At 38.1% G+C, this 219,344-nt stretch overlaps 9 protein-coding genes across 18 annotated transcripts; 4 read left to right on the top strand and 5 right to left on the bottom strand.

The window, feature by feature from the left end:
* The first annotated feature begins 36,316 nt into the window (after positions 1-36,316).
* On the top strand, positions 36,317-38,370 carry tomm5 (translocase of outer mitochondrial membrane 5 homolog). Its single transcript, XM_002935877.3, has 2 exons — positions 36,317-36,956; positions 38,056-38,370. Exons 1-2 carry the CDS (start codon positions 36,836-36,838, stop codon positions 38,088-38,090), a joined length of 156 nt encoding a protein of 51 aa, XP_002935923.1. The 5' UTR covers positions 36,317-36,835; the 3' UTR covers positions 38,091-38,370.
* An 18,731-nt stretch (positions 38,371-57,101) lies between these two features.
* On the top strand, positions 57,102-104,039 carry fbxo10 (F-box protein 10). Of its 3 annotated transcripts, none has more exons than XM_031906639.1 (12): positions 57,103-57,841; positions 70,922-71,086; positions 72,790-73,376; positions 75,376-76,236; positions 77,510-77,659; positions 78,436-78,572; positions 92,448-92,518; positions 95,500-95,652; positions 100,241-100,516; positions 101,380-101,690; positions 102,557-102,738; positions 103,523-104,039. In XM_031906639.1, the coding sequence occupies exons 3-12, from the start codon at positions 72,792-72,794 to the stop codon at positions 103,698-103,700; spliced, it is 2,904 nt and encodes a 967-aa protein (XP_031762499.1). In that variant the 5' UTR covers positions 57,103-57,841; positions 70,922-71,086; positions 72,790-72,791; the 3' UTR covers positions 103,701-104,039. The 3 variants fall into 3 exon arrangements, with proteins under 3 accessions (XP_031762504.1, XP_031762499.1, XP_002935922.1); XM_002935876.5 differs by lacking the exon at positions 57,103-57,841 and adding an exon at positions 65,769-65,801; XM_031906644.1 differs by lacking the exon at positions 70,922-71,086 and having other exon boundaries at positions 57,102-57,841.
* An 11,552-nt stretch (positions 104,040-115,591) lies between these two features.
* polr1e (polymerase (RNA) I polypeptide E) lies at positions 115,592-133,090 on the bottom strand. The gene is given in 12 exon segments (NM_001126834.1): positions 115,592-115,889; positions 117,691-117,822; positions 121,453-121,534; positions 123,044-123,183; positions 125,858-125,954; positions 126,521-126,628; positions 128,066-128,210; positions 128,515-128,570; positions 129,959-130,056; positions 130,937-131,013; positions 131,827-131,930; positions 133,008-133,090. Coding segments are annotated over 12 exon segments (1,260 nt in total). The 5' UTR covers positions 133,072-133,090; the 3' UTR covers positions 115,592-115,732.
* A 312-nt stretch (positions 133,091-133,402) lies between these two features.
* Positions 133,403-143,994, top strand: zbtb5 (zinc finger and BTB domain containing 5). 3 transcript variants are annotated; one of them, NM_001017334.3, is given in 3 exon segments: positions 133,403-133,900; positions 137,764-141,391; positions 141,424-143,994. In NM_001017334.3, a coding segment is annotated over 1 exon segment (2,010 nt). In that variant the 5' UTR covers positions 133,403-133,900; positions 137,764-137,767; the 3' UTR covers positions 139,778-141,391; positions 141,424-143,994.
* Positions 143,995-146,337: 2,343 nt separating this feature from the next.
* On the bottom strand, positions 146,338-155,475 carry grhpr.2 (glyoxylate reductase/hydroxypyruvate reductase, gene 2). The gene is made up of 9 exons (NM_001007895.1): positions 155,349-155,475; positions 154,576-154,703; positions 153,095-153,167; positions 151,107-151,223; positions 150,840-150,928; positions 150,073-150,177; positions 148,461-148,596; positions 147,713-147,843; positions 146,338-146,712 (listed from the first exon to the last, which is right to left on the bottom strand). The coding sequence occupies exons 1-9, from the start codon at positions 155,432-155,434 to the stop codon at positions 146,591-146,593; spliced, it is 987 nt and encodes a 328-aa protein (NP_001007896.1). The 5' UTR covers positions 155,435-155,475; the 3' UTR covers positions 146,338-146,590.
* A 3,936-nt stretch (positions 155,476-159,411) lies between these two features.
* Positions 159,412-168,793, bottom strand: grhpr.1 (glyoxylate reductase/hydroxypyruvate reductase, gene 1). Its single transcript, NM_001079315.2, has 9 exons — positions 168,643-168,793; positions 166,699-166,829; positions 166,491-166,563; positions 165,836-165,952; positions 165,073-165,161; positions 163,837-163,941; positions 161,455-161,590; positions 160,778-160,908; positions 159,412-159,658 (listed from the first exon to the last, which is right to left on the bottom strand). The coding sequence occupies exons 1-9, from the start codon at positions 168,726-168,728 to the stop codon at positions 159,537-159,539; spliced, it is 990 nt and encodes a 329-aa protein (NP_001072783.2). The 5' UTR covers positions 168,729-168,793; the 3' UTR covers positions 159,412-159,536.
* A 1,032-nt stretch (positions 168,794-169,825) lies between these two features.
* On the bottom strand, positions 169,826-180,103 carry LOC594879 (glyoxylate reductase/hydroxypyruvate reductase-like protein; the record flags this gene model as incomplete). The annotated part of the gene is given in 9 exon segments (NM_001171866.1): positions 169,826-171,427; positions 172,276-172,406; positions 173,604-173,739; positions 173,872-173,976; positions 174,818-174,906; positions 175,939-176,055; positions 177,202-177,274; positions 178,492-178,622; positions 179,891-180,103. Coding segments are annotated over 9 exon segments (1,071 nt in total). The 3' UTR covers positions 169,826-171,305.
* Positions 180,104-186,090: 5,987 nt separating this feature from the next.
* LOC100493491 (THAP domain-containing protein 1-like) lies at positions 186,091-193,081 on the bottom strand. Of its 3 annotated transcripts, none has more exons than XM_002935875.5 (5): positions 192,984-193,081; positions 190,649-190,810; positions 189,895-189,990; positions 189,177-189,372; positions 186,091-188,606 (listed from the first exon to the last, which is right to left on the bottom strand). In XM_002935875.5, the coding sequence occupies exons 3-5, from the start codon at positions 189,960-189,962 to the stop codon at positions 188,322-188,324; spliced, it is 549 nt and encodes a 182-aa protein (XP_002935921.1). In that variant the 5' UTR covers positions 189,963-189,990; positions 190,649-190,810; positions 192,984-193,081; the 3' UTR covers positions 186,091-188,321. The 3 variants fall into 3 exon arrangements, with proteins under 3 accessions (XP_002935921.1, XP_004910932.1, XP_004910931.1); XM_004910875.4 differs by lacking the exon at positions 192,984-193,081 and adding an exon at positions 192,891-192,972; XM_004910874.4 differs by lacking the exon at positions 192,984-193,081 and adding an exon at positions 192,860-192,959.
* Positions 193,082-193,145: 64 nt separating this feature from the next.
* On the top strand, positions 193,146-207,999 carry LOC100494812 (zinc finger and BTB domain-containing protein 49). 4 transcript variants are annotated; one of them, XM_002935881.5, is made up of 8 exons: positions 193,146-193,227; positions 194,508-194,592; positions 195,456-195,552; positions 196,198-197,260; positions 200,809-200,978; positions 205,311-205,437; positions 206,242-206,350; positions 206,816-207,999. In XM_002935881.5, the coding sequence occupies exons 4-8, from the start codon at positions 196,206-196,208 to the stop codon at positions 207,170-207,172; spliced, it is 1,818 nt and encodes a 605-aa protein (XP_002935927.2). In that variant the 5' UTR covers positions 193,146-193,227; positions 194,508-194,592; positions 195,456-195,552; positions 196,198-196,205; the 3' UTR covers positions 207,173-207,999. The 4 variants fall into 4 exon arrangements, with proteins under 4 accessions (XP_002935927.2, XP_012808598.1, XP_031762519.1 ...); XM_004910877.4 differs by lacking the exon at positions 193,146-193,227 and adding an exon at positions 193,235-193,338; XM_012953144.3 differs by lacking the exon at positions 195,456-195,552.
* Positions 208,000-219,344: the final 11,345 nt, after the last annotated feature.

Consider the following 219,344-nt stretch of genomic DNA (forward strand, 5'->3'; position numbering starts at 1 on the left):
AATGACAATTGCTCATTGCTTTTTTAAATAGTTGTTATGTTGTGTGGAATTTGGCCCTAGGGCCCATGCATATGCTTGAATAATGTAGATAGGACCCTCCTGGCCAATGCAATTTTTAGTTTCAATGGTCATTAACTCTAGCAACAAGCTGGCATTTCATTTGTAGCAGCAGCTAAAAATTTGGAAATGTGGGGAAAATGAAAGCCAAGCGTAAAGCTGCCTAGATTGCTCCCACGTTTAAGTCCTTTTGAAGTTGAACTTCCATGTCACTAGCCTGTTAGTTATATGATAAGTGCACCTAGTAGGCTTGGTCACAAATAGTTACAATCTCCAATAGTAAGTAGTGTCAGTCACTACACTGAGGATGGCTTAGGGATGCTTTCCATAGATGGGAATAGAAAGAAAGCCCATGAATGTTACAGAATGCATGCCAGCATAATATATATAAACATTATATCCCAGAAATCATTCTGCAGATGTTATATAGTGTCTTGAGACTGCACCATTCTTTCCTTATTCCAGGGCCCTACCAAAACAGATTGTTACATAATACAAACATATTTCATTTTAAAACTCACCCTCATTATACAAGCAATGATAAATAATATATGTTGCCTCATTTCAATCCGAGCTAAAAAGGACATTTACAAAAAAGATCCCATATCAAAAGCTGATCACTTACCTCTAGACCAACTCCCCCTCCCCATCTTTGGTGCTTACCATTGATCCTTTGTAGTTTGTTGTCCGTTAAAAAGAAGCGGTTGGTCTGTCCCAACTGTCATTACCCAATAGGATGTGGGCAGCCAATCACAGCCCTGCTTTCACACAGGGGCAAGCAGACCCTGTTATGTCTATCTAATTGTGGATTGGTAGATATACTACAGTGCAAAGTGCTAGGAGCTGTCTGCTGGGCAGCCTGGGACATCAGGGAGTGTAACAGCTCTGGGTGATTGAGGGGCTTTGGGGAAATTTTCAGTAAATTATAAAGGTGAATATGCAATGGCAAAGCCTTGTTCTTGAAACAGTATGTGCAGAGATTTGTATCTTGTCTGTGCCCTGTACCATCTAAATCACACCCCACCATGCTCCCAGTCACTTCCTAAGCTCCCCTCATCCTTTTAGGAAAAATCTAACTTCTAATTCTTTAACTCCTTGGGCAAACTTTCAGTCATTGGCCCAACAGTAAAACCATTTACATGATCCACTCACTTTCACATAAGGGAAAGTGGTGCAGTTTGGGATACATTTCAGATAATGAAAAATGATTATTTTTGTCACGCCTTGGAACATATTTATCTATCCAATCATTGTGGTGCTGGAACAAGACTGTTCACTGGTCTTACATGCTGCAACCTTACTTGTGGTTAATAAAAAAGTTAATGAAGACCAACTGCAATTTCCATCATGATTTTTTTTATATAATAAAAATTAATAGAATATTATTATTTTTATAGACTGCAAACACAAAGCTCTTATGTAGCGTGCAGTTCATGTCTGGCAGCTTCAGTCTTTAGTATTAACTTTTTATTTCATTGCATAGATGCAGAATGCACTGGATTCTGAGCTGCCCTTTGATTCAATTACTGGCTTGTTGTGTAACTTTTATATTATATACCTTTTTATATATATATATATATATATATATATATATATATATATTGTGGGTCTCTAAACTCATATGACTGACAGCAGCCCAGAGCATGTGCTGTTAATCAGAAGAAAATAAGATGGGGCTCTACTGGGGAAATACACTTAGGAAGAGATCTTTGAACAAATGGTATTTGCTAAAAGCTGCAGGTCTATATACGTCTGACCAAAACCAGAATTTGCCTCTGGAAACCCCAACTAGCCAAAATGGCTCTTTATTCTCACACTATTAATTAAAAATTTTAGTTAAAAAAATAATTTATGAAGGGTGTCTGCTAGTTACTAGTTATCCAGAGATTTGACCTTACCGAGAATGACACTAAAAAGGGAGAAAGAATTCAAACTGTCTGTACTTAAATTATTAGAAAGATGTCAGCAGTTTTACTAAAACTAATACAGAATTCACTCGGGGGGGTTACCTGCTTATGTCTGTGTTGGTATGTTTGTGTGTATATTATTTTGCCCTTTCTGGAAAATGACACCTTTGGTTGTATTAACGTTTTCCATTCCCTAGCCATTAAGCAAGCAATTGGCACTGCATTTAACTGGCTTATGTTCTGAGGGTAATGGATATTAAACTGCCACTTTTCCAGGTATGCGTTCTTGTGGCAATATACTGTAAAATTATAAGACAACGCCACAAGCCGCAGATGTGACACAGAACCTGCAAATCTGCACACTCAATTATGCATGTATACATACAGTATGCAGCTTGTGGCATTTTCTTATAGATATATTAATTTCCTGCTTTGCACCTCTTGCTTACTTAAATGGTGATTGGGTGCTGGTTAAATACTATAAGTTGGCGCTTACATGTTCTGGAGGCATTATACAATTGTCATTGCATTAATCCCTGCATAGTCCGGGTGGCATTGACACTTTATCCTGTCATAAGTGCTGAAGCATCATAGATTAAATTGCCAGTTCTGAAGGCATTCTGTATGAAACTGTCACTGTTTTTAATCCATTTGTATATATTAAATACAATGTATATCTACTGTAAGATTGGTACTTTATGTTGTAAATGCATTATACATGAAATTGCTACCTTATATACACTGCTGTGTAGTATTATACATGGCTAAAGAATTAATTTTATAATATCTTGTTATTTGGAGAAAATTTCATTATCCGGAAACCCGTTATCCAGAATGTTCCAAATTATGGAAAGGCCATCGCCCATAGACTCCATTATAATCAAATAATTCAGATTTTATTTTAAAATTTCCTTTTTTCATTGTAATAATAAAACAGTACCTGGTACTTGATCCCAAGTAAGATATAATTAATCCTTTTTGGAGGAAAAACAATCCTACTGGGTTTAATGAATATTTAAATGATTAGTTGAAAGTTTCCATATTATGGAAAGATCCCTTATCCGGAAAACCTCACATCCTGAGCATTCTGGATAACAGGCCCCATACCTGTATATATTATTATGTGTTCTGAGGTATTAAAAGGTAAGTTGCCACTAAACTTATTTAGGCATGAATTGGTTTGTGTAAGTGAGCAGCCTAATTAGACTCCCCAAACACAAAAATCACCCTTCACCTATGCAGCCCAACGCTGCCCCACAGTCATTGTTTGTCCCACTGACTCGGTTTGTCAGGGATCTATTACCTTAATCTCTTTCTGGCTCAATTCAAATCGAGTACAGGTATGGGATCTGTTACCCAGAAACAGGTTATCCAGAAAGTTCTGAATTACAGGAAAGCCATCTCCCATAGACTCCATTATAATCAAATAATTTTTAGAAATTATTTCCTTTTTCTCTGTAATAATAAAACAGTACCTTGTACTTGATTCCAACTAAGATATAATTCATTCTTATTGGAAGCAAAACACTCCTATTGGGTATATTTAACATTTAAATAATCTTTTAGTGGACTTAAGGTATGGAGATCCAAATTACGTAAAGATCCCTTATCTGGTAAACCCCAGGTCCAGAGCATTCTGGATAATGGGTCCTACACCTGTAGGTGCACATATATTTATTATATATGGCTCAAGTTGTCTTCCTTGTTGCAAAATTAGATTTTTGAATTATTGTTGGGTGACTTGAGACTGGAACCAACCTAGGAATAAAATATATATTTTTCCAGCATTGGGAAATGAAAAATAAACAGTTTCAATACAAGGGTATTTGCATTTGGTAGCACTAATTTCTAGAATTATATTTATTACAGGTATGGGACCTGTTATCCAGAATACTTGGGGCCTGGGGTTTTCAGGATAAATGATCCTTCTATAATTTGGATCTCAATAACTTAAGTCTGCTAAAAAATCATGTAAACATTAATAAACCAAACAGGATTGTTTTGCCTCCAGTAATGATTAATTACTAGGTAGTGTTTTATTATTACAGAGATAAAATGAAACATTTTTTTAAAATTAGAATTATTTACTTAAAATTAAGTCTATGGAAGATGACCTTTCTGTAATTTGGAGCTTTCTGTATAATGGGTTTTCAGTAATGCATCCCATACCTGTATTGCTGTATATTTTGGGGGAGAGGGTGTACTTGAAAAGGTGTCTGTGCTGAGTGAGGGGGGCCCCTAAAACCTGACCTTTACTCAGGGCCCACCAAGGCCTTAAAGCAGCCCTGGCTCAATCTACCCAACAATTCTGTGCATTTCCACTTCCCTTTGCACTCTCCGGCATTTCCCCCATGTATACAGTGCTGTCTGCATTTGGCAGTGCTGTACTTGTGAGCGTCAGGTGGGGGGGAAATCCAAGTGATTTTACTCATAGGTTACCGCATTTAGCACTTTATTAATTATTACTTACAGGGCTTGGTTACCTTTGAGTTAACTTTAATTTGATGTAGAGAGTAATATCCTGAGACAATTCCCAATTGGTCTTCATTTTTTATTATTTGTAGTTCTTTAATTATTTCAGTTCTTGCTCTGCAGCTCTCCAGTTTGGAGTTTCAGCAGTCAACTGGTTGCTAGGGTTCAAGTTACCTTAGCAACCAAGGAGTGGTTTGAATGAGAGACAGCAATATGTATAGGAGAGGACTTGTAGCTTCACAAAGCAATAGTTTTCTGGTTGCCGGGGTCAGTGACCCCCATTTGAAAGCTACAAGGAGTTAAAACAAGACTGCAAATAATTAAAAATATATATAAAAAATAATGAAATTAATTAAAAAATGAAGACCAATTGAAAAGTTGCTTAGAATAGGCCATTCTATAACATGCTAAAAAGGTGAACCACCCCTTTAAAAAAAACAGTTTGTACAATTGATTTTTAAAATGTAATTATGACATTTTAAATTTTACTCCAACTTAGTTGGGTAGTAACAAACCCAGTCCATTGAATCAATTTATATCTACATAACAGCAGCAGTGATTGACCCCTTGTTTATTTTTAGATGCATTTTTGAGTATAATGAGTGTTAAGGGGTTGTCTGTGGTCTCTGTAAAACATACACAATGTTGATTCTGGTTACTTCAGCCAATGTTTAAATGATTTATTAGTAGACTTAAGGTATGAAGATCCAAATTACAGAAGGCCCCCTTAGACAGAAAACCCCACATCCTGAGCATTCTGGATTACAGGTCCCATACCTGTGTATATTACTATGTGTTCTAAAGTAGTATACATTAACTTGCCACTAATGTATTTATGCATGGAGTGGTTTGTTGTTTCTGAAGGATTCTGTGTAGGAGAGCAGCCTAATTAGACCCCCCAAAACAAAAATCAGCCTCCACCTATGAAGCTCAACGCTGCCCCACAGTCCCTATTTGTCCCACTGACTGTATTTATGAGAGATCTTTTACTTAATTTCTTTTTGTCTCTATTCAAACCGAGTAGGTGCACTTGAGATTTATTATATATTGCTCGTGGTGGATTCAAAAAGGTTTCTGTGCTGAGTGAGGGGGGGCCCAAAATGTGATCTTTACCCAGGGCCCACCAAGGCCTTTACAGTTACCGTGGTTCAATCCACCCAGTTTTTTATGTGCAATGCCCCTACAATTCTGTGAACCCCCATTTCACTGCCCTACAGCTTTCTAACCCACCTCCCCCTGCAAACTCCCAATGGTCCAGATCTTAGGCAAAATATAAGTGATTTTTTAATTCAAAGTTTTGGATTATTCCTGAGAGTTTATAGACCAGTAAAAAGGTGTGCAATAAATGAACTTTGATACACTGGATTTTTTTTTACAGCTTGATTTCATTGACTTTATAAATACAAATTTTGTAATATATAAACAGAAATTCGAGTTTTTTAAGTTTATTCAAATGATTAAATCTAAAAACATTTACACATTCATACTTTGATAAATAAACCTTTGCGTCTATACTAAGGTGTAGGCAATGACAATTGCTCATTGCTTTTTAAAATAGTTGTTATGTTGTGTGGAATTTGGCCCTAGGGCCCATGCATATGCTTGAATAATGTGGATAGGACCCTCCTGGCCAATGCAATTTTTAGTTTCAATGGTCATTAACTCTAGCAACAAGCTGGCATTTCATTTGTAGCAGCAGCTAAAAATTTGGAAATGTGGGGAAAATGAAAGCCAAGCGTAAAGCTGCTTAGATTGCTCCCACATTTAACTCAAAGTCCTTTTGAAGTTGAACTTCCATGTCACTAGCCTGTTAGTTATATGATAAGTGCACCTACTAAGGCTTGGCCACAAATAGTTACAATCTCCAATAGTAAGTAGTGTCAGTCAGTACACTGAGGATGGCTTAGGGATGCTTTCCATAGATGGGAACAGAAAGAAAGCCCATGAATGTTACAGAATGCATGCCAGCATAATACATATAAACATTATATTCCAGAAATCATTCTGCAGATGTTATATAGTGTCTTGAGACTGCACCATTCATCCATTATTCCAGGGCACTACCAATACAGATTGTTACATAATACAAACATATTTCATTTTAAAACTCACCCTCATTATACAAGCAATGATAAATAATATATGTTGCCTCATTTCAATCCGAGCTAAAAAGGACATTTACAAAAAAGATCCCATATCAAAAGCTGATCACTTACCTCTAGACCAACTCCCCCTCCCCATCTTTGGTGCTTACCATCGATCCTTTGTAGTTTGTTGTCCGTTATAAAGAAGCGGTTGGTCTGTCCCAACTGTCATTACCCAATAGGATGTGGGCAGCCAATCACAGCCCTGCTTTCACACAGGGGCAAGCAGACCCTGTTATGTCTATCTAGTTGTGGATTGGTAGATATACTACAGTGCAAAGTGCTAGGAGCTGTCTGCTGGGCAGCCTGGGACATCAGGGTGTGTAACAGCTCTGGTCAATTGAGGGGCTTTGGGGAAATTTTCAGTAAATTATAAAGGTGAATATGCAATGGCAAAGCCTTGTTCTTGAAACAGTATGTGCAGAGATTTGTATCTTGTCTGTGCCCTGTACCATCTAGATCACACCCCACCATGCTCCCAGTCACTTCCTAAGTTCCCCTCATCCTTTTAGGAAAAATCTAACTTCTAATTCTTTAACTCCTTTGGCAAACTTTAAGCCATAGGCCCAACAGTAAAACCATTTACATGATCCACTCACTTTCACATAAGGGAAAGTGGTGCAGTTTGGGATACATTTCAGATAATGAAAAATGATTATTTTTGCAACCTTACTTGTGGTTAATAAAAAAGTTAATGAAGACCAACTGCAATTGCCATCATGATTTTTTTTATATAATAAAAATTAATAGAATATTATTATATTATTATTTTTATAGACTGCAAACACAAAGCTCTTATGTAGCGTGCAGTTCATGTCTGGCAGCTTCAGTCTTTAGTATTAACTTTTTATTTCATTGCATAGATGCAGAATGCACTGGATTCTGAGCTGCCCTTTGATTGAATTACTGGCTTGTTGTGTAACTTTTATATTATATACCTTTATATATATATATATATATATATATATATATATACTATATATTGTGGGTCTCTAAACTCATATGACTGACAGCAGCCCAGAGCATGTGCTGTTAATCAGAAGAAAATAAGATGGGGCTCTACTGGGGAAATACACTTAGGAAGAGATCTTTGAACAAATGGTATTTGCTAAAAGCTGCAGGTCTATATACGTCTGACCAAAACCAGAATTTGCCTCTGGAAACCCCAACTAGCCAAAATGGCTCTTTATTCTCACACTATTAATTAAAAATTTTAGTTAAAAAAATAATTTATGAAGGGTGTCTGCTAGTTACTAGTTATCCAGAGATTTGACCTTACCGAGAATGACACTAAAAAGGGAGAAAGAATTCAAACTGTCTGTTCTTAAATTATTAGAAAGATGTCAGCAGTTTTACTAAAACTAATACAGAATTCACTCGGGGGGGTTACCTGCTTATGTCTGTGTTGGTATGTTTGTGTGACTGTGTGTGAGGCCAAGTACAGTGCAAGAATAGATGAAAGGATTTTTAATGTATATTATTTTGCCCTTTCTGGAAAATGACACCTTTGGTTGTATTAACGTTTTCCATTCCCTAGCCATTAAGCAAGCAATTGGCACTGCATTTAACTGGCTTATGTTCTGAGGGTAATGGACATTAAACTGCCACTTTTCCAGGTATGCGTTCTTGTGGCAATATACTGTAAAATTATAAGACAACGCCACAAGCCGCAGATGTGACACAGAACCTGCAAATCTGCACACTCAATTATGCATGTATACATACAGTATGCAGCTTGTGGCATTTTCTTATAGATATATTAATTTCCTGGTTTGCACCTCTTAAATGGTGATTGGGTGCTGGTGAAATACTATAAGTTGGCGCTTACATATTCTGGAGGCATTATACAATTGTCATTGCATTAATCCCTGCATAGTCCGGGTGGCATTGACACTTAATCCTGGCATAAGTGCTGAAGCATCATAGATTAAATTGCCAGTTCTGAAGGCATTCTGTATGAAACTGTCACTGTTTTTAATCCATTTGTATATATTAAATACAATGTATATCTACTGTAAGATTGGTACTTTATGTTGTAAATGCATTATACATGAAATTGCCACCTTATATACACTGCTGTGTAGTATTATACATGGCTAAAGAATTAATTTTATAATATCTTGTTATTTGGAGAAAATTTCATTATCCGGAAACCCGTTATCCAGAATGTTCCAAATTATGGAAAGGCCATCGCCCATAGACTCCATTATAATCAAATAATTCAGATTTTATTTTAAAATTTCCTTTTTTCATTGTAATAATAAAACAGTACCTGGTACTTGATCCCAAGTAAGATATAATTACTCCTTTTTGGAGGAAAAACAATCCTATTGGGTTTAATATTTAAATGATTAATTGAAAGTTTCCATATTATGGAAAGATCCCTTATCCGGAAAACCTCACATCCTGAGCATTCTGGATAACAGGTTCCATACCTGTATATATTATTATGTGTTCTGAGGTATTAAAAGGTAAGTTGCCACTAAACTTATTTAGGCATGAATTGGTTTGTGTAAGTGAGCAGCCTAATTAGACTCCCCAAACACAAACCACTGACTCGGTTTGTCAGGGATCTATTACCTTAATCTCTTTCTGGCTCAATTCATATCGAGTACAGGTATGGGATCTGTTACCCAGAAACAGGTTATCCAGAAAGTTCTGAATTACAGGAAAGCCATCTCCCATAGACTCCATTATAATCAAATAATTTTTAGAAATTATTTCCTTTTTCTCTGTAATAATAAAACAGTACCTTGTACTTGATTCCAACTAAGATATAATTCATTCTTATTGGAAGCAAAACACTCCTATTGGGTATATTTAATATTTAAATAATCTTTTAGTAGACTTAAGGTATGGAGATCCAAATTACGTAAAGATCCCTTATCTGGTAAACCCCAGGTCCAGAGCATTCTGGGTAATGGGTCCTACACCTGTAGGTGCACATATATTTATTATATATGGCTCAAGTTGTCTTCCTTGTTGCAAAATTAGATTTTTTAATTATTGTTGGGTGACTTGAGACTGGAACCAACCTAGGAATAAAATATATTTTTTTCCAGCATTGGGAAATGAAAAATAAACAGTTTCAATACAAGGGTATTTGCATTTGCATTTGGTAGCACTAATTTCTAGAATTATATTTATTACAGGTATGGGACCTGTTATCCAGAATACTTGGGACCTGGGGTTTTCAGGATAAATGATCCTTCTATAATTTGGATCTCAATAACTTAAGTCTGCTAAAAAACATTAACATGTAAACATTAATAAACCAAACAGGATTGTTTTGCCTCCAGTAATGATTAATTACTAGGGAGTGTTTTATTATTACAGAGATAAAATGAAACATTTTTTTAAAATTTATTAATTATTTACTTAAAATTAAGTCTATGGAAGATGACCTTTCTGTAATTTGGAGCTTTCTGTATAATGGGTTTTCAGTAATGCATCCCATACCTGTATTGCTGTATATTTTGGGGAAGAGGGTGTACTTGAAAAGGTGTCTGTGCTGAGTGAGCGGGGCCCCTAAAACCTGACCTTTACTCAAGGCCCACCAAGGCCTTAAAGCAGCCCTGGCTCAATCTACCCAACAATTCTGTGCATTTCCACTTCCCTTTGCACTCTCCGGCATTTCCCCCATGTATACGCTGCTGTCTGCATTTGGCAGTGCTGTACTTGTGAGCGTCAGGTGGGGGGGAAATCCAAGTGATTTTACTCATAGGTTACCGCATTTATCACTTTATTAATTATTACTTACAGGGCTTGGTTACCTTTGATTTAACTTTAGTTTGATGTAGAGAGTAATATTCTGAGACAATTACCAATTGGCCTTCATTTTTTATTATTTGTAGTTCTTTAATTATTTCAATTTTTGCTCTGCAGCTCTCCAGTTTGGAGTTTCAGCAGTCAACTGGTTGCTAGGGTTCAAGTTACCTTAGCAACCAAGGAGTGGTTTGAATGAGAGACAGCAATATGTATAGGAGAGGACTTGTAGCTTCCCAAAGCAATAGTTTTCTGGTTGCCGGGGTCAGTGACCCCCATTTGAAAGCTACAAGGAGTTAAACAAGACTGCAAATAATTAAAAAATATATAAACAATAATGAAATTAATGAAAAAATGAAGACCAATTGAAAAGTTGCTTAGAATAGGCCATTCTATAACATGCTAAAAAGGTGAACCACCCCTTTAAAAAAAACAGTTTGTACAATTGATTTTTAAAATGTAATTATGACATTTTAAATTTTACTCCAACTTAGTTGGGTAGTAACAAACCCAGTCCATTGAATCAATTTATATCTACATAACAGCAGCAGTGATTGACCCCTTGTTTATTTTTAGATGCATTTTTGATTATAATGAGTGTTAAGGGGTTGTCTGTGGTCTCTGTAAAACATACACAATGTTGATTCTGGTTACTTCAGCCAATGAATGGGCAGATTATTCCTGTTACAGCTGGAACCCACATTTTTTTTGTTTATTGCTGTCAGTGATCAGTGAGGGGCTCACAGAAGGTCAGAATATGTTGGCCCAAGGCAAAAGATGTGTAAAAGGAATATTTATTCATGGGTATAATGCATACTGTTACAATACGTTGCTAGGTCCCATATTGGGTAAATAATTATCTGTTGCTTACATTCCTATTGGTTGCTAAGGTTACTGCACCTGGGCAAACTTAGTGCCTTTAATTACATATGGGGGAAAACTTTTATACCAACTCTAGAAACCCCTGTCAATATATGAACTTAATTGGGTGCTGTATAAATGTTTATAGAAAGCATTCTCACTTCTGGCAATAGTACATTACATTTCAGTTTATCTGCTCCTTTAATTTATACAATTTATGACAACAGCACATACAGCAGACAGAAAATACTGTATTCAAACACATAAGGCAGCACTTGCTCAGACTTCTGCACTTGTGTTTTTGTGCATAAATAAAAATATGGAATTGTTTGCACACTAAGGGGCTAATTTATCAATATTCAAATTAAAATTTTTGCTATGATTTGAATTTTTTTGGCCTAAGACTCATGAATTTGAATTAGGGCTTTCAAAAAGTAAAGGTTTGATATTTAATAAATGCAAAAAATTTCAAAGGTAAATTTTATCATCTAAAATGAAATTTTTTTCATTGACAAATCACACATTCATACTTTGATAAATAAACCTCTGCGTCTGTTGGAAACAGAAGGGAATATCATAAATTATTAGTGATTATTAGGTGTCCATTAAATGCAAAGAGGATTTATGGGGAAAATGTAAAGGTAAAAACTGAAACAGTCAAAATAACAAAATAAAATAAAATCACATTTTTATTAAACACAATAGAAAGAAGAATTTCCCTTTCAACTGTGACTAAGGTGTAGGCAATGACAATTGCTTATTGCTTTTTAAAATAGTTATTTTGTGTAGAATTTGGCCCTAGGGCCCATGCATATGTTTGAATGGCGCAATGAACTGTGGATAGGACCCTCCCGGCCAATGTGCTTTTTAGTTTCAATGGTCATTAACTCTAGCAACAAGCTGGCATTTCATTTGTAGGAGCAGCTAAAAATATGGAAATGTGGTAAAATGAAAGCCAAGTGTAAAGCTGCTTAGATTGCTCCCACCTTTAACTCAAAGTCCTTTTGAAGTTCAACTTCCATGTCACTAGCCTGTTAGTTATATGATAAGTGCACCTACTAAGGCTTGGCCACAAATAGTTACAATCTCCAATAGTAAGTAGTGTCAGTCAGTACACTGAGGATGGCTTAGGGATGCTTTCCATAGATGGGAATAGAAAGAAAGCCCATGAATGTTACAGAATGCATGCCAGCATAATATATATAAACATTATATTCCAGAAATCATTCTGTTACATAGAGTCTTCAGACTGCACCATTCATCCATTATTCCAGGGCACTACCAATACAGATTGTTACATAATACAAACATATTTCATTTTAAAACTCACCCTCATTATACAAGCAATGATAAATAATATATGTTGCCTCATTTCAATCCAAGCTAAAAAGGACATTTACAAAAAAGATCCCACATCAAAAGCTGATCACTTACCTCTAGGCCGACTCCCCCTCCCCATCTTTGGTGCTTACCATCGATCCTTTGTAGTTTGTTGTCCGTTATAAAGAAGCGGTTGGTCTGTCCCAACTGTCATTACCCAATAGGATGTGGGCAGCCAATCACAGCCCTGCTTTCACACAGGGGCAGGCAAACTACAGTTTCTTGTTATGTTTATCTAGTTGTGGATTGGCTGATATACTACAGTGCAAAGTGCTAGGAGCTGTCTGTTGGGCAGCCTGGGAAATCAGGGTGTGTAACAGCGCTGGGCGCTTGAGGGGCTTTGGGGAAATTTTCAGTAAAGTATATAAAGGAATATGCAATGGCAAAGCCTTATTCTTGAAACAGTATATGCAAAGTATTGTATCCAGTGCCATCTCAATCACACCCCACCATGTCCCCAATCACGTCCCAAGCCCCCCTCATCCTATTAGGAAAACTTTAACTCCTAACCCTTTAACTCCTTGGGCAAACCTTAAGCCCAACAAACCATTTACATGATCCACTCACTTTCACATAAGGGAAAGTGGTGCAGTTTGTGATACATTTCAGATAATTTAAAATGATTAGTTTTGGCACACCTTGGAACATTTGCTATGCCTCTAACAATATTTATCTATCCAATCATTGTGGTCCTGGAAAAAGACTGCCAGTGCTCCATGGTGACTGTAATGTGTTATTATGCGATCTATGGTTACGTAATGCCACTGGTATATCACTGGTATTACATGCTGCAACCTTACATGTGGTTAATAAAAAAGGAAAATGAAGACCAACTGCAATTGCCATCATGATGTTTTTTATATAATAAAAATTAATAGAATATTATTATATTATTATTTTTATAGACTGCAAACACAAAGCTCTTATGTTGCTTGCAGCTCATATTTGATGGCTCCAGTCTTTGGTATTAACTTTTAATATTTCAGGTGCAGAATGCACTGGATTCTGAGTTGCCCTGTGATTGCCATTATCCAGAATGCTTGGGACTAAGGGTATTCTGGATAAGGAGTCTTTCCGTATTTGGATCTCCATACCTTAAGTCTACTAAAAAATCAATAAAACATTAATTAAACCCAATAGGATTGTTTTGCATCCAAGAAGGATTATTTATATTTTAGTTTGGATCAATTACAAGGTACTGTTTTATTACTACAGAGAAAAAGGAAATCAGTTTTAAAATTCTAAATTATTTGAATAAAATGGAGTCTATGAGAGACGGGCTTTCTGTAATTCAAGGCTTTCTGGATAACGGGTTTCCGGATAAGGGATCCCATACCTGTACTGTATATTGTGGGTCCTTAAACTCAGATGAATGACAGCAGGCAAGAGCATGTGCCGTTAATCAGAAGAAAATAAGATGGGGTGCTACTGGGGAAAAATACTTAGGGGCTGATTTACTAATCCACGAATCCGAATCCCGAATGGAAAAAAATCGAATTGGAAACGAACATTTTGCGACTTTTTCGTATTTTTTGCGATTTTTTCGTCACCGTCGCAACTTTTTCGTAGCCGTTACGACTTGCGCGAATTGTCGCAACTTTTTCATAGCCATTATGACTTTCGTGAATTGTTGCGACTTTTGCATAGCCATTATGACTTTCGTGAATTGTCGCGACTTTTGCATAGCCATTATGACTTTCGTGAATTGTCGCGACTTTTGCATATCCATTATGACTTTCGTGAATTGTCGTGACTTTTGCATAGCCATTACGACTTTCGCGAATTGTTGCGACTTTTTCGTATTGAGCGATCGAAAAATTTGTGACAATTCGCGAAAAAGTCGCAAAATACCGATCATTACGAAAAAACGCTTTTCGGACGTTCGTGGATTAGTAAATGTGCCCCTTAGGAACAGATCTTTGAACAAATAGTATTTGCTAAAAGCTGCAGGTTTATATATGTCTGACCAAAATCAGAATTTGCTTCTGGAAACCCCAACTAGCCAAAATGGCTCTCTAGTTTCACACTATTAATTAAAAATGCCATCATTATGTTTAAAAAAATCAATTTATAAAGGGTGTCTGCTAGTTACTAGTTATCCAGAGATTTGACCTTAGTGAGAATGTCACTAAAAACAGAGAATCAATTTAAACTATCTGTTCTTAAATTGTACTTTTACTAAAATTAATGCAAAACTCACTCGGGGGGGGTTACCTGCTTATGTCTGTGTTGATATGTTTTGGAATGGTATGGTATGACTGTGTGTGAGGCCAAGTACAGTGCAAGAATCAAATAGATTAATGGATTTTTGATGCATATTATTTTACCCTTTCTGGAAAATGATACCTTTGGGTTTGTTAACGTTTTCCATTCCTATGCTGTAGAGCAGGGCTGTCCAACTGGTGGCCCACGGGCCGCATCTGGCCAGCGGCCCCCCTCTGTGTGGGCCCCCACCTGTCTGGCTGCTGTGATGGCTTACCTTGTGTAAGCTTTAAATGGTATCAGTATTAACTGGCCCCCTGTATTGTTAACACCTCAAATTCAGGCTGCAAACCCCTGTATTGTTTAAACATCTAATCCCCTGCACCTTTTAATCCCTGCATTATTCACACCTCAGGCTCAGACTGTAAGCACCCACATTGATTACCTGTTCACACCTCACACAGACTGTAAGAGCAGTGCCAGCATTGTGTTACTGTATGGTGCCTGTGTGTGCAATACTCTGCCTGCCCCATGCTGTCTGTGTGTGCCATACACACAGGCAGCATAGATCAGACAGAGTATGGCATACACAGGCAGCATAGGGCAGGCAGAGTATGGCATACAAAGGCAGGGTAGGCAGGCAGAGTATGGCACACACAGGCAGCATAGGGCATACAGACTCTGCCTTCCCTATGCTGCCTCTGTGTGTGATACTTTGCCTGCCCTATGTTTCCTATGTGCCTTACTCTGCCTGCCCTATGCTGCTAGTGGAAGGTGAAACTGGCAGGGGTTTGTTCTGGAAGTTTGTTAGCATATGGAAATAGTCGTTATATTGTCCGTAAGGTGTGTAATTATATGCTGGGGGTAGCTGAGTGAGTGTCTTAATATGACATAATATAATTCTTTCACATATGAATGATGAGGGGTATCCCTACAGTGAGCACCAACCATTTGTTTTTGTTGCACTCCCACCATTAATGTGGGTATGGTCTTAAAAGCGCTTGTGATAACATGGGTGTGGTTTAAAGTGGGTGCAGTTTAAAAAATGGGAGTGGTCAAAACTGACTTCCATTATTGGCCCCCCACCATGTAGGCCAGAAAAATTCCGGCCTTCGGTACCGCAGAAGTTGGACAGAACTGATCTACACCATATTTTGGCTTACCAAAGCATTTTGAGACCACATTTATCCTGTAGATAGAGGTACTCTAATCCTAGCACATTCTTATCTAATCAGGATATGTTTCACATTGTCCAGATCACTAACAGTAGCTTGGTGTACACTGACAGTAACTCTTTCAATGCCAAGTAAATGCAAAGCATGCTGTAACAGGGTAACAGGAAACCATAATTGTAGGAAACAAGCTTTTAATCCTGTAGAGTTTTGTAGCTCATAAAACACTGTGTCAGAAGTAATCAGATAATAAATGTATTTAACACGGCAAATACAGCTGGCTTGGGCTACTTTAAGGCACTTTTCAACAAGGCTTTGAGGACTGGAAGACTGACATCACATACCTCCAGAAGAGTTCCAGGTCTACTGAAAATATTCAGCACTGTATTCAGAGAAAGCTGTATCTCTTGCCACTCCATTGTAGGACAGCAATGACCTTTATACTCAGTTAAGATTATGTACTGTTTATTATATAATGCAGTTACTGTGGATTTTACAAACTATATGAACCACTGAGGACCATGTTGCTTTGTTTGTATGTTGCTGCTGGTTAAGAAAAAAAGTTGGAAACAATAATAAAGTATAATTTTTCTGTAGGAAATACAATTATATCAGCATATTGCTACAGGTCATGTTGTTTTGTGCAGGATTCATGCAAGAAAATTGACGGATAAAAAAGGTAAGGCAAACAGAGAGACTTTCTTTTATTCTTCTGAGGAGTTCAGCAGCAGTAATATATTTTGTACTGTCTATTAATTAAGAAATGAATAAAAATGTTAAAGGTATTTATATTCCTGGACTGACTGAATTGAAATGGAGTAATTCCTAAGCCAAAAGAGAAAAAACAATGAATCCCCAAAAAATGAGTAAATAGGCCTCTTCCTTATGAAACTCTAAGGCCAGTGGTACACCGAGTGGATCAGGTTTAACACAAAGACATTTTTTTGCTTCTTCCTGAAGCTCTACTGCGTTGGATGGTGTTGGACTGTGTGTGTAGCAGAAAGTTCTGCAAAAATGTGAAAGTATGTGTTTTTGCACTGGTACCAGCTCCATAGAAGTCCACACAGGCCAACACCATGGAGCTACAGGAAGAAAGCAGATCTGCTTTCCTCCACCTGGGAAAAAAGATGGAGGAAAGTAGATGATCCACTTCATGTGCCTCTCCCCTAATGGTACCACAGCTTGCTAATATGACTAATACATTTTTCAAAATTATATATATATATATTATATTTATCCTTCTGTATATAAAGATCTAACAGTTTTAATACAAGCTGGAAGACTAGAAGCAAAAAAACATCTCCAGTAAGGCCAGTAAGTTTTGAAGCACATATATCAAACTTTAGATTATTACCCTAACATACACACTGTAGATACAGTTTATAGTCTTTTTTCTTAACACTTCAGTGCCGGTTACACTTACTTATCAACATTCCACAACTCTGCACCTGAGCAGTAACACATAATAAATATTTAACGCTTTGATTATTTTACCTGCAACTAGTTTAAAAGTGTTAATTGATTACTGGATGCTATTGGTTACTGCTCAACTGCAATTTGCCCAGTGTTGCTAAAAATGCCCAAATTGGATAAAAATGCCACAACATTGATGGAATACGTGACTTTTTGCCTCCATCTTCCAGTTAAATTTTATAACTTGGAGAGTAAATAACATCATGATAAATGAGAATTTAACCCATGTGTCCTTAGACAAAACCAGTTTACACTTCAGATCTACTCTGGTAAAGTTGGCAGAAATCAGGATGTAATAACAGCTTAAAAGGAGGATATGTTGGTGTGGCATGATACATTCTTTTCCAGTTATCAGTCTTCTCTGAATTTCACTATGAAAACATTAAGAAATTACTTATGGATTAATTAATATTTCAATTATTGATTCCCCATGCCAAGGGAATAATTGTTATTTGTTTGATACTTGCCTATATTACTTTCCTTATGTATGGCACACATATAAACCTATAGATATATTTATATAAGCCTATGGTTATATGTGGTGTATGCCCCTTGAACAATAGTAGTCAGTTTATCAAATAAATTAGGCCAGCACGAAACTCAAGTCATGGGCATTTATTATCTGGTTATACTGTAGATGCATTTATGTTTTTGGCATAAGTCCCCATTCTTAGCATCCACAAGCACAAATTTTTATGCTCAAAAATATAGCACAGTAACCTGCACCTCTCCAATTATTACAGCAATGCCTGTGTTCAGCAGTGCTGTATTCCTGAGGGGTGAACTGAGGACAGAACACAGACATCCCCTAACATTCAGATATGCAAATCATTCAGAGTGCACCTATGGGTGTTACATCTGCCTTGCACTGAATTTACCCCTTGGTGCTCTAACTCTTGCAGTAGAAGATTTAATAAATGACTCCAAATATTTTCAATCAATAAAAGGTTCCACGGTGTGTGTGACACTATTAATTAAAAATGCAGCTTCTGCAAAATGGTCTCCACATATTCACATCATCATGTGATATGTATTTTTAATTTTATTTTTTATTGTTGTAAAGTGCAAAAAACAGGGTGCTTTGATCTAATACATGAGCCAAAAAGCTGCCAATATTATCTGAAGGGCCACGTCTGCAGGTTTTATCGCCCCAGGTACAGGGCTGCTTTAATTAGATGGCAGATAGGGCATGTGCCCAGCACCCACTGACAGTTTAATGTTGTTGTTTTCCATTTTGTTTTGTGCCACCCTGTCCTGAGGTTGGTGACCACTATCCCGATAACCTCCCCTTACCAGATCAGGCAATTAATGGCTGCTGCACAGGAACAGGTGACTGACAATGGGGTGGGACTGGCAGACATATACTGTATATATAAAAGGCGCACATGTATATTTGGTGGAGAGACACAAAGAGATAGACTCGACGTGTTGCATTGCTACCCTTACTCTCATGCCTACCCCTGTCACGCTGCTCTGCTGTCTTATTGCTTAATATGTAAGTTACCTAAATTTAAGTAACCTATTTTAATTATTTTAGTTACTTAAATTTGAAAGCTTATATATATGTTTCTCAACTTCTGTATGTTTGTGTTACCTAGCCATGCCCCCACTTGGGTCAAAATTCAACCAAGGCCCAGACAACAGTCCCATCTGAAAAGCTTACCATCTGTCCATGAGATGTCTAAAAATCTTTATTCAAATTTAGTTGTGAAGCCATAGGATCACTAACACAGAATTGCATCTCATTCTCAAAATTGTCTTTAAAGGAGAACTAAACCCTACCCCATTCCCAGTAACCCCTTAACCTCCTTCAAGCGACCTCCTTGCAACAGCTACTTTATTCAGAGATCCCCTTTTGTGCCAACTTGCTATAAATCTTCAGAGTTGCATACTTAAATGAAAAGTAACACTAGAAAATTTTATGTAAAAAATATATTCTACCCTGCCCCAATAATTGCCCTATCCTGCACACCGTTTATTATTTTGAATGCTTTATTAGAAAATACCTGCTAAAACTTGGCTTCCGGTCATTTCAAATTGGGGCGATACGGCGATGCAGGGAAGAATCCACTATGCGACGACTGATTGATCGAGCTTAGCCTGACTCCTTCCCATACAGAAGGAAGGCTAGGATCGAGTATAGTTCTGCTTCTCTCTGATCCATCTCCCTAATGTTTCTATTGTGTTGTCTATATTTTGATCACTTTCACATTGATTCCAACCTTCAATCTGATGCTGTTTAAATATTTCTATATCTGTTACCATATTGTATCTACCTCTAGAAATAATTTCCTTTTCTATGTTACAGAAATCTTAAGCCTGACAACATTCTGCTGGACCAAGATGGTCATGTCAGAATATCTGACTTAGGTCGCGCAGTTCTCAACATGTTCAGCCACAAGACCATCACCGAGCGGGCAGGGACACTGGGGTACATGCAATTTCAGTACATTTAGGGCTGTGGCACATGCTGAGATTCGTCACCCGCAACAAATCTCCATTGTCGCAGGCAACTAATCTCCCCGATATGACATCCCACCGACGAGAATGTAAGTTGCCGGTGGGATGACATACACGGTGCCACGATCGGCGAAGTTTCCTCTAGAGGCAAATTCTGCGATTTTGGCAAATCGCCGTGCCGCGTATGCCATCCCACCGGCAATTTACATTCTCACCGGTGGGATATCATATCGGGGAGATAAATTGCCCGCGACAACGGAGATCTGTCGCGGGTGACTAATCTCAGCGTCTGCCACAGCCCTTGTAGCATAAATTCAGTAACAGAAACGACTGTTTAAAAATGTGCCCAAAGTACATTCTAAAACTCAGCTTATCAATAATGTTCAGTGTAATGTATCAGTTTGATGGAAATATGTAATTAATATTTTAGTAGTTGTCTAAAATAGTATATTGGGATTTATGCAGGGGCATACATTCATTTATATCTGGGGATTATAAAACAGTGGGTATTGTGCATTATCAAAACTGCAGTATCTTTGGTCAGAGCACAGTTTATTCTGGTACCAATGGGGCACTGTTGTGACTTTGCAAATTTTCTTGTTTGGAGTTTGAGTATCCATTTAAGTGAAAATACTTTCCAAACAAACAGGGTGTGTGGAACAAATGAACGATATGACATGGAAGAAATTTAGGCCATCCCAGGTTACAAAGGCTGAAAAGCGATACTGACATGTTCCTATAAAAAATCCACAGGAACATGTCAGTGTGACTTATTTTGTTGTTTCGCTGATTTGCACAATTTTTGTTGTTTTATTGCATTTTTATATCTGTATAAGTGTTCCTGATCTGTTTTTAGCATAGCTTTGCCAGGTGTAACTTTGGTGTACAAAAATAACTTTACCTATTTTGAATTCATCAGAATGTGTACTTTCCAAAAATATATGGTTTTCTGGGGGTCTCTCTATAGTTTGGGAGTGTTACTGCACATAATACGCTGACGGGACTCTGTGTGCAAAAGCTGAGTTGGCAGGTGAGAAATCCATATGCGCTATTTTCATTTTGGGGTCAGTACATACCACAGACTTTGGTATATGCATATTGGGCATCAAATTGTTCAGTAGACCTTAGGTGTTCCTATTTGGGGTGATTTGCCTTTGTATGCACGAAATTGTGTGCGATAAATGCGGCAAATTGCAACATTTTTAGGCGATTTTCTGAAATATCATAAAAATCGGCAAACTTAGGAACGCTTTGCAGCTTGGTACTTTGGAGTAAAAGGAAATGTATACCCATTATAGATGTGTACGAATGTGTACTTTCCAAAAATATACGGCTTTCTGGGGTAAGCGTACTTTTTTGTAGCATTAGCCCACATAAATGTAAATGTGTTGATTTTCTGAAATGACACATCATATGGGGGTATGTTCCCATTGGGGCCCCTACATGCCACATATTTAGGTAAACCTATACATATTGGGCATCAAACTGTTCAGTGGGCCCCAGGCATTCAAATTTAGGGTGTTTTATCTTGGTACCTAACACTATGTGGGAGATAAGATGCTGCAAAGTGGAAGCTTTGAGCGGATTTTTGGAAATGTCATCAAAATTGCTAACTTTAGAAATGCCGTGCGGCTTGGTACTTTGGAGTAGAAAGACATAGGTACCCATTTTAGATTCGAGGGAATGTGTACTTTCCAAAAATATATGACTTTCTGGGGTGAGCGTACTTTTTACTAGCTTTATCCCATATATAATGATGTAAATGTGTTGATTTTGCAGGAGCTGAAATGACAGAAATGATAGATCATATGGGGGTATGTTCACATTGGGGCCCCTACATGCCACATACTTAGGTAAACCTATACATATTGGGCATCAAACTGTTCAGTGGACCCCTGGCGTTCAAATTTAGGGTGTTTTATCTTGGTACCTAATGCTATGTGGGAGATAAGATGCTGCAAATTGGAAGCTTTGAGGGGATTTTTGGAAATGTCATCAAAATTGCCAGCTTTAGGAAAGCTTTGCGGCTTGGTACTTTGGAGTAGATAGACATGGGTACCCATTTTGAATTCAGGGGAATGTGTACTTTCCAAAAATATATGACTTTCTGGGGTGAACGTACTTTTTACTAGCTTTATCCCACATATAATGATGTAAATGTTTTGATTTTGCAGGAGCTGAAATGACAGAAATGATAGATCATATGGGGGTATGTTCACATTGGGGCCCCTACATGCTACATACTTAGGTAAACCTATACATATTTGGCATCAAACTGTTCAGTGGACCCCTGGAATTCATATTTAGGGTGTTTTATTTGGTTACTTCATGACCTGTAGGAGATAAGATACTATAGAATGGAAGCTTTGAAGGGATTTTTTAAAAACTTCACAAATTTTGATAAAAACCTATAACTTTAGGAAAGCATTGTGATTTGATAGTTTGGAGTAGACAGACAGTTGTGCCTACTCTGGATTCCCCAGAATCTGTTCTTTCCAGAAATTTGTAATTTTCTCGGATAACCCTTCTGTTAGTGGAATTTTTGGCCTTGAAACCTAAAGTATGCAGCTTTCTAAAGCAGTGCTTTGGAAATTTGGTAGTGTACTGCTGGGAGTTTTTGACCTATACAAGTGAGAAATCTCCATAAAACTATATATATTTGGTATTGGCGCGTTCAGGAGACATGGGACTTTCCAAATCAGTTGTATATTCATGCATAAAATAATTTTTGTTTCTAGTATGTGTGTTTATATTATGGAAAATTTGATTTTTTTTTTTTCATTTTTAGACATTTAGAAGCCTATATCTTGTTACAGAATTGGAATTACACCAAAATTCTTCCATATTTTGAAAGCTTAGGTTGTTCTGAAAAAAACGATATATTGTTTTCCTGGGTAAACTAAAAGTCCCCCCGAGGAAAGGCCCCTAAATTGAAAAATGTTCAAAAACTGTCTGGCAATACAAGTTCTGCTTTGACCAAAACTGCTGGCAGTAAAAGGGTTAAAGGGGTGGTTCACCTTCGTTGGTTATACATGTAATACACTTGAGATTATTTTTGAACTATAAGACCCTTGGTGCTGGCTGTGTTTTATTTTATATATATATATATATACATATATATATAAACCACAAGGGTTCAGCACTCCTTAGCAAATAGATAATTGACCCAGGTGATAAAAAGTCCAAAGGTATAACGGTGCACACTGGGAATCCTTTAAAAATTAGCTTTTATTAAAGTGTATAAAACTTAGTACATGGAAAAATACATATATATATACACAAAGGATGGCACACCGCTAAATAACATACCTCGGGTGCTCGGTAAAGGGTTCCAATAGTATAAAAATAGACCTGCAACTCCGGGATTTCTTGTGAAAAATCAAAACATATATTCAAAGTAGCATGATATATAAATATGAGATCACCTGCAAGGATAGCAGATGGCACTTGCTCTAGGATATCAGAAAGTGGCCTTTTAAGGTCCCTTTGTTTGCATTCCACTTCTGAGTTGATCTGCAGCAAATGACTTTATTCTCATCTGCAATTCTTGAAGTCTGCAATAATTTAAAAAGCTAAGTTAGCAATATATACCAATCTTCAGAAAAGTCTGCAAATTAATACATACATTTTATGCTGTACAACCTATATGTAAAACATTGATGCTGCAAAATCAAACAGTTAAATTTCAAATGTCATATTTGTTTGATAATCAATCAGAAAGCACAGATTAAATAACAAATTATTTAAGCATTACCTTGAATAAGATGGATGTGTCCAATTTTATTCTTTTGTTTGCAGGCTGGCTGTTCTTTGGCATTTGGGAACTTTTGCTATCTAAAATATCAGACAGTGGCATTTTAAGGGACTTTCCTTTACTCCCCTCTAAAGGTTTCTGCACCAGTTTATTCTCTCCTTTCTCATCTATTTGGCTTGAAGCCTGCTATGTAGAGTAAGAACAGTAGAAGAAATCTTTTAGTTACATATATACAGTATAGTTTTCATAAAAGCCTGAATGTTAATAGAACATATTGTACTGTGGGTTGACAGCAACATTCACAGAAAATGTAATCATTACTTTCAATACAGAGGGTTTGTCAAAACCTTCTGATTGGCTACTTGCTGTTTTTTGGGATTCAGAGGCAGCTGAGGCAAAATAATGTGGTGCTGTGCTTCTCTGGTCATTCTCAGATCTTTTAAATAAAATAATTTTTTAGTCGATAATCAGACAAACTGAGGTCCCACAGGTGGCTTAGTTATTGTGTTGTGTTTTACATATTACTTGCTTATTCCTAGGATTTTTTTATTTCTCATAGTTTTATAACAAAAAAACTCTAAAGAAAAGCACTGCACAACAGCAGAAAGGCCTTCTGCTTCAGAACAGTTCTATTGTGTGCAAGGGAGTCATCATTTATTTGGTACTTGCTATTAGGACCTGAAACAAATGAAATAAATATTATTCACATCCTACACAGAATATGTATATGGCACATTTGGCCAGTTCTTGTGAGTTATCTGGCATTTCAGATTCTGGCTAGTAACAGTAGCATTTATGTCAGAACTAAGTGCCCTTTTCACTAAAAGGGCACTAAACAAAAAAAAAAACTTTAGTACTTCCTGTCACTTCCTGATGGAGCTGACTAATTAACTAATTACCAATTCACTGAAATGCCCCTGATAATGAGCCACTTAAAGGCTGATGCTTAGAGAAGGAAGAGGTGTGTTTATTCAAAGGTAGATAGAGAGCTTTGAATAAATTGCCCTGTTTATAAAGAAGGGGAAGGGGGTAAGTTCAGTGAACATAGCTCACCTGTGCATATTTATATTATAATGCTCATCTGTGCATTATAATGGCAAAAGATAGAAATATGGATTTTTAAAAATGGCAGAATGTAATTTCTAATCCTATTTATAGGGGTTGATTTACTAATCCACGAATCCGAATGGGAAAATTTCGGATTGCAAACGAACATTTTGTGACTTTTTCGCATTTTTTGCTATTTTTTTCGTCGCCGTTACGACTTTTTCGTAAATTGTCCCGACTTTTTCATAGCCGTTACGATTTGCTCGTATATTGTCGCGACTTTTTCATATTGAGTGCTTGTAAACGGCAGGCAAAACTTTCAGACTTTGCATGATTTTGGAAGCCTCCTATAGGACTCAATGGCACTCTACAGCTCCAACCTGGCCCAAGGAAGGTCACGATACTGAAGCTTGAATGAATCCGAAACTTTCGTACTTGGCGCGATGGCTACGAAAAAGTCGCGACAATTCCCGCAAGTCGTAACGCTACGAAAAAGTCGCGACAATTTACGAAAAAGTCATAACGGCTACAAAAAAGTCGCAACAATTTATGAAAAAAACCGCAAAATACCGATCATTACGAAAAAAACGCATTCGGCGCTTTTCGGACGTTCGTGGATTAGTAAATGTGCCCCATAGTGTTAGTGTTTTAGCAAAGGTGTTTTTTAGATGTACTTTGTTTCTTCAAAGTGAAGGTTACACTTGGGAAAGAGATTGTCATGGCTATAATATGCACCTGAATATATTTGTCATTTTGCTCACTGCAGTCTAATAACTAACCTGTTGACACAGAGTAGGCATGTCTAAAAGGTTGCATTATTCTAATGGCATTGTATTGTGAGAATTAGAGAATTACCATAATGCCTACTGAATCAGTACACATCAAAAATGTCATTGAAAAATCTACAAAATGGACATCCTCTTTATTGTTGTGAAAATTAAATTACTAGTAACCATCTGGTTCCATACCTTTACATAACAATAGTAATGTCCACTATTGTGTGTACTCGTGTACTTGTGTGGACAAGGGCGGCATACAACCTATAAGTAATAAGATCTTTATGGCCTGATATCAATACACTCTGTATAGGCTAGCAGCTGCATAATTTAATAAGAGAATAAGAGAAAATTGTTCCTAAGCTGCTACATGACTATTAAATCTGGTGGTGTTTTACAAACATATTATTCTATCGACTTTATGGGAGCAAAGCCTAAAGTATATCTACATACCAACCATTCAAATAGCACCTCCCCTTTCTCTCATACTAATTTTCACAGTTATACATCCCTCCATAGGTAACAAAGATCTTCTTGGAATCCATTCTCTGTTCACTTTACTTTTTAGCCCTCTAGCCACTGTACTTGCCATGTATGTTTACAAACTGCCGTTATTAAGCTGTAAATACTTGCATGTACAGTATATCTGTGATCTGCAGATAGAACAGAACAGAGTGGTGCTTACCGTACAAATCCTATTAGCGCTGAGTACATCAAACCTGTTTTGGTACTAAGTTAGCACATTGGATCGCCAATGAATAGAAAATGTTTTAGTCATTGTTACCATTTCATTGCATCTATAAATCATCCTATCCCGACTTGACTTAACCTGCTTCTAACCGGCCTCCCTAACTCTCATCTTTCCCCCCTACAGTCTATATTAAATACTGCTGCCAGAATTCTCCTCCTCTCATCCAGGAGAGTTCAGGCCCTTCCCCTGCTAAAGTCCTTATCATGGCTTCCTATTAATCAAAGAATATCTTACAAACTCTTTCTCTTAACCTTCAAAGCCCTCCATTCCTCTGCTCCTCACTGCATCTCTTCTCTTGTGTCTCCGTACGTTCCTGGCCGACTCCTTCATTCCCCACGTGGTTGCGCCCCCCACTATTACTGCTGTTTTCCGCCTTAAACCTTTCTGCCTTACTGCCCCTTACATTTGGGATGCCCTCCCTGATTTGCTCCGGAGAGAATCCACCCTCAGTCTTTTTAAAACTAAATTTAAAGAATACCTTTTGGAGCACTCACACAGCACCTAATCTGGGAACTAGCACTTATATTGGTGTCACCCACTTGGTGTCCACTTACTGTGACCTACAACACTTATATTATGGGATTCTAGATCTATATATTTATCTAGGGCAGTGCTGTCCAACTTCTTGAGGGACAGAAATTTTCTGGGCTACGTGGTGGAGGGCCGATAATGGAAGCCAGTTTCGACCACTCATTTTTTTTAATTACACCCACAGCTTTTAAAACCATACCGACATTAAAGGTGGCAGCACACCAAAAAAAAAAAAAAAAAAATTGGTGCTCACTCTTAACTTAAGTGTGAAAGAAGTTCATCATGTCATATTAAAACCTTATAGCTCCTCCTACCCTGTGGAACATCTATTTCCAAATGCTAACAAAATCCCAGAACAAACCCATGCCAGGTTCAATTCCCACAGATAACGCTGGGCAGGCAGAGTATGGCACATACAAGCAGAGTAGGGCACACACAGGCAGCATAGGGCAGGCAGAGTATGGCACACACAGGCAGCATAGGGCAAACAGAGTATGGCACACACAAGCAGAGTAGGGCAGGCAGAGTATGGCACACACAAGAAGCAAAGGGCAGGCAGAGTATGGCACACACAAGCAGAGTAGGGCAGGCAGAGTATGACATACACAGGCAGAGTATGGCACACACAGTGAGGATAAGGCAGGCAGAGTATGGCACATACAGGCAGGGCAGGCAGATTTTCTTTGCTAGGACTCTAGACTACTGATCTGACACATGTTTTTCTCTAACCTGCATTATAAGATGGTTTTCAAAGCTTACCTTGGAAATGCAGGTGTCCTCCAAATACCAATGATAAATTAAAGGAGAACTAAAGCCTAACTAAAGAAGTAGGGCAGAAATGTTGTACATTATGTTTTGGGCTTTTCTACCAGCCCAAGGCAACCACAGCCCTTTAGCAGGGAAGATCCCAGTGACTCCCCATCTGATTCAATGCACATGCTCTGTGCTGCTTTCAGTTACTGAGCTTAGGGACCCACTCAAAATATACTGCATAAATAGATGTAGCTAAATGTAGATAAATGTAACCGTAAAAGGCTGATAAGTAATTTATTCAGAGTCACATTAAATGACATATCTGAAATTGAATCAGAACTGAATAGTTAACCCTGTAGAATCAGCTTATATGACAGACATATCTCATTTTCTGCTTGATAATTTGCAACAACTCTTAAACTCAGCTTCTCAACAGCTGCTCAGAGCCCACTGAGCATGTGCACTGTCCCAGACAGTTCTAACAGAATCCAAGATAGGAAGCTACTGTTACAACTATAAAGACCTATATGATGACTACTATAAAGGTGCTGAAACTGTAAGCCAGTCCAGCTAGTTTATTATATAAAAAATGGCATTTCTAGCCATATTCATTTTTAGGGTTTAGTTCTCCTTTAAACTCATGGCTTTTTTGTTACTGTCTAGGCTAAAAGAAATAGATGATATTAGACAATAATATGCATGGGGGACAATTTCTATTTCCCTTTCATGTAATATGATGTTACCTGTCCTGGTCTCTCAGACACACCTGTTGCAGTGCATCATCGGCATAGTGAAGGAATTCATGGGCATCTTCTTTAAGCCCATGTATGAAGTGCCAAGCAATATCTTCTTATTCCATGTATACACTTTTAGCCCTTTACATGTAATTTATTTAACAGTGAAAGTGTTTGCTGTTAAATGTGCATGGCTTCGGCATGACAATTTACAGCTTGCAGTAAACATTAACTGGAATGATAGCGACTCCTTCAGAAGATAAGATAGTTTAAGACAGATAAATCCACACTTACATGTCTTAAGGTGGCCACACATGTTGATCTTCGATCTTTCATGCGATCGTAAGATCGTTTCAATCGGCCACTAACGTTCAGGGCTGAAACGGCAGATATGGAGGTAGAAACAATAGAATTTCTACCTCCTTCTGCCGATTCAGCTCTGAAGGCAGATTTTGCTCAGGCGCCTTCTATGGCTCACGATCAAAATCTTTTAACCTGGCCGATTGGCGAGTCGACCGATATCAGCAGCCTCCTGCGATATCGGTTGCCTCACCGACTTGCCATAAATGCACCGAATATTGTACGAATATTGAAACAAGGTTTCGTATGATAGTATTGTGCGTGTATGGCCAGCTTTAGAATTTTCATAGGTTAACAAGTAGCTGTGTAAGCTGTATAAGGAGCTGTATAAATTAATCCATGTGGCACTGAGTTAATGTAACATGTATTGCCCAAATTAAAAAGGCCTAATAGGCAATGTGTGCTGCCACTTAAAGAAGATCTTCTTAATAGTAAAAGAATTTGCTTTTCCTCAAATTTCCTTTGGTGGGCCAAAGAGAATGATAAGATCAGCGCAATACCTATAACAAAAATTGCAGGATAAAAAATTAATTTTTACAGTAAGTTTTTCTATTTAGCTTTTAACATTGGACATTTACATGAACAGACTAATCAATAAAATAACTAATATAATAATATAACTTATCAATAAACCATTAGCAGCTTTACTCTCAGATGGGAATGTTAATGGATACAGACAATCAAAGATTGGATTACTTTGAAAAACTAGCATCAGTATCGAGCACTGGGTTTGAGTTTATTTTGAGAATGTTGGGAACAGCAGTCTTTAATGGGACAGTATTTTATGCAGTAAACATGACATATTTATGAACATTGGAGACAAACATCACCATTGAAAAAGGAAATCATTTTTCAAAATTAGAACTATTTGCTTATAATGGAGTCTATAGGAGCTGGCCTTTCTGTAATTCAGAACTTTCTGGATAATGGGTTTCCGGATAAGGGATCCCATAGCTGTAATACTTTTTAACTTGAGCTCTAGAACTTTGAAGTGACGTTTAATAATTTCATATTTTACAATGGATGTACATAATTTATTTATAATACACAAGTTTCAGTGAATTATATCACAAAGCACTGATTATAACTGATGACATCACTATACACAGTTTACAAGGATATAATTTACAGGATTTTCATGGCTCTTGTGTATTATATAGTGGACAATGTACCTCTTACTTTAATTATAAAGATATGATAAATCTTTTATAATATCTTTATAAATTACAGTAGAGGGTACATTGTTCATTCTAATCTATATTTCTCTGTATTTAAATGTATGTGGTCTCTTCCTTGTTCCAAGAACTCAGCAGCCCTGCCCTCCCCATTACTCACTTTCTCTCTCTCTTGCCAGTACTCCTCTGCAATCTACTGTCCCACTTCCTTCAAGCGAAGAGGAGGAGGCCCAGCTCCTGTTGCAAATAGAAAAGGCTGCTAGTTTGGGGCAAGTGATAATAATGGGGGATTTTAATTACCCTGATATTGACTGGGGCAATAGTACTGCCAGGACAGTAAATGGGAACAAGTTTATAAACTTGCTGCACGACAACTTTATGTCACAGGTTGTTGAGGAGCCAACCAGGAACAATGCTATACTAGATCTAGTGATCTCTAATGACCCAGAACGTATAGCAAATGTGCAAGTGGTTGAACCCCTGGGTAATAGTGACCATAATGTTATTTCATTTGATGTTTGGTGCAGGAAACAAATTTACACGGGGGCAACAAAGACACTGAATTTTAGGAAGGCAAATTTTAGCTCCTTAAGGGCTGCGCTTCAGGGCATAGATTGGGGCATTATGTTTTCTGATAAAAATACAGAGCAGAAATGGTTGTCATTTAAAATTATATTAAATCATTACTGTTCTCAATTCATTCCATTAATAAGAAAAAGTAGAAGTGTTAAGAATCACCCTATGTGGCTTAACTCTGAGGTAAAGAAGTTAATAGGGAAAAAAAGGAAAGCTTTTAAGAAATATAAGTCAGAGGGGACAGTAGCTGCGTTTAATGAATATAAACACTATAACAAGTGTTGTAAAACAGCAATCCGGAAGGCAAAGATAGAAAATGAGGAGCGCATCGCGGCCGAGGCCAAGACTAACCCCAAAAAGTTTTTTAAGTATATTAATAGTAAAAAGATGTAGGTTGAGGGTGTGGCCCCATTGAGTTATAATAACAATATGGTTACAGCGGATACAGAAAAGGCAGATGTGCTTAACCAGTTCTTTTCTTCTGTGTATACAGTAGAGGAGCCAGAGGGACAAGTCCCACCCAATAGCTTCACTGTTGCCTCAGCTCCAACTACACAGTGGTTGGCACAGGATATGGTGCTTAAAGGGTTACACACGATAAATGTAAACAAGGCACCGGGGCCAGATGGAATACACCCTCGGGTACTGAGAGAGCTAGGGGCAGAATTGCAGTGGCCCTTGTTTCTGATATTCTCAGACTCGCTCTCATCAGGTATGGTACCTAGGGATTGGAAGAAGGCGAATGTCACTCCCATATTTAAAAAGGGAGTAAGATCTCAGCCTGGCAATTATAGGCCTGTAAGTTTGACATCCGTGGTGGGCAAGTTATTTGAAGGCTTGTTAAGGGATCACATTCAAAATTATGTAGTGGAGAATGGCATTATGAGCAGTAATCAGCATGGCTTTATGAAGGACAGGTCATGTCAGACCAATTTAATTGCTTTTTATGATGAGGTAAGTAAGAAGCTGGACAGTGGGGATTCAGTAGATATAATCTATTTGGATTTTGCCAAAGCATTTGATACCGTTCCCCACAAACGACTGCTTTCTAAGCTAAGGTCTATTAGTCTTAGTGAAGTCGTTTGCACATGGATAGAAAACTGGCTACAGGATCGGGTACAGAGGGTGGTTGTTAATGGTACATTCTCTACTTGGAATAAGGTTCTCAGTGGGGTCCCTCAGGGTTCTGTACTGGGTCCACTTTTGTTTAATTTGTTCAGAAATGACTTAGGGGAGGGTATTATGAGTAATGTATCAGTGTTTGCAGATGACACAAAACTCTGCAGACCAGTCAATTCTATCCAGGATGTGACATCCCTGCAGCAGGATCTTGACCAACTGGCAATCTGGGCAGCTAAGTGGCAGATGAGATTTAATGTGGATAAATGTAAGGTCATGCACCTGGGATGTAAAAATATGCAAGCCCCGTATACCCTTAATGGGACTGCACTAGGCAAATCCATAATGGAGAAGGACCTTGGAGTCCTTGTAGATAATAAACTTGGCTGTAGCAAGCAATGCCAGGCAGCAGCTGCAAGGGCAAACAAGGTTTTGAGCTGTATTAAAAGGGGTATAGATTCACGGGAGGAGGGGGTTATTCTTCCCCTTTACAGAGCACTGGTAAGGCCCCATCTAGAATATGCTGTTCAGTTTTGGTCTCCAGTGCTCAAACGGGACATTATTGAGTTAGAGAGGGTCCAGAGAAGGGCAACTAAGCTGGTAAAGGGTATGGAAAGTCTCAGTTATGAAGAAAGACTGGCCAAGTTGGGTCTGTTTACACTGGAGAAGAGGCGCTTAAGAGGTGACATGATAACTATGTATAAATATATAAGGGGATCATATAATAACCTTTCTAATGTTTTATTTACCAGTAGGTCCTTCCAACGGACACGAGGGCACCCACTCCGTTTAGAAGAAGGGAGGTTCCATTTAAATATTCGGAAAGGATTTTTTACAGTGAGAGCTGTGAGGGTGTGGAATTCCCTCCCCGAATCAGTCGTGCTGGCTGATACATTATATAGCTTTAAGAAGGGGCTGGATGGATTCTTAGCAAGTGAGGGAATACACGGTTATGGGAGATAGCTCTCAGTACAAGTGAGGGAATACAGGGGTAGGGGAGATAGCTCTCAGTACAAGTGAGGGAATACAGGGGTAGGGGAGATAGCTCTTAGTACAAGTTGATCCAGGGACTGGTCCGATTGCCATCTTGGAGTCAGGAAGGAATTTTTTCCCCTCTGAGGCAAATTAGAGAGGTTTCAGATGGGGTTTTTTGCCTTCCTCTGGATCAACTTGTAGTTAGGCAGGTTAGGTATAGGCATTATGGTTGAACTTGATGGACGTATGTCTTTTTTCAACCCAACTTACTATGTTACTATGTTACTATGTTACTATGTGTTTTGCCTCCCAAACATCTGTTCCCTTCCAGGTAATTTCTGCCTGTCAGATCCAGCTGCATTCCCTTTCAACCAGTCTGTACTCCTCTGCTGCTCTTCAACTATTCAATCTCTGCTCCCCCAGAGCTGTCAACTTGCAGGAGAACTGCTGTGCAATAAAAAAAAAAATTTCCCAAAAAGTGCCATAATTTTTGGATAATGCCAGAAAAAGTGAAGGAATGGGGGGTTGGCAATTCCTGGCAGACGAACATGTCGCTGACATGGGTGCAGGGAGGTGATTGGCTACCGGGAGGCCTGTTTAGTGAGGAGGCAATGTGAGGTGGAAAGAAGCAAGGAGACATACGGAAACTAGCCTGCATGTCTGGAAGTTATAAACAGCGCATTCTGACATAGGAATGAGCAGTTTATAAGGATATAATTTACAGTCTGTATCATAAGAAAAAATGGCAAAACTGTAGATGATATAAAATATAAACACTGAATTATATCCTTTTAAACTTATCCATGTATAATTTATTACCCTAGAGCCTTATTAAAGGAGAAGGAAAGTCAAAATCTATTAAGCACACTATTGAAAAGTACTACTATTGCTGTGTAAAATCGCTATATTCCTGGCTTGCCTAATGAAAAATTTACAGAGATACACTTACTAGAACTTACATGCTTGTTTCAGTGAACGGCACCGCCATCTTGTCCAGCATGTCTCTATGGGCTGAAAAGCGCAAGCTGGCTCCCTGCTCCTGTTACAAAGTTTCTGCAGCTCCACAACACCCCCCCCCGCTCCTGCCATAAACCCCCCTCAAGCTCCACAAACCCCCGCTCCTGCCATAAACAATCGGCACTCATCTATATATCTATGTATACTATATACATCCTTAAAATCATTTTTTTCACAATTTCCAAAAAGATTAACTCAACAGTCAACTTTACATCATCTTTAACTCTAGTAGCACTTGGGTACAAACACAAATGACTTGTATGTCACAAGGTTTGGACACATATACTTCAAAGTTTGAAGCAAACATCTATTACAGCAAAAACCTATACATAGAGAAGCTATGTTAGCTACAAAGTGTTGCTGGGGCCCACCTATAACTGTTTGCACACCTTTTAACTTCTTTGTTAAATTATTTAACTTGAATACCATATTTAAAAAAATTGTATAATCCCACTAACCATTAAATATTAATTTAGAAGTACTCTGCTTGCCCTACCCTGCCTGTGTGTGTGCCATACTCTGCCTGCCCTACCCTGCCTGTGTGTGCCATACTCTGCCTGCCCTACCCTGCCTGTGTGTGCCATACTCTGCCTGCCCTACCATGCCTGTGTGTGCTATACTCTGCCTGCCCTACCCTGCCTGTGTGTGCCATACACTGTCTGCCCTACCCTGCCTGTGGGTATGCCATGCTCTGTCTGCCCTATGCTGCCTGTGTGTGCCATACACACAGGCAGTACATACAATGACACAATGCTGGTACTGTTTCTACAGTCTGTCTGAAGTGCGAACAGGTGAACAATGTGGGTGCTTACAGCCCAACAGTTGGACAGCACTGTGTTAGGGGATATGGGTAGAAGTGGGCAACACTTAGAACCCAACAAATAATTTGTAAGAACAGCGCCCTCTAAACCACACACAATTGTAAGTCTCAGATTTTCAATAATTTCGTTGGCAGAGAACATAATCAATAATAAAAAACTTAATTTAGTTCCGGACTCAGAGGTGTGATGTTCAATGGGGCTGTGACTGACTGTGACTCGCTGGAGGCCAATGGTTATGGGTCGAGACTTTACACTATATGGTGTTTTAATAAGATACACAGAAAGGGGAACTGATCAATGCACATTCCCTGGTCCCCTGTTTCATAAGTAAATTATCTATTCTAGTGCATGTATTTACAAAAAACAGGGGTTTTTAGTTATAAAATTATGATCATAAGATTGGTAAGCCACCATACCACGTCAAGGTAAACCCCGTATGGTGGTCGTATCTATCTACCTCTGGTCATATTTTTCAAAGGCTGGCACTCCCGTGCACATTAGCCATTCTTGACCTGGGGGCTGTTTTGAGTCAGAGGGCTTATTCCACCCCATGACTTCAGCTTTTATAGAGAGAGATTGCCAAGACCACAGCATTGGTTCTACAGGCTTAATCCTCCAACACCCATTTTTTTAAAGGTATAAGACCACCATTAAAGGGACGGGTGTGGGGGTACTGCACCACATGCAAGATTGGCCATTCTTTCTGCAGAGTAACTCTGCTAAAATACAGATACCAGAAGGGGTTTGTGGGAGCACTCCAAGGCTAAATAGAGTATACAATTACAATGGAAGTGTGACTGATCTGGCCAAATTACTACAAGCATACAAAAAAGAGAGGGGGGATTGATCAATGCACATTTCCTGGTCCCCTGTTTCATAAGTAAATTATCTATGCTAGTGCATATATTTACAAAAACAGGGGTTTTTAGTTACAAAATTATGATCATAAGATTGGTAAGCCACCATACCACATCAAGGTAAACCCCGTATGGTGGTCCTATCTATTTACCTCTGGTCATATTTTTCAAAGGCTGGCACTCCCGTGCACTGTTGCCATTCTTGACCTGGGGGCTGGTTTGAGCCAGAAGGTTTAGTCAACCCTCTTGTCTTCAGCTTTTATAGAGAGAGATTGCCAAGATCGCAGCAGTGGTTCTACAGGCGAAGGAGAAGATGTTGCATGTTTCCAGGTTGGGTGCATAATACAAGCAACAGTGTATGGATTATAAGTGAAGTTCCGATTGAACTTGACTTGGTGATCGCACGTTGAACTGAAACGAAAAGCCACCTACTCATTTGATAATGCGCATGAGCCCCTTATTGTTATTTATGGTGTAATTACTTTTACAACCAATTTTGCTGAGAACTCAAACATGAATAAGATACCGGATAATAATGGGTGAGATCTATGTGTACATCTAATTGACAGAGTAAACATTGTTTGATGGACATCCGGAACTAATGGTATAAGAAATTGAATGAATTAATATATGCACCATAGGATATTTCACCACCTGGGCAAATGGTTTTATTTTGAATGAATTGTTTCATTACTGGATATGAAATCCTTGATAATATTTTTTTTATATTTTTAATATGTTTAATAAATGAATTGTTTTTTATTACTGATTATGTTCTCCACCAATGAATTTATTGAAAATCTGACAATTGAATGCGGCTTAGTGGCGCTGTTCTTACAAATTTATTGAAGTGCAATTAAGTAGCCTGACGCTACCACTTTAAGTGGTTTAATTGAGTCTGTGAAGGCAGGAATGCTCAGAGAAAGTGTGTTGGCCCAACAAATAAAGAACAAAGTGTCAGAATTGTTTTAAGCTTCCAGACCACAAAATAATCCAGCTATCCTACTGTCAATTTATAAAGTTGTATGAAAATATTACTTTGACACAACTTCAACCACATTTCTCACTTTGCCATGGTTATAAAGATCAGCACTGACTTTAACCAAAATATCATTGGCATTTGTCTGTCAGACGTGGACAAATCACATTTCACGTTAGTTCTTTTAGGAGAACAGAGAACTTTTTGGGTGGCACATAAGATCAATTGTCCATATTTTCCTACTTCTACTAATATAATACGATTTGTGTTACTTTTTACACAAAATGCATAGGCAATTCCAACACTAAGGAAATGGCAAAGTGTAATTAAGTAGTAAACCTTAAGTCTCAAAGCTTTAGATAAATATGAGTGTGTAAGGTCAGACAGATATAAGCATAATAATGAATATTCGTGCATTTTTGAGTGTCCGCCCTACAGCACTATTGTTTTTAGACCAGTCCACAGTCCCCACACGAAACAATTCGTTTTGCTATGCTTGTAACTACATCACGAAAATAAACTTCGCAAGAATATTGACCCTCGGCGGTGCCCGTATGACGCGTATTTCGTGCGCCTATACGATTTGTCATTTTCCGGGATTTCAACGAGTGACCTCCAGCTAGTGCGACCCCTATTTCCGGGGATGCGCATGTTGTATCCAGTCCTGCAATATTCCTATACCTGCATCTGATCGCTCTTGTGCTTTTCCATCACACGATGTTCCGTCTGGAAACCCTTGGGTCGAAGTGTGATCCAGAGGAGCTGAGGAAAAAGATGCGGCAAGACGTGCTGACCTCAGTTCGAAATTTTCTTATATACATAGCAGTTCTGAGAATCAGTGAGTAAGGGTGGCGGGATGTTAGCATGCTGCTTGCGTCTGACGTTTACTTTAGCGCTTGGCAGAAAATATATAAATCAGTTTACATTTTACCAAGGAAAGAGCTCTTTTGTGTATCATAACCAAATGGTTTATATTGGCACTGAGAGTGGTTTTATAGGGCCCTTATACTATACACTGTATGTCCTAGATACATGTCCTATGCCTTACACAGGGTGTGGCATAAGGTAAAGCCCCAGGTACTGGGTCAGAGGTTAAAAGCAGGTACTGGTCAATGTGGTGGAACTGTGTATCAGGATGCATGTGCAGTCCCCTAGTCCCACATAGGTCCATAACTTGAGCATTAAGTGTAAGGACCTGTATCACTTATTTTTATTATCACTGGAATTTTTTTATTCGCCATCCCTTGCAGCTTAGATTTATTTATATATATATATATATATATATATATATATATATATATATATATATATATATATATATAGGTATCGGACCCCTTATCCGGAAACCCGTTATCCAGAAAGCTCCGAATTACGGAAAGACCGTCTCTCATAGACTCCATTTTAATCAAATAATTCAGAATTTTAAAACTGATTTCCTTTTTTTCTGTAGTAATAAAACTTTACCTTGTAATTGATCCCAACTAAGATATAAATAATCCTTATTGGATGCAAAACAATTCTATTGGGGTTAAATAATGTTTTATTGATTTTTTAGTAGACTTAAGGTATGGAGATCCAAATTACGGAAAGACCCCTTTTCCGGAATACCCTTGGTCCCGAGCATTCTGGATTATGGGTCCTATACCTGTGTGTATATATTATTTTAATAAAAACATTTAATATCAATTATGAAAACAAGGGTTTGTTCTACTTACAATTATCAGCTCTATAATGTTATAGTATTATAATATGCATAGTGCAGTTATATGCTTTGCTGCATATGTCAGCCATATAAAACTAATACTGCTAATTTAGTGAAGGCTATACTGCTTTGTCAACCCTTCTGTATCTTCTTTGTACTAAGGGTGTTAAGGTAACATGAGATTCCCTGCAGAGAAATTGATTTCGATTTTATTTTCTTTAATCCATATCTACAGCTCCATTTGTCTTGAAGAAACTGGACAGTATATGAAACAATGAACTGAAGAGCTCCACAAATGAAGCTTATTGAAGAGTGGGACCTGCCTGGACAACAACAAATTATGGATAGTGTTTTACAAAAAGTGAACTTAATATATTTTTCACATCCATTAGACTGAGGTTTTTCCAGCTTTTGTTTTGCCTGTGACTGTTTGAGAACTGACCATTCTTTTTATGTAGAATGTTACTGGCTTTTGTCAAAAAAGAAACTTAAAAGTGTACATGGGCTGTTATGTAAGATGAACTAAGTAGTAAAGTTTTTTTTTCACAGACTTGTCATGAATGTGTGAGCTAATTGTGAAAGTCAAAAGGGTACTAAAGGCTGCTATTTTTGCAACTTACACTTTTTTTTAACCTTTTCTGAAAAGAGAGGATTCAAAACAATCCTGTCTTCTGCAACAGTTTAATATTGACAATTCAGAAGTTGATTCTCTTTGCAGGTAGTCTCTATAATTGGAAGCCTCCGGCATAGGGAGCCCTCCTAGCATTATCTTTGCACATTGCTTTCTTTAGCAGGAACAGAACTGTGGAATGACCACATTCTATCCCAGGGCCGCCATCAGTGGGGTACAGGGGGGACAATCGTCCCGGGCCCCGTGAGTTTTGGCTCTTAAGGGGGGCCCGGCTCTACTGCACTCACCTTTATGGGAATGGGTAAGAGAAAGTCTTTGGCAGAAAAATATGGTGATTGGGAAAAACAGAAAGGGAGAGTATGTAGAGAAAAACAAAGAAGTGAGGAAAGGTGGGTGATCCACTAGCAGAGATGACAGTGTGAAATAAGGACAAAAAGTTTAAGAGACGAAAAGTAGTATAAGAGCTGAAATGCTTGAAGAAGAAAAAACATAGAAAAATGTAAGAAAGCAGGACAGAAAAACAAAGCAGAAATCAGAGAACAGCAAAATCAAAAAGAGAAAGTAAGCAGAATTTTGCACTTGCACATTTTTTATATATACAAGCCTTATATTGCTTGTGTACATAGCAAGGCAGCAGTGGCACATCAGTGTAAGTGTACATTTTTTATCATCTGCAGTTTGAGTTTTTTGTGTTAGGGATATTGGCTGACGAGATTTGTTACTATGTGCAAGCGACAGATCTTCTGGAAATACCACTCCCTCCACTAACATTCACATCACAGCATATAAAACACCTTACTTATGGCAATTCAGCATAAATGCTGAAATATGTGTAAGAAGGGTGAGGTATTTTCATAAGATTTGTCGCCCACATAGCGAACAGTTCCCCCCGTCTCCCCTTGTGCCATAACCATTAGCACTGCTGTTGTCACGTCTCCCTCTTTTTGGTTACACGGTACCCATTGCCACCAATATGTGTTCTGGTTTTAAACCATTAGGCCTCTGGGGGGCCCTGATAATTTTGTTGTACGGGGCCCCGTGATTTCTGATGGCAGCCCTGTTCTATTCCCTCGCCCTAGTATAATTTTTCAGTGTACATGACAGTGCTGTGCTCCTTTGGAGGTTCAGAGCAGCTGACAAAGCACAGCTCTACACTGGGACACGTCATCCCATTAAAGTAAGAGCCCAGCCCCATTACAGAGAGCTTGCAATGCAAGAGGTGTCTGATTGGGTCAGCACTGAGATCTCAACATAACTGAACGGGTTAATTTAGGTATCAGCATATGGCAAATGAAAAAAGAAGAATTGAAATATATACATATACCTTAGGGTGCTAGCGTTTCTAGGCAGCTACAGTGTTTGTCAGGAAGGCCGTGAGCAAACACAGGCACCACTTGCTGTCATCATTAAATTCTTGATTTCCCCCTTAAATCATATAAAAATGGATTAATTCAGATACCACCATATGGCAAATAAAAAAAGAAGAATTGAAATATAAACATATACCTTAGGGTCTTCGTGAAATTCTTGTTTTCCCTTTTAAATCATATAAAAATGCAAAATCCAATTGTTATTCATTAAATTGCTATACCACCATATGGCAAATGAAAATAGAAGAATTGAAATATATACTTTTACTTTAGGGTGCTAGCATTTCCAGGCAGCTACAGTGTTTCTCAGGAAGGCCGTGAGCAAACACAGGTGCCACTTACCGTCTTCATGAAATTCTTGATTTCCCCTTTAAATCATATTAAAATGCAAAATCCAATTATTATTCTGTTAATAGCTGTGTAGTAATAACCCGTTATAGCATTGAGATGTCAACACAATTGATCTTTTAACCCTATTAACGGGTTAATTCAGGTACCACCATATGGAAAATAAAAAAAGAATTGAAATATATACCTATACCTTGGGGTCTTCATGAAATTGTTGATTTCCCCTTTAAATTATAGAAAAATGGAAAATCCAATTATGATTCAGTAAATCGCTATATAGTAATAACCCGTTATAGCATTGAGATGTTAACATAATTCATCTTTTAACTCTATTTACGGGTTATTTCAGGTACCACCATATGGCAAATGAAAAAGGAAGAATTGAAATATTTACATATACCTTAGGGTGCTAGCGTTTCCAGGCAGCTACAGTGTTTGTCAGGAAGGCCGTGAGCAAACACAGGCGCCACTTGGCGTCTTCATGAAATTCTTGATTTCCCCTTTAAATCATAGAAAAATGGAAAATCCAATTATTATTCAGTAAATCGCTATGTAGTAATAACCCGTTATAGCATTGAGATGTCAACATAATTGATCTTTTAACTCTATTAACGAGTTAATTCAGGTACCACCATATGGCAAATGAAAAAAGAAGAATTGAAATATATACATATACCTTAGGGTCTTCATGAAATTGTTGATTTCCCCTTTAAGTCATTGAAAAATGCAAAATACGGTTATTTTTTAGTTAATAGCTATGTAGTAATAACCCATTATAGCATTGAGATGTCAACATAATTGATCTTTTAACTCTATTAACGGGTTAATTCTGGTACCATATCATATCAAACCAAACAATAAGAATCTAAATATATACTTTAACCTTAGGGGTGCTAGCATTTCCAAGCAGCTACAGTGTTTCTCAGGAAGGCCTTGCACCATTTGCCGTTTTCATGAAATTCTTGATTTCCCCTTTAAATCATACAAAACATGCCATATTCAATTATTTTTCAGTTAATTGCTATGTGGCCAGAATGTAAATTGCCGATGAGATGGCATACAGGTCGCTACAATTTCTAAGTCGCCCAAAGGTTTTTGAGAGGCAATTTACATTCTTGGCAGTGGGATGGCATTGCAGGGAGATTTGTCGCGGTGCGACTAATCTCCCCGTCTGCCACTGACCTTAGGCCAACTCTTTTTGATAAGCAGTTGAGAAAGGGTCTGAAATTGTTTTCTATTGTCAAATCTACTTAGGTAATTAATTAACTATGTTTGTTATTAATGCTAAAAGTGCAGATACTTGAAGATCATATGTATGTGTAAGTATGTGATTCTAGCATAGATAAATTGATTAGGAAACTTACAGGAGACCCGCATTCATTGTTTGATAAATCTGCCATGTAGCAAGTCATCTTATATATCTACAAAGCTGAACATTAAGGGGCTGATTTACTATACTTTGGTTTCAGGTTGGCCCGCACATCCAGACCCAGATTTGTGGTGAGGCCACAAAGGCTAGGGCTTAGGGCGGAACAAATTTGGGGGCGCCATGCCGCCCAAGTTACAAAGAAGTTTTGCTCACATACGGAGCAATGGGGACATCTCTCCACTACTCCGTATGTGAGTTTAAATGGGCGTGCATATGCGCCACTCTAGTTACACTACTTTGCAGTATTATTCATAGCTAAAGAATTACTTTTATCATATGTTTTTTTCTGGAGTATATTGCAAATACAGTTTTGAGATCCATTGTCTGGAAACCCCTTATACTGAAAGTTCTGAATTATGGAAGTCATATGATAGCTGCAACGGCGTTTGATTAGAAGACACAGGTGGTGCTACATACTTTTAAACTGACTGATCATTGTTGCTCCCCCAGGCTTTAGCTATCATATGACTCTGGCAATATACTTTATATGACCCTTTCTTTTTGTGATAATTCCCTCCATTGTAAATAGATGTAAACTATAAGTTGTACTTTACCTTCGTGTGTTTTAAACACCCCTTTAATCATGTTCTGAAATGAATTGATAATGACACCAATCATGAATTCCGTAATGAGACCAATCATGTACACTATCTAAATCAGAACACGCTATAATCTTTGATTTATATGTTACTTACCTTATTCATGTCATTTGGTTGACATGAATGAATAAATTGGGATCCTTATTTATTTATTTATCTATTAATTACCATTTTAATTAAATATGAATTAAAAGTTAAGTTTTAACGTCAAAATCAGACCAAGCACTAAATTATGTTCCTGTATCAATATCTCCCATAGACCCCGTTATAATGAAATAATTCTAATTCTAATGTCTAATTTTAAAAATAATTTATTTTTCTTTCTAATAAATAGAATGTACTTGATCCTAACTAAGATATAATTAATCTTTAATGTGTTTAATGTTTAAATGATTTATTAGTAGACTTAAGGTATGAAGATCCAAATTACAGAAGGACACCTTAGCCAGAAAACCCCACATCCTGAGCATTCTGGATTACAGGTCCCATACCTGTGTATATTACTATGTGTTCTAAAGTATTATACATTAATTTGCCACTAATGTATTTATGCATGGAGTGGTTTGTTGTTTCTGAAGGATTCTTTGTAGGAGAGCAGCCTAATTACACTCCCCAAAACAAAAATCAGCCTCCACCTATGAAGCTCAACGCTGCCCCACAGTCTCTATTTGTCCCACTGACTCTATTTATGAGAGATCTTTTACTTAATTTCTTTTTGTCTCAATTCAAATCAAGTAGGTGCACTTGAGATTTATTATATATGGCTTGTGGTGGATTCAAAAAGGTTTCTGTGCTGAGTGAGGGGGGGCCTTTACAGTTGCCCTGGTTCAATCCACCCAGTTTTTTTATGTGCAATGCCCCTACAATTCCGTGAACCCCCATTTCACTGCCCTACAGCTTTCTAACCCACCTCCCACTGCAAACTCCCAATGGTCCAGATCTTAGGCAAAATATAAGTGATTTTTTAATTTAAGATTTTGGATTATTCCTGAGAGTTTATAGACCAGTTAAAAAGGTGTGCAATAAATGAACTTTGATACACTGGATTTTTTTTACAGCTTCATTTCATTGACTTTATAAATACAAATTTTGTAATATATAAACAGACATTCGAGTTTGCTGAGATTTTAAGTTTATTAAAATGTTTAAATCTAAAAACATTTACACATTCATACTTTGATAAATAAACCTTTGCGTCTATTAGGAACAGAAGGGAATATCATAAATTATTAGTGATCATTAGCTCTCCTGTAAAATGCAAAGATGATTTATGGGGAAAATGTAAACGTAATAACTGAAACAGTCAAAATAACAAAATAAAATAAAATCACATTTTTATTAAACACAATAGAAAGAAGGTGACTAAGGTGTAGGCAATGACAATTGCGCATTGCTTTTTAAAATAGTTGTTATGTTGTGTGGAATTTGACCCTAGGGCCCATGCATATGCTTGAATAATGTGGATAGGACCCTCCTGGCCAATGCAATTTTTAGTTTCAATGGTCATTAACTCTAGCAACAAGCTGGCATTTCATTTGTAGCAGCAGCGAAAAATATGGAAATATGGGGAAAATGAAAGCCAAGCGTAAAGCTGCTTAGATTGCTCCCACATTTAACTCAAAATCCTTTTTAAGTTGAACTTCCATGTCACTAATCTGTTAGTTATATGATAAGTGCACCTACTAAGGCTTGGCCACAAATAGTTACAATCTCCAATAGTAAGTAGTGTCAGTCACTACACTGAGGATGGCTTAGGGATGCTTTCCATAGATGGGAATAGAAAGAAAGCCCATGAATGTTCCAGAATGCATGCCAGCATAATACATATAAACATTATATTCCAGAAATCATTCTGTTACATAGGGTCTTCAGACTGCACCATTCATCCCTTATCCCAGGGCACTACCAATACAGATTGTTAAATAATACAAACATATTTCATTTTAAAAATCACCCACATTATAAAAGCAATGATAAATAATATATGTTGCCTCATTTCAATCCAAGCTAAAAAGGGCATTTACAAAAAAGATCCCACATCAAAAGCTGATCACTTACCTCTAGGCCAACTCCCACTCCCCGTCGTTGGTGCTTACCATCGAATCTTTCTAGGATGTGGACAGCCAACCACAGTCCTGCTTTCAAACAGGGGCGGGCAAACTACAGTTTCTTGTTATGTTTATCTAGTTGTGGATTGGCTGATATACTACAGTGCAAAGTGCTAGGAGCTGTCTGCTGGGAGCCTGGGACATCAGGGTGTGTAACAGCGCTGGGCGCTTGAGGGGCTTTGGGGAAATTTTCAGTATATATATAAAGGAATATGCAATGGCAAAGCCTTATTCTTGAAACAGTATGTGCAAAGTTTTGTATCCTGTGCCATCTCAATCACGCCCCAAGCACCCCTCATCCTATTAGGAAAACTTTAACTCCTTGGGCAAACCTTAAGCCATAGGCCCAACAAACCATTTACATGATCCACTCACTTTCACATAAGGGAAAGTGGTGCAGTTTGGGATACATTTCAGATAATTAAAAATTATTAGTTTTGGCACACCTTGGAACATTTGCTATGCCTCTAACAATATTTATCTGTCCAATCATTGTGGTCCTGGAAAAAGACTGCCAATGCTCCATGGTGACTGTAATGTGTTATTATGCTATCTATGGTTACGTAATGCCACTGGTATATCACTGGATTACATGCTGCAACCTTTCATGTGGTTAATAAAAAAGGAAAATGAAGACCAACTGCAATTACCATCATGATGTTTTTTATATAATAAAAATTAATAGAATATTATTATATTATTATTTTTATAGACTGCAAACACAAAGCTCTTATGTAGCGTGCAGCTCATATTTGATGGCTCCACTCTTTGGTATTAACTTTTAATATTTCAGGTGCAGAATGCCCTGGATTCTGAGCTACCCTGTGATTGTCATTATCCAGAATGCTTGGGACCAAGGGTATTATAATACTATAACATTATAGAGCTGATAATTGTAAGTAGAACAAACCCTTGTTTTCATAATTGATATTAAATGTTTTTATTAAAATAATATATACACACAGGTATAGGACCCATAATCCAGAATGCTCGGGACCAAGGGTATTCCGGAAAAGGGGTCTTTCCATAATTTGGATCTCCATACCTTAAGTGTACTAAAAAATCAATAAAACATTAATTAAACCCAATAGGATTGTTTTGCATCCAATAAGGATTATTTATATCTTAGTTTGGATCAATTACAAGGTACTGTTTTATTACTACAGAGAAAAAGGAAATCAGTTTTAAACTTCTAAATTATTTTAATAAAATGGAGTCTATGGGAGACGGGCTTTCTGGAACACAAGGCAGGGTAGGCAGGCAGAGTATGGCACACACAGGCAGCATGGGGCAGACAGACTATGGCACATACAGTACTCTGCCTTCCCTATGCTGCCTGTGTGTGCAATACTCTGCCTGCCCTATGTTGCCTATGTGCCTTACTCCTACTGCCCTATGCTGCCTGTGGGAGGTGAAACTGGCAGGGCTTTGTTCTGGAAGTTTGTTAGCATATGGAAATAGTCATTATATTCTCCATAAAGTGTGTAATTATATGCTGGGGGTAGCTGAGGGAGTGTCTTAATATGACATAATATAATTCTTTCACATATGAATGATGAGGGGTATCCCTACAGTGAGCACCAACCATTTGTTTTTTATTGCACTCCCACCATTAATGTGGGTATGGTCTTAAAAGTACCGGTACCGCAGAAGTTGGACAGCATTGGGGTATGGCATCTGCATGTGGACTGAATTCTTAACTGCTGGCTTTGCAGTGATCCTTGAAAGCTTATTTCTTCAAAAATGATTGATAATTATTTTTCAGAAGAGACCAGGAGAGTGCTTTCTTAGTTTGATTGTATGTCAGCCTTTACTTCCCATTTTTACATAACCCTGTAAATGTTCAGTATAATTTAAAAGACCATTTTACATTAAAACATTTTAATATGATGTTCTACTTTTTTATATTCCTATACTTTTCAACCTTAGCATCAGAATAGTGGTCAATTTCATGTTAAGGTCAAGGATCTCAAAACATACCCTCTATTGTTACATCTGTTTTCAATTAAGTAGGAAGGAGATAAAAGGGGTCCCTAAATATGACCTCAAAGGTTAAGAGGCAGAAAAAACATCTCTTGGTGCTTGTTCTAAAAGAACTTGTGTCTGGGGTGTGGCCATGCTCTGCATTGGGAATCTGGTGCTAAGTGCAGAGCCCAGAGTTGGCAGGTGAAAAGCAGATGGTACAGGCTCCATTCCGGCCTGTGCTTACCAATTTTTCTGCATGAGGCATGGGAGATGGGGCACTTTTGTAATATCTGCCCATCATGAATACAGTGATGCTGAATGTTGTCAGCATTGTATTCATATGATAAATACAGGTATTCGGCTCCAGAAAATCAAAGAGCAGGACAAGCCACCTTTGGCAGATGGCACCCACCTTTTGCACCTATCACTATTCCTTGCACTTAGTAAATGGCTAATGGCCTAATATGGTTAGTTTGCATGGATAAAACACGTTTTTTCCCCCAGCTGTAATTTCTGTAAGCACCACTTGAACCCGATAAACTGCACACCAAAACAATAAATTACAGTTATAAAAAAAACTTTATTGATGAATTATGGAGGATTAAAAACATTTAATATAGCAAAAATTATAAAATGGTGTAAATGGACCTTTCAGTAGTACCATGTAGGACAATGCTACCCAGCATACTTTTGTATAACAAATGCAACATGAGTACTGTAGATGTCCAACCCACAGGCGACTGAGCCAAGTGTTCTACTAGCGGCACAGCAACAGGGTGCTGTCTTGAATGCACATCATGATACATTTTCGAGTCTCAAAGTAAATTGCTTGTTGCAATTAAAAATCAGAGGAGATTCTTATTTTCTCAGTCTACACAACTGAGGAACCAGCTATTGAAGGCTTTTTTTTAATAGACCCAATTCTAATAATATATGCATATTACAAATATTTCCTCAGGAAGAAATTCAAAAGAGACTAGAATGTGTAAAGGTTAACAAGGGTTAGCTGGTCCAACACCAGAGGGAATTCATGCCTGGGTATTAAAAGAGCTTAGCTCAGAGACTGTCAAACCTCTTTACTTAAGGAGATACTGACACCAGAAATTATACCTTTTTTTTTCAATCTATCACAACATTGTCACTGCATGGAAAAATTCCGATTGGAAAACGAACATTTTGCGATTTTTTCGTATTTTTGCGATTTTTTCGGCGCCTTTACGACTTTTCGGAAATTGTCATGACTTTTTCGTTACCAATACGATTTGCGCGAAAAAACGTGAGTTTTTCGTAGCCATTACGACTTGCGCGAAAAAACGCGAGTTTTTCGTAGCCATTACGATTCGCTCGTATCTTGTCGCGACTTTTTCGTATTGAGCGCTCGTAAGTGGCGGGCAAAACTTTCAGACTTAGCATGGTTTTGGAAGCCTCCCATAGGACTCAATGGCACCCTGCAGCTCCAACCTGGCCCAAGAAAAGTCACCATACTGAAGCTTGAATGAATCCGAATGTTTCGTACTTGGCGCGAAAGCTGCGAAAAAGTCGCGACTTTTTAACGCTACGAAAAAAACGCAACATTTTGTGCAACTTTCGGAATGGCTACGAAAAAGGTGCGACTTTTCTCGCAAGTTTTAACGCTACAAAAAAATCGCAACATTTTGCGCAACTTTCGGAATGGCTACGAAAAAGTCGCAACAATTTTCCGAAAAATCGCAAAATACCGATTATTACGAAAAAAACGCAATCGGACGCATTCGGCCCATTCGTGGGTTAGTAAATGTGCCCCTAGTAGTCCTGCCAATCTGTTCCACTTCCTGCTGGCTGAATTCTCTTGATGTGCGGGGGGGGGGGGGGGCGGCACTCAGTACACAGCACTGTAGGATAGGAACCAACCAGCAGCGAGGCTGACCTGATAGGGAACTGAAGCTTGTCTTTGTATGACTGCAGGGTTGTCCCCTCCTCCTGTGCTTTTGGCAGAGACCGTTAGGACACACCCACCCTTCATTTGAAACACTGACAGAGACCTGAGAAGATCTATAGGGAGTTCCAATAAAGGGGCCATTTTTGCAGACAATATTCAATTTTAGCCCAAAGTGAAACCAGCACAATATATTATTCATAATTGCCTACAAAATTAGGGTCTCCTTTAATGTATATATTACCCATAATATTTTGAAGAGGCATTTTTTAAGGGTCGATATCACTGCAATATTTGGAGTCTTTGAGGTCTGACATGGTGCAGAGAGATTGATGAATTGCTAAAATGATGGCTATTGACATCAGTGGTAGGAAAGCTTTTGAAGAGATAAGAAGGGATATTATTCCCTTATTACTGTCTTCAATAAATGGCCATTAACTCAAAGGATAAATAGGTCCCTGATAAGGCCTCACCTTGAGTATGAAATGCAGTTTTGAGCTCCAGTGCTTAAAGGAGATGGAAAGGCTAAGTCACTTGGGGTCTGGTGCGGTTTTCTCCTAACAGGGGCACCAGCCCAGGGTAAAAGGTAAGCGATTAAAGTCACTTGGGGGTGCCAAGTGACTTAGCCTTTCCTTCTCCTTTAATGAGCTGAAGAGAGTGCAGAGATATATGGCTAGACTGGTAGAAGAGATAAAAAAATTAAACATTTATTTTTTTGATGTAAATGAATGAGCTCATTTCAAAAAGGGGGGGTATATTTTCCCTTTAAAGTTTAACACAAGTAGTTTTATTATGAATTCTATGAATATGTGAGATGTATTGGTTTATAAAGTCCCTCAGAGTTTAAAGGGAAAGCATGGTGGAATTTTAATCCTATAAATTAATTGCCAAGTATATCACACAGCCCCTTATTGCACTTACAGTGCACTTAAGTGGAAAGAAATTAGGCAATAGCTTGCTAGTAGAAAACAGCCCAGACACCTGATCCATTCTGACCAACTACTGCAAGCAAGAAAATGATAAGTCTACAGGATTAAAAGCTTGTTTCCTACAATTATGGTTTCCTGTTACCCTGTTACAGCATGCTTTGCATTTACTTGGCATTAAAAGAGGAGTTACTGTCAGTGTACACCAAGCTACGGTTAGTGATCTGGACAATGTGAAACATATCCTGATTAGATAAGAATGTGCCAGGATTAGAGTACCTCTATCTACAGGATAAACGTGGTCTCAAAATGCTTTGTTCAGCCCGAATATGATGTAGATCATAAAACACTGTGTCAGAAGTAATCGGATAATAAATGTATTTAACGCGGCAAATACAGCTGGCTTGGGCTATTTAAGGCACTTTTCAACAAGGCTTTGAGGACTGGAAGACTGACATCACATACCTCCAGAAGAGTTCCAGGTCTACTGAAAACATTCAGCACTGTATTCAGAGAAAGCTGTATCTCTTGCCACTCCATTGTAGGACAGCAAAGACCTTTATACTCAGTTAAGATTATGTACTGTTTATTATATAATGCAGTTACTGTGGATTTTACAAACTATATGAACTATTGAGGACCATGTTGCTTTGTTTGTATCTTGCTGCTGGTTAAGAAAAAAAAGTTGGAAACAATAATAAAGTATAATTTTTCTGTAGGAAATACTATCATATCAGCATATTGCTACAGGTCATGTTGTTTTATGCAGGATTCATGCAAGGAAATTGGCGGATAAAAAAGGTAAGGCAAACAGAGAAAGTTTCTTTTATTCTTCTGAGGAGTTCAGCAGCAGTAATATTTTTTGTACTGTCTATTAATTAAGAAATTAATAAAAATGTTAAAGGTATTTATATTCCTGGACTGACTGAATTGAAATGGAGTATAAATGTCTTGGTATGATCTTGTTATTAAAAATTCCTAAGCCAAAAGAGAAAACACAACGAATCCTCAAAAAATGAGTAAATAGGCCTCTTCCTTATGAAACTCTAAGGCCAGTGGTACAGTACACCAAGTGGATCAACAGGTTTAACACAAGGAAAATGTGTTTGCTTCTTCCTGAAGCGCTACTGCGTTGGATGGATTGGACTGTGTGGGGCAACATGTAGCAGAAAGTTCAGCAAAAATGTGAAAGTATGTGTTTTTGCACTGGTACCAACTCCATAGAAGTCCACGCAGGCCAACACCATGGAGCTACAGGGAAAAAAAGATGGGAAAAAAAGATGGAGGAAAGCAGATGATCCACTTCATATGCCTCTTCCCTAATGGTACCACAGCAGCTTGCTAATATGATTAATACATTTTTCAAAATTATATATATAATATATATATTATATTTATCCTTCTGTATATAGAGATCTAACAGTTTAACAGTTTTAAAGACTAGAAGCAAAAAACCATCTCCAGTAAGGCCAGTAAGTTTTGAAGCACGCATAAACTTTAGACTATTACCCTAACATACACACTGTAGATACAGTTTATAGTCTTTTTTTTTTTTTTTTAACACTTCAGTGCCGGTTACACTTATTTATCAACATTCCACAACTCTGCACCTGAGCAGTAACACGTAATAAATATTTAACACTTTGATTATTTTACCTGCAACTAGTTTAAAAGTGTTAATTGAGTACTGGATGCTATTGGTTACTGCTCAACTGCAATTTGCCCAGTGTTGCTAAAAAAGCCTAGGGCGGCACAAACATAGGGGCGGCATGCCGCCCCGCTGCAGGCAAATTTTCAAATTTCCCGGCTGAATGCATGACTTTTTGCCTCCATCTTCCAGTTAAATTTTGGAGAGTAAATAACATCACGATAAATGAGAATTTAACCCATGCGTCCTTAGACAAAACCAGTTTACACTGCAGATCTACTCTGGTAAAGTTGCCAGATATCAGGATGTAATAATACCTTAAAAGGAGGATATGTTGGTGTGGCATGTGTGACATGCTGAATGCCTGTACACGCAATATTGGGGGAATTAGCAATGGTAGGCAGGCAGGCATGCAGAGGATCTGGAGCATTGAGACAGGGACACCAAGACAGTTCATCAACATACAGTTCAGGGTTGTGATTTGTCCCTTATTCAGGGTTCTCACCTTCCAGGGTTAGTTCCATGCTCTGGAACACTCAGGCTTCACATTAAGCCTTGCTGACTCCTTTCAGCACTCATCCATCGGGTCATAACTCCCTCTGCTCCCTGCAGTGGCAGGTGGCACCCCCAGCTCCTCTGGGAATTCCTAACACAGGCAGCCCTCCTGCCCTGTGCCCCACTCTAAGAGTGACCCTCACAAAGTCATGGTTCAATTCCAACTCGCTCTGTGTAAATCATACAGCCCTTTTATTGGCTGCTCACCTGCAGCCTAATCAGGCAGCTCCCTACAGCTGGCCAAACCAAAATACCAAGTGGAGTTTGGAATGGAGGACCTAACCCTCCATTTACTCCAGGGACCTATTAATTTGGCTTCTCCTAAGCCAGTAACATAAACACAGTCTTACCAGCTGCAAAACCAGGCACCATTAACACTGGTGGCAAATACACTAAATAATTAGCTTTTCCATTGCATCTCTCACACATGATACATTCTTTTTCAGTTATCGGTCTTCTCTGAAGTTCACTAATTAATATTGTAATTATTGATTCCCCATGCCAGGGGAATAATTGTTATTTTCTTTGATACTTGCCTATATTACTTTCTTATGTATGGCACACATACCTATAGATATATTTATATAAGCCTATGGTTATATGTGGTGTACGCCCCTTGAACAATAGTAGTAAATTTATCAAAAATATTAGGCCAGCACGAATAAGTCCCCATACTTACCATCCACAATAATAAGTCCCCATACTTACCATCCACAGGCACACATTTTTATGCTCAAAAATATAGCACAGTAACCTGCACCTCTCCAATTATTACAGCAATGCCTGTGTTCAGCAGTGCTGTATTCCTGAGGGGTAAGCTGAGGAGAGAACACAGACATCCCCTAACATTCAGATATGCAAACCATTCAGAGTGCACCTATGGGTGTTATATCTGCCTTGCACTGAATTTACCCTTTGGTGCTCTAACTCTTGCAGTAGAAGATTTAATAAATGACTGCAAATATTTTCAATCGATAAAAAGTTCCACGATGTGACACTATGGGGGATATTATTTACCAAGACCTGAACGCTCCGAGCGTTTTCTCGCAGATTTTTTCGCACTCGCACGACTTTTTTGCGCGTCCGCACAAAAAATTCGGAAAGGCTCTGCCGCTGTTTACAATGGTTCGGTACAAAAATTCCGTGACTTTCGGATCGCCAATACGATATTATCATGACTAATACGATTTTTTCGCAAGCATTTTAGTGATATTTGCGATCTTCAGAAATTTTTGTTTCCAATCCGAATTTTTCCCATTCGGGATTCGAACTCGTGTTTTGATAAATCTGCCCCTATTACTTAAAAATGCAGCTTCTTCAAAATGGTCTCGTTACAAATTCACATCATCATGTGATGTGTACTTTTAATTTTGTTTTTTATTGTTGTAAAGTGCAAAAACAGGGTGCTTTGGCCAAAAAGCTAGCAATTTTATCTGAAGGGCCACGTCTGCAGGTTTTATCTCCCCAGGTACAGGGCTGCTTTAATTAGAGGGCAGACAGGGCATGTGCCCAGCACCCACTGACAGTGTAATGTTGTTGTTTTCCATTTTGTTTTGTGCCACTCTGTCCTGAGATTGGTGACCACTACCCTGATAACCTCCGCTTACCAGATCAGGCAATTAATGGCTGCTGCACAGGAACAGGTGACTGACAATGGGGTGGGACTGGAAGACATATACTGTATATATAAAAGGCGCACATGTATATTTGGTGGAGAGACACACAGAGATAGACTTGACGTGTTATATTGCTACCCTTACCCTCCTGCCTACCCCTGTCACGCTGCTTTGCTGTCTTATTGCTTAATATGTAAGTTACTTAAATTTAAGTAACCTATTTTAATTACTTAAATTTGAAAGCTTATACATGTTTCTCAACTTATGTATGTTTGTGTTACCCAGCCATGCCCCCACTTGGGTCAAAATTCGAACAAGACCCTGACAACAGTCCCATCTGAAAAGCTTACCATCTGTCCATGAGATGTCTAAAAATCTTTATTCAAATTTAGTTGTGAAGCCATAGGATCACTAACACAGCATTGCATCTCATTCTCAAAATTGTCTTTAAAGCAGAACTAAACCCTATATTCGCAGGCTCCCCTTAACCTCCTTCAAGCTCCCTCCTTACAAGAGCTACTTTATTCAGAGATCCCCTTTTGTGCTAACCTGCTATAAATCTTCAGAGCTGCACACTTAAGAGAATGCAAGTCAAAATTTAAAAAGCATACTGCCCAATAGTCCTTCTATTATTTAGTAAAAACGCCACACTTTTGGCTCACCTAATCAAATATTTACTCACACTTACTGCACATTTTCTAGAACAGGCAGCCATCTCTAAAAAGGTATTCTCCCTTCCTTTCCCTCCTTGCTTCATACTGCACATGTGTTTCATTCCCCCCCCCCTGCCAGATCCGCTTCTGATTGGCTGGTGTACATGTGTAGCTCAGAACAGGAGACAGGATCAAGTTACACACATGCTCAGAGAATAGGAAGGCTGCCGCTGGCAGCCTACAGGAAGGACAGAGATATTTCAGTGATGTCACTGTAGTCTTCACACTGCTGTAGGCTGCCAGCACCATATCTCAGAGAAGCAAGCAGGGATCTGGGAATTTAGATATGCAGTAAGTACTTAAAAAGAATGCCTTTAGACTTACTTTTAATTTATATTAACCTTTCATTGTCCTTTAACAGTGACATTTTCTGTCTGTCTTCTAAACCTCTTCTCTCAGCAATTTCATCTATTTGTAACTTTATAATTTGACAACATAAGATATAAATGCAAGTGAGTATGTTGGGAATTTACGTTATGCTTCTTTAAAAGTTTTTTTGTTTAAAGTTTCCATTCAGCAGAGATCGTGTGCGACCTGGAGTACCTCCACAACTGCAGCATTGTTCATCGGTCAGTATAGCTCTTCTTCTCCCTGATCCGTCTCCCTAATGTTTCTATTGGATTATCTATATTTTGATCACTTTCACATTGATTCCAACCTTCAATTTAATGCTGTTAAAATGTTTCTATATCTATTAACATATTGTATCTACCTTTAGAAATAATTTCCTTTTCTATGTTACAGAGATCTAAAGCCTGACAACATTCCGCTGGACCAAGATGGCCATGTCAGAATATCTGACTTTGGTCTGGCAGTTCCCAACATGTTCAGCGACAAGACCATAACCGGCTGGGCAGGGACACTGGGGAACATAGCCCCAGATGTGAGCGGTGACATTTCAGTACATTTATAGCATAAATTCAGTAACAGAAACAACTGTTTAAAAATGTGCCCAAAGTACATTCAAAAACTCAGCTTATCAATAATGTTCAGTATAATGTATCAGTTTGATGGAAATATGTAATTAATCTTTTAGTAGTTATCTAAAATAGTATATTGGGATTTATGCAGGGACATAAATCCATTTATATCTGGGGATTATAAAACAGTGGGTATTGTACTGTTGCATTATCAGAACTGCAGTATCTTTGGTCAGAGCACAATTTATTTTGGTACCAATGGGGCATTGTTGTGACTTTGTGAATTTTCTTGTTTGGAGTTCAAGTATCCATTTAAGCAGAAATACTTTCCAAATAAACAGGGTGTGTGTGGAACAAATGAACAACATGACATGGAAGAAATTTAGGCCATCCCAGGTTACAAAGGCTGAAAATGTTTTAGTTAGTTATAAGTTTTGACCTGCTCCCAGCCTAGCGATACTTACAGGATGGGGGAAGCGTGATCCTTCCATAGGCTTACTACAAGTAAAAACAGTACTCCAGTCTATGGAAGGATTGTGCTTCCACCAGCCCAGCGTGACTGAGACTCAGACTATTTTTTATAGCCTATCTTATAATATTCATTTAAATTCTCTTGCTTTATGATAGTTCTGTTACTTGGATGTCGGACTCACTAATGCCTGCCCTGGGCCCACTGGTACCTTATATCTTTGATGCCAATGCCCACTTTGTTTTAATTGTATATTGTTCTTGGTGAGCCAGTTTTCGCTGCCTCTTACTGCTTGTGGTGCCGTTATCCATTGGTTCTTGTGTATGCACTTGGTGTGCCAGTGCCCTTTGCTTATTACTATATAATGTTTTGTATGGTGCTTGGGGTGCCATAATTTCTCTATATTATGTCCTTGGGGGATCAGTACCCACTGCTTCTCTCTGTATATAATGTCCTTGGGGTATCTCACAGCCTCTGCATATAATATATTTTGGGTGCTAGCATTAATTTCTTCTCATGGTGTAATGTGCTTGTAGTGCCTGCTTTCCCAACTCTCAGGATAAATTGTACTTGTGGTGTCAATACTCACACTTACGCTGCCAGATTCTGCTGACTGCACTAACCTAGATATGTTGGTATGCTGCTTTAACCATTTCTGTGTTGATATAATGTTCTGGGGATGACAACTGCAATGTCTCCATGGCAGTGAGTGCTGCTAAAACTTGTCTGCCATATACTCCAAAATGCAACCCTTAGGCTAATGCCACATGTAGCGTATGGGCATATTTTCGACAAGCCAAAAACTGCTTGCTGACAATACGCCACATACGGTTAAAATCCTCCTACTTGTGCCTGCACCAGCAATGAATACACTCGGGTGCAGGTACATGTAGCCTATATCCAGAATACTTTGCATTTTCGGCAGATATCGGCTACATGTGCCCGCACCTGATTATATTCAATGCATTCAGGTGCAGACACAGGTAGGAGGATTTTTAATCCTATGTAGCGTAATCTCGTCAAGCGGATTTTGGCTTGCCAAAAACATGCTCCACACGGTATGTGTAACATTAGCCTATTCTCACCCTCTTTAAATAAAAACTTTATCTATAACTTTATCAAAAGTAAATAAACTAAAACTTATTTACCTGGTATATAGCTCCCTTGTTCCATCAATTTCTACTTTTAAGCAGAAATGTAGTAAATGGTGCCAGGTTTGCTGAGGTCATATAACCCATACATAGCAACCAGCCATCTGTTGGCTAACTGCAATTATAATCTTACAATTGCTTTGTCTTGGGTTACCAGACTAGGCAAATGTTTGGTTTTCTACAAATTTGGTGAAAACACACTTTAAAGTGGGTGGAGTCTTAAGGGCGTTACTCGGGCCGCAAATCCTTCCCACCTGGCCCCCCATCCAAAAACATTTTCTGCTGCCCCTGGCCAAAAGTACAGCAAAGCTGCTCCCATCCTAGCGATACTTACAGGATAAAGGCTCTTCTGTAGTTGTTTCAGTCACACTGGGATGGGGGAAGCGTGATCCTTCCATAGGCTTACTACAAGTAAAAACAGTACTCCAGTCTATGGAAGGATTGTGCTTCCTCCAGCCCAGCGTGACTGATTCTCAGACTATTTTTTATAGCCTATCTTATAATATTCATTTAAATTCTCTTGCTTTATGATAGTTCTGTTACTTGGATGTCGGACTCACTAATTCCTGCCCTGGGCCCATTGGTACCTTAAAGCAGCCCTGCCCCGGTATGGTCAACTAAACATGCACTGATGCTGAAGCAGGGAGGACGAAGGGAGAGGCATGTTGTAGCTGCTTGAAATGTGGCCATGGAGAAATAATAGAGCGGCGCACAATATTTATGGATATACTCAAGGCTGTGCTAAAGGGGATTGGGACACTTTTATCTTACCTTTCCTAGATGATGTTTCTGTTGTTCCTGCTACTTGGTCCCTGACATACACTTGGTTTCTCTTGCTTTCCTCCTTCTACTGCAGACCCTCCTCCACTCCCCCTTTTTATCAGTGCTAAGCCTTCATTCCTCCTCCCAGTTTCCCACCCCTTCAGGATGCAATTGTTCCCTTCCCCTCATCCCTCACACAGCCCTCCCCTCCCTGCTCTCCCTCCCTCCCTCATCTCCCTTACCATGCTGTCTCTTGCAGGCTGCCAAACAAAAGGCCCTCATGGGGCCTCGCTAGCAACTTCAAGCTTGTCTAATATGTAGAGACTCCTCCTTACAGGATTCTCTCTTTCCCCCGGCGTCTGGCTGGTGAATAGCTGCTATATTCTTTGGATACCACAGGAGGGGCCTCTTCAGCGATTCCTATTTCTCCAGTACTCTATGGTCAGCCCATGCACTAGCCGGGAGCACACAGGATACTTGCATTGGCAGCAGCAGCAGCAGCAACTGTGAGGCTGCAGTACCAACACCGGCTGTGTGTGTCCTGTAGCTGCTAGGGGGGAACTTAGTGCATCACAACAGATTCCCCTCTCTTCTTATCATTGGCAAGTATAATGATTTCCTCTCCTGTGGGCAGTGTAGCAAACGTGTAGGCTATTGGGATGGGATGGGATCTGCAAACAGGAACGTACAGATGCCACACAAGTGACGGACTGCTGGCTCCCCACCTGCACATGTAATGCTCCCTGAGGTATCCGGCCGGAGCATCCCTGTGCGCTCTGACTGTGCGACAGGATTGTTGTGGGATGTACTGATACAGAACTGAGGTGCTTCTGGCAAGTCAGACTTTTATGCTAGCTGCAAATGAAGAAAGTGGTGGGACCGTGCGGTATAATCACGTATGTACATTATGTTGATGTTAAAGTGCTATTATACATATATTTATAATTGTAATATACATATATTTATAATACATATAGATAAAGGTTTGTGTGTTAGGTATATGTGTGTATTTGCTATTACAAGCTTACTTTATTCAATTATTGTAATTATAGATTATTATGCCAAGAACCTGGCATACACAACACCACATTATTGCTTTACTGCCCTGACTTTCAACCAACCTTGTGGTATTAAACCCACAGCTAACACTCAGTATGTGACTTTGTGGCGCTAGGAAGTATAGCCAGAAATGGTTTGTTTGTACAGGTACATTCTATCTGTATATCTCATCTAACATCTCTGTCACTGTTTGCTTGATTTCTCATTTCCAGAGCTACACATTTGAGTAGAATTATATTTTTGTAAAAAACATAACAACCCATTTCTCTGGATTTGCTGTTCTCAGTACTAAAATAATTGGCATTTGTGTATTTTGGTAAAACAAGGAATTGCATAGGTATGAGATCTGTTATCCACAAAGCTGATCTAGTATCAACAAAACTGTTACCAACTTTAACCAAAAGCAAATTATTTTTTGTTTATGAATGATTTGCTTATCCTTTCTAATAAGACAACAGTATGTTGTGCTTAATGTCAATTATGCTAGCATAAATCCATGTTAATGGAAAACCATTTCTATTGGTTATTTTAAAATATAAATTTTCTTTGTAGCCTTAAGGAATGGTGCTCTATATTATGGAAATATCCCTTATCCAGAAACCCAGGTTGTAAGTATTCTGAATTATAGGTAAAACAGAAAATGCACAGTTGTACTTCCTAAATTTTGAATTCATGTCTGAATTGTATATTTTAGTATAGGTATGAGATCCCTTATCCGGAAACCCGTTATACAGAAAGCTCCGAATTACGGAAAGCCTGTCTCCCATAGACTCCATTTTAATCAAATAATTCAGAATTTTAAAAAGGATTTCCTTTTTCTCTGTAGAAATAAAACAGTACCTTGTAATTGATTCCAACTAAGATATAAATAATCCTTAATTAATTGATTTTTTAGTAGAGGTATGGAGATCCAAATTATGGAAGACCCCTTATCCTTAATACCCTTGGTCCCGAGCATTCTGGATAATGGGTCCTATACATGTACACCATTGGGATGCATGTTATTGTGCATGTATGGGATCTCTTATCAATGAACTTACAGGAAGAAATTACAGGAAGGCCATATCCAATAAGATCAATTTTAAGCAAATAATTCTAATTCTGTTTATGCTTTCTCTGTAATGTAGCTTGTACTAGCTGATGACTAAGCTGTACGAATCTATATTAGTGGCATAACAATCCTGTTGGGCTTATTTAATGTTTGAATTTTTTAGTAGACTTGAAATTATGGAAAAACCTGAAAAAAAGGTCTCAGTATTCTGGATAATAAATAAAATAGTAGTAATTATAAAATACTACAGTTCCTATATGAATGGTTCATACTGGACCAGTTCTGAACTATTTTTCAGAGTTCCTAATCTCTGAAGAGTAGGCTATAAGAATATCATTTGTAGCAGACAAGGGAAGCTGAACTATTTTTACAAGGAACTACTTTCTGAATAATATCTCTCATTGCTACAATTCCCTCCTGCCTCCTCCTCACATCATTGTTGTGTGCCCAGTTTAAAAGATTTTTTTCTTACATTCTAGATTATTGTGTTTTGGAGAGCAACATATTTATTTACTTTTTTGTAGGTGAAGTTAGGCTTTACATAACTAAATTCCTTTCTGGACTTATAATCTCCTATTTGGCATAACTAGGAAGCTGCTTACATTGCTGTGATTGTCGACCCCTGTTGTAGTCTTAGAATGATCTGTCTCTAGTGCGCATGCCTGGGGAGCTGATCCCTGTGACTAAAAAGAGGTCATAAGATGGTATATGTGGACACAACTGCAGAGCTCTGCATTCTTGCCACTAATACAAAATGCTTTATTTAAGGGTAGTGACCTTGTAGGAATAGGGAATAAAAAAAAAAGATCTATTATTTGATTTGTAAATACTGACTAGCTGGATTAGGATCATACATGCTAGATGAGAGTTAACAGAGGGGTAAAGAAAAAAGACATTGACAAATACATTTATGGGATACTTTATACAGAAAGCTCTAAATTATGGAAAGGCCATCTCTCGCAGAGTACATTTTAAGCAAATAATTCTAATATTCAAAAATGTTTTTTCCCTGTAATAATAAAACAGTACCTTGTACTTGATGGTAACTAAGCTGCATGGATCTGTTTCGGTTTACTTCATGTTAAATGATTTTTAGTAGACTTATTTTCTGTTGATCCGAATTACAGAAAGAACCCTTATCCGGAAAACCTCCAGGTCTCAGGCATTTTGGATAATAGATCCCATACCTGTAGTTTAAGGATAATTCAGATGCATGCAGTTATATAGTATTTTTATGTCTGTGGTGCTAAATGCACAATATGACAATGATCTGTCCTTTAAAGCTGAACTGGTTACCTTGCTGAAGTAGGCTGCAAGAAACATGTGAGACAGTTATGAAAAAATAGTCTGGGGTTCGCTAATATAATATAGTATAATATAGTAAGCCTTGTTTACAAATTTGTCAATAGATAGCAAGAGCCTTTGGGACATAGATTTGTTCCCTTGGGTTTAGCCTTTAGGTTGTTAGTTAATGGAATAGTTAATACTATATGAATTACACTGGTGCCAAGTTGTTCCAATTTAATACTCACTTTATCAGAAATAATCAAAATATTTCTATTTCTGACTCTGAGACGTTTGACATGTTCTTCCTTGTTCTCTCCTTTTTTTTAGTGTGATAATGATTTTAGTTCTTGAAATTACATTTGATTGTATTTAAAGTAGTTGTGCCTCACAGCAGTGAAGTCTACTCTTTGCAGCATATGGTGCCTCCTAAAGCCCTCTGCCAGAGTACTACACTCTATGGCCTTTATCATCACTTCAAACATATAAATATTCAAGTGCTATATATCCACAGAAAGGGCGTGAACCAATCCGTATGTCTACAAAGTTACCCTCAGTTCTCAATAAACTAGCATATAAAAAAGAATTTACATACATAAGAATAAATATTCTAGTGTAAATTATTATATTTTTTTTTTTAGCTATTAAATTATTTGCCTTCCTATGACCCCAGCAGCCAATAATCTGGACTCATATCCTCACCCTGAGAATTTATCTTAATTTCAGAAACCCTGGCCATGCATACTCTATTGTCACTCACGATGTGTTTCGCCCTCACCATTTGACTAAATGCATGTAAATATCTGTTTGTATCTGTAGATTTAGAATAGAGATCGGTATAGACGTGAGTGCCATCCATTTGTGTTTGCCAAAAAACTGCTCGGTGAGGTTACAATTTTATTGTTATTGTTACTTTTTATTACCTATCTTTCTAATCAGCCCCTCTACTATTCAAATGTCACTCATTTTTTCAAACCACTAAATTGGACCGTAGCAACCAGATAACTGCTGAAATTCCAGCAGTCGCGGAACAAAAAGTTAAATAATTCGAAAACTACCAATAATAAAAAAATGAAGACCAACTGCAAATTGTCTCAGAATAGCACTTTCTAGGGCTGATTCACTTAAGTTTTATCGCATGCTTTTTTGCGTTAAAATTGACGCGGAAAAAAACACGCTATTCGTATTAACGCATGCTTTAAGTCGCATGCGTTAACACATGCGTTAATTTGCTCGCCGAAATAACACTAACGCATGATTCACAAACACTTAGGGGCAGATTCACTAAGACACGTACGCTCGGAGCATTCATACAAAGTAGTAGGAGAGGTCTCCTAGAACAGGAGTCCCAAACCAGCGGGCCGTGGACCAGTTTCATTTCTCAACAGGCCGCCTCTAATGCCAGCTGCTACTCACAGAACTGCATGTATTACACCACATATGGCGTATCATACACATCATATTCAGCGTCATATGTGTCATACTGTTACTGTCTGTGTGCTCTGCTAGGCAATGCCGCAAAGAGGTATTTGAAATGAACCTTGGTTTCCTTCCCCCCCCAGTCATAGGAAAAGTTGTCTTCCTTGGTGCAAAAAATCTTGAGGATGATCAAGATGATCAACTTTAGCTCCAGACTCAGTAAGTAGTAGAGTCAAGAGCCAACTAAGGACTGTAAGGGTGATGGCACATAGAGAGATTTGCAAGGAAAATTCTGGTGACTTTTATAAATGAAGCACTGTGTATGTTTTGCCACTCATGATACACTTTATCCACACCAGTGGGAAAACATTGAGGGGAGATTTGTTGCCCGCAGTAGCCCAGATTTAACCGCAAGCTACAAATCTCCCCATTTGCCATCACCCTTATATCAACAGAGACAAGTAGAGGTCAGTAGTATATGCTCTGTGGGACTTGCAGAACCAGTAATTGTCTGCCAGCATGCACAGAGGAATCATAGCTTGCAACCAGACTCTCATCAGTCCTGCAAGTGCTCTCAAGCTAATGTCAAACCTCTATAAAATTTTTGGAGAGCGTACAAGAGCCCTTACCCCATATCAGCATCATTTTAACTACAGGAAGGGTCAGGTGACACACTAAATTTGAAGTCTGACCACGACTCTTCAGATGCTACTTACTACCCGTTCTAAGCATGCATCATAATAATGGCTCGGCGCAGTATCTCGTTGGGACGTTAAATGCATTTTAACTAAGTTTAACTGCTACCCTGTTTCAGACACCTGTATTTTCTCTTCAGCACAAATTGATGACACTATTTCAGCAAGCTTCTGGTGTCAGAGGAAAACTAGATTTTGGAAACCTATAATAAGGTTAGGTACCCCCAGTGTCTCAAACTGCTTACTTTCTACTTCAATCCACACACTTGTCTTGGGTACTTTCCAGCAGTACTTTCCACGCCACTATCATTATTGTTCCTATTTATCCCTTGCTGGGCTCATGCTTAGTACAGTTATGGAACCTGTTATCCAGAATGCCTGGGACTTGGGGTTTCCCTGATAAGGGAGTCTTTCTGTAATTTGGATCTCCATATGTTAAGTGAACTAAAAATCATTTAAACATTTATTAAAACCGATATGATTGTTTTGCCTCCATTAAGGAGTAATTCTATCTTAGTTGGGATTAAGTACAAGGTACTGTTTTATTATTACAGAGAGACAGGAAATAATTTTTAAAAATAAAAATTATTTGAATAAAATGGAGTATTTGGGAGATGGGCTTTCAATTATTCTGAGCTTTATGGATAGCAGGTTTCCAGATGATTGATCCCATACGTGTACACTAAACTTTGAAAATTACTGTACTGTACATGTCGGTGGGAGACCAATTGAAGATGGCGGTATGGTGCTCTACTGGAAAGTTCCTCAGGCCATTGTACTTTTAAAAAAGAGGAGTGCTGGCAGGTGCTAACAAATTTTTTCAGAGGGCAAAATATAATAGTTTGCATTCCCTGTTGGTCTAGCCTATCCTGGGGGAAAAATACTTTATTTGTAAAATGTACAATAACGCTCCAAAACAAGCAGGAACTCAAGGACAGACGGTGGTACAATCTGTCTAAGGATTTTGCCAGAAGATTTGTTTTTCTTTTATATTTTCCTTGCAGTGGCACGTGAACAACTATTTTGTATTAGTGCTTTCTATTTTGCATATTTTAGCATTGTGCATTCTTGCCAGGATTAGAAGGCGGAAAGCTGTTAAGTTATCCTTTCACAGCTGAAGGTGCAATGAGTGTATCCAAGCAATATCTAATACAAACAAGAAATGAAAATTATGTTTCTGGTCATTTTTCATGACCAGAACTGATTTTGAGAACAAACAGATGGTACAAAAGGGTGTGTATCCCATACCCTTACATACACATTTTTCTTACTTCTGTGTGCACCCTAGCCTCCCTGTCCTTCACTAATAAATATATACTTAGATCTCACAGACTAACAGAATCATCGTATTTAAAGTAGAATCTTACCCCCTATTTAGGTGGGTCCAGGTGCTCATGCCCCAGACCATCAGCTTGGGGAGTCATGCAGAACCATACGGGAACAAAATAGGCAGGCACATCTGGAATCCCTTTTACGTCAAAGAAGTTTTCAAAACTTCTTTGACGTAAAAGGGATTCCAGATGTGCCTGCCTATTTTGTTCCCGTATGTCCCTGTCCTTCACACTTCACTTCTTAAAGGGGTTATTCACCTTTAAATTAACTTTTGGCATGATGTAGAGAGTGCTATTCTGAGACAATTTGCAATGGGTTTTCATTGTTTATGTATAAAAACCATCATTGTATATGAGTTATTTAGATTTGTATTCAGCAGCTCTTTAATTGGAAATTTCAGCAGCTATCTGGTTGCTAGGATCCAAATTACCCTAGCAACCAAGTTGTGGTGTGAATGAGAGACTGGAATATGCATAGGAGAGGATCTGAATAGAAAGATGAGTAATAGAAAGTATCAATAATGATAAAACTACAGCCTCACAAAGCAATAGTTTTTTGGCTGCTGAGGTCAGTGACCCCTATTTGAAAGCTGAAAAAAGTCAGAAGTTGAAGGCAAATAATTAAAAAAAACTATAATGAAGAGAAAATAAAGCCCAATTAAAAAGTTGGTTAGAATTAGCCATTCTATAACATACTAAAAGTTAAATTTTTCTGCTCCTCATGAACAAGTCCCTGGATCTTTTATCCTCACCTTTTACTCTTATCAAAGTGTGCTCATCACAGTAATATTCCCCCATCTCTATTAATTTTTATGGGATTTTTAGAAGCACATTTATCAGTGAGTGAAACAGTTCATCGTTTGATAAATAGGCTGTGAAAAATTTCCATAGGTATGAATAGACTATGGGTGAATTTTTCTGTGGTAAACACTAATTTCGCACTTAGACCCCCCTTAGACTCTTTTATGATTCTGGACTTTATGTCCAAATGACTGTGTCTAAGAATTTGAACATTTGTGGCCATAGGTTATTTATGAGAGTACCCAGGCTTGGCTTCCATTCTTTTTGCCTAGCATAAGGAAATGACAAAATGTGATTTAAAATGCGCATACATATAGGCATTGTCATCAAACATTACTTTTGATGAATCACCTTGTGTGTGTATACAACCAGATAGGTTCCGAAATTTCAAAGTGGAGAGCTGCTGAACAAAAAGCAAAATGATTTAGAAACTGCAAATAATAAAGACATTAAGCCCTAATTGCAAATGGTCCCAGAACAGCATTCTCTACATCATTCTAAAAGTCTGTTTAAGGGCTCTGGTACACGGGGAGATTAGTCGCCCGCGGCAAAACTCCCTGCTCGCGGGCGACTAATCTCCCCGTGTACCAGAGCCCTAAAGGTAAAAAACCCATTTATAAGATAAAGACCTAAAACTTTCCTCATTCATTATTCTATCCCTTTGATCTTTATATTATAATTTAGCAGATCATGTTCCTAAGATCCAGACTAGCAATGCCAAGAGACTTGTGGATAATAACTTAGATCTACTGGACAGAAGGTGCCATTGCAAAACAACCCAGTATTGTAGAGATTGTCTGATTTTAATCCTCCCTTTCCTGCACAGGATGGGTAATTTAGCCATAGAGCTCTATAGCTGGCTAAATCAGCGTTTTTCAACCGCTGTTCCGCGGCACACTAGTGAGATGTTGCCTGGTGTGCCGTAGGTGAAGACAAGACTCCCCCGGTCCCCTCTGGGACACCTTCCACTTCCTGGCTCCCTGATGCCCGGAAATCGTCACTGCCTGTGATGTCATCCGGCATCGGATCCAGGAGGGCGGAGCAACCAGAGAGGAGAGGCAGCACTATCCTGCCCTGGCACAACCCGACCGGGGGGAGCAACTGCCCAGGCCCTGCCCGACAGACCAGATCCACCAGGGGCCAGGCCCATGCACAGCCGCCCTACTCCCCACCGGAGGACAATCCCAGGACACCCCTGAATGCCGCAGCCTGACATGTAAGAAAACAATTAATAATAATATATATATAATATAAAATTTTTGTGTGTATAAAAAAAAAATTAAAAATCAGTGGGGGGGTGGGTTTGTGGAGAAAATACTTTCTTTGTGTTTATTTGATTCCTATTCAAGAGAATTACTTTATATATAGTCAATATAGGCACAGAGTTAAATTTTTTAACATTTTCTAATGGTGGTGTGCCTCGTGATTTTTTTCATGAAACAAGTGTGCCTTTGCCCAAAAAAGGTTGAAAAACACTGGGCTAAATAATGTCTAAACAAGAAGGAATGCACTGTATAACATATTTAAATATTAATGCATATTTGTACTTCTATTTTAGAAATACAAACTTATTACAGACAAGCTCATATAGAATAAAAAATAGTGTGATGCCCCTACAGAACTACTGAATAGTGTTATGCAAATATTGGCACCATACACTGGAATTGACACAAAAAAATATCCTGTAATAAAAATGTGTAGTTTATATTGACTAATGGTGAGCAATTTGTGGGGAATGAACCCAAAAGTGACACTGAGATTCTGTACAGAAAATAAACATGGGGATTTTCATTGGAATATTGCATTCTGCGCACTGAACTACATTTATGTACGTTTTTTTAGGCAGTGTTAATATATTTTAGTAGCTGCTCTTTGTTGATTCTGCCCTGATGGATAAAGTTGCAGTATCTGTGTCCCTAAAGAAGGATGAGTAATGCCTGATCCATTTCAAGGGAGTAACTTATCTCTGTAGTTCGTTGTCAAACTATACTGGCTGTAGATGTAGAAAAGTCTCTCCTTGTGCCAATCTTGAAAAAAACAACAACATTCTATTAGGAATAGAGTCTCGTGAGTTGTTGTTTCCATTTTCGTAGAAAGGAAAAGGAAGAATTCAGTGTAAACTGCCTGTTCCTAGCTGTCAGATATTGTTATATCTTAACCGCTAGGTCTAAACATGAGTGAACCATTTGCATAACATTTCCATACCATTGAGAATAAAGAAAGACCGTATTGTCTGGATTTTGTGACTAAGATTTTTTTATAATTAATTTTGAAATTTCACATGGGGCTAGCCATATTCTTCCTTTCCCTGGGCAACATCACCAGTAATGCTTCACTCCACTTTTTACACAGCATGATATATATACCCCTTGGTCTGGGTCTCGGTGCAGGAGTGAGGCATTATGGGAACTTTCTTTACACAGCTCAGCGTCTTTTTCTTCCTGTTTGGCTCCTGCTCATCTGATCGGGAGAAATATGGGGAGACTTAAGGGTACTATTGAGACAACTGAAGGTATGCCTGCAGCTTGAGATTAACTGTTTATTAGCCTTTCCTTCTCCTTTAACCTTCTTTCTTACAGCCCCACCACTGCTCCTCTAAGTGCGGGCAGAATTTTTACTACAGAAAATAGGCAATTCTTATGGCCACCTGCACCAGGAGCTCACTCCCAGTGTGGGAACAAAAGTACCCGAAAGAAGGCTTTTCTGTTGTGTCTCACATTGAAGGTCCAGGGTAACTTTGTAACTGTTATTGGCCATGCAGTTACTAAGAGGAATTACAGTATATTGTGTTGGAGTCATTCATTTTACATTTTATAAAGCATTTAGATCTGTATATCATTTTCATACCAAGCAGAAGAAAAGTTTGTAATCTATAGTGAGTTTCAACAGAAGGTAATGTTAGGTGTTTATCTATCTTTTATATCCCTTGACAACAAGGTGCAGAATGTGAGTATAACATGTATACCATAATTTTTATGATATTAGGACCTGATAATTCTGCAGCAGCTTTACTTATATATTTTACTTACAGATTTTTGATCCAAGCAGAATAGAAAATGAATATCTCCTACAAGGCTTTTTATGCTGTTCACAGACAATTTATGCATTTTTAATGGTGGCCCTCAGTGCAGTTCTGATCAAAACACTGTCTGCAAGGAGCTTTTATGTTCTCTGTGTTTATTTGGGTATCTCCAGCTAGTCTTAAGGGCCATGACACACGGGGAGATTAGTTGTGCCGCGTCAAATCTCCGTTGTCACGGGTGACTAATCTCCCCGCAGTGCCATCCCATCGGTTAGAATGTACATCGCCGGTGGGATGGCAAACGGGGCTCCATGATTTGCCAAAGTCGCTGGAGTTGGCTTGAGAGGAAACATCGGCGACTTCAGCAAATTGCGGCGTATGCCATCCCACCGGCGATTTACATTATAGATCTCCCCGTGTGTCACAACCCTAAAGGAGAGCAATAGCAGTATTGGGGAGCTCAACCCTCTGTTAACTTACCCAAACGGGTATCAGGTGCAAATACTGGAAGAACATCACCTTGCATGGGGGTCAATATCCAACAGCAAAAAAATCCAGTAGCACACTGAAGATGCAAGCCGTGAAAAAAATTAATTTTATTTGCCCAAGTACATATAAAAACCAAGAGCATAGTTTCGGGGGCCCCTCCGGACCCTTTCTCAAGCCTAAAGGAGAAGGAAAGGTTTAATCACTGGGGGGTGGGGGTGCCCCCAGATGTTAGGTAATCACTTGATATCCTGGGCCGGTGCTCCTGTAAGCAGGAAATTGCACCAGCCCAGGGTATAGCTGTGTGAGTCATCCTCTTCCTGCTTCTTTTTTGCACCGGGTGCACATGTGCAGTAAAGTGAAAAGCCATGGGGTCAGCAAACAAGTGGACATTGCCCCCACCTCAGTGTCCACCTTGATATGGGTGCCGTTGGTCCAGTTGTTTGGCCCGATGACCAAACAATCGGATCATAATTGCTGGACAACAGACTGAGGACAGCAGCAATGCACAGATCTGGTCCTCAATCAAAAAATCCAACCTGTCCAGTGATGCCAGTCCAGTGACTGTCAACACACATATTCAGTACACACATTTTGTATATATGCCAGTGGAGAAAACAATTCATCTGCCATAAGCCTTATTTCTTTCCACACTCCAAAAATATACAAACATGTTAATAAATAAATGTTTGCCCCACCAATAGTTTCAATAATTTTACAGCCCTTTTTTGCATTTTTAATTAACTCCTTGTATATGTAGCTGATTTCTGGATACTGCCTGAGCTGTGAGACCTCAGCTAGTTCTGTTCCCTGTATTGAGCTTTAAATGTATTCATAGTTTTATTTTTTCATCTTTTTTCTTAACTACATGAATTGTGTGATTTCGATTGACAGAGCATCTATGGGAATAATGCCAGCTTCCTTCTTCAAGTTATCATTAATATTTATGTGTGTGTTCAGAATCAGATTTGTTCTAAGCCAGCTGTACTTGGACACTACAGTATGTTTAAAGGAGAACTATACCCCCGAACAATGTAGCTTTATAAAAATATATTGCATAAAACCCATATGTAAAACTCTGCTTCATCTAAATAAACCATTTTCATTAAAATATACTATTTTAGTAGCATATGCCATTGGGTAATCCTAAATAGAAAACTGACATTTTAAGTACAGGAATGGTGTCCTTTATCCGGAAACCCATTATCCATATAGCTCCGAATTACGGAAAGCCTGTCTTCCATAGACTCTATTGTAATCAAATAATGCAGAATTTTAAAACTGATTTCCCTTTTCTCTGTAATAATAAAACAGTACCTTGTTATTGATCTCAATTAAGATATAAATAATCCTTATTGGAGGCAAAACAATCCTATTGGGTTTAATTAATGGTTTATTGATTTTTTAGTAGACATGAGGTATAGAGATCTAAATTACAGAAAGACCCCTTATCTGGAATACCCTTGGTCCCAAGCATTCTGGATAACGGGTCCTATAGCAGTACTAAGGGCCACCCCCTGGGGTCATAGGATTCACAGTGCACACAAACAAACCAAAGGCACACATACATGCTAGGTCACATCAGCCAATGCATGGACTGCCTTTTACTCCCACACTTCTTCCAGTTACAGTTAGAGTTGCATATTTCTGGTTAGGTGATCTCTGAGAGAGAACACAGACCATTACAAAATGGTGGCTCAAGGGAAATGATGTACAGGTAAAAAGGTCAATATTGGTGTTGGTTAAGAATTCATTTTGGGGGTATATTTCTCCTTTAACTGGATAAGGTTCTGGGTATCCTGTGACAGCTTTTCTGGATTTTGTGGCTCCTGTTTAACTGTTAGTCTGAGAGGATCTTTGTCCTGGCTTGAAAGGTTGCCTTAGGCCTTGAAATAATGGTAAAAGAACAAGGTTTAAAATAAAAAATATAAAAATAAAAAATATATAATAGTAAATAGGGGGAAACTAAAAAAAATTCATCTTTGGTGAAAGGAGACATATTGGATAAATAGAAAAAAAACTAATTTTGTAGGAAATTATGAATAATATATGGTGCTGGTTTCACTTTGGGCTAAAAAATAATACTATCTGTAAAAATGGCCACTTTATTGGAGCTCCCTATAGAGTCAGTTCTCTGTCCGTGTTTCAAATGAGGGGTGGGCGTGTCCTAACTGTCCCTGCCAGAAGCACAGTAGAAGGGGGAAAGCCAATCACAGCCTTGCACTCACACAAGCAAAGACAGGTTTCAGTTCCCGATCATGTCAGCCTAGCTGCTGATTGGTTCCTGTCCTACAGTGTCTGTACTGAGAGCTGGCGGCCCCCATGCACATCCAGAGAATCCAGCCAGCAGGAAGTGGAACAGATGGGTGGGATTAGTGGGGTTTTGATGGAATTTCTCAATAAATCAGTCAGAAACGCAACTTTTTTAAGCACAATCCTTCTATATTTAGAGGGGTATAATTCACTAGTACATTCTTAATTTTTATATGATATGTCTCCTTTAAAAGACCCATAAAACACAACTTTAAATTGTTTAGACTTTTCTAAAAAAAAAATAACAGCATTTGTAATCAAAATCAAGCATGGGAAAACCTCAGCCCTTGATAAATCTGCTCTTCTGTATCTGGAAGCCAAACATTTGGATACTTGAAATGCAACACACTGCTGTTCCCAGTGTGTGCAGAGACTTGAAACTGCACGCCACCTTCTTTCCACCGTACCCCCTGTTGATTTCAATAGTCAGTGAATAATGAATGGGTCCATCTGGTAAATGGAAGATAAGATTGCAGAACAAACATGATCTTATTTTCAGACACTTGTTTTTACAGGTTCCATGTTCGAGAAAATATTGCCCACACCATGGTGCTTTTTACATTGCCATAAAGCAGAGGACTGGATCCTTCATAGGAGGAAGGAAATCATCTAGAATAAAACAGTGGAAATGATGCTGAAACAAAGACATAAAACACCAAGCTTATAAGACAGTTATTAAGGTAACTGCAAACCATAAGAAAAACTAGTTAAATTGAATTTATGGACCAGATTCAAATGATAAAACATTATTTTATGGTTTTATCATGTGAAAACTTATGGATGAGATTTAGTTTAAGGAGAGAACATTTTTGTCGTAATTCATTTCCAGTTTTTTTTCTATAGAGTTTTCATTTGATAAACAGTAAGATTAGTTTCTCTCATATATTTAGGAACAGCACTAGATATTTCATTTAATTTTTAACCCATAAAAAACTCTCCCAATATATCCAGATGACATTATATTGGCTAGGTGCTCTGAGAAGTTACTAAGTTGGATATTTTTATTAGTGCTGAGTGGTGCTTTATTATAAGTTCCAAGAGCACTTGGCATCGGCCTTCAGATTTGACCTACCCGAAAAAATGTTAAAGGGCTCACACAGATATTTACAGTGATAAAAATCCATGTAATTGTTGTCATCATGTAGGTGTGAAATGCACAAGAAAGCACAATGCTTTGCTTCAATAGCATTTCTAGGGGGAGATTTACTAATCTACGAACAGACCAAAAGCACCCGAATGTGTGTTTTTCATTTTTTGTGACTTTTTCGTCGCCGTCGCAAATTTGTCGTATATTTTCCGTGACTTTTTCGTCACCGTCGCGAAAAAATCGTATTGTCGCAACAAGTACGAAAGTTTCGGATTCATTCAAGCTTCGGTATTGTGACTTTCCTTGGGCCAGGTTGGAGCTGCACAGTGCCATTTATTCCTATGGAAGGCATCCAAAATCATGCAAAGGTCGGAAAGGTTTTTCCGCCATTCACGATCGTTCAATACGAAAAAGTCGCAAAATTTTCATTTCCAATCCAAATTTTTCCCATTTGGGATTCGGAATCGTGGATTAGTAAATCTCCCCCTTAGAGTATAGTTCTACCTTGCCCCCTTAGTGCTTCAGACCTCAGCTGCTTTGATGCTAGAAACAAGAAAATATAGCTCGAGTGCTTTATGTAATGCATATTGGCACTTCTAAAATAACATTGGTTTATGCACCCTAGTAAATAAGCCCCACTGTGTTATCTCAACACCAGCATGTGAATTTCTACTGTCAGGTTATTGATCATGAGATATTGTATAAAATCTCCCTTAAATGAGACATAGTGTAAAAAAAACAATACTGTGCCAATGCATAATACACATCTTAATACAGAAGGAATGTGCTGAAAATACTTGTGTTTTGGGACTTGAGGATAGGAGCCAATCAGGAGGTAGGCAGACATTCCTTCTGTACTTTTGGCAGGGATTGTTAGGATACACACACACACATTTTTTGACAATTTGGTATCTCCCCTTCACTTGACTGTAGTGGATACACTTAGGCAAGCACAGGCCACATCAGACGCTTTGTTGGCTAATACACACCTTTCAGCTTTAGTATGTCTAGAAGTTTACTAATATATTAAAATTAAGCCTGTGAACTAGGATTGAGACTAAAAAACTGGTTTGAAAATACAACATAATAACATACCTCATTGTATTACTATTGTAGAAAGAAGGTTGTTGTATTAAAGGACATCATCCTAAATAGCATGGAGACCCTTATTTTAGGCTCTCTGATATAGTGTTTTATAGCACTTAAGCCGATACAAAAATAGAATAGAAAGTTTCTTTATATGCTATAAACAGTATTGCCTTGTAACAATTATTTTTTTTTTTTTCAATTACCAAGATATGGAGATTGGGGGCCTACCACTTGAACTGTGGCGCTTGATACTGGCATATTTGCCTCTACGTGACTTGGGACGATGTGGCTTGGTCTGCCGATCTTGGTATGATTTAATTCTCAGTCTAGATAACACACGATGGCGACAGTTGTGCCTAGGGTGCGTTGAGTGCCGGCATCCTAATTGGCCAATTCAGCCTGATGTGGAGCCCCGATCTTGGAGGGAGGCGTTTAAACAGCACTATGTAGCATCAAGGACATGGACAAAGAATGCACAAGATCTTGAGTCCTCTAACTGTCTTTACTTATTCCGGAGGAAGAAGGATCGTAGAGTGCTTTATGTTGGGTATGGCTGTGAGTATGAAAATCTCAGGACAGCCCTGGCTTCAGCTAATATCTATGATCGTATCATACTCTTGCCAGGTGTATATGAAGAGCAAAATGAGATCACCCTGAAGATTCCAGTAGAGATTATGGGCCAGGGAAAACTTGGTGATGTAGCATTACTTGTCTGCATTGACCAGCAGTGCCCTACCTCTCGGCTATGCAACTTGGTCTTCATGCCTGCATGGTTTACTCCAGTCATGTATAAGGTGAGTTGATCTTTCTCTTTTTCTTGAATGTTGTTTTCATTTCAGATCTATAAACCACACCCACCAATGTAGTGAATTTAATAGATTTACATAATAAAATATTTATTGTTGTGTATAATACTGGCTTTTTTAATATAATGGAAGCAGAGGCTTTATTAGGAAAATAAACTTCTTTTTGATGTAACCAAATGTAATATTTCTATATATTTACTAGGTCTACAACTAGTTATTGGGGTTCGTTTACTAAAGCTGGCCTTACAAGTAATGATTTTTCCTCCCTTAATTATCAATTTCAGTGCGATCTGACAAAACCGTCAAATTAATGTAAGGTTAGTGTGTACCGAACAATTGTAAATCTAGGGATCTTTCATCTGACATTGGTCAGAAAATCGATCCGGCAATGAAATGTCCATTATCCAATTTTTTGCAGGACCAAGCAGGCAGCTACCACAGTTTTTTCCATAAAGTTACAAATGATGGGATGGCCAATACGCATAGATTTTTCTAAAAATAAAACAGTACCTTGTACTTGATGGTAACTAAGCTTTCATGCAGCTTAGTTACCATCAAGTACAAGGTACTGTTTTATTTTATTGGAGGCAAAACAGTCTATTTAGTTAATGTTTAAATTATTCTTAGACTTAAGGTATGGTAAGTCAAATTACTGAATAACCCCTTATCTGGAAAACCACATGCTCTAAAGACATCCGAGTACCCTCAGCACTGTCTAAAGAAGAAGTATAGACCCGCACAGCCAACTCCCAACTGCACCATCAAACCACCCAGAACATCAGTTGACCCAGTAGCTTATTGTAAAAGTCAGAGCTGACCAAAACATGAGATATGGAACTATTCCTCGAATCCATATTTTGCCCCATAACTGACCCCAGCCCAACCATCTTTGGCTTCACCATCCCTTTACTGTTAACAGCTTCCTAGACCAAATTTTGTAGCTCCAAGTAGTCTTTTAGCAGAAAGAATGCCCCATATTCTTACACAGCCACCCTACTGGAACCTCTAATTATGTGTCTCTCTGTGTCTTCATCCTAAATTGGCCCAGTTTAACTCTCACCATGCTAGAGCACTACTGCTCTGTCTTGACATAGTAGTTTGGATTTGGTTTTTTCATAGTTAGGCTTTCTTCTTGGTAATTGATCTGGTCAAGGCCCCTTTTACATTATTATAAGGCTGTGGATATATGAAAATATTTGCATATCTGTTATCCAGAACACAAATCAGTATTCATTCCAAATATTTCCCTAATGGGTCTTCAGGCAGGGTTTCCAGAAATACATAGGACAAAAGCTTGATTGGATTGTGGTTGCCCGAGAGATGAAAATACTGTCAGCCATGGACCTCCCTGATAGATATACTTGACAGGTGATTGGCTGAGCTACTAATGAAGGGCATCACTGACCTCAGAGCAGAATCATATATGTAGTAATATATAGATAAATCTAATTCTGTGTGTTTGCAGCTTTTCAGACTATATTTGCATTCCTTTTATTTGTTGCATAAGACAGACTACATCATAGTTCAATTTTTGCTTTGCTAGATTCATCATGTTAAAACATATCAATACCAGTAAAATAATAGCTGAAGATGTGCTCTGTTGGTTAATTAACACATTGTGAAAACAGCAGGAAAAATATCTCTGCTGTTAATTGAGGCACAGGTTCAAGTACAAAGGCAGCCAAGGTACTTTACTATGTGTTTGCATTATGTCTCTTCCAGTTAACATGGGGACAAAATACCAAGATTTGCCACCAGGTGGCACAGTCTATGGCATTTTCTGTTGTGTTGTGCTGGCAAGTCTTTGCACTCTAGCACCATCTAGACACATTATTTAGCATTTAAAAAATGGTGTCTGGACATGGTGAGGCAAAAAATGAAAACTTGCTGGCTGCATCTGTATAATGTAGAACATAGATAACAGGTTGGATAATAATAGTAATTGAACCATTTGACAGTCTTCATTTTCTTCTCTTTATTTTCCCAGACATCCATTGGCCATGTACAGTTTGATAATTGCAACTTTGAAAATGGGCAGCTCCAGATACATGCACCAGGCACTTGCCAGGTTAAATTTTGCACTTTTAACCAGTCCAGCATCCATTTCCACAATGTTGCCCTCAGTGTGCTTGAGAACTGCGAATTTGTCAGCAGCGAAAATGCATCTGTGACTGTTGAGGGCTCTCCCACATCTGATAAAAACTGGGCATGCAAACATCTTTCAGCCTGTGCCAAATCAAGGAACATTTTGTTTAATGCATCTGAGGCCTCACATTGTGGGCCTGGCAGCACAGATTACTTTGGGAATGGATTATCTGGTGTACATTTAAGGACCTGTGAGATAATGGTTAATAGTGACCAAAGCTACTTGCTTTCTCATGCAAAGTCCCAGCTATTGGGTGACAAAGCAAGTGATAAAGAAAATGAAATTAATGGAAACATTTACAGGTGCAAAGAAGAGGAAGCCATGACACTTGACACGGACTACAGTGACAGCGATGTGAGTACAATCAGTGAGAATGAAGATGATGAACAGTCGGTGTACAAGCTGTCATATCATTCCCATGGCTTAAGCCACATGCTAGCCAAATCCATTCACTGCAGGCCACAGACTAATCGGCTGCTCACCCTTCAAGGTGATATGTCATTAAAAAGTTTGCAACATGAGTTGCAGAGGGACAAGGAATTACAGACTCTCGTTAACACAATTCAAGGATGTCTCATACGAAAGTGCCTTTTTAGAGATGGTAAGGGAGGAGTCTTTATATGCTCTCAAGGGCAAGCTAGACTGGAAGGAAGCATCTTCAGGGACCTGACCTATGCAGTGCGATGTATACAGAACAGCAAGGTAGGTCATCTCAAATGTTTCTTTATAGAGGGAATAAAATGGGGCTGATGAACATTTTGAAACTGTCTCTTGTTTATATCGATGCAATAGCTTGAGTGTGAGAGTAAGCAAAGTCCAAGCAGTTGTGAAGTAATGGTTAAATTAAAAATATAATTTTAAAATTATAGTTTTATTTAAACAGTTACTTCACTGCTGCTTGAACTTTGATTGCTGTCACACTCAAGCTATTGTGTTGGTAATTATCCATAACCTACAGACTGGGGGTTTTAGTTGTGAGACAATCTCTATATACTGCAAGTAGGGCTTTTGATTATTTATTTTTCTACTTTATTTTCATTTCCACTGTAGTTGTCCTTTTTTGTTTATGTAACTGACAATATGAAAAAGGACTGTGATTATTCAGTTATCCAGTTTACAGTAAAGTGAACATTTACAGTCAACCTAACATACAGTTTTTAATTTTTTGGGGTGGTTTGGGGTATTGACTTTTTATGACAGCCCTTCTTGCTTTTCTTTATTGTAACACATTTTATGTTTGTAATATTGATTTATTGCCTTTAAAGGAAAATGTAGTGTGTTGCTAGGCAGGGTTTGCCTTCATTTGAGCATTAAATCTTTACTATATTGAGATCAATTTGATTAAAATGCCTTATTTTTGTTACTACATGTATTTTAAAGTGGTTTGGATTAATCTGAGTGTCACAGTGTATATGTGTGTGTCTGTGTGTGAATATATATTTTGGATTGTAATTTGACAGTCACAGATATGATTGGACAGTACCTCAGATAGAATTCATGTATCTCTGAGCCATTTGCTCTTTGTACATCTGTAACACTTCTTTTAGTAATTTCTCTTGATGTTTAACAGTTTCAAACATAAGGAATTACTAAAATAAACGTTATATAAGTATATATAGAAATGCCAGTTTTTATATTTTTAATAATGTTTAGGCTGGAATGTGATATGAAAAATGGGATGTACTATATCGATATTGTTTGGTGGGAATCTGCACTTTTAACATAGCAGGGAACTAAAGTGTGTTTTCATCACTATGGCACATAATTAATAAAGAGCATATCTCTTTGGTGTTGAATTTGCTTTGTTGTACATTTAGCAAACCGGGAATTTTATGGTAGCTCCTGTGCCTTACCAGCAGTAGAAAACAGTGTCATTCTAATTTTTTTTTGTTACAGCTACTTTGCAACTGCACAGTTCACCATAAATTTAGACAAAGCTCCCTTTATAATTAATGTCTGAATGATCCCTTTATAGGTAATTATGTTAAAGAACGATATTTACCACTGCAAAGCATCAGGAGTATTTTTGCGCCTGGCTGCTGGAGGCCTTATTGCCGATAACAACATCCATTCAAACACAGAAGCAGGAGTAGATATACGCAAAGGAGCCAACCCTGTTGTACTGGTATGTTACTTTTAAAAATCCTATAATTTTAAATGCTTATCCAGTTAGCAACCAATTAGCAGTTAGCTTTGACTTTTTTTAAGAACAGTCCTTGCCCAGTTTACTGATTTATGCCATATATTTCTAAATATTTGTAAATGAATGTAAGTACTTGTACACAGAGCACTGATATAATCAAGACAAGCTCTAAATGCAATATTTAATGTTGTTGTGCATCATGGTTTACATTCTAGATGCCTTTATAATAGAGCATTAAGTTACAAAGATAAGAGATTCTTTTTAAACTGTAACTCTTGAACTCCTTAAAGGGATACTGCCAACTTTTCTAAAAAATATCATTGCATTGTCATCCCAAGCACCCAACTGCTGAGGGATGGTTCTGCAGCCGCTTGAAATTCCTGAGCTGACCCACTAGGGTACATCTAAGAAGTCAGGGTCCTTTGCAGTTTTTTTTAAATGTTATTTTATGCAATAAAAACTACACTAAACTAGTTCACTGAATAGAAAAAGTGTAGGGGGAATAATATGGCATAATATGTCTGTGGAAGTGACATGAGTGGATTGCTGGATTTCATTTTATAATGTGAAAATAAAATAACCCCTATAAGAGAATGTGCATTTTCAATAAACCTTGTTCTTGTTCCCAGAATTGGTTTATTTGCATATGTATGAGGCGGTCTCCTCAACCCTTTTGACTTGTTCGTCAATTAACCTCATTAATGTATTTTACTTTTTTCTCCCCTTCCCGGCCTTTGTGGAAATAATGCAACTGGCAGTGTAACAAGATACATAGTGGCCTCCGTTCCGGCATTGTTGTTCTGGGCAGTGGGAAAGGCAACATCCGCAGCAATCAGATCTTTGGAAATAAAGAAGCTGGCATTTATATTTTATATAATGGGAATCCCATTGTGAGGTGAGTTACCAAGTATTTTTTTTTTTCAGCAATGACATTTCTGTTTCTGCTTTGAAAGATGTGCAGCATGTCATAGATGGAATATGCTTAAATATTGGATATTGGTCCCTGAAACAATTGTTTGAACTCTGCATTAATCTAGCAGAACATTGTTGCTTGTAGGGTTAATTTCTTTTTACCACTGAGTAAAAATCCACCACTCACTTATATACCCATAATTAAGTGTAGTGTAGAACAGCTCATAAAAAAATAGTTTAGGTGATTCTGTTAAATAAAAGCACCTTTTTCCTTTTTCTGCTTTGATCTGGAGCACTAGCCTCTCCGCAAAGTGTTATCTGCCTCCCAAAGCTACAAATTTGTGACCGTGCACTTGGGGGCTGATTTACTTACCCACGAACGGGTCGAATGGAGTCCGATTGCGTTTTTTTCGTAATGATCGGTATTTTGCGATTTTTTCGTATGTTTTGCGATTTTTTCGGATTCTTTACGAATTTTTCGTTACCAATACGATTTTTGCTTAAAAACGCGAGTTTTCCTATCCATTACGAAAGTTGCGTAAAAAGTTGCGCATTTTTCGTAGCGTTAAAACTTACGTGAAAAGTTGCGCATTTTTCGCGTAAGTTTTAACGCTACGAAAAATGCGCAACTTTTTACGCAACTTTCGTAATGGATACGAAAAACTCGCGTTTTTACGCAAAAATCGTATTGGTAACGAAAAATTCGTACAGAATCCGAAAAAATCGCAAAACATACGAAAAAGTCGCAAAATGTTCGTTTTCAAGTCAGAACTTTTCAAATTCGGGTCGGATTCGTGGGTTAGTAAATCAGCCCCCTAGTCTACACAATAAATGCAGTCTTTAATTTGAAATTTGAAATGTACTTAAGTTTCCTGGAAATGTGCAGTAAAAAATATTGGCATATCCGATTCTGCACAGCATGCCTTAATTATATTACCTATTTGTGTTTATTCATATGTGTGGGTGTAGTCATTATTGCTCTAAATATACCACATCCAAACAAAGTCGTTCTGGTGCCCAATTTATCAGGAAGACTTGCAGAATAACATTGATTAAGGTATCTCTTAAACACTGAAGTGCACTTGATTTACCTTGCAAGATATGCCAAGCAAACCATATACTGATCAAAATCATTAATAATCTATATAATTTGAGTTCAACAATTTAGATGCTTGAGTCTTATCCAATATCACACATACAGTAATTTGTTGTTCCCATGAGCAATAAGGATAGGGATCCGGCTTAATTGCAGGAAAATATGTAAGAAGGCATTTTTCTTTTCAGTATAATGTTAATATTCTTTTCATTATAAATATATTTAAAACACATAAAATAAAGTAAGAAAAGAGATTCTGGCTGTTGAGGTTGGGATGAACTAAGTAAACACTATATAGCTTGGGTAATTAATTTTCAAAGGATTGCGAGTGCTGTGGCTCACTTATCAGCACAGGGCAAAAATGCACCTGGACTAAAGTAACACATTGCAACCAACCACATTTGTTCTTTTATTCTTTTAATTGCAGGTGACTGCAAAAGGCTAATCACTAATTGGTTGATCTGTGTTACTGCCCAGGTGCAAATTTGCCCAGTGTTGATAAATATACCCAACTGAAAATACTTTACTTATCCTTTACGTTTCACTCTGGAGACAGAATACAAAGGCAAATAATACAAGTAAGCACACACATTGAAAAATACCAGTTTCAAAGATGCTTAAAAATACATGCATCTTCAACATAATGCAAGTTATGCGAGCAAGGAGCAGCGACTTGGGACAAATGCAAACTTATACATACTCGAGTATAAGCCGAGGGTTACTTTTTGAGCACATTTTTAGTGATGAAAAACTCGGCTTATACTTGTACAAGTCAATGGGAGTTGTCATAGGCAAAATATAAACATATTCAAATTTATTGTAAACTTACAAATTGGAGTTTATTTGAAGTAGAAAAAAAATCTCACAAAATTGAATTTTGATAAATAGGATTCCCCGTTTTATATTTTTCAGTTAATTCCTGTGTAAAGTCATCAATTTTTGTGGTGAAACTCTAGTGATGACAAAATTGAGTATGTAGGATATTAGCATAGAGTAGATAACAGAAAATGAGACGCTAAAGAAGCTGCTCTATCTTTAATGGCACTTCTGCAACCTGAACCTGGAAAAATTTATTTTGGGCGAATATTCGTGCTCATGGTAAATTGGTTAAAATTCTCTGGTGAAAAGATATTAATGTTCGACAGTGCAAACAGAATATGCCCCCAAGAGTGGTTAGGTTTGTTGTTTTATGTCCAGTTTGATGACCCTTTGTAAATAAGCTTTGCATAAGAAAAGTCATAATGAATCCCTTCATTATTAAAGGAACAGTAACACCAAAAAATGAAAGCCTATAAAAGTAATTACAATATAATGTACTGTTGCCCTGCATTGCTACAACTGGTATGTTTGCCTCAGAAAGACTACTATAGTTTATATAAGTAAGCTGCTGTGTAGCCATGGGGGCAGCCATTCAAGCTGGAAAAAAGGAGAAAAGGCACAGGTTACTTAGCAGATAACAGATAAACCCCCATTATATGGGGCTTATCTACTAGTTATCTGCTAAGTAACCTGTGCCTTTTCTCCTTTTTTCCAGCTTGAATGACTGCCCCCATGGCTACACAGCAGCTTATTTATATAGTAGCTTTTCTGTAGCAAAAACACCGTTTTTTTGCAGAGCAACAGCGCATTATATTTTAATTACTTTAAAACACTTTAATTTTTTGATGTTACTGTTCCTTTAACACTATACAATAAGATTACCACATAAACTGCAGGACTGTTCTGCATATAATATATATAATTTAAAAAAGAAATGAATCCCAGCAAACTAGTTAACATGTGAGATATCTATTATTACAGGGCATCAAGGAAGGCATTAAAGCACCAACTGTTAGATATAGAAATTATTGCTATTCCCTTAGTAAATGAATATTCTGGTCTTTCAAAGAGGTTCTATTCATTCTAGATTGTTGCAGTTGAAATATTAAGTGCCAGTGAAATATAAAAGACTATGCCTTCTGAGACCAGCCTCTTTAAGGATTTCAAAGAGCCTTAGTCACACAAAGTCAAAATGAAACACACAGCTCATCAAATAATATCTTACAGTCTAAGCAAGACAAGCCTAGAAGTCATTTATTTTCTTTATCTCTTTGACAGCCAGAACTGAATTTTTGCATTAAAGAGAATAAAATATTTGCTTGCAAAAGCCAGAATTGTTAGGAAGTTGTAGATGGCTAATTTTACAAGAGCTGGTAGAATATCATGAAGACACATGACCTCAAGGGAAGATGTGGATCTTTTTATTACTCTGCCAACTAAACTGGACTGCCTTTGGCCAATGACACCAAGTTGCTGCCATGGTATTTATATTTCCAGTGATTAAGTCTTCTGAAATAATTATGTAGATATCGGATATATTAGAAATTTATTTCCAATGCCATCTCAGGAATGAACTGGGCTGATACAACAGTTGTGTTAACCCTATTTATGCATCACATACATACAAGTGTTGGGACCCTGGAAAACTGCAGTGAAGATAGAAATTAGCTTCAAGATGAGATGTTTTTGTAATATTTATATTCTTTTTAATCTTGACATTGACTTCAGGCAGCATTTGCTTTTGAATATTATAGAAATACCAAGGAGTAGTTGATGGTACCCACAACCCACATTTTTACGCACTTGGATCCACTATATGTATCATATTCATAAAAACCTTAGGCTGATGCCACACAGGGCAAAAGCACAGGCCGAGAATCAGCCTCCTACCTTGTCTGCATCTGGAACCATTTCAGTGCTGTGTTTCAGTGCTGATATCCGCCATGTGTGCCTGCATCTGGGCCAACACAATGGTTCCAGGTTTAGGCTAGGAATAGGGCTAATGCCAGCGAAGGTGCTGCTTCTTGGCCTTCACTTTTCAGTGTTGGTTCTGCTGCTCCATATGCCCTCACTCTTAATCTGACACCAAACCTGACTCCTGTTCTGATACAAGGAAGTGACATAATTAAAGGGGTTGGAGGAAAGTTAAGAGTGGAAGTACTTGATCCTCGTGTAATCCAACCTGCACCCAAGTTCAGCAACACAATGCCAGACCAACACCCAAGCTGCACAAAAAGAACACTGGGTACCCATACTGCTGCAGGACTCTGCCACCAGATGTTGCTATTAAGGATTTTTGATTAGCCCATAATATGAGTTGACCATCAGAAATGAATTCAGATGACAACACTCCAATAAAATGTCTTTAATGTAGAATGTGGGAACCAAGAAGCAACAACTGGCTTAAAACATTGCTTCTGTGCGGCAAAATTCTTATATAAAGACATTTAAACCAATGGGACAGATACCTCCTTCCTCTTGTGTTTTTTATCCCATACAGCTAGTGTAGCTATTATACTGAGAATGTACAGTGCTGTGTATACAAGTATCACTAAAAATATAGTTTGTTAAAAAGCATAAAAGGTATATTGAAAATGTTCATTATTCTACTGGCTGGTCTCTTTTTACCTAGTATCCTAACACCAATGAGGATCAGCTACTGCTGTAAAATGTTGCTGACAGATGAACCGTGAAAGGCAATTTGACAAACAGTGCACTGTACAAGCTAAGTTGGCCTCTGGGGACACAGTAAAGAAACTGCTACACTGTTAATAGGCTGATGTGGAAAAATCCTTCCTTTTCTTTAAAGAATTAAATTTCCTCTGGCATTTACTGTGGCGGTTTTGCAAATTATAATGGAGTTGGCTTTATGCTTGCACCCTTTTGGGACGGAGTTCATTTGATATTTGGTGGAATATTTCCAGAAGCAAATACAACTGCCAAAGTTGGTTTGTCACTTCATTTTATCCTAAAATAAACTGGTAGCATCACATGCCTCAGGGGGGCATTAATAATCTGCAATGAAGCAGCTTTAAAGTTGTCTCAGAAAATACAAATACGAAATTTAGACGTTTAGCGTTCTTGTTTTAAAATGCTTACAATATAGAGAACGGTCTGAAACTTGTTTTGTATATTTTCTTGTATGTTTAATGCATACACACATTTATTGTACAATACTGCAAATTATAGTCACATTTTATAAATATGTGGTAATAATACGAATAATAAGTATTCAAAAAGTGAAAAATACCATGTGTGGGTAAAAATATTTACCTAGATCATGGAAGTCAATATGATTTAAACTACCCTTAACTTAAAAAATAAGTGTTCCCATAAGGGAGAGTGCCTGACTTATTTTTATTCAGGGGCTTTGTACATGCACCTTCTGCCTAATCATACTTCACTTCCTTTGCCCCAGCCATTAGGTGGGCGGGAAGTTTTTTTCTTTTTTTCTTTCCGGCCGCCAGCTGGAGCCTTACCAAGGCAATCAAACTTCAGCACTTTTTTTGTGTTTGATTTGTGCACCCTGGATGGGTGTCATAGTCCTTTGGGCTTGACCCCAGGCCCTGGGGAAAGCTTCAGCAGAACCCAGGGTAGACGAGGACTCCCCCTAGCTGCAAGGCGAAGGGGAGTCCAATGACCTGGTGGGGCTCACCCTAGCTATCCCTTTACCAGTAAACTAAGCTACAGGGAGAAGCAGAGCCCTGTTCTACTGTGGTTTTACGCATCAAATATATTAACTTGCTTAGGTCATTAGCTTGCTCAGGTCATACTGTAGGTAATACTTTTAAGGGTATTTGGTTTTGTTTTTTTTCTTGCTTTGTGTAAACTACTCTCTTGTTTTCTGGACAGAATATGCCATTTGTTTATTGTATGTTCATGTGCCCATGGAAATGTATTTTTCCACATATCTTTTTATTTCTGTGGAATTTCTAGAGTTTCTAGAAGCAAACTGCACACAATATGCCTTCAAAAGACTAACTGAAGTAGTATTGATTGAGTCACTGTAATCATCAATGTGCAGAAATGTTTATTTCCATCAGTAAGTGATAGACTTTCTTAGCTGTGACATTTCATTTCCCTCCAAGGCTAAATAGAGAGCTGTACTTCAGGCATAGTGTGTTACCTCTGTCAACCCAAGCCTGAGCAGAATACACAACAATACAACCTTGTCATGCTTACTGATGTATCTTAATAGCTTTCTGTCAGGGCAGGTTTCCAAGGCAATGTACAGCTAAGAATATGGATTCTAAACAAAAATTGTGTTAATTCTTGTGTATCAAAAAAACAATACAAGAAAAGACTCATAATATCAAGCAAAATAAATACCTTTGACCTAACAGATGAGTTTTGTCTTCCTCAAAATATTGACAGAGATTAAACCATTACAACACATACATGGAATAACAATAAGCAATACCTTGTTTAACCCTTTTTGTGTAAGCAGTCTGCTTTTCTGTGAATCATGTTGCTGTTTTAACATACAACATAGATTAAAAAAAAAACGTATGCAAGGACAGAATCTATAGTGCTGTCACTGTAGTTTTTTTAAAGAAATCTTTATAGATTCTGAATTTTAATAATGTCATACATACAGGTCCAGACTAAGGGTGAGGACACACAGAGTTACTAGTAACAGCTACAAAAAAAGACAATGCTGATCATTTACTGATAATTGTCTCTATGTGTGTTTTAACAGAGGAAATTCTTAGTATTGTCTATGGCAGGGTATTTTCTGGCATTTAGGAGCAATCAAAAGGTAGCTGCTACTAGTAGTTAAGTTTGTCTTCACCCTAAGATTCTATATAGGAATTTATATACTGGCACTTCCAGTACACAGAGGCCCAAACAGCTTCCCACGTGCCCACTAAATAGTGACTGTCAATGGCCAGGGGTGCCATCGGGGGGGGGGGGGTGGTATAGCTGTGCTGGGCAGTGTTGGACTGGGATGCTAGGGGCCCACTTGAAAACCTTAGACCATGGGTCCACTCTCCAAGCAATTTTTTATCCATTTCATATTCAGTCTATATTTTCATAGTTTTTTACACACTATAATATATTTTTCTATATATTTAGTTGCTTTGTTCCCGTAGAAAAATAAGTAATGACTATGAATTAGGCCAAATGGCTAGAAGCAGGAGGGCCCACTGACACCTGAGCCCACCGGGAATTTTCCTGGTATCCCTGTGGGCCAGTTTGACCCTGGTGCTGGGCCCTTTGAAATCATATTTTGTAAGGGGCCCAGTTACGTATGCAAATTGAGTAAGTTACTTATAAAGTTAAGCTAAAACATACACAATTTACGTAACTTCCACAAAAACTGCCTAGAGAACTATATAACTTGCCTAGAAACCTAAGCAACTTGTGAATCAAGCAGAAGACAATGCAGAAAAGCTTTGCAGGGACAAACTCCACTGACTACCAATAAATTAAAAAACTTAAGGTAAATTCCACTGCCCCCAATAAACTGATTGATTTATTAGCTCATTTATTATTAATTTTAACTATTTGTATGAACTGCTTATTATAGAGTAACAACAGCTGTTTATATTTGATCTATTTACTGAATTATATCAGCGTCTTCTACATGAACATTCCAGCAAGGGAATCACTGGTTATTGGGCTCCACAGCAACTTTATTGGACCCCTAAGCTTACGCAATTTACATACTTATGTAAAAATATACATTACTTTCAAGTAAACTAATGTAACTTACGTATAAACTCCACTGATCCCCTAATCAAAATACTGACTTATTAATACATTAATTATTTTTACTATTTTTCTTAACTACTACTGACTTTTTATTGGGCCCCACAGCAAGATCATTGGGCCTCTAAACTTACACAGGTTATGCAACTTACGCAAAAACGTACGTAACTTCCATATTATGCATGGTCGGATCAGGGGCAGGTAGGCGGGGAGGGGTTAAACTTAGGGCATACCAACTGACCTACAATAAACTGAATGACTTATTGGAACATTTACCAATGGAACTCTTTATATGAATGGCTTATTATAGAGTAACATCCACTGTTTATATTGCACAAACAAGGGATGTGGCCAAAATTTTGGTACTGTGCACTTGTGTTTATAGGGGCCCCATATAGATAACTTGTGCGGGGCCCAAAAGTTTCTGATGGTTGCTATGTCTATGGCATCTTACAGCAACCCATCTGGTATTTGCCAGAATTCACAGATTGCCAGTCAAGGCCTGAATGCATTTATAAAACTTGTGCATACCAAAAAATATTTTACTGGGGCCTTGGACAGAAGTGACAGAGGAGGAAATATTTTTAATGTTATTTTTGATTATTTTATATTTTTTCTTAAGCACCCATTACTTTTATTTCTACAGGATGAGAAGGGTTTTTCTAGACTAAGTAACTAAGTAAGAGTCATGTTGATTAGTGACTGGCTTGAAGGCAGGTCTCAATGCAGTGGAACTCATTCTGTTCCATTTCATTTTCTATTTCTAATTAAGGTTTGTTCTTTAACAACTGTGTGTGGTATATAGTAGCTTCAGTGCAGCAAGCTATATGTAAAATGAGAATGAACTGAAGACAGTTTAGGTGCGCCTTTCCAATAGGTTTATTTTTGAAGATACCAATTATGCTTCTCTGGTTGTTCTTCACAGTTACATAGCCATCAGACAAGACCTTTCTGTGTCTGTGATTTCTTTTGAACAATTTAATTTGATCTTTCAACTAGTGTTGTTTTGCCCTAATGAGAGCTACTACATTTATCTCTTCCACACTGGCAAGGCCCTAGTTAATAACACAACATGTTTTGTAATAACTTGGTGGCAAATTACAGTAGCCAAGGAATTTAAAACATCCACTGTGTTCTTGTTTACTTAAAAAAGACAAATAGAGCTTTTTTATGGTATTTCTAAGGTATATTAAAGCCAGAAAGATGTTTTTTTCCAATTATGCTTAATACATCCAAGCATACATTCCACTATGTTAACAAAATGTTTGCCCCTGGTGACAGTGGTTAATTAAAATCTTCTGGTGTTCCTTCACTGCCATAGCAGATCAAGCTAGACAGCTCCCCATACATAAATATCATTACAAATGACCAAATATTGTGGAAGAAAATATATATCACTAATAATCCCTGGTTGAAAACATAGTCATATTAAATGGGATGTTCACCTTCAGACAATAGTATGAATTTGAAGAACCCCTATTAGAAAAACCATTTTTGTAATTAATCTTGATTATTGAAAATGTTTAGTTTTAAAGCTACAGGCTTTAGCTCTGCTAAAACTCTTTTTCCTCTGCTGTCTCCTTGGAAGGGATTGCCGACACCAACTTGCAATCTAACAGGAAGTTGACACTGAACTGGTTACTGAGCATACCTTCCCTCTCATGCATCATTTGCATTTCATTGATCTGATTGGGTGAATCTTGCCAGGTAATGTTACCAAAGATGCAAATGATGCAGCAGAGGGAACCAGTCTAATGTTAACTTTTTTATTTAGCACCCTGCCTAATCCTGGTCTTGAAAATCCCCTACAGAGAGAGCAGATTGGTGAGAATTTTAGCAGCGCTGATCCTGGTCTGTAGCTTCAAAAGTAAACTTTTAAATATTAAAGATGATTTACAAGAATATATTTTATGACAGAGGGTCTTCAAATTAGGACTGTTGTCTGATGGTGAACATCTCCTTTAAACCATTTATATTTGTATATTGCAAGAATATGTCGGGCAATATGCGCCAAAATAGATATACTCTTCACTATGTAGAGATTATTTTTATTTTAACCAAGGCATTTCTTGAGAACATAATCATATTTATTCTACCCTTTATGTCTAACTCATAGGGGCACATTTACTAATGCACGAACTGGCCGAATGCGTCCGAATGCGTTTTTTTCGTAATGATCGGTATTTTGCGATTTTTCGGAAAATTGTCGCGACTTTTTCGTAGCCGTTACGACTGTTTCGCAAAATGTCGCGACTTTTTCGTAGCATTACGACTTGCGCGAAAAGTCGCGACTTTTTCGCAGCTTTCGCGCCGAGTACGAAAGATTTGGATTTATTCAAGCTTCAGTATGGTGACTTTTCTTGGGCCAGGTTGGAGCTGCAGAGTGCCATTGAGTCCTATGGGAGGCTTCCAAAATCATGCTAAGTCTGAAAGTTTTGCCTGCAGTTTACGAGCGCTCAGTACGAAAAAGTCGCGACAAGATACGAGCATATCGTAACGGCGACGAAAAAATCGCAAAAAATACGAAAAAGTCGCAAAATGTTCGTTTTCCGATCGGAATTTTTCCAATTCAGATTCGAATTCGTGTCTTAGTAAATCAGCCCCATAATGTTATATAATAACACAAACTGAAAATGCATATACCTGTACAAAATGAGTTCAAGAGTAGGAAATAGCAGTGCAGGTAGTAGAAGAGAAAAATTCCTACATCACAAAAAGTATGTATAGAAATTCTTTAGACTTAATTCTGCCCCTGTATTAAGTACATATGTATAAATGGGATTTTGACACAGCTACATTGCTGTGTTGGTGCATTGCTGTGTGTTCAGCCACAAGAGAATAAAATACATGTTTGCAATATTCAGTTACTATAAATCATGATGTGCTATGCAAATGTGATTTTTTGCTGATACTGTGAGACCCAGGAAGGGTTATCAACCAATGTAAAATTATTACAGTTGGTAACGCTCTCTGCATAATCTAACACAATTGCTCTGAGCCTTGACCAACATTTCCTTAACCTTCAGCTCATTATTATGCTAAAAATCCGTTGTTTTGCATATCAGCCAAATATACTATAAGTATATGATATTTCAAGGGACTTGTCCAGAATTTAAACTCAGGGAGGTCAGAAATAACGCTCATTAGGCGAGAGAACATGGATTATGCTTTGATATAAGGCAAGCATACTATATGCATTTAATGAGAGCTAGCAAAACAGCAGGTTCTCTGCGCAAGCAACACAATCCATAATTTGTTATTTGCCCTTCGGCCTTGTTTCGCAGCAACTGTAAGCTCATCAGAAAGAATAGCAAAGCATGCTTCTATTTTTCAGCATGAAGTTGTAGCATATGGAGTTTGTTTTTGTATATGTGATAAAATTCTTGATAAGGATGCCTTGAGCTGCCAAGAATAATTCTGCATGTCCTACAAGTCTTTGTCCTTAAAGCATCTTAGGGTTATGTCACATGGGGCACTTTGATTACAACGCTAACTGCACAGTTTGTTTACCATTGATGTCAGTGGGAATTGAACTGTGATGATGGCTGGGCATTTAAAGCTCCCCCCCATGTACTGTGTTGTTCTCATTGTCACACATCAAACCTCAAGACCAAAAAAATCAATCATCAGTCAGAGGGGAAGGCAACAAGATACTAGAAACATTTCTCTTAATCCTGCATTGCAGTTTCACTTAATAGATGTATGGACATAAGAATAGAATATGGACATCAAGAGACCCATCTATATATAACTACTAGAAGGTTCTGTTCTAGGAAAGTGGGCAATCAGTTTGCTTTGTGTCACAGCGCAATGCTTCTCACAGTCAGTCTGGTCAGTGGAAAGCTCAGCACTGCAGCTACTGAACACTAGCTATATGCTTACACATCATTATACCAGCGATGGCCAGGCTGTTACTTGCAACAGTCATCAAAATTATGTATCATTTCATGGATATACAGTGGCATGTAGTTTTTTTAAACGGTACCTTCGCCTAGGAGCTGTTAGATGAATGGTGTGGTAAAGAAATTAATGCTCATAAATCAATGTTTTTTTTGTACATTTTGTGGTAGAGGTATGCACGGGACCTATAGTTTTCCAAATAAGGGGCCTTTCTGTAATTTGGATCTTTATTCTTTAAGTCTACTAAAAAATCTGTTAGAGGAATTAAAATATATGTGCTGGTAAAACTAATGTATTTGCTTCTGAAGCCCTAATATAGCTGCTTTGTAGCCATGGGAGCAACTATTCAAGTTGGAAAAAAAAGGAGAAAATGCGTAGGTTACATAGCAGATAACCGATAAGCTCTGTGGAATACAATCATATTTTATCTTTTATTTGCTATGTAACCTGTGCCTTTTCTCCTATTAAATGGACACACAGTAAGGTATTTAAATAAACTATAGTAGTCTTTCTGAAGCAAACACGCCAGTGCAGGGCAGCAGTACATCATTGTTTAATTATTTGATACATTTTAATTTTTTGGTCTTGCTGTTCCTTTAAACATTATCCTGTAGAGTTAGTGATTTCCCACAACACATCACACCGTGTTATTAAAATTCAGTGATACTTTTTATTTCTTTAAATTGACAAAACACACTTATCACATATTTATATATATATATACACACATACAGGTATAGGACCGGTTATCCAGAATGCTCAGGACCATATATTTAGCATTAGACGACTATTCTGTACACTTTACATTACTTTAATATTTAATATAGGACTACCTTATTTCCACCGTGTCCAGTGCTTCCCCTGGTGTTTCCCTGTCACATGTGCCATCTTTAAAAGTTGTTCTGAGCTTTGGGGGAAAAAAAAAAAAGCCTGCTAATGCACAGACTGGCTCCTGCTGCCTCCAGGCATGCACAGAAGGCTCTCCACTTCAACTACCAGTAGTCGAAGTAATGAGAGATCTGAACAGGAAGTGGGGGTGGGGCTTCACGCTGAGCAAGGAAGGAGAGGAATCGAGCAGCTTGTAACTCAGGAACTGGGTCAGAAAGAACAGAGGGGGACAAAGGTAGGCAATTCTGGGAAGCTGTTTAGAGTAATTTTAATAATAGAAAAAAAGGTTTACTTATTTTTTAAGTCTACTAAAAAAATCAATAAAACATTAATAATCCAATAAGGATTATGTATATCTTAATTGGGATCAATTACAAGGTACTGTTTTATTACTACAAAGAAAAATTAAAATTCTGAATTATTTGATTAAAATGGAGTCTATGGGAGACTGGCTTTCTGTAATTCGAAGCTTTCTGGATAACGGGTTTCCGGATAAGGGATCCCATACCTGTGTAACCATAAATAGTATGTATACCAAACTTTTGTATATAAGGCTTACAGCAAATAAGGAATGTATATAGATTGTATTAAGATTAGTTCAAGTCACAATTTGTACCTTGCCTTAGTACACTCCTACCACGCAAAGATTTCTAACTTTGTAAAGCGATGTCCATAAACCGGATCTAATAGGGGTTCAGTCTTTCAGGTTATCCTACATTCAGCTGGCCCCAAATATTACTATTAAGTTAGGATACACTTACATAAAACCTTTTTCCGGCCAGGAATTCTTTTTAAAAACCGCTATGTTGGTGTTATGCGCCGTGCCTGGTCCCCGCTAGTTTGGATTAACCCCTGTGTTCCCAGAATGTTTGTAGAGGGCTTATTAAAATCAACCTCTGTGTTTTCCTTTAAACATTAAATAAACTCAATAGGATTGTTTTGCCTCCAATAAGGATTAACTATATTTTAGCTGGGATCAGGTACAAGGCACTGTTTTATTATTACAGAGATAAAGCAAATACGATTTGAAACTTTGAATTATTCAATTAAAATAAAATTTATGGGAAATTACCATTTCATAATTTCAAACTTACTGGATAAAGGGTTTTGGATTATGGATCCCATACCTGTAGTTACATTTTGGTTAGGTGTGATGACCTATAATTAATTTTCCCCCTCCTCTTTATCCAGGGTGCCTCACTCCTTTCCTATTTTGTATTTTGTATTGAACTGACAAATTAATTGAATTCTGTTTTTTTCTATTCATAACGAACATATTTTGAAATATACATATCACTTATACACAGATTGTGTATTTGTATTGATTTTGAATTGCTTAACCTCGGTGCTGAACAGAATTGCTGTTATTTGTAGTGTATCACTGCCTATTTTCTCTGCTTATGAATCCAGTCTATAACAATTTGTTTCTTTTTTATTCTGCAGTGGAAACCATATTTTTCAAGGGCTTGCTGCTGGTATCGCAGTGAATGAAAATGGAAGAGGGCAGATTACAGGTGGGATAATTATAAGTATTCTCTATGCAGTCGGCAGGTGTGATTATAGTTTTCATTCCTCTCTGCGCTGTTTTACTGAATGTATTTTTTCATGTGTTTTGTTTCGTGTTTCATGATGTTCTTTGCATGTCCCTCTAAATCTCTCCATCAAACCCTCTCTGTTCCTATTTAGTGTTTATTGCTTTCATTTCTTATAGTGTTCTTAAAGGAAACATATTGGATAAATGGAAAAAACCCTAATTTTGTAGGTAGTTAAGAATAATACATGGTGCTGGTTTCACATTGGGCTAAACATTAATCCTATCTGTAGAAATGTCTGCTTTTATTGAAGCTCCCTAAAGATCCTATTAGTTCTCTTCTGTGCTTCAAATGAAGGGTGGTTGTGTCCTAACAGTTCCTGCCAGAAGCACAGTAGGAGGGGGATAGCCAATCACAGCCTTGCACTCACACAAGCAAAGACAGGCTTCAGTTCCCTATCAGGTCAGCCTGGCTGCTGATTGGTTCCTATCCTGCAGTGCAGTGTGCTGAGTGCCGCCGGCTCCCCTGCACATCCAGAGAATTCAGCCAGCAGGAAGTGGAACAGATGGGTGGAACTAGTGGGGTTTTGGTGGAATTTCTGAATAAATCAGTCCAAAACACATCTTTTTTAAGCACAAACCTTCTGTTTTTAGAGTATAATTCACTGGTACATTCTTAATTTTTATAGGATATATCTCCTTTAAAACCAATGTGGCTATTGGAAACTGGCTATTGGCGTGTTCACTCTTTGTGATGCTGGCCAAGAAATTCACTGTCTGTGCTCCTTATTTACCAGCCTTAGATTATAAGGACTGTGCGCCACAGGCTGTGCCTGAAAAAACTCTGTGCAGCTCCATACTGTATATAAAATTGTGGCTTTTTAAATATGACAGGTTATTTAGTGAGAGGCTTGGGGTTATTTAGTGTGTTAGTGTTAGCACGTGAGCATCAACTGATACAGGGGGCCAACAATTAAATCCAGCCTTTAGCTGCCATTAAATACAGTAGCTTGTGATTCACCAAGCCACCCATTAGCCCTGCAGTGGTAAGATTAGCAATTTACACGCTACATATAACTTAGCAACAGAATAAGCATATAGTATATTAGACAAAAATAAAAGCAAATGTTCAGGTTGCCAGTTAAGAAATCTTTCTTAACTATTAAGAAAGTACAAATTGTGCGATCAAAGCTTGATTTTTTCTCAAAAAGCTCAGTAACACTCTTATATCATATATAAAGTAAACATTGTGCAGATTCAAAGTCATTACAAAAAAAAAGGCTTTGTCTATGAGGTAAATGAAAGAGAGGCATGTGGTGAAATGAATGAAAAGGTAGGCTACAAAACACTTTTTTTCTTAGATAAGAAGGCTAAAAGGAAATGTAACAGGGATGTCTGAATGAGGACTGTATTGAATTTCATGGAAATTCTGATCCTCCACGTTTGTAGAATTCTTGCCACAAAGCATATAGAAACTTCTTCAATAGCTGCAAGACTTCTTTACGGTATATATATTGTGGCATTTAAAAGTAAGGTTCACAATTACACAATCACTTCTGATCTGTCAACCTTGCCTATTCAAACAATGCCTGTATCCTTCCAAGCAATTACCTAGAAAATGTACACATTCTATTTAGGAACGTGCAGAATAGACTGTGGCTGAACATCCATCATCAGTGTAAGGCACAACATTTAACCATTTATATTATACCTCTGCATGCAGTAATATGTATTGAGGCCATGAAACACTGATGTAGTGCAGAAAGAATGAGGAAAGCAGATATCAGATTGTGTTGTACTTTATATGTAACACATATAAAGCGTGCGTGGTCTTCCAATGGTTCAGATGAATAATTAGCTTCCTTCTTTTTACCCCGCTAATTAGGCTCCAACAAGCAAACTGCAAGGAAGTACATAAAATAAAAGAATTATAGTGTAGTATATTTGAGGAGTGAAAAAATACCCATGATGTTTAAGTGATTATGAGCCCTACATTATGTATGTAGCAATTCCTAAATAAAGTGCACAGTGCAAACAAATGTATTTGCCTAATAAAAGAGAACATAATTCTACACAACTTTCCAATATGAATGTATTAAAAATTATTAAAAGTCATGTGTAAATGTAACTGCTATAGAAAGCAGCATTTGCTGAACTCCTGGTTGTCACTTTTTTTTTTTTTTTTTTTTTTTTTAAATAGTCAACTTTTTTTGATTTTCTTATAAACAAGGGAAATGATAGAAGGAAGAAAGTGAGAAGGGGGGTGGAGGGGGGGAAAGTAGGGAATGGAGCTGGTTGTTACTTTTTAAACAATTTTGCAAAGGTCAGTCTCCTCCAGCAAGGCAGGTCTGTCAGTCTGCTGGCTTGTGTTACATTGTTTCAAATGGCAGAGCCACCAGGGCAGAGACTAGAAAAGGACAGGCAAACACTGCTTTTAATAGCAATTATATATACAAAATAACTCAAAAACCCATTACAAATATGTAATGAATGTACAATGCAAAGTTGCTTAGAATTATGTTTTCTTTTATTAGGCAAAAAATGATTTTTGGGGTTGACATGTCCTTTAAATTGAGTATAGACATATGGGACCTGTTATTCAGAATGCTCAGGACCCAGGGTTTCCCAGATAAGGGATCTTTCCATAATTTGGATCTTCAAGTCTGCTAAAAACCATTTAAATATTGCCTCCAATAAGGGTTAATTATATCTAAGTTAGGATCAAATACAAATCATTTTTAAAAATTAGAATTATTTGCTTATAATTGAGCCTATAATAACAAGTTTCCAGATAACAGATCCCATACCTGGTACTAATATCCCAGCCCTTCTATTATATTAACCTCCACAGAAACTTGTGCCTCTGTTGTTGTATATATTTCAATATTAATATATTAAAAATACTGTATTATTATATGTTTATAATACGTTGCTAAGATATTTTTTTCTCCTTTTTTTCATCAGAGAATGTAATTCGTGAAAATCAATGGGGTGGAGTGGATATCCGTAGAGGTGGTGACCCAGTTCTGCGTAGTAACCTCATCTGCTGTGGGTATTCTGATGGAGTGGTCGTGGGAGAAAGAGGAAAGGGTCTCATTGAAGGAAATACTATTTATGGTAAATAGAAAACACTATACATTAGACTATTTGCTTAATGGATGTGCAGTTAAAGCAGAAAGCACTAATATTAGAGATAATTATCAGTTTGATCCAAATTGTAAAAGAAAATTGCTTAACAGAAATTGCAATTTTCTCCACTGCTTGTTCTGAATACGTTTCATTGGCACAACATAGCAGTAGGTAGTTCTCCTTCATACAAGATTCAATATTCTAAAATGCTTTGCATGCACATTTTTCACTGTATTATATCCCTATGACTTCAGTTGTTTATATCCAAGTTACACAAGGTAAGTATCTAAGATTGTAGTCTCGCTATGTATAATCTATCTCTGGTAGATCCCAACAGAAAAATATGATGTGTGTGTGTGTGTGTGTGTGTGTATATATATACAGTATATGTTTAAGGAACAATTTTTTGTTGGAATATACAAAGGAAATATTTTTATATAACATAGGAACCTATGGTCTAAGTCACACATGGTTAGTATTTAAGAGTACCATCAACAGTGTGCAAGAAAAATCCCAAAAACAGAAAATACAGGCCTGCATCAATGCTTGCATCTATGGTTCTTTATGAAAAACATGCAAAATACAAAACTGAACTTGAACTGAAAAAACGAGCATTAATAAATGCCCCCACTAGGGTTTTGTACGAAGAAATTAACTTTCAAGCCCAAGAATTGTTAGTTATTAGTTAACTGATCAAGTTAAGTGTTCTGTGTTAAATAATAGTCCACTATATAGGTTATTCAGTTTGTTTGCTTTTGGAGAAGATATTTATTACATTGTACTTGCTCAGGTTAATAAGCATACAGTGCCAGTTCTTTAAGAATATACATTCAAAGTGCCCCTAATCTGTCTTCCCCTTACAATGACAATATACTGTAATGTTCTCATGGATTGTACTGTTAAAACTGATGTGTTTGCTTCAGAAACACTACAATAGATTTTATAAATAAGCTGCTGTGTAGCTGTGGGGGCAGCCATTCAATGGAGAAAAGAATATAATGGTGTTCTACAGAGTTTATCTGTTATTGGCTATTTAACCAGTGCCATTTAGCCCAATTTCGGTTGCTTCCATTGCTATACTGCTACTTGTTTATATTAACTATAGTACTTTTTCTGAAGCAAACAGAAATACTGTTATTGTTGCTTTAAAGGCATTTATTAAATAACCCCCTGAATGCTTTAATTGTTGCTCAAAGTGTGTCCCAAGTGCAAGAACAGACAGAGCGCTACTGAGTCATCAGTAATCCAGATATATTGTTTTATATCAAGTGTGTGGAGCAGGAACACACAAGCTCTGCAGCAATTTCCCTGTCTCTTAAGTGTTTGGCTGAAGATACAGGCAGCCAGGGCTCGACAGTTTTATGTTGTGTACCAACATGCTGAGAATATTTGATTCTCCCCAGAACACTGTACATCTTAGCCATTACATATTTGCATCCTAAATCATTACAGTACTAAGCAACCTACATTTTATTTACGGACAGGAACATCCAGACTGGGAGCATGAGACAGCAAGGGTTCTTTTGTGTCCAGGTTGCTTCAAACTGCACCATGTAATCTTATGACTACACTACTTGTCCTCCTTTACACTCAGTAGCTTAATTGCAGTGAGAGGAGAAACATCACATTGTGTTGCATGGCAGGCCGGCAATGATCAAAACAGAACTGAAACCTTAAGTTGCCAGTGTTCTCCGAGACAAAATGTTCAATTTCACTTAATGGAGTGGGAGCATTTTGGAAAAACATAGCAAAATCATTCAGCCACCTGTGTTCCAGCCGTTCTAATAGCAGCACACAAGTATTTCAAGGGGTATAATTTTGCAACTGTGAAAAAAGATAAAAAGGCTAGCAACAGCTCAAATGCTTGCTGCAAAGAAAAGCAAGGGCACTTGAGCAAATATCAGATGTTTAGGGTGCTTTTTCAGTTCCAGAGCCATAGTTTAAAAAAAATAAAAAATGTGCAGATTCTCACATCAGAAATAATAAATAAATATTGCTCACAATCTAAAATAAAACAACACTAAATAACTATGAAGATTTTCATTCATCCAGGTCATGGTATATCTAGTTTAAGTAAATCTAAAGCAACTGGACTTGCTAAGTAATCATTGAAGACGTTTCACTACTCATCCGAGCAGCTTCTTAAATTCAACTGACTGGTATGGGAAGTCCTCAGCATATATACTCTTCCACTAATCCAATCACAATGGCACTTTGTAACTCTTCAGACACCTGAAACTCACAGAAGTAACCCCACAGCATTCACACCTCTGAGTTTCAGGTGTCACCTCTCTGAAGAGAGGTGGGTTGTGACAGAAAAGCAAGGTGAAAACATAAGCATGAGGAAAGAGAACGTGCCAGCTGCTTTCCTGATCCTAGTTAAGGAGAGCAACCAGCAAAAGGTTCCCAGCTCAATTCCAAGAATCTTACACCCTCTGCTGCCCCCCATTTCCAACACTTACGGATATTAATATTTGTTAATTATGGACTGGAAAATAAATAAAAGTATAAATTGTAAAAAAAAAAAAAAATAATGAAAAAATAAAAATGAGCAGTATAACAATTGTATTATTAGGCTTTCCCAGTGGATTAAAATGTGGGGTCTGCCATATCAGATAGATGCTTCAGTCAAAATTTTTAGCAAATGATAGGTTTGATGATGGGTCCACTGTCTTGTTGGCCCTGGGCAAATACCCTTTTAACCCATTTATTAAAGCTGCCCTGTACCCCAGCGAGTACCTACTTGACTTTAGACCTTGTATACTAACAGCTCCAAAAGGTTGATTATCTGCCAGAATTCCAGAGACATACATGCGGTTTGTTCTGCCAATCATACTAAAATACAAACACAAGAATTGGCATCTGTAGATATGCCACAAGCTGCATTGGGATCATAATATTTGCCGCTTGAGCAGGGCATGGCCATCCTTATGCCCCCTAATTTTGTGCAACTTGGCAGGACACAGAACATATATGCAGGTGAGATGTGCATAGAGAGGCTGAACTTTGACAATAGAAGGGTTCTTTGTGCCTCAGTAATAGATGCAGTGGAGGTATTGAAGGCAATTGAAAGAAAGACAAGATGCAAGCACTTTCTATATGCCATTTTTACCCATGTCTAGATTTGCCCCTCTAATGAGGCCCTACATTGTTCATTTTCATGCACAAATATAAAAATGTTTTCACTTGTAAAGACCCTTGAAAGTGTTAAAGCTCTAGGCATATAGAGGTTTTATTGAGTATCTATCCTTAACTTGAATATTTTTAAATAAAGGCATTCAAGCTTATTGCAAGCCTGTGTTTTTAAGGTGCCTTGGGCAGTACACAGCAGTTATTCAAGAATAGTTCTACCATGAGATTCCTGTGAAGAGGTTAATTAGAAGACGAATATAGATGATTAGCATTAGCTTGTTTTCCTAGTAATTTTCCCCTGGGGCCTAAAGCTTGTAATAAACGAACTGTGAACACACATTGAAGGTGTTTTATTTATGGTTCAGTACCCAGGGAACATAATAAAAGCATCTCAGATACAAGTGAAGATACTTTTGCAAGGACAAGAAAATAGTAATTTGGAAATGTCCAGTAGTTTGAATTATGTTGAGGTGAGAGTCAAAAAAATAAATGTATAATTAATGTATAATAAACTTCTGATACAGAAGAAGTGTTATAATCAGCTTTGCCTTAAACATCTTGTTTACTAAATGTCTACTTGTTTTCACAAGTGGCAAATCCACTGAGGCTAATGACAGCAGTGTGAGGAAAGCAGCACACCGCTCAGATAAATCTCCCTTGTAGCTTATATTTAGTATTTGGTTCATCCCTACTACAGCAGTATGACAAGTACTGCTACAGCTATTTCAATGTTATGTCACTGAATACTAGACGCTTCTTTGTAGAATAACCATCACTTCTGTTCTTTAACCATAATCTTACGGTCCTTGGAACCCACCTGAACATAGACTGACTCATCAGAAACATCATAAATGGTAATGCAAGACCCACAAAGCTTTAAGCTAAAACTATAGAGGTACTGGAGCCCCATTAGGAAAACTGTTCCTCCAGCTTGATTCACTGAGTGCTTTGAATAAGGTACACAGTTTGTTGTGTAACGATTTTTTTGTTGTTCAGACTAACAAATCATTTAAAATGTAGTGGACATTTAATAAATCATCTTCTTACAGGTATTAAAATATTTAATTTATTTGTGAGCTCTTCAACCTAACTTTATTTTCCAGCTGCAACCAACACAGTGTTGATGTGAGTCACTGACAGATTTCCCCTGTTCTAATTCCATTATGAGTTTGTGCTTTGCAATATACAGCTAACCAACTGCACAATTAGGTTGGTTGCAAGTGTAAGACAGAGGAAGCATGCTAATTAAGCATTTGTATGTCAAAAACTATATAAAAACCAAATCTGCAGTTATATTGATTTTTATAATAGTGAACAATCCGCAGAATAGAAGTATAATACATTAGTGCCCTTTTGCTTTTTTATATAATAAGGAATGAACTCAATTTGGTGGTGATGCTGGAAAAAAAATAAATACATGCATATAAATGATTACTTGTTTCAGGTAACAAAGGATGTGGTGTATGGATCATGTCATCCAGCCTTCCGCATATCACCAGCAACCAGATTGGACACAATGGTATCTATGGGGTGGCAGTCTTCTGTCGCAAAGATGATGCCAGTGACTACCTTGCTAACCAGGCCGGAAATGAAAACTTTAATGATGATGGAGAAGCGGCCAACTGGGAAAATGATTTGGATAGTGAGGATGAGCGGTTCTCTTCAAGAAGGCCTATGAACGTAGCTCTTATTGAGTCCAACAGCATTAACCATAATGGAGGTGAGGCTTGCAGAACATAGGGAGTGCCCGACCAAGATTGGGATTCAAAATAGGCCCTAGCATTTTAAGTACACAAAAGCCCAAGCAGCCCCTCACCAGCACACTAAATAGTGAACTGACTGTCTATGGCATCTTACAGCAGCCCCTCTGGCATTTGCCAGAATCCACGGATTGCTAGTCCGAGCCTGGGTAATGCTGAGGGTGCAAGGTACTGGGGAGCTCTATACTCATTGCCTGCCTATGGCACACAGGACTTCTTTGAGCCTGCACGAGCTGCTCTATACACCATATGTCGTATATTTAATCTGAGGCAAGGTTCAGAGTGCAACTTGCATTTTCCATTGCTTCAGGTGCATATGCAATTTAGTGCCTTTAAATGCTTTGACACTTTTGCTTGTAGTATTTGTAAATGAGCCCTTCTCCCTTATGTTTTTCTTTACATTCTTGTTTCTTTAAAATGAGAACTAGGTCCATGTAAAGATTGTTGCTTCTTCCCATTCAAATTATGTGTCAGTCAGACATCTCATATAGCATTATCATGGGGAAATTAATTCCCATTACATTTTTTTAAGTAACTCATTCAAATGTATTCAATACCAAAATTTGCTGTTAATGATATATTTAGTTTTTTGAGACCTTTTAGGGAAGTATTTATCTAATTAGCTCAATTAATCTAATGAATGTATGGAAATTGTAGCAGCTAGCTCCCAGTAGCATTAATATGCATGCACCAAAATATTAATATACATTGTATAAACAAAAATAGAAGAACATGAAGAATAATTTTCTGTACATTCTTCTTATTCTGAAGATTATATAAATACCAAGCTATAGCAAATGTTTGTTTTTTTTTCTTTAAACAGCAGCTGGATTGTACATCAAAAGCAGTGAGGCGCTGAACATTATGGCAAATGCAATACATGCCAACCAGGACTGTGGGGTTGCTGTGTTTCAGAGCACGCAGTTAACCAGGATTGGAAACAACAGCATTTCATGCAACAGACTAAGCGGGGTCAATGTGGAGGCAGGGTGCAGAGTGGAGTTGAGGGGAAATGGTATTTATGATAACAGAAGCCACGGCCTCACCTCCAAGGGCGATGGGGTCATATTAGAAAATGATATCATTGGAAACCGAGGGTGTGGGATCCAGCTAATACAGACTGCAGACATGAAGGTACACATTTTCTGGGCTTGAAGCGAAAACTGCTGATTATTAGTGTGAGCATTAATGTGTGTGTGTATTGAACTATCTATGTAAAAGTAACAGTAAAATATAAAACAGCAGAATTAGTCTCACTGTGAGTCCCAGCACCACTAGCAGCATATCTTTCTCCAGCACTGCTTGGTAAGGGCTGCAGACCATTATAAAAACAATAGGGCTGCAGGGTGGACACTCCATAGTACATAAATATTATTATGCATATATCTGACCTTACATACAGATATTTTAATCACCTTCTTTATAAAGCATGGATGCTCTATGACTTACTGCTTTGGTACAATTTGCATTTTCTTTTAGCCTACAAACGCTTTCTGTAAAAAGTAATGCAAATCCTATAATATCAATAGAAATAGGAAAATATCAGCAGTTGCCCCTCCGGCCCAAAGTTCTCTGTTCTTTTATAGGAAGTAATGGAATTTCTCTAGGTCTAAGATGGCAGACAAATGCCACTGATATTTCGCTCTAAAGTTCGTGCTAAAGTTCTTTATAAACAATGAGAAAAATGTTGAAGTTGTGTTAAAGTGATATTGAAATAAAAATTTACCATCACAGTTGAAGCTTTCTTAATTGGCAGTTGGATAGCTGGATTATTCTGTGAGGTCTGCAAGCTTTGACCCATGTTATAACTTTAAAACTTAGTTAATAGGGCCCTAAGTGTTGCTCACGGATACCTATATTCCCTAGCAGAGCCATGACTGCTGCCCATTCATCTGCTGATTTACTCTTTTCCTCTCAGATCTCAAACAGATTGCATATCTAAACCTGCCATCTTTAGCAATACAATACTTATACTAAAAACATCTAATTTTTTTATTCAGGTGACCAGAAACAGGATCCAGTCAGTGCATGATTACGGCATAGCACTCCTTGACCTATCCAAAGGACTTGTGCAGGAAAACACAATTTTTCAAGGAAAGGCTGGAAGCAACATTTTGCAGCAAGTCTCTAATGCTGAAGATTGTATTGTCCAACATAACAAACTTCTAACCTTCAAAAAAAAGTAAGCAGATTACAATTACATATTCCTAATTTTTAATTTTCATTATATCATATGTATGATATTATAGAATAAAAGGTAAGGTCATTACTGAACCATTTAAAATGAACAGTGCTAAAGATTTGAAGTGTATGCCAGACTGCCAATCAGTCATACTAATTTACCAACTGACGGAATTATTGGTGTTTAGACAGATTCATAAAAAATTGATGGGTTTCTCATAAGATTAGGAGCCTCCTAGTTGTATAAGGCCCTGGGCAAATTCTCTCTCCTTCCCTGCCCATACCCCACTCTGAATGACCTATGGTTTCTCTTTCACAGCTTCTAGCAGGTATAGCCAATGATGCCCAGAGCCTTGCCAATCATCAATTGTAGTTGGGAGTTGCTTTCATCTGATATTTTGATCAGTCAACAAAGCTATTAGCTGATAGGTTGCTAATTTACATAGTTACATAGTTAAGTTAAGTTGAAAAAAAGACCAAAAAGTCCATCAAGCTCAACTCTTCTAAAGAAACCCCAGCACCCACACATAGCCCCATACCAACCTATTTATACACTCATAAACTATATATATACCAACATCAATACTAATTTAGCACCTATGTTTATTAATTAGCCATAGTATTTCAAACTTGTAGAAATTTTTTAAAAATCTACTCCACCTTGTATACACCTTTTACCATAATTTAGTCTCCAGTACATATTGAAAGATGGCTGAATAGATGAATATACACTTTTTCATGTCATGGATCGCTTGTAAGCACCATATTATTTTCAACATTTACAGGTCTGATGTAACCTGGACATTAGAGAATCCACCTGCACGGCCATATATTGAAGGATGCACAAGAGGCGTCTCTAGCACGCAGAGCACCCAAAGAGTTGCAACAGTGACTACCAGAATAGCAGCAAGAGTTGAAGGACGTTGCCATAACAATGGCAGTATCTTCTGCACAATCCTCTGACTGTAACATAGTTTCACCGAATTCTTTGCTTGAGGAATATTACTGGAGTGGAACAGACATTTTGTGCCATGAAAAAGGGAGTAGGCACCACCAAAGAGCAGATTTCAGAACAGTCTCCGTGTTACACTGACCAGCACTATCTTGTTTAAAACATGGAAGAATTACTTCAAATGGACATGTGGGACATGTGGGTGACAGGCAGCATTAGCTACCCAATCACACATAACTCTTATAATTATCACCAGTGTGTGTTGCTGACAAAGACAGATGGCCAATATAATATTGTCTATTTGGTGAGGAGGGGAATGGGGGTTGTAATTAAAATAGTAATGTCACCTATTTTTGTGGCAGTATATTTTTTTAAGTGCATTTTAATTTCTTTTGGAAGCCAGCAAGAGTAGCTGTTTCAAAAGCAAACGTGTTTTTGTAGAGACTAATCTGCCCCATAAAACAACAAATTCAAGGTTCACATGGGCACCAACCAGGGTAATTTGCTGTTTTAATAGCGGAATCTAAACAAGCACAAGAAATGTGGGGCAGATTTAATAATGTTCTGTTATATCTGGTTTCAGATTCACCCAATTCTCAGTTCTTCCCCTGATCTCTTTCATATAATGAAACAGAATGCTGTTCCACTGCTCAAAGCAGACCAATACATTCTGACAAACATAAGGTCCCCATACACGGGCCGTTAGTAGCTGCCGATATCAGTCCCTTGGACCGATTCGGCAGCTTATCGGCCCATGTAGGGGCATTCACCTGTTGTGTGTCTATTTACAAAACACTTTCCTGGGTGTCAGGAATTTGTTTCAGGCAGTGAGTAATGTGTTTATAAATGTGAAAAAAATCAGCCCGCTCAGAATTTTTCAGAATCATCCAGTTTAAGTGATTAGTAAATCTGCACCATAGTTTCTGCATTCACCACATCTGTAATAAATAGAGCTGCTTTAGTTCATTAAGTCTATGAAGATTTTCATTCATCCAGGTCATGGTATATCTAGTATAAATAAATCTAAAGCAACTGGACTTGTTAAGTAATCATTGAAGACGTTTCACTACTCATCCGAGCAGCTTCTTCAGTTCAACTGACTAAGAAGTCCTTGGACAAAGAAGACCGCTGGTTTGAAAGAGGTGTAAAAGAGGCCATTCATGTCAAAGTGGAGAATCCATCCCTTAACAGAGGCGGGGGACTTCGACACCATCTGTCTGCTACATACAATGCTGTTCTAACATCTGTACCCCGGCAGTTTCAGAACTCGTCACACATCCATTCATGCAACTCCAAAAAGTAACACCTGTTTGAAGAGTTGCATGATACTTTGGTAATCCTTTCAAAGTAACTCCACAGCATTCACACCTCTGTGAGTTTCAGATGTCACCTTTCTGAAGAGTTACAAAGTGCCATTGTGATTGGATTAGTGGAAGAGTATATATGCTGAGGACTTCCCATACCAGTCAGTTGAATTTAAGAAGCTGCTCGGATGAGTAGTAAAACGTCTTCAATGATTACCAAACAAGTCCAGTTGCTTTAAATTTATTTATACTAGATTTAGTTCATTAAATTACAAAGGTTATAGTTGCCTACAGTATGATGCCTAGGAGAAATACTGAAACAATACTCTAATGGGCTTTGTCACAAACATGTAATATAAGCTTCATGTTATGGAAATTAGAATCTTTCTGTAAATAAGGCTCTTTATCTCTTTATGTACAGTTTAAATTGATTATATTTGGAAAGTTTCTTGTTTCCATGAGATGAAACTTGTATAAAGTTTTTTCACTTATTTATAAAGGTACATTGCCTAAAGCTTGATTGTGAGGAGTGGTATAATACGAATTTGGCTTCACATTGTAGCAACTTTTCTCTTTGTAAGAGTGGTACATTAATAGCCAGTGTAATTACAGCCAAACAATAATACAGTGGTATATATCTATAGAAAACACAATAGCCATAAATAGCCTGTAAAATATATCCTTAAAAATGGTGCTTAGTGACTCATTTAAAATTGTTTATTAGAAAAAATATTGTACCTTGTATCATAAAATATGAGGATATAACAAGTCATGTTGAATTCCATGCAGTGTTGGGCCAAGTCGTAACACACACACAGGTTCAAGAAATGCCGACATGCTACAATCTTAAGCACCTTGAACTAGGAAAGGGCAGACAGAAGAATTGCACTCCATTGCCAGTAGTGTACATTGGAAGTGCTGCCCCCCTCGCAAAAAAAATCTTCAGGGGGCACAATGTAAACAGTCCCACCACCATCCCCCTCCCACCCTGCTCACTAGCTACTTGCACCACTTCACTACCTTTGCCGAAGTTCAAGGCAGGAGAGGAGCTGGGGAAGGAAAACTACGATACTCTTCGACCATGGAATCTTTTGTACATGTAGTTTTGCCACTCCCTAGTGCCCCCCTCTCTTCTGCATACCTCTAGTTTTGGTCATTATTCCATGACATGTATAGGCAAGCGGCCTTGTGTCTTTATATGGTCATTTGACTCATCAGTGCCTATATATCCTTATAGACTATAAGGATATATCCTATAATATCCTTATATTTTACAATGGACTGTACGTTATTCTTTATATAATCCTATTGTATACAGTAATAATCAATAGCTTTAAAATGTTCTTTCTGTACAATAGAGGTAGTTTGACATGTTGCCCTAAGCTGTTAAGAATGCATTATAGCATGTGATATATTTGAGTGGTACAGTAAACTACGTGGTAAAAAGGTGCACACTAGCATTAATCTAATGACCGGAATAAAGTAAATAAAGCACACTGGTGCTATAGTGAATATGGGTGGTTGTTGCCCTCAGCTGCAGTTTTTGGAATTGTGCTTTTATTTGCATTTGTACTGATTATCCCATGTAACGAGCCAGATTAAACTCCATGAAAAAATGTATCTCAGGCTTTCTATCTCTTTCAAACTCAGTAGAAGTCTATGGGAAAAATTGGAATTGGATTAGACTTGTTATTCCATCGTATTTAACCTGGCTTAGTATACAATACTTCCTTAAGGCTACAGAATATTTTTTTTTTTTTACTGACTGACAAGTCACTCAGGCTAACTGCAGTCATAGCAATTTATTCATATGGAATCCTGGTTATATAGTAATTATCAATCATAATATACTGGCACATGAAAGTTTGGTATTGTAATCCATCATTTAACATTTTTCTGTTTTGTCGTTTGATTCTAAAATAAGAACAGTAATGGGCACGGACAGATGGTTTGCTTGTAAATATGCTAAATACCTGTATTTATATTTTACTCAAGTGCAAGGTACTAATCTGATTTATGTGCCATGAAAATGAATTAGCCTGTACTAATCCCTTAGCTGACATGGTTAATTCCTTATGCAATTTATAGTAGAGATCAAGCTGTAACAATAAAAGCTGATATCCACATGGTTTGCTTAAAATTAACCTTTAAATGAACATTGTTTTTATGCCAAATTACTGATTAACTGGGGCAGTAAAATGTAATTGGTACATTGATTGCAAATGGATTCAGGTGTAGCTACAAAAAAGGTGGCCATACACAGGTAGATTTAAGCTGCCAATTTGAGTCTTTTAGACCAATCCGGCATCTTATTTGCCAATGTATAGGGATCCCCAATAGCCCTACCCAACTGATAGGTGGCTGAAAATCATCCAGGTGTCGATCAGGTTTGATTATTTTAATCGGACCGGTAGGGCCGAAACTAGGGGTAGGCAGAAGAGGCACCTGCCTAGGACGCAATGGTGGGTGCCAGGCTTGCTAACCACATTGGCTCATTGGTGTGATCCTCGCTCCTACCGCTCCTATCTCCATCTCTGGAACTTGATCATTGGCCCTAGGGCCACCTAAGGTGGGCAATATCAGGAAAAGATTTGTTTGGGAATCTTGCCAGTGACAAGCAAATCTCAAGCTCTATGGACTCATCATGACAGTTTTTTCACAATGGCCACAAACAGCTTTTGAATCAAGGTCTAGATTACGTAAGACATCAGTAGGACATCATATAGCAGATTTATTTAATGCGGCGTATGTGCAGTCCTCTATATTGTATCTTTATGGATCCCTCATAAATCAGTCAAATAGACAATATAACTGCAATATGAATACTGAAATCAATATCCTGTAACAATCCTTAATATTTGCTCTTGGAAGTCTCCAGTATCGGGTAATTACAGTCTTTCTGCCCACATAGCTAAGTGGCCAAAGCATCAGATTAAATAGAATTAATCACCATAATTCCAGGACTCAATATTATCCTAAGTCAGTCCAATTTGTTTAGGAACAAAGGGAGCCTTTTCTTTGCAATCTAACCCTAATGCTCTTTTTAAAACATCAAAATCTTCAAAGCAGTAAAGAGTAAAATCAAAGCTAGTGGCAGTGTAACTTTCAATAAGTGTATAATAGAGGTACTGTGTCTGCTGCCGATGGATTCCATTTTGTGCAGTGCTGTTTGTCTGCCCATAGGTTTATTAACAGTAGGATCGTTATCCAAAATACCAACAGTACCCCATAATAGGGGCAGGCATAGAATAAGGTTAAACTTGCACTGAATTCAGCTGGCTTTAATGTTTGTACAGTACCTTATTGGAATGTCATTCTGAAAGGTGTATATTCATTTAGCATATCTAATAAACTATATTACAAAATTAAACCTTTGTTTAGTAGGCTAGTACCTCTCATGTATTTTAATTATTAATTGAAGCTATTGGTAAATAGTTGTTAACCAACAGAACAAAGGGTTTATGTGGCTAGCCTAGCATGAAAACAGATCACTAACTATATGATATAATCACATGTCCGCTATAATTTTCTATGGTATCCTATATATATCATCTGAGGCACATACTGAATTCTTGATTCAGAGGTTTCCAGCATATACACTGAGTAGCAGTAGTGAACCTAATTTGCTAAATAATGTAATTTGACCAGTTCTAAACAAAAAAACAAGATAAACACTATAATTATGCAGGACCGTCTGTTTATATGTATATACGAAAAACTTCATTTTCAATGTTCTTTTTAAAGAAATAGGCTTGTGAGATGTGTATATAAATAAAAAATATATTTTGCTCTTGCTTTCTTCTTAATCATTTTTCTTTATCAAAACGAGTGATACTTCTAAATGAATATTTAATGGTTAGTGGGCTTATACATGTTTTCCAAGATAAATAATTTAACCAAGCAGTTAAAGGTGTGTATGCAGTTGGACGAACCTCTATACAAGTGATCCCCAACCAGTGGCTCAGGAGCAACATGTTGCTCACCAACCCCTTGTGTACTTATTTTGAATTTTTGACGTAGAGGCAAGTTTTGGAAGCATAACACCATGCATACTGCCAAAAAAGAGTCTCCCGTAGCCTGCCATTTAACATTGAGTTTGCCATTCATAGCCCTTATTTGGCACCCCCAGCATTTTAATGCTTGTGTTGCTCCCCAAACCTTTTTTATATTTAAATAAAAAAAGGTTGGGGACCCCTGCTCTATAGGAAGGGTTGCTGCTTTCATGAGGAGAGTTAAGATACTCACCTCCGGCAGCAGCACTTACCGAGGGTGGCCAAAATGTGCTCCTGGCACCTTAAACAGCACTATTGCGCTCTGCACTAGCCATTTCTCCCCGCCATGGGCCCATTACGATGTTTAAAACCTAAGCATGAAGGGGCGGCACTAGGGGCCAAAATTCCCCTGTCTATAGGTAGGCCCCTGGCAATACTTTGTAGCTAGCATAGTTATGTACAGCATTTTGGGTTTAATGTTCGCTTCAAAAACGTTTGCTTCCAAAGAAACAATATACAGGTATGTGTCCAAACCTCATGACATACAAGTCATTTGTGTTTGTTCCCAAGTGCTAATGGGAAAAAATAGCTGTAAAGGTAAACTATGAATGAGTTGATCTTTGGAAATTCTTTGAAAATTTTAAATTGTGGTTTGTAAGTTTTCTGTACAAAGGCCATTTCCCATTTTTAAGTGTTTGCTTTATATAGTCCTGTGACATATAAAACACACGTATTTAGTTTGGGTGGCCAAAGTGTCAACCATGAAGTCATACTGTACTCCGCGCCGGATTTCAAATCCGGGCGCCCCTAGGCCACCCCCCATTCGCGCCCCGACCCCTCCCGCACATGCACGAACAAACCTCCACCTCCCCCGCGCCGCGCCAATGCAATCGTGCATGCGTGGGCATTTAAGCTCCCACACGGAGCTGTGGGGAAAAGTCCCCATTGCTCTGTATGGGAGTAAAATGTCAAAATCTTGTTGCGGCGGGGCGGCATGCTGCCCCTAAATTTCTGCCGCCCTAGGCCCGGGCCTTTGTGGCCTCACCACAAATCCGGGCCTGACTGTACTAGTGATATAGCACACAGATGTTGTAAGGATTTTGCCTAGTCAGCCTATTTTACTTCTCCTGCTTCCTTTTTTGGTGTTTGATTGTTGAACAACCATTGTTTCCTTGCTACCATAAAGTACGAAGTACTGTTTTATTATAACAGAGAAAAAAGAAATATGTTTTAAAATTTTGCATTATTTCATTAAAATTGAGTCTATGGGAGGTAACCTTCCTGTAATTCAGAGCTTCCTGGATAATGTGTTTCCAGATAACAGATCCTGTAACAACTAATCTGGGCAATCACGGAAAAATCTTCATATTCTCCATGATACAATACGCTGTGGGTTTTACTATACTTAGAATAGTATTGAACTGTATTACTCTTTTTATTAAGGTTCATATAAAATTATCTCCCAGTGTTCCATTAAAATCACTGCTGGGCTGCTAGGGTTACTAGGGCCCTGACAACAAGAGAACAGTTTAATTTAAAAGTGTCTGCACCGTACTGAAATTTATATTATCAATATGAACATGTACTACCTGATATTATCAGTTCAAAAATGTAGGCAAAGTTCTTTAAAGGAATACTGTCATTGGAAAACATGATTTTTTTTTTCAAAACACATCAGTTAATAGAGCTTCTCCAGCAGAATCCTGCATTGAAATCCTATATTTAATTTGAAAATTTCACATGGGGCTAGCCATATTCTTCATTTACTAGGGTGCTACAGTCATGTGACCTGTGCTCTGATAAACTTAAGTCCCACTTTACTGCTCTGCTGCAAGTTGGAGTGATATCGCTCCCTCCCAGCAGAAATAGATATGATAACAGCACTCAGTAAAAAATCTAAGTCCGATTTGGGACTCCTCCAGTTACACGGGAGTAGGAGAAACAATAGGTTACCTGAAAGCAGTTCTAATGTGTAGCGCTGGCTCCTTCTGAAAGCTCAGACTTAAGCACAATGCACTGAGGTGGCTGCCTACACACCAATATTACAAAAACATTTGTTAGTTTAAGAACAAAATTTTAAATGGTTGAGTGAATTATTTGCTACAATTAGTGTAATTTAGAGATAAAAAGTATACCATAAAAATCATGACAGAATCCCTTTTAAGATCAAACTAGAGTTCCCAGCAGTTCTAAACATATTCTGTCAATCACAAAAGTGTTAATGAATTGACAAAATAGATGTGTCGGTTTCTACCAGTGTGTTCAGCTGCTTTAAAATTGTTAAATTTGGAAAGTTTCTACTGATTTGCTTGGAAACAGAAAAACCCACAATGATAAATTGGCCATTATTTTTTTTTTTTATTCTGAGCCAAGCTAATGGATACATGTAGGGTTTATCTTATGTACAAGTTAGATAAGCTAGGAACCCATTTGTTTTGAAAAATAACACACACTTAAAAAAAATAAATATTACACTAGGCATGAGACTTTCCTGATCTGGCTAATTTGTCTACAGTTTAGCTCAGCAGAAAAATAGACTTGTCTGTGATTTGAATGTAAAACCTCTTATTCTGCTGTAGGTCATACTGTGGGATGTAATTAATCACTCTGTCTCCAAAAAGCAACAAAATAAATCCAATACATTCAAATGACAGACTGAACTTACATCTCCATCATTAGACTGGTAATTTTGTGACCAAAAAATATGATGCTTCTTATCATACATACATTTCTTTTTTTATGGCAATCAGACACGAAGACCATGCATTGATTATTTCTCTTATTTTGTTACAATGCACAGAGCATAAAAATTAATGTAAGACTTTTTATTCAAGGCTGTTTTTAAAAACGGGTTTAAACTGTTCAATTATAAAACCTAAGGCTTTTGAATTTACAGCAGTGAAACTTAGGGGCAGATTTATCAACATCTGATACAAGATTTGGCAGCTTGTTCAAAAAAGCAGATTCAAAACTTGAATTTTTTGAGCTATATTAGGGACTTGCTATCTAAATGTTGATGGGTTCACGTTATACCTCCCATGTATGCACCCACATGTAACATGCATTAAATAGACACATAAGGAGTGTTAAGAAAAAAACTTGAATTCAATATAAACATTAATGTGGTAGAAAAATAAGCACAATATAGCCTCTCATACTTCAATTCGGTAGAAAATACAGAATAGTTAAACAGGGAGTTATTGCTGTACTGCCCCTCTTGGGGGCATTCCAAAATCTCACTGCCCTCAACGTGAAAAATCACTTACACTGCTTTAAATGAAAGTTCTGTTCCTCCAATCTAGAGGGGTGACCTCTAGTGATGAGCGGACCTGTCCCGTTTCGCAAAAAAATTCGCAAATCTTTCAAAAGATTCGTGAAACGGCGAAAATGTTGCATGTCACCCACAACAATTTTTGGATGCACGTCGAATCCATGCCTGGTGAAACATTTTGCCCATTACTAGTGACCTCTGGTGCGCTGATTGTTTTTATGGGAAAAAAGAACATCCCCCAACTGCCTATAATCCCCTCTAATGTACTTGTACAGAGTAATCATGTCCCCTCGCAAGCGCCTCTTTTCCAGAGAAAACAACCCCAACCTCGACAGTCTAACCTCATAGCTTAAATCTTCCATCCCCTTTACCAGTTTAGTTGCACGTCTCTGCACTCTCTCCAGCTCATTAATATCCTTCTTAAGGACTGGAGCCCAAAACTGTACTGCATACTCAAGGTGAGGCCTTACCAGGGACCTATGAAAAGGCAAAATTATGTTTTCATCCCTTGAGTCAATGCCCTTTGTATGCATGACAGCACTTTATTTGCTTTAGTAGCCACAGAATGTTGTTAGGCAACAGCCTGGAATTAGTAAGTAAGTAGAGTTTTATTGTCATCCCAATAATATACAAGTACACAGTGGGACAAATTATCGTCCTGCTGGATCAAAAAGGTGCAATACATAACTATAATTACTATAATAGAAAAAAAATAAAATAATTCCAGTACAGAACTGTGCAACACAAAATCAGTGCAGCGGTAAGGTAAAATGACTAAATAAATAAGCAGTGCAGTACAAAAATAGTGCAGTATTACAATTATTGGAGTGAGGTAAGCAGCATTGTAAACAGTTTTTTTGTTTTCCTTTCAATTATGCAATACAATAAATGTGCAATGTGCAAATTTGTGCAAAAATATGATAATATTCAAATAATTATAAGTGTAAACATACACACATAACTATAATAAAAGACAACTTGTTATCTACAAAAACCCCCAGATCCTTCTCAATCAAGGATTTCCCCCAAGTATGATGATCGGTAACCGAAAACCCAGAACAATTGCCAAGGTCCCGGTCACGGCTTACGCTTCTGACTATAACACCCACCTTTCGCTTCGGGTGAAGCCCTCCGCTACTCGGGTGCTGCCAGGTCTTAAAGTGAGAGACCAAGGCAAAGGTTCTGGGCAAGCAAGGGTACCAGATCATTTGAAAAGGACTGGGGAAGCTTACTAGAGTCTGTGTCAGGGAGGCCAGGTCAAAGCCGGAACAGAAGCGCAGTACAAAATCAGGATCCAGAAAAGTAGCGAAACAGGCAAAGGGTCAGTCCAGGAGGAGTTCACTCAAGGTCAGGATACAAGCAAGAGTCAAAACAGGCACACACCCAGGAACTTTGCTTAAAAAAAAAAAAAGACCTATAACGGGCAATGACTGAGTGCACAGCAGGGTTATATAGGCAAGTTGGTTGTTAACAGAGCACCTGTGACCAGATTAACAACAGGTGGAACTAACACTGCCTACATGTATATACACGGGTAACATAGCAGGGAATCGGGACCTTAGTGGTCTGCTCATATTGAGCAGTAGTAGACCCTGCACAGCAGCCTGCAGGTCACTGGTTCAATTCCAGGCAGGACGTTACAACTACCATTTAGTGTATAACTTGCATTTATATTATTTCTACCAAAGTGCATAACTTCGCGCTTGTCCACATTTGAACCTCATTTTCCATTTTGCTGCCAATTTTCCAAATCTGTCAAATCGCTCTGCAGTGGCAGCATCCTTCATAGAACATATAGTTTTGCAAAATTTAGTATAATCATCAAAAATAGAAACAGTACTTTCTATGCCCAACTCCAGGTCATTAATAAACAAGATAATAAACATGAGAATATAGAGTACTAGGTTTTATTATAATTTTACTGATGAAAACAAGATAAGAAACAAAATTTGTTTCATTTCTCCTTGCTGGTGCTAGTATTGCACTAGTGATACACAAGTCAAGAATAACTCATCCCACACCTGAACCTAACCTGCAAAACATTTCCATTGTAGGACCCACACCCAACCTGCACCTGCAGTCTTCCTTCTTTGTACGATACTTCTGTGCACAGCTCCGTTTCCAAGAGAGGAAAACTTTTGGAGCAAAAGAGTCCAGTTATGTCAGTGGGCAGAGACTACCCACACCCAAACTGAACCCTTCATGTGCGGGTTTGAGGTCAGGCCACTCACACCCACAAAAAAAATGTTTCCACCGCTCCCAGGAGCAGCTCAGAAAGAAATGTAACGGCTTCTCTAAACTGATAGTTTAATACTTTAAGTTTAATGCTGTCAAACTGGTGCCCCCCTATTGAAGTCTGGCAGCTTTGACATTTGTGTAAGCTTTAAAAGTTATCAGTACTGAGATTTACTGGCCCCCTGCATTGTCAGGTTGTAAGTCCCTGCATTGTTCACACCTGTAAGTCAGGTTTCCCTGTCTCCTGCCCTACTTTGCCTGTGCCTGTTCTTTGCTGCCTGTGTGCCATACTCTACCTCAGTGAAACTAGGCAGTTATTTTTTTAATTACTGACTTGGTGGCAAGTTGTAGTTGAATAAAAACAAGATTTACTACCAAATAAAGCCTGCTGTAAGTTGATAGTGTGCATAGAGGTTATCTAATCTAATCTTATTTGGCACGTCCATTAACTTTTATGATGCTTGTGTTGCTCTCTATTCTTTTTACATTTGACTGTGGCTCAAGAATAAAAAAGGTTGGAGATCCCTGCCTGTGTGTCCCTTATTCTGCTTGTGTGTGCCATACTCTGCTTGCCCTATGCTGCCTGTGTGTGCCATATTGTCTGCCCTACCCTGCCTGTGTGTGCCATACTCTGCCTGCCCTATGCTGCCTGTGTGTGTGCCATACTCTGCCTGCCCTACCCTGCCTGTGTGTGCCATATTCTGCCTGCCCTACCCTGCCTGAGTGTGCCATATTCTGTCTGCCCTATGCTGCCTGTGAGTGTCATACTCTGCTTGCCCTACCCTGCCTGTGTGTGCCATACTCTGCCTGCCCTGCTCTGTCTATGGGAGGATAGTATTTGCTTGCTTAGCTATAGCAAGCAAAGCCAAGCAACAGCAAGATACTGTATTAAAACAATATAGATTCAGGGGAAGATTCTGCTCAAATACAGAAGGAACTAGGCACAACAGTTTTTGTTTTTACCAGCAACAACAAGTAAGTGCATAAAAGACCAAGACCAGGGTTTTTTGATAAACACAGCTTTACCTGACATTGGTACCAAACCTACAAAATGTTTCCTATTTCATTTTTTACAGCTGTCATAAAAGACACAAGAGAAATTCCAAAATACAACTTTTTAATAGAACATATTTCTTAAAACTGTATTTTTGGTTTAAAAAAAAAAAAAAAAAAAAATCACAGTTCAAACAGTCCAGCAGTTGCTGTATTTCCAGAAAAGGTTGTTTTATTTCGGCTTTTCTTTACATTTTCTTTCGTTTTAACTCTCCCCCAGATGGCTTATAGACAGTCAGAGGGATAGTAAGCATTCCAATTTTGTGACCTTCTTCAATTAAAGATTCGGAATACATTGTTCTTTTGGCTATTTTCAAACCCATGGCTTTGGCAATTTCCAGAATCCTAAAAAAAAAAAAAAAAAAGTATAAACTTATAGGTTGTGTTGGTCATTTTTCACAGGCACATTTGCTTTTGTGATTGTTAATTGAAATTCCTAACCCTGACTGTTTTGCCAACCTGACTGTCCCTTCTCTGCATATCAGTTATAGCTTCTAACGCTAACAGACTCCTTCAGCACAAATATGGCCGCCCCCTCATAGAGCAGGGACCAGGAAATGTAAAAGCATTGGGCAAAGTTGTTTAAGGCAAAATTATAAAGCTTATGCAAAGACAATGTTACCATATATTTAAAAACAGTTTTATTTCTGGTTTAGAACACACACAAAATCTACATGCAGCAAGGCGGAGTAGAAAGCAGGTCAGATTAATAGTGTATGGTATCAGTGCATTCTTTTTTTTTTTTTTGCAAATGTACTAATGACCAAAGCAGCATGTGAATTTTATAGATAAAATAGGTTCAGGGATTTCTGTATTGGACTGTATGAAGGGAAACTTGAACACAGCCATTTCTGTATTTAATGATAGTTAAGTGATGTACAATCCAGTTTTAGAAGAACAATTCAAGCAAAGCTCATTCGGAAGCTAAATGGACAAATGGATGTACTTAAATTTGCATTTTTTTTCTTGTACAGGTATGGGACCTATTATTTAGAATGTGGGGTCTTATATTTTAAGTCTAGAAAAAAATCACTTAAACATGAAATAAACCCAAAAAGGATTATTTTTTTTTCCCAACAAAGATTATATCTTAGTTGGGATCAAGTATAAGGTACGGTTTTATTACAGAGAAAAAGGGAATATTTTAAAAAAATGTGAATTATTTAATTACAATGGAATCTATGGGAGATGGCCTTTCCGTAATTTGGAACTTTTGCTCCCATACCTGTAGTAAGAACCACCAAGTTTATTGCCGAATGAGTGCTTAGTCATGATCAACCACTGACCCAAACTGGCAACAGACAAACAGGGTTATGTAATAAAAGGCACTATATAGCAACCAATCAGCAGGCAACATTTACTGGTCACCTATTTAAAAGCAAACATCTTATTGGTTGCTATAGGTTACTGCTCCTGGACAAGTAGAGCCTTTTATTTCATATGGAGGAAAGTATTTTACATAGTATTTCTGTTTTGAAAGGTAACAAGGAAACACAAAAAAGAGCAGCAGTAAAAGGAGCACTTATATGAAAAACATAATTTATAATCTGCTAACTTCTGACAATTTTATTTTAAAAGCTAAAATAGAGCTTAGTGTAGACCCTAAAATACAGATCGAAGCAGATATTATAAAGATAGTGATGCTGAATTTACATTTAAGTGAGAACACGCTATAAAGCAGTACTGTGGTGCAGTAGTAAGCATGCAGTAGTAAGCAGCACCAGTGTTCTTATTTTAGTTCCAGCCATGGTACTACCTACATGTGGATTTCCTCTGGGTACTCCAGTAAATTGGTTCTTTATTAAACTCACTATAGTATGTGTGCATGAATATGACATGGATCTTCGATTGTAAGCTCGACCTGAGAAGGGTCTGATGTGAATAATGTGTTATCTAAATAAATCAATGCATAACATAGCTCCGTATAAAATAATAAAGACAGAGCACTGTTTAAAGCATTTAAGTTTTAGTGCTGAATTCTATATCGATATAGCTGGAGTCGAATCAATACATGTTATTGCACTTAAAACAACAGAAGGAGAATTAATTATTCCCTCAGAAAGTAAAAGAGGAGCATACATTGCATTCTACTGGGCTATAGAAAGCTTTGCTTGCATATACCGAAAATCACCCATGGTGCCTTTACCTGCTTTCCTGTAGCTTCATGTCCCTCTGTAAAAGAGTCAGATCAACTTGAAAGTCAGAGATATGCAATGCTATAGCTATGACATAAGCAACTATTTTAGTTTTCGTTGTGCCAGAAATGGAATTCTGTATCCTAAAAGAGAAGATAAAACAGATATGTTGTTAAACAACCCACAAGATTATTAATAATTGATCATCATCTTCCTATGATTAATACATGCACCCTTAGGCAGTAAGGCTCAGGCAAGGATTACTTCTCAGAAGTGCATTCATTGAAAAGTCGCACAACCAGTGGCCACTCAGTTGGGAATCTAATGTACTTTAATTAAAAACATGCAGAAAAGGAAAGATATGTGGAGGGGATGTCATATACTGTATATATGCTATATAAACTATATATACTACAGCAAGCAGGCAGGTGCCATTTTGTTAGTAAGGAAAGCTTTGTTTCATGCCAAATCTTGTATATGTGGCAGAACGGGGGCCTGATGTCCATGCCCATGCACTGGCTACACACATAGATGATGAGAAAAAAAAGGGGGAACCTGGGGAGGGCAGTGACATCTACAAAGGGGTATGGATGTGTTAATAAAAAAGGAATTTGCATTTCATGTTTAATTTGACAGGGAGTTTATTATACAGCTGTTTATGCCTGGGTGACAGGTCCCCTTTAAGGTACACCAAAGGAAAGTAGGGCAGCCTACAATTGGAAGAAGGGCAACACACAGAAGCAACATGTTACAAAAACTCTTTAATTGTGTTTAATCATGTCTTCTACCTCCAGTGCAAAAACTAGTGCAATATTTATGTTACAGTTTAAACACTCTTTTGGCTGACAAATGTAAGGTTATACACAATCTATGAAGACTACTTAAACCCTTAATGTAAATAAGGAAAATTCTTCATAAAAAAAATCTAAAAGTACTTGTGGGTAGCAACACACAGGAGACATCTTGCCAGCCTTGTGTGCTAGTATTATATTCCCCCTTCCTCATTTCAAAGCTTGTTTTACCTCATTATAATCAAAGATGCAGAGAGATCCTTTCAGCTCTGTGTCTAGGCTAAAATGAAGACTGAGAGTATCCTTTTATTCTCTACCCAGGAAAGGATCATATCTGTTAGTGACAAGCAAAACTCTGCAATAAAGTCCCAAGTAACAACCCTGTCTCTGTTTCCCTCCCTATGAAACAGTTACTTTGGAGAAAACTTGCAGTTCCACTGTATCCCAATATTTTCTGTTAGATCTAATTTCCAGAACTTGGACATCTTCTGCTGTGCAAAAAAGCAGCAGCTTTTGTATTGTATTTACTTTAACTTTAGATTTAGCAACAGCTAGAGGGCCTCAGCTAAATCACTTTTGTAACTGAGTGGCCTTCCAAGCTGGTAGGAACTAACTAACTAGCTTTAAATAAAAGCAGCTGTAGTTTTGTAACAGGAGGGCCAACTGCTCACATGGTGGAAAATGCTTTCCTCTTATTATCCAAAAACATATATGAATACTGCCCACATCCTTGGAAGTAGTCATTCAGAGACAGCTGGAGGGCCACTGTTTGATATGTACTATTGAATAATAACATTTCTCTATGTGAGCAATGTGCCCCCAACTGTTACAGAAAAAGAAGTGCCTACACCATAACCTGTAAGTGGTTCATCAGGGAAAGATGTAGGGCAGTAGCCCTCTGGCTGTTGAAATGAAATTACAATTTGCTTAGTCTAAGGTTGAAGGGAGCTTTTGCTGGCAGCTACATCAAAGTATTTACATAAGCACTTTTGCTTAATGAGGACTGTTATACACAGTAGATAATGAAACAAAAACAAGTGCTGGGAAAATCTGCAGCTTCTCTTACTGACATGGGCACGAAGACTGTAACACAGCTTAATGACCCTAGAAGCAGAGATACACAGGGCGGGACTTAGGGAGCCTTGGGTGTCCATTTACTAAGCTGCGATAGACAGCGATGACGACTTGCGCCAGAAAGAACACAAGAGCAGGTTAACTATATTATCACCTATTTCGCATTCATGCTACGTAAGTTGTCTCACAAGGGGTTTACTATAGATTACCACCATTTGTCGCCAAATATAGACAAAATTGTTGCCAATTTTTATAGCCACCTGGAGAGGAGCATTATGGAATACAAAGCCAGAAACGTATAAATTTATTATTACTGAATTAATAATAATCAATATGTGAAACTAATTGATTCCTGAAATTACTTTAGTGGCCAAAAGCATATTTACTTTTACGTAAATATTGGCACTTATCTTAAGAGAAATCTGTCTCGACGTACTTTAGTAAACATGGGAGTGGCGTTAATTTTGTCACAAGAATATTCGTATTGATAATAAGCGATGGTTTATAGACAATTTTTACGAAAGGGGGGGTGCAGGAGATGACTTTTTGGTTTTATTTTGGAGACACTGAATGTAAAAGCTATGCTAAAAACTGAACTAACTTAATTTTTTAACATTTAGAATCATATTAGGCTAAGGGGGAGATTTACTAATCCACGAACGGTCTGAAGGTGCCCGAATGCGTTTTTTTCGTAATGATCGGTATTTTTGTGACTTTTCCGTTGCAACTTTTTTGTATGTTCTGCGACTTTTTCGTTGCTGTCGTGGCTTTTTCGTCTATTTTCTATGACTTTTTCGCTGCCGTCGATTACAATCGCTCAATATAAAAAAATTGCGATGGCGACGAAATAGTCGCGCAAAATATGATAAAGTCGCGGCGAAAAGACGGCAAAATTTTCGTTTCCAATCCGAATTTTTCCCTTTTGGGATTCGGATTCATAAATCTCCCCCTAAGTGAAAAATCCATGCATATGTCACCTTTAAGGTTCCATCTAGAAAATACAGAGCATTTCTTGCTCCAATTCACAAAATGGCATTAACAATGCAAAAATAGTCCAGAGAAGATTATCGAAACTTATAAAGTGTATACACAGTCATAGATACGAAGAAATGCTGGTTTCACTTAGAAGTGTTATATAGGGGTCATATGATCACTAAGCATAAAGTTTTAGATGTGTTTTAAGCAAGTGAGAAAACACAAGGTTACCAATAATAATGCACTAAAAGTTAGTTCCTGGTTTCCCGACTGCTGATTGCAGAGTTAGGAAGGAACTTTTTCTGTCTGAGGCAAACCAGTGATGGCTTCAGGCAAATGGTGGTCAATAAAAACTTCACTTTGACAAAGATTAAACTTGATGCACATGTGTTTTTTTTTTTTATTTTTTTTTAAAGGGGACCTGTCGACCTAAGAGAATAATTCCAAATCCTTTGTCAAGCAAAATAAACTTCACTTACACTACATAAATTATATAAACCTTTTTTCCTTCAGTCTTTGAATTACACAATCACAGCAAGCAGGCAGCTGCCATTTTGTGAACACTGTTATTAAGGCAAGCTTTGCAGAAGGAGATTTTAGAAGGAGCCAGTGCTACACATTAGAACTGTTTTCAGGTAACCTATTGTTTCTCCTAAACCCATGTAACTTGGAGTCCTAAGCCGGACTTGGATTTCTTACTATTGAGTGCTATTCTGATATCTACTGGGAGCTGCTATCTTGCTACCTTCCCATTGTTTTGCTGATCAGCTACAGGGAGGGGGGTGATATCACTTCAACTTGCAGCTCAGCAGCAAAATGTGACTGAGGTTTATCAGAGCACAGGTCACATGGCTGTAGCACCATGGGAAATTGAGAATATGGCTAGCTCCATATGAAATTTCAAAATTAAATATAAAAAAAAAAAAATCGCACCTGCCATTCTTAAAAACTTCAACTGTGAAATTTTTCATGAGTTTCCCACATATGATGCCTGGGCATTCAGGAGTCATAATATCTGCAAGAATTAAAGAAAAAAAACATAAATAACTAATAGAGCAGGCTTTCTTAACCTATGGGTTGGGACCCAAAACTTACCCTCTATACTATTAAGGGCAGGTTCCATGATCCCATTCCCATTCATTATGTTTCTTGAGCAGACAAATGTGTGACACCTTAATCCAGTGATCCCCAACCAGTGGTTCGTGAGCAACATGTTGCTCACCAACCCCTTGGATGTTGCTCCCAGTGGCCTCAAAGTAGGTGCTCATTTTTGAATTTCTGGTTAGGAGGCAAGTTTTGGTTGCATGCAAAGGCAGTGTAAAGCCAAACTGAACCTTCTATAGGCTGCCAGTCCACATAGGGGCAACAAAATAGCCAATTATAGCTCTTATTTGCACCCCCAGGAACTTTTTCCATGTTTGTGTTGCTCCCCAAGTCTTCTTCCATTTCAATGTGGCTCACGGGTGTAAAAGGTTGGGGATCCCTGCCTTAATCAAACAAACCCTGTGGATATGTACCCATAGACTCCACTAAAACAGAGTCTGGTGACCACCTTGTTATTAAAAGCAATACATTGTTAACTTTACCAAGTACTTGCTTGCACAGTAAATTGCCAAGATAAATTAATTTCATAAGACATCATTATAGCCTAACTTGAACATGAAATATAATTCCATTATAGGTATAACAACACTTCAGCACTGCTGTAAAACTAAGACATTACCTATATGTCATATATATATATATATATATATTCATATTATTTGATGTGATCAAGTTCAACCCTTCCAAGTAAACCCAGCACACATAAACCTATACTGACCTATCTATATACTCATATACATAAACTATATACCAACATCAATACTAACCGTAGATATTAGTATCACAATAGCCTTGGATATTATGCTTGTTCAAGAACCCATCCAGGCCCCTCTTAAAGGCATTAACAGAATCTGCCATTACCACATCACTAGGAAGGGCATTCCCCAACCTCACTGCCCTCATCGTGTAAAACCATTTACGCTGCTTCAAATGAAAGTTCTGTTCCTCTAATCTAAAGGGGTGTTATTCTACCAAAGTGCATAACATTTGAGTATAAAAAATTTTCACAAGCAGAATTTTTTTTTGTGTTGTTGTGCTATTCACTAAAGAATTTTTCCTTACTGGTTTTTTTTGAAGAAAAGTTTATCACCTAAAATAAAAGCTAGAATTTTTTCATGTTTTGATCAGTATATTTTCCCAGCATTTTAAAATTCCTCATGACAGAAGACTATGGGAAAGTAATGTTAAAAGATTGCAGGAAAAAAATTTTCTTAAGAAAAAGTGAGGTGAATTTTTTTCTCCTGGGGGTAAAAAAAAGTGTAACAAGCTGAAAAATATTTCCAGATGTTGTTATATTAGGCCATATCGTGTTGTTTCATTGGAAATACGGCATACATCTGAGTTTCTCATGGCCAACAAACCTGTGCCTCTCAAGTTTCAGAATAATGTCCTAAAAAATGTAGGTTCAATTGGAATTTACCTTTTCGTTTAACTGTCCGGAGTTGGCTAAGTTTTATCAAAGCATCCAGATACCACAAGCAGCGAGCCTGATGATCAAGAGCTTTCTCATCTTTAATTTCACGAAGCCCTTGAAGTTCTTGAAGCACAAATAAACCACTCCTAGATAAAAAGTAACACATTATATGGTTGATGAATGGGAATTTTCCTTGTATTAACCATTCATTAATGACTTTCAGATCTGTATCAAATATATGAAATCTGCCGCTTGAAAGGGATGTTTACCGAAACATAAAATACAACATAATAGTAAAAACATATGCAATATACAGTAAGTAAAATGTTAGGTTCTGACATGATTTTATGGTGACATTTTTAAATATAATTTTACACTTTTTATTCCCCCCCCCCCTTTTTCTTTAAACATTTTAACAATGCTGCGTGGGCATCTACACTATTCTCACAGGAGCATATTTCTGAGCTAGTTTTGATGTGCACAATGCATAATACCCTTTTGGAAGGATAAGGGGGCATCAAAACTCACTGTATATAATGTACCAGAGCTAACGTTGCAACTGCCTTACTGTATTTTACATATTTAAATGGGACCTGTTAGTCAGACATAAAAAGCTGTATAATAAAAGTCCTTTTCAAATTAAACATGAAATCCAAATTCTTTTTTTTTTTATTAACGCATCCATAGCTATTATAAAGGCATACAAAAATCCCAGCTGTCAATCATATATATTGCCTTCCCTGCCTCTATGCCTTAGATATAGAGTTGTGTCCATGCTGCCTTTCCTAACTGTCACTGCCATCCTCTTATTACCACTCCATTCCTCACCATCTAACTGTGTAGAAAGTGCATAGGCATGGGCACCACATTTTGACAAATAAACAAGATTTTGGCATGATGCAAAGCTTGCCTGGCACCTGCCTGCTGGCTGTGATTGTGAAATCCAGGACCGAAGAAAACAAGATCTAGATAATTTATATATTATAAGTAAAGTTTATTTTGCTTGACAAACAATAGAAAACAATAAGGTATTATTTCCTAGGGTGACAGGCCCCCTTTAAGATGTCAGTGCCCTCTGCCTTGAATGTACAATGTATTTAGGATGTGGACATAATTATGGCATTCACTGTAAAAGCTGATTCAGAGAGTCTAAATGTAATATCATAAAAGCAGTCATGCTGCTTTTCACTGAAATAATTTGAAACTGCCCAATACAGCAAGTACAAATAGTTCTTGTCCCCCCCAAAAAAAACATATTACAGGATTTTAATAAGTACTTGCACTAGCAGTTAGGTTTACATTAGGAATATGGAACACCGGGTATTTTGTTTGCCAGTGGTCAGAAAAAGCTTAAATATATCCTTACCACACCTGATAATTTTAAATGAAAGGCAGATCTCCACCTGTCACCACCATTTATTATTAGAAATTGTGGCAGGTAGATAGGGGTGTTTCAACTACTGCTGGTTTTCCTTGACAGTAGCAGTAGCAGCAGTTACCCCACCATCCCCCAACCCCACCATAACCCTAGGATAGTGGCACATGGTGCTTCCTCACCAACAAAATAAATACGCCAGCTGTGAAAAATGCTATGCATTCCTTTAGCTTCTTGTTTACAAATGCACCAAATCCACCTGTCAAGCATTCATATAGGCAGATTTCAACACACAGACAAGAATATGCCTTTTATAGTGTGTGTGCCAGAATTCACAGGGGTGTCAAAACATCTGAAAATACTTTTGTTTGGCACCTTACCTATACCATTTTAAGCCATGTAATAGTGCCTAAATGCAGAATGCTTGGACACAGCAAGTCAGGATAAGCTCCAGGTAAAGGTGTATTCCAGGTGCAAAAATACACCATATGTTTGGAAGGCAGCAGGGGCAGCTTTAGTAATAAAGTACAAGAAAGCAAGAAAATGTCTTGCCTAGTGTCAAATTTTAGTGTTAAACATAAAAAAATTAGGCCTTTTTTCTTTTAAAAGTGGATTTTGGTACATGATTTTGCTTGAAAAATGCTATTAACTAATGCTTTTGGAAAAAAATGTCTCCCCATAACAGCATCACTTAAAGGACGTGAATAGAAAGATGCGCGATATTTATTTATATAGGCTCGAATTAAATGGTTTCCAGCTTCTGGGTTCAGTGACTTTGCCAAGCAAATAGCATTTTAAAAATGTCAGGCTATAAAGAGGCAGAATAGCAAAGCAATTAGTTCAAATACTACAAACAGGACCAACTGCAAATTATCTCACTTGGATTAGGATGTCTGAGTTCTCAATCTCAGACCTGCAAAAGGGGCAGTCTCCGTGGAACAGAAAAAGTTATTAGGGCTGGAAGCCTAGTTCAAACACCTTAAATTACAAACACATTATGGGCCAATATACATACTACATGTTACGCAGAGTTTCTACATACATCCCTATTTATGTGTTTAAGCAAATAAATTTCTAATATATATATATATATATATTTTTTTTTTTTTTTTTTATAGATTCCAAAGTCGTCGGTGCGATAGCCCTAACAACTTTCGCAGTTTTAAAGACCTGAACTGAACAGCTTTTATAGCCGCAGCAAATGTACAGTTTATAACTTTCATGTTAACTGGTGACCTCACACATGTACCTGTCAAATGAGCAGATAATATAATTCAGTATGAAACATGTCAAACTGCCCAACTAAAAAAAGATTAGTTTATACTTAATGTAAAAGTTCTGAGGTTGCACTGTGCTGATGAATGGCAAAAATGTGCACATATATTGAGAACTTAGCATAGTAGAAAAAAATCATGTATTTTTAAATTAATTTCATCCAAACTTACTTTTTATTTTCTACCATCTGCAGGAGATCCTCTGATGTCATATTTCTGAAAGCTGCAGAAGCGGTTTCAAGAGCAGCATACTCCACAGGAGAGATAACTTAATAAGAGTTAAAGACATGTAACCAATTATTTGATTAAAATGGAGTCTATGGGAGATGGCCTTCCCATAATTTGGAGCTTTCTGGATAACAGGTTTCCAGATAATGGATTCCATACCTGTACAACGTGGTTAAACACCTTGTACAGGTAGCACTACAGTAGCACTATCCTACTTCCAGCAATTAGAGTTCCTGCTACATACATTGCCAAGTATTGCCAAAGCCTAAGAAATCAGATATTTGTCCATTTACAGTACAAAACTGAGTGATAGGTGGTGTCAACACAGATTGTTATAGACATTTGACACATTCCCGCCACAGAAAAGTCATCATCAGTGATCTCTGAGGGAAGCACAGACTGTCACAAATGGTGGTTTCATGGAAAGGATGTAAAAGGGCAATATTTACTATATATATTATTGCAGTTTGGCAAGATTCTGTAATATGTCACTTAAACTATCTGTTGGTAAGGTATTCGTTCTGGGGGTATAGTTTTCCTATATGGACTAAAAATTATACAAACAGCAGTTACAATTTTGAAAGCATGTACTGTTTAAAAGGATACGGTCATCAAACTTGTAAGCATTTTCTGGTTTGTTTGCATTATAATCACATGGAGGCAGGAACAGTGAAGTCTCTTGTTGTTTTTTGTCTACTGCATCTTTTACCAGCTCTGAAAAATGGGGAAAAAAGTATATTTACTAATATTAAAAAAAGATCATTTATTTATGAAAACTATTATATATGAACTTTACTTTGTTCATTTCAATGCAAAGGCCTGGTTTGTTCCTGATAAAAAAAATTACTTAATAACTTTTTTTAATTAAAGTATTTTTGATATTTTACATATATAATATATCCTGATCTTGAAATGTTGCAGCAAAGCTGCTGTGGAAAGAGGAACAAGAAAAATTTGAAATGCTACAGGTAATCTCTGTCTGATTCTGTTTAACTTTGATTGTGAATTTTTCTTGTAGAAAATCATGTACAGAACCAAAGGGGTTATTCTCATTCCTTGGTCCTTGGATGTATTTATGAGTATTTTATACAGTTCTGATAAAAATGTAAACAGTCATAGTAAAGCAATATAACAAAATAAATGAACGCAAAATAGTAACCATTATAACCTATATGATCACAAATATATTACCAATTAGGTAATATGTGTTATAATGCTAGAGTAGCACAATTAAATCCATCAGGGATTTAAAAACCTCCCTGTGTATGGTGTCGCCATAGTGTGAGGCCTGATATATCCCCAATATAAATTTTAGACTTTTTTTTGCAGATTATATAATAATTGTTTCCGGAGGGAAATTGTCAGGGTCTGAAATAAATATAAAATACGTAGAATTTACATTTTAATGGCAGAGATTCTGCCAAACCACAACATATTATATTTGCCCCAGGCTTCTATATCTTTTAGGAGTTTGTTGATTATTCTATGATAATTAATGTAGCCCAGATCTGAATATATTGGAGTGATTTTAACTTCCAGGTAATCTATATATTTTCATTTCCATGTGAAGTCAAAACATTTTTTTTAAGGCATCTGGGAGGTTTATGCCAAGGGCTATAGATTTGGAGGGGTTGATAACTAAGCTAAAAAATGTTTCAAATTGGTCAAGAATATGATATAAATTGGTTATGGATGTCATTGGTTTAGATATTGTTAGTAAAAGATCATCTGCATATTGACAACATTTGTACTCCTTGATGCCAACCTGCAGTCCAGAAACATCAGGGCAGTTGTGAATAGCCTGGCTAAGGAGGTTCTATACATAATGAAAACAGGAGTGGGGGAAGGGGGCAACCCTGCCATGTTTCCCTTTGTATGTTTTTGGTAGATTATATATGTGTAGCTTAGTATAAGCATAATACTAGTCTTGCATGCTAATATAAAGCTGATCATAAAAATAAGTATAGGAACACATTTTCCAGCATTTGAGAATGGAAAGTTAGATTGAATACAGGTAATTAGTGTTAGACACTGCTCAAGTGATAAAGAGCAGAAAAAAAAATTCTCTTCACCATCCCTGCGAGTATGAAATATATGAAGATGAGTGTTCTATTTAATTATATTAATATATAATTTAATAACATCTCTTGCCTTTTGTGCCTCGGCTTTCTATGATTTCTTCAGCAGCTTTAGCCATAGCTTTATTTAAAATTTCACTGCCAACTTGGTTCAGTTTTCGAGAACTCAAAGCTCGCTTCTGCTTGTTGGTACCAAATGATTCTATAAGGGCATCGACCTAAGCAAATCAATTCAAATTAAAATCAAAACAGAAAAACAAATCACAATTCATTTATATTAAAATGATATATCACATCAACAGTGGTAAGATCATCAAAAATTCCTGTTGGCTGATATAAAGAAAGTGGTGTACATCTACATATAAATATACATACACTGGCAGCTATTGGAGTCATGTTGCCGACTATAGTAAGGAACGTATATAGATGTACAAATGTATGCCTTGAGATTAAATATAAAAACACTGATATCTTTCTGAATATTATCCAACTATAGAAAGATTTAAGCTACTTTGTATATACCTTTTCCCGATAACTTTTGCTCGGCTGGTCCATTACATCTTCAGTGTGCAATTCCTCTACAATACAGAAACAAATTAAGAATTATATCACTGTTTAAGTAGCTCTGCTGTGTAACTGAAGTCTATCTGGGCCAGCGGCTCTGAGCCACATACTGAAGAGAGTCTAAACCGGAAGCTGGCAAAAGGTCTGGGTAGAGCACAGTTTTCAAGCAGTTATGAACATATTTGAACCCAAAGGTATAAAAATAAAAGCACTTACTTCTATTTTACATGGTTTAGTGCATTGTAAAAATTGAAAAAAAATTGGTGTTGGTTTTGGCAATCTCTCCCCTTTAAAAGCTACAGTATGGATCAGCCTGCGAGACCAATGCTTTGGACAAGAGATAGTTTTCCCAAGAAATTAAATCAAGCATGAAATATATGATAAATACAACAAGAGGTAAATAGTTAGGCCAACCATACCGAATAAATAACTAATAAAAAGGGGCCAGGGAATGTGCATTGATCAAATCTCCTTTACATGGTAATGACTAGACCACTGATGGCTAATCACCTAATGGCATGATTTTTATACCTGGGTATAGGTAGATGAAATGTCAGCAGTTAATGCCTGAAGGTATCACACATCTTACTAGGATGTACCAAGAACTTTTATTTATTCAAAAAAATGTTAGAAATAAAGACCACCCACCCCCCTAGAAGAAAACCATGGTAACCATGCTGTACTAATCCTCTTCTAAACATTATACATTTGTCTTATGTAAAAGCTTTATTGCCTGAATATTTAATGGTAGATGTGGGCACATCTGATTTACCCAAGTACTTTAATCCTTGCTCAGATGTGCTTTAAGATAGTAATTGGTCTAATATAATATGAATAACTATGTAAGTAGAGAAAATAAGTACACAAACACATCACTTTAACTTCCCCTATCTTCTCAGCCGGTAAACAATTATTAGTTATTTAGATAAGGACCACTTACCATGCCTGCACAGGCTTTGGTAGTTTGGCTTTGGTCATTATTATAAATACCTCATAATGCTAAGGGCTGTGGCACACGACGAGATTAGTCACCCGCAACAAATCTCCCGTGCAGCGGCCGACTAATCTCCCCGAAATGCCATCCCATCGGCGAGAATGTAAATTGCCGGAGGGATGGCATATGTGGCGCCGCGATTTCCCCAAAATTGCAGACGTTTCCTCTTAAGGCAAAAGACTGGCACAAGACTGGACCAATAAACAAAAAATGTGGTGCAGTTGTTCGTCCCTTTGCAATACTTTTACTGTGGTGAGGACCAATAAAGAGCTGATATGAAGGCAAACACTAAACCTATTATGTATGTCTGCTTTGCACTGATGTACAGCAAAACAAACATACAGCCACCTGAAAATGATCCACTTAAAATTAAAGATAAAAATAAAAAAGGATAAATATTTCCCTTACTTTCCTTGTTGCTTTCCAAAATGGGCTGCATCCTGTACTGTTCAGAATCATATACCTCCATCTTTCCAGTCTCTTTGTTGAGCACTCCAACAAAGTACCTAACAGTAATACAGAAAGAAAAGTATAGAAATATTAATGAAAAATGTTATTATACATTTTGTAGATTTGCAGTTAAAAACTGTGCTTTTGACCAATGTAAGACTGCAAAAAATAAATTAAAACAAAACGCTCTGCTGGTTTTCCCATACTGTTAAATACACCAAGGATCAGGCCCATAGAATTGACCATTCAAATTCTATGAAGAAAAATTACTAAAAAAAAAAGCCTTCTTCGCCTGCAGTCACTTGTCATTCTAACAAAAAGGATAACACTCCAGGTTACCAGTCTGGTAAGATGACTTGGGAACACTTATGGTAATGTTCCCATGAGATGACTGCATCCTGCATAGAAAAAACATAAATTCATAAAATGTAGTAAAAAGGTATTCTTCACATTGGAATACTACTGACTGCTTTTAGGTCAGAAGCAAAAAGTAACTTTAAAGCCCATACTTCAAAATCTGTAGTGCTTCAGATTTCCAAAGTAGCCTAAATTTTCATGCAGCATATGTTTCACCACTAGCGATTTCCATTTTAGCCAGCGGGTGGAAAACAAGAGACGTTTTGTCATTCCTGGTAGCAAAGATTTATTGCAGTCAACAAAATGTCCTATGTGCCACTACCCTTACTTGGAAAAAAAAATCTCAGAAGTTTGGTTTACTAAATACCTTGGTCAGAAAGACAGGGAATAAGGACTAGAATGTGTGGTGGCTCAGCAATCCATTGAAAAGGGCTCCATTTACTGGTGAATTCAGAGATATCCAGAATATTTGATGTCCTCTTGGGTAAAACTCTTGTCTAGGGCATTTAAATTCTTATTTCATGAAATGTTCACATACAATAAAAAAAATCATTATGACAAAAGACATAAGGCCCTTACCTACACAGTGAATTGCTCTTTACTGCATCGGAGGTAAAATTATTAGCTACATAACTCAGTCTGTCAGTTTCCGCAGCCTAAAAATGTAAAGTGTAGAATTTGTTAGCCTACTTAACCATTTACAACTAGTTTAATTGTGACACCCTCTGAAATAATACAGCTTTAATTCTTAACGCATTCTGAGCTGTGGGTGAGATCTCAACATCTCTGCTGAGATCTTCACCCAACCCCTGACCCAGGAATTGGAGCATGCTCAATTGTTCAAGGCTTTCTGCATTACGAATCTTAGTGATATCATAACATCAAAGATGGTGAATGTGAACATCAAAGCACCCAGAAAAGCAATTAAAAAGGATAAGCAAAAGCATTTCAGGAGGCAGTGAGGGGGTACTAGTAGGTAGAAAATTATATATATTTTTTTCTAATCATTTAAAGCTGGTTACTATATACATGGAGTAGGTTCTCGCAGTGCATGCATGGGGATTAAGAATAGAAGTGATAAGAAAATTAAAAGTGTAAAGCTAAAGTCACATTAAGCATTAGCCCAGCTCAGAAGCATATGTGCTCTCTTCTGCAGCTGTGTGTAGACAAGTACAGCTTCAGCCTGAGCGCAGCTACACAGAGCGCAGATGGCCCAAGCTGCAGAAGAGTGGATCTGCTTCTCTCCGCCTGCCCATAAAATTCAGGCGGAAACAAGCAGAGCTGACACTTAAGGGGGTGATTTAGCAATGTTGGAGTTTGATTTTTTTTCAGAATTCAAGTTTTCTAACACCAAAAATAGCACGATTCGAATTGTGGTTAAAAAACTCGAAATATATTGAAAAAAATTGAAAAATATGGAGGATATTAACAAGTGTATCACAGTGTGACTTCTGTCATGATGCTCTTACCAGAATCCTCTGTCTTTTTGCCTTAGGATTGTTGTCATCTTTGTTGCTGTATAAAGTGAAATTCACACTTTCAGGGGACTGGATAGTTCCATTGGAAAACTGTACTGCATAAAAGGAAATTGGGTGATTAAAACATTATTGGGGATGGGAAGAACATTTCTCTTATATTTCTGGCATCATGCAGATACATTTTCCTACAACTTATTATTTTATTCAGGTGAAAAGGTTGTGATATAATTGGTTAAGACCATCACATCATTAAGAGCAATGGCCTATGGGGAGATTAGTCGCCCGCAGTTCATTCCAGGTACTGTGTGCGACTAATCTCCCTAAATTGCCGATGGAAAAGCAAACTTCGTTTTCCAAAGCTGCACAAACTTTTCTGCAGGAGGAATCTTTGAATAACTTTGTTAAAAGGCAGCAACGTGTATGCCTTTCCACTGACGATTCACTTTATTGCAGGAGGAAAGGCATTTTAGGGAGGTAAACTGCCCGAGGTAGAAGAGGTTTAGGGCAGTGGAACACAGGGAGATTAGTGGCCCGTGATATTTCTTCACTATCGTGGGCAACTAATTTCCCCGACATGCCATCCCGCCAGCAAGAATAAGAATCGCTAGTGGGATGGTATATGTATCGCTTCGGTCGCCTGAAGTTGCCTCACAAGGGAACTTTGGAAAACGGAAGCAATGTGTATGCCATCCCACCGGCGATTTACATTCTTGCTGGCGGGATGACATGTCTGGGATATTAGTCTCCCTGTGTACCACTGCCCTTAACCTTGGACCAATAGTCTCCCTGTTGAACATCAGCCATAAGGGCTATGACACACAAACTTGCTGTGGCTACAAAAAGTCAGAAAATATCCTGCCATAGACAGCACTGAGTCGTCACTGCTAAAACACACAGAGACAATTATCAGTATTGTCTATCTTGTAGTTGCTACAAGTAGCTCAGTGTGTCATTGTCCTGGGGATTATGTGGCTCATTTTTTGGTCCCATGCATAGGTCAAGAATCCCTGCCTACAGGTTCAGCCTTGGAAGCTACAGCATTCCATAATGATGGCACCGCTTATACGTATTAAATAAACAAGATCAATTTAACAAGCATTAGGGATACAGTCTCAGCTCAAAATGTTGTAAGAGAGAGGACTGACCAGACGTATCTATGCGCAGTCCCTTACCTACTAAAGCTCCCTTGCCATGTTGTGGGGCGCCATGATATTCCCATGTAGCTCTAGAAGCCATAGTTCCCCGGCCACTTCTCGGCACCCACGTGTGCACCTTGTTGTGCAGTAAAGCACTTCCCGACTGCCGAGTGGGAGGAGCCGCGGAAAACAAGCCCTGTTAACAGTATGACCCTATGTATCCGTGCGCTTAGGAATTGTGAGAGCGACACCTACAGGACAGTTCTATGTAGGCGTTTCCAACGTGCCAAGCGCCTTTGTACATACTAATGTAAGTCTCCGTGAGGCGGAGAAAAAGCGACAACTCGCTCAGTGGCCTGAACTTCATTCACTCCCACTGCCCTGTGTGTGCCAGTCTGTAGGCATGCGCAAGAGTTATGTATGAGTGAGCGCGCCTGACCGGATAACAGTGCTCACAATTACGGACGCAAGCGCCTATTGGAGTTTTTTTCACTCATAATCCTAAATTATTATGTTCTGAACAAGATTTTATTCCAGACGTGACTGTCAGCGAGACGTGCTTAGTGCCACACCAGGTTGAAGCGAGGGAAGTGAGCAATCTAGTGGCGACGTCCCCCCCACCAAAACGCGGGAGCGAGCGTCTCCTCCCTCTGACTGTCAAGCGGCGGCGGGTTGGTAGACAGGAACAGAGAGGTTGTGGTGTCTGCAGCACCTCCGCCTGTCTGACACTGTGTCTCCGCCCTCCCATAACTACCATCCTCGGTAGCTTTACGTCCCTTCTGTCTGCTGTGCCTCCGCCCGGTCTGCTCGTCACGTCCGGTAGCCTAAGGAGGCCGGGATTAGTAGCAGGACCCCGGGTAGGGGGAGCGGTCTGGCAGACACAAAGAGGCCGCGGCGTGACCGAGGCCTGGGCCTTCAGGCACAAACAGGTGAGGGGGAAAACTGCAGGCTCTCTAAGTGACAGACCCTTTTCAACTGGCCCCGTACTCGTAGCCACTTGTTTGTATAATATTTGCCTTACCGTGTGAATTAACTAGGCCTTGCAGCTATCCAACTACAACTACCTGCAATCGCTGATGGGTTCTGTGAGCTGTACTTACACGACATGGGGAACTCTAGCTTTGTTTATGTGTAAGGGAAATGTCTACTTAATGAGAGGGATTGTCACTTGTAAGTATAATGTATTAAATCAAATCTGTAATGCACAGTATGCAAGGACTCTCATTCATAGAAGTTGGGCATGCTGTGCATATCTAACTAGTTTGTACTGCATACTTTGTGGTCATAAGCATTTCCTTTGCAATGCTGCTCTTGTTGGACTACATTTCCCATGATCCTACTGCTGGTGGGTGCTTAATTATGCTGCTTAAGTCTGAGTGTACTGACTGGTAGAGTGTGTCAAAATGCTCCACACATTGTGGTTAAGGCTATAGAAGGTTTTGCTTTTCATAGATGCTTCCCCATTTCATGTGTCTCTTAAGGTGATTTAGGGGCAAAATGCAGTCCAGTTATTCCCCTTTGGGTATGGATTACTAAAATAAACGCCAGGGAAAATGCCCAAGATCTCACCATGTGCTATTGCCCTTCGTTCTTTACCATATTTACATACTGTGTTTAATAGCGTTCACTTGAATCATGCAATTGTGTGTTTTAGATAGGGGCAATTTAGGTGAAAATTGCCCTGGAATTTGACAAAGTAGTACTTCTTAAAGGAACAGTAACACCAAAAAATGAAAGAGCTTTAAAGTAATAAAAATATAATGCACTGGTAAAACTGGTGTGTTTGCTACAGTAACACTACTATAATTTATATAATAAGCTGCTGTGTAGCCCCGGGGGCAGCCATTCAAGCTGGAAAAAAGGAGAAAAGGCACAGGTTACATAGCAGATAACAGATAAGTTCTGTAGAATACAGTAGTGTTTTATCTGTTATCTGCTATGTGCCTGTGCCTTTTCTCCTTTGAATGGCTGCCTCCATGGCTACATAGCAGCTTATTTATATAAATTATAGTAGACTTTCTGAAGTAAACACACAACTTTTACCAGTGCAGGGCAGCAGCACATTATATTTTAGTTACTTTTATACATTTTTATATTTTGGTGTTACTGTTCCTTTAAACACCTAGGGATTGCTCCTCAGTGGCTGACACTTGCAGATGCTGCGGCATTTATATAAGTACTCTCTGACTTACTGACTTGTCTGTCCCTCATTGTACTTCCATATATGAATTCCATATAGCAGATGCACACTAGAGACTATACACAGTTATTCCTAAGAACAGTGTTTTCTTCCAAGAAACTGCAGATACACATTTAGCCTTTTAAAGTTTTAAAAGTTCTGGTTACTACTTAGATGGGAAAGTTTTACAGATTATTGGATCTGTTATCTGGAATGTTTGGGACTTGGGGGTATTTTTTTAGATGAGTCATTTTATAATACATTTATTTTAGCTTTGATATTATCAAGTGCATGGCTCTGTTCTATTATTACAGAGAAAAAGTAAACCACTCAAAAATGACTGATTTGTTTAAAGGAGAAGAAAGCCATAATCACTAGGGGGTGGCATTTTTTAGCACCTCACAGTGATTGTAATTGTTTGAGACCCCAGGTTAGTGCTTCCAGTAATTGAAAATGTCACTGGTTTTGGGTACTACTGTAGAAGCACAAAATCCCTGTCATTTTCTTATCGTCTCTATGACCAGGGTCTGGGAGCACAGTAGAGGAATGAGCAGAACTAAAAAGCTAACCTTTTCACTTTGGGGCTGGGATTCTGTGAGAAATGGCATTGCTGTATTTCAGAGATTTCTTGATAACGGGCTTCTTATTACATCTGTTTTGGTTATTTGAATACAATGTTATATACATTTTAATAACCTTCTAATCTTTCCAGTTATAGTTGTTGTTTTTACATTTTTCAACAAACATGGTTTCTCACAAAGCATATAACACCCATGGTTTCACCAATTGCTATTGGCACAATGGATGTTTGACCACCCTAGTCATCCAGCAAATATTGAGGTGCTACTGCCCTTAAAGTGCCGTGTCTGAAGCACACAGCATTATCATTCAAAATAAAACTTACTTAAGCATTTTACAGGTCAAAATGCTCAATTGTCATTAGCATAAAAGTGACAACAAACAAACAAAAATAAACTCATCAATGTGTACTCTGTGCCATATATAATAGTAAAAAAACACAGATCAGAAAGTATGAATTTATAAATAAAGTAATGAATGCTTGACTGAGAGCAATGATGTTTTACACTTTACAGTGTAGTATAAAGAGAAACAGACTGGTCCATTAAACTGGACACAGTGACAAAGAAGAAGCATGATGGCATGTGGCGAGATACACAGAAAGCAGCGCACAAACTTGCTCTAACCAGCAAGCCTCAAGAAAAGCAAATACAGGTATGGGATCCATTATCCGGAATCCCATTATTCAGAAAGTTCTGAATTACGGAAATGCCATCTCCCATACACTCCATTATAAGAAAATAATTCTAATATTTAAAAATGATTTCCTTTTTCTCTGTAATAATAAAACAGTACCTTGTTCTTGATCCCAACTAAGATATAATTAATCCTCATCCTCAACAATCCTATTGGGTTTAAATGATATTTAAATGATTTTTTTAGTAGACTTAAGATATGGAGATCCAAATTACGGAAAGATCCCTTATCCGGAAAGCCCCGGGTTCTGCGCATTCTGGATAACAGGTCCCATACCTGTATAACATTGTATGCATATTTTTTATTAATAGTGATGTTTTATTTTAATTTTGTTACCTGTTTGCTAAGAATGAAAATGTCACATAAAGAGGAATTTAATAAAACTATACAGTATATATTGCAATTATAAAACATTACCCACTTTCAGACCAATGGTTGCAATAGGTTTTTCACATATGTAATCACCACAGATCTCTGTTTCCGGTGAGAAATCTACTATCTCCACAGCTTAGGCTTTGCACTGACAGGAGGATGCACCTGCCAGGAATCGCTGAGCGGATATTTTGCAATGTGCAACAGAGGAAGCTCCATCTGATAAAGTGCTTACCAAAAATCTGATCTGTAGTAAGCTGTTTTTTCTAAACCAAGGGGGTATTTCATTATTAGGATGTAAGTGCTATAATTTAGAAAAGTCAGTACAGGTATGGGACCTGTTATGCAGAATGCTTGGGACCTGGGGTTTTTCAGATAAGGGATCTTTTTGTAATTTGGATCTCCATACCTTAAGTCTGCTAAAAATCATTTAAATATTGAATAAGCCCAATAGGCTTGTTTTTTCTTCAATAAGGATTAATTATATCTTAGTTGGAATAAAGTACAAGGTACTGTTTCATTATTACAGAGAACAAGGAAATCAAATTTAAAAATTGGAATTATTTGCTTATAGTGGAGTCTATTGGAGATGACCTTTCTGTAATTCAGAACTTTCTGGATAACAGGTTTCTGGATAATGGATCCCATACCTGTATTATAAAATATGCACTGACTGTCCTTGATCACTTAACAGTTTGAACATGGTTTTAATTAATCATTTTTATTAAAGTGTCAGGTTGCAGGAATTAACTGGCAGTTACAGCTCGAGAATGACACATTAATAGCCGTATGTTAGTAAGACACAAAGGACTCCTTTATTATTGTGAACTTTAATATTTGTTTTTGCTTTTTGTCTTTTAAGCCTTGTGAAAATGTTTGTGTTTTCCTGTTGGCATAGTAAACTTGCATTTTAAAATTTCCAGTTGTAATTTAATTTTTTAAAAATTATTGTGTCCTTATTTCTAGGACAATGGATTTTCCAGGACATTTTGAACAAACCTTTCAGCAGCTAAATTATCAGAGGCTCCAAGGACAACTCTGTGACTGTGTAATTGTGGTTGGTAGTCGTCACTTCAAAGCTCATCGCTCTGTATTAGCAGCATGCAGTACTCATTTCAGAGCTCTCTTTACAGTGGCAGAGGGCGATCAGAGCATGAACATGATCCAGTTGGACAGTGAAGTTGTGACATCTGAAGCCTTTGCTGCTTTAATTGATATGATGTATACATCCACCCTTATGCTAGGAGAGAGCAATGTCATGGACGTTTTACTTGCAGCATCTCATCTGCATTTGAATTCAGTAGTAAAAGCATGCAAACACTACCTCACCACAAGGACACTTCCTATGTCACCCCCTAACGATAGAGCTCAAGAGCAGAGTGCTCGCATGCAGAGATCTTTCATGCTTCAACAACTTGGTTTAAGTATAGTGAGCTCTGCCTTGAACTCAAATCAGAACACAGAGGACCAGTCTCAGCAACAACAAAGTTCAATAAGCTCTGGCCGAAATAACATGGTTGAACAAAGAGCCACCTTTCCAATAAGACGGCTTCACAAAAGAAAGCAGTCATCAGAGGAAAGAGCAAGGCAACGCATGAGGAACTCTGTAGATGATTGCCTCAATGATGTCACTCCTGAAAGTGTGCAGTCCATGGTTAATTCTCGAGAAGAGTATTTCTCTCCTGATTCAATGAAAATGATGGACAACTTGAAGTCTGATTCTACTCCCGACAACCACGAGGATAGCACAATAATGTTTGATGGTTCATACAGCAACCAAGAAGATACACAAGTGCCAAGTCAGTCTGACAACAGTGCATCAATAGGGTCCCAGGCAGCCCAAGTTGAAACCAGTTACAGTCAAGATTCTGCATGTGATAAAAATATATACTCTTCTGAAACACAAGAAATTATTGTGGGTGATAAAGATCACATGCGAGTTATTGTCAAATCTGAGCCTCTAAGCTCACCAGAGCCTCAAGATGAAGTTAGTGATGTCACTTCCCAAGCAGAGGGTAGTGAGCCAGTTGAGGTAGAAGTTGTTGCAAGTGCAGAAAAGATAGAACTGAGTCCAGAAAGCAGTGATAGAAGTTTCTCTGATCCCCAGTCAAGTACTGACAGAGTAGGGAATCTTCATATATTGGATGTGACGGATAACCTTGAGCACAAGTCTTCCTTTAGTATTTCTAACTTTCTAAGCAAAAGTAGAAATGGCAGCTTAGGCCAAAACAGTGACGACAACATTCCCAATACTACAAGTGACTGCAGAATGGATGGAGAAGTGTCTTATTTAGTGAGCCCAGAGGCAGGAACCAGCAATCATTCTTCTACAGCCATGTCTCATATTGATAATCCATTTAGTGACAGCCAAGACTCTCATTTCACTAGGCCAATGCAAGATGTAATGACTTTATCTTGTGTTCAGTCCTCGAATTATCGAGGAAATGATCCTTTTGGTATGGATTTTCCAAGGTCTGGCTTAGGGCTCCATTCGATGTCAAGATCTATTATGGGGAGTTCTAGGGGCAGAGGTTGTAACTTTCCAAATTATCGGCGTATTGCCCCAAAAATGCCTATTGTAACTTCTGTACGGAGTGCTCAGCTTCAGGATAATGCAAGTAATTCTCAGCTTTTGATGAATGGAGGAAATTCATCATATGAAAATGGTCATACATCACAGCAGGGACCACCCCAGCTGACAAGGGCCTCTGCAGATGTTCTGTCAAAATGCAAGAAGGCTTTATCTGAGCATAATGTGTTGGTGGTCGAAGGTGCCCGTAAATATGCATGCAAAATATGCTGCAAAACCTTTCTCACTTTAACAGACTGCAAAAAGCACATCCGTGTACATACAGGTGAAAAACCGTATGCTTGTCTAAAATGTGGAAAAAGGTTTAGTCAATCTAGCCACCTTTATAAGCATTCCAAAACAACATGCCTTAGGTGGCAAAACAGTAATATTCCAACAGCTTTGCTATAAATCAGTTTTGACAACTATCAAAAAGTAAAAATGAATAGCATTTTTAAAAAAGAAATCTCAAAGACCAACTTATGTTATGCTGAGAAAGTAATATCACATGCCTGACTGAAGGATATAAAGACCAGTAGCACATCATACTTAAAATATTTATCAGACAAGTGACTTCTATGTATGTGGGGAGGGAGTGGAAGCAAGAAACCAGTTTGGGGGAAATCTATTGATAAAAACCTCTTTTACTTTGAGGTGCTGAAAAGTTCTTAATTTAGGTTATCAATGTTTATGTAAAGTAGTAAAACTAACATTGAAATTCTCAGAGCTTTTAATTTGCAGTTTTGGAAATATTAATTGCGTTAAGAAAGCATTTAAAGTCTGGTGTTGTGCCCTTTAGTAAATTATTAATGACTTGTAAAATAACCAGTTTAATAAATGCCAGTGCTCTTGTTTAATGTGGTGAACCACTTCTTTGCATGTTTGTTCTTTAAATGATAATACACTTTTGGTTGCATTTACAAAGTTCTGCAACTGCATACATCTTTTTAAATAATTATGCAAAGTAAGTTTTATGTGAAAAGTTATTTGTGCTTGAGGCAGTGTCTGCCAGTAAAAAACTTATTTTAAGGTTTAAACTTAGCATAGCCCCTTGTTCAACTTGAATTAAACAAATAGGGCTTATATGTTCTTTATTTCTTGAGGAAGTTTGAAACTACTGTATGTTTGGTCCTTGAGAGGTAGATAATTCGATTACTGGTGCACAGTTATATCCCCATAATGGCTAGGAGGTGGTTGTATCTATGGCTGGAAAAACTAGATTTTGATATTAAAATAATATGCAAAAAGAATGTTCAGCACAAGCTCTAGCCATTGAATTTATGTCAAATAAGGTGGTATACTAAGGCGGTATACCCTTTTATGGGTTATTATTTCTTGTTTATATAGTGCCAACATAATTTGTAGCACTGTAGAGAGGTTATATATCAGTCACATCAGCATTCTACAGAGGAACTTAAAATTTAAAGGGGAATGAAAGTCAAAATATAAAAAGCATACTGCCCAATAGTCCTCTTATTGTTTAGTAAAAACGCCACACTTTTGGCTCACCTAATCAAATATTTACTCAGTCACACTTACTTCACATTTTCTAGAACAGGCAGCCATCTTTAAAAAGGTATTCTCCCTTCCTTCCCCTCCTTGCTTCATACTGCACATGTGTTTCATTCCCCCCCCCCCCCCGGCATATCCGCTTCTGATTGGCTGGTGGGCATGTGTAGCTCAGTACAGGAGACAGGATCAAGTTACACACATGTGCATTGCTACTGAAGGCAGCCTACAGGAAGGACAGAGATATTTCAGTGATGTCACTGTAGTCTTCACACTGCTGTAGGCTGCCAGCACCATATCTCAGAGAAGCAAGCAGGGATCTGGGAATTTAGATATGCAGTAAGTACTGTTTAGACTTACTTTTAATTTATATTAACCTTTCCTTGTCCTTTAACATTCACACACACTATGGTCATTTTCATCTGGACATTGCCTATGGGAGGTAATCCATGCAAGCACAGGATAAACAAAATTTTCTTGTAAATAATGTAGACCACTGTGTTGTTAAAGTTGCGAATATATATATATATATATATATATATATATATATATATATATATATATACACAATATAAAACCCCCATAGGTCTAGTTTCCCATCAGTTTGGATGTATGCTAACTTTAGTTTACATTAAGTACCGGAAAACAAATCAGAGAATACTAAATGTCATTGCTTGTGGAGATTTTTGCATAACGGTTCCAAGGTAGTGTATAGTTTGCAGGTTGGTTAGTTTTTGTTGTAAAAAGGCAACATTTACCTTTATGTTTTTTAGCCGAATTATTCTGATCATTGCTTCTGTTTTTCTGACACTTGTATGTGAACTTGATGTTTGTATCACAGATACATAACTTTCTTACTTTAGTTATATAGCAGAAATTTCAATTCAATTTTACTCCAATACTTGGGACAGTGGGGGTCTTTTATAAAGTTTGTGCAGCGCATATATTTTTTGCAAATGGTTTTGCACATTTTCCCTAAACTCTTAAATTTTGTGTGAATCGCATTGAAATGCGTATTGTGCACAAAAAATTGCAAATGAGATTGCAGTTTGTGTGAGCATACCCTTTGTGCTTGTTTATTGCACGCTAATATATTTGCAATTTTCGCTTTCCAAATATAAATTTTCAATTTGTGAAATCAGTGGTGTAATTTGGACGCAGATTGTGCACATAAATATTTGCAATTTGTGATTATGCCATATTTAAAAAGCTCTTAAGGACATTTGCACTGTGAATAAAGATTTGCAATTGTTTGCACATTAAATGCATCAATCTTGTCCAGCTTTATAAGTATAAACACGGGCAGGGCAAATATGTTCACTGTGCGACTAATTCCGCACTGCACCAATTTTATAAATGAGCCCCGATATGTTAAGGGTAGTCAAGGGCAGTATATTTTAGTCCCACCTTTTTAAGCACTTCATGATGCGGCGCTTTAATCTTAAAGGGTCAGTACATACATATAGTTTACAAAAAGACACCATGAATATTAGTTTTTATTAAAAATAACTTTGTTTTTGTAGTTTTTCGTCAAGAAAAAGTAATTCTAAGCAACTTTCCATTATACGTATATTAAACATTTTCAATGATTGTAAGTTTTATTTAAATGTAATTTAAATAGAAAGCAGTTTGACTTTCTTTTATGACTTCCCTCTTTTTTTGTGTCTACTCTGGTATTTGTGAAAGACACAATTCAGTTGAATTTACAAATAAGTTTAGATAATTAGTAATTATGTGTAAATAAACAATGATGTGGCCTCTATGACATACCTAAAAGTTGGTTCTAAAAATTACCTAAACGAACAGTGGAAATCCTTGTAGGTTTCGCAAAAAATACAGTTTTAGGATTGTATTGAGTTGTTGTGGGCAACTGCATTTGTGCTATTGTTATACTGAAATAGGGGACCTGTTATGCAGAATGCTTTGGACCTGGGGTTTCTCAGATAAGGAATCTTTCCATAATTTGTATCTCCATACCTCGTCTGCTAAAAGTAAGTCATTTAAACATTAAATTCCATAAGGATTGTTTTGTTACCAATGTGGATTCATACATCATAGTTACCATCAAGTACAAGGTACTGTTTTACTATTACAGAGAACATTTGTTTCATAAAAATGGACTCTATGGTAGATGGCCTTCCTATAATTTGTGGGTTTCTGGATGATGGGTTTCCAGATAAGGGATCCCATGTCTGTGTAACTAAAATAATCCCCTTGAACTTTTTTTCACAAGTAATTTTTTTTGAAACTGGGTTAAAGGTCAAAAATTGTTAATTCGTTTTGCTGGGGAGTTTGGGTGCTTGTTTGGAAAGAGGGCTTAGGGGTATGTCATCCCATCCATTGTCCTGATTTCACCAGAGCTATTCCTCCCTTGTATGCAGTTATCATGTTTATATTGAATACAAGAAAAATGAATCAAAACTCTGTCATTGTAAAACCAAAGCATTTTTTCAGTTTGCCGAATATATGTACAAATGTAAGTCAGGCATGTGGTAAAATAATAGGTGGTTAAACTTTACAAGGGCATTTTGCAAAACATTTGTAAATATCACAAAATGAGTTTCCACTTAGTGATTTCAAATAAACAAGTGCGCCGGCATTGAAATAATCTTAATTGTAAACATAATTTAATATGTATAACTGGATTTTAATTAGGGATAACATTTCTCCTTTTGGGAGTTATAGCACTGCACTTTTTTGGCATTGTCACTTATGAAAAGCTTTAAAGATATGAGAATTTCCTTTCAAGAGAAAAAAATTGCAGGAAAATGGTTAACTGTTGGCATAACATAACATGGTTTTAATGTAATACTAATGTATAGAGTTTCCTGTGAAGATTTTTTTTTTGTGGACTAAACAAAGTGCGCAAAGACATTGACAAAGGTGCTCACAAAAGAATGAATGCAGAGAATTTAACTTTGGGTTGTTGAAATAGTTTTAATTTACATTTCAATATTCATCCCAGTATTTTGGGTAGATGTCAATTTTATTTTGTTATGTAAAAACCAAGTTTGTATCACGTGATCTGTGAAGTATTGTTTCTGTATGTGATATTCAAAGAGCATTTTAACCAACTTGTATTTAAAAAAAAAATAAAAAAAAATAGAGTAAAGTTTGAAGATGTGTTTTTACTGTATAATAATTTGATAGACAATTGGACTAACTGTAAGCAAGCATGAAGTTAATTTAGGAATATATTAGTCTTTAAATAATGACTATCTGCAGTGGGTTCCAATATTACTTCCGCCATAAATCCATTCAGTTTAATGTTTGACTATACCTAAGCTGATATTGGCTGAATTGCCTTATTGACCTGTATATGGGCTGAAATGATGGCTTCACGGACCAATATCTGGTCCAGGAGTCTAGAAAACACTGAAACAAGGACCTAATCAGGCTATGAATGCATTAGCCCCTTGTGTAATCTTATTAACTAAAGGTCCCCATACATGGGCCGACTATAGCTGCCGATATCGGATTTTTTTTTTACGTTACTTTCTACCCGATATCGCCCACCCGTAGGTGGGGATATCGGGTGAAGATCCACTTGCTTGGCGACATCGCCAAGCGAGCGGATCTTATAGTGTATGGGCACCTTAACTTGTCAGACAAAAATGTGGTGTAAGGGATACCATTCCTGTACAAAGATTTGATTGTTTAAAAATAGGTTGATCAGATAGATATAGTATGTGTGGCCACCTTTTTTCCCCCCATTTGTGTAGGCCAATTGCAACAACAATCAGAACGGGTGGAGAGGAGCAGCTGATACACCATTCACTGGACAGTAATGCATTAGTAGAATACATTTTCAGACCTGTCCAAATGACTAACTGGCCAATATCGATGGTGTACACACACACCCACACACCAATAAAACCTGCCTGACTGCTAGGTGATCCAGAGGAAGGTGTAAAAAAAAAAAAATCCCCCCCCAAAAAAAACACAACTTTGAAGCCTTTCCAGTTTACAACAGCTTCAGCAAGATTGCCACAATTTAACAGCTCATGATAAAAAAAAAAAAAAAAAAAAAACCTTTTCGTAGCTCACTAGCTTTTTGTCCTTTTCAACTTTTAAATTGGTAATTTTGCATTTATTATAGGTTTTGTCATCCACTTCTATTAAAATCCCAAATGCATAACCTTATATTTATCAATATTGACTCTCATCAGACACTCAGCTACCCAAATTACACTGCAAGCATATGTCCTGGATGGATTGTTGTTCTGCATAGATTTGTCTTTGGCAAAAACACTCATTGCTTTCAGTGCCCTCCTCCAAAGTTATTTATGAATTTAAGTCCTCTAAAGATTACATTTTTTTAATGGAACAGTTGCAAGTACATTTTGTTAGTCTCTGTGATACAACCACCTTTTTTTCTAGTATTCCTTCTTAATTGCCCTTTTCAGTGCGCCTTGTCATTTTTAAATTCTTTCCTCTTCATTCCCATAAATCCACACTTCAAAGGATGTCCACAATATTGTTTAAAATTATAGTAATTCCCAGTATAGTATAGTACCAGCCTTCTACTAGCATCTAGGCTCACTGCCAAGGTTCCATACCGGTCTGCATAGTTTGGCATTAAGGTCGAGATTGGGTAAACTGCAGAACAAATAGCCATGCATGGCCACATTTAACTTTTATTTCATTTGAATCTGATGGCAATTCAGCAACTTTACTGGCCTGTGGTAATAAGGATGCATGAGTAAAGGTGGCCATACACAGGCAGATTAAAAGCTGCTGGCTCTATCGCTCTAGTTGGCATCTTATTTGTATTGGGTTCCCTGACCTTTATCTATGTAGATGGTAGATATTGTACACATTTGAAAATACCATTGGACGAGGAATGCATCAGTGCATTGATTTAGTTCTCTGCATGATCAGAATCGGCCTGATTTGGCCCTGCGTTCAGGGGACCAAATTGGGCCCAGATCTACCATTATATAGCCACAGAGACCAAGTGAGTTGTACGAGCACATGAGCTTTCATGCAACCAAAACTTTCTAGTTCCAGAGATTAACCTTTATCATATTGCTCTGTAGAATGGGTTGGGTCTAAAGCAGGGGGCTCAAACTCAATTTACCGGAGGGCCGCAGGAGGCAAAGTCAGGATCAGGCTGGGCCGCATAAGGGATTTCACAAAAAAAAGTCGGGAGCTGCTGATTGCGGAAATGATGTTATGCCATCATAACAGTTATTATGGGAAGATGTTCTGTGTGTACAATTAGCTCCTTACGTCTTCCCATAGTAACTGTTATGATGGCATAACGTCATTTCCGCAATCAGCAGCTCCCGCCCGCCGTGCCTTGCATTATCCCTTGAATCGCAATAAAAATCGCGATCCATTCATTCGGCGTTGGTGCGGGCCACAAAATATTGTACCGAGGGCCGCAAATGGCCCGCGAGTTTGAGACCCCTGGTCTAAAGCAAGACACCTCAAAAGAGAGAACGAACACTCTAGGAAGCTTTTTGTCTGCATGAACATACTTTAATGTTTCCCTGAAAACAGTTGTACATTAAAGGGGTTTTTGAATTAGAAACAGGATCATGTCACCTTCTGGTTTACAGAACAGAAGCCAGGACAGTCAAAATTTAGAATGACTAAACACAATCTCCGTTAGTGAATAGTTACAGCGAGCTTCTTTCCATTAGATGTCATGCTGCTTGATATATTCCACTTGATATATTCCACACTTCTGACCATGGCTCAGAAACTTATTCACAATTCAAGTCCACCGGGCATCACTTCTCCGGCTAGGCCTTTCAACAGGTTTTTTACAGCAAGTACTGACATGGCATTTCTGGCACCATGTGTGGCACTCCCAATGTGAGGCAAGATCACTGGATGGAAGAAAAAAATGGCTAAGCTACAGTGTGAGTCATACAGCTTGACCCTGTCCCACATTCCCAGTCACTGAATCCACCATCTTTAGGGAACCCTAAAGAACAACATACACTTGTATACAAATCTGAGATAATATGCATACAACTAGAGAGGTATTTTCAATATAATAAGCAAACCCTAAATTACTAAAGCCGTATATTATTATTATCCTGCCATAAAACTGTGCACCTAAAGCATCTTGCCATCATACATAATGATTAACATGTAATTGAAGCTTCCTGTTACTGTAATCTGGATGTAAGCTTTATAGGGCATGGACCCCCATCCTCTTGTCACTTGGCCACTTTGCTTTGGGCAATTTTTAATGCAACTGTACTTTGTATTTATTATATTTTGTATTTTTTCTTGTATTGAAAGGCCCCCTGTTCTATAAATTTATTGTTCTTCTGTACAGCTCTGCACACATAAGTAGTGTGAGAAAGCAGGAATTAATGGTATGCCTGGGCAGTATCTAGTAGCAACCAGTCACTAATTAGATTTTTTCAGCCAGCTTCAGGTTAAACAATGAAAGCAAAAATGTGATTGGTAGTCATGGGTTACTGCCCAGGTGCAAAAAAATATAAAATTAATCAATTTTTTTTAAAAAGATGGAAGAAACAGCCTCCAGCTCTAAGTGCAAGAACAAACAGTCAGGTGGGATCCTCATAGGATCATTTTGCATTTTTATGATGTCACGGACCCTGAAGAGCTGGGGAAAGTTATATGTAATACTTTAACATAATATTATGGGTTAAAGCATGCTGGCATTGTATAGGTAGATTATGCTGGGATTTGTAGTCCGTCCAGCAAGCACTTCATAAAGTGTAGCTGCCAAAGGACTGTATTATAATGCTGGGATTTAGTTTTATAGGTGCTATCTGTAGTCACTTTCCATTAATCTACCAGCAATGCAAGAATGTTCGGCACTCCCACTATTTTTAAGACAATATATTTTACCACAGTTCTTCAGGGTGAGGAGTGGGTGGTCTGTTGGAAGAGGTTCTGGGGTAGTCACGTCCAGCCCAGCAGCAGCAATCTGCCCACTCACTAGGGCCTGGTAAAGATCTTCCTGGTTTACAACAGGGCCTCTGAAGAAGAGCAAAACATCAAGCAGCCGGCAGGAATATAAATCAGACTCATAAAACAATATAGTACAAAATATTGTACAGGTACAGGACCGGTTAATCCAGACTGCTCGGGAACTGGTTTTCTGGATATTGTGTCATTCTGTAATTTGGATCTCCATACTTCTGTCTGCTAAAAATTGGTTAAACGATATTTTAACCCAACAGCCTCCAATAAGCATTAATTAATCTTAGCTGGGATCAAGTACAAGATACCATTTTGTTATTACATAAAGAAAATGTAAAAAAAAAAAAAAAAAAAGTTAATTTGATTAAAATGTAGTCTATAGGAGACAGCCTCCTGGATAATGGGTTTCCAGATAACTGATCCCATACCTGTATTTATACACACACCTCCCTTTTTTATTCATAAGGATTCACAGACATATCGTAATCTATGGCAGCTGTAAACTTCCATTCCATGTGCCAGAATCTAAAAGCTTGTTCCAAAGCAAAATCCTTTCTGCATAGTAAATATCTTTCTTTGATCAACTCCTACTTCTTGGTGAAAATGAACCATGTGGCATTAAAACCAATGTAATGCATGGTTTCATTTTATTTATAAACTCACAATTACATACCGACTTGTGTTGATAAAAACAGCCGTCTTCTTCATCCTTTGAAAAAAATCTTTGTTGCAAAGTCCAACAGTCTCTGGTGTTAAAGGGCAGGACACAAGCACAAAGTCTGATTCCTCAGCAAGTTTCTCAGTGGACACTAAAAAACATGGGAAAAGACTACCAAACTGACAATAAGCCATTTAGCTATTAAAAAAAAAAAAAAAGAGACAGAGCTTAAATCTAAAAACAAAATACAAGGGACAGCAACATTAGCCTGTATTAACAAAGGTATAGGACCTGTTCACCATAATGCTCAGGACTTGGGGTTTTTCAGACAAGGTATGGAGATACAAAGTTATGGAAAGATGCCTCAAGTCTGCTAAAATCATTTAAACATTAATAAACCCAATAGGATAATTTTTCCACCAATATAGATTCACCCAGCTTAGTTACCATCAAGTGGCAGGTAATGTTTTATTATTAAAAAAAAAAAAATTTTTGTTAAGTGAATTATTTGCTTAAAACACACTATGGGAGATGACCTTCCTGTAATTTCTGGATAACTAATATCTCATACCCGTAGCAGTTGAAAGCACTGGTAAAGACTATTAAAAAGGATTTACCAATTTTTAGGTCTAACCACCAGTTTGCAGTCCAAAGTCTAGATTGTAACACCCACACTGCTGTATTTATTGACACTAGGTGCAAAGGGAATGTTGGAGCTACCAGGGTTCTCTTTGCACCCAGAATCAACAGGTGTAGCACACTTGTACCTAAAGAATCAGACACAGACATTATTGAAACAGCAAACTCTGAAAATTACGGCAGATGGACTTCCACGTAATTATGTTCCAGTTTGCCACAATGTGCATACAGCTCAGGTATTTTTGCCAATTCAGACTCAATTGCATCAAGAGCATCAAGAGCATCAAGTGTCCAAAGTGTACATAATGCAATAGGATGAGTACACATTTGTACAGGATGCTTATATTACAATAAAATTTAAAAAAACAAATTAAACTTAGTGTCAATTTGTCTCAGTAATGCAGTTGGGCTCCACCGCTCTCAGCCCGTGCCTTTTTTTTTTTAGGCCGAGAGAAGTGGATCTGCTCCCTTTTCCAGCTCTGTTAATCTGCACTTAAAGGAGAAGGAAAGTTACAACCACTGGGGGATGCCAACTATTATTTTCCCCCCCAGTGATTGTAATCACTTACCCGATACAGATTTCTGCAGGAGCAGAACAGGAGCACCAGCCTGGGTGTAACAGCCTGGGGTTCATGCTACAGAGCCATCCTCTTTCCTACCTTGTCTACCTTCAGAATTCTGGGGCCAGCTTATGCACAGTAGAGTTCACCTTTTTATTCTACCCCACATGCACAAGAGATAGGAGGCAGAAGGAAGGGCTGGTGCGGTTTTCTGCCAACAGAAGCACTGGCCCAGCGTATCAGGTAAGTGATTACAATCACTGGGGGTGCCTAACATTTTGGTACAGCAAGCAGAAGCTGTACTTTTAAGTGCAGGTTAATGGAGCTGGGGAAAGGAGCAAATCCACAAAAATGACTTTTCATTTGCAGTACCGATAATCAGTTCATGAAGTCTTTCCACAAACTGAATTTACATACAGTGTACTTACCTAGTTCTGCTTTAAGTTCTTCTACACTTTTAAGACATGGAGGGATTCCGGTATATAAAAACCTTTTTACACCAAATGGTTTGAGACGCTGGGCAATGGCCAAACCTAAAAAAGTCAATCAAAAAGGAATAGTTCACCATGAAATTAACTCATAGTTGTCAGACTTTAGATTGAAACCCCACATGGTGGTCTGACCTTTAGTTAAGAGCTTACAAATATAAGAAAACTTGTCTGTATCAGATGCGCCAAGATCTTGGGGAGCAAATAAGTGCTCAACTCCAAACTTCAACCCCATTGTCCTAAAAGTAGTTTGAGTATATAAGCTCATCCCCCTCCCCCCCCCAATCACACTTCAGGGTTCAGAATAAAACAAATTTTAAATTGGCAGAATACCAGAGTACCCCGCCCAACTTTGTTGCAAGCTATATATATATATATATATATATATATATATATATATATATATATATGTTCTACATTAAAACAAGTGAACATAGTATCTGCATTGACCTAAGCTAAAGACAGGGAGAGCCTGATATAGTTTGGATTATAGAACAGTTTCATAAGATGGTAGCTTGAGTTTTTACTAAATGCTCAAAGTACTGCAGCGCTGTATGATTACTGAATTTATGGTATGTGTTGGCAAACACAATTTGGGCTTCTTGCACATGTTTATTATGACTAATGTGTGGAGAGTGCTGGATAACCATTGTTTCTGGTATGCAATTGTTTAATATGTCTTTCAGATGTTATATTTAAGGAGTTACCTATTCTTCCCAGGCCAATTACACCAACAGTGCTGTCAGACAGTCCATAACCGCACATCCACATCGGCGCCCAGGTTTTCCATCCTCCACTTTTAAATGAGAATACAAGCAATTACAGCACCTCAGTTTTATGGTTATTATAGGTCATTGAATTAGCTAGCAATAGCTTATTTTAAAAAGCACAGAGAAATTTTTGATAAAAAAAAAACTACTAACATTAGATATTTTTAGTGATTGATTTAAGAATAAATACATAATGCCACGTACTTCCTAACCTCCTCTATAGCCTCTGGCAGCCGTCGGCAGGTTGTTAGCAGTAAGGTAACAGCAAGCTCTGCTGTGGCATCAGTTGAAACATCTGGAGTAGCTCCAACCTTAATTCCACTGCCAAACACATTATGGCCTTTTAATCAGCATATTAAACTTAAATAGCATACAAACATAATATCTATATTTATTAACTTATTTATACAGCATTGACACATTTACATAGCACTTTAGAGAGATTATTCATCATTCACATCAGTCCCTGCCCCAGTGGAGTTACAATCGAAGGTCCCCATCGCAGTCACACACAGCCTGGCCAGTTTTTTTTTTTGCAGGAGACAATTAACCTGTCTGTATGTTTATGGAGTATAGGCGGAAACCATTGCAGACTTGGAGAAAACATAAAAAAACACCTTGCATAAACTGGCAAAACCAGAATCAAATTTAGAATCCCAGCACTGCAAGGCAGACGTATTACCCACTGAGCAATCATCATCCTTTTTCTAAATCCCATATTTTTAAATCCCATTTTTTTGGACTGTTCCTCCAAAAGTAAACACTTTAGAAAAAAATGGTGGATAAGCAGAGATTAAAAAACAGCATTTCTGAATTAAACCATTTATATAAAAAGCAGTGTAACCATGGGTACCAGCTATTCAGGCTACAGGGCATTCAAATACAAAGCACATAACAGGTGAGCTATGTATTTTTTTACACAGGAAGTTAAAGAGTTGATTCCCATTCATAGCTCTCTACAGAACTAAAGAATAAAATTTGACATTTGTTGGCAAGTATGCTAGATGAACCAATAGAAGCTTCAGTGTAAAAAAAAAATAAAATATATATATATATATATATATATATATTTTTTTTTTTTTTTTCAGAACACCATAGGACACCTTAGAAGCTATTACTACAAATCAAAAATGCAAAATGGTAGATCATCCTACCATGGCACATACCCAGTCTGTAATTTGAGTATGCAACTGTTGGCTATAAAACCCAAGCATACATACATAGAAACATTTTAGATAAAATCAACAAATCTATTTGTGGCCGAGATCTGTGGCGTAACTACTGGGGGTGCTACCTGCTACCCAGACCTGCACCCCTTAGGGCCCGGGTGGACGCTCGCACTGGTGTGAGAGTTTGCCACGAAAGTGTGTTGGAGCGAGGGGGGCGGCTGCATGCCCTGTACCCGAGCCCGGGATGTCTAGTTAAGCTACTGTGTTGATATTCATGAATAAAATTATATTGATGCATGCGGTACACACAAAACACCATGCTATTCAATAAAAAAAAAAAGGTTTGGCTGTACACTGAATGCTTAATTTATGTGCACCTAGTTTTTTTTTTTTATTGTATATGCATTTTATTTGCATTGTTGTGTATAATCCATCATCTTCTATGTAGCACTAACCTATTAGCAGTGCTTTACAGAGACAATACATCACTCACATCAATCCCTGCCCATGTACATATGTATGTAACAGTCAAGGATTATTCTGAAAAATATATAGCAAATCATTGTAAAATATAAGGATATAAGAATTTTTCTGGCCTACATGGTGGAGGGCCAATAATGGAAGACCGTTTTGACCACTCCCTTTTCTAAACCACACTCATGTTATCACAAGATCATTTAAGATCATACCCACATTATTGGTGGTAGCACATCAAAAAACAAATATTTGGTGCTCTCTGCAGGGACATCACCCATGTATGAAAACGTTAATGATGTCCTATTAAGGCATAACCTTAAATCCATATGCCTTCCATATGGCCCCCGCTGTCCCTCCCCAGAGGTGTTGAAAGGAAGTTTCACTTACCCACGCTTAGGGGAGGATGTCGGGCGGGGGTTTTCGGTTACAAAGTTAGGATCATAAAATTAACAAGCCACTATACCTATTCAAGGCAAATCCCATATATAGCAGTATTTTGTAACTATTAAAACTTTTCTTCATATACACATACATATATATACGTACCGCCTTTTAATTTCATCCGTTGCCAGGTGGTCGAAGCCCACAGACAGTGTACTGATAACCTTTAGGTTAGGACCTGGTAATTAAAACGTTAGAATCTATTAACTATAGTTTAAAAGATAAAAGCTGCTGAATGTGAGAGCTTATCAGCAGTGATGTCTTTTACAAGGATCGTTCCATTAATAAAGTTTAAGCACCTCTATAGTAGTAATGATTCTGTTAGAACTGTCCGGGACAGTGCACATGCTCAGAGTGCTTTGAGCAGCTGTTGAGAAGCTGAGCTTAGGGGCTGTTGCAAATTATCAAGCAGAAAATGAGATATGTCTGTCATATAAGCTGATGCTACAGGGTTAACTATTCAGGTCTGATGCAGTTGCCCTGGTTTTGGATCTGTCATTTAATGTGAATCTGAATGAATTACTAATCAGCCTTTTACTGTTACATTTATACTCAAAATATACTGCAAAAATAGAGTCGGTATTTTGAGCTCAGTAACTGAAAGCAGCACAGAGCATGTGTGGGGAATCAACAGAAAAGATGAGGAGTTACTGGGCATCTGTGGAGGCCCAGATCTTCCCTGCTAAAGGACTGTGGTTGCCTTGGGCTGGTACAAAAGCCCAAAACATGATGTACAACATTTCTGCCCTACTTCTTTAGTTAGGGTTTAGTTCTCCTTTAAGCAGGTTAAAAGCCTGATTAAAATACATTATTAAATTAAATGCCAAGTAAAATACACTGTTACATTCCTAGATTCTATGCCTATTTTTCAAGCAAGTAATTTGCATTCCTTTAATTCTTGGATCTTACATGAGCTCAAGATTCTACAGTATTTAAAAAAGAAAACAATTTAACTACTGCAAAGATTAGGGATGACAGATACAAACAAACAAAAAAAGGTAGTCCCAAACTTATATTAACTATATGGGGAACTATATTTTCTGACAATCCAGTAACAGCACCCAGAAGCAGCAGATGATGTTTCTAGGGGGGTGGGGACAGTGGGTGAGCACCTCACTTGCAGGACCAAGACCCACACTGGAACTTGGTCCCACCACAACTGGGATGGTGAAAAAAAAAAAATGGGGGGTGGGATCACAGCACCACCTCCCCACCCCTATTTCTAACACCTATTTTTATAAGTGGCAAACACTTTTCCCTGAAAGCCTTGCAAACACAGTGATTGCCTAGGACAGGGCAGGAGTAGACATCATCCAGCTTTAGCCACAATTGCCTGACAGTAATGGGGTATTTAAAAAGTTGCTTTTTAAAAATATATATAGGCATCTATGGACTGCCCCACTAGCAGTATTCATGTGCCTTTGGGTGGCTTAATTGAAATTATGGCCCAGGGTGTTCAAGGGATAGTATCTGCTGCTTTTTTGCCTTACTACTTTTGGGTGCCTTATTTCGGCCAGTGTCACACTGTTTATATTCCTACTAAAGTATTAGCGGAACTGAAGTAGCTGGTTCAAAAATCTACCTACCTGCTGCATCCATAACACCTTTATCAATTGTGTCAGTTAATAAGCAAAGCAGTCCGTGGGCTCCTTCAATGCCTTTAAGCAGCTCTTCCCTTGGAATAACTTCATCCGAGTCCCACTGCTGAACATTGCTTAAAATTAAGTGATTAACTTAAGTCAACAAAACTAGTAGTTCATTCACCATTCAAAGCCAGTTGTTGAAAAGTATTACTTTATTAATTACAATCGCATGTATAAAAATGCCTTTGTGCAGGGTTGCAATGAAATGTCTTCTAAGGGGTGGGGGTTCACAAAGTGTGGTAAGCAGAAACCGGAGTAAGAAATAACACTGAAGTTAAAAGGAAGACAAATGCACAAAATGAATCTTACCACCACTATCTCTCTGTTAGATAGACAACTGATTGTGGGGTGTCAGCAAAAATTCATGCAGCAGGCTACACGGATTTAAACCAGACATGCAGATTTTACTGGTTCAGTTAAATTAGCTAAATAGCCCATTTGCACACAATAGAACCGCAGTTTTTAACAAGTTAGTTTTTAAGTAAAGGACTTTTTGAGTACGAAAGGGAAGTATATAGATGGTTACATTCATACTTAACCATATATGGTATATTGCAATTTTGAATTGAATACAGTATTATATATATTTTGAATACACTATTTATATTTTGGGAATGCACAGCCAAGCATAGATTATGACCTATCAGGAGTGGGTTTTAAACAGATAGAAACTCCGGACCCAACCTAATATACTAGAGAAAAAGACTATGACTTACATGCCAGCCTGGGACAACAGTTTCTGCCCTTCCGGTGGTATCCTTCTGGTCACAAACACCTTCATGTGCTGCTGTGTTCCCTCCATTGCCTGATCTTACACACTTGCACCTGGCAACTTCAAAACAGAAGATGGAAGGGAGGAGCTAAGTCTTCCCAAACCTCCACTTTTATAGTTAATGGTTACCAACAATAAATATTTCAGGGATACGCTTTGGGAAGCCTAAATAATCTGTTTTCACAAGTCTTCTTGAACCACCACTCAAGTCTTTAAAACCATTCTTATCTAACTCATAAGCAATCAATCAGGTGTATGCTACATGGCTCTCTAGAGCATGCATTTTTTAACTAATGCATGTGAATATCTTATGTGGCAACGTTTAAAGGAAAACTATACCCCCAACCAATGTAGGTCTTTATAAAAATATATTATATAAATCTGCCCATACAGTATTTAAAACCCTGCTTCTTATAAATAAACCATTTTCATACCACCCCCTGGGATTATATGATTTAAGGTGCACGCATACGTTAGATCACGTCAGCCAATTAATGGACAAAGTTCTGCCTTTTACTCCCACACTTCTTCCTGTTAGAGCTGAATTATTTTCTTTCAGGTGATCTCTGAGGGAGCACACAGACCATCACAAAATGGTGGCTCAAGGTAAAAGATGTAAAAGGGCAATATTTACTGATATATATATATATATTCCAGTTTGGTAAGATTCTTTAATAGGCCACTTCATGTGATGTTAACTACATGTTGGTTAAGTATTCATACTGGGGGTACAGTTTTCCTTTAATGATATGAAGTTGCAACCCTCTGTTTGAAAGGGAATGTTAAATATCTCAGTAGCATGCATATTCACATTTCCTTTAAGCATCAGATGCACAATGCCTTGTTCAGAGCGGAGCTGTAAGGAGTGTCGGACTGAGGTGTCCAGGGCTACTCGCTCGGGGGCCCCCCACCCCAGTCACAAACTGGCAGGTGCGCCTCCATCACCCTCCCAGTGGCCCAGTCCGACCCTGGCTGGAAGCTTTGCAGGTTTATTTAATAAAAGTATGTGCCAAAGGGTGACTGAGTTACTTGACTTCAATTAGGTTTTAGAAGAATTAAGTTTAAAAAAAATCCAGGACTGGATCAATATTACTCTCATGACATGGGGTTACTTGAGGTCTCTGCAATATTTGACTAGCAGTACATACTGGTAATAGAAAACAATCTGCTTGCCAGAGCTTTTTTATGCTATGACTGGGACCTCTAAAATAATGCCTACATAATACAATCTTATCTGTGGCCTCAAATTGGTGATTTTGTCAGCTAAATATGACCATGGGATAATTTTCTGGAAGAGTAAATTTTATAGCAGCCAGTTTCTCATTATCCACCTTCAGATTTGCGGTCATAGAGTCTGTCCAAGGTAAAATATGTGGATCTTTTCTAAATGTCCTCTTTCTGTTAGGTAAAGACTATTTCTTCCTGCCACCTGCACAGACAGCATCCAGTGTTCCCTGTACCCCACCATCATGCAACATAGCGGTGATCCATGTAAATATGGAGGAGGGAGGGGTCTGCTCCCTCTATATTCACACTGTTGTATAAATTGACAATTGAATTTCCCAGATGTAAAAATATGACTGAGCAACACTCAGGACTGTATATAGGTCAGGTGCCAGCCAGATTATGAAAGTGGCATTGTGCGCAGCGTGCGTGTGCTATTACTTCCAGTAGCGAGTGATGTTACTTCTGTATAACTTAAATGACATGTGCTGCATCAAAGTAGCTTACCCCCACTCTGAAAAACAGGAAGATTATTATATAGGCACCCAAAACCCCACAAAAGCTGCTGCCCCAGGCACAGGCCCTTGGGTGCCTATATATAAATAACAGCCCTGGCAACACTATTCCTTTCAAAGCCCTTTTCAAAGGGCTGATTAATTAATAGTACAGAATGAGTGTAGCCCTACAGCACAGTGTTTTTATGCACTGCAACAGATGAATGGGAAACCCCTAACATATATGCACATCTTATTTAAGTTTTCCAGCTACCTTATAAGACATCACCAAATCCACAGTAATGTCCTCATTAAAATTTACTAGGCCCACAGAACCCCCCCCCCCCAAAAAAAAACCTCAAGAAGTTTACCTTTTTAGGAAATATATCAAAATTTCTTAGCAGACGGGGCCACAGTAGTCGCAGGGTTTGCTTTGCATGTGGTTCACCATTCAATACAGGACTTTGATCATAAAATCAATTTTGACATATGAAACTTTTTTTTCCCCCTTTTATTATCATGTCATCTTTACAGCTTAATCATGCTTCAGTGCAGTGAATTCCTCATTCAGCATACATTGTATTCAGGTATTGGATCAGTTATCCAGAATCCTGTTATCATGAAAGCTCCTAATTACAGAAAGGCCATTTCCCACAGACTCAATTTTATTCAAATAATTCACATTTAAAGAAAAAAATATATATTTTTCTCTGTAATAATAAAACAGTACTGTATACTTGATCCCAACTAAGATATAATTGATTCTTATTGGAGTCAAAACAATCTTATTGGGTTCATTTAATATATAAATGATTTTTTATTAGACAAAGTATTGAGATCCAAATTACAGAAAGACCCTTTTTTTCTGGAAAACCCTAGGTCCCAAGCATTCTGGATAACAGGTCTCATACCAGTAATACATGGAACTATTTGATTTATTTATTTATTCTCCCAGCTGCACAGAAAACAACCAAATTATTCTGTCAGTCTCTGGCCCTTACTGAATAGTAGTGTGATTTGTGCTAGTGCATTGCACAATGTGAAGTTTTCCCATTCTTCTGGTAGATTATAGTAATCATAAAAGTTTTCAAAAGGCCTCAGTTACGCAAGCATTATTCTGGTGTGCCAGATATTAGTATCCGAAAATCACGAAATTTTCGTATTGAACGATCGTAAAATGCAGGAAAACCTTTCCGACTTTGATCCTTCTGTGCATGATTTTGGAAGCCTCTCATAGGACTCAATGGCACTCTGCAGCTCCAACCTGGCCCAAGGAAAGTCACGATACCAAAGCTTGAATGAATCCGAAACATTCGTACTCGGCGTGACAATATGATTTTGTCACGCAAATTTTGTCGCAAAGTACGAAAAAGTCGCGCAAATTTTGTCGCAAAGTACGAAAAAGTCGCGCAAGGTACGAAATTGTCGTAAAAAATACGCTCATTACGGAAAAACCGTGTTCGGACACATTTGGAGCGTTCGTGGATTAGTAAATGTGCCCCTTAGCCACACAGGTTAGCCTTTGCCTGTCCATCTAAATCTGTTCATGTAATATACATTTTTTGCTCAGGAGTGCCTGTTGTGAGGTCTCGTTTGTGCTGCCTTTCATTTTTTCAGGGTCTTTCAACTAAAGTGTTACATTACCATTTAAAATGTACATTAATTGTATTTTCCTCAAATAAAGCAGATTTTTTTAAATTATAGTCAAAGGAACACAACCAATTTAAAATAATGTGAAATTGATCTGAATTATTTTCTGAGGTATTTGTGGAAAATTTGTGGCTCATTTGATCTGTTCATTAGCTCAAGATCTGTCTTAAGCATTAAAATTGTACTGGCACCTCAAAAACAGTACAATACCACTGTGGAGAACATGTGTGATTTTTGGTAATACCCCCAAATTGTCACACTGGGCATCAATTGGCACAGAGTAAATACTAAAGAAAGTTACTTAATATCTGACAATTGCCTTAAGACATAAGCACATTCTCTTATATTCTGCAGATTCTCTCTGGCACCTGCAAGATTTATTCATAAAAATATCTTGCATCTGTGTGACATTTAGTGAGTAACTGCTTATCTGCTTTGGTGAATAACAACTTAAAAAAAGCATACAAATATGTTTGCAGTGACCACCTTGGACCTTGGATGTTGGCCACCCACTGCCCACCAACGGAAAGATGTGCCTCTTGATTCAACTGAACACCACTTTTAAGTTTTCATTTCGTCATCCCACCATAGTGTTGTATTTGTAAACCAGACCAAGCAACACATTTAATGAAGACAAACGACACAATTGTGCTTTGTTTAATATCTGCAGATGTACCAGTTGAGGGTCACATATTCTACTTGATTTCTTCATTATTACATATCCAGATGCAGTGCATGTACCACTGTGCCTACTATGCAGTGCTTCAGAGCTTAAGTTCACTGGGCATTTCCTCTCCAGCTAGACCCTTTAGCAGGTTATTTACATTAAGAACTGACATGGCGTTTCTAGTAGCATATGTGGCACTTCCAATATGAGGTAAGATCACTGCAAAAATAGAAAAAAAAACCTGGTCAGAAAAAAAGCGTGGAAGTGGTACATGATTATTTAAACCTTATACAGGTATCGGACCCCTTATCCGGAAACCCGTTATCCAGAAAGCTCCGAATTATGGAAAGCCCGTCTCCCATAGACTCCATTTTAATCAAATAATTCAGAATTTTAAAATTGATTTTCTTTTTCTCTGTAGTAATAAAACAGTATCTTGTAATTGATCCCAACTAAGATATAAATAATCCTTATTGAATGCAAAACAATTCTTTTGGGGTTGATTAATGTTTTATTGATTTTTTAGCAGACTTATGGTATGGAGATCCAAATTACGGAAAGACCCCTTATCCGGAATACCCTTGGTCCCGTACATTCTGGATAATGGGTCCTATACCTGTATTTATAATTTATAAAAATCCCCTTTCAAATCATTTCCTGCCATACCACTATTATACAAGCTATATCAAACAAGAATGTTTCTCTGTAACGTTAAAAAAAATGGGAAATATTAAAGCTTGCTTTTCTCTGATACATTGTAGAACTCTGAAAACTGTTGATGCAGGACTTTCTATGTGGTCTACATGCTTTACTCACTCGCAGACTAATCTGTAAGAGATTCAGCTGAGCTGTTTTATTGCTTTCAGTGACTCAAAAAAATGTCCCTTAGGATTACAGTCTCACAAAAACACAAAAACAATTTACATTTACCAACAATTGTTCTGTTTAAAATATATTGGAAATACATCAAGGTAGTTCAGTGGGTAGCAATTAGTAGTGCTCGGGTCCCGCATTTAATTCTGAGTTTGTATGTCCTCCATGGGACAGCATGGGTTTTCTCTTTGTACTCGGATTTCCTCCCATATGCCAAATAAATACATGCAGGTTAACTGGCTCCTGATAAATTGACCCTGGTATGTAAATGTAACCTTAGATTGTAAGCTCCACTGGGGCAAATGGATAATATCTGCAAAGTGCCATGTAAGTTTGTCTGTGCTATATAACTTACAGATATTTTGTGTAGTAAAATAATTGTTTTCTAAACTGTACTTATCTGTGAAGCTATACAAGCCATAGTATAGCTTCTTATAGACATTTAAAGTAGACAAAGGTTCATACCACAGTTTTTTAGACTGAGAAGTGGATGATCTGTTGGAAGAGGTTCTGGGGTCGTCACATCCAGTCCTGCGGCAGCAATTTGCCCACTAGCTAAGGCCTCATAAAGATCTTCCTGGTTTACAACAGAGCCCCTGCACAATAATATCATTATCATTATGATCAAACAACACATTGTGATGGTTTTAATTATAGTCATAACATTGAAAACGCTTTGTAAAAATGACAATTGTATTCAAGTCTAAAGGGGTCCTCTTCAAAGTCCCTGGTCGCAAGTGCAAGAGCATGTCACTTAGAGCTTATTTTAAAAGCACCTGAACCCAGGGGTGATCTGCTCTATACAGAGAGCGCTGGAATAAAAATCTGGTGCTCCTTGCAGAGAGCAGCATCATGAGGCACACCCTCAGCCCTGTCATTACCACCTGTCTTAGATGCCTATGTGTTTTTGCCCGCCCCTTTTGAATCTAGCATAACCAAACTCAAGACGCACTAGATTTAAACTTCAGTCTGCAGGAAACAGAGCACAGAGCTCTGTGGCAATTAGCACAATGCCTTACATAGTGGCAGATTTGCCATTAAATCTTATGGTTATCTCTGGGTGATTGACTGTCAGTATTTAGATTTTAGATTTTTACTGTTAATGACAATGGGTATCTTTCTTTCACATTCCTCTTACTTACCGACTTGTATTAATAAAAATAGATGTCTTCTTCATTTTTTTAAAAAAATCTTTATTGCAGAATCCCACAGTCTTGGGTGTTAATGAACAGGACACAATGACAAAATCAGACTCCTCAGCAAGTTTCTCACAGGACACTGAAACACAGAAAGTACAGGATTAGACTTGTAAAGTATGAATGTTACCAAAATGGCCTTAATACTATGGAAGAGAGGAAATATTTTGTCTTTCTAAGTAAGCCTTATATTGACATTGTTTTCATATTGAAAAACAAAAATACCCCTTTGAGTTATTTTGTCCCCCAAAATTTAATCGGATTGGGGACCACATCGGCTCTTTGATGCGGTCCCCGAACCTATTGCACCTATTACCGCCGTTCTAATTCGATCGCTTGGCCCCAGGGCCAAACGACCGAACTGACCTGAGTTCACCCGATATTGCCCACCTGTAGGCGACCTCGCCAGGCGAGCGGATCTTAATGTGTATGGTCACCTTTACACAGGGTGATAAACGGATCAAATATTGTTCATGCCTGTTTATAGGATGATAAAAAGAAAACTTACTTCTACTATTACTTTATATAATAAAAGACATTTGTTACAAAGAAATAGTTTATTTGAAGGTTCTGGATTAACAGATACAGATATTACCAGTCATTTAAAGGTGCATAAAGCTTGTGCTGAACATACTTTTTGGCTATTGTTTTAATTAAAGGATACTTATGGTTTTTGTTATTTATTGTTTTTACCAGGGCAAAATCTGAAAATGAAACTTAAGCCACATTTTACTTTCTGATCCCACAATGCAAAGTCACCAGCAGCCAGCAACAAACCAGCAGCCCACTGAGAAGCCTTTGTATAAATAAACCCCTCCCTTTCCCCAGCTACAGCCTGTTATCTTTTTAGCTAAAGAGCAGCTCATTATACACAGGACTTCTCAGTGGACTGCTAGTTTGTTAGAATTTACTCTTTGGGATCAGGAAGTAGAATGTCACTTTAGTTTCATTTTCAGATTTTGCTAATAGGCAAAAAGAATGTCCAACACAAGGCCATTTATTGAGCCATTGTTGGAAAAGGGCATATACTGCCCCATTAGGGCTCTGGCACACGGGGAGATTAGTCGAAAATGTAAGTCGCCGGTGGGATGGCACACGCGGCAGAGTGATTTCTGCAAATCGCCAAAGTTGCCTCGCAAGGCTTTTTCGGCGATTTCCCGAAATCGCGCCGCCGCGTGTGCCATCCCACCGGCGACTTACATTTTCGCCGGTGGGATGGCAGGTGATGGCAACTAGGGGAGATTAGTTGCCCGTGAACAGGGAGATTTGTCGTGGGCGACTAATCTCCCCGTGTGCCAGAGCCCTTAACCGTAGAAATGGTGATGGCATGACAATTACACAGATGAAAAAGATAATTTATATATGCTTACCCCCCAAAAAATCCCAAAGTCGACCTATATCCATCTTAAAGCTTTCTATCCTAGCCTCCAGGGTCGGACTGGCCCACCGGGAAAAATCCCGATGGGCCCCAGTCCTGCAGGGCCCTGTTAACTGCTTGCTATTGTGCTTCCATACAGACTTCCACCCCCCCCGAGCACCACTTCAACCATCCTCACAACACACCCCCTTCTGGGCCTGTCCAAACACCACTGTAATGCCCCCCCAAACACCATTGTGACACCCCCTCTCCTTCCAGTTCCCTCCGAACACCACCGCAACGGCCCCCCTTCTGGGCCCGCAGCACACCACCACAACGCCCCCTACCTTTCTTCTGGGCCCCGCAGAACAGCATTGCCACTGCACCTGCTGAGCTCCTCTGAACACCTCTGCCATCCTACTAGGCCCGCTGACCATGGTGGCCCCATCCACTACTACCTTTCTAAGCTATGCTGACCGACTGAATCTCCTGTAAGAAGGGAGAGAAAAAATTAAAGATGGCTGTGCATTCCACTGTGGAATGCAGGGCCATCTATAATTTGCTTACAGGAGTTTTAGGATATGTAGGAGAAAGGAAGAGCAAGGCAAGTAGCATAGGAGCACAAAAAGAAAAAAACATTTAAGGTATTTTGCTTGTGCAAATGTGGGTGAGTTAATGCTTTCAGTCTAATGCTTAATCTTTAATGTTTTCAAAACATTTTCTACAGTGATCTTACTGGTGTTTCAATGGTTATAAAGAATCTAGAGTGCCCATGAGCAGACTGGTGGCCTTAAAAATCTATTTGAGAGCCACATGTTTCCCTTGAGAGGGACCACTATTTAAGGTCCTTGGTCTTGGGTTGCTAATACATAAACAAATATAAACAACATATAAACAATAGTAAATGCTACAGGAAATACAGTATTTTAAGCATTATTTGCTGTTTCACTGGCAGCTGGAATTACACCTACCAAATTCTGCATTAAGTTCTTCATCACATTCAGGCTTGGGTTGACGTCCTGTATATAGAAACTTTTTTACCCCAAATGGTTTAAGGCGGCGAGCAATAGCCAAACCTACAAAAGGCCCAGACATGAAAAGTTTAAATATGTTTAATATGGTCAATAGACATCACTTCACTAAATTTGCCTAACCACATCAATATATGAACAGTTAAAAATCTACTCTGATTTAATGTGTAACATTAAAGTGTAATAATCCTTATATTATATGTTTGTAATAAACAAGACTACATTTATCAATACCACTCCTGCATATGACTTACCAGAACCTAGGGTTGCCACCTCATTTGTAAAAAAAAATACCAGCCTTATATTTTTATCTTTCTGCCCCATTCATAGCATTAACATGTCATGAAGAAGAATAATGAAGAATAATTTTCATCAGCCAGGTGGCAACCTTACCAGAACTCTGCTCCGACTGCCAAGAAACTAAATAATGAGGAAGTGACCATGTGTCCCCATCCCTCTGAACAATATCTACTGTTCTAACATCAGCAAAATTATATGGGTATGGGTTATCCAGAATGCAAAGAACCTGGGGTTTACCAGATAAGGGGGTCTTTCCATAATTTGGGTCTCTTAAAGACTCTTAAAGTCTTCTAAAAAATCATTTAAACATTAAATAAACCCAATAGGATTCTTTTGCCTCCAATAAGAATCAATTATATCAGTTGGGATTGAGTACTGTTTTATTATTAGAGAGAAAAAGGAGAGAAAAAGAAAATCATTTTAAACATCTGAATTATTTGATTAAAATGGAGTCTATTGGAGATGGCCTTCCCGTAATTCTGAGCTTTTAGGATAATGAGTTTCCGGATAAGGGATCCCATACCTGTACCCTACCAGGTAATACCATTAGATTCGGAGTACAGAATCCTTTAAAATATACAGTTAGTACCATAATGAAGCATATATGGCAACAAAATGATCTAACCATAAAGGAAGATGGTCCAATAATTATAGCTCCTATGCTTATGCATACATTTGACATTTCCTTAATTTCATTTATTTGTATATTTTTTGTATATGTTAAATGTCCTAACACAATTAAACAACACAAAGCATTCTGAGCTGGTCAACAGGGAGCTGAGGAATCTGGGATAAGCAGCTTACAAAAACCGTTATGTGTCCTGAGCTCATAAATACTCATGGCAAAGAGCAGTATGCCCTGTAAACAGGTTTTACCTATTCTTCCAAGACCAATGACACCAACAGTGCTATTAGACAGTCCGTAACCGCACATCCACATTGGCGCCCAGGTTTTCCATCCTCCACTTCAAAACAGAATCAAACCCATAAGAGCACTTCATACTTATATTAAATTAAAACATATGTATGCTAAATGTACACACAATCTTCTAGATTACCACTTCTTCAAATAAAACACACCTTTCCAGAATGAGGAACTGAAAAGTTGATTATTTTTACTATTAGATCTTATTCATAAAAAAGACAAGCAATAACATACATGCTGAAACAATGGTTTGTAATGCAGCCTTGCAGTGCTGGTTCGATTCAAACAAAGGCACTATGTGCACAGGGTTTATATGTTTGCCCCATATTTGTTTGGGTTTTCTCTGGCTGCTCTGTATTCCTACCACAAACCAAACAAATACAGGCAGATTATTTGGATCCTAATAAAGGGAGAGTGTTTGTATAATTTTGCTAAGGAAAATTAGAGTGCAAGGTCTACCCAGAATCATCAAACAACAGGGATAGGGTAGGTACTATATTAATACTAATAAACAGGGTGCTAACTTTCCCTACTTAATAACTTTTTGCACAAAATGTTCTTATATCCTTTAATATATTGACACGGGTGAGTGCAGAGGATAGTTTGTGTCTGTCCATAAAGAAAATAGGACAAGAATAGGTAACATTAATTCAGTGGAAATCGCTGCTTCACATATTAGCTGTATGTAACAAGACATAATAGAATTCTACTTACTTTTTTACTTCCTGTATTGCCTCTGGCAGCCGGCGGCAGGTTGTTAGAAGTAATGCTACGGTGAGCTCTGCTGTGGCATCAGTCAGAACATCTGGTGTGTAGCCCACTCTGATTCCACTGCAAAACAAAAGACAATGTACATGAATCATTTGTGTTGTAAGGGACTACACTGAAAATGTTAAAGGAAACTGTACTGTTCCTAATTAATTGCAATTCTAATGACTTACTATAAAACTCCCCTTTCCAAAACAGCCTATCCTAACCCTCCTAAAAACTCTTAACTCGCCCTCACTTCTGCAGGATTCCACAGAAAAGCTTTAGTTCCCACTGCAGACCTTCTACGCCAGTTTGGCACATTGTGCCTAGCATAGCCATTGACTACTATGCAAAACCCATAGCTAATGCATCATCTGTGCCCATAAGCTCTCACATCTAGGGCCCTTTGACCTCATGTCAACTCTTTCTTGTTCCATTGCCTGTAATTAGGTTGCAGCATTTGTCATTGTTTTTCTTTTCTGCAGTTCACTGTATAGAGCAGCACAATATGCTGACACTATATAAAATAATAATAATAATGCAGGCAGTTGTCCACTTTAAAACACAGATATCAACAATCACAAGAGGCAGCTAATGCTGCATATACACATATACATACCGCTTTTTTATTTCATCCAGTGCTAAATGATCAAAGCCCACAGAAAGCGTACTGATAACCTTGAGGCTTGGACCTTAAATTGGAAAAAAAATAGGAGTACAGTAAATGTATACATGTGCATGCACAGTTCTAGTCTAAAACTATCAAAATGGTGTTTGCAAGCTATGACATTGTTTATCAGGTACATGAAAAAACTGGGAGTACATACCAGCCGTATCCAGAACTTCCTTGTCAATCTTATCTGACAATAAGCAAATTAATCCATGGGCCCCAGCGATGCCTTTCAGCAGCTCTGCCCTCGGTATTGGCTCATCTGAGTCCCACTGCTGGACCTTGCAGCTTTACCACATGCAAAAGGAAAAAAACCACAATCAATTTGATTGTCTTTATATGTGTAAATAACATTTATGTCTTACTTATGTCTTTAAGCTGAGGGCTTAGGTTGCTTTAAAGTTTTAAACAGATAAGGCTGGTAATACCAAGAAATATACATGCTTTTTTTAGACTTCTCACTTGGCCTGTGAGCTGCAGACAGACAAGCCTGGTCTTTAGCATAAGAAAGCATAAAGAGGTACTGGGCACTCTCAATAACCATTTAAGCAAACAAGACCCCTGTATGCTTTCTCATATACAGAAACCCTATGCAAAACAAGAAATTATTTTAATTTGTTGGGCTCAACTTTGGGGTTCTCTCCAGCATTTCTCACATCCTGATGACATTATGCTAGCTGGGATCAGAAGGAAAAGACATAAGGGATGCAAAAATGTACAAAAACAATGTGTGAGAATGCATACAGCACCCTTTTCTACAGAGGGTTTATTTTGGGTTTTAGTTGCTCTTATAATAACTTATTTTTAAAAAAAATACTATTAGGCTGACGATATGCGGGCGCATATATACTCTCTTGGACATCCAGTAACTATATCATGGTGGCTGTAAAGTCCTGGCTTTTACATGTTTCTCTTTTTCTTATGAGGTAAAGTAGACTCGGATAATTGCACAGAGAGTAGCTTATACTCCTATATATGTGTAATTTATTTCTCTTATATATAGACTAATATTAAAGGTATAGGATCTGTTACCTAGAATACCTGGGGTTTTACAGATACTTTGGATCTTTATACCTAAATCTGATAACAATCATTTAAACATGAAATAAACCCAATAGGATTTTTTTTTCCTCCAATAAGGATTAAATATATCTTAGCAACAAGTACAAGGTACGGTTTCACTATTACTACAGAGAAAAAGAAAATCATTTTTGCAAATAAGACTTATTTGCTAAAATGGTGTCTATGGGAGATGGCCTTCCTGTAATTGTATGCTTTCTGGATAATGGCTTTCCGGATATGGGATCCTATACCTGCACTACTGTGCGCATTATAACAACAGAGGTGGGAAACCCTTTCGCTGGTATTAGGTATTGGAGTTTGTGCATGGACATAAAGGACAGTTAAAACCCCAAATACATGCGTGCATTACTTTTTATTTCGAATGTATTTGATTTTCTGTAGGAATTGCCACAGAAAGTATCTTTTCTGCAATATATATTATGGTTTTACCTATCTTAAAAAAAAATCAAAAACTTAATACCACTCTTGTCCCCACAGACAAACTTAATACCACTCTTGTCCCCACAGACAAACTTAATACCACTCTTGCCCCCACAGACAGCATGGCCATGTCCTGCACCTCTGAGCCTCAATGTGCATGCAAACTGCCTGTGGTTCATAAGGAATGATCCTGACCCCAAATGGTACATTAGCGGGTAAGGGCATCATTTTTGCCATATTTTGCTGCTGTTTGTTTCAAAAGACACAGCATTTACAAACTCAGAAATATGAAAATGTAGTCCTAAGGCTTTAATACACAGTAATGACTTCCCATGATGCAGGCCTTTAGTGTGCATGATCCTTGTAATCTGTTAGCAAAATAACCATGAAGAATGTATGGGGTATGTTCCTGCAACCTGTAATTCATGCACTCAACTTTTATTGGCCTCCAGCACTAAAGGCAAAGTGCAATCTCTATCAGATGACAGGTAGCTCAGTATGTGACAGTTCTGACTTTCTATATCGCTTAGGCTGACTTTATACTATGTTATCTAACAGAGCCATATACCCATTGCCAGCAATAAAAAGTATGACTTACAGAGCAGCCTGGGACAGCAGTTTGTGCCCTTCCGGGGGAATCCTCCTAGTAACAAACACCTTCATGATCTGCTGTGCTGCCTTCATTAGCCGATCCCACACACTTCTTACAAGGACTAGGAAGCAGAATGAATGAGGGAGGAGCTGAGCGCTCTCCAATGCCCTTTCCTACCGCTGCTTTCTCCAAAGTCATTTCAGCCCAGCAGTGGTGTGCAGCGCCACCTAGTGTGCTCACCGCATAGTTCAGCATTAGCAGCTATACCGCTTCGGAATCCAAATAAAATTATTTACCGGGTACCAGCGTTTCCTTTTTGTCCCAAGACACAGGTATGGGACCGATTATAGAATGTTTGGGACTTGAGGTTTTCTGGATAAGGGGTCTTTCCGTAATTTGGATCACCATACTTTAAAGCTACTAAAAAAAATAATTTAAACATTAAATAAACCCAAATGGGTTTATTTCACCTGCCATCAATAAGGATTAGTTATATCTTATTCAGGATCAATGGTACTGTTTTATTATGCTAGTGAAAAGGAAATCAGTTTTAAAAATTAGAATTATTTGATTAAAATGGAGTCTTTGAGAGATGTCCATTCCATAATTCAGATCTTTCTGGATAAGGGGTTTCCACCTAATTGATCCCATAACTGTACTTTGAATTGAAAACTTTGCATTGCATCTGCCCTGGCATAAACTTTACACACTGTACTGAAAGAAGTTTATTCATTGTGAGTAAACAAATTCCAAACAGTCTAAAGGTGGCCATACACGTACCGATATTATCGTACGAAACCTCGTTTCGTACGATAATCGGTGCGTGTATGGTATGTCGGCGAGTCGACCGATATCGCAGGAACCTGCTGATATCGGACGACTCGCCGATCGGACCAGTTTGAAAATTTTGATCGGGCGCCATAGAAGGCGCCTGACCAAAATTCTCCCTTCAGATCTGAATCGGCAGAAGGAGGTAGAAATCCTATTGTTTCTACCTCCTTACCTGCCGATTCAGCCCTGAATGGTGTGTGGCGGATCTTACGATGTTTCGTGCGACCGATGGTCGTACGAAACATCGTCAGATCGCCACGTGTATGGCCACCTTAAGGCTATTGGCATTAGGGTATTGGCATTGGTATTAGGGACTCATTTGTTCTGGAAATAGTTTATTAAGAGACACGGGCCATTATTTCTGTACAAGTGCAACTTTATATCATCTCAGTAACCCATAGACTAGAATCCATAGAACATTTTTTTATACATGGAAACCTCTTTTAGATGGTAAGAATGTTTTAAAAACAGTATATAGAACTCTACAGAGTTTACTTTTGCCTATATTTAACAAAAAAAGTACAGAACATAAGCTAAATGCAGGGGACAGGGATGTTTTTTGCTTACAAACATGAATTTACAGTCAAACTCACATGTACTGTATCTGCCAAATTCTGTTAAAATGCTAATAGACAGCTAGTCAGCACCTGATAAACAACATTTATTAACAAATTTTATTTAGGAATAAATCTCAGATAATAATGTTTAGGTACAGGTGACAGCGGCAACAGGATTTGTGTAAAAGAAATGTACAGCTTGCAACCCACAGATTTTGCAGATTAGTGAAAGAGTTGCATGAAGCAAGGATAACAATTGTGTGTGTGCAGGTTAGTTTGGTCATAAGATCAATCTGTCGATAAACCTCACAGAATACTCCGATGTACAGATGTGACGATGCACAGAAAAATGATATGGGTTACTAAATAAAGCAGTTACTCCTAGTAGAGTCCAGCAGTAAGTCACATACTTTTGGGTTCTCAAAAAAAATGCAATAGTACAGGCAAGTTATAAGTGGGCATGGAGCAGTTGATCTGTTTATTTAGTAGAGTATTTTGCTCTACTTTTTTTACTTCCCACCATTCACGCTCCCTCAGAAGATGTGACGCTTAGATTAAAGATCAGGGCAGGTAATGGGTCGTCTTGTAAGTAAAACTGTTGTAGGTTGGGCATCAGGTCTAAGTGGATAAATAAGAGGGTTGTGAATCTGTGTGAGGTGACCTGATTATACTCACACAGGTCTCTGTGTCCTACATCTGCTTGCCCTTGATAATGTTAGAGTTGGTTCAAATAGTGCTTTGGTAGACCCCCGGGTGTAATATATAAGTAGTTACATAGTTCCTAGTTGAAAGAATATCTGAGGAACACTAATGCATATGATTTTATGTTACAGCAGAACATCTGAACATTTAAAAAAAGATACAGATATCTAAAAAAAATCAAAAGGTTATAGGTGAAACTCTTAAATAATCATAAATCACATTGCGTGATTTGCTTGCACTCTTTTCCAGTTATTTTGACTTTGGCTAGCACTGTTTAATGGACAAATCGTATTCGTATATAGAAGCATTTATTTGCCCCTATTTATGCTAGTGTTTTCATCATAGTCTGATACTTGTTATGCTGGAAACATGGGCAATCACAACTTACATTGATAATATTATTTTTAAGGACACAGCTGCATGCAACACTTTGAATACAACTGTATAAAACAGTAACATTTCCTAGATTAGGACTATTGACAAGTAATTAATTTATTATAATTGTTAGAAAAGAATCTGTTTACTGTGTTTAGGATCTCAGTGACAATTATGCTTATTGCTATGTTCTTCTTCGCTTGATTAAAGTTTCAGTTCCTTTGGCATTGCCTCCCCTTTCAGGCCGGCCAATAAATTGTGGGCTGCAAGGGCAGCCATGGCATTCCGGGTTTCCACAGTGGCACTGGCAATGTGGGGAAGAATGACTGAAAGAGAGGAGGAGCAAAGTGGTCAAGATTTGAAGCAGGTATTTCCTGTTTTCAAGTTCTGCCTAGTACATTGTATATATGTATCCTACAGTATAGGATTACATGGTTAAAATGATGCTATCATAAAACACATTCTTTAACCAATAGTTAACAGTTGTTCTCAAGTACTATTCTCTGCTAAAACAAATATTTTCCAATGGATAAAATAAAATTAATTTTGAAATTTAAATTTGGAGAAAACCATTTTCATCCCTTCCCATGTTCCTCTCAGCCACCTAAATTGAGGTTTGATAAGATGCAGCATCCCTATAGTCTGGTTAGCCTGTCAGTTAAACAGTGGACACATGACAAGATCTTCCTGACACCTTTACTGAAGGAATCTGCTGTAACCAGTGCTCTTCTCTCTCTCAATTGGCTTGAACAGTAATGTTTACACCAGGCTGTATTTCTTAAGGCAGAGACACCAAAACCAGCACTGAAACTGCTCGATACTGCTATCATTATTTTCGATTGGGTTACCACCTGCGATTTTACTTTCCAATTTCCAACAGGGAGAAACTATGATAGAGATTTAAGAGCCAGTATTTTTTCTATAAAAAATGGCAACCCCAGGTTTTGGTGCAGAAACAGCTAGTTTTAGCATTGTCAGGCACTTTCCATTAAAGCCAATGATAGGTGGAAAATGAGGTTTCAGATGCCTCATGTCACATGTCTACAATATCAAAATCATAACAGCATCCCTTTATGGCACCACCAATATTAACAAATAACGTGGGGTGTAGACCATTGCTCTCAAAATAATAATACATTTATAATAGGCAAGGATAAGCATTGGCCAAACTCACCACAGTTCTTGAGTTTGAAAAGCGGATGGTTAGTAGGAAGTGGCTCTGGGACAGTGACATCTAAACCAGCAGATGCTATCTGCCCACTCGCCAAGGCATGATAAAGATCTTCCTGGTTTACTACAGCACCCCTGTAATAAGAAGATGTTTGTTAAAGGAATGGCAATAAAGGCAAATATAACTTTGTTACATTTTGTTTAGCTCAAAATGTACTGTACTTTTAATATGGTATAGATGCTGCATTCTAAGACAAGTTGCATTAGGTCTTCATTTATCATTCTTTAGGGGGAATTCACAACTGAAATTGTGTAGTAATGTCATAATTGCTCCAACGATTTCCAACCTACTGACAGTTTTTAAAAAATGTTGTTAAAAGGGGGGATGGCTATCTTTGTGTACAACATTTTTGAGAACATTTTTCATGATAATTTTTTATGCCCAAATCCCTCCACCACAGCTATTGGATAACTTCTGTGTAATTTATTGCACAACACTCTGATATTGTCTAATTACCAACACTTTGTGAATTTTTCCCTTTGTGTTTTGGTTGTTTTATTATTTGCAGCACTCAGGCTTGCAATATAAAGGAGAACTAAAGCCTAACTAAAGAAGTAGGTTAGACATGTTGTACATTTTGCTTTGAGGTTCTGTACCAGCCCAAGGCAGCCACAACCCTTCAGCAGGGACGATCTGTGCCTCCAAAGATGCCCCAGTAACTCCCCATCTTCTTTTCTGCTGATTCCCTGCACATGCTCTGTGCTGCTGTCACTTAGTTGAGCTTAAGGACCGGCTCACATCATACTGTATATACAGAATATAAATGTAATGATATAAGGCTGATTAGTAAGTAATACAGATTATTTAGTACATGGCAGCTCTGAAGCCAGTAAAATTAGCATTAGAATTGAATAATCCGACCTGTAGCATCAGTCTGTATTACAGGCCAGCCCCATTTTCTGCTTCATAATTTGCTACAACCCCTAAGCTTAGCTTCCCAACAGCTGCCCAGAGCACACTGAGCATATGAGTGTCGCTGACACTTTTAATAATATTCATGATAGGGCATTGACAAGTTTGAAGGCCTGCCTGAAGGCCTGAAACTACGGAGATGCTAAATCTTTAGCCTGATGCAGTAAATTTATTATATAAAACATAGAACATTTTTCACCATTTTCATTTTTAGGGTTTAGTTACTTCTTTAAGGAACCAGGTTTCTATGGTTTAATTTCCCTAGCAGTTTTCAAAGCAGACCAGAAATTAAATAGTAGAAGATCTGAAGGAGGTAAAATAGGAACAGCAATATGCCGTAAGTGAAGCCTTGTTTTTACCTGCTAGTATTAATAAACACTGCACTTCTTTTCATTTTGGAGAACAGCTGTTTGTTGCACATGCCTTGAGTTTCAGGAGTCAGAGCGCAGCACACAATAAGAAAGTCAGACTGCTTCGCCAGCTCTTCCAAGGAAACTGCAACACCATATTGGAAAAAAAAGTATAAATGTTCAGTTTAAGCAAAAGGACTTGACAAATACAATACATCCTCTAAAGTCTCCATTTTAATGTGCACTTTCCAAGCTAACTAAAATGAGAAGCTCTTACCAAAATCAACAGAGATCTTTGCAGCTAATTCTTCTCTTGGTGCAATATCATTGTATAGGAACTTGTTGACACCAAATGGTCTCAAGCGATTAACAATAGCTTCACCTGTAACATTAAAAGGGAGTCACTTTAAAATATTCCCTGCCTTTCAGCACTGGGGTCTTGAGTTTGATTCAGCACAAGTCACTACACTATCTGCAAGGAGCATGCATGTGCTCCCTGTGACTGTGCTGGCATCATACCAGGTATTCTGGCTTCATACCACACTCTATAAACATTCAGGTCCCTGTTGTAATTGACACTAAAGTGTTGTATGAAGGTGACATGGACCTTAGATTGTAAACTGCGCCTGGGCTGGGAATGATGTTGATGATAAACAATCTCTGTACATGTTGGTCCTATATAAATAAATGTTATTAATCATTATCATTATAATCATATAATAATAATAAAAAATGCAGATGACAAATAAACAATGACTTGAATTATGCAAAACCATAAGCAAAGAAACTGGCAATACCCAGTCACATGTTTGATTTCATTACAATGGTGTCCGCTTGCACGCGCAATGATGCATGAATTCTTGGGGGAAAGCAGTACATTGTGAGAAAAAACATTGTGATTGCATCTGAAATTGCATATGGAAAAGTGAATGCATCCTTATGTACTGATATGGTTATAATACCTGGAGATATTAGGGAATAGGGAATACAGGCCCAGATTTGCCTCAAGGCAAAGTCGCCCTTGTTGCACGCTCTACTGTTCTGGGGACTTAGTGTACAGGAGATTGAAGCAGCAAAATTTCCTGTATGTCCAATTCTAGAAGCTTCAGGAAAAATGTAAAAGTGGCTAGGTGGCACACCACTCCTTAATTTGCTTCATTTTCACAGTTTGATAAATATGACCCAATGTGTCTTTCTATATGATATGATACTTTAGTACTCACCTATTCTTCCTAGGCCTAGGATTCCAACAGTGCTTTCTGTAAGGCCACTACCACACATCCAGAGAGGTTTCCATGTACCCCAACCACCACTAGGCAGAATATGTTAAAAGTTAGTGCCATTGTCAGGCTGCTTCTAGAAATCAATAAACCAGTTATTTGTGCCTAAACTAAATGCATTGTTGCTTATATACGTCTTTGAGAAAGGCTACTGAGGCAGCCGAAACATTAGATGTGGATTGAATAAACACCTTTTATTTCACCTGAGACCTGTGAGTGTGGGACATCTTCACTTGCTACTATTCCTTAATCCGTTGGGACTGCACCCAGGCATCGCTACTCTTTCTGTGACGTGAGTGCCTGTCTACAAGCCATATATATATATATGTCACAAATTTATTTTCTGCAGTCATAGGGGCACATTTACTAACCCACGAATCCGAATTGGAAAAATTCCGATTGGAAAACGAACATTTTGCGACTTTTTCGTATTTTTTGCGATTTTTTCGGCGGCCTTTACGACTTTTCGGAAATTGACGCAACTTTTTCGTTACCAATACGATTTGCTTGAAAAAACGCGACTTTTTCGTAGCCATTAGGATGCGCTCGTATCTTGTCGCGACTTTTTCGTATTGAGCGCTCGTAAGCGGCGGGCGACACTTTCAGACTTAGCATGATTTTGGAAGCCTCCCATAGGAGTCAATGGCACCCTGCAGCTCCAACCTGGCCCAAGAAAAGTCACCATACTGAAGCTTGAATGAATCCGAATCTTTCGTACTCGGCGCGAAGGCTACGAAAAAGTCGCGACTTTTCGCGCAAGTAGTAACGCTACGAAAAAATCGCCAGATTTTGCGCAACATTCGGAATGGCAATGAAAAAGTCGCGACAATTTTCCGAAAAATCGCCAAATACCGATCATTACGAAAAAAACGCAATCGGACGCATTCGGCCCGTTCGTGAGTAAGTAAATGTGCCCCATAGTGTTTTCTTAATTTAAAGAAAATGAATAGTGGTGCCCAGTGTTATAAGAGAGGAATTGTACATTATATTTTCTGATATTAGAAAAAAGGTGTGTGTGATTTCAAAAGCAAACAGTGTAGTTAACATGTGGTTAAGTTAAATACTTCTTTGCTTCCTCTACAGCCTCAATAAGCCTTCGGGATGTAGCAAGGAGTAGTGCAATGGTAAGTTCAGCCACAGCTTCTGTTAGAACATCTGGAGTGAATCCAACACGGATCCCTCTAATAAAAAGGGAAAATAAAAAGACAACAAGGGCTTACCATTTAACACTTTGCATGCTACCGTGATTTCAGAAATGCTTAAGAGGCATTCTGGGGTGCAGGTGCTATAACGCATACATTTCCTATTAGATGGCTTTAAACTCTTTAGGTCTTTTAAAAACAATATATGTTATCTAAAAACCTTGAAGAAGATCATATTTATCTGAGGAAAAAGATGGATGCTTAAAGTGCACATATCACCCTCTAATTGGTTCCCCCCAGAGGTGTGGGCTAATAGGGCCCGCATTCCTGGAGGGGAAAACAATAGTTTTCTTTTAAAAAAATACAGCCTTCACCACTGCTAGGCTGCCTGCACTGGGAGGGAGCACCCGGTTCGCACAGCCATGTTGTTTGCCATGCGTGTGCATAATGAGCATGTCTACTCACTCACTCAGTATGCACATGCTCCTCATGTAGGAGCAGTGGATGTGATTCACCCTCTAAAGTCATTCACATAATGAGTGAGTTGTAATACTTGCTCATTATGTGCATGTAAGTGTCACAACATGGCTGCCTGCACCGGAAACTCCCTCCTGGTGTGGGCAGCCTAGCAATGGTGGGGTCTATTTTAAAAAAAAAAAAAGTTATTGTTTCCCCCAACCGGAGTGTAGGCTCTATTAGCCCGCACCTTTGGTCTGGGAAAGAATTTGAGGGTGATCGGTGGCCTTTAATAAAAGGTTTTCCTTTTGTTTAAAGGGAAATCGTACCCAAACACAACTTTTTGAAAAAAGATTTCAAGCAACTTTGCAATTTACATCAATGTAGTTCCTGCATGCTGTCTGTAAGCTGTAGAGAAGTTGTTACAATTTGTAACATCAATGTTTTAGTCCCTCCTCCCCTGCCAGGATTTCATATGATGCAAAAACAGCTTTGTAGCTGGATTTTAGCATATAAAAATTTTGTAGGAACCGATTACAGTGGTAGGTATATTAGGGGTTTCTTTCTTTTTTAACAAATTTTTGTTTGAAGCTGGAGTTTCCTTTTAACCCCCCCTCCCCCCCCAGAGAGTGCAGATCCATATTTTCCTTAAGTGTTTATGTGTTTATGTATGTAAACTGCAATGTTATATTCCAAGTGATATTTTTCTGTTTGCTGCCATGAGTTTACCTGTTTTTAAGTTCTTCAAGTGATAAATGATCATATCCAACCGACATAGTACTAACCACTGTCAAGCTAGGACCTGTGGTAAAAACACAGATAAAGAAGCAAAATATTGGCTAGATCCATGAAAAGCAACATGTTGACTGTCAATTAATGAGAAATTAAAAATAGAAATTCTAAACCTTAAAAAAACACTACTAATTTCACCTTTTTTTTTCCAATAGGAAGACATGAATTCTGCTACTGGGTGGAACATACAATATAAACCAACAATATAAACCTCTTTGTCGCAGGTCAGACTGGCAATCTGTGGATTCAAAAACACATAATCGCCACAGTCTATAACCTTATGAGTTTCATGCCTGGGTGGCATAGGCAGGTAGGGACTCTATATTTGCAACTGTGAACCCTACATACTAGGGAATATCTGCATTTCTGGGCTTTTTTTGTTTGTTTCTTTTACAACAGCATTAAATAGCACTTAGTAACATGTAACAATTTAGCTGTAGATGTCAGCTGTAAATAGTGACTGCAGACAGTCAGTGGGGGGCTGTTTTGGGCCTTATTTTGAATCCCAGTCCAGTCCTGGCTCTAGGATGGTGTCAATAAAACCATCTTTCTGACTACTCTTATCACTACCCATTAAATAAACTACAATAATGTGAAGCAGATTGCCTCACAGGTTGATTTTGGGTGCTTTGACATCATGCTTGTAAATGCTGAAATTGAGGCGGGCAAAATGGGCAAATATCGTCCAGTGTGCCATATGCTTTAGGGTCATGTGGCTTGCAGGGTCTGTTGTGGGAGGCCTAGCTGCTGTGTTTACAGACAAATAAGCTTTTGCCCTTTGCACCTGTTTTGCTATCCTTGGCAAAGATTTAGTTGTAGCTTTACTGCACAAGAACTATAAAGCATATATACTGTATATAATGCATTTAACCATAAATCAAGACCTGCACCCACCCATTTATAATCTTGGACCACTTGCTAGGTCTGTTTTAATGTCCTAAAAATATGTTGCACAAAGTAGTGCTACTTCTGTAGAATTATTTAGTTCTCTATATAACAAAACTATCTCAAAACTATCTTTTTAAAAGATAAAAAGAGGTACTGACATGTATGGGCTCACATATAATTCTCATATCATTATAGTCATAAGGAATACTTTCCTGGTATGTGCACATGTCAGGCAATTGCATTTAGTCTGTGGGGTGCTGATTTGACCATTTTAATGCTGCTTTTTGGGTTACATCAAAATAGTCCCATGTACCATTACCCTCAAGTAAAAAAACTTACCTGCAGCATCCAGCACTTCCTTATCTATCTTCTCTGTTAAAAGACAATACAAGGCATGAATTCCAGAGACTTTTTTGAGAAGTTCAGAACGTGGAACCGGATCATCTGAATCCCATTGTTCTATCTCGCAGCTAGCAGAGAAAAGAATTTTACTGAATTGTTCTCTGAATACATCATTTGAAATTTGAAAGATTTTTCTAATCTGTTCATCAATCATCAATTTTTTTCCTCTAAAAATAAAACGGTACAGGTAAGAGACCAGTTATCCAGAATGCTTGGGATCTGGGGTTCTCCGGATAAGGGATCTTTCCGTAATTTGGACCTCCATACCTTAAGTCTGCTAAAAATCATTTAAATGCTGAATAAACCCAATAGGATTGTTTTGCATCCAAAAAGGATTAATTGTATCTTAGTTGGGATCAAGTACAAGGTCTTGTTTTATAATTACAAAGAAAAAGGAAATCATTTTATTAAAAATTAGAATTATTTGCTTATAATGGAGTCTATGGGAGATGGCCTTTCTGTAATTTGGCACTTTCTGGGTAACGGGTTTCTGGATAATGGATCCCATACATGTACCTTGTTCTTGATCCCAGCTGAAATATAATAAAGCCATATTGGCTATTGGGTTTAATTAAAGATTAAATGCTTTTTTAATAGAGTTAAAGTATAGTCTTAAAGTATAGAGATCCTAATTCCAGAAAGATTCAAAGTATTCTGGATAACAGGTCCCCTGCCTGTATATACACTCGGTGAAAAGATGTTGGCTTAGCAGAAGTCCTTTGTACTCTAGAGTTTAGTGTGCCGCTCTGTTAGACATTATCTGCTAATTATAAGGCCTTGCTGTGAGTTGAAAATTAAGTCTCCCATAGACTCCATTTTAATCAAATAATTCAGATTTTTAATATTGATTTCCTTTTTCTCTGTAATAATAAAACAGTGCCATGTATTTGATCCCAACTAAGATATTATTAATCCTTATTGGATGCAAAACAATCCTATTGGGTTTAATTTACGTTTTAATGATTTTTTAATAGACTTAAGTTATGGAGATCCAAATTACAGAAAGACCTCTTATGCGGCAAACCCTTGGTCCCGAGCTTTCTATATAATGGGTCCTATACCTGTACCATTTGGAAAGTAAAGTTGCCAGCCACAAACAGCACTAACAGTTGATTTTATGGATTTCCTTGTACCTGTACATTTCTAAAGCATATAACACTACAAACATGTCTAAAACGCTATGAAGCTCTGCCTGTTCCTCTGGGGCACAGAATAGAATTTCAGTCAATAATAGATTTTCCTGTTTGCATTATATTTGCAGAGGATGGTTGAGTATGAGTACAACTAAAGAGCAATGCTTATTAAAAAATGATTAGCAATCACATTAGTTACTCACCTACCAGCCTGCTGGAGGGCCTTCAAACCATCTGGAGGAATTCGCCTAGTGATATAAACCTTCGGCAAGTTTTTCCCAGCGGTCTTCATTGCTTGCAACCTACAGCAGGTGTTTAACTGTGCTACCAATGTCTTATGCAGAACGTTGGAACGACATAAACTCCACATAGCAGTCCTAATGGTGATTTTAGCAAACCCGCTTGCTGGACTTTGGATTTTACATGTGCCAGATGATCAGGACTTTGGGGATTTGAGTAAACAGAGAAAGTGGGAGGGTAGGAAAATGCCTTTCATCTTTAGCCAATAAATAAGCTACAAGCTCCACTAACCCACATAGCCACCTTTAGGTCAAGTAGATTATTAATTGTTTTTTGACTAGACTGAATGCATGCACAGTACATGTTTGTTCAAGACCTATTTCTAAACTACATCTGATTGGTACTGTATGTTACAACTGTTTATCCAAAGTTGGAAAATAACTTCCAAAACATGAATTCTTGGTGGACAGTTAGAAATATGATCAGGGTGAAAGAGCCATATCAAACAAGCTGAATCACTTTTTCTGCAATTAATGTAGTATTTAACAAAGTGCTAGTACTTTAGTATAGCGATACCAGTCTAGTTTTTGGGTTTCAAAAATGCATCAAACTTTTTTGCGATTACTCTGATTTGTTAAATTGTTTGCATGCACTGTACGTTCCCAAAACCAGGCACTGCCTACTTACAAATAATTATGACAGACCCTGTGAGGCTTTGATGCAAATTGCAGTAATGCAAAGTGTGTAATACAACGTTCTATGCCTTGAACATTTTCAGAAAAGTTTACATTTAAAAAATTGTATGTGATATTTTTGACTTTAACTTAATTGAACCTTGCTTTCTGATCATATTTTTATGGTCATGATTTTTCCTTTTTACTCATAGTTCTTAAACATTTTAGTCCATAAAAACACATCCATATTAAATTGTTGTGTCCTTACTTGTCTTAAAGGAAAAGGAAAGTCATTTTGGCATTTTACTGCCAATAGATTTGCCACATTAGTGCCACCTAGAACAGTGGTCCCCAACCTTTTTTTGTGCCAAGGACCGGTGGCAAGCAGGTAAATTTTTCCACGGACCGGGGGGTGGGTTGCGCGCAGCGCGCATTCATTCATGCCTTTATACGTGCAGTACATTCAACTACGTCTTTATACGTACAGGCTTTCCTACGAGCCTCTATATGTGTGTCGCGTTGATCGGCGCCTCTAAGCCCCCATGTCTTTATAGGCGCATATTCAGCGCAGCCAGGAACAGAGGATGCCCACTATAAAGCAGTCCGTGGACCGGTTGGGGACCCCTGAACACTATATTTATTCTGCAGAAAGCATTAGAATACATGAGTAAAGAACCCTAGAAGCTTTCTCTATTTGATTAAGATTACATTTTAGCTTGGTCTTCATAGCTTCCTGCTGTAGATCTAGAGGCTGGTAGCTTAGATGGCAACATTATTAAGGGTTGGGGGAATATAGATTTGACCTAAAAAACTTCAAAATCCCACTGGGTGAAGTCCTTGAAGCAATCCCAGATCTGGACTGGGTCTCAAAATAGGCTCTGGCATTTCAAATAGACAGCCACCCCTGCCCGCACAATAAATTGTGACTGTCTATGGTATCTTACAGCAGCACCTCTGGCATTTCCAGAATCCACAGATTGCTAGTCTGGGCCTAAGCAACCCTCTCCCACTGGGTCTGCATGTGCCACCAATGGAAGCCAGTTGGATCAGCCTGATTTGTCTTAACACTGTAATGGCCTAATCAGTGAACATGCACTAGTTTGGTGACCTCAGCATATTAGTATATGTCCCTATGTATGGCCAGTTTAAGGCTCTAGAAAAAGTAGCTTAAATTTTTCTTCATAGCTATTACAGATATAGTTATATTATTTGAAAGACAAACAATTTCTCATTTTTGACCGATTTCCTGCTTTTTCTTTCTTTCTGTACTTATACAAAAATTGCTGTACTTGATGTTAACTAAGCCATGTTGATAGAAAAATATAGTGAGAATCTTAAAATATATTTTTCCTTTATTGCCCAGATTATTGTTTTGGGTTTCATTAGGCTGAAAACCAAGTTGAGACCCAAACAGGCCTAAGAAAAACCAAACTGTTTGGGTCAAAACTGAACAGGTTGCAACCCTAAACTAAAATGCAGCATCTGTGCTTTATAGTCTGTACTAATCTAGGCATTCCTATACACAATTACCAGCATCTGTGTCTGTTTTATAATCTGCACTTAAAGGCCTTTGGTTCTGAAACTTAGATAGCATCTCAGTCTACAGTTGTTGCACTGTATATAAATGAATGTTGTACTGGAAAGTTGGTCAACAAACTTTATTCCACTGTTTCCAGTACCATTTGTTGCTATAAACCTGTGACATGGCAGGTCCACTATGCCTGTGGTCCTAACCTAACCTTTGGTCAGAAAGTTACAACTTGTGGTTCTTTAGCTGCTGTAGAACTATAGTGGCCAACAACAGGCAATGAGCGCACGTAAATTTAACACGTCAGGGGGACACCATCGGCCGCAGTGCCAGCAAGGGTCGGGTCTGGGCCGCCGGGGACCACTGAGTTTTTCCCAGTGTCCCAGTCTGACCCTGAGTGGAACACTTTACCTACTGCAACAACACAGGTGGTGGTATTTCCAGGTATGTCTTGTGTCAATGTGTGCACTTCATTATTCACCAGAGCAGGCTAGGTGGGTGTATTGGTGCTGGCTGCAAGTTAAGAACATAACATGGATAAAAATACCTCTGTTGATGGCATCAAGGCACACTGTCACTTGTCACTATGCACTGGGGTTGTAAATGAGGATTTATAGTTTACTTTAATTCCCAGAATATTATCCAGACGTTTTGAAAATAACAATACAATTTTTCTAAAATCTGTAATTACGGTACATGACAACCATTTCAGTTTTCTCCTGCCATGTGTTAGAGAAGATTACTTTCCAAAAAATGCACAAATGAAACCATGCCAAGGATTTATGTAGAAACATGTCACAAACAATTGGTGTGACACTCTTGTGAGCATTTCAAGCAGTCATTTCCTTGTAGGCTTAAGCTCTATAGAAGTCAGTATAAGCATTGCTTGTTCTTCCACCTTCTACCTCAAAAAATGTTCATTGTCCATATAATGTTCCCAGTAATTACACACCTACCTAATCAGAAACTCTTATCTGATAACTGCCTGATAGAAGTGCCTAGTAATCAAGCTAAAGGAACAATATGTGTGTGCTAAACTAAGTTAACAGAGTGTATATTTAAAGGGATTCAGTCATGATTTTTATGGTGTAGTTTTTTATTACTAAATTACACTGTGTACATTGCAAATAATTCACTCTACTATTCAAAATGTATTTCTTGAACCAATAATTGTATTTTTTTAGTTGTAACACTGGTGTGTAGGCAGCCATCTCAGTGCATTGTGCCAGAGTCTGAGCTTTCAGAAGGAGCCATGATCTTGCTGAGCCAGACATGGATTTTTTACTATTGAGTGCTATTCTCATATCTACCACTAAGTGAGGCATGGGAGCATTTTTTTTTAGCAATACAGGTGTCAGGGAGCTGTTATCTTGTTACCTGCCTATTGTTCTGCTGATTGGCTGCTGGGGGGAAAGGGAGGGGGGTTATATAACTTCAACTTGCAGCATAGCAGTAAAGTGTGACTGAAGTTTATTAGAGCACAAGTCACATGACTGTGGCACCCTGGGAAATGAAGAATATGGCTAGCTCCATGTCACATTTCAAAATTAAGAAAAAAAGTCTCAAAAAGCCACTTAAAAATATATATATATTATATATAAATATTATATATATTATTATTTTAATCCATTAAAAACATCAGTAACCCCCTACAGACATAGCCTAACGTGTTTCATGCTTACCCAGCACTTAATCATAGGCTCCCCTAAGTGCTGGGTAAGCATTAAACGTGTTAGGCTATGTGTGTAGGGGGTTACTGATGTTTTTAATGGATTGAAATAAAATTTAATATTTTTAAGTGGATTTTTTGAGACATTTTGTCTTAGTTGCTATATCCCTCAGTGATCAAGAGGGCGTTCTCTATATGCAACATAAACATTGTTTATTCTTTTGAGTACTTTTTCTCCATTTAATTACTTTTTTGAAGTTTTTGACATTTCAAAATTAAATATAAAAAAAAATTTGCTTTTTTAAAAAACAGATTTCAATGCAGGATTCTGTTGGAGGAGCGCTATTTACTGACAAAATCTCTTTAAAGTAGCAGCCTTAACGTGGACCTGTCACCCTAAGAAATAATTCCAATTTCTTTTCTATTTTGTTTGTTAAGCAAAATTAGCTTAACATACTATATAAATGATATAAATCTTGTTTCCTTCAGTCTTGGGAATATACAATCACAGCAAGCAGGCAGCTGCCATTTTGTGGGCACTGTTATTAAGGCAAGCTTTGTATCAGCCCAAAATCGTGTGTATGTGCCAGAACGGGGGATCAGATGCCCTTGCCCATGCACTGGCTACACAATTAGATGGTGAGAAGGTAGGGGGAATGTGAGAGCTGAATGGAAAGTAATTGTCTGCCCCACCTCTATGCCTGAGGCATAGAGGCGGGGCAGGCAGTATATGATTGACAGCTGGGATTTTTAAATGCATTTATAATGGGTTTGAATGTGTTAATATAAAAATGAATTTTGATTTCATGTTTAATTTGAAAAGGACTTTTCATGTCTGGGTGATCCACTTTAAATATAACATTTTTAAACAGTGATTTTTTTTTTTCTTTTCTGAACAGTAGCTTAATGGCTACATAAAATATTCCTTCTCTACATATTTGAATTCTTACATTTAAACAGCAAATTCCATGTGGTGTGACATCCTTTATAGACCCCAAAAGCTAAACAACCACCTCTATGGCCAACTGAGGTTTTCATACGATTGCAGGCTATAAAGAATGCATCATTGTAAATTTTGTAATGGATACACTTTCGTCTCATGTCTTATCTGGGCTTAAAGGTGTAGCTGTTATGTATCTTTGCAAAGGGGAAGAAGCACTCCAGTGTGTCGGCAATGCCTTTAAATCATTTATTTGCAGAAATGGACAAACAGCTGTTTGTCCATTTCTGCAAATAAATGATTTAAAGGCATTGCCGACACACTGGAGTGCTTCTTCCCCTTTGCAAAGATACATGGAAAAAAGGCTTGGGAGCGGCTGTGGAAGTTAAGCACCCTTTGAGAACATGTATGTAAGTGGTGTGCTGAAGATTTTTGTTTATGTAGCTGTTATGTAACCAGAGTGTTAACTAAACAGTTTAAAAATTGATGATGATAACAAAATGTGTATTTAGCTCAGGGACTGCAGTGAAATGATTAACTGCTATACACAAGTCACTTTGTAATTGCAGAAAATGATGACAGCACACATCCCCGTGACCCACGAGATAAAAAAAAAACATATCCATACCTAGCAGAAAAACAGATACAGTGGATAAATCACTATTCGGATTTTTTTAGTTTCAAAGCATCAGTCTATTTTACAAGCCTGCAAAGCACTTGCCCTGCAGGGCCGATATAGCACCTACCCTGCATGAACCAAACATGTAGTAGCTCAAGTTTCCCTGTTTTTCTTAAGAAATATTTTTTTGTGGTTAAAAAAAATAGGCAAAAAGTGTTGAGCCCAACCCTACTGCACTCATGAACAAGGGGGTATGCTGCCCATTTAAATTTTTGTCAAGTGTCTTTTAAGTGTAAAAATGGTCCATTTTGATTATTCGATTAAAAATCAGTTTTGTTATGAATTAATTGTTGTCTTAATTAATCCCAATGACTATGAATGATTTATCAATCATAATAAATCATTCAATAATGACTTTGACTGCTGTCCTATCTGCTGAATGATGCTACACTATCAAAAACTCATTATTCATATAGAAGAATGATTGCATCTTGGTGTGGTTGACATCATCTCAGCCTAGTAGGCTGTCATATGCGTATGACCATAGAGGTCTATTAGATCCCTACTAATGTTATGCAGGAGAATGGAAGCAAATGGCCCTGAAGGGGTATGGAGAACCACAACCTCAACATACCAATGGAATTTGGCCTATACCAAAAATATTACCATTTTTTCCATAACACATTCACTATCTACAATGAATGATTTTTGAAATCACTTAAGAAAAAGAAAGCCAAGGTCAGATTTTTAATTAGTAAAAATGAAAATGTTTCCACCCCACAGCATATTAACATATCATTCTATAATACTTTTTCTCTAATTCATGGTTACACTTTTCACTGATTTGCAATACCATCACAAGTTGTTTTTATTACAGCACACAGATTACACAATGAATAGAATGCTCTTTGGCTTTATTTTGTTTGCAACACTGTGGAAGAGACATTTCATTAGGAGGAAAAAAACACACATGGCCAGTCACTAGTTAGTGAGATATGACAAGAAATCTTTTTATAATAACTATACATTAAATAAGGAACTGGCTGCAATAACCACGGACTTAAATGCCATACCATTACTATTTGAACTTTAGGCCTCTTTCAAATGAGGACTACATTGTGAAGCACACTATTTATAGCACTCTAAAGTGGATGTTTCAAAGTAATTCAGTCAGCAGTGATTTGCAGTATTTACTCTATTCCTTATGCATTCATATGGTTATTCTTACTCCTACCTGCTCCTCTGAACTAGTAAACCAATGAAAAATCTCACACCTGCCTTAAGTAAGTTTGGCTTGTCAACCTCCGATACTGTGTTGTCTACAGCTGTAAATGCCAGCTGTAAATGTATACAGTATTTCAGTAAATGGAGAGCCTGAACACACTCCAGTAAATTTCAGGTGTCTTCCCATTATTGTTACTGGGACTTACAGTAAGGATAGCAGACAGGGGAAATTGTTTGTCGATAATCACATCCTCCTATTGATAAATGAACTACTATGTTTTATAAACCACAGGGTTCATTCGCACTAAGGAAATTCATAGATCTTAGTTGCTTTACTAAAAAAAAAAAAAAAAAAAGAAAACACAAAAAACATGGACTACTTTTTATAATTATCCTTGGCACATCTGACACAAGACAGTGACTGAAATACAAATGATAACTGTTAGTAATACTTCACCACTGACTTTATTGGAGTCACACCAAAACTGTGAAATGCCTTTTAAACATGTTGTAGTAGAATTATTGTTTTCCAGCCACTGATCTGGTGTAGAATTGTGGTTAAATGTAACAAGACAAAAAATAAACACACACACGTGAAATGCAACATGTTTTCTGCAACAGATCAGCTTTATGATGAGTAGCCAACAAGAATGATAACATTCTTCATGACTTGCTCTATTTGTCTTTTGCAAAAAGAAAATGCAGTGTTTAGAAACGCACATTTGGAGACATAATTATCAATGTGTTTTTCTATAAAATACTCCAAAATTCAGTACTCCCAAGCACTGTGTGCATTTTTTGTATTCTCAACCGTCTTCAAATAAATATGCAAATAAGGGTACAGGTAACACTTAATGAAATACACACAAAGCTTTTTTTTTGTTTTTAGAGGTTACTGGTCCTTGAACAATAAAAGGACAAATAATATGCCATTTAAAGGGCATGTTAATCTTGAGTTCAGTAAATAGGGCTTGTGTTGAACATATTTTTGCCTATTATTTTAATCATAAAAAAAAACTTTTTAATAAATTTTTCTATTATTTATTGTGCTACACAGTACAAACAGCTACTCCATGTTTGGCCCCTACAAAGCAGATAATTACCTGTATACTACTGCTCTCCCTTCACTCCCTTGTGTTTTGTTGTTTTGAAATATCTTTGTACCGGTCATCGAATTATCTACATTGCCAGAACCAAACAAGGGGTAGCTTCAATCTGCCTGTATAGCTCAAGAAATGTAATTCATTCATTCATTGTATTCATTGAGCTTATGTTGAAAAAAGGGAGTATACTGCCCCTTTAACATGTATTCTACTGCTGTTCTTGTAAGTAAGTAATAATAAAAAATTCTACACAAGCCATGAAAATTAGAGATCCAACAAGATATATGTACATTTGCTCAAAAATGTGCTTATAAACCTTTCCAATGATTATTGTTTATACAGATATGGGGCAAGTTTATTAAAATTAAGCTTAAAACTAGATAATCATGAAATAGTAACACTTTCCTGACCATCAGCATTTTTTTTGTGGCATTTCATCAGAATTGATTGAACTCTTTCTTTAAAAAAAAAAAAAAAAAAAAAAAGAATTGATTGAACTGCTTAGGGAACTCAAATTAGTTATTTCCTATAGTACACAGACAATACTTTTCTGAAGCAGTAACAGTGGAGTCCTTAATAATACATATTTACCATAAATGTTTTCAGTATATAAAAAAAGGCAGCTAGGTGCTGTTTCCTACACTGGATTCTCAGCCAGTTCTAGAGCTTGGACCTTGAATTTTAGTCTTCTGAACTTTTGCTGTGTAATCTTCAGCCTTCTCTTCATGCTTTGTAGGCTGCCGAGAGCATCATCAAGCCTTTTCTTTAAAGTTCTTGGACTGTCTGTGATACAGTAGTCATGCTCTGCAGTAACACATTTCTCATTGGGTTCTTGCATGGTTGGCTCTTGAAATGAAAATGAATATTGAGACGGTTCCTCAGGATATTCGAACACAATAGCAGAATGACGTGACTTCCTGTCCTGAAAATATACAGCACAGAATAATAAAATTTGGAGAGTATAATGAACAGTTATTTTGTACAGGTACCAATTATAGTTTGCTCTAAATAATTACTGCTACAAGCAGGGATCTGCAGGTCTACTAAAGAATCCATTTGCTGACTTGGGTCACTTGGATCACCATCTGTCCTGGCAAGTAAAACTAAGTCTATTCCAGGTGGTCTGAATAAGATTTTGTTTTTACTTTAGGCTGCATACAGGTTGTGATGTGCAGTCTGTTTAATATAAAATAGTAGACAATATATTTAATTGTATTGCTGTTTTATAGCATTACTTCTCGATATTAACCTCTCCTTGAATTGTAAATAATTAAGACTGAATTATCCTTATGGAGGAAGCATTGCATAATCATATTTTAGTAGTTAAAGCTTTTAAGCAAAACCATACCTCAACAGATACTATAGAGATGAGAACAGAGTTCTGGAACAGGCAAAAACTAACCTAAGTTTTCTTAACAGACTATGAACAACAAATATAACTTTCTTGATAACAATTATACAGAAAAAAAAGAAGTGTAAGTAATGGAATTACCTTTTTCATCTTTCCAGGAAAAGCAAATACTGTTGGTACAGCATCGGTCCTGAGGCGAATGGTTTGCCCGGTCCTGTCAAAGCAAAACTCTTCAAAGTGGTCTGAGCACAGCACTGCCTTAGAGGATGGTTTAAATTTGTCTCGGCGCATGTTCATCACCCATTTTTTCAATACTTCTGGCCGGCCATGAGGAAATCTAAAAAGAGATTTTTTTTTTTTTTAAACATACAGTTAAATTCATAATTTAAAGATAAAGTTATTTAAACAATTTAGTCTTTGCGCCACATCAATTATATGTTACTTCACTGTTATTTCATAAACAATACCTGGCTAAAATATCCCCCAATGACATCAGATCTTTTAGGTACCTGTTTTGAGTCTATCTAGACAGCCAGCTGGTAGTATGGGCTGTACTAATATACTGCCCTCTTCAAAAAATTTTGGGCCTACAGGTACTTACTACATAAATGTTTTCCCTACAATGAGAGCAGGAACTGACATAAATACACAGCCAATGACTACGAATAAAATAGCCAGATGCAGCAATACACTGCAAACACTGGGAGAGAACAACCTGGCCCAAGTTCTGTTGACACACTGAAACATTAGAGAATATATTTTTATGCCTTCTACTAAAGCATGCCACAGGCCCTCAGCAGCTATTACTGCTTAGTGATTACTAGGTATATATCTACTTTTATCACCAGATATTACCTACCTATGAAATGATTTTCCACATCCTCTGGTTTGCCGGCTCGTGCAGTTGATTGCAGCACATGCAGGCATTGTAAAATGCCATACAAAAAAAAAGTGCCTTTAACAGAGAATTAAACATAATGAGTACAACAAAAAGTAAACACAGAGCTGAACATATAAAAAAGAACATCCCATTTCAGCAATATGCAGAGGATTAAACATAATGAACGCCAAAAATAAACTCCCCAAGTTTAACTTTCTTCCATTTCAGAGAGATTCTCAGACTTGCAGCTGCATAACATGAACAGAGCCTAGTGACACCTAACCTAAATCAAACTTCTTTGATTTCAATTTATTTTATCATATCATATTTAGCATAAAACACAAATAACTAAACGTTTAAGTGTGGTCTCATTGTGCCAAATATGACTGTTTAGCTTGTCTGACAAAACTGGTTGTGTGGGATAAATAATATGGACCTGCTAGTTAATCAGCCAAGCCACAGAAACAGATGTTGTGTAATGTATGATGCGATCTGTCTCCACAAGACTGGGTTAACATTAACTAATTTGAGAACATCTCGCATATGTATTCTGTTTCTAAAATAGTAATGGTTGTTATCTTATGGGTACAGTGGTCAGCTGAACAAACCAGAGTAGAACTCAAACTAATCAACCAGATCTTTTTGATGTAAAACTAGTGACATTTGCATTACCATTATGTAGCTGTAAATTCCTGATACAAAGGTATAAATAAAGCAACAATAATTAAAATACCTGTAGCTTTTATTGTAGTCTTGTATTATATTGTTTAGAAAACATCTCTTTCTTTCTCCTTGCAGATTATGTTACAACAGTTTTTTCCAAGAAAGTTCAGAATTCTGGTGCTCCATATTGTCCAGTCATCTGATCCAGGAAGTGGAAAGAGTATTCCAACAGCTGTCAAAAGAGTTATAGTTAAATGAATAGCACAAATATCTTAAATGATCATTAAATTAAGATGCCCTAAAAACATTTATAGTGATAAAGATGCTTACAAATTTAAATGTTTTCTATTCTATGCTGGAATGATTTTTTAACACCCCAAAGAACAAGAAGGTGTGTACCTGCTCAAAGCAGTCAAACACATTCTTCTGGAATGACACATTTGTCATGACACAACCTGTATAAAAGTATTAATTTGTTGAGAAGTTTGGGGAAATGTTCTCTACAGTGAGTAAATGAGGAAAAACTGGTAACTTTTGGAAATCTTTCAGGATGCCACAGTTTGAGATATGTCACCATTTCCACCATATTTGTGTTCTCTTAAGCAACATATATGTGTGGGCCAGTTAACTGCTATTTCACATGTCTGAGTTCTGTATTATTGTAAAACAAAGATGACATATATAACTTATAACAAGATCTTTTGCATGCTAGAGGCCGTAAGTATACCTTTTGAGGGACTCTATTTGAACTGACACTGACATAAAACACGAACACTGAACATTCTATTTTTGTTATCTAAAGCTGGTTTTTCCCAATTTGTAACACACTAAAACAGGGATCCCCAACCTTTTTGACCTGTGAGCCACATTTAAATGTAAATTGAGTTGGGGAGCAACACAAGCATTTAAAAAGTTCCTGGGGTGCCAAATAAGGGCTGTGATTGGCTATTTGGTAAGCCCTATGTCAACTGACAGCTTATAGAAGGCTCTGTTTGGCAATACACCGGGTTTATATACAACCAAAACTTGACACCAAGCCCAGAATTTAAAAAAGAAGCACCTCCTTAAGGGCCACTGGGAGCAACATCCAAAGGGTTGGTGAGCAACATGTTGCTCACGAGCCACTGGTTGGGGATCACTGCACTAAAAGGATGCTGCCCTGGGCATTACAGGCGATGGCACTCCCTAGATTTTGGAAAACATGGCATCCAAATATTTCTCTAACACAGTGTTTCTCAACCTTCCTAATGCTGCAACCCTTTAATACAGTTCCTCATGTTGTGGTGACCCCCAACCATAAAATTATTCCTAAGACCGTTGGAAATATGTGTTTTCTGATGTTCTTAGGTGACCCCTGTGTTCGACCCCCAAAGGGGTCCCAACCCACAGGTTCAGAACCACTGATCTAACAGCTCCTGGCACCACAGATCCCTCCCATTCTAGCTCTACCCTATTCATGATACATGCAGAAACCTGCTTGGCATATATTGTAAATACAGAGCTATGCCAACTACCTTTAATACGTAATCACAACACAACACCCCAATATTTACACAGAAGCTCTTAAAAACAGCCTATGGGTTTTAGGTTTGGAGTTAAGGCTTTCCACAAAGCATTTTAGACCTGTTTCAGGCATTGTGATAATGACTATAGAGTTGGTTGCAAAAGTAAAAATTACAAGAGGAAAAAGTCTGACTTATTTTTCTGCACCAACACAAATAGCAAGCAGTGTGGTTACCAAGCATTTGCAGACCTTGGAGGACATATCTATTCTATAAAAGGGTAATGAGGCACACCACAAAAAATGACGAACACCTGTTTAACCATAAAACCACCCATGAACACTAAAGCTGGGCACAAGAGCTGAGTAATAACAACAGGACCATTGGAATATTAAGTTTGCCCAATTCCCAAGTGCAAGTCCAACCTTAATAGGTCACCTTTGGGAATACTCCCACTTGTCAGGATCGCTTCTCCATGATCAAATAGTGATTAGAATATAGAAACGAGCACAGCACAGATTTCAAACAACAGAAACACGAATGCATTCCAGTTATGTCATGTGTGTATAACATATCCGAATACACCATCACTGACCATTTCTGAACACTAGTTAATCTTGGGCAAATTACTATTAGCAAAATAGCGCAGATACATTCCATAGCGATTTACAGACATTACACATCGTTCACATCAGTCCATTACCCCGTGTAGCTTACAATCTAAGTTCCTTTCACACTGACACATGCATCATTGGCAATTTTAGCAGAAGCCACTTAACCTTTACATTCGCCAAGATCCCAATTACAGACCCGCAAACAGCAGCCCCGTTACATCTTCTTTTGTCTCTCTTCTGGAGATATTACAGGTGTTTAGAAATCGAAAATTTTTTGGGGGGGGGTTACCTGTAAAGGGGACAGGGTGTACCAAAATGGCGACCGTCTCAAGTACTACGATGCGAATGAGGTGGAGGTTGCGTTTGTACGTCCCTTGGATTTGCGCGCAAGTCTGTTCGGATTGCTGACAAACGTGTCACTTTTTTTTCACTAACTTTATTTAGACCCTGGCAAGTGAGCAACTTCAGAAGCTGGTGACGTAGGTTTGCCTGAATCCAGAATCGAGGCTACATGAGCACTGGTTAAAAAGGGGGTAAGTGGAGTCTGGCTAATGTGTGGGCAGTGTAAAGGGCGCAGCAGAACAGCAGCATCAATAACGCATTACGTAGATTCAAACTATGGCGAATGCGTATAGACATAATATGTAAGTTATGCATACGTTTTAGATATTCCGATAGTTATTACGTCATTGGTCTTAAATCTTTCGCTCGGCAGTCTAGCCGGACTACAAATCCCAGCATTCCCAATGAGAGTTGTAGTGAAGCAGGTGCGGAAATAAAATGATACAAGGAGGTAAATAAAAACCAACAGTTAGAATCTGTGCATGTATGAATTCAGTGCAGCAGACTAACAGGCATTTTTATTAACACTGGAGACAAACATCACCAGTGCGTTGCCCATAGCAACTAATCAGCAATTAGATTTGAACAGTTACCTACAAGAAAACAAAAGCAAAGATCTGATTGGTTGCTATGGGCAACAGCACCAGTGATGTTTGTTTACAATGCTAATAAATAAAGCTCTTGTGATTGTTTTACATTATTATCATATATTTTAATATTTAAAGGGAGACAAGCGCAAGCAGCGCCGGACTTCAAATCCAGGCGTCCCGAGGCTGCACCCCATTCGTGCCCCCCCCCCAGCAGTGGGGAGAAGTCTCCATTAATCCGTATGGAAGCAAAATTTCTAAATTTAGTTGCGGTGGGGCGGCATGCCGCCCCTAAATTTGTGCCGCCCTAGGCCCGGCCCTTTCTGACATTACCACAAATCCGGGCCTGAGCTCAAGGTGTAAACAATAAATAATATGGTAACCTGATGGCGCCACTTGCTTCTCCAATCTATTGTTTTTGCTGGTCTAACCAGTATGAATTGTCTTATTGTGAATAATCCATACACAGAATGAAAAAGTGGAAATTCTGAGATGATACAACCAATTGGAATGAGCCTACTTAGAATTAGTTTTAGAATGTGAGGAAGGACACTATATAATGGAGACAGTATATGACGTGACACATTTTTTCTGTCTAGATTCACAGATAGAGAAAGTACGATTCAAAAAATATCTGAAGCAATATAAAGTCTTCAGACAGTCAGATACGTCTGTAGGCTGCCAAAAGCAACACCCCCTGTTGGGGAAGTTGGATACTTACACATGTACCTCCGCAAACCAACATAGGTATGCTCAGTGCAATGACTTATAGGATTATTAGTCACATTATTTAGTTCAACCCTCTTTTTGAGGACCAACATTTGTTCTGGGCCCCCGTTACCTCATAGTATGGTTACAGACTAATCAAATCATTTCTGTTTCAGGCATTCAGAAAATGTTGTTCATCCAAAATCTGACACTAACTGACCCTCGAGTTTGGCTTCCTGGTGTATGTAAGAGAGCAAATAGGTATTCTTTTTAAATTTCATCCTGACAGGACCTCAAGCTGTCCCCTAAATATACATCTGACTTTTCTATGGGGGCCATTCCTACAGTTGGAAAACCACTTACTTATGGTCTCTATCAGGATAAATGTAAACACTGCCCCATCCCCAAATCTGACACTTGTTATTCAAGCTGTGGGGGATTTGCAGATGAGTAACTTAAGGGCAGTGGCACAAGGAGAAATTAGTTGCCCGCGATAAATCTTCACTACCGCAGGCAACTAATCTCTCTGATATGCTATCCCACTGGCAAGAAGGTAAATCACCGGTGGGATGGCACAGGCATCACTTTGGTCACCCGAAGTTGCCTCTCAAGGCAGCTTCGGGAAACTGAAGCGACATGCATTCCATCCCACTGGCGATTTACATTCTTGGTCTCTGATTTATGGTTAACCAAGTAATGCAGGGGAATGGAGTAGGTCAGTTATGGGAAAATAATTGGGTTATAGGAATAAATCAATATACACTTCTGATTCACACCCTCATAAATCACATATCAGATCACATGCTTCCTAATAGTACCAAACAGGGCCATCCTATACTCCAGTTAGGAAAGGTGGTTTCTAGGGAATGGGTAACCAGACACACTTAATGCATGGTATTATATGTGAAATACAGAATGCTAATATTTTGCCAATTGTATATGGTACTGGGAAGTAAAGAATTTATAGTTTGGCTTAGTTTCCAGCTGGAAATTCTCTGTATCCTGACAGCGTTACAAAGCAATATGACTGTCTCTTTTCTCTGTAAGAGGACAACAGTTCTGTAGTTGTCATTTTTGTACTGTTATCCATATAATTTTATTTCTTTTTTGCTATCATTGTTTAGGAAACTTTCATGAACTTATTTGAAATGTTATTTAATGGGGAACTGTGGTTCTTATATCTTATATCCTGAACCTCACTATTCCATTAATACTACAGAGGTAAGCTTATCTCATTTTAATATCTACTTTATTTTAATATCTAACATTATCCCTTTCTGGATAGTGGGTACCTGCATAGACCTGCCCCCACTGCCAATGTGGGGTCTAATTAGCTGAAGTTGTTGCATCAGAATATCCATTTCTTAAGCTGTTGATTAACAAGTGGATAAATAAGTACACAGAAGGATATTCTAAAATAGAATTTTTGTGGGCAGATCTAGTCTCCTATGATCAACTGGTTACCTGCTTGAGATCTAATTGTATTGTAAATCTAGCTTTTGGGTACCCATGTATATATGTCATTTAAAATTCACCATTCTGTATTTTGTTTTGGAATCTTTTGCAAAGTTGAAAGATTCCATTTTCTAATCCACAATCCAAAATCTAGTCATTCCTAATGCCTTTGATTCCAGTAATTATCTAAGAGAAACAAATGCTTTATAGAACATTAATCTAATATATGAGAATCAGAAAATACAAACAGAACAGCGAGTTTGTATTTCTGTATAGGCATTTGTGTTACTTTTTTGCAACATTGTAAGTTCTTTTAAGTTCTTTATAATGAAAATGTACCCATTCTGCGCTTTATCATATTTATAATGTGGAGTTTATATATTGTTTAACATTTGTTATCTCACTTGGCAGGTAGCAGGATGGATCCTATGTCTCCTGAGATCCATGGCTGGTCTGTTCTCCAGAAGCTTAATGAACAAAAATCTATGGGTCTTTTTTGTGATGTGTCTTTGATGGTGGAAGGTAAAATCTTCTTGGCTCACAAAAATGTCCTTTCTGCTTGCAGTGAGTATTTCTATGCAGCACTAAGCAGAAATGAGCAACAACAGTTCTTGGTGCTTGATAATGTTCGCCTGGAGGGATTCAGTCACCTTTTGGATTTCATATACTCTTACAAAATCCCTACTTGCCATGTACAAGACTTTATGCAGGCTGCACAAGTATTGCAAGTCAGCCTGCCTCTTACTGTGCAAGTGGTTAATGTTTCGAGTAGCCCTCAGATTAGTAATGCTAAGGAGGACATTTCCATTCAAGAGGAAGATTTTGATGTACAAAACAGAGGCTCAGAACGTAGAGAGGTTGAAAGCCAACAGCTGAGGCGAGGTAGGGATGAAAATATACCAAATGTTAACACTGTCATGTACAGTGAAAGGAGAAGATTTGATACTGTTGCCCAAGTGAAAGAGAAAGCCAAGATGTTCCGAAGACCTACCTTTAATAAAGACAATTTTGTTGCCAGGAACCCTAACTTATTTGTGCATAAATCAATTGCTAGAAGTGGACTTATGGGAAGTCCTGTGGATGAAACTAGAGAAGCATCGTTCCTTAACCCAAGCTTTGCAAGGCAATTGCCTATTACTATACACAATGATGGATCATCAGAGGAAGCCGATGATGAAAATGGTGATATGTGCATCAATTTATGTGACGAGCCAGACACCCCTGATAGCTTAGAGCCTCTTACTCTTAATGACTTGTCAAAACATAGGGAATCCGTGTCCCCCAAAATTTATTCAACAATAGTTGGTCTTGAGCGGAGTGAAGTTGTTGAGAGAGTAAATGGTGATGCAGATGTTGTCCATAAATGTGACAGGTGTGAACTTTTATTAACTTATTCAGAGTTTCTTAATCATCAGGACGATCCAGGGATTAATCTACTTCAGTGTGAATTCTGTGACAAACAGTTCAACTACAGGTGAGATAAAACGGCTCTTATATTTACTTGAGAACTAAAAATAAAAAAATAAAGCAGTTTTGCCATTTCCTGTTATCTTTTTATGTAAAGATACAGCAGTTTAGGAAAGCTAATTATAAATTTAGGAAACATATATAACCTTCTTTGAAGACAGGAGGAATCATGTTTAAGGCACATTATGAGGCAATTTTGAAATAATTGCTCCAATTTAACATTGTGGTACATATTTTTATTGACACATATTTATAAAGTGCCAACATGTTCTGCAGTGCTGTACAATAAATGTATACATTTATTATACAGATTACATTAAAAAAACACTAATAACTGATACAAAATGTTAAGAGCGAGAGCCCTGCTGAAAAGAGCTTACAATCAGTTATCTAACATTTTCCATTTTTTAACACTGTTCTCTCAATAATGAATTGTACACAACACATCTCTTCTTTTGCAAAGAAAACAACTTGTATTGGTGGAATCTGCACAAACTACAAAGCTAGCATGCATCATTTTCATACAGAAGTCCCGCAGTGCTGTATGTTTGAAAAAGAAGCATTGATTACTAGCCATTACTTCATTTATGTAGGTGCTTTGTAGCGTTATCATTGCTTTGTGATTGAGCACCATTTGGTACTAACACTTACTTGCTTTTACCCTTTTTTATACATTATATTTTCTATACAAATAGCAAACATTTTCCAGGACTCCAATGGGCAATGTGCTCGTGTGAATTTTAAGCTTGTTTTTTTTAGACATTTTTTTATTTATATCTTTCCCTGATGTGCCCACCTAAGGTGGATGATAGGCTGATCTGATCAATTGGACCTAGGGCCAAACTATCAGATCACAACAATGGGGATACAGGCCATCTGGGCGAGGATTGCATCAACGAACTGATCAAACCTGCTTGGCCGACATTGGGCTGATTTTTGGCCAGATATTTGTAGGACAGGCCCATTGGATAAGCTGTTGAATCAGCAGCTTAAATCTGGCCATGCATGGTCACTTTAGACAATTTGCAACTTGATTTCATTTTGTTTAGGTTTTTTTTAGCAGCTCTCCAGTGTGAAATGTCAGCAGCTATTTGGTTGTTAGGGTTCAGTTTACCCTAGTAACCAGGAGGTGGTTTGATTGAGAGACTGGTAGGTAAATAGGAAAGGGCCTGAATAGAAAGATATGTACCTGTAATAAAAAGTAACAATAACCGTGTATCCCCAGCAATAGTTTTTTGGCTGCCTGGGTCAGTGACCCCCCCCCCCATCTGACAGCTGGAAAGAGGCAAAGAAGATGACAGCGTTTCTAAGAGTAAGACATTCTTGAACATACTGAACTTTTACTGAAAGTTGAATAGCCCCTTTAAAATGGTTGTTCACCTTCAGATTCACTTTTAGTATGACATAGAGAGTGATATTCTGAGACAATTTGCAATTGGTCTTCATTTTTTATTTTTTGTGGCTTTTAAGTTATTTAGCTTCTTATTTATCAGCTTCCCAGTTTTCAATTTCAGCAATCTGGTTGCCAGGGCCCAAATTACCCTAGCAACCATGGATTGATTTGAATGAAAGACTAGAATACAAGTAAGTGAGGGCCTGAATAAAAAGATTAGTAATAAAAACTAGCAATAACAATATATTTGTAGCCTTACAAAGCATTTGTTTTTTAGATGGGGTCAGTGACCCCCATTTGAAAGCTGGAAATATTTAGAAGAAGAGGGCTAATAATTCAAAAACTATAATAAAGAAAAAATGAAGGCTAATTGAAAAGTTGCTTAGAATTAGCCATTCAATAACATACTAAAAGTTAATTTAACCATGAACCACCCCTTAAAAGTTTCTTAATGCCATGTTTGTGATTTTTGCTTGTAGCAGTTTTCTGAATGGGATGTGATTCATTTCTAATCTGTATTGAAATGGCAGGCAGCGCCAGATTTGTCTTTCAGGTGCCCAAAGGCCGGCCCCATTCTCCACCACCCTCAGGATCATGCGCATCCTTACACTTAACATACGGAGCACTGGGGATTTAACACATAGAAAATTTCAGCACATGGTTCTGGCCATTCGGGATAACAGGCCCCATGCCTGTAAATGTCTATGGCCAGTTACTGTAGGCTTAGATTCTGCATAGACAATACGCCAGAGGTCTTGAACGTGCAAAGTGCAGTGTTCTGATGCAAATTGCTAGGTGTCATTGCAGGCACCCTCTAAATATCTAAATATTATGCCTTGTAATTTGCACACAGTTCTCCAGTTTTGGTGCAAATAAGGCTACATTTTGGTGAAACACATGCAAGTTTCAGCACATTTATATAAATATAATTTGTGTGCAGATGGTGTCATGTCCAGCATATTTATGGCATCAGTAGCAGCACTAGAGGCCAATTCAGTGAGCACAATTAAGTTGTTACAACCAGTAGGTGCAACAAACTAAGAGAACCCTGAAAATACGGAGATGTCAAAAAATGTTACAGGGGTTAACATGCATCCACATGTGCAGTTGTGTGAGGTGGAACACTTGCATTCATAAATAATTGAATGCTGTAAATGGCACCAATCGAAATTTTCATCACAATTTTATCTTATTTGTGTTAAAGTACGAGTGCCATTGCTCTGATATTAAAGGAACAGTAACACCAAAAAATGAAAGAGCTTTTAAGTAATAAAAATATAATGCACTGTTGCCCTGCACTGGTAAAACTGGTGTGTTTGCTACAGTAACACTACTATAATTTATATAATAAGCTGCTGTGTAGCCACGGGGGCAGCCATTCAAGCTGGAAAAAAGGAGAAAAGGCACAGGTTACATAGCAGATAACAGATAAGTTCTGTAGAATACAATGGTGTTTTATCTGTTATCTGCTATGTGCCTGTGCCTTTTCTCCTTTGAATTGCTGCCTCCATGGCTACAAAGCAGCTTATTTAAATAAATTATAGTAGACTTTCTGAAGTAAACACACAACTTTTACCAGTGCAGGGCAGCAGCACATTATATTTTAGTTACTTTTATACACTTTCATTTTTTTGTGTTACTGTTCCTTTAAAGAGGTGGTTCATCTTTTTGGTTAACTTTTAGTATGTTATAGAATGCCCAATTCTAAGCAACTTTACATTTGGCCTTCATTATTTATTTGTTATGCTTTCTGAATTATTTGCCTCCTTCTTCTGACTCTTTCCAACTTTCAAATGGGGGTCACTGACCCCAGCAGCCAAACAATTTCTCTGTAAGGCTACAATTTTATTGTTATTGTTACTTTTTATTAATTTCTATTTAGGTCCTCTACTATAAATATATCAGTCTCTCTTTCAAACCACTATCTAGTCACTCATTTAAATCTTAGAGCTTGAATAGCTTAGGTCTTTCTAATCATACATTTGAATCTGTTAGGCTTTTTCAGTTATGGGTACAATATGACTCTCACAGAACTTATATGTCATTCGATTGGACTTCATGTACTTTGTTTTCTTTTAAACCCCACCTCTTTGATCAGTGGTAACCAGTGGATATTTCTGGATTTATATTGTTTTGTTAACTAAATTTCCTCCTATTTTCAGTTGCCAGCTTTCTTTGCATATGTCAAGCCACCATGACAAGAAATTCTACCAGTGTGACCAGTGTGGTAAGGAGCTGAGCACCCTGAAGAAGTTACATGACCACATTGCATACCACTCGGATGCAAGACCACACAAATGCCGTCTGTGTGACAAAGCATACAAAGTGAAAAGTAAGCAGAGAAAACAAGTCATTGTATGCTTGTCTGCATGATTGTGGCACTAAAATTAGGATTTTTTTCTTGGTAGTTTTCTCTCCATTAGCTTTATCAGATATCTTATACAAAGCATCAAGTTGGGACGTACCAAAATCCAGATTCTGCTGAATTCAAGCCTTTTTCATGATTTTATGGGTTTGGATTTGGCCAAATCCGAATTCTTAAAATAATGTGACTTTAGGGCACACAGTTTAGGAAATTGCAAGTTTTTACCTTGTGCTATATGTGCTGATCCCCCCCTGGAATGCAAACTGGATCTTGTTCAGTATTCATCAACAACAATAGAGAAACTGATATAGAGCAAATATATAAAGAGACAGCCTTTGCCCCTGACTTAGGCTATCTAACATTTCTGGAATATTTGTATGTTTTGATGCATTAGCCAAAATCACTTCCCTAGCAGGTAAGATGTGGGTAATGTGTTCTCTGCTCTTTCTTTGATGCCCAGTGTTTTTTCAATTAATAATCCATAATGGGAAAAGCAGTGGGGAGAAGTAGGAGGGCCAGTTTGTCCCTGTCCTGCTCTCAGCATAGCAGCAGGTATGAGTGGGTGCTCATGTGCATAATTACATGCAGACTATGGTTTGCTTTGCTTTAGGCAGCACATGGCTGCCAGAGGGGCTTTGGAAGTTGTAGAAATAATGGACATGGTCTAGAGTTCATAAAAGGAAATGCTTGTGGAGGAAGAGATGAGCTCAGCAAATCCTTATATTTTCACACCCTCACTCCCAGCACCTCACTGACATATTTTATGTGGGTTGAACTCCTTGACCTGCAAGTGTAATGAACAGCTCCAGCCTCCTACATCCTTACATTTACCAGTTCTTTTGTCACTTTGCTTAGTTACCAGAGACTGCCTTCTGCCTGAGGGTAAAAGGGTCACCCCATCTTTAGTCCCTCCTCAGTCACATCATTAACACTCACCCCTTTAGGATGGTTTTGCTGTATATTTTAAGGTAAGGGTGCAGACATCAAGGGGCAGATTTAGCAAAGTGTGAAATAAGAGCTCACTACAGAAAACCTCACCCATCTTCTCTCTATTCCTATGTGATTTTTAGAAGCATATTTATCAATAGGTGAAAGTTTGAGTTTTACCATTTGATAAATACACTTCTAAAAATCTCATAGCAATAAATAGAAAGTTGGTGGTAAACTCATTTTGATAAATCTGTCCCCAAGGGTTTTTCTTATGAAAGGCATTTAAAGTAATATTTCACTTACTGTAAGGGCAGTGCAGTCATTCATCTTACTGGCAATTAAAGGGCAACTATTTATGTGTGGTTTGGTTTTTTCCTTTAGATGAATAATTACCAGTATCTTTTTTTATTCTCCAGTACCAGGTTTATGATCTCTGTGGTTCTCTTAGAGAAACATCAGTTTCCGTTGCCAGCTTATTCCCTTTTATATACATTGAAAATGCATTGTCTGTGGCAGACACTTCTAGTAAAAGGACAGCACCAGTAAGAGCTGCCCATGTACATTACTACCCTCACCACCATATTAATCTCTACACAGTTAAGATGTTGTTCCACAGGGGCAGAAGAAATGCAGGTACACTATGCATGCTCGTTATTAGAATTAGAACACAGTGGTGCTTCAGGTCACGACTGACATCACAACTATTATTTAAAGTCTTCTAAAGGGAAAGTCAAAGCCCACACTTCAAGGGGGAAATAGTACTCTTATTTGCAAAACCCCTCTCATGAGCACTATGCCCCCTGCACCAGGGGGTAGCCCCCAGTGTTAGTGGCCATGTTGGGGCACACTCATGTGCTTAATGAGTGAGCTGTGGCACTTATGTGCATATGTGTGCCCCAAAATGTCTCCACTGAGAGCTACCTCCCAATGAGCCCAAATGTATTTTTTCCTACAGTTTTTAATGTGCCAGTGCATTTTACCATGAACAGGGCTTTTTGTTTACAAAACCCGGTGCTAATCATTGCAAGTTTCCCTTGCCCAAAGTCATTGCAGTATATGTATGGGATGGAAAAATGTGTTTTTCTGTTTCTTGCAGCTGTGAAAAGGCTTCCTAGAAATTGGTTAAACATCTTGTTGCAGTCTGTGGGACTTTCTGTAAACCTCCGACAGATTGCAGTTTGATGCCTGCACTTTTTCCCCGCATGTAGCTTCCCAAGCTGCCGGATTGTAATGGTTTTACAGAATAAGTCCGTTGTCTTGCTCTCAAATCATCTCGGCTTTTCTTGGCAAAGGGCAATTAGACACAGTCAAATATTGTCCAGGTTAAAGACTATTTATTTTCCCACATCTGTCACAATGTAATCTTTTTCAGCTTCCCTATATAAACACGGATTCTTTGTTATACACAGGCTTCTTTGCAATATTTAAGAATTACATTTGCTTTGGTAATGAACTGAGAAGTTAATAATCATTTTGCATTGCAAAAAAGGCAATTACAGGCTGTCAGGATGTTTAGTGTCGGAGTTCATCTGAGTACTGCAGATGTCTTCGAAGAACATTTGGTAAGTGAAAGGGTGAATTCTAATTGCAAATAAAAGAAGGGTTTTTTTTGTCACAGACATCATTTAGTCATGAGCACAAAAGAACCTCCTACCCATCCCTGATTCATTTGTCAGTTGCATTGGATATTCTGCTGCTGAATGCAAGGCTTTAAGAAAGAGACCATCTTGTTTGGAATTCCCCCTGTCTGCAAAATTCTGTGTGAATTGTTTAAGGCAGAAGATGTCACACAGACTTCCTTCTGATGGCAGGCTCGCGGAAGTGGTGAGACAAATTCCTCTCTATAAATGAAAGCTATTGTTTGGATGTCTTTCTGGAGGTATTCACATTACCTTGGAACAGCAGCAAATACACATTTATTCAGTTACAACAAATTCTGCCACAAATTCCCAATTGTCATGAAATAATTAAAGAAACCAAAATGTAGCTTCTAGAAATACTTGGATTGGGTAGTGATTTGTGGTTATGGTAGTATAATTTATGCTGCTAGCTATTGCAGCAGATGGCACAACTGCAGAAAAAAAACATTTATCCTGTATTTGTAAAGGTTACTAACACTTGCAAATGTGTGTAGTGAAATAACCTATATGATATATGAATTCAATGTATCTGCCACAGACTGGTCAGTGGTACGGGTAAGTGCTGACTAACTATTGGTACCTGCCCTGAGGCAATTCTAGCAAGTGTTAGGTGGCCATATATGGGCAGATTTAAGCTGGCGATTCAAGTTCTTCTGACTGATTCGGCAGCTTGTTTGCCCATGCACCACCAACAGGCCTCCCCAATCGATAACTGGATGAAAATTAGCCTGGTGTTGATTGGGCAGGTTTGATTTTCCCTTAGGATTGGGGACTGCGTTGGCTTCTTGATGCTGTCCTTGGTCCCTGTACCTATCGCTGTAATTACCTTAATTAGGTGGGCATATCGGGGGAAGATCCACTCATTTGGCAACCTCTCAAACAAGCGGATCTTAACGTGTATGGCCACCTTTAGTGGGTGCAGACATTTCCCCTCATTATGTCAGGAGTTACCTGAATTGTCCACCTCCCCTGGCCTCCAGACAGCTTTCATAATATCATCTGGTTTTTAGTTTCTGTGGCGCATTTAGTGTGCACATGAGCAGTAAGTATTCAGTGGCTTCAGAAGAGGGAGAGCACATATTTTCAATTGCCTTTTGGCTTGTATTGCAGTATTACAGTTCATTGCTACCCTTAACACAGTACCTCAGCCTGCTAACATCCTTGACAATTGCTACCTGTACAAATGGTCGTATTGTGCATGTGCGATCTCTGGAAAAGAAGGTATCTCCCCAAGCTCCACTGCCGGATTTAGCAGAACGCATCTAGTGGCAGGCTGGGGAAATTTAGTTTTGTGTTTTTATATACTATATAGCCACCCTCCGAAAGCTGCTGCTGCTTTATGTATATGCCCTAAGTAAGAGAGCCCCACTAATTCTTTTGAGAAAAAGTATACCTTGTAAATAATGAGGTCCTATGCTCCCACTGGGTACATGACTTATTTTAACCTACATTTCATGAAGCCATGAATACACCAGGGGACAGAATTGGCATGGTGTCTTTTGTTATGGTGGCTTCTGCTTTTTTTCAAATATATGTTTGGACAAGTAATATTATAAATATAACTTGCCCAAGCTTGGTTTTGAAATACCTCAAATTACCTCCCATTGTACCTAATGAGAATTGGCAGCACAAAAATGCACCAGATCTGCTTGTCTTATTAGTAGATAGGTATTTGAATATGTATTGAATGTTTAACAAAAATAAGAGGACCAACTTCTGTTATTTGCAGATGATCTTACACAGCATATCCGAGTGAAACATTTGGAAGCATCTAACGGCAAGCCACCATTGCTCCAGCTTTGTGAGTTTTGTGGGCAAGCTGTAAAGCATTACAAGAGCCACAAAATCTTTTGCAGGTATGTTTAGGTTTCATATCAAAAGCAAAGCAGTTTTTCTCAGACATCATTACAAGACTGGAGGGGAACGGCAGTAAAATATAAACAAATACATTAGATTGTCCAGGTTCAAATCCTTTGTACACTATTACTATATACACATGTGGGCACTAGTTTAGCACTTGATGTACCTTTGGGCATAGACAAGGTGAGTAGAGAGGACAGTGGAGCAGGGCAGTTGGGCAGTTGGCACACTATTGTACTCAGTAATCAGGAGTAAACAGTTAATATTTGCGCTGCAGTGCCTTCATAAAGGGTTCAATAGAATAGTTTTACATTCACAAACTAACTAACTAATCTATAATTCAAGAAAAAAGTAATAGTACTGGTATGGGATCCTTTATCCAGAAAGCTTGGTTACTGAAAGGCCATGTCCCATAGACTCCATTTTAAGCAAATAATTCTAATTTGTAAAAATTATTTCCTTTTTATCTGTAATAATAAAACAAAACCTTCTACTTAATAGTAACAAAGCTGCAGGAATCCATATTGGTGGCAAAACAATCCTATTGGCTTTATTTCATGTTTAAATTATTTTTAGCCATAAACTATGGAGATCTAGATTACATGCTAATTCCAACCAATAAGGGTTTGCCTGCAGACAGGTATCCAACAAATGCTATGTGCTGTTTGGGTACTACAAGAATTTTATTATAATAAATGTATTAATAGGTTCACAGTATAATAACATTAATATCCATTTAGAATCAATACATTTTAATTATATATTTATATGTATATTTTCTTTCTTTATCTGTTCTCCAGTGGGATTAAGAAATTCAAGTGTGATTTCTGTGTGCAGTCATTTCATCGTATATCGGAACTGAAGAGGCACACATGGACACATACTGGAGAACTCCCATATCGTTGCAAAGTATGTACTGAGACTTAAAGGGACATTTTCTGCCTTTAGACCAGTTTGACACTATAGGAAAAACTTTACCACTATGAAATTTGCCAATGGGTGATTTATTGGTCACCAGTTTGTCACTGTTATCCCATCAAAGATATTTAAGAAATATTTGATTTCTGATCTGATCATTAAGAATCTTCCATGGAATGGTGGAAGTGATCAAATACAAACCAGTTGTGTGTTTCTTTAAGGTTGTTGTGCATTCTGTTCCTATAGCCTAGGTATTTTCTCCTAGTCTCACATTAGTGCTGTTTGGCACTCTTGTCTGGCTGGGAATTTACTAGCAGTATTCCACAGTTTTCTCATTTGGGGAAAAAAATATTGTGCAGACTGATAGAATTTACATTTAATTAAACATAGTAGATGAGTTGTTGAACATATGTATTGCAGTGTCCTGTGATGTTTCTTATTTCTTATCTCTATTAGATTTGTGGGAAAGGATGTCGACACCCAAGTAATATGAAGAAACACATCCGGACAGTACACAAAGCCGATATGCGGGTACAGATCAACAGAGAGCATGCATCTCCAAGGTTCTGCAAGAACAGAAGGCCCCCAACAAAATTACCAGGCCAGATTCTGCCGCAAACATTGCCTACAGACCTTTCAGTCATGCAGTCAGTAGTCGGAATTGCTTCTGACCAAGTTAATCAGACGGACTCTTCGGTGCCTTCTGTTTCTCTAGGCTACATTTCCATCTCTTCAATGGCTGAAAACACTGGAAATGATTTCGGCTTGTTTTCCACTCAGAGCATTTCTGCTGAGCCAACTAGGCCTTTGTAACAGAAACAAATGAATATACTTTGAACGCACTTCATGTTGTCACAGATCTTACAAAGATAACATTTATCTGGTGGATCACATTAAGGATCCAAAAGGATCAGTTCTGTTACACAAAAATAAATGTCAATAGTAAGTTTGGTACAGAATCACTTCTCCTGAAGATCAGTGGTTGCAATGTGTTGATTAACTTTAACAGCAATTGCTATCAGTGACTGGATGTAAAAAATAATATGAAGCTGATAATCAAGAGACTGGTACACTTTATTTAAGATGCTTCTCCTCGGAACTCTCCATTTAAATATTTGTGGTCTATATGTGTAATGGTCAAAGCATTGACATGGTGTTTACAGTTTAGGACTATGGTACACATAGGGGCAGATTTATCAAAATGTGAGTTTTGAGGTTAATACATATGTGGGTTAATACACCCACATTCTATTCATTCCTATGGGATTTTTAGAAGCATATTTATCAAATGGTGAGTTCTAACTTTCACCCATTGCTAAATACGATTTAAAGATCCCATAGGAATGAATAGAACGTGGGTGAGTTTTTATGTATTAACCTCTAAACTCACATTTTGATAAATCTGCCCCATAGTGTTTTGACTATTTCTACTGTACTTCTGTGTCTACTCATAGCACTTTCTACTGTTATTAATGGAGAGGGGTCCATAGCATTTTGATTGTTATTAATGCGGATGATACCGCCTGGTGTCCCACATTCTTCATCCACACCTGGCAAACTGGTCTTCCCTAAAAGTGTGTGGTTTTCTTTACACTCAGCTAATAAAATGTGTTGGGCTATGCTTGGCCCACAAAGAGGAATCTGTGTGCCGTCCTTTTTGCTCTAGTGCTTTGTGGTGTGTAAGTGTGTAAGAATGTGTTATACTCTACTGTGTCAGCCAGAAATATGTCCTTTTCAGCGGTCTTTGCATCCACTGTTGAAATTAAGGCTTCCATTGACATTTATTTTGGTTTAGTACATTTGTAAGCCACAAATATTAAGTATTTCCTACTTTGTTGAATACCACAAATTAACGAAGTTCACCTCTGTTGAGGAGATGGATTCTACAGTGTGATAGAAATAAAGCAATGGCGTTCTCTTTATGAATAAGGAATTCTTTTATAGGACATGTTAACTATTTGGGAATAGTAAAATAACCAGTGCTTAAATAACTGTGATTTCCCCCGTTCCATAATTGATTTTAGGTAACCTATTATAAACCATTCCGTAAGTGAATTTAGGTGTAGTACTGAGTGTTTCTGCCCCAGTTTGATTGGCCGAAAAATTAGTGATATAGTGAAAATTTGCAAAACGCATTGAAGTCAACAGGTGTTTTTTTGTGGCGACCCTGGCAAAGAATTTTGGTCACTGCTACTAAGGTGTTTACAATTATAGAGAAACCCATATGTAGAAAAATGACCAAATGAACCACAAATTTGTTGTTGGTTTAAAATTAAGGAGAGCTAAATTAATGGAAGACTAATACGACTTGGGCCATTTTGATTTCTGCAGTCCTGTCAGGGAGTACTGCAGTGGCAGAATCAGAAATGAGCTGAGGCTCGGCAATGCTTTCTTGTGTATTCCTGAGCAATCCCCTTCCAAAAGCCTAAGCATCAAGCATGTGCTATTCAAATGAATGGGAAGTGGCTAAAGTTGACCAAGGTAATTTGCAATCCAAATACCTATGTGCCATTACTGCCACTACACACTGCATTTGAGCTTTCAGTAGCCCCTGTGAGCCAGCGTTGTGATATGATTTTATTAGTCATGCAATACACAGTTACTTCATCCCAACATACATACAAAGCTTAATTGCTGGGAGCCAGACTTGGACTAGGGTTTAAAATAGGCTCTAGCATATCAAGTACACATAGGCCCAAACAGACCCCACCAGCCCAATAGTGATCTATGGCATCTTTCAACAGACCCTCTGGCATTTACCAGAATCCACAGATTGCCAATCTGGGCCTGCTGGGAGCTAAATAAGGGTTATTATAAAGGCAAGGATGCAACAGTAGAGACAACAGATTCAGAAGCCCAGAAGGTGGTGGAGTGGGGCGGGGTCTAGAAGTTAAGATGACCATATGGGGATCCTAAGGGAAGTGCATTTTCATCTTTCAAGTTGTGGGAGAGAGGGGCCTAAATAGATTTCAGTGTGTGGCCCAGTAACTGAATTACTCGCTGCTCAATAGAGAACTGCACTTTATTAGGATATAAGTAACAACGCAATTATGAGATCAACAATGGGTAAAGAAAAGTAAACTTTACAGCCAGACTGAACTGTAAATTAAACTTAGAGAAAATACAAACTAGCTACTTCACTGGGTTTTGAAGCAGCATTAGGGCATATATTGATCAATCTCCAGCTACAATTTTTTTTTCTTTAGGTTACAACTCATCAGTTCAGCACAGGGTTTTTCATTTGCACATCTGACAACCCAGCAGTTTCCTTTTAAAGAAGCTTCTGTAGCCTAATTTTACAGAGCCTGTATTACAGTAAAATTATGTTATTCAAAGTCTGCAGGACAAGTTCAGAACCATATATATCACTTGGAGGGCCACATCTGACCCCTTAGCCTTTTATTGGATAGCACTGCTTTAAAACATGTTCATCAACAGCTGTAAGGCTAATGTGTAGTTCAGCGACGGCATGCCAGGAGTACAAAGCTGCTAATAGAAAGGAGATTGTGACTGCAGCCAGGCCCCCAGTAACCTGAGTTGGAGAATGTCTTCCTCTCGCTTTGTCTGACATTCAGAGGCACAGAGCCAAGTTTCAGTGTGTGAAATTATTACTCTTGGTTCACATTCAGCCATGAAAAATGTTGACAAGACAATTCACTAATTAGTTGTTTGTATCACTTACTTGTACATGGTCAGATTTTTTACTTGATGAGTTATTTAACGGTGTCCAAATTAACTTCAGTTCTGTAATTGACATGTTTAATGAGGTGTTCGTTTGAAACACCCAAATTGAAATAGAGGCTGTGGATTTCTCTTTGCTGAAGTATTCGGCACATCATCCATGTTGCCTCATCTCTCTTCTTCATCTGAATATGCATTCCTGATAAACAATTATATACCTGGCAGTATCCACTGAAACCGACAGAAGCAAAGGAAAACACTTTCTAATTGTATTTGTCTCCTAATTGTATTCAGATATTGCAACAGTTTAGGTGGAAAAACATTGTTAGGGAAAGTTTAAAACCCTTTTAACAGTTCTGGTTTTATAAAACCCTTTCACATTACACTCCCCAGATCTCCAAAGCAGACTGCTGAAATCAGATGCTACAAGATGTGAATCCTGCTACCCAGCCCTATATCCGTTATCCAAAAACTATTGCTTTATTAGTTTTAAGAGCTTTAATACCCTGACTGGACCTTTAACGTCTAACCTTGATTCTTATTCACAGAATGTATGCATCTCCCTTTCCCTGCTACAGCACACATCAACTGCCACCCTGAGACACCATTCCTTCTCCTGAGACCCCTAGGTTCTTGTGCCTTGGGCATCTCTGGAGTGAAGGCTGACAGGGTTCCAGCTGAAAGAAGTAGAAACAAAACAGGTAAAAAATGTTATAAGTAGATAGGTTTCCTGTTATTCTTTTGACTCTTATGTTAGGAGCGGAATGATATGAGGTGGGATAAGTGGAAAAATAACGCTATCGTAAACTAGAGAATCCCCTAAACTATACCCCTAAACATTACAGATATTTATACAAATATAAAGTACACATTTTCAGGACAAATAGCATTTTTAGCATTGTGTTTAGCAGTGTGCCATTGTGTAATCCCATAATACTGTCATTTTAAAGAAGGACTATAACAAAAATAAAAAATGTAATATAAGCTTCATCTCATGAAAATAGGAAATAGGAATCAAAAATCCTGTACTGTATATGAAGTTACTCTATACTATTCCCCATCAGCAATCTGTCTTTATTCATTCTTTCTTAATGCAGGGGTCAGATTTAGAAAGACAGCTAACTCTTATACATTATCTAGGCAAAGGGAACACACTCCACTGATGTACTAGTGCTGTCAATTAAAATGTGACTTAACTCCTGCTCGAAAAGAGACAGATTACTGAGAAGGAGATACTGAAGAGCAGGGCTGTGGAGCTGGCACATAAATCCTTTGACTCTAACTCTTCTATTACATGAGTATATATTCCATGTTGACTGAAAGAACACAACATACAGGGCATTTCATCACTGCCAAAGCTCATCAGCTTTAAAGCTATATGAAGATGGTGTCTGCTTTAGAGAACAAACCAAAGAACTACTGGCTAGGAAGCTGATGCACTAACCTACTGGCCATCCAAGCCTGGCACTGCCAACATGAATGAGGATACTGTGCATGTTTGGGTCAGAGAAGGGCTTTATTATTATTATTATTTGTAAAATAGGGCATTGTAACATAGTGTATTTTTGCCAACTACTACACCACAGCTCTGCTGAAGAATTATTTAAAAAATGCTGCAGCATTTAATTGATTATATTTATAATGTTTTTTTTTTTTATTCCATGAGATGAAACTTGGGGGACTTATGAGGCTCATTAGCAGCATCGGACTGGGCTGGGGGGGCACCGCAGGTAAGTTTCATTTAGGCATGCTCGGGGGAGGGGGTCGAAGGGTGTTGGGGGCCCCTGCAGGGGGGTGTTAAGGCGGCGGGGGACATTGGGGGTTGCAGGGGCCCCTGAGGCAGAAGCCTCGGTGGGCCCTCCACCCCCAGTTATACCCTGCTCATGAGAGAAATTTTGCTCTCACAAGCTAAGTTACATTGGCCAATGAATAGACAGAGATGTGTTTTTTCTGCCACACCTCTTTGTGTTATAGCTAGATCCTCCCTGTTTTTCTTATCAGGTGACCAACAAATGACACACAGCACATTTCAGAATGAAATGTATTGATATTTATATAGCAATTTGCTAATCTTTGCTAGGTCGCAGTACATCAAAATTCAGTTACCTGTAACCTTTTATTTAAAAAAAAAAAAAGGACAACCATTCCTAAATATCCTGTAGTTTTCAGTAGGCTTGGGGCCCTGAACTTGCAAAGTTATTATACTTTCCTTAAATAATGAACAAAAAGTAAGAAACGATATGGGAAGTGTTCCATGGCTCAGTGCATTCACTTTTATTACATTTTCTAAATATCTTTTTAAGCAGGACACTGTCTTCACTTAAACGCCATGTAATTTCTTAAAAGACAATCAGACCTAGAGGGCAAAAAATATGCTATGTTTTACTAACTTTCTTGCAAGGCACTAAGTATATTTAATGCTGGTTTAAGGGGAAAACTCAAATCAAAATCTAATTGTAAAATAGAACTAAATATTAGATTTTTAATTTTAAAAGTCCAGCTTTGAACTTTATAATTCCCATTGTGGGGCTCAGATCTGTGTAAAGACCCCTTTCCAACAATTACCAAGGTAGCGTTACGGAGTTTCTTCTTTATTGCCCTAATGCCTGGTAGGCTTGTCAGTCATACTGGGCTAGGGTGGCACTATAGGCCGGAGAAGGAAACAGAGACCTCACACCAGATATTAGAGCTCTAAAAACCACATTCCATTCCACCATAAGAACTGTTGTGAATAAAAAGTACTGCTCTTTTTCTACTTCCCTTAAAGGACATGTAAAGCCTACATTTGCCTAATATATATAACAGTTGGGCGCATCTCCCCTCCCAAATGCATCATTTGTACTGCATATATCCCCTCCGCTTGCCAGCACCATCACATTTTCCTAAAACAAATAGCAGCTTTCACCCGGTGGCCATTTTTCCTCTGATACATAATTGGATACATTTAAATCTGCAAACAGCATACACACACAGACCCTTATTCAGCATACAGTGGATATAAAAGTCTACACACCCCTGGTAAAATGTCAGGTTCCTGTGCTGTACAAAAATGAGACAAAGATAAATAATTTCAGAATTTTTTCCACCTTTAATGTGACCTGTAAACTGTACCGCTCAATTGAAAACCAAACTGAAATCTTTTAGGTGGAGGGAAGAAAACAAAAAAAACTAAAATAATGTGGTTGCAGAAAAAACATTTATTAAATGCATTCTACTTAGCCGGGATATCTAAATATTTTATAAGGCACAAGGAGGCCCCAGGGGCCCTGCAGGTGCCCCCGTTGGCTGGGGCCCCTGCTGCACCCCCCTAACCCCAACCCTGCAAGGGCCCCTGCTCAACATCCTCCCCTGAGTGCATGTAAGTTTAACATGTATGGGGAGGTACACCGTCAGCTGGGGGAGTGCCGGCAAGTGTCGGGGCTGGGCCGTCAGGGCCTACCAGGTATTTTCTGGTGTCCCAGCTGCCCAGTCTGACCCTGGATAAGTTCCAGGACCGGACTAGCAATCTGTGGATTCAGGCAAATGCCAGAGGGGCTGCTGTAAGATGCCAGAGACAGTCACTATTTATTGGAATGGTGAGGGGCTGTTTGGGCCTCTGTGTACTTGAAATACCAGGGCCTATTTTGAATCCCAGTCCAGTCCTAATAAAATCATTGGAACTTATCTAAGGCCTATTTCAATATATCTGCAAGAGAAGAGAGGCCAAAGGGGACAAAGACACCCCAAAGTTCTAAGACAGAAAGAGAGATATCCTCAGGGAATGAAAGGGCAAAGAAAATACATTTAGTTATTACAATTTTTTTGCATGTACAATCTGAAGCAGAACGTTTGGTTCTAAATGGTGGTCTGGGTTTCCCAGATACAAAGGGGACTTTATTTATTGGGAAATTTACTTTAAAAAATGACTTTGTTGACAAAGTCAACATGTTGAAAATACCTCTATTGATACTATTGACAGAATAATACAGATGGAGGTTAAAACAAATTAGGGATAAAGCTAAGCAAAAATCTATGTCTAGCAACTATAAATTGACCATATACTGAAAGATCCATTTATTTGGCTATCTCGCCAAATGAGCCAATCTGTCCCTGACATGCCCACCATGAGGTGGGTATATTTGGGAAACATAGTACAAGTACTGTTATCTAGAATGCTTGGGACCTGGTGTTTTTTTGCATAAGGATTATTTCCATAATTTGGATCTCCATACATTAAATTTACTAAAAAAAATATAAACATTACATAAACCCAATAGGATTGTCCTGCCTCCAATAAGAATTAATAGTATCTTAGTTGGCTTCAAGTAGAAGGGTAGACTGTCAGGTTTAAGTTTTTTTTTTTTTGGAGAAAAGGTGTTTGTGAGGGGACATGATTACTTTTTACAAGTAGATTAGAGGATATTGAAGTGGGGGATATCTTTCACACCGCTTTAGGAACATAACTTTTATTTGAAGTGAAGAAGTTGGTTCTTTATGAGGGCAGTGAAGTTGTGTAAAACCTTGTTGGGTGATGTTGTGATGGCAGGATCTGTTAGTGCCTTTAAGAGGGGCTTAGATGACTTCATATTTTCATATTGTTTTCAAGATGTATCTGTTAATAGTGTGCAAGCAAAACATTTTCATTTTCATACTTTTCTAAGTTCCTCAGCCATGTGACCATGTGTTCTTACAGTCTTCAGTCTCTCTTTACTGCTGTAAGTTAGAGTTTTTCAAATAGGAAAGAAGCACACCTTCATGCCGACAAATGCCTTAAATGCAAAGCACTGCAGTAAGTTAGAGTTAGTGCTGCAGTTAGGAATTAGTATAGTTTATACATGTGAGTATATAGAAAGGTTGGTAAGAGTGTGTGTACAGTATATATGTGCACTGGGGTTCATTAGAGGGGTTGAACTTGATGGACTTTGGTCTTTTTTCAACGCAAATTAATGATGTAACTATGTATACCACGTTGACTTTTATATTTAAATATTTTTAATGCACCACTTGCCTCAGAGCTAAGAAATGTGGCAAAATATCAGATTAGCAGAAATCAATGTAACATCTAAGAAATCTAAACTGCAATCCAAATAACCTGTCTGGTTTCTGCATCGTTTATAAAGAAACCTCAGGATAATTTATTAACTCTGCAGTGTTTATGCTTGATAGTTTTTGGATACATCACAGTTTCACAATTGAATAAAAAATGTTAGGGGGCACATAGGTCTAAGAGGATGCACACATGCTGAGTGAGAAACTGTTCAGATGAATAAATGTGGGTTCTGGATTGCAGAAGCTGTACTGATCCCCAGTAGGGGGTACTGGGTATAAGATAAGATGTGTTTATTATAGGACAAACCATTAATAATGGTTTACCAGAATTTTTCTGGTAAAATGTTGCAGACAATTGTACTGCATATGAAGAACAGGAAGAATAAAAGTGTAGCATAGTGTGCATTTTGCTTGCTGATGTGCTGGGCACATTTATTTTGCAAACGATTTCCATTTTCATTTGTGCACAGTGGTGTGTATAGTCCAATTAATTTCAATGAACAGATGTTAAGTAGCAAAAATACCAGCTGGTATCCTCACGTGGCACCAATTGAAATGCAAACTGCCCTTAATGTACTCTTTATACACTAACCACAGAGTTTGTGTTCTCAAATATTTGCTTATTCTATTGTCAATGACATGTTATTTCCTGTTGGTAGATGAACTGTAAAGTAATGGAATTCATTGGGCTTATAAAAAGTAATATGTGCAGCAAAACACAGGGTTTGTGAACTGTAGATCTATAGATGTATGTGTCCCATCCACCCATGGGAGCAAATAATTCAATTCCAGATACTGGTATGGGATCTTTTATCTGGAAACCAATTATCCAGAAAGCTCTGAATTACAGGAAGACCATCTACATTAAAAATCATTTGAATAAAACAATTCAACATTTTAAAACATATTTCTTTACAATGCCTGGCTGCAAAAGCTAAATGGGTTGGCCCAATATATCCACATCATACTTTCATAGCAAAGATTACATTTACAAACTTTCTGGTCAGCCAACAGCAAGAGGACAACCAGGAGGCAATGTTATAGCCATTATAATTATGAGGGACCAACACACAAACGGCCTCAGGGATCATCTTGTGGAATGAATGCTAATTGCTCAAATGGAATGGTCTCACTTGAAAGGCAGACAGAAATAAGGTATTATATTAGTTCATATTGGTACTCAATAAGCAAGTTTATTCACCATTAAAAGGCATTTGAAGGTAGTGCTGGGCGGTATGACCAAAAATTTATATCACGGTATTTTTTTTATTATATCGGTATCACGGTATTTGACGGTATTTTTTTTTCCCCATGCATGATTAGGGGACCACCCCAAACACCACCCCCCCCAACCCCAAACACCCCCCCATCCAACCCCCCATCCAACCCCAAACACCCCCCCATCCCCTTCACATAAATAAACCTTACGGGCCAGGCAGCCGCAGGCACCCCCGACAGCTCACAGAGCCTCCTGGCAATTTTTCTTACTATTTCCGGGTTGCGCACGTGACGTCAGCGTGCGCGTGACGTCAGCGCGCACGTAACGTCAGCGCGCACAACCCGGAAATAGTAAGAAAAATTGCCAGGAGGCGCCCACACCGGTATGCCGGTAAGTTAAAAATTTTTATCATCTTTTTTAAAAAAACCGGTGTTCGGTATATACCGGTATACCGCCCAGCACTATTTGAAGGTCCATAAAAAATATGTCCAAATATCATATCATTCTCAGGGGTGTCAAACTCAATCACATAAGGGGGCGGAAATCTAAAACACAGGCTAAGTCACCAGCCAAATTTTTTTATTAAGATGTACGGTCAGGCACAGTCACAGTGCAGTCAGGCAATTGGTGCTGCACGGTCAGCCACAGTCACCGGGGGCCAAATAAAACAGCCAGAAGGGCAGTATTCGGCCCGGGGCCTTGTGTTCATTTTTGCCTGGCAAACGATCTGCCAGCACCCACCAGGAAGGTAGGGAAGTTTTGATGGCTGTAACTTGACTGCATAAAGCTGATGGAATGGGCCAGACATTTGCTTCTCACCTAAGGTTTTTCAAATGTGTTTCTTTTTTTCCCAGCTGCCCACGGTCATGTGACTTGTGCTCTGATAAACTTCAGTCTCTGCAAGTTGGAGTGATATCACCCCTCCCTTTCCCCCCCAGCAGCATCAGTAGGGAACCTACTAGATTACTAGGTAGAGATCAATGGGAAGGTAGCAAGATAGCAGCTTCCAGTATATATCACTCAATAGTAAGAAATCCAAGTCCTGCTTGGGACTCCCCCAGTTACATGGGAGTTGGAGAAACAATATGTTACCTGAAAGCAGTTCTAATGTGTAGCGCTGGCTCCTTCTGAAAGCTCAGAATCAGGCACAATGCAAAAATAAAGAATGAATGTGTTACCACTACCCACAATTAATGTTTTGCAGTAAACCTGCTGAAGCTTTTTCCCTATTTTTTGGATTCAGGCACAATGCACTGAGATGGCTGCCTAACACCAATATTAAAGCTAAAACAAAAAAAAAACAAACTTAAAATAGGCTTAATGGTAAATAGAGGCCTTTAAGTAATTTGGAGCTTTTCCAGTTTTCCAGATAAGCAATCTCATACCTGCATGGGAATTTAGCCTTAGGGCTCTGGTACACGGGGAGATTAGTCGCCCGCGGCAAAACTCCCTGCTCGCGGGCGACTAATCTCCCCGAGTTGCCTTCCCTCTGCCATCCCACCGGCGAACATGTAAGTCGCCGGCGGGATGGCAGACGCGGCGGCGCGATTTCGCGCAAATCGCCGAAAAAGACTCGCGAGGCTTTTTCGGCGATTTCCCGAAATCGCCTCGCCGCGTCTGCCATCCCGCCGGCGACTTACATGTTCGCCGGTGGGATGGCAGAGGGAAGGCAACTCGGGGAGATTAGTCGCCCGCGAGCAGGGAGTTTTGCCGCGGGCGACTAATCTCCCCGTGTACCAGAGCCCTTATGGTGTTTGATACGAAGACTTAACACCTTACACACTGCAAACACACAGCTTGAGTTCTGACAAATGGCTTTTATCATATTTTTCTCAGTTTTTTAGATATATTTTAATCCCTACTGCTAACAACTCAGCTTGCTGTATCTTGCACTTTGTAGGTTGGACCCACTAAGAGTGACCAACGTGAGTCTGTTTGGTGCAACTGCAAAAAATATGTTAGTTTGAGCAACTGGCAGATACGTTCTAAAATCCATGATTGACTATTGTCAACATTACCCTGTTGTACCACTGGGTTGGCAGACACGCTACATGACACAAGTAAAACTACTGGTATAGCCTTAGTAAGTGACAGTATTTTACTGAATAGTTCTTTTTATATCTTTACTCTTCAAACAGTTTCATTCGAATGCCTTTTAGGGCCATCATAATGATAATAGTTGTTTTTAATAATGAAGCAAAGTTTCTGTATTGGTATAAAGCATAGGGCAGGCAGAGTATGGCACACACCGACAGCATAGGGCAGGCAGAGTATGGTACACACAGGTAGCATAGGGCAGGCAGAGTATGGCACACACAGGCAGGGTAGGGCAGGCAGAGTATGGCATAGGCAGGCAAAGTATGGCACACACAGGCAGTACTGTGCCTGCTCTATGCTGCCTGTGTGCCATACTCTGCCTCTCCTACCCTGCCTGTGTGTGCCATACTCTGCCTGCCCTACCCTGCCTGTGTGTGCCATACTCTGCCTACCCTATGCTGCCTGCCCTGTGCTGCCTGTTTATGCCATACTCTGCCTGCCCTACACTGCTATGCGAGGTGAACCTGGCAGTGGTGGGTTCTGGGAGTTTTTTAGCATTTGGAAATAGTCATTATTTGGTTCCTAAGGTGTGTAATTACAGTATATGCAGGGGGTTGCTGTGCTATCCACAGGGGAGGAGGCATATGGATTTAAGAGTGTGTCTTAATATGACATAATATAATTCTTTCACATACTGTATGAATGAAGGGTGATAGCCCTACACCAACCATTTGGGTTTTTGCTGCGCTACCACCAATTAATGTGGTGATGGTCTAAAAGCTCTTGTGATAACATGGATGTTTTGAAGTGGGTGCAGTTTAAAAAAGGGGAGTGGTCAAAACCAACTTCCATTATGGGCCTTCCACTATGTAGGCCACAAAAATTCTGGCCCTTGATACTACAGCACTGATCTAGAACATATCTGTCCAAGTGGACTGTGGGCTGGACTTGAACCCAAAAAACTCCAGCTAAGGGCTGTATTAAACACTTTATATGGCATTCATTTAACAGAAAAACCCT

This window comes from Xenopus tropicalis, chromosome 1, assembly GCF_000004195.4.
Source record: "Xenopus tropicalis strain Nigerian chromosome 1, UCB_Xtro_10.0, whole genome shotgun sequence".
NCBI classification, from domain to species: domain Eukaryota; kingdom Metazoa; phylum Chordata; class Amphibia; order Anura; family Pipidae; genus Xenopus; species Xenopus tropicalis.

Bases quoted from the DNA above. Each gene is read 5' to 3' on its own strand.
- tomm5 (XM_002935877.3), top strand. From the start codon at position 36,836: ATGTTCCGTCTGGAAACCCTTGGGTCGAAGTGTGATCCAGAGGAGCTG. The intron at 36,957-38,055 runs GTGAGTAAGGGT...CCATATCTACAG, and splicing joins CATAGCAGTTCTGAGAATCA to CTCCATTTGTCTTGAAGAAA.
- fbxo10 (XM_031906644.1), top strand. From the start codon at position 72,792: ATGGAGATTGGGGGCCTACCACTTGAACTGTGGCGCTTGATACTGGCA. The intron at 78,573-92,447 runs GTGAGTTACCAA...TTTATTCTGCAG, and splicing joins AATGGGAATCCCATTGTGAG to TGGAAACCATATTTTTCAAG. The intron at 101,691-102,556 runs GTACACATTTTC...TTTTTTATTCAG, and splicing joins TACAGACTGCAGACATGAAG to GTGACCAGAAACAGGATCCA.
- grhpr.2 (NM_001007895.1), bottom strand. From the start codon at position 155,434: ATGGAGGGAACACAGCAGCACATGAAGGTGTTTGTGACCAGAAGGATA. The intron at 151,224-153,094 runs GTACGTATATAT...TGTGTTTGGCAG, and splicing joins ACGGATGAAATTAAAAGGCG to TGGAATTAAGGTTGGAGCTA. The intron at 150,929-151,106 runs GTACGTGGCATT...CTCATTTAAAAG, and splicing joins GCTATAGAGGAGGTTAGGAA to TGGAGGATGGAAAACCTGGG.
- grhpr.1 (NM_001079315.2), bottom strand. From the start codon at position 168,728: ATGAAGGCAGCACAGCAGATCATGAAGGTGTTTGTTACTAGGAGGATT. The intron at 165,953-166,490 runs GTATGTATATGT...TTTGTTTTGCAG, and splicing joins CTGGATGAAATAAAAAAGCG to TGGAATCAGAGTGGGCTACA. The intron at 160,909-161,454 runs GTAAGTAAGAGG...ATTATTGTGCAG, and splicing joins ATTTTTATTAATACAAGTCG to GGGCTCTGTTGTAAACCAGG.
- LOC100493491 (XM_002935875.5), bottom strand. From the start codon at position 189,962: ATGCCTGCATGTGCTGCAATCAACTGCACGAGCCGGCAAACCAGAGGA. The intron at 189,373-189,894 runs GTAGGTAATATC...ATCTCTTTTTAG, and splicing joins TGTGGAAAATCATTTCATAG to ATTTCCTCATGGCCGGCCAG. The intron at 188,607-189,176 runs GTAATTCCATTA...GTATATTTTCAG, and splicing joins TTCCTGGAAAGATGAAAAAG to GACAGGAAGTCACGTCATTC.
- LOC100494812 (XM_002935881.5), top strand. From the start codon at position 196,206: ATGGATCCTATGTCTCCTGAGATCCATGGCTGGTCTGTTCTCCAGAAG. The intron at 197,261-200,808 runs GTGAGATAAAAC...TCCTATTTTCAG, and splicing joins GACAAACAGTTCAACTACAG to TTGCCAGCTTTCTTTGCATA. The intron at 205,438-206,241 runs GTATGTTTAGGT...TCTGTTCTCCAG, and splicing joins AGCCACAAAATCTTTTGCAG to TGGGATTAAGAAATTCAAGT.